The 249,833-nt window shown below is 44.1% G+C and overlaps 3 protein-coding genes and 2 long non-coding RNA genes across 7 annotated transcripts; 3 read left to right on the top strand and 2 right to left on the bottom strand.

Moving 5' to 3' along the window:
• Window positions 1–43,676: 43,676 nt before the first annotated feature.
• LOC124037214 lies at window positions 43,677–46,330 on the bottom strand. 2 transcript variants are annotated; one of them, XR_006839148.1, is made up of 3 exons: window positions 46,112–46,330; window positions 45,433–45,719; window positions 43,677–43,966 (listed from the first exon to the last, which is right to left on the bottom strand). It is a non-coding gene; the product is annotated as an uncharacterized LOC124037214 (long non-coding RNA). The 2 variants fall into 2 exon arrangements; XR_006839147.1 differs by lacking the exon at window positions 46,112–46,330 and adding an exon at window positions 45,929–45,989.
• A 4,519-nt stretch (window positions 46,331–50,849) lies between these two features.
• LOC124037215 (protein YIPF4) lies at window positions 50,850–54,529 on the top strand. Its single transcript, XM_046351882.1, has 6 exons — window positions 50,850–51,394; window positions 51,997–52,150; window positions 52,297–52,468; window positions 52,603–52,680; window positions 52,852–52,965; window positions 53,174–54,529. The coding sequence occupies exons 1-6, from the start codon at window positions 51,310–51,312 to the stop codon at window positions 53,309–53,311; spliced, it is 741 nt and encodes a 246-aa protein (XP_046207838.1). The 5' UTR covers window positions 50,850–51,309; the 3' UTR covers window positions 53,312–54,529.
• Window positions 54,530–54,992: 463 nt separating this feature from the next.
• On the top strand, window positions 54,993–190,774 carry LOC124038225 (baculoviral IAP repeat-containing protein 6-like). The gene is given in 75 exon segments (XM_046353819.1): window positions 54,993–55,434; window positions 58,820–59,001; window positions 73,799–73,936; window positions 84,959–85,152; window positions 85,304–85,415; window positions 85,686–85,768; window positions 87,359–87,581; window positions 87,786–87,952; window positions 88,047–88,105; window positions 88,213–89,730; window positions 90,323–90,472; window positions 90,747–90,972; window positions 91,332–91,492; window positions 91,735–91,866; window positions 92,129–92,260; window positions 92,731–92,897; window positions 93,274–93,407; window positions 95,647–95,808; window positions 96,498–96,629; window positions 96,753–96,850; window positions 96,972–97,119; window positions 97,281–97,414; window positions 97,525–97,671; window positions 97,788–97,975; window positions 98,209–98,337; window positions 98,339–98,374; window positions 98,376–98,513; window positions 98,673–98,772; window positions 98,926–99,140; window positions 99,366–99,574; window positions 99,741–100,087; window positions 101,118–101,337; window positions 101,974–102,110; window positions 102,255–102,392; window positions 102,763–102,890; window positions 103,568–103,699; window positions 104,046–104,261; window positions 104,425–104,608; window positions 104,779–104,943; window positions 105,542–105,675; window positions 106,214–106,367; window positions 106,520–106,636; window positions 106,762–106,919; window positions 107,142–107,268; window positions 107,426–107,536; window positions 107,737–107,995; window positions 108,220–108,791; window positions 108,910–109,085; window positions 109,281–109,377; window positions 109,485–109,679; window positions 109,799–109,999; window positions 110,461–110,740; window positions 110,869–111,125; window positions 111,305–111,413; window positions 111,545–111,769; window positions 113,462–114,389; window positions 114,489–114,632; window positions 117,697–117,826; window positions 121,252–121,383; window positions 121,800–121,961; window positions 122,501–122,674; window positions 129,834–130,033; window positions 131,693–131,996; window positions 133,932–134,149; window positions 136,227–136,391; window positions 137,338–137,503; window positions 166,839–167,055; window positions 168,972–169,117; window positions 170,591–170,701; window positions 171,434–171,651; window positions 175,677–175,838; window positions 176,467–176,544; window positions 179,099–179,287; window positions 188,542–188,676; window positions 189,868–190,774. Coding segments are annotated over 75 exon segments (14,817 nt in total). The 5' UTR covers window positions 54,993–55,223; the 3' UTR covers window positions 190,042–190,774.
• LOC124038226 lies at window positions 148,075–150,682 on the bottom strand. The gene is made up of 2 exons (XR_006839328.1): window positions 150,310–150,682; window positions 148,075–149,497 (listed from the first exon to the last, which is right to left on the bottom strand). It is a non-coding gene; the product is annotated as an uncharacterized LOC124038226 (long non-coding RNA).
• Window positions 190,775–206,565: 15,791 nt separating the features above from the next.
• On the top strand, window positions 206,566–242,283 carry LOC124038229 (tetratricopeptide repeat protein 27-like). Of its 2 annotated transcripts, none has more exons than XR_006839331.1 (7): window positions 206,566–206,885; window positions 215,529–215,724; window positions 217,652–217,780; window positions 219,479–219,616; window positions 237,774–237,921; window positions 238,045–238,158; window positions 242,168–242,283. XR_006839331.1 is itself a non-coding variant. In XM_046353824.1 (7 exons), the coding sequence occupies exons 2-5, from the start codon at window positions 215,677–215,679 to the stop codon at window positions 237,774–237,776; spliced, it is 318 nt and encodes a 105-aa protein (XP_046209780.1). In that variant the 5' UTR covers window positions 206,566–206,885; window positions 215,529–215,676; the 3' UTR covers window positions 237,777–237,921; window positions 238,048–238,158; window positions 242,168–242,283. The 2 variants fall into 2 exon arrangements, 1 of the variants encoding a protein (XP_046209780.1); XM_046353824.1 differs by having other exon boundaries at window positions 238,048–238,158.
• Window positions 242,284–249,833: the final 7,550 nt, after the last annotated feature.

Here is a 249,833-nt window from a genome sequence, read left to right on the forward strand (position 1 = left end):
CGACAATCTACGGTCAAATCCTTTTTAATCCTTGTCACATGAAGATGAATAATGAATAGAAACTTAAACTACTCAGTCTGCTAATCAGGATTTGTAAGATACTGATTGAACAGACGGAGGCCCAGCTAAAATAGTAAATAAGGTTTATTCACAAGAGCGCTGGTTAGTTGTACAAAACCATTCGTTTTATACTTGCTCCTTACGCACATACTCTTGCACACAAACATAATTCATACTCACATACATTTGCACACAAACAGTAGGTATCCTACGCACATACTGTCCTGTTACCCAGCCGACAAAGATTAGGGACCGTGAGAATCACTCCCTGTCCTTTCCCAAATCTCTCAGTGGCCCCTAGCCAAGGTCGGCACCAAATCTTGCTCAGACAGTCTGTGTTTAAGACACTTTAGAGACATATTGTACAATAATTATGTTTTACCCTAATTCTGACTAAAACTACACACATCATTTATTATAATTTTACTGACTATAAATCAATTTCATACAATTGTATGGCTTCAGGGTGGAATATTATAGTCATTAATTTAAACCTATAAATTCCATCAACACTATTCCAAGCTTAAAATGATAAACATTCAACATTGGCCATGCTGTCAATCCAGCATGATTTCTTCCTGTGCTCAAAACAACTGTTAACTGGGAAATCTGACTTCAGTGAGTTCCCGACAACTGGGAACTTGGGAAAAAAAAACATTTTGCACGGTCATCCAACTCAGAATTGTAAGTCGGGAACTCGGGCCTCTCTAGAGCTACGACCTGAAGATCACTGACGTCATCATGATTCAACCCTTTTGTTTTGAGTTCCCAGTTGTCATGAAAGTACCACAAATCCAGAGAATGCCAGACTTTGATGACAAAGTTTGATGAACTTTTGAAATCCTGTTCAAGTGAGCACAGCACAAGTCCAAAAATGTCTTGTATGCTGCTGCATAAATGATGTAATATGTCAGGGAGTTTTGTATACTGTAGCTAAGAAAGTAATACTAAGTGTATGTTGTGTAGTAATCTGTTAGTAGCCCATGTGCCTCACCCTAATAATTTGGTATATTTTCCACTCTTAATTTCACATACTGTTCTGATTTGATGGTGCACATGTAGCATATAACCTGTTTAAGAGAAATGTAATCACAGAAGAGATTTCATTGTCTGCTTATATGCCCCCTTTATTTAACATATGGTTCTGACTTGGTGTACAGGGAAAACACTGTAAGAACGGCCCATGTTCTGAATTCTGTCACTGTACATTTCAAAAGTGCTGAACAAAAAGTCATATTGACTATGTTTGTCCTAGCTCGCTCATTAATGTCTTAATCGAAATTACGGATTGCCTCTTATCCTCTTGTCGTCCCCTTATGCCATAGTTTCTACATCTCAATTGTCAGTAGAAACCACCTTGCCTGCCCTGACCCTGACCCTGAGCCTGCCGTCCTGTACCTTGCCCCACCACACTGGACTATTGACCTCTGCCTGCCCTGACCCTCAGACTGCCTGCTGTTCTGTACCTTTTGGACTGATCTGGATTACTGACCTCTGCCTACCCTTGACCTGTCATTTTGTAGGCTACGTGTGCCTTTTTAAAAAATTATGTAGTTCTGTCCTTGAGCTGTCCTTGTCTATTGATGTTCTGTATTATGTCTTTCTGTATTATGTTTTGTATGAACCCCAGGAAGAGTATCTGCTGCTTTAAGCGACAGCTAATGGGGATCCTAATCAAATACCAAATACACCCAGAGCTGTCTATATTGTGGAGCTACGGGACATTTCGTAGCTACCTGCCCATTAAGAAACCAGGCTCATCAAGAATGGGTGAGTACTCTAGTACTGGTACTTTTCCTCTTTTCCTCTTACTCACACCCCTTTCCATGCCCTCCTGCTGTGGAGGAACCAGTCGAAATCAACTTTATGCAATAAAATGCAAATTAATTATTTAAAAATCATACAATGTGATTTTCTGGATTTTTGTTTTAGATTCCGTTTCTAGTTGAAGTGTACCTATGATAAAAATGACAGACCTCTACATGCTTTGTAAGTAGGAAAACCTGCAAAATCGGCAGTGTATCAAATACTTGTTCTCCCCACTGTATATTAAATGTCTAGTTTCTGTCCTCCCAGTCCAACAGACAGATATATCTCACTAGGTGTCTGGAATCCATCTCAGTACCACCACCATTGAGAATTTCTTTACTGATTTACTGTTGTTGTAATGAAGTTGCAAAGTATCATACTTATAATGCATGTCTTATCATGCACTGTCCTCAGAGCAGAGAGGTATCAGGCAATGATGGCATTTTATGTTGAATTTTAAGACGTTTAAGATACTGGAACACAATAATCACTTGTTCTCTTCAGAAAACATGCACAGTAAATGAGTTGTAAGGTATTTGGAGGGTGGCAGGTAGCCTAGCGGTTAGAGGCGGTTTGAATCCCAGGTCTGATAGGAAACATATGGTATCACATTTTTGATGACATTCCTGCCATTGTGCCTTTGAACAAGACATTTAACCCAACTGCTCCACGGGCGCCTAGTGTGGCAACCCCCGCCCCCCACCCCCACCCCTGTTCCAACATGTATGTGTGTCTTTCAGAGGGTTTGGCATAAAGCGGTTGGACCTTGTGTACAAAGGACTAATAAAGTGACTTAAACTCTGAAAACACAGTCAATATCTGTCTTTGGCCTTCCAAAGGAGGTGGTGGATGTGAAATGACCATGTAGGCAGGGGAATGAACAGTGAAAAAAGCAGGTTTTACACTTGTAGAATGGACAAAGACATGCACTGCAAGGAAAATACCAGATGTTCTCATTATAATGAATTTGTTGTGAATTTGTTCCTACATGTCTGCAACCAAGTCAAATGGTTTCGCCTGAAGGGAGGATTCTGGAATCAGAAGAGAAATAAGGATGGCTTCTTGATTCATGTTTCACTTACTGTCTCAGCTTCAGGTCTAAACACGCTGTACACTCTCATAGCTAGACTTCTCTTTAATGAAAGTCCCTAAAATGTCAGATGAGGAGCTCTGTGAAACAAAGAAAGTCTCCCCCTCTGTTTGCACAGGCCCAAACACCACACTGTGCACATCATTCAATCATACAGTATGTGCTTCAAATATAGTAAACTACGACACTAAATCAGAAAAATAAACCATGTTGAAAATGTCACAAGAAGGGTTTGTGTCATACCACTACCATTCTTCCACACAGCAACATTCCTCACACGCTTCAAAGCGAGATTCTTTATTTAACAATCCGTGTCATGCTGATCACACCACCTCTTGCATTTGTAAGTCCTCGTATGCAGCAGCTCGTCACTGTGGAATGTCAAGAGGAGGGGGGATTTTTATTCATTCAGATGTGAATGGCTCTGACGACAGGTGAATAGTAAGACGCTGTCAATCCGGTTATTGCGACTCGACATAATCTGGTAAGTGGTACCCATAGTAAAGGAAGGAATTCTGATTATTCGACAGTCAGCTTTTTCTAGCCTACTTACTCCATTTGTCTTGACACTGATGTCCAATCAACACAACATTGGATCAAAGGTTACACACCTTCAATTAAGAATCAAGGGCAATCATCTGTAATGAGTTCAGCACAATGAAAAGTCTGTGGTGTACTTGTTTCCCTGGCTATTTTGCATTGAAACTTTTGCAATGCTCAACTACAATACTCTACTTGACAGCTAGGCCAACGATCCTTTCAGTCACACCTGGATTCATCCCACTGGACACACCACATCATTTCAACATGGTTGAGAATAACGTCTCAACCAAATATTACCCTTATTCCCATGTTGAAATGATGTGGTGTGCCCAGTGGGATGAATCTAAGAGATTTCCACCTTTATTCACCCATTCAAAAATGTATCCAAAAGTCTGTAGAATTTCCAATGTGTTATCACTTTGATTTCAACCATCTAAAAGCACAACCAAATTCCAATGGGGAAAAAATGTCATATTTTTTTGTTTAGTTGTCATCTAAATGTGTCCTCACCTTGCTTTCAACCATTTAAAAGCACAATAATGTTGAAATGGGAATATGACATATTTTGTGTTTATACAAAAACTTAATGTGTTATCACTGAGCTTCATCTAATAGCACAACGAAACGGCCTGGATTGCAGTTGAGATTACATTAAAAGTACATTGTGCAAGTAATCAATGCTGTTTGAGATTCTGCACAGATTAATATAGCAATTTTGAAGATCTTCATAGACCTGCGACTTTGCTATCTTGAACATGCAAGTTTTTAAAGATTACATAAGAAGACATGTATAGTTACTGTAGGCTAACCTCAACATTTGGCCATGGATGTGTCACTGATTTTAAGGATGAATGAATACTGCTACATTAGTTCGTAAGATACATAAGATACATACAATCGTACAAAATATTGTTTGCCTTTACTTTAGGCTATGTGATGCATTACAAAAGTAATATTAAATTGTGTTTGGTTGACAATACAACCAAATATCAACATCTAAAGGATATCTAATGACTGGATCGTCTGCGCTACTGGCTTAATCCTATTCTTCAACTTGTATTTTTTGGTTTAGTTGGTGAATTCAACATATCATTTGTTAACTTGTCAACAATATGCTATTTACTGTATTGTAAAAGTGATACTGAATTGTGTTTGGTTGTCAACACAAATATCAACATTTGAAGCAGTGAAAGAATAGGACTAAGTCAAATCAAACTTTATGCAAAGTGCATTTAAAGTTTGATTTGATTTAGTCCTATTCTTTAACTTAGATTTTTGGTTGAGATGGAGATGTAAATCCAACATATCAATTATTCTTTTGTAGACCAACTGGAATTAAAGTCAGACTAAGTCAGTGACACAGATGGGACTATCCAAGTAGAAGATACATCTCCTTTAAATGTTGACATTTGGTTGTATTGAAAACCAAACACAATTCAATATCCAGTTTGTCTACAAATAGTTTATTTGTTGGATTCACGTCTCCATCTCAAACAGACATCTAAGTTAAAGAATAGGACTAATTATAATCTAACCAAACTTTGAATGCACTTCAAATAAAGTTGAATTTGATTTACTCCTATTCTTTAACTTAGATTTTTGGTTGAGATGGAGATGTGCATCCAACATATTAATTATTAACTTGAAGATTACATTTGAAATCAACCAAAGCTTAAAACCCTGTGCCTATATGCGTTGTCTATTTTTTGTTGAACCCTGGGTTGAATTGAAGCAAAAGCTGTTGATGACATTTAATTTGCTATATAGGCCTAAATAGTATCATTGATGATATGACTTTTAAAGTATACTTACATTTCATCTACTCTGTTTATGGCATGAAACAAAGCTTGGTGAGTTGTGAAAAAATTGTACCACACCATCCAAACAAATATCAAACCATTTTAAAAATGTATGTTGTGCGTATTGAATATTTCTTCTGTCTTATCCGGTGTCCTGTATGAATTTAAGTATGCTCCCTCTAATTCTCTCTTTCTCTCTCCCCTCCCGGAGGACCTGAGCCCTGAGACTACCTGGCCTGGTGACTCCTTGCTGTCCCCTTTCCACCTGGTCGTGTAGCTGCTCCAGTTGTAACTGTTCTGCCTGCGGCTATGGAACCCTGACCTATTCACCGGACGTGCTACCTTGTCCCGGACCTGCTGTTTTCGACTCTCCCTCTCGCTACAGCACCTGCTGTCTCTAACTCTGAATGCTTGGCTATGAAAAGCCAACTGACATTTACTCCCAAGGTGCTGACCTGTTGCAACCTCTATAATCACTGTGAATATTATTATTATTTGACCCTGTTGGTTATCAAGGAACGTTTGAACATCTTGGCCATGTACTGTTATAATCTCCACCCGGCACAGCCAGAAGAGGACTGGCCACCCCTCAGAGCATGGCTCTCTAGGTTTCTTCCTAGGTTCCTGCAGTTCTATGGAGTTTGCCCTAGCCACCATGCTTCTACATCTGCATTGCTTGCTGTTTGGGGTTTTAGGCTGTGTTTCATTATAGCACTTTGTGACATCAGCTTATGTAAAAAGGGCTTTATAAATACATTTGATTGAGTTGTTCAGGTATGCAACAATGTCATAACAAAACAGTGTGTCATTTATTCATGAATGGAAAACCTGCCATCTTGAAGTGCAAGAGTTTTGTTTTTGTCTTACCCTAGAAACCTGGTTATCGGTTTTCATTAAATAGGGCCCTTTGTTGGACTGTGAATATCTGTTGCTGAACAGGAAATAAATGTGTCACTTGTTTTACCCATCCTCAGTCTTCAGGAGGTCAGGTCACTAGCTGTACATTGTGCAATCCGTGGGGTAAACTGAGACTCAAGCACGCCAGGCATCTGGGAGAGCAAAGGTATTTTGCATTGTGCCCAAGTGAAGGAATGCTTGTGTTAAGATTCTTATGATAGTCATCAGTGTAACGGCGTTCGTTTGTTGAAGGAGAGTCGGACCAAAATGCAGCGTGGTGGTTACTCATGTTCTTTAATGAAGAATATAGCGATACATGAAATAACTAAATAAATACAAAACAACAAATGGAACGTGAAAACCTTAATAAAAAATAATTTATTATCTTCAATACCATTCATTCTTTACAACTCATAATTTACATACATACTCAAATAATGATATTTTAATTAAACTAATTAAACTAAACATAAACCCCAAACAAAACCTCAGGGGAGCATCTTCCCTCCCCGTCACCCTACAAAATACCTTTCCCTATCTCCCCGTCCCTAATCTATCCTCTTACAAATCTAAATGACACCCAGCCCTAAACCCCCCCTTCCACCTCTCCCGAGCAGCATGCTGCCCCCACTTCCTCTCCTCCCTCTTCATCCTCCCCCTCAAATCTCCTTCCACCCTCCTCACTATCCCTTCCACCCCCCAATCTCTCCCTGTCTTCACCATGTTCTGCCTTGCTTCCCACAGCCCCCGTTTAAAGAGACTCATGAGAAGCCAGAGCAGAAACCTGTCCCTATCCGTCCCTCTCGCTCTCCCTACACCCCTCTCTAACCTGGCCCACGTCAATACAAAATCCCCCTTTACCAAACCTAACAACACCCGTGCCCTAGCCCATACTACTCCGGCAAAGGCACAGTCCCAAAAGACATGGCGCACAGTCTCCTCCCTGCCAACCGGACGGGTGTATCACTGGCTGAGCAAGCTCCGTTAACAAGAAAGAAACAAAAATTGTGTCCAGCTTGAGGGGGAAATGTGGTACCCCCCCTACCTCCCTCCCCGATGGGACAGATCATGCGTGCCCTGGCGACCCACTCGCACCTGCCACTCCACATAAACTGAAACACAAGCCTCACTAGAGGCCTCCTCAGACAAGCCGGCAATGGGTAGATGTATGCCAAATACAAAAGAGACGGCAACACATCCACCTTTAGGACCAGGACTTTGCCCATAAAAGACAAATACCTAGCCTTCCACATTGCTAGCTTCCTCTGTACCACTGCGATACGCATGTTCCAGTTTAGCGTCGCTGAGCCGGAGGTCTCAAAATGGACCCCGAGAATCCTCAGGGCCCCCTCACAGAGAGATAACCCCCCAGGCACATCCGTTCTACCGCGCCATCTTCCGAAAAACTTGATGGAAGACTTTGCATGGTTCAGAACTGCTCCCGACGCTCGGGTGAAATCCCCAAAGATGGCAAGGGACCTTGTCAGGCACGAGTCCTTGCACAACAGCAAGGAAGTGTCGTCGGCGTACTGCGTCATCTTAACACGCAGCCCACCACTTCCAGGGATCAGCAAGCCTTCCACCCCTGTGTCTGCCCTAATGGCAGCCCCCAGAGGCTCCATGTACAGAATGAGGAGGAGAGCCGAGAGTGGGCACCCCTGCCTGACCCCAGACGAGAGGTCAAAAACACTAACTCGGCACCCCGCTCCGACATATAATGTACGAATCCATCCTATAAACTTCTCCCCAAATCCTAATCGACCTAACACTCTGAATAAAAAGGATCTATTCACGCGATCGAAGGCTTTCGCCTGATCTAGCGCTGCTACCATTAAAGGCAGTCCTCTATCTTCAACCCAAGCGATGGAGTCCCTGATTAACTGTAGGTTCCATCTAATAGAGCGGCCCTCTACCCTGCACGTCTGATCCTCATGAACGACGTAGGGAAGGGCTGTGCGCAACCGGTCTTCTAAAACCTTTGCAAGTAGCTTGTAATCTACACACAGCATGGTCAACGGCCACCAGTTGCCATGGTCTGTTACTTCCCCCTTCTTATATAAAAGTGACAGCACACCAACAGCCATTGATCCCCCCGGGACCCCCGTCTCAAGGATGGCCTTCAAGACTTCGAGGACCACTGGTCCAAGTATACCCCAAAACTTGAGATAAAACTCAGCCGGCAGCCCATCCATCCCAGGCACCTTCCCTTTTCCCATCCTCCTAAGAGCGCTCTCAACCTCTTCTAGTGAGATCTGGGCCTCCATCACTTCTCTAATGTCCTCCGGCAACTGCCTGGACAAGTGTTCTAAAAACACATTTCCCTGCTCTACATCTATTTCCCTTTCCTTAAATAAACCTTGGAAATGATCAGTTGTCACCCTGTCCATATCCTCTGGTTCTCTAACTATACTACAATTTTCTTCCCTCACACCATGCATTACCTTCCTACTCTGTCTGGCCCTAACCAACTTAAAGAACATAGCAGAACAAGTCTCATTATGTTCTAGAAAGCCACTATGCGCACGCTCCAGGAAAGCTTGAGCCTTCCTCTCCTGCAACTCCCTGAGCTGCACCTTTAGGGTTGCGGATCTCTCCCAGTCAAACGACCCGCCGAGGTTGCCTGCCTCGTATTCAAGTTCAATTAACCTTTGGATACGATCCACCTCCCTCCTCTCCTTCCTTTTTTTCCTCTTGCAATACCCTATTATAAAAGCCCTAATCCTCACCTTAACTAATTCCCACCACTCTAACACCCCCTCGCACATGGACCGGAGGCCTTCAAGCCTCCAAAAGAAACCATAAAACCCGTCAACAAAAGCCTGCTCCTCCTGCACATCCCGATCTAACTTCCAGTACCCCCTACCAAAGAGGCAGACTGGCGACCCCACCTGCAGGAGCACCCCATCATGATCCAAAAAGAAAACAGGCAACAGCCGCCCAGACAACTTACCCAAAGACCTGGGTACAAAAATACCTGGGTACAAAAATTAAGCGGAGTCGAGCCTCCGCTTAATCCCCCTGGAGCTGCGCCATGTAGGACCGTCCATTTTCGGAGTAGTGTGCAGACCACCATCTACCAGACCATGGCAAGCCATTAGCCCGGCAATGGAGCCTGCACTGCTACCCCCCCCTCTTCCTAAATCTGTATTAAAATCCCCCCTATCACTAATTTCCTATTTTGTGACACACAGGGGCGTCAGACAGTCCACCATCTCCCTCCTGTCTGCCACCACCTGTGGCCCATACACCACCACTAATCTAAATGTACAATCCCTTATCGTGACATCCACCCCTATAACCCTCCCCTGCATTACCACAAAAGAATCCTCCACTTTTACCTCCCTGAGCCCACACAAAATCCCTACCCCCGATGAGTGCACCCCTCCAACACCCCAAACCGACTCCCCCTTGTCCCACTCCCTCTTAAACCTACTAATATCCCCTCCATCCCTCAGGTGAACCTCCTGTAAAAAACAAAAATCAAACCCCACACCCTCCAAATAACTAAAAACCGCCTGTCACGCCTTGGTCATTGTATTTTGTGTTTTTATATGTTTGGGTAGGCCAGTGTGTGACATGGGGTTATATGTTGTGTTTCGTATTGGGGTTTGTATTATTTGGGATCGCAGCTGATTAGGGGTGTGGTATAGGCTTGGCTGCCTGAGGCGATTCTCAATTAGAGTCAGGTGCTTATCATTGTCTCTGATTGGGAACCATATTTAGGTAGCCTGAGTTCGCTTTGTATTTTGTGGGTGTTTTTTCCTGTCTCTGTGTTGTAGTCACCAGATAGGCTGTAATTAGTTTCACGTTCCGTTCTGTTGTTTTTGTATTTAGATTCAGTTATTTCATGTACCGCGATTCTTTCATTAAAGTCATGAATAACCTACACGCTGCGTTTCGGTCCGACTCTCTTTCTTCAACAGATGAACGCCGTTACAGAAACACCCACCTCTCACAGACCGAGCAGCGTGTAACTGGAAACGACGTTATGGACAACAGAAGCATGGAGTATACGACGTGGGAAGAAATCGACAGGTGGGCGGCCGACCCAGAGAGAGTGCAGGAGCCCGCTTGGGATTCGCTTCAGCAGTGCGAAGAGGGCTATAGACGAATGGAGTCTAAAAGGAAAACATGGCGACGCAGAGCGAAAAACGAAAGTAACCCCCAAATATTTATTGGGGGAAAGAGCAGAGAGAGAGTGGCTGAGTCAGGAGTCAGACCTGAGCCTACTCTCCCTGTTAATTATGAGGAGCAGCAATATAAGGACTTCTGGTCTTGGGAGATGATATTAGACGGAAAAGGACCCTGGGCGCAGCCGGGAGAATATCGCCGTCCCAAGGAAGAAATAGATGCGACTAAAGCGGAGAGGCACTGGTATGAGGAGGCAGCACGGCAACGCGGTTGGAAGCCGGAAAAGCAGCCCCAAAAAAATATTGGGGGGGGCTAGAGGGGAGAATAGTTATGCCAGGTAGGAGACCTGCGCAAACTCCCTGTGCTCACCGTTGGGCTAGAGAGACCGGGCAGGCACCGTGTTATGCTATGGAGCGCACGGTGTTTCCAGTGCGGATGCAGAGCCATGTGCGGCACATACCAGCCCTTCCTATTGGCCGGGCTAGAGTGGGCATCGAGCCAGGTAAGCTTGGGCAGGCTCGGTGCTCAAGAACTCCAGTGCGCCTGCACGGTCCGGTCTATCCAGAGCCACCTCCACACACCAGTCCTCCGGTAGCAGCTCCCCGCACCAGGCTTCCTGTGTGTGTCCTCGATCCAGTACCACCGGTTCCAGCACCACGCACCAGGCCTCCAGTGCGCCTCGCCTGTTCAGCGCAGCCAGCGCTTTTCTCCTCTCCTGCGCTGTCGGAGTCTCCCGCCTGTTTAGCGCAGCCAGAGCCTTTCTCCTCTCCTGCGCTGTCGGAGTCTCCCGCCTGTTCAGCGCAGGCAGCGCTTTTCTCCTCTCCTGCGCTGTCGGAGTCTCCCGCCTGTTTAGCGCAGCCAGAGCTTTTCTCCTCTCCTGCGCTGCCGGAGTCTCCCGTCTGCCCAGCGCCGCCAGTGCTCCCAGTCTGCCCAGTGCTGCCAGTGCTCCCAGTCTGCCCAGCGCCGCCAGTCTGCCCAGCGCCGCCAGTGCTCCCAGTCTGCCCAGCGCCGCCAGTGCTCCCAGTCTGTCCAGCGCCACCAGTGCTCCCAGTCTGCCCAGCGCCGCCAGTGCTCCCAGTCTGCCCAGCGCCGCCAGTGCTCCCAGTCTGCCCAGCGCCGCCAGTGCTCCCAGTCTGCCCAGCGTCGCCAGTGCTCCCAGTCTGCCCAGCTCCGCCAGTGCTCCCAGTCTGCCCAGCGCCGCCAGACAACCAGTCTCTTCCAGATCTGCCCGACAACCAGTCTTTTCCAGATCTGCCAGACAACCAGTCTCTTCCAGTTCCGCCAGCCAGCCAGGATTTACCGGAGCCTACTACCTGCCTGAGCTTCCGCTGTAATTAGTTTCACGTTACGTTCTGTTGTTTTTGTATTTAGATTCAGTTATTTCATGTACCGCGATTCTTTCATTAAAGTCATGAATAACCTACACGCTGCGTTTCGGTCCGTCTTTCTTCAACAGACGAACGCCGTTACACCGCCCTGCTCTTAACAAAATCCCTTAAACCCCTTACATTTAAACTAACAAAAGTCAAATTAGACCTCATGAAAAAATAAAACCGAGTAATACACTCAAATTCTAAACCCAGACAGAAAAAAAGAAAAAAACAGGAGGCTCACCCGATGCTCCCCTGCTCCATATCTACCGGTGAGAACACCATCCGTACGCCCGATATCCCCCCCTCTTCCTCCATCTCACCATCCCAGGATGCAGGAATAGTGTTTGGCTCCGGGGTGCCCTGCACCCTGGATCTACCCCCACAATCCTCCCCTCCCCAGCGTTGCAGCTGGTTTGGAAAAAAATCGGGGAGGCTGAGTCCCCAAACAAAAAACTCCCCACCTCCTCCTGTACCCAGTCCTGAGTCTTGTTAGGTGTATCCCCACCCAACAGAAGTTGAGGGCCTGGGGAAACCAGCAGCAACCCAGAGGTTTCTCCCACCCCATCACTCTCTTGGCCATCCCCTCCCTCTCACTGTCGGCCAATCGCACCCTCCTCTTCATTCTCTTCTTTGGTGATGACGGCATTGGAGAGATACCACCCCCCCCCCCACCAGCTCCTCCACCATACCCCTCATCTCTTCCACCAGGGCACTTTCCCCCCAGTCCACTTGCTCTTCCACCGTCTCCTTCTCCACCACTCCACCCTCGCTTTCTTCTCTCTCATGCTCCTCCACTCGGTTAGCTTCTTCCGCCGCTTTTCCTGGTTCTCCTACTCCTGTGCCTTCCGTTTCCTTCTCTCTTCCATCCGCCGCTTCTTGCTCCTCCTCCTTCCTTGTGGCCTTCCCCTCTGGACCTGTACTCTGGTCATGAGGCGTACTTCCTTCCCCTCCTCTTCTTCCCCCATCCCCCGACCCTGCTCCCCCCCCAGCCGCAGACGCATATGACCTCTGACGGGCCGGGCACCCCCGCCACAGGTGTGCTGACGAGCCACACCCATGGCACGTCTTAGGCTTGTCACAATCCCTCGCCTCGTGTTCCTCAGATCCACAAAATCTGCATTTTCTTGTACTGCACGAGGCAAATATGTGACCGTAGGCCATGCAGTGCCTGCAAAATGGGGGCTGACGTGCATAAAACAACATCCCCCTGTCAGCCCCTAGGGAGAACATAGCAGGAGGATGGAGGTAGCCACCATGTCCCTTTGGGTCCTCTCTGAGGAGGGCCTGGAAGCCTCTCCTCCCATTCCAAAACCCAAGGGAGTCTTTGAGGTGCCTTGCTGAGGAGACGTTATCCATGTATCTCCCCAGAAAAGCCCTCACCTCTTCGTCCTTAACGTAAGGGTTGTAAATGTTGACAGTTACAACCCTAAAGTTATTCTTCGCCAGGCTTGTTATTTCATAGTGGCACATCGGCCTCTCACCTCCCACTGCTCTTGCCCTTCTCAGGATATCATCGTGTTTTTCCTCTGTATATAGTGCCACGTCGTATGCTCCCTCCAACGAGTTGCCTTGGAAACAAAACACGTCCTTCACCGTCAGCTTTAGAATCCCCATCAATATTATCCTTCCAAAAGATTCCCGTCCTAAAGGCTCCAACTCCTTTTCCTTCCAAGCAAAACTAATCGTGTTGGCCAGCCCAATCCCAGGGACCGACCGTGTTGATGTATTTAGCACCATCTCCGCAAGGAGAATGGCGCTCGTTCTCTTCTCTTCCAAAACAAGGGAAAAAGAAAAACCAAAGTGACTGAGCCTATCTGGTGAAACTACACAGAGACAGGAACAATCACCCACAAAATACACAGTGAAACCCAAGCTACCTAAATATGATTCCCAATCAGAGACAACGAGAATCACCTGACTCTGATTGAGAACCGCCTCAGGCAGCCAAGCCTATGCTAGACACACCCCTAATCAGCCACAATCCCAATGCCTACAAAAACCCCAATACGACAACACAATAAACCCATGTCACACCCTGGCCTGAACAAATAATTAAAGAAAACACAAAATACTAAGACCAAGGCGTGACAATCAGTTAATACAGTAGACAACAATACTATAGTTTCACAATGAAAATGCCCAGTTGTACGTTCGACATGCTTCTTTTGATTTAAAAGACAAGTGGTCCTGTCTTCATGGAATTTGAATTCTTCAGTCAACTACTTCAACATAAAGCTACCAAGGCCCTACTCAATATAACACAGTAATCGAGTGAGAAAAGTAGAAAATCAATCATTCTTCTTTCCTAGCAAGAATTGTGAACTACATATTACTTCTATCACACTTTCTCACTATGTTTAAATAATGTTATCATGGAAATGCATATAGGCCAGGCAGTCTGCATGTTAAGGGTGTGTACTGGAGGCGAAGTCAGGTGCAGGAGAGCAGAGTGTAGTTAACAGGCACAATTTTTATTCTGGTCCAAACGAAAGCACATATGTACATATAACGTGCCCAATACACAGAATATAAACAAAGGTTTGGCGAGTAACAATACCCACATAACATCAAAACAATTTCACACAAAGACATGGAGGTGAACAGAGGACTAAATACATTCAGTGTTATGCAGGTGAATGAGGACCCAAAAGCGACTTGGCGAAAACAGAGTCTTTATTCCAGTAAAGGATATAGGCAATACTCCTGGACAGTCAGAGCAGAAAACAAAACATAAAAAACTTAATTCCACTCGTAGTGACGAGGACAGACTGGAGACTCGACCATTAACTGTAGGTTGCCTCGGGAAGGCACCAACCGTAGCAGACTCAGACACCTGCTTACACGCAGCATCTGAGGGAAACAAGACACGACAGGGCGAGACAAAGACACAGCACGGCGAACATAATACAAGGATCCGACAGGACAGAAACGGAAAACAAGGGGAGAAATAGGGACTCTAATCAGAGGGCAAGATAAGGAACAGGTGTGAAAAGACTAGATGATTGAGTAGGGGAATAGGAACAGCTGGGAGCAGGAACGGAACGATAGAGAGAAGAGAGAGAGGGAGGGAGAGAGAAAAAAGGGAACGAACCTAATAAGACCAGCAGGGGGAAAACGAACAGAAGGGAAAGCAAAATGACAAGACAATATAAGACAAAACATGACATTCAGTGCGATTAGGGAATGAAAACCAGGTGTGTATGGAACAAGACAAAACAAATGGGAATATGAAAAATGGAGAAGCAATGGCTAGAAAGCCGGTGTTATTGATCGCCGAACGCCGCCCTAACAAGGAGAGGAGCTGACTTCGGTAGAAGTCATGACACTGCAAAAAACTATACCTATACCTATGCCTGATACCAAGACCAATTTTTTTATTTGTTCTATTTTCTAATTGTATAATAACCTTTAGCATTTATAAATTATTTGTAATAAGACATTCATAAGTATTTCACTATTTCTAATAATTGATACGCATTATATACCGTACAAATCATATTTATAATAATAATAATATAATATATGCCATTTAGCAGACGCTTTTATCCAAAGCGACTTACAGTCATGTGTGCATACATTCTACGTATGGGTGGTCCCGGGGATCGAACCCACTACCCTGGCGTTACAAGCGCCATGCTCTACCAACTGAGCTACAGAAGGACCAATGTTATTGTAGGTCGTCATCAATAAAACGTCAAAATATGGTGCAAAGCGTTCGATTTGGCTGCTGGGGGGCAAGGAGACCCCCCAGGATCTTTATACGGTTCATTTAATCAATATCCAATTTAGTTTAATAATAATTTCAACTGCATTCATTTATTTTTCTTATGTCATCCACAAGATTGAATTCATGAACAGAGACGGTGTGGGCATAGAGGAAGGGCTGCAACAGGATACATGTGCAAGCTCTTTTCAAAGTAAAAGCTGTGTGACGATCTGACGTTACCTGATCATCGCTCCAGCTAGCTAGCTTTCGTTAGTTATACATAAGGGACACACACAGGTAACGTTAGTTACTTCAATGCTTGGTGGCTTTACTGACAGACAACTAAAGCTAGCTAGCTATCACACCACACAGGTGTGTGTGTGTGTGTGTCTGTTTGTCTGTACACTGTACAAGGATCGTTCAAGACTATCCAACCCCAGCTAACATGGCTTGACATACAGATTTTGGCCATCACCCTCTCTACCATCAGGTGGGTATGAATGATTTCTAAACAATTGTCTATATGGTGTAGGTAGTTTGTGTAGGTGGTTGTTCCCGCCACCTAATAATGGCAGAGATGAAAGGAATTAAGATAGATTGTTCAATCATTCAATTATTCTCAATGGTAATTAGTGAGTATAGGTGAGTATAGCTGTAGAGAAATGGGTGGGCATACCGTGTATTCCTGTGTATGGCCACCTCTACACCTGCATCTACAGTATGGGTGATAGTGAACCTGGTAGTGTTGACAGTGACACTACACATATAGACAGTCACAACATTTCTGCCATTCCCTGCCTTGCAAGCTATGGCTTTGTATATACTAGAACCCCCAAACTACACTCTGGACCTCAAAGCCAGTTCCACTACCTTTTTTTCAGTGTTCCCCTCTAATCAGGGACTGATTTAGACCTGGAACACCAGGTGGGTGCAATTCATTATCGGGTAGAACAGAAAACCAGCAGGCTCTGAACTTCGTAGGGTAAGAGTTGAATACCCCTGTACTAGAGTACAATGACACATTTCCCTCTGTTTTTCGAGAGAGGGTCAGGGACAGTGTGTAATATGTGATTAACTAAATATACTTTGTATTTGACTCTGTGTGTACAATCTTCAATCTCCATAGAGACGCTAGATGCATAAATACAGTTCCTTACAATCCCTCACATTCGGTAGAGAAGAACATCCATAGACATGGAGTTGCTGCAGCTGCTAGACCACGTCCTACAGGTAACACGCACACAAAGGAATGGATGAGCACACACAGACAGACACATGGTCATAATTTCCACATAGAAAGGCTTCAAGTTTGCACTGAGAATCTTATGACATTTATTTATGTTTATTTGTTTGTGTGTGTGTGTGTGTGTGTGTGTGTGTGTGTGTGTGTGTGTGTGTGTGTGTGTGTGTGTGTGTGTGTGTGTGTGTGTGTGTGTGTGTGTGTGTGTGTGTGTGTGTGTGTGTGTGTGTGTGTGTGTGTGTGTGTGTGTGTGTGTGTGTGTGTGTGTGTGTGTCAGTTTAGTCTGCCCTACTCATAATACTCATAAAAGTCTGTGTTTTTTGTGAGAGATGTGTGTTAATTGTTTTATGAAGTTGATGCGTGTTCTCAGTTGTGTTTGATTTAATCTAATTTCCACCCAAATGTGTGATGAGTCTGGTTGGCCAACGCATTAAACTGTGGTTAGAGGGAGCTGTGGTGCAGACAGCAGACGGTGGAAGTGGTGGAAGTGTTTCGGGTGAAGAGGATGGTGTACTCAGTGGAGGAAATCCCAGCCACTTTGCAGTGTTGGCACTGCTACTTCCTGCCTGACGGGTAAGTGGACATGACTTCTACTTATCCAATCAATTGTCATGACTGTCCACGAGAATCCAAATAGGTCAGATCGGGTTTGCAATGAATAACTTCAGTCAGACCACCTCTCACCCTAGAGAAGGGAGGGTGGAGAACTAGTGGGGGTTACCAACTCACGTCCTGTTGTAATTCAAGGGAGAAGATCCAGGCTTGTGCTCTCAACATTCACCAAAGAAAGGTTCTTTGTTTCAACAGATCTTTTCCCGCTGAAACTGTAACACGCTCAAAAGAGAATAGTGGTACAATATTTCTAACATAGAATGTGGCGAATGGTCAGAGGAGATCTACAGAATACTTAAGTCAATTTGGTTGTTATTTAGTGATGTAATTAGAAATGATATAAAGGAAATACTGTAACATGGAAAGTATACCCACTACACATACGAAGTTCCCATGCTCTGCGTTGTGCATGTAATATGAACAATGATAAAATTATTTTTGTTAAGATATGGATGTGATTTGAGAATCTATAAGAGATAATTGTTTTCCATCAATTATTATAAAGACACTGTCATGACGTTGGCCTGGGGGATAGGTTTATGACAGTCATACCTCTTCCCCCCTTTTTCCTCTCTCTAACCTACTGACAAACTTGGTTGACATAGAGATTCTGGGAGATTCTGGGAACATCAGAAGGTGGGGGGAAATGAACTATATTCTTGTAATCCGAACAATTGAACATATGCATGCGGTGGTACTTAATGAATATGATGTCAGTTCTGTTGTCATCTGAGACATTCTCATCAATGATAAGATGACATAAACTCTACAGTGGAAAGTCTACACATCAGAGTTATCAGATTCAAATGGAATTGTTGTTCAATTTAAATGTTTCAATATGAAATTATTTGTGATGGGATGAAATGTGATTTTAGCTTCTAAAATGTGAGATGTGGGTTTTCATAAGTTAGGGCTGCTCACTCAGTGGCCCGCCCACGTGAAGAGACAAAGGTTGTAAACTATGAAACACACCCCTTTTCTCCCTTCCTATATAAGCCCTTGACGACAATAGAACTTCCTGTTCCGAGGATATGAGGGTGACGGTCCTATGTCAGAATGGTTCAGATAACTACAGAACGAAGCCAACATCAGCATGAGCTTTGGTTGCGAATGGTATGAACTTCTGAACTCTTATTCACTTCAGAAGTGATACCTCCTAGCTGTTGAGTTAGCGACCGCAGCTGCAAACGCAGGTTAGGAAGGAACAGACAGAGTATCCCGTCTATCACACAACAACATTACTACAACGAATCCAATTGACAACCAGAGACATTCTTCAAAGGACAGAGGACTCGGTTTGGCAACAGGGCCTTCCATCTACCACCAACCTACTGAAACGCAGCTCGAAATAAATATTTATTGCATTTTCCTTTTCCAAATGGGCGGTAATTTAGAATGCATAAGATACTGTATTTACGATAGCACAGCTTTTTCCCATTGTTTCTCAGTCTCCCGCTCTTTCACTCAACCCAGCATCTTTCCTTTGTGTAACAAGCTGTCATATCTGTTCCGTCCGCTAGGGACGTTTTCCTTTATGACGTAATTTGTAATCAAGTTATGATTAATTGTGTGTATGTGAATTCTGTGTGATTAGTTAGGTATTTAGTAAATAAATAATTAAACCCAATTTTGTATTTCTGATTCAAATTGTTAGCCAGGGTTCTTGCAGATAAAATAATTGACAACTTTCAGATTATGAGACTGAATGTCAAGTTCTGACCATAGTTCTGTTATTTTATTCTTTGTTTTAGTATGGTAAGGGCGTGAGTTGGGGTGGGCAGTCTGTTTGTTTTTCTATGTTGGTTTTTGTGTTCGGCCTAGTATGGTTCTCAATCAGAGGCAGGTGTCGTTAGTTGTCTCTGATTGAGCGTCATACTTAGGTTGCCTGGGTTTCACATTTGGTTTGTGGGTGTTCGCTTCTGTGTGAGTGTTTGGGCCACACGGTACTGTTTTGGTTTTGTAAATTCACATCATCGTTTATTGTTTTGATTCAGTGTTCAGTGCTTTCTTTAATTAAAATCATCATGAACACTTACTACGCTGCGCTTTGGTCCTCCTCTCTTTCTCCCGAAGAATGCCGTTACACTGAAATAAAATTAAGATTAATGTTGACTGCTATTGATGTAAAATATTACTAGTTCTTTAAGAGTTTATTCGGAAGATATCAGCTCTATAAATATTATTTCGTGGTGCTCGACTCTCTAGTTAATTACATTTACATGATTAGCTCAATCAGGTGATATTAATAACGGAGAAATTATTTTATAGAGTAACATGTTTTATCAATTAATCCAGCATAGCCAAAGACACGACAACACTCTATATTGGTGTTTCATATATTTTGGTATTTACCTGTAGTTGTTCAGATATGCAGCAATGTCATCACATAAACAGTGTGTCATATATTCATGAATGGAAAACCTGCCATTGTAACGGCGTTCGTCTGTTGAAGGAAGAGAGTCGGTCCAAAATGCAGCGTGTTTGTTACTCATGATCTTTAATGAAGAAAACGAAACGATACATGAAATAACTAAATACAAAAACAACAAACAGAACGTGAAACCTATTACAGCCTATCTGGTGAAACTACACAAAGACAGGAACAATCACCCACGAAATACAAAGCGAAACTATGGCTCCCTAAATACGGTTCCCAATCAGAGACAACGAGGATCACCTGACTCTGATTGAGAATCGCCTCAGGCAGCCAAGCCTATACAACACTCCCAATTAGCCGCGATCCCAAATACTACAAACCCCAATACGAAAAACAACATATAAACCCATGTCACACCCTGGCCTACCCAAACATATAACAAAAACACAAAATACAATGACCAGGGCGTGACAGCCATCTTGCAATGCAAAAGTGATATTTTCATCTTAGTCTGTGAATATCTGTTGCTGAATAGGAAATAAATGTGTCACTTGTCTTACCCATCCTCAGTCTTCAGGAGGTCAGGTCACTCACTGTACATTGTGCAATCCTTGGGGTAAACTGAGACTCAAGCACGCCAGGCATCTGGGAGAGCAGAGGTATTTTGCATTGTGCCCAAGTGAAGGAATGCTTGTGTTAAGATTCTTATGATAGTCATCAGTTAATACAGTAGACAAGAATACTATAGTTTCACAATGAAAATGCCCAGTTGTACGTTCAACATTCTTCTTTTGATTGAAAAGACAAGTGGTCCTGTCTTCATGGAATTTGAATTCTTCAGTCAACTACTTCAACATAAAGCTACCAAGGCCCTACTCAATATAACACAGTAATCGAGTGAGAAAAGTAGAAAATCAATCATTCTTCTTTCCTAGCAAGAATTGTGAACTAAATATTACTTCTATCACACTTTCTCACTATGTTTAAATAATGTTATCATGGAAATGCATATAGGCCAGGCAGTATGCGAAAAACTATACCTATACCTATGCCTGATACCCAAGGCCAATTTTTTTATTTGTTGTATTTTATAATTGTATAATAACCTTTACGCATTTATAAATGATTTGTAATAATAAGTTTAAGTATTTCACTATTTCTAATAATTTATATGCATTATATACCATACAAGGTCGTCATCAATAAAATGTCAAAATATGGTGCAGAGTGTTCGATTTGGCTGCTGGGGGGCAAGGAGACCCCCCAGGATCTTTATACGGTTCATTTCATCAACATCCAATTTAGTTGAATAATAATTGAAACTGCATTAATTTATTTTTCTTATGTCATCCACAATATTGAATTAATGAACAGAGACGGTGTGGGCATAGAGGAAGGGCTGCAACAGGATACATGTGCAAGCTCTTTTCAAAGTAAAAGCTGTGTGACGATCTGACGTTACCTGATCATCGCTCCAGCTAGCTAGCTTTCGTTAGTTATACATAAGGGACACACACAGGTAACGTTAGTTACTTCAATGTTTGGTGGCTTTACTGACAGACAATACAGGGAGCTTATATTAAAAGCCACCAAGCATCGAGCTAAAGGCTAAAGCTAGCTAGCTATCACACCAAACAGTGTGTGTGTGTCTGTTTGTCTGTAAACTGTACAAGGATCGTTTAGGACGATCCAGCCCCAGCTAACAGGGCTTGACATACCAAGTTTTGACCATCACCCTCTCTACCATCAGGTGGGTATGAAGTCATTCTAAACAATTGTCTATATGGTGTAGGTAGCTAGCTACAGGTAGTCGTTCCCGCCACCTAATAATGGCAGAGATGAAAGGAATTAAATCAAATCCAATTTTATTTGTCACATACACATGGTTAGCAGATGTTAATGTGAGTGTAGCGAAATTCTTGTGCTTCTAGTTCCGACAATGCAGTAATAACCAATGAGTAATCTAACCGAACAATTCTACAACTACTACCTTATACACACAAGTGTAAAGGGATAAATAATATGTACATAAAGATATATGAATGAGTGATGGTACAGAACGGCATTGGCATGATGCAGTAGATGGTATAGAGTACAGTATATACATATGAGATGAGTAATGTAGGGTATATGAACAAAGTGGCATAGTTTAAAGTGGCTAGTGATACATGTATTACATAAAGATGGCAAGATACAGTAGATGATATAGTGTACAGTATATACATATACATATGAGATGAGTAATGTAGGGTATGTAAACATTATATTAAGTGGCATTGTTTAAAGTGGCTAGTCATAATTTTTTACATCAATTCCCATTATTAAAGTGGGTGGAGTTGAGTCAGTATGTTGGCAGCAGCCACTCAATGTTAGTGGTGGCTGTTTAACAGTCTGATGGCCTTGAGATAGAAGCTGTTTTTCAGTCTCTCGGTCCCAGCTTTGATGCACCTGTACTGACCTCGCCTTCTGGATGATAGCGGGGTGAACAGGCAGTGGCTCGGGTGGTTGTTGTCCTTGATGATCTTTATGGCCTTCCTGTGACATCGGGTGGTGTAGGTGTCCTGGAGGGCAGGTAGGTTGCCCCCGGTGATGCGTTGTGCGCATTAAGATAGATTGTTCAATCATTCAATTATTCTCAATGGTAATTAGTGAGTATAGGTGAGTATAGCTGTAGAGAAATGGGTGGGCATACTGCGTATTCCTGTGTATGGCCACCTCTACAAATCAAAATCAAAGTTTATTTGTCACGTGCGCCGAATACAAGAGTGTAGACCTTACAGTGAAATGCTTACTTACTGGCTCTAACCAATAGTGCAAAAAAGTTATTAGGTGAACAATAGTTAGGTAAAGAAATAAAACAGCAGTAAAAAGACAGGCTATAAAAGTAGCGAGGCTACATACAGACACTGGTTAGTCAGGCTGATTGAGGTAGTATGTACATGTAGATATGGTTAAAGTGACATTGCATATATGATGAACAGAGAGTAGCAGTAGCGTAAAAGAGGGGTTGGGGGGTTGGGGGTGGGACACAATGCAGATAGCCCGGTTAGCCAATGTTTGGGAGCACTGGTTGGTCGGCCCAATTGGGGTAGTATGTACATGAGTGTATAGTTAAAGTGACTATGCTATGATAAACAGAGAGTAGCAGCAGTGTAAAAAGAGGGGTTGGGGAGGGGGGATTGGGAGGGCATAGTTTGTTGTTGATGTGGAGGAACTTAAAGCTCTCACCCTGTTCCACTACAGCCCTGTCGAGGAGAATGGGTGAAAGGAATTGCTGCATCTACAGTATGGGTGATATTGAACCTGGTAGTGTTGACAGTGACACTACACATATAGACAGTCACAACACTTCTGCCATTGCAAGCTATGGCTTTGTATATACTAGAACCCCCAAACTACACTCTGGACCTCAAAGCCAGTTCCACTGCCTTTTTTCATTATTCCCCTCTAATCAGGGACTGATTTAGACCTGGGACACCAGGTGGGTGCAATTCATTATCAAGTAGAACAGAAAACCAGCAGGCTCTGAACTTCGTAGGGTAAGAGTTGAATACCCCTGTACTAGAGTACAATGACACATTTCCCTCTGTTTTTCTAGAGGGTCAGGCACAGTGTGTAATATGTGATTAACTAAATATACTTTGTATTTGACTCTGTGTGTACAATCTTCAATCTCCATAGAGACGCTAGATGCATAAATACAGTTCCTTACAATCCCTCCCATTCGGTAGAGAAGAACATCCATAGACATGAAGCTGATGCAGCTGCTAGACCACGTCCTACAGGTAACATGCACACAAAGGAATGGATGAGCACACACAGACAGACACATAGAAAGGCTTCAAGTCTGCACTGAGAATCTTATGAGTTGTATTTATGTTTATCTGTGTGTGTCAGGTGGTTTACCCTGCTCTCTCTAGTCATAATACTCATATGAGTAGAGCATGTGTGTTAATTATTTTATGAAGTTGATGTGTGTTCTCAGTTGTGTTTGATTTAACCTCATTTCCACCCAAATGTGTGATGAGTCTGGTTGGCCAACGCATTAAACTGTGGTCAGAGGGAGCTGTGGTGCAGACAGCAGACGGTGGGAGTGGTGGAAGTGTTTCGGGTGAAGAGGATGGTGTACTCAGTGGAGGAAATGCCAGCCACTTTTTCAAATGTATTTATTTATTACAAGAAACACAAGGAAGGGGTAACATTAAAGTATTAGAACATGAAGGACAAACAATACAGCATCAAGACACTATCAAACATGTATCAGTCTATCCAGAACAGAGCCATACTTATGTGTGAGGGAACGTGTGCATGATAGTGATATAAAATATATGTCGTAGTTTCCTTTTTCATGATCACAATCTTGTGAAACCCGAACCCTTCAAGATCCCCCCACAGTTCCCCAATAGCTCTCCCTCAACCATTCGAGACCCTTCCCACAGTTCCCCCCCCCAGATGATTTTTGTTTTTACAATTAATTCCAGTCCCCACCCCCAAGAACCCCCAATGCACCAACAACCAAGATAATGAACTAAAGAGAAAAAAGGAAAAGACAGAAGAAAACAGCAAACAACAATGCAAAGAATAAATACATTTATAACAAAGGACATCAAGGACAACTGAAATCATAACAGCAATGACTACTTTATATATTTGTGTGCATGTCTGGCACTACTACATGTATGTGTGTGTTCTTTTGTGTGTTTATTTGAATGAGAGTGTGTGTATATGCATGTGTACAAACACCTGCACGGCATCAGCCTCAGGCCAACCGGCATTAGTTGTAAAAACACTGCCACTTAGTGTCATTCAAATGTACTTTTATTATGTTTTATTTTGACTTTTTTCCCCCTTTATCTTTTGACCATCATTCTCTCTCTCACACAGCAAACTCCACTCCCACTTGTCTCCAATTCCACATACCAACCCTCAGTTTCCCTCAGCCCATCCCATTCATGTCTGCTGGCCACCCACTGCGTGTTTCTATGCAACACATATCTTTTAACTGTGCTATGATCTAATCGAATAGAATCTACAGGTTGCGTGTTGAAGATAAATACTTCTACTAAGTGTATTGGTATATTAGTAATTGACTGACCCGGTTTCTCCAGATCTCCTAACAGTACTATTTCTAGGGTCAATTTTAGATCAATGCTATGCATTTTCAGCCATTCCTGAACCTGAGATCAGAAACAGGCTACCTGAGGGCAATACCAAAATAAATGGTCTATTGATTCTGTATCCTCACAACAAAATCTGCAGAGCTTCGATGATTTTATGCCCCAAATACTCAACATTTTGTTGGTGGCAATAATTCTGTATAATAATTTTAGCTGAAAAGCACGAAGTCTCGAATCTTGCGTTGTTTTAGATATCAACTCATACACCCTGTACCATGGAATTGGTACATCAAAATCTCTTCCCAACTATTTTGCAATCTGAAACTGATATACTTTCCTATTTATGCTATTTTTTATTCCTCCGCCAGTTTTGATCCTTTATATTGGGCAGACCAGTTCCCTACCTCCTCCTGCTGCCACCCGCCTCCTCTATTTTTGGGGCAAGGCTGTAATCAATTGGTTGTACTCTTGGATTGAGCAGACCTTCCCGTACAATTCTGATAACTCCATGAAGGACATAACTCTACCATTACAATTTACAATATAATTTAAGAACAAAATACCCTTTTCAAACATCTTTCCCATAAATACAGGTATTTTATCAACCAGCACATTTGAGTTCAGCCATAATATTTGTTGTAATATTTGTTCTATCTTTTCAAGGGGATGAAATTGTAGCCAGTTCTGCAATGCTTGTTTGAAAAAGACAGATACTTTGAAAAAAGTATCATTTTCAATTAATCAAAAATGAGACATGGCAATCTGCACAAAGGCAAAAAGGCCATTTTTAAACAATGGATGAGCTTTTCTTATTAATCTACTTGAGGACCATTTAGGGTTCAAATAAAACTTTTGGATGAGTGAAGCTTTTAGAGAGAGGTTTCGTGCTTTTATATTTAATAATATCAACCCACCCAATTCATATTCATTATATAGATTTAGCGTCCCAGATACAGCAAAATATTTTTTGCTCATATGATTTGAAAAACAAATCATCAGGAGTAGGCAGCGCCATACGTTTGTGAGTAAACTGAGATAGGACTAAGGAGTTAATCAGGGCAATTTTTTCCATAAATAGACAGGTATTTACCTCTACATGGTTGCAGGATCTTGTCTATTTTTACAAATGTTCTATTGAAATTCATTGTGGAGAGTTGTTTATATCTTTTGTGATATGAATACCGAGTATGTCTACTTCACCATCAGCCCATTTTATAGGTAAGCTGCAAGGTAATGTAAAAGTTGTATTTTTAAGGATCCAATACATAATATTGCACACCTATCATAATTAGGTTTTAGTCCAGAGAGTACAGAAAAGTTATCTAGATCTTTAATGAGACATTGCAGTGATCTAGCTTGCAGACTTAACATAAAACTTGAGTCATTGGCATACATGGACACCTTTGTTTTTAAGCCTTGGATTTCTAATCCTCTAATGTTGTTATTGGATCTGATTTGAATAGCTAGCACTTCAATGGCCATAACGAATAGATATGGTGACAGCGGACACCCTTGTTTAACTCCTGTTGACAATTCAAAACTATCTGAGAAGGAGCCGTTATTTACTATTTTACACCTGGGGTTGCTATACGTTATTTTTACCCATTTTTATAAGAGAATTACTGAAATTGAAAAACATCCAGGCATTTATAAATAAAATCCAGTCTTACTTTATCAAAAGCCTTTTCAAAATGCGCTATAAATACCATTCCTGGCTTCTTATATGTTTCATGATGTTCTATTATTTCTAGTAGTTGTCGTATATTGTCTCCAATGTATCGTCCATGTAAAAACCCTGTCTGATCAGGATGAACAATACCTGGCAAAACCCTTTAAATTCTGAGTGCTATGCATTTTGCTAGTATTTTTGCAACACGACATTGAAGTGTAAGGGGCCTCCTGTTTTTTTAGATAGACCGGGTGTATATATATGCCATCTGGGTCTTGTTTGAATAATAGAGAAATCAGACCTTCCTGCTGAGTACCTGAGACTACCATTTCTATAGGAGTAGTTAAAACCATCTAACAATGGAGCTTTAAGTATATCAAAAAATGCTTTATATACCTCTACCGGTATGCCATCAAGCCTTGGGGTTTTTCAAGACTGAAAGGATTTAATAGCCTCAAAAAGTTATTCCTCTGTAATTTGGCCTTCGCACTGATCTTTCTGTACATTTGTTAATTTTCCATTTTTTATTTTATTTGGAAAGAATTCCTTACGATAATCTTCATTCATTGGGAGAGGATGAGACGGAAAAGAGAACATCTACCTAAAATAATTAGCTTCCTCTTTTAAAATATAATTCGGAGAATCATAAATGACTCAGTCTTCAGCAAAGAGTTTCTGCAAATTCTTTTTGTTAGCATTCCTGTATTGGATATTCAGGAAGAATTTAGTATATTCCATCCAGTTTGCTTTACTTTTGTAATAGATTACATTAGATTGTTCTTGAATAAGTTCAAGTCCTTTTTGTTTTTCCTCTAACTTATTTTGTATCTCTGTAGTGTCGATTTTATTGCTATCTACTTGTACTATTAGTTCATGGATTTCCCTTGTTAGTCTCGTTTCTTTAGCCAAAAACTGCTTTTTAATTATTGATGAATATTGAATTGAATGACCCCTGAAGGTACATTTAAAAGGTATCCCAAACAATAAGGGGATTTGCTAAACCTATAGTATACTGGAAAATTTAAGTTATAAATGATTTTGTCTTAGTTAAAAATGAGTTGTCCTCCAGTAAAATTTGATAAGATTTCCAATATCCCCGTCCACGTGGAAAATCTATAAGAGTTATGCGAATGCCAATTAGATGATCCGATCACATTCTGTCTCCTATTAAACATTTTTAACATTTGATGCAAGAGAGAAAGAGACAAGAAAGTAGTCAAGACAACTAGCTTGATTAAGTCTCCCCATGTATATCTCACCAGGTCGGGTTTTTTTAGTCTCCAAATATCCACTATTTCTAATGTGTCCATAATATTTGTGATTTCCTAAAGGGCATGGTGATGATAGTTTGTAGAGTGATTACCTTTACGGTCCATTGAGGTTCTTAACACTGTGTTATAGTCTCCTACCATAATGATTAGATCATTTGTTGCCTGTAAGTTCAATAAATTGGTATAAATGTTTTCGGACTATTTGCACACAATGCAAATAGTCCGGGTAGCCATTTGATTACCTGTTCAGGAGTCTTATGGCTTGGGGGTAAAAACTGTTGAGAAGCCTTTTTGTCCTAGACTTGGCACTCCGGTACCGCTTGCCATGCAGTAGTAGAGAGAACAGTCTGACTGGGGTGAATGGGGTCTGACAATTTTTAAGGCCTTCCTCTGACACCGCCTGGTGTTTAGGTCCTGGGATGGCAGGTAGCTTATGTATGGCCCAGTACAGTGATGTACTGGGCCGTACGCAATACCCTTTGTAGTGCCTTGCGGTCAGAGGCCAAGTAATTGCCTTACCAGGCAGTGATGCAACCAGTCAGGATGCTCTCGATGTCGCAGCTGTAGAACCTTTTCGAGGATCTCAGGACCCATGCCAAATCTTTTTAGTTTGCTGAGGGGGAATAGGCTTTGTCATGCCCTCTTCACAACTGTCTTGGTGTTTTTGGACCATTCTAGTTCATTGTTGATGTGGACACCAAGGAACTTGAAGCTCTCAACCTGCTCCACTACAGCCCAGTTGATGAGAATGGGGGCGTGCTCGGTCCTCCTTTTCCTGTAGTCCACAATAATCTCCTTAGTCTTGGTTATGTTGAGGGATAGGTTGTTATTCTGGCACCACCCGGCCATGTCTCTGACTTCCTCCCTATAGACTGTCTCGTTGTTGTCGGTGATCAGGCCTACCACTGCTGTGTCGTCTGCAAACTTAATGATGGTGTTGTATTCCCGGTGTATAGGGGTGATGTGGTAACAGGTGGGTGTGGATGAGAAACAGCTTTTTATACCTGTTGGAGTCAGTTGATGACGTGAGGGGAGACCACCGAGTAGGGCATTTTAGTAACCTAGGTGGGGGAACATGAATTTATGCATCTTTAGTTGCATCAAGTATTACTACCAATGAAACAGATGTAAATAGACATTTTCTAATAGGGCATAATGCTGATCAAAGTGATATACGTTTTCAACAATAATGCAGGAGCCCACACTCTCCACCTGCTGCCAGAGCCTCCTGGTGTATCAGGCCTCCTCATCACAGTTTCCAAAGTGCCAGGCAGAGGGTCCACCAGAAACCAGTCTGGGGGCAGCCCTGGCAGTGATGAAGGATCTCCAACCTTGACATTTTTCGGATCCATTTTTTCCAGTGTTAATGGATACTTCCGGCGCCGACAGAGATGGCCGCCTCGCTTCGCGTTCCTAGGAAACTATGCAGTTTTTTTTTTTACGTGTTATTTCTTACATTAGTACCCCAGGTCATCTTAGGTTTCATTACATACAGTCGAGAAGAACTACTGAATATAAGATCAGCGTCAACTCACCATCAGTACGACCAAGAATATGTTTTCCGCGACGCGGATCCTGTGTTCTGCCTTACAAACAGGACAACGGAATGGATCGCATGCAGCGACCCAAAAAAATGACTCCGAAAAAGAGGGAAACGTAGCGGTCTTCTGGTCAGACTCCGGACAAGGGCACATCGCGCACCACTCCCCAGCATTCTTCTTGCCAATGTCCAGTCTCTTGACAACAAGGTTGATGAAATCCGAGCAAGGGTAGCATTCCAGAGTGACAGAGACTGCAACGTTCTCTGCTTTACGGAAACATGGCTTACTGGGAAGACGCTATCCGATGCGGTGCAGCCAACGGGTTTCTCCACGCATCGCACCGACAGAAATAAACATCTTTCCGGTAAGAAGAGTGGCGGGGGCGTATGCCTCATGACTAACGAGACATGGTGTGATGAAAGAAACATACAGGAACTCAAATCCTTCTGTTCACCTGATTTAGAATTCCTCACAATCAAATGTAGACCGCATTATCTTCCAAGAGAATTCTCTTCGATTATAATCACAGCCGTATATATCCCCCCCCAAGCAGACACATCGATGACTCTGAACGAACTTTATTTAACTCTTTGCAAACTGGAAACCATTTATCCGGAGGCTGCATTCATTGTAGCTGGGGATTTTAACAAAGCTAATCTGAAAACAAGACTCCCTAAATTTTATCAGCATGTCGATTGCGCAACCAGGGGTGGTAAAACCTTGGATCATTGTTACTCTAACTTCCACGACGCATATAAGGCCCTGCCCCGCCCCCCTTTCGGAAAAGCTGACCACGACTCCATTTTGTTGATCCCTGCCTACAGGCAGAAACTTAAACAAGAGGCTCCCACGCTGAGGTCTGTCCAACGCTGGTCCGACCAAGCTGATTCTACACTCCAAGACTGCTTCCATCACGTGGACTGGGACATGTTTCGTATTGCGTCAGATAAAAATATTGACGAATACGCTGATTCGGTGTGCGAGTTCATTAAAATGTGCATTGAAGATGTCGTTCCCATAGCAACAATAAAAACATTCCCTAACCATAAACCGTGGATTGATGGCAGCATTCGCGTGAAACTGAAAGTGCGAACCACTGCTTTTAATCAGGGCAAGGTGTCTGGCAACATGACCGAATACAAACAGTGCAGCTATTCCCTCCGCAAGGCTATTAAACAAGCTAAGCGTCAGTACAGAGACAAAGTAGAATCTCAATTCAACGGCTCAGACACAAGAGGCATGTGGCAGGGTCTACAGTCAATCACGGACTACAAGAAGAAACCCAGCCCAGTCACGGACCAGGATGTCTTGCTCCCAGGCAGACTAAATAACTTTTTTGCCCGCTTTGAGGACAATACAGTGCCACTGACACGGCCTGCAATGAAAACATGCGGTCTCTCCTTCACTGCAGCCGAGGTGAGTAAGACATTTAAACGTGTCAACCCTCGCAAGGCTGCAGGCCCAGACGGCATCCCCAGCCGCGCCCTCAGAGCATGCGCAGACCAGCTGGCCGGTGTGTTTACGGACATATTCAATCAATCCCTATACCAGTCTGCTGTTCCCACATGCTTCAAGAGGGCCACCATTGTTCCTGTTCCCAAGAAAGCTAAGGTAACTGAGCTAAACGACTACCGCCCCGTAGCACTCACGTCCGTCATCATGAAGTGCTTTGAGAGACTAGTCAAGGACCATATCACCTCCACCCTACCTGACACCCTAGACCCACTCCAATTTGCTTACCGCCCAAATAGGTCCACAGACGATGCAATCTCAACCACACTGCACACTGCCCTAACCCACCTGGACAAGAGGAATACCTATGTGAGAATGCTGTTCATCGACTACAGCTCGGCATTCAACACCATAGTACCCTCCAAGCTCGTCATCAAGCTCGAGACCCTGGGTCTCGACCCCGCCCTGTGCAACTGGGTACTGGACTTCCTGACGGGCCGCCCCCAGGTGGTGAGGGTAGGCAACAACATCTCCTCCCCGCTGATCCTCAACACGGGGGCCCCACAAGGGTGCGTTCTGAGCCCTCTCCTGTACTCCCTGTTCACCCACGACTGCGTGGCCACGCACGCCTCCAACTCAATCATCAAGTTTGCGGACGACACAACAGTGGTAGGCTTCATTACCAACAACGACGAGACGGCCTACAGGGAGGTGGTGAGGGCCCTCGGAGTGTGGTGTCAGGAAAATAACCTCACACTCAACGTCAACAAAACTAAGGAGATGATTGTGGACTTCAGGAAACAGCAGAGGGAACACCCCCCTATCCACATCGATGGAACAGTAGTGGAGAGGGTAGCAAGTTTTAAGTTCCTCGGCATACACATCACAGACAAACTGAATTGGTCCACTCACACTGACAGCGTTGTGAAGAAGGCACAGCAGCGCCTCTTCAACCTCAGGAGGCTGAAGAAATTCGGCTTGTCACCAAAAGCTTGTCACACAAACTTCTACAGATGCACAATCGAGAGCATCCTGGCGGGCTGTATCACCGCCTGGTACGGCAACTGCTCCGCCCTCAACCGTAAGGCTCTCCAGAGGGTAGTGAGGTCTGCATAACGCATCACCGGGGGCAAACTACCTGCCCTCCAGGACACCTACACCACCCGATGTTACAGGAAGGCCATAAAGATCATCAAGGACATCAACCACCCGAGCCACTGCCTGTTCACCCCGCTATCATCCAGAAGGCGAGGTCAGTACAGGTGCATCAAAGCTGGGACCGAGAGACTAAAAAACAGCTTCTATCTCAAGGCCATCAGACTGTTAAACAGCCACCACTAACATTGAGTGGCTGCTGCCAACACACTGACCCAACTCCAGCCACTTTAATAATGGGAATTGATGGGAAATTATGTAAATATATCACTAGCCACTTTAAACAATGCTACCTTATATAATGTTACTTACCCTACATTATTCATCTCATATGCATACGTATATACTGTACTCTACATCATCGACTGCATCCTTATGTAATACATGTATCACTAGCCACTTTAACTATGCCACTTTGTTTACTTTGTCTACATACTCATCTCATATGTATATACTGTACTCGATACCATCTACTGTATGCTGCTCTGTACCATCACTCATTCATATATCCTTATGTACATATTCTTTATCCCCTTACACTGTGTATAAGACAGTAGTTTTGGAATTGTTAGTTAGATTACTTGTTGGTTATCACTGCATTGTCGGAACTAGAAGCACAAGCATTTCGCTACACTCGCATTAACATCTGCTAACCATGTGTATGTGACAAATAAAATTTGATTTGATTTGTTTCTGAAAGTTAAGCACACAATAGGCTACATTTATACAGTTTTACAGCTACAGTAGAGTTCAAAATGTGTTTGACAGAAGTCAATATGTTCCATTATTGGCCATATCAAGATGCATTGTCACAACTCAGTGATATCACTCGCAGATGTGTGGAGATCCACCAGTGCCCTGTATATTTTTTTTCCATTGAGTTTAGGAACAAAATGTCATTTGTTTGTGGCTTGTTAGCTCTGACAAAGACTTACTCATGTAGGTGTTCATATATGTGTCCAATAAACACTTACTCCATATCACTGTGGACTCAGTATACGATTGTACCACAGTTAAAAGTCAAATCACATTCAAAGAATGCATAAAAGCTTTAAAACAATGTCAGTAAAATGTTACTGAGACAAATTTACTGGCTAACTACAGTGAGTTGGCTGAAGCTACATCTCCAGTAGCTTCAGTCTTTCACTCTCTCTTTCTCAGCTTTGTTTGACAGTACAGTCTGTCACCACTATAGGCCATATCAAGATGCATTGTCGCAGTTTTGATAGCACTCATAAAATGTGTAGACTGGTGCATTTCCATGATCTGTTATGATTCATACATATGTCATAAGTGTTTCCAATGCAAGTTTAAAGATAGTCATCTCTCTCTCATATTTGTCAAACTTTCTATCCAGATCTAGTGTTTTTATTTATTTATTTATATCGAATGTAAGGCCATCCAATTCTGGTGTCATATTTTTACATATTTGTACAGTAGCTTGTAAACTGCTCTGTGTTCCTATTCAGGAGGATGTGTTGCACTTTCGGTTGATAGTAGTGAGCAGAGCACAGCAGGAAAAACATTTCAGAAATGTGGGTGTGGGTTTAATGACTTCACCACTGAGTAATGGCACTCAAGCTGCTCAATTTGGATTAAGGGCACATTTTGCATGAATTGGCCTTTGGATCTCAAGCCTAAACCCCCTGCCCTTACCCATTTGGGCTGCTCAGTTATTCAAGGTGAAATACTCCTGTCTGCTGGATCCTAAAAATACTGCTGCTGTAATTAAATGCATTACCACGCTTACATTCCTACTGTTGATCATAGCCATCAAAGCAACATTCACAACGCAAATTAAGGGCATTCCATTCATTTGGACATTTGCTCCGTACTTGAAGGGTGTCATTCCCAATACCACAGAGTTGCCAACACCAATTGGATGGTGAGTGTTGGATGGTGAGTGTTGAGCAAACAGCTTCTCTGTATCTATCTGCAGATCCAGAGGCATCAGGCAGCGTGTCCTCTGTTATCCTGGTCAAAAGAATTATGGTAGAAAATTCCCATGACATTCTGATTCATAATCCAGCTGTATTTTGGCCTTGGACCCTTTGACCAGCATAGTACCCACCAAAATTCTAATGAGAAACACCATATGAGAGCTTTTAAAACTAAGCCCAACTTTCAGTGTTGTACACTTTTGTAATTACTATATCCTATGGGAGCAGCCAGAACATTCTGGTACTGAAGTTGAACATAGATTTTAAAAAATATATATATTCATATGACTGAGTTTGAGACCAGGGGTACAAATTAGTGATATTTACTACAAACAAAACCAGACATGCCACATTGGTAAACATTGTTGAAATTAGAACAGGGATTGGTGTTTTACTTGGTTTTACTGAGCCAAAGCCAACTGGAAAATGTCCTTTATGCTTCAAGTTATCCTTTGAAACGTCAAACTCCATACAATCTGTCAACTTTCAGTAAAAAAGCAAATGAAAAAGTAAAAAAATGAAATGAAGCAAATGTAAACATATAATAAAACCGATTTAATCAAAAGAGCAGTTTAACAAGAGTTAGCAAAGTGTAGGATCAAGTTTATGATGAAAAATGGTGCCGACAAAGAGGGCTGCCGTACTTCTGGCGCTTAGGAAACTTTGCAGTATTTAGCTTTGTCACGCCCTGGTCAAAGTATTTTGTGTTTATCTTTATGTATTGGGTCAGGCCAGGGTGTGGCATGGGTTTTTGTATGTGGGTGTGTATATATTGGGATTGTAGCTAGTGGGGTGATCTAGCAAAGTCTATGGCTGTCTGGAGTGGTTCTCAATCAGAGGCAGGTGTTTATTGTTGTCTCTGATTGGGAACCATATTTAGGCAGCCATATTCTTTGAGTTTGTCGTGGGTGATTGTCCTTAGTGTCTTTGTTCCTGTCGCTGTGTTAGTTGACAAGTATAGGCTGTTTCGGTTTTTGTTACGTTTATTGTTTTGTAGTGTTTGTGTTATTTCGTGTTTACGTTTGTTTGATTAAACATGGATCGCAATCTACACGCTACGTTTTGGTCCGACTCTCCTTCACCACACCTAGAATACGTTACAGAATCACCCACCACAAACGGGCCAAGCAGTGTGTCAACAGGCAGGAGCCACAGGAGAGGCAACAGAGGCAGCAGCAGCAGGAGCAGCAGCAGCTGCAGTGGGAGAGGCTGCACCACCTGGAGAAATGGACATGGGAGGACGAACTGGACGGTAAAGGACCCTGGGCTCAGCCTGGAGAATATCGCGGTAAAAGCTGAGAGGCGCAGGTATGAGGAGGCAGCACGGCGTAGCGGATGGAAGCCCGAGAGTCAGCCCCAAAAATGTATTGGGGGGGGGGGGGCTCACAATGAGTAGGGCTACGCTAGGTAGGAGACCTACGCTAACTTCCTGTGGTTACCGGGGGGCTAGAGAGACCGGGCAGGCACAGTGTTATGCAATGGTGCGCACGGTGTCCCGAGTGCGGGTGCATAGCCCGGTGCGGTATATTCCAGCTCCACGTATCGACCGGGCGAGATTGAGCGTCGAGCCAAATGCCATGAAGCCGGCTCTACGTATCTGGTCTCCAGTGAGTCTCATTGGGCCCGCTTACATGGCACCAGCCTTGCGCTCGGTGTCTCCGGTTCGCCGAGCGCAAGGCTGAGCTATTCCACCTCGCTGCACTGGCAGGGCGACCGAGAGTATTCAACCAGGTAAGGTTGGGCAGGCTCGGTGCTCAAGAGCTCCAGTGCGCCTGCACGGTCCGGTCTATCCAGTACCACCTCTACACCCCAGCCCTCCGGTAGCAGCTCCCCGCACCAGGCTTCCTGTGCGTGTCCTCGGTTCAGTACCACCAGTGCCAGCACCACGCATCAGGCCTATAGTGCGCCTCACCTCTCCAGCGCTGTCGGAGTCTCCCGCCTGTTCAGCGCAGCCAGAGCTGTCGGTCTGCATGGAGCAGCCAGAGCTGCCAGTCTACATGGAACAGCCAGAGCTGTCAGTCTGCATGGAGCAGCCAGAGCTGTCAGTCTGCAAGGTGCTGCCAGCCTGCATGGAGCAGCCAGAGCTGCCAGCCTGCATGGAGCAGCCAGAGCTGCCAGCCTGCATGGAGCAGCCAGAGCTTCCAGCCTGCATGGAGCAGCCAGAGCTGCCAGCCTGCATGGAGCAGCCAGAGCTGCCAGCCTGCATGGAGCAGCCAGAGCTGCCAGCCTGCATGGAGCAGCCAGAGCTGCCAGCCTGCATGGAGCAGCCAGAGCTGTCAGTCTGCATGAAGCAGTCAGAGTTGTCAGTCTGCATGAAGCAGCCAGAGCTGTCAGTCTGCAAGGAGCTGCCAGTCTGCAAGGAGCTGCCAGTCTGGAGCTGTCAGTCTGGAGCTGCCAGTCTGCACGGAGCTGCCAGTCTGGAGCTGCCAGTCTGCACGGAGCCGCCAGAGCTGCTAGTCTGTAAGAAGCCGCCAGAGCTGTCAGCCTACATGGAGCAGCCAGAGCCGCCCGTCAGCGTGGAGCAGCCAGATCTTTCAGTCTGCCAGGATCCGCCAGTCAACCAGACTCTTCCAGATCTGCCAGTCAGCCAGGATCTGCCAGTCGGCCAGGATCCACCAATCGGCCAGAATCCGCCAGATCCGCCAGTCAGCCAGGATCTGCTGAGACCACCAGCCAGCCAGGATCTGGTAGATCTATCTACCTGCCCGAGCTTCCTCTCACTCCCGAGCTTCCTCTCACTCCCGAGCTTCCTCTCACTCCCGAGCTTCCTCTCACTCCCGAGCTTCCTCTCACTCCCGAGCTTCCCCTCACTCCCGAGCTTCCCCTCACTCCCGAGCTTCCCCTCACTCCCGAGCTTCCCCTCACTCCCGAGCTTCCCCTCACTCCCGAGCTTCCCCTCAGTCCCGAGCTGTCCTTCAGTCCCGATCTGCTCATCAGTCCAGTGGGGTTCTGGGTGAGAACTACTAGGCCATGGTCGGCGGCGAGGGTGGACTATCCAGGGACGTGAGGAGAGGGGACTAAGACATTGACTGAGTGGTGTCCACGTCCCGTGCCGGGGCCGCCACCATGGACAGACGCCCACCCGGACCCTCCCTATTGATTTGAGGTGCGTTCGGGAGTCCGCACCTTAGGGGGGGGTTCTGTCACGCCCTGGTTTAAGTATTTTGTGTTTATCTTTATGTATTGGGTCAGGCCAGGGTGTGGCATGGGTTTTTGTATGTGGGTGTGTATATATTGGGATTGTAGCTAGTGGGGTGATCTAGCAAAGTCTATGGCTGTCTGGAGTGGTTCTCAGAGGCAGGTGTTTATCGTTGTCTCTGATTGGGAACCATATTTAGGCAGCCATATTCTTTGAGTTTGTCGTGGGTGATTGTCCTTAGTGTCTTTGTTCCTGTCGCTGTGTTAGTTGACAAGTATGGGCTGTTTCGGTTTTCGTTACGTTTATTGTTTTGTAGTGTTTGTGTTATTTCGTGTTTACGTTTGTTTGATTAAACATGGATCGCAATCTACACGCTGCGCTTTGGTCCGACTCTCCTTCACCACACCTAGAAAACCATTACAAGCTTTTTATGTGTTATTTCTTACATTATTAACCCAGAATAGTTTTTGTGTTTTACATACAGCCGGGGAGGACTATTGGATATCAGAGCAGCGGGAACACACCAGCACTACCAGCATTACGATCAGGAATACAACTTTCCCGAATCCTTTGTTCGAACCCCTCAGGGCAATTGAACTGATTCCAGAGGCTGATCCAAAACACTGCTGGCGGAGGAGAGGTACTCGGAGTAGTCTTCTAGTCCGACTTAGGAGGTGCACAAACCACCCACCGCTTCAAAGTATAATACTCACTAATCTTGAGGCGGTAAGTAGCCTAGTGGCTAGAGCGTTGGACTAGTAACCGAAAGGTTGCAAAATCGAATCCCTGAGCTGACAAGGTAAAAAAAAATCTGTCATTCTGCCCCTGATCCAGGCAGTTAACCAGTTCATCCTAGGGGGGCGCTGTGTCATTATTGGATAAAAAGACGTGCCCGTTTTAAGCGCAATATTTTGTCTCAAAAAGATGCTCGACTATGCATATAATTGATAGCTTTGGAAAGAAAACAATCTGACGTTTCCAGAACTGCAAAGATATTATCTGTGAGTGCCCTAGAACAGAAGCTTCAGGCAAAACCAAGATGAAACTGCAACCAGGAAATGAGCAGGATTTCTGAGGCTCTGTTTTTCATTATCTCCTTATATGGCTGTGAATGCGACAGGAATGAGCCTGCCCTATCTATCGTTTCCCCAAGGTGTCTGCAGCATTGTGACGTATTTGTAGGCATGTCATTGGAAGATTGACCATAAGAGTCTACATTTGCCAAGTGTCCGCACGGTGTCCTGCGTGGAAATTGGTGCGCAAAACTCAGCTGCTGGTATTTTTCCATGGGATTCTGAGACGAAAGCAGGCTTCCACGAACGGCATATCAATGAAGAGATATGTGGAAAAAAACCTTGATTGATTCAAACAACGTTTGCCATGTTTCGGTCGATATTATGGAATTAATTTGGAAAAATGTTCGACGTTTTGGTGACTGAATTTTCGGTTTGTTTCGGTAGCCAAATGTGATGTACAAAACGGAGCGATTTGTCCTACACAAAGAATCTTTCAGGAAAAACTGGACATCTGCTATGTAACTGAGAGTCTCCTCATTGAAAACATTCGAAGTTCTTCAAAGGTAAATTCTTTTATTTGATTGCTTTTCTGGTTTTTGTGAAAATGTTGCATGCTAAATGCTATGCTAGCTATCAATACTCTTACACAAATGCTTGATTTTCTATGATTCAAAAGCATATTTTGAAAATCTGAGATGACAGTGTTGTTAAGAAAAGGCTAAGCTTGAGAGCAGGCATACTTATTTCATTTCATTTGCGATTTTTAGAAATCGTTAACGTTGCGTTATGGTAATGAGCCTGAGGGTGTATTCACGATCCCGGATCCAGGATGGGTAGGATCAAGAAGTTAACCTATTGTAAATAAGAATTTGTTCTTAACTGACTTGCCTAATAGAAAAATAAAAAAATTCTGTCTCTGGATAATAGAGTCGATGAGCTCAGGGTGAGGATTTCTTCCCAGAGAGACATCAGGGATTGTAACATACCTTGTTTTACATGGACACATTGCTCTCTCGGGATATACAGCCGTGGCCAAAAGTTTTGAAAATGACACAAATATTAATTTTCACCAAGTCTGCTACCTCAGTTTGTATGACGGCATTTGCCATGCAAATGAACGGAATCCCCCAAAAAACATTTCCACTGCATTTCAGCCCTTTCACACAAGGACCAGTTGACATCATGTCAGTGATTCTCTCGTTACCACAGGTGTGAGTGTTGACGAGGACAAGGCTGGAGATCACTCTGTCGTGCTAATTGAGTTCGAATAACAGACTGGAAGCTTCAAAAGGAGGGTGGTGCTTGGAATCGTTATTCTTCCTCTGTCAATCATGGTTACCTGATAGGAAACTTGTGCCGTCATCATTGCTTTGCACAAAAAGGGCTTCACAGGCAAGGCTATTGCTGCCAGTAAGATTGCACCTAAATCAACCATTTATCGGATCATCAAGAACTTCAAGGAGAGCGGTTCAATTGTTGTGAAGAAGGCTTCAGGGCACCCAAGAAAGTCCAGCAAGCGCCAGGACCGTCTCCTAAAGTTGATTCAGCTGTGGGATCGGGGCACCACCAGTACAGAGCTTGCTCAGGAATGGCAGCAGGCAGGTGTGAGTGCATCTGCACGCACAGTGAGGCCAAAACTTTTGGAGGAGAAGAAGGGCAGCAAAGAAGCCATTTCTCTCAGGGGAAAACATCAGGGACAGACTGATATTCTGCAAAAAGATACAGGGATTGGACTGCTGAGGACTGGGGTAAAGTCATTCTCTCTGATGAAACCCCTTTCCAATTGTTTGGGGAATCTGGAAAAAAGCTTGTCCGGAGAAGACAAGGTGAGCTCTACCATCAGTCCTGTGTCATGCCAACAGTAAAGCATCCCGAGACCGTTCATGTATGGGGTTGCTTCTCAGTTATTTGAGTGGACTCACTCACAATTTTGCCTAAGAACACAGCCATGAATAAAGAATGGTACCAACACATCCTGAGAGCAACTTCTCCCAACCATCCAGGAACAGTTTGGTGACGAACAATGCCTTTTCCAACATGATGGAGCACCTTGCCATAAGGCAAAAGTGATAACCAAGTGTCTCGGGGAACAAAACATTGATGTTTTTCGTCCATGGCCAGGAAACTCTCCAGACCTTAATCTCATTGAGAACTTGTGGTCAATCTTCAAGAAGTGGGTGGACAAACAAAACCCCACAGATTATGACAGACTCCAAGCATTGATTATGCAAGAATGGGCTGCCATCAGTCAGGATGTGGCCCAGAAGTTAATTGACAGCATGCCAGGGTGGATTGCTGAGGTCTTGAAAAAGAAGGGTCAACACTGCAAATATTGACTCTTTTGCATCAACTTCATGTAATTGTCAATAAAAGCATTTGACACTTATGAAATGCTTGTAATTATACTTCAGTATTCCATAGTAACATCTGACAAAATATCTAAAGATGCTGAAGCAGCAAACTTTGTGAAAATAATTTTTTTATGTTGTTCTCAAAATTTTGGCCACAACTGTACTGTCTGAGTCCATCCAGCCAGTTGGGTTCTCTGTTCATCGCGCAGACAGGGAAAAATACCTCTCCGGGAAGAAGAAGGGCATGGGTGTATGTTTCATGATTAACGACTCATGGTGTGATTGTGATAACATACAGGAACTCAAGTCCTTTTGTTCACCCGACCTAGAATACCTCACAATCAAATGCCGACTGTATTATCTTTGGTTATAGTCACAGCCGTGTTTATCCTCCCTCAAGCTGATACCACGACAGCCCTCAAAGAACTTCACTGGACTTTATTCAAACTGGAAACCACATATCCTGAGGCCGCATTTATTGTAGGTTTGGATTTTAACAATGCAAATTTGAGAAAAAGGCTGCCGAAGTTCAATCAACACATTGATTGTAGTACTTGCGCTGCTAAAACACTCGACCACTGCTACTCCAACTTCCGGGATGCCTACAAGGCCCTCACCCGCCCTCCTTTCAGCAAATCTGATCACAACTCCATTTGGCTCCTTCCTTCCTATAGGCAGAAACTCAAGCAGGAAGTATCCATGCTAAGGACAATTCAACGCTGGTCTGACCAATCGGAATCCACGCTTCAAGATGGTTTTGATCAGACTGGGATATGTTCCGGGTAGTCTCCAATAATAATATTGACGAATACACTGATATGGTGACTTGAGTTTATCAGCAAGTGGATAGGAGATGTTGTACCAACTGTGACTATTAAAACCTACCCTAACCTTAAACCGTGGATAGATGGCAGCATTCGCGCAAAACTGAAAGCAAGAACCATCACATTTAATCATGGCAAGGTGACTGGGAATATGGCCGAATGCAAAGCGTGTAGTTATTCCCTCTGCAAGGCAATCAAAAAGGCAAAACGTCAGCATAGCGAGAAAATGGAGTGGCATTTCAATGGCTCAGACAAGACGTATGTGGCAGGGTCTACAGACAATCACCGACTATAAAGGGAAAACCAGCCACGTCACGGACATCGACGTCTTGCTTCCAGACAAGCTAAACACCTTCTTCGCCCGCTTTGAAAATAATACAGTGCCACCGAAGCGGCCCACTACCAAGGACTGTGGGCTCTCCTTCTCTGTGGCCGATGTAAGATATTTAAGTGTATTAACCCTTGCAAGGCTGCTGGCCCAGACGGCATCCCTAGCCGGGTCCTCAAAGCATGTGCTGACCAGCTGGCTGGAGTGTTTACGGACATATTCAATCTCTCCCTATCCCAGTCTACTGTCCCCACATGTTTCAAGATGTCCACCATTGTTCCTGTACCCAAGAAAGCTAAGGTAACTGAACAAAACGACAATTGCCATGTAGCACTCACTTCGGACATCATGAAGTGCTTTGAGAGACTAGTCAAAGATCACATCACCTCTACCTTACCTGACACCCTAGACCCACTTCAATTTGCTTAGGTTGGTAAAAACACCTTCACTTCGCTGATACTCAACACTGGGACCTCACAAGCATGCGTGCTCAGCCCCTCCTGTACTCCCTGTTCACCCATGACTGTGTGGCCACGCACGCCTCCAACTCAATCATCAAGTTTACAGACGACACAACAGTAGTAGGCTTGATGTGGATATGGGGGTGCTATTTGCTTACCAACAATGACGAGACAGCTTACAGGGTGGAGGTGAGGGCCCTGGGAGTGTGGTGCCAGGAAAATAACCTCCCACCTAACGTCAGCAAAACAAAGGAGGTGATTGTGGACTTCAGGAAACAGCAGAGGAAGCACCCCCCTATCCACATCGACGGGACCGCAGTGGAGAAGGTGGAAAGCTTCAAGTTCCTCGACGTACACACAAGCATTTCGCTACACTTGCAATAACATCTGCTAAAGACATGTATGTGACAAGTAAAATTAGATTTGATTAAATACATTTTATCTGTCACATGCGCCGAATACACATGTAGACCTTACGGTAAAATGGTTACTTACAAGCCCATAACCAACAATGCAGTTCAATAAATATAGTAAAGAAAATATTTGCCAAATAAACTAAAGTAAACACTAAAATAAAAAGTAAACCAATAAGATTACATAACAATAATGAGGCTATATACAGGGGGTCCCGAGTTAATGTGCGGGGGTATAGGTCGAGGTCATTTGTACATGTAGGTAGTGGTAAAGTGACTATGCATAGATAATAAATAGCGAGTAGCAGCAGTGTAAAAACAAGGGGGAAGAAGCTGTTAAGGAGGCTTTTGGACCTAGACTTTTTTGGGCCTTCCTCTGACACCGCCTTGTATATAAACTCAGCAAAAAAAGGAACGTCCTCTCACTGTAAACTGCATTTATTTTCAGCAAACTTAACATGTGTAAATATTTGTATGAACATGACAAGATTCAGTAACTGAGACATAAACTGAAAAAGTTCCACAGACATGTGACTAACAGAAATTGAATAATGTGTCCCTGAACAAAGGGGGGGTCAAAATCAAAAGTAACAATCAGTATCTGGTGTGGCCACCAGTGGCATTAGGTACTGCAGTGCATCTCCTCCTCGTGGACTGCACCAGATTTGCCAGTTATTGCTGTGAGATGTTACCCCACTCTTCCACCAAGGCACCTGCAAGTTCCCAGACATTTCTGAAAGGAATGGCCCTAGCCCTCCGATCCAACAGGTCCCAGACGTGCTCAATGGGATTGAGATCCAGGCTCTTCTCTTGCCATGGCAGAACACTGACATTCCTGTCTTGCAGGAATCACGCACAGAACGAGCAGTATGGCTGGTGGCATTGTCCTGCTGGAGGGTCATGTCAGGATGAGCCTGCAGGAAGGGTACCACACGAGGGAGGAGGATGTCTTCCCTGTAATACACAGCGTTGAGATTGCCTGCAATGACAACAAGCTCAGTCCGATGATGCTGTGACACACCGCCCCAGACCATGATGGACCCTCCACCTCCAAATCAATCCCGCGCCAGAGTACAGGCCTCGGTGTAACGCTCATTCCTTATCTTGGAACTGAGATGCAAAAAGTCCCAAATGCAATGTCCCAAGAAGGAAGTGACCCTACCTGACTAATGCAAAAGTTACATTTGAACTTCATGCAGAGAGAATATGCCGTTTTTTTTAGCTGTTTCCACAGCGCAATCAATGGGAGGTGAACAGCACCTGGTGCTGAAAAAATGGCTAACTTGTAACGCAAGTGGCACCAAGCAACATACAGAGAAAACGACACCAGTCGAGTAATTCATTTCAACAATAATCCTTATTTTAATTTTACTTTACAAACAACAAGAGGGCTTAATTGTAGTCTTATTTATTCAGAGCCAAGGCCCATATTAAATAACTTAACTAGCTGAGGTAGGCTATGAGGCTTAACAGCATCTTCCAAAAGAAGAAAAATGGCCTAATAGAAATGGGATTTTAAAAAATGCATTTGGCCTACTTACAATTGCAACTGGCCAACAAAGGTAACATCCTACATAAAACAATAATTTAAAGAAAAGAAGTCAATGTCTGTGTCTGAATGTCTGTATCGGGAGTCTTGGGATAACCTGCTCCTGTAAACGACAAAACAGACAGAAAATACTGTCAGCATGAGACCTAAAATAGCCATGGATAAGCACTGACAATAATAATAATCACAATAATGTTAGTAGCCTATATGATTAATTATTAAATACTAAGTTACTTATGTAATGGGAAAAGTTGCATTTCCCCTCGGACACAATCTTGTGGATGTCGAGTGAGAGGGTTGTGATTTTGATGCGCAGGCAGTCCTCGATTGACTTATGTGAAAGCCGGTTCCTGTCGTGAGTCTTTACTGCGTTCATAGAGGAAAATTAGGAATCGCAGGTGTAAGTTGATCCAAACATTGTTAGCACATAATGCAAGTGTATTTATTGTGCTGTATTCATCTGAGCATGCCACCCAAAATGCACACAACGACTCAGTACTCCTGAATGCATCCCCGTTTTGGCTCGTTGTTTGGAAGTTTTCACCATGTCCACAACTGTTTTCCCACTTCCTTGTAAATACAGATTTAACCCATTTAAGTGACAGAATATGTCAGCCAAAACAGCTACATTAGAGAGGAATCCCTCAATTTCCAGAATACTAATGTGGTCAGTTGCTGCCCTCGTTTAGCTTTTTCTGACAAAATCCACAACCTGGTCATGCAGCTTACAGAATCGCTTAGAGCTTTTACTTTACTCAGCTAGCGCACATTGTTGTAAAGCAGGAGATCATAGTGGGTGGCCTCCTCTGATTCTGTCACAAGCTTGCGGAAAAGATGGTGTTGTGTACTTGATGTCCCCCTGACAAAGTTGATTATCCGCATTACTTTATCCATCACATCTTTTAGCTCACCGTTTAGTCTGACACACAACACAGTCTGATGGATGAGACAATGCAAGCCATTCATTTGTGGGGTGATTTCCTTCAACCTACAGACCAGGCCCCTGTGTCTGCCCACCATAGCAGAAGCCCCGTCGAAGACCACAAAGTAGACTTTTTCAAATGACAGGCCATGCTGCGTAAACAATTCTTCCAGCTTTGTGAATAGGATGTCCCCGGTGGTGTGTCCTTCGAGGGGGATCAGTGCCAGTAGCTCTTCTTTAAAGTAATTTCCATGAAAATAACAGACATATACACACAACTGTGCTACATCGGTGGTCAGTACTCTCATCAATAACCATCATTGTGGTAATGACAGATTGGTATCTCAGCACACTCTTAGTCTAAATTACTTTACATTTTTGCAGTGTGCAGACCTCCACAATCAACCTGGGACCCCAAATAAACATTTTTGGACAAAGCCTAAATCAATTACAGTCACGGTTGACCACCCCCCTCCTTCATGGCACTCATCCTTGTGACGTTTCTTCAGTTTCTTCTTCAGATAGCTTTACAGTTCGCCCTCCAATGGCACATGTTCAAAGTGGATGGCCCTTAATAATGTCCCAATTTTTCTCCCCTGAGCCACCTCTGTCCTTTATGGACCATTTTGTATTGTTCATTTTCCTACCTGTACACCAGCAGCATGAGAGAAGTTTGGACAGGATCTCTCTCCATGCTCACTCCACGTGGACTCATGTCACAGCCTGAGAGAAAATGCAGTTGATAGCTTCGACTGGATGCTGTGTACAAGTTGCTGGCTCGGACTCAGGTCTCACGTGAAATGGTGAAGGACCATAGTGAATGCCATTGTCGCCATTACTTCAGCCATTTAGAGGGGGTGAGGTTTCCACTGTTCTCGGTCAAATGATCCTTTCCATGTATCTAGATACCATCTGTAGTCACCTTCGCCAGAACCTGGAAAGAGGACAGACCAGAACAACCGTTTAGTTTAGGGCATTTCTGATCCAGGAAATCCAAACAAATGATTCACTGTATGACAAATGATTACTACTACCAATATTCTTAATAGAGAATTCTAAAACAAATGTCAAAAAGGATAACACACAGTTGAAACCATTATTTTCTCCAAATTGGTTTATACTCTATCATCTTGGGGATCTCACCTCAGAGTTACAGGGTTAGGGAGTTAGTGGGCTAATCCTTAGGGAGAAATCCCGACCAAACAGCAGACCCAATCTGGTGAGATTTGTTATTGAAGCACAACAAAAGCAAAGAAAACAAAACAACAACAGCAATACACATGTTTTTATAGGCAGGCATGTGAACAAAACAATATGCATATTTACCAAAGGGTCCCAAGGGATTGGTAATTCCCCCTTTGGACACATGAAAACAACACTGCCTGTTAAGTAAAAAAAAAAGAATTAGAATAACAAATCAAATTAGAATTACAACTATTGATAACTCCATAATGAAATAATTGTATCCCATAAGATTAATGGTAAAATATACTAGAAACAGATGTCCCTCATTTAGGGGCAGCGCTCGCTCTCTGTCTTTCTCGTGGTCCGAATCACACATAAGACAAATGCTAAATTATAAACTAATTATTAGTGTTTCCATATTACATTTAAATGTCACCCAATATTCTTAGCCTTTCTAGTAAGGGTGATCAGGCCTCACCAGAGAGTCAGAACAGAGGTCAGTCAACCCTGTTAAGTGAGTGTTTCTTTCCTTTTACCTCAGACATTATTTAAAGATATTTCAAACATTACAAACATGTTGAGTATCAAGTTTACATGGGATCTTTCAGTAAAATTCTTATCAATAGAATCTTTATACTGGATCTCAATGACTGCTCTCCTAAGGCACCTGCCTCAGGAAGCCTTTCAATGGGAGAGATACAGAATCATTGATAAACATGTAAAATAAAGTTGGTAGCGGACATAACATCAGTCCTGGAGAAAAGAAAATAATATGTACTTAGTTTGCACATCTTAATCAGTCCTAAAAATACTTCAGCTTAATTGAGTTTGCTAAATATTGGTCAGGAAGAGTTTATAAAACCACGTGTATACAGAATTATACTTCAGACACATAATGGAAACAGATTATTGTCTTAGGTGACATTACCTCCTTACTTAAATCATTGGTGTACCCCAAACTATAGAATTGAGTAATAATAGGAAATAGTCAAAAAATGTCTCTTATTCATACCTCTGTCCCAAATTTCCCCACTATGTCACTTTCAGCCTGTTTGAATTCAGTGAGTACTAGCGGCTATCTATTGTTCCACAGGGAACGTATCTCTAACCCAAACACCAGATTGCAGCCTCTAATTTAATATCAGTCCCAATGCTTAATCCCTCTGTTCATCATGTGACCTTGTATTGAACCATTTACTCATCAAATTACTAAGATATCGCATTATTAGAGTTCTATCTGAAAGCCACTAGGACCCTTCTCCCCAATAGGAAGACCTATCAGATCTAGTCTCTCAGTGTCTATAGTCTCAGCAGTTTATGTAGTCATAAACTACTGATTGTACAGTCTTGCCACATACATATTGAATAACACGCACATTTTCACACATTCACTCAGTCCCAAATAGTAATTATATCTCTTATCTAAATTTCAAGCCTCTTATTATCAAAATTTAAATCAGCTTATTATCCAAATTTCAATCACTTAATATTTCTTAATTTACAAATTTCATTATCTTATTATCCGAATTTCAATCAGTTTAATAGCCAACCTTCAATCTGTTATTATCCCAATGTCAATCAGTTTAATACTTTCCACACTCACACAACTCTCACATCCACATTCACTACACTCACACAACTCCCATCCAAATTCACTTCATGCTATTATTTGACTCAAGACTGGTGGTACCCTCCATTTTTTATGTTTAGTTTTATTGGTTGTTATTAATTTTTGTTCTATTTTTATTCAAATGAATTTACATTTTCTTACTGAAATTCAATCGTGGTGTCCTTCAATTGTTTACAGATGACGTGTCTCCTCTGCAGCTTACAGTAAGGGTCTAGGCGGGTCCTTGTCCTCTTTTGGTCAGACACTTCTTAAAATGCGCCACAGGTTTTCCTCGCAGACCCCCACTGGAAAGCTCCGCAGGCAGAATCCATCATCCTGTTCGTTGATGCCAAATTGTCGTGGAAATTCTACCCACTGGGACGCTCATGAATGAATCATCGTTTATTAACAACTTGCTGGAGAGGTCACAGTCAAAATTAGATGAATAAAGTACCGGTCTGAAGTGAGCTCTCCCGGGGCAGTCCCGTGAGTTCTCTTATATACTGCAGACAAGTTACATTTGCATGATTTAGCTTATTCATCTTTCATAATGAATTATCATTAACGTTTGCTTCATTCATCTGACCAACCAATAATGGTTCATGTATGTGACAGGCCAATCCATCATGAGGCTTCTTCTCCCTAAGCTGAGACCATGAAACTGAGATATTTTGTTCTCAAAACAAGGGTCTGTGCGTACTGCCAAATTGCAGATACTGATAGTGAGGATTCATTCAGTCACTTAAATGAACACAGAAATTGGTTATTAGAAAAGCACAAACATAAAACGTTCCATCACACTACTTTGAAGCAAGGTAAGTTATGCCTCATAATAGAAAATAAAACATACATGTTTCAAACAATTAAGTATATTTTCAAAATGCATACTGCCTTCAGCTCACATTGTAAAGTGGTGGGTGATACTCTAATAGCCTTGTTTTGGTTTATTTCATAACCGTCTGTCACACCTGCTCCTGCAACGCCCTCTACTGGTCATCCTGTATCTCTTTGACCTGCCTCCTCCCCCAGTGCTCTTTCCCTCTGTGTGTGTGTAGACAGGTGTGCTGAAGTCTGAGCAGATCCCCATCAGCTGCAACTCATTCCATAATCAAGACCTCAACAAATACTCAGTCCTAACACTTCCACAAAGCCAGATCGTAATCTCGGCTCAGTCAGTTACGCTTCTACTCCCTTGGATTCCTTCCTGGACCTGCTTACCCTATCAACCCCCCTTTCTCCAGCCTCAGCCTCCGCACCTGGTCTGCAGCAACCAACCCGAGCGTTCCCTGACCTGCACTCCATCTTCCCAGTGACCCATAAATACCTTGGTTACTTCATCCCCGTCTCCTTGCCTGAGTCTGCTCTTGGGTTCAACCCTTCAGCTTCACCTAACACCATAATTTACGAGATTTGTCAATGTTTTCATTGTCTTTTGTTTGGAGTGCTCCCTTGTGTCTGGTTCTCTGTCCTGATAATGTTGAGGCTCTGTATGCTGTGTGTGTGTGATAGTTGTGTTGTATAAATAAGATATGACTAATGAATACACACACAGGTCAATTTAATTCCACAAAATTATGCAAAGTCACCTATAGACCGATAAGCATGACAGTCAACGTATTTACGTCGACCGGTATTTCCATCAATGAATAAAAAGTATTGTATTGCCGGCTAATGTAAACCCTGCCACTGGCATTAGTTAGCTAGCTACCTAAAAATATATATATATTACCGGACAGAAGTTTGGACACACCTACTCATTCCAGGGTTTTTCTTTATTTCTACTATTCTCTACAAGACAAACGACAGTCCATCATTACCTTAAGACATGGTCAGTCAATCCAGAAAATTTCAAGAACTTGGAACGTTTCTTCAAGTGCAGTCTCAAATCTATCAAGCGCTATGACGAAACTGGCTCTCATGAGGACTGCCACAGGAAAGGAAAACCCAGAGTTACCTCTGCTGCAGAGAATAAGTTAATTAGTTACCTCAGAAATGGGCAATTAACTGCATCTCAGATTGCAGCCAAAAAAAAAAAAAGCTTCACGGAGTTCAAGTAACAGACAACTCAACATCACCTGTTCAGAGGAGACTAAGTGAATCAGGCCTTCATGGTCAAATTGCTGCAAAGAAACCAGTACTAAAGGACACCAAAAATAAGAGATTTGCTTGGGCCAAGAAACACAAGCAATGGACATTAGACTAATGAGTCCAAATTTGAGATTTTTGGTTGCAACCGCCATGGCTTTTTGAGACAGAGTAGGATGATCTCTGCATGTGTGGTTCCCACCGTGAATCATGGAGGTGTGATGGTGTGGGGGTGCTTTGCTGGTGACAGTCAGTGATTTATTTAGAATTCAAGGCACAATAAACCAGCATGGCTACCACAGCATTCTGCAGCGATACGCCATCCCTTCTGGTTGTTTCTTGGTGGGACTATCCTTTGTTTTTCAACAAGACAATGACCCAAAACACACCTCCAGGCTGTGTAAGGGCTATTTGACCATGAAGGAGAGTGCTGAGTTCCAATCACCCGACCTCAACCCAAATGAGATGGTTTGGGATGAGTTGGACCACAGAGTGAAGGAAAAGTAGCCAACATGTGCTCAGCATGTGGGAACTCCTTCAAAACGGTTGGAAAAGCATTCCAGGTTGGTTGAGAGAGTGACCTTTTACTAATATATATATATATATATATATTAGTTTTATCCAGCTGGATAAACACTCCAAACAGCCTACCCGACCACTCAGAGGCGTCCTCATGGTCCTGAAGCACACCGTTGCCTGGCTTTGTATCACATTCCAATGATACAACTGGGGAATGCGATTTTAGAATGTGAGAGGGACATGTAACCCCAGTGAAAGTTGCGCTCCTGCATGCAAGTATTTTTACCCCCACCCTGTCGGCAAAACAAATCGCAGCTATGGCATAGCTAAGTTACTTATAAACGCATTTTAAATGTGATTTTGAAATAAGAACATGCTTCCATCAATATAAAATACCATTAGCCATTTCCCGAGATACTTACCCACGAATTGAATGGGCTAACAACGATAATAATTACTCAGCACTGAGCAGTAACAGAGCTAACAGGTGTTCGTTTTTAATGGCAAATGAGTTCACAACGAGCTGATACTATTGGTCTTTCTATTCTGATCAGCCAACCATATGGGGGGAGTGTTTTGGACGACAAAGGAAGGAGTCGCTATCTTTTTTTTAAGTGTCATGTTGTATATTGCTGGCGGGAGTCAAACTATCACTAGATGGCGAGCTTTTCTGCTGCCTTGTTGGGATTTGATGTGTCCGTCTTTACCAGCCTCACACTTCCTTCTTTCTGTAATATCGCTGGTCGTCACTAGTTACCACAGCCAAAAAGTAATAAATCCCGACTATTTCTACGATTTATTTTCTGAAAATCTGACTCTAACTAACTCTAACTAAACGGATAATATTGTGCCTAACCATGACGTTAAATGAAAACCAAAAAACACATTTTTTGTTTTTATCAGTTATTACGATATTTCCAAATCTACTTAGTGGCTGTGGTAACCAGTGGAAACCAATATCTCTGGCTGTGTGTGTTGTCGGACCTCAGTGGGTGGGACCAAATGATACCTCAACAACAAGATGGAATAATCGTGACAAATGAAGGGAAACCCGTCATTGACAACGTTATATTTACTTGTGGCAGGTTATTCATTGAAACGCTTTTTAAATGTCAGTTCTTAGGACATGAAGGTTGTTGGCACAACATCAACAATGCAGCTGTCTCCCACCAACGGAGATTTTACCTTCGTCTCGTCAACTGAAGCTGAGGGTAATGTTAACAGGCCGTGAATACTGTCATATGTGTTTTATATTCATTTTAGTTAGCTTGCTAGCTAGCTACCGTATTTGTCAACACGCCATTCTGATAGCTTGACATTTAATTCAAGTATTTAACTAACCTTGAGTCGTAGTGTTGTCAATTTTGTCAAGTTACGTAGTGGTTCAGAGAGATTTGACAGCTTCTGCAGCTTTTACGGCTAGCTAGCGTTAGCAATCCAACTAGCTAACGTTAGCTATATCACTGAAGTAAATCAATCTGTCTAACTATATTCTTCTAAAGATAATGTAATACATAACTCAAAAGTATATTTTCACTAGTTGCATGTATTGCTGATTTGAGTAAATAAAGTTGAACGTCATTTAGACAGTAGGACAAACAAGGGGACAATTATTTTCGTCATTCTACGTCCGTTTTTTTGCTTAACTGAGGTGATTTGGTTTAGTGTAAAACGATCTATCGAGGGAAAAAAGGTATCCTTAATTGTGATACGGTTTTGGAAACCTTGAACATATACTGTACAGTTCAACAATACAGAAATTCAACGCATGTTATATGTGAACCAATAATCGTTTAAATTAAATTCCCTTCAGATCTAAGTGGTACTATCGATGCCCCAGATGTTAAATTGAACATGGGCAGCGACAATGCAAAAGACCCATATGCAACCACGTTCCTGAGGAAGCGAGGCTATGGCTGGCTACTGGAAGTAGACGAGGATGACCCAGAAGACAACAAACCTCTTCTGTAAGTACCTTCTTCAAGAAACCCATTCTTTGTCCATGCACATTGATATTAAAATGACACTGACATCCAATTTGGCCATCACTGCTAACTAAATGTGCTGATATCTCATGATGCTCCTGTTCTCTCTCATATGCTTGTATGATTAGGGAGGAGCTGGACATCGACCTGAAAGACATCTACTACAAGATCCGCTGTGTGCTGATGCCAATGCCCTCCTTGGGCTTCAACCGGCAGGTTGTGAGGGACAACCCTGACTTCTGGGGTCCTCTGGCTGTAGTGCTCCTGTTTTCCATGATCTCCATCTATGGACAGTTCAGGGTGAGGCGGCAGGACAACCTGTGATTTCTTTTTCTTCTCAGATCACACCAAAACAATGTGTCCTTTGGTACCATGTCACAATTTTCAGCTTGAAAGTTGTTTTAATTATTTGTTGCATTACTTTATTTCCTAAGGTTGTGTCTTGGATAATTACCATTTGGATATTCGGATCTTTAACAATCTTTCTGCTGGCTCGTGTTCTCGGTGGTGAGGTAAGCGCCACCTTTTTAAGCTAAAATAATTAATATCCCTAGTCTTGATGAGTAGTACATTTCTCTTACTTGATACTGTACATGCCTCTGGATGTGAATTTGCTTCCTATTACAACATGAATGATGTGGCATGCTGTGAAACACTGACTTGCATTGTTTTATATCGGATAGGTGTCTTATGGACAAGTCCTTGGCGTGATTGGATACTCTCTACTCCCGCTCATCGTTATAGCGCCCTTGCTTTTGGTCATTGGGGGTTTTGATGTTGTTTCTACACTAATAAAGGTGAGCACATCAGCAAAGACAATCAACATTTATTCTCTCACATTTTCCACAAAAATGAATCTCTAATTCAGCACTGCAAATTTGATTTAACATACGCGAACATATTTAAAGCTTTTGAACATCTTTATATTTTTTTGTTGATAATAGAAATGTACTCTTAAATCAGATATGAGTGTTTATTAGTTGTCAACTGTCTTTCATTTTCCAGCTTTTTGGGGTATTCTGGGCTGCTTACAGTTCTGCTTCTCTACTTGTTGGGAATGAATTCAAAACCAAGAAGCCTCTTCTCATATACCCTATTTTCCTTTTGTACATCTACTTCCTGTCACTATATACTGGGGTCTGATTGGACAAATGGCGACTGTGGGCACTTTGGTTGGAGACTAACACAAAGCACTGTGAAAAGACACCCAAGGATTCATTCCACAATGAAAATAAGGAACATGGCTTTTTTAAAAGGTTATTTTCTCCCTCTTCTTTTATCTCTGTTTACAATCCTAGACTGTGGGGATAAGGGTATATGTTACGTCAGTGTATTTAAATGTGCCCCTTACCTCTTTGCTCATTAAAAAGCAGCGTATAGTGTAAGGCTGCATTCAGATTTTATTGTAATTAGAACCCTGGTTTGCATTCGCATCATATAATTATTTAATTAAGTTGTGAAATCTGGTTTTGGTAATCATGTTGGGGACACAGATTTTTGTTAATGCTTTTATTCCATATAGGAAGGTAGTGCCAAATACAGTGCACAAATGCTCAATTGGAACCAAGGGGTTAAGAAAGACAACAACCCCTAACTGAGGTTCCACCATTATTTTGTAAGGTAGTGGGTTTAACATACTGTTATGCGTTATTTAGTTGTCATTTTATGCACCTTTAACAAACCTTTATTTCTTAACTTATGAATTTCAGCCTGGGTAGGCCAGTAGATGGGCAGTTTGAGTGAAATAAAACAGTCTACTAAAGTGTGGTGCCTTTCATTAGTTGTTTTATACAGTTGTTTAATATTTTATTGAACTGATGTATATTTTCAGACAACTTCCTTGTATCGATTGTACAGCTACTTAATGTGTTGGAGACGTGATAGTATCAGAACATGTTATACAATTGTGGAACATTTTTAGACCTGGAACAATAGTGATATTTATAATGAATTCACAGTGGGAGTTAAACTTATCAACATAATTATCCATATAACTGTTGTACTGTACTAGATATTTTAAAATACATTCCCTCTCATATGTCAAATGTTATCATTAATCTGCATGCCTGTTAAAAAAGCCTCACACCCAAGCTTTTATGTAGGATTTATTGGCGGGGTTCAAGTTGTGGTATTTATAGTAATTTGAATATGAATTATTAGCTGTAAACAGTACATTTTTTAAATATTGTTAGTGTTCTGTGCTGACACATTGTTGTATATAAGCATTTAGAACAAATACTGTTAATTTGTTCTTTAAATGTGTCATTTAGGTCTTAATCGTTATTACAGAGTACATCTGAAATAGGATATCAGATAAACGCAAATAAAGTAAGCTTATGGTTTCTAATGGTAAAGGAGGAACGGAAATGTGCATTGGTTTTACAGTAATGCGGTTCAAGCCTATTTCTGTGTTATTTGGTGTCCGTCTTCAAGGGCTTTACAAGTGATAAAAGATCTTGGTGGACTGCTAAAACTCAACAGACCGATTGTTTAACTGTACGGGGCGTGCTTTCGTTCGCTTGCTTGCTGTTGCGCGGTATGTTATAGGGACCACTGGGCGATGGGTTTTACGGTTTATTATTCTGGGTTCTTGGGTGGGGATCTGCTGTATATCCCAACATCAGGCAAGGGCTGAATCAAAAACAAAATAGTCATAGTTACATAACTCACATAGCTAGTAATGTATATGGGAGTCACAACAAACACCATTTACAGTGGGGAAATAATAACATTCACAAAACAGTAATCCAAAGAGGTTCTCTGTCTGTACTCCGGAGTCAACATCGCAGTGCCCTCTCTGGTGTCGCGTGATAGCCAAGCACTACGCTAGTTCCGTTTACCTGACGTTCATCTGAGTGCAACGCTCGTAGCTTTCTCAGTACTGATGGTGAATAGCTACTGCTGCGGTAACCGGTGGAGGAACAGAAGCCGCAGAAGGAGAGTCAGCAGTAGTAGAGGACCGGTAGTTTGGGATTAAGCGTTTACAATTATTAATCTTACTCGTATAAACGGGAGCTTCCTAAAAAACAGAAGGGAACGTGGAAAATAAATAAAGATGGCGGCCGCGGCCTCGCCGGGCTCCTGCTCGTCCACCTCCTCAGACTGGATTGTACTGAGAGACGGTTGCCTTCGTTGCGACGAGGAGGGCCTGCGGAGCCTTTCCTACCACCCGGCCCTTAACGCTATCCTGGCTGTTACTAGCCGGGGCAGTATAAAAGTAATCGACGGCACTTCAGGGGCCATTCTCCAGGCCTCGGCCTTGCATGGTAAGTCAGGGCCAAGGAACTAGCTAACTGGTTCAGTTAGTTAATTAGCTAGGTTGCTAGCAATCAGGTGATTGTCATAACTATCAGATGAAACGACACTGGTCAACAATGTAACGTTACATTGGGCCTGCTGTGGTGGTTGACTTGGGCTAAGTTAGCTAGCAAATAAATAGATATTTTAGAATTTGTCGTGAATTCTGACATTTAGCTACTGATTCACTTGCTAAACAAATATATTTTGTTATCCGATTCCTATAAAAATCACTTGAATACATAAGTAGCTAAATATCTTAAGAATCGTCTTGTTGTCAAGACGTTTTGCTAACTAGCTAGCTAACGTCAACGTTAGCTAACTAGCGATTTGTTATGAAAACAGCTCTCTGATCATGAACTGGCCGCAAAGCTAGCGAACCCGCTAACGGTGTATAACGTTTTGTCAACATTCAATCAATCGTTAAGTGTCATAATAGCTAACTAGTTAGGCACATTATCTTGCTTAAATATGTAGCCTCTATGAATAGGGTAAGTAACATGTAGATATCTAGCGTTAATGTTAGTTACCTAGTTAGATTGTATTCGGTGGTAGTTACCTAGTTAATTGTGATGACCCTAACATTACTAGTGAGCTAACTCGTTTCGTTGGCTGTGTTGGGCCAAGGAAGCAAAAGGTGCATTGTGAGATTGCTGGCTAATTATGTTAGATAGCTATCTACAAAGAAAGTGTTTGAAGGCTAGTTTACATTACTGACAATGTGAAGTCACATTCGCTAGTTGGCTACATAGCTAATACCGTTAGCTAGCTAAGATGTAAATTAATCGATTATCACCAGCACCGTCCTTACGTGTGTCGCAGTAAATGTTAGCAAGCTTGCTAGGTAACGTTAGTTTGTTGTAGAATATTGATCTAGTTAGGTAACGTTAGTTGGCTAGAAAGGTTATGACGTGTAGCTATTCCTACTCCGCAGAACAGTAAAGTATGCAATGCCTGTTGGCAATCTAACGTTAGCTAATAACGATATGTTAGTATTGTAGCTGTAACATTTTGTGTGGGAAATGGTTGACGAAAGTGAATAGGCTTGGTTTTAGTTTTTGTGACAATTTATATTTGACGATGCCAAACAATAGAAAACATTAGTGTTTGTTCCTCAACGTGACCCCCCCATCTGTAGCTACATTGAATGCAGACTTGGCCGGTGGGAGGAACTGTGGGATGACGGTTTTTGCACTAGCACTACACATCTGATCCAAATAATGAAAGCTTGATTATTTGAATCAGCTGTTTAGTGTTAGGGGAAAAACCAAAACGTGCATGCATCCCTTGGGGTCCCGAGGTCTGAGTTTGGTTAACACTGCGTTGTGTGCACACAATAATGCAATTATTAGAGAGTAAGGTTACATGCACACAACAATGCGATGGTGTATTGTCAGATAAATGTAATCGTTAAATTAAAATGTTGACATGCTTTGCAAGAATAATGATTTCCGTAATAAGCCTGTTTGCATGGACACTGAAATCGGCCACTCTGATAAATGCAGAAAATAACATGTTATTTTTGGGAAGCATATTTGATTCTGAGTTTGGACTTATAAAGTTTGTACAGTGCATTCGGAAAGTATTCTGACCCCTTGGCTTTCTTCACATTTTGATACAGCGTTATTCTAAGATGTATTAAATAAAAACAAATCCTCAAATCTACAAACAATACCCCATAATGACAAAGTGAAAATAGGTATTACATTTTTTGTGTAAATGAATAAAAACAGATCTATTCAGACCCTTTGCTATGAGAGCAAAAACCAAGCTATGAGGTAGAACCAAGCCGTTGCCTATAGAGCTTTGAGACAGGATTGTGTTGAGGCACAGATCTGAGGAAGGGTACCAAAACATTTCTGCAGCATTTAAGGTCCTCAACGAACACAGTGGCCTACATAATTCTTAAATGGAAGAAGTCTGGAACCACCAAGACTCTTCCTAGAGCTGGCCGCCCGGCTAACAGGAATTGGGGGAGAAGGTCCTAAATCAGAGAGTTGACAATGAACCTGGTGGTTACTCTGACAGAGCTCCAGAGTTCTCTGTGGAGATGGGAGAACCTTCCAGAAGGACAAACATCTCTGCAGCACTCCACAATTCAGGCCTTTATGGTAGAGTGGCCAGATGGAAGCCACACCTCAGTAAATGGCACATGACAGCCTGCCTGAATGCCAAGCGTCACTTCTGGAGGAAACCTGGCACCATCCCTACAGGGAAGCATGGTGGTGGCAGCGTCATGCTGTGGGTATGTTTTTCAGCAGCAAGGACTGGGAGACTAGTCAGGATCGAGGGAAAGATGAAGAGAGAAAAGTACAGAGATCCTTGATGAAAACCTGCTCCAGAGCGATCAGGACCTCAGACTGGGGAGAAGGTTCACCTTCCAACAGGACAGCGACCCTAAGCACACAGCCAAGACTACGCAGAAGTGGCTTCGGGACAAGTCTCAATGTCCTTGAGCGGCCCAACCAGAGGCCAGACTTGAACCTGATCGAACATCTCTTGAGATAAGTGAAAATAGCTGTGTGGTGATGCTCCCCATCCATCCTGACAGAAGTTGAGGCTCTGCAGAGAAGAATGGGAGAATCTCCCCAAATACAGGTGTGCCAAGCTTGCCACGTCATAACCTAGGAGACTCGAGGCTGTAATCGCTGCCAAAGGTGCTTCAACAAAGTACTGAGTAAAGGGTCTGAATCCTTTTTTAAATGTGCTATTTCTGTTTTTATATACATTTGTAAAACAAAATTCTGACCCTGTATTTTCTTTGTCATTATACGTTGTTTAAATTGAGAAATGTTTTAAAAATCAATTTTAGAATAAGGCTGTAAAGTAACAAAATGTGGAGAAAGTCAAGGGATCTGAATACTTTCCCGAATGCACTGTATGTAGCCAATTGTTCATCCTTGTTTCTCAGAATAATAGGAATGGTGATTAGCTTGAACCAGGTTGAATTAGCATTACCATAGCATTTTACATTACAGCACATAATGAAGTGATGGTAACATAGTAGATGCTACAAAAGTCTTAAGGGTTGTTTGGGAAATTGTTTTCAATGTGAGTAAGTATCTATACAGTAACAATGATAAGGCTACCCGATAGGGCAATAAAAAATATTTTTTGAGATGGTATAATTGAAACAAATCAAGTTTTGTGAGATATTAATAGGGTTTCCATATTTCTGTGCAAATATTGTTAACGTAACAAGCAACTTGCAGTTCATCAATATTTCAATTTTTCAAAGACTAACTTAAAAGTCTATTTTATTATCTGGTAAACATGGAGTTATAATCTGACACAAGTCTAGCTAATGCTAGGTCTTAGTAGCTACACTAATACCCTGATGTTTGTGTTTCCTAGCTAAACCTGGAGGCCGTGTTAGGTGTCAGTACTTCCCTGCGGTAGACAAGGTCCTCTTCGTGGACGACTACGCAGTGGGCTGCAGAAAGGACTTGAACGGTATCCTGCTGCTGGACACAGCCCTGCAGGCCCCCGTGGCCAAACCAGAGGACATGGTCCAGCTAGAGCTGCCTGTTACAGAGGTAAGAGAGCCAGCCACTGACGCATGACACACAACGCACTCGTACATAGCACTTGGAAAAGTTGCCAAACTCACATTTGAGTTTTTAAAAACCTATTGATAGGGTTTTAAAACCCATTGATAGAATCACTAACCATCATATTGTATCTTTAACAATTGTCTTCTACTACCACACACAACGAACAACAATGCTCAAAAACAGCTAACTTGTTAGATGACAATCAGCCAAAGTAGCAACAAAAAATGTATTTCTTAATACATTCTAAATAGGGCCGTGACGATGTTAGCATGATAATACTCAGTTTCGTGGCAGGAAAAATCTGCTTTGTGTGTTAATTTCTTAAGGAAAACAGCTCTACTGCCTTATGTTAAGATTAAGATCACTTTATTGTTATCCGGAGTCAAATGTATTTATCTTCCAAGCTATAGCACACTATTATACATACAGCAGGTTAAGAGTTAGGTCTGCTTTGTGTTTTCATTTTACCACGGAAAAAATATTGCGATACTAGTTTTGTTAACAGCCCAAATTCTTACTGTTGTGAATGCAAATTAGGATACAGATATTGATAATTGAATTATGTCACACTACTGCAAGCATTGTCTACCTAGCTTCAAGATTACACAATCCCTTCGACAGGTCTGCTGAGAAATATAGAAAGACTGGTCCACCGTGAGCGAACACACATGCTAACTGTGGAGAATCCACCACTCCCATGTATTTATGTCTGAATGACAATGCTTGGCCTGTGCAAGTGCCACAGATTTGTGTAAAAAAGTGCTACGTGTGCAACTGTCAAGATAGGAATCAATCCATTACGCCGCTGAAATAGTTAATAATGGCACTCATCCTTGTTTCATGTTCTTTATATTTGTAGCACCTGGTTACACTAACTTTCTAAATTGAACTATTTGAACACAGTATTTCCCCCTGTAATTAGTCAATATAGCTTACAGAAAATTGCGCTTGACCCCATTGTGGTATTCCAACCTTTTCCTGAAAGGGATGCACAGACAGAAATGATAATTTCAGAGTACGGTTCGGCAATATTACGATAGCATCGTTTATCCATGATGATTGACCACCATCCTTGATGGTGACAACATTTGATGTGACAGACAATGGTTTAGCTTATTTGAACTTAACTGGCGCCACACAGTAAAAAGCTGCCATCTGAGCGCACAGCAGGCCAGCACACAAGTGACATTCTGGATAATTTGCCTATTCCTATTTTATAATCTATTTCAATAAATGTTATAAAACCCACAGAACGCTGGAGAGGAATGTAGGCCAGACGCAGCAGAAAATTAAACAAAAGTTGTGGCTTTAAAAAATAAGCAGAACGAAAGTCTATAGCATAGGCTACTCTCAATCACACCTTTTTATTATTTTAGAATTCAAATAAAGGAATTATCCAGTTCTGAAGACAGTAGACTTATGTCCAGCCCTTGATGTAGGCCTATAACCTAGCTCACTACGGTAGAACACTGTGTTCCTCATCAGTTATTGCTCCATCATGTGCATGCCACAGACACCTGTTCTGCTCCACCAGAAAGGAACTTTAGAAAATATTTGCCATTGCCTGCAATTGGCCTTTGGCCAGGTTTTCAACAACATTACCTTTTGTAATGATTCGTCCAGCATCATCGGCTTTCCCTCAATAGCCAACTGTTTCTGCAGCGATTTTTGTTTTGTTTTTTTGTTTGTATTTTTAATAAAAATGAAAAGTCTAAGATTGAGCAATAGCACCGTATATCACAATGTTTTATGGGTACATAATCACGATAGGACAAAGGTTGACATCACCCAACCCTATTTCCCCAACTGGCGGCTAGCGTGTAGCTTTTTTATTTTCCCCCCAAGTTTTCTGAGCAAAACATTCGTTTTTTCTTTGTTGGACAGAATACTGTAAAAACACAAGGAAATCAGTTCCAAGCGATAGTGTCTAGGGTTTACCGAGCATGAATGTACCACCATCCAATCTGCAGCAACTGCGTGATGCCATCGCGTCAGAATGGACCAACATTCCTGTGGAACACACCCCAAATAATTCAGGCTGTTCTGGAGGCAAAGGGGGGACCGACCCCGGTACTAGATGGATTGTTGTAACCCTTGACTGTTGCAATCTCGTTGGTTTCAAAGCAAGGCTTACTTTGCTTTATGACCTTTGGCTGTTTATGTGCTGCATGTCTCACATTTTTGCTTTAAATTGTTACGGGCTATCTAGTGCGGTTTGCTCACAGATCGTAGGCAGTCCTATGTATTCAGAGACATTTCTCCCTCATTCCTCAAAGAGACTGATGTTGTTTTTAATCATCACCAAAGGCGGTTAATAGATCTGAGCACAAACAGCCTATATTCCAGGATTAGTTGTACCTCAGTCAAGACTTTTTTGTAGCTCAGTTTGTAGGTGGTTTTTTGTAGCTCAATTGATAGAGCATTATGCTTGTCTGTTTTTTTTAACATCTTTATTTAATTTTTATTTAACTGGGCAAGTCAGTTAAGAACATATTCTTATTTTCAATGACAGCATAGGAACGGTGGGTTAACTGCCTTGTTCAGGGGCAGAACGACATATTTTTATCTTGTCAACTCGGGGATTTTAACTTGCAACCTTACAGTTAACTAGTCCAACGCTCTAACCACCTGATTACATTGCATTCCACGAGGAGACTGCCTGTTACGCGAATGCAGTAAGCCAAGGTAAGTTGCTAGCTAGCATTAAACTTATCTTATAAAAAAAAGCAATCATAATCACTAGTTAACTACACACGGTTGATGATATTACTAGTGTATCTAGCGTGTGCTGGCGGCAGGGTAGCCTAGTGGTTAGAGCGTTGGACTAGTAACCGCAAGGTTGCAAGTTCGAATCCCCGAGCTGACAAGGTACAAATCTGTCGTTCTGCCCCTGAACAGGCAGTTAACCCACTGTTTCTAGGCCGTCATTGAAAATAAGAATTTGTTCTTAACTGACTCACCTAGTTAAATAAAGGTAAAAACAAAAATATATATATATTTTTGCATATAATCGATGCGGTGCGTATTCGTGAAAAAGGACTGTCGTTGCTCCAATGTGTACCTAACCATAAACATCAATGCCTTTCTTAAACTCAATACACAGAAGTATATATTTTTAAACCTGCATATTTAGCTAAAAGAAATCCAGGTTAGCAGGCAATATTAACCAGGTGAAATTGTGTCACTTTTCTTGCGTTCATTGCACGCAGAGTCAGTGTATATGCAACAATTTGGGCCAATTAAGTTGCCAGAACTTTATGTAATTATGACAACATTGAAGGTTGTGCAATGTAACAGGAATATTTAGACTTATGGATGCCACCCATCAGATGAAATACTGAACGGTTCTGTATTTCACTGAAAGAATAAACGTCTTGTTTTCGAGATGATAGTTTCCGGATTTGACCATATTAGTGACCAAAGGCTCGTTTTTCTGTGTGTTATTATGTTATAATTAAGTCTATGATTTGATAGAGGCAGTCTGACTGAGCGGTGGTAGGCACCAGCAGGCTCGTAAGCATTCATTCAAACAGCACTTTCGTGTGTTTTGCCAGCAGCTCGTCTCTGCTTCAAGCATTGCGTTGTTTATGACTTCAAGCCTATCAACTCCCGAGATTAGGCTGGTGTAACCGATGTGACGCTAATAGCGTTTCAAACGTCACTCGCTCTGAGACTTGGAGTGGTCGTTCCCTTTGCTCTGCATAGGTAACGCTGCTTCGAGGGTGGCTGTTGTCGATGTGTTCCTGGTTCGAGCCCAGGTAGGAGCGAGGAGAGGGACGGAAGCTATACTGTTACACTGGCAATACTAAACTGCCTATAATAACATCCAATAGTCAACAGTTCATTAAATACAAATGGTATACAGAGAAATAGTCCTATTATTCCCATAATAACTACAACTTAAACTTCTTACCTGGGAATATTGAAGACTCGTGTTACAAGGAACCACCAGCTTTCATATGCTCTCATGTTCTGAGCAAGGAACTTAAACGTTAGCTTTCTTACATAACACATCGCACTTTTACTTTCTTCTCCAACACTTTGTTTTTGTGTTATTTAAACCAAATTGAACATGTTTCATTTTTTTTAGGCTAAATTGATTTTATTGATGTATTATATTAAGTGTTCTTTCAGTATTGTTTTAATTGTCATTATTACAAATACATTTAAGAAAATTGCCGATTAATCGGCAGCAGATTTTTTTTGGTCCTCCAATAATCGGTACCGGCATTGAAAAATCATAATCGGTCAACCTCTAGCTTGTAACACCAGGGTAGTGACTAGGGCTGTAATGGTACACGTATTCATACCAAACTGTAAAGTATGAGGACCTTGGTATGGTCCGCACTGTGAACCTGGAATGAGTACATAAATAAAACACAAGGCCTTTACGCTATGCCAACACTGCGATGTATGCCATTGCCTTGTCAGTAAATCTGAGTTTTTATTATTTGGGGGCTATTCCTTTAAATCAACTGCAGCCTATGCACGCACACGTAATCAAAATGTATAATCTTAACTGGCAGATTTCAAACTATCTGTTTGTGATGTGCAGCCGAGGAACTCTGTCGTGGCGAGTGTTGGGATCGATAAGCCAGAATTGGAGGATCCTCTGTCATTTAAATCTCCCGTTTGGGAACATTTTGACTTCACAGTCGCTTACAATGGCGATGGACAGAGCTGTGGATAAAAAGTTAATAGTATGTTCTCCACTGCTCAATGTGTAGAGTGGTGTGTGTGTGTAGCTTGTTGTCTGCTACAAAGCGCCATTACAGTCATAGAGCCAAGTTAGGAGATTATCTAATCAATGGAAGATGGAGTTAAATGAGAAGTATATGCTACAACGAAAAAGAGCCAGGTAGATGCTATTTAATAATCTGAATGGGGGATGGTGTTTGTAACTAGGACAGTAAGAAAGCGTATGCAGACTCGGATTAGCCTAGATAGCTGGCTAATTTAGCTAGCTATTTTAGCCATCTAGCTTCTCTCGGTTTGATGCAGTTAAGACAAGTACAACGTGATCATATTGGATGATATATAACCTAGCTATGACAAGCTAGAAGTTAGTCGACTAGCGCAAGTTGGTTTGGTTGGTTGCTGCCCCTCCCTTGCTCCTGTTTCACTCCTCACAGTACACACACTGCAAGGCCCCTTCTCCGCCTGATCTCGCTCGTGCAGCACTGATTTTAATAAAATTGCGTAAATTGAATTTTCTGCTGCTTCCCTCACTTGGATCCGATCACGTCTATATGGAACAGGTCGTCTGTTCGGAGAGGGTCTCGATATCGAACAATTTATTTATACATATTTGTCCGGGTGGGAAAGCCCCAGGTCCATTTCGGAACGAGTACAACTTCCAACAATTCGTTTTTGTTTATTTCAACAAAAAAAGCTAAATTTAAAAGCACCCTACTTGAGGCCCAACATAACAATCCCCGTCTAAACAAACAATGCCAGGAACACCGAATGACTTTACAGGAACTGGACCACAAATATTAACTACATAACTGTTGGAATTTCGTTTTCTGCTGAACCGTGAACCCAAAACCGCAGTACATACTGTTCCTCTCCTCTTCTGCAGCAGTCTATTACTGCCTGCCTGCTTTGTCTCGTCTGATCTGCCCCATCACTCCAAGGCGGCTCTCCCTAATGAGTAGTGACTGCCTCTCCATGCCAGCTATCAGTGGATAATTCTGTTACTAGATGATACTCTGTAAAGTCACTCATATTTCTAGTTTTACATTTTCCAGGACACATTTTTAAGAATGTTTTTAATGTAACACATTTGTGAATGATTTATGCGATTTGCGGGAAGAAGCCATTTTAGATCTGCATTTACAAAACACAGTGAGAGTCTTTCCCTTTCTGCTTGAAAAATGCAGAAACTCTTGCTGCATGTTGTAAACACAGATCTAAATAGCTTCTTACTGTAAATTCTGCTCTGCTTCTGTCAGGTTGCGCTCCAAATCATGAATGTAAAAGGAGTCATTTTGTGCTTCAGTGGCACTTCTCTACTCGGATGAAATATACAGTTGAAGTCGGAAGTTTACATACACCTTAGCCAAATACATTTATTAAACTCAGTTTTTCACAATTCCTAACATTTAATCCTAGTATATATTTCATGTTTTTAGGTCAACTAGGATCATCACTTTATTTTAAGAATGTGAAATGTCAGAATAATAGTAGAGATTGATTTATTTCAGCTTCCCAGTGGGTCAGAAGTTTACATACACTCAATTATTATTTGCCTTTAAATTGTATAACTTGGGTCAAACCTTTCGGTTAGCCTTCCAAAAGCTTCCCACAATAAGTTGGGTCAATTTTGGCCCATTCCTCCTGACAGAGCTGGTGTAACTGAGTCAGGTTTGTAGGCCTCCTTGCTCGCACACCCTTTTTCAGTTCTGCCTCGGTCAGGGCTTTGTGATGGCCACTCCAATACCTTGACTTTGCCACAACTTTGGAAGTATGCTTGGGGTCGTTGTCCATTTGGAAGTCCCCGAGATCTCTTGAGATGTTGCTTCAATATATCCACATAAGTTTCCTGCCTCATGATGCCATCTATTTTGTGAAGTGCACCAGTCCCTCCTGCAGCAAAGCACCCCCCACAACATGATGCTGCCACCCCGGTGCTTCGCGGTTGGGATGGTGTTCTACAGCTTGCAAGCCTCCCCCTTTTCCCTCCAAACATAACAATGGTCATTATGGATAAACAGTTCTATTTTTGTTTCATCAGACCAGAGGACATTTCTCCAAAAAGTATGATCTTTGTCTCCATGTGCAGTTGCAAATCGTAGTCTGGCTTTTTTATGGCAGTTTTGGAGGAGTGGCTATTTCCTTGCTGAGCGCCCTTTCAGGTTATGTCGATATAGGACTCGTTTGACTGTGGATATAGATACTTTTATACCTGTTTCCTCCAGCATCTTCACAAGGTCCTTTGCTGTTGTTCTGGGGTTGATTTGCACTTTTTGCACCAATATTACGTTCATCTCTAGGAGACAGAACGCTTCTCCTTCCTAAGCAGTATGATAGCTGCGTGGTCCCATGGTGTTTATACTTGTGTACTATTGTTTGTACATTTGGAAATTGCTCCCAAGGATGAACCAGAGGTCTACATTTGCTGATGTCTTTTGATTTTCCCATGATGTCAAGCAAAGAGGCACTGAGTTTGAGGGTAGGGCTTGAAATACATCCACAGGTACACCTCCAATTGACTCAAATGATGTCAATTAGACTATCAGAAGCTTCTAAAGCCATGACATCATTTTCTGGAATTTTCCCAGCTGTTTAATGGCATTGTCAACTTAGTGTATGTGATCTTCTGACCCACTGGAATTGTGATACAGTGAATTATAAGTGAAATAATCCGTCTGTAAAATATTGTTGGGAAAATGACTTGTGTCATGCACAAAGTAGATGTCCTAACCGTCTTGCAAAAACTATAGATTGTTATTTAGAACCACCCATCCCGGATCCGGTATATTTGTCATCAAAAAATCTGAATAGCGTAGCGCAACAGTCAAATAATATTACTAGAAAATATTCATATTCATGAAATCACAAGTGAAATATATTTGAAACACAGCTTAGCCTTTTGTTAATCACCCTGTCATCTTAGACTTTGAAATTATGCTTTACAGCGAAAGCAATGCATGTGTTTAAGTTTATCGATAGCATAACAAAACAATAAGTACACCTAGCATCAGGTAACTTGGTCACGAAAATCAGAAAAGCAATCAAATTAATCGTTTACCTTTGATCTATCGGATGTTTTTACTCACGAGACTCCCAGTTAGACAACAAACGTTCCTTTTGTTCCATAAAGATATTTCTTATATCCAAATACCTCTGTTAGTTTGTTGCGCTATGCCCAGGAATCCACCGGAAAGAGCGGTCACGACAACGCAGACAAAAATTCCAAATTATATCCATAATGTACACAGAAACATGTCAGATGTTTTTTATAATCCATCCTCAAAGTGTTTTTCAAATATCTATTCGATAATATATCAACCGGGACAGTTGGCTTTTCACTAGGACCGGGAGTAACAATGGCCATCTTTCTCTTTTGCGCACAACTCACTCTGAGAGCCCCCACCTGTGGTCGTTCACGCTCATTCTTCAAAATAAAAGCCTGAAACTATGTATGAAGGCTGTTGACACCTTAGAGAAGCCATAGAAAAATAATCTGGTTGACATCCCTTTCAATGGGCAATAGGGATGCAGCGGTTTCAAAATAAGAGTCACTTCCTGAATTTGATTTTTCTCAGGCTTTCGCCTGCAATATCAGTTCTGTTATACTCCCAGACAATATTTTTACAGTTTTGGAAACTATAGTGTTTTCTATCCTAAGCAGTCAATTATATGCATATTCTAGCATCTGGTCCTGAGAAATAGGCCGTTTACTTTGAACGTTATTTTTCCAAACATAAAAATATTGCCCCCTAGCTTCAAGAGGTTAACAAGAAATTTGTGGAGTGGTTGAAAAATGAGTTTTAATGACTCCAACCTAAGTGTATGTAAATTTCAGACTTCAACTCTATTTGTTCTCATCATTGTGACACTGTAAAGTCCATGGAGAGTAAGAGCACCTCCTCCCAGCTGCCCACTTCACTGAGGCTAGGAAACACTGTCACCACCGATAAATCTATGACAATCGAATTTCAATAAGCATTTTTCTACGGTTGGCCATGCTTTCCACCTGTCTCCCCCTACCCGGGTCACCAGCTCTGCACCCCCCACAGTAACAGCCTCCCCTATTTCTCCTTCACCCAATTCCAGATAGCTGATGTTCTGAAAGAGCTGTATAATCTGGACCCCTCTCCTACAAATCAGCTGGGCTAGACAATCTGGACCCTCTCTTTCTAAAATTATCTGCCATAATTGTTGCCACCCCTGTTACTGGTCTGTATAACCTCTTTTGTATAGATTTGAAAGCTGCCACGGTCATCCCCCTCTTAAAAGGGGGAGACACCCTGGACTCAAACTGTTAGACATATCTATCCTACCCTGCCTTTCTAAAGTCTTCAAAAGCCAAGTTAACAAACAGAGCACTGACCATTTCGAATCCCACCGTACCTTCTCCGCTATGCAGTCTGGTTTCCGAGCTGGTCATGGGTGTGCCTCAGCCACGCTCAAGGTCCTAAACGATATCATAACCTCCATCGATAAGAGACAATACTGTGCAGCTGTATTAATCAACCTGGCCAAGGCTTTCGACTCTGTCAATCACCACATTCTTATCGGCAGACTCGACAGCCTTGGTTTCTCAAATGACTGCCTCGCCTGGTTCACCAACTACTTCTCTGATGGAGTTCAGTGTGTCAAATCGGAGTTCTGTTGTCCGTATCTCTGGCAGTCGATATGGGAGTGCCACAGGGTTCAATTCTCAGGCAGACTCTTTTCTCTGTATATATCAGTGATGTCGCTCTTGCTGCTGGTGAATCTCTCATCCACCTCTACGCAGACGACACTTCTGTATACTTCTGGCCCTTCTTTGGACACTGTTAACACATCTCCAAATGAGCTTCAATGCCAGACAACGCTCCTCCCGTGGCCTCCAACTAAATGCATGCTCTTCAACCGATCGGTGCCCGCACACGCCAGCCCGCCTTGCATCACTACTCTGGACTGTTCTGACTTAGAATATGTGGACAACTGCAAATACCTAGGTGTCTGGCTAGACTGTAAACTCTCCTTCCAGGCTCACATTAAGCATTTGCAATCTAAAATTAAATCTAGAATCTGCTTCCTATTTCGCAACAAAGCATCCTTCACTCATTCTGCCAAACATACCATCGTAAAACTGACTTTTCTACCGATCCTTGACTCCGGCGGTGTCATTTACAAAATAGCCTCCACTTTCTCAGCAAACTGGATGTAGTCCATCACAGTGCTGTCTGTTTTTGTCACCAAAGCCCCATATACTACCCACCACTGCGACCTGTATGCTCTCGTTGGCTGGCCCTCGCTTCATACTCGTTGCCAAACCTACTGGCTCCAGGCCATTTATAAGTATTTGTTAGGTAAAGCACTGCTCACAGATAACTGCACCTGTACATAGCCCATCTGTAAATAGCCCATCCAACCTCTCATCCCCATACTGTTATTTATTTTATTATTATTTTTTGCTCCTTTGCACCCCAGTATCGCTACTTGCACATCATCATCTGCACATATATCACTCCAGTGTTTAATTGCTAAATTGTAATTATTTTGACACTATGGCCTATTTTATTGCCTTACCTCCCTATTACTTAATTTGCAAACACTGTATATAGACTTTTCTATTGTGTTATTGACTGTACGTTTGTTTATCCCATGTGTAACTGTTTGTCGCACTGCTTTGCTTTGCTTTATCTTTGCCAGGTCAGTTTTAAATGAGAACTTGTTCTCAACTGGCATACCTGGTTAAATATATGTAAAAATTATAAATGGAGCACAAGTCGGCGCTCTGACCGATGTGTAAGATTCTTCTCTCCTGTAACTTCTTCTGTTGTAGTTTTTCTCTAATAGAAAATTAAAAATGCAAGGTTAACTTTAAGCAAAACATTAGGAAATGTAGCTGGCTACATTATTTATATGATAAACATTAGAAATATGAAGGCCATGCATCGTTTTTGCAAAAGATACCTTGCTTTTTCATTGTAAGCAACACTGAACAAAAATATGAGCGTTACATGTAAAGTGTTGGTCCCATGTTTCATGAGCAGAAATAAGACATCCCAGACATTTTCCATATGCACAAGGCTTTTCTCTTAAATTTAGTGCACAAAAGTTGAGGGATCCCTGTTAGTGAGCATTTGTCCTTTGCCAAGATAATACATCCACTTGACAGGTGTAGCATATCAAGAACCTGATTAAACAGCATGATCATTAGAGGTGCACTTTGTGTTGGGGACAATTAAAGGATACTCTAAAATGTGCAGTTTTGTCACCCAACACAATGCCACAGATGCCTGAAGTTTTGAGGGAGTGTGCAATTGACATGCAGGAATGTCCACCAGAGCGGTTGCCAGAGAATTTAATGTTTATTTCTCTACCATAAGCTGCCTCCAATGTCGTTTTAGAGAGTTTGGCAGTACGTCCAACCGGCCTCTCAACCGCAGACCCACGTGTATGGCGTTGTGTGGGCGAGTGGTTTGCTGATAAAACAACATAGAGTTACACATGGAATAAACAAAAGATGGTCAATAATACAGTAAAACAAAAGAAAACAACAAAGTCTATATACAGTGAGTGCAAATGAGGTAAGATAAGGAAATAAATAGGCCATGGTGGCGAGGTAATTACAATATCGCAATTAAACACTGGAATGGTAGATGTGCAGAAGATGAATGGGCAAGTAAAGATACTGGGGTGCAAAGGAGAAAGATAAATAAATACTGTATGGGGGTGAGGTAGGTAGATAGATGGGCTGTTTACAGATGGGCTATGTACAGGTGCTGTGATCTGTGAGCTGCTCTGACAGCTGATGCTTAAAGCTAGTGAGGGAGATGTGAGTCTCCAGCTTCAGAGATTTTTGCAGTTCCTTCAAGTCATTGGCAGCAGAGAACTGGAAGGAAAGAGAACCAAAGATGAAGATAATGCAACATATTATTATTGTCATGTACACTGAGCAAAAATATAAATGCAACATGCAAGAATTTCAAAGATTTTACTGAGTAACAGTTCATATACAGTGATGTAAAAAAGTATTTTGTCAGCCACCAATTGTGCAAGTTCTCCCACTTAAAAAGACGAGATGCCTGTCATTTTCATCATAGGTACACTTCAACTATGACAGACAAAATGAGAAAAATAAATCCAGAAAATCACATTGTAGGATTTTTAAAATGAATTTATTTGCAATTTATGGTGGAAAATAGGAATTTGGTCACCTACAAATAAGCACGATTTCTGGCTCTCACAGACCTGTAACTTATTCTTTAAGAGGCTCCTCTGTCCTCCACTCGTTAGCTGTATTAATGGCACCTGTTTGAACTTGTTATCAGTATAAAAGACACCTGTCCACAACCTCAAACAGTCACTCCAAACTCCACTATGGCCACGACCAAAGAGCTGTCAAAGGACACTAGAAACAAAAGATCTGTAGATCTGCACCAGGCTGGGAAGACTGAATCTGAAACAGGTAAGCAGCTTGGTTTGAAGAAAATAACTGGGAGCATTTATTAGGAAATGGAAGACATACAAGACCACTGATAATCTCCCTCGATCTGGGGCTCCACGCAAGATCTCCCCCGTGGGGTCAAAATGATCACAATAACGGTGAGCAAAAATCCCAGAACCACACGGGGGGGACCTAGTGAATGACCTGCAGAGAGCTGGGACCAAAGTAACAAAGCCTACCATCAGTAACACACTACGCCGCCAGGGACTCAAATCCTGCAGTGCCAGACGTGTCCACCTGCTTAAGCCAGTACATGTCCAGGCCCGTCTGAAGTTTGCTAGAGAGCATTTGGATCATCCAGAAGAAGATTGGAGAATGTCGTATGGTCAGATGAAACCAAAATATAACTTTTTTTGTAAAAACTCAACTTGTCGTGTTTGGAGGACAAAGAATGCTGAGTTGCATCCAAAGAACACCATACCTACTGTGAAGCATGGGGGTGGAAAGATCATGCTTTGGGGCTGTTTTTCTGCAAATAGACCAGGACGACTGATCCGTGTAAAGGAAAGAATGAATGGGGCCATGTATTGTGAGATTTTGAGTGAAAACCTCCTTCCATCAGCAAGGGCATTGAAGATGAAACGTGGCTGGGTCTTTCAGCATGACAATGATCCCAAACACACCGCCCGGGCAACGAAGGAGTGGCTTCATAAGAAGCATTTCAAGGTCCTGGAGTGGCCTAGCCAGATTTCAACCCCATAGAAAATCTTTGGAGGGAGTTGAAAGTCCATGTTGCCCAGCAACAGCCCCAAAACATCACTGCTCTAGAGGAGATCTGCATGGAGGAATGGGCCAAAATACCAGCAACAGTGTGTGAAAACCTTGTGAAGACTTACAGAAAACGTTTGACTTCTGTTATTGCCAACAAAAGGTATATAACAAAAACTTTTTTTGACCAAATACTTATTTTCCACCATAATTTGCAAATAAATAAATAAAAAATCCTACAATGTGATTTTCTGGATTATTTTTTTCTCATTTTGTCTGTCATAGTTGAAGTGTGTCTATGATGAACATTACAGGCCTCATCTTTTTAAGTGGGAGAACTTGCACAATTGGTGGCTGACTAAATACTTTTTTGCCCCACTGTAAGGAAATCGGTCATCATCAGCACTGACTTTACCACTCATGTATGTAGTCAAATGCGTATTATTGAGTAGAACTTTGGTAGTGATGAATAGTACGTTTTTTTTTTTGCGGCAATATTCTGTCTTATGCTTGCAACTAGAAACAATTGCATAATACTAACTATTACAAATTGATGGTCCTTGAAAATAAATATTATTGCTTGAAGAAGTACTCAAATCCTTGAATTTGACTTGCCACGTGTTCCAGTTCCCACCAATATCCAGCAACTTCATATAGACATTGAAGAGGAGTGGGACAACATTCCACAGGCCACAATCAACAGCCTGATCAACTCTATGCGAGGAGCTGTTGCGCTACATGCGTCAAATGGTGGTCACACCAGATACTGACTGGTTTTCTGATCCACGCCCCTAACTTTTTAAAGGTATCTGTGACCAACGGATGCATATATCTATTCTCGGTCATGTGAAATCCATAGATTAGGGAGGGCCTAATGAATTTATCTAAATTTATTGATTTCCTTATGTATGGTAACTCAGTTAAGTCTTTGAAATTGTTGCGTTTTATTTTAGTTCAGTATAATTTACTTGTGTGGCTGATAGCCAAATAGCGTTGCACTTCTCTGTCCCTTGATGAAAATTACACCTGCTCTTTCCATGAGACTGACCAGGTGAATCCAAGTGAAAGCTTTGATCCTACATTGATGTCACTTGTTAAATCCAGTTGAGGAATAGCTTGTGAATCTTTGCCATTCAGAGGGTGAATGGGTAAAGCAATATGTCAGTGCCTTTGAATGGGGTATGGTAGTAGGAGTACCGGTTTGTGTATCAAGAACTGCAACGCGGCCTCCCGGGTGGCGCAGTGGTTAAGGGCGCTGTACTGCAGCGCCATCAGAGTCCCTGGGTTCGCGCCCAGGCTCTGTCGTAACCGGTCGCGACCGGGAGGTCCGTGGGGCGACGCACAATTGGCCTAGCGTCACCCGGGTTAGGGAGGGCTTGGTCGGTAAGCATGACTTTCAACCTTCGTCTCTCCTGAGCCCGTACGGGAGTTGTAGCGATGAGACAAGCTAGTAGCTACTACAACAATTGGATACCACGAAATTGGGGAGAAAAAGGGGTAAAAAATTACAAAAGAAAAACACAAAAAAAGAACTGCAACGCTGCTGGTTTTTTCACACTCAACAGTTTCCTCTGTGTATCAGGAACGGTCCACCACCCAAAGGACATCCAGCCAACTTGACACAACTTTGGGAAGCATGGGCCAGCGTCCCTGTGGAATGCTTTCGACACCTTGTTGACTCTCAATATAAAATGCAGGTGAAATGGTTTGAGAAACAGATTTTTTTGATTGTCTGCGTTTTGAAAATGCTTATTTCTGAAAGCAAATGCGTCCCCCTGCATTTTTGTCAGTGTTAACAATTGGCATACGATCTTGTGTAAAAAGGTTTCGGTTCCATCAGTAAACCAATTATTGTATCTCTGTCCTATGGTGAGTGTGGATCTGTGTGTGTGTTCCCTGCAGGCTCAGCAGATGCTCTCGGCCTGCCTGGAGAAGGTAGATGTATCCAACACAGAAGGCTATGACATCTTCATCACTCAACTGAAAGAAGGACTGAAAAATACCTCACATGAGACTGCAGCCAATCACAAAGTGGCCAAGGTGAGTCACACTCAGCGCTCTGGGAGGAGGCTTTCCTACTAACAAAGGATGCACATTTCGATAAATGTTGCTGCCAATTTAACCAACCCCCATTAACCAATTAACAAATGGTTAAATTAGTTCCAAACAGTAAAATGACGTGACCAACATAAAATACTGTGCATGGGTACATTATATTTTAAGAGCTTTAAAGAAGGGACAATAGCAAGCCTATCCTCTCATATTATTGAACATGTGACTACTGTAATGAAGCAGACAATGTAATATATAATTTCCAAAATTCATTTTTTTGGGATAACACTGTTCTGAAAGGCACACTTGATGTGAGCCATTTTCATGTGACCGAGAGTAAAATCTTCGTTAGCAATAGGGGTGTGTTGAGTTGTTGGACAAAACGGTTGTCATAACGAATATGGGCAATCTTTTAAATGATCCGTGACTGGGAAAATCGCCATTTTTGGGTACCGACACATCTTTCTCATGTCAGTCATTTGGTTCTACATGGTCTAAATAACTCAACTGCCTGTAAAGAGAATGGCAGGTTGTAGGCCTACGTTGATTCTGCTGCTCTGAATGGATAGTGAAGCTGTATCTCTCCGTCGCTCTGGATAAGAGCGTCTGCTAAATGACTTAAATGTAATGTAATGTCCACTCGCTACATGTTGTCACCCGATCAGCTTTCATCTTAATTTGGTGACAGATTCTCGTGAATAAAAAAAATAAAAAATCTGCATAAAAGCAATATAAGCATTTTCCCATGAGACGTTTCCATCAAATTGACTTGTTGTGGAGAAAATGGTGTGAGTGACGACGTAGTGCACGTAAAAATAACTTTTGCTGTTAAATTCCCATGTACCGAATAAAAGATACATGTTCAACGGGTTTTGTGACAAATGTTGCATTATATAGCAAATGTACCCTCTCTGGGGTTGGCCAGTGCACTCTAGCCAACAGGTCAAACAGTGTGAGTGTAGCTTTCAAATTCTCTGTCCATATTCTCATTATGTGTTTGTCAAACAGCAGCCAAGTATCTAGCATCATTTCGCCAGAATAACCCCCTCTCTATTTATTGGAAAGCAGCATCAAGTTCACCACCGTGCACTTTCAACACCCTGTGAAGTTCGTCATAACTTATTTAATCTGTAACCTTATAAACTGCATGCTTTCCCGAGTTGTAGTTGGAGGACCACACAACGAGTCATTGAGTGAGTCAAGTTTATATCAATATGTGTGCATACTGTGGTTCCTCCTTTAAAAGGAGCCTAGAGGTACCCAGCGTCATGGCTTCATTGCTCCAGACCACCACAAGCGGGAGTTGGAGAACTCATTATGCATTTGGGTCCCAAAGTTTTTATATGACCAATCATATTGGGTAGTTTCAATGACGAATTTGACGCGAGCCACCCGACCCTGGTGACTTCAGCAAAGATGGCTGACAAAATATAAATGTAAGTAGTTATAACGTCGTAATGATTCAAGCAAAAAACATGTATAATTGAGAGGAAAATGTTAGTTAATGTAGAGACAAACGATTGTGCATATTTTTTTGTCATAAAGGTAATTTACGAAAATTATTATTTAGCAAGCTTTTTTTTTCACTCTGATACACCTGGTATTGGATATGACAAACTCCATTCTGTGAATAATGCTGTGTCTGCATGTATGTATTACAATTATACACTTCAACAGTGTTTACCACTCCTGCTCCTGGGACATCAATGATTCCACATTGTAACTATGCAATAGACTAGAAACATGATTTAAGTAAAGGCTGATTTTGTTTTTCATATATACAGAATAAAAAACATTACATCCTGCCAGCATGCCCACGAGTACTGAGCGACACTATTTACTCTGAGACCGGCATAATAATGTAATGAAACGAGCAGGTTTTGAGCTCCCAACATTCTAGCCCGAAGTCCAGCATGCTATCGACTGCCCAAATTTATTGATTTGGGGCCGACTGTGGCTAAAACACTTTACCAATTGGAATCATTATGTGGAAAGGGGGAAAAGTATTATTATTAGTTTTTCACAAGAGTAGGAGGATGGGCTATTAGCTGAACAATAGACTATTCAACCTTTACTAAAGAATTGTCTAATAGCTGAGCTAGGTGTGAACCCCCCCCTCCCCAACTTGAGCTAGGTGTTTGTCGGCCTCCTTGCTCGCACACGCTTTTTCAGTTCTACCCACAAATGTTCAATGGAATTGAGAACAGGGCTTTGTGATGGCCACTCCAATACCTAGTCTAATTGACATCATCTCAGAAGCTTCTTAAAGCCAGGACATAATTTTCTGGAATTTTCCAAGATGTCAAGCAAAGAGGCACGGAGTTTGAAGGTAGGCCTTGAAATACATCCACAGGTACACCTCCAATTAACTCAAATGATGTCTAATTGATATCATCTCAGAAGCTTCTTAAAGCCAGGACATCATTTTTGGGAATTTTCCAAGCTATTTAACGGCACAGTCAACTTAGTGTATGTGACCTTCTGACCCACTGGCGTTGTTATACAGTGAAATAATCTGTCTGTAAACAATTGTTGGCAAAATTATTTGTCATGCACAAAGCAGATGTCCTAACCGACTTGCCAAAACTATAGTTTGTTAACCTCTTGCTCCTACCTGGCACGCAGGCGTCCCATCTGGACATCTGGAAATGCAAATGCGCTACGCTAAATGCTAATAGTACTAGTTAAAACTCAAATGTTCATTAAAATACACATGCAGGGTATTGAATTAAAGCTACACTCGTTGTGAATCCAGGCAACAAGTCAGATTTTTAAAATGCTTTTCGGCGAAAGCATGAGAAGCTATTATCTGATAGCATGTAACACACCAAAAGACCCGCAGGGGACGTAAACAAAATAATTAGCATAGTCGTCGCTACACAAACCGCACAAATAAAATATAAAACATTCATTACCTTTGACCATCTTCTTTGTTGGCACTCCTAGATGTCCCATAATCACTATTGGGTCTTTTTTTCGATTAAATTGGTCCATATATAGCCTAGATATCGATCTATGAAGACTGTGATAAACGGAAAAAAATAGCGTCTTATAACGTAACGTCATTTTTTAAAATTAAAAAAGTTGACGATAAACTTAGACAAAACACTTCGAAATACTTTTGTAATGCAACTTTAGGTATTATTAAACGTTAATAAGCGATCAAATTGATCACGAGGCGAAGTATATTCTTTAGCTGTCTGTCTGGAAATAATGTCCGGGTAATTCTCAACCAAAATATCCGGTCAGAGACCTGAAGAAATGGGCTGTCTCTCTTCTTCGTTTGACCAAGAAACAAAGCCTAGGCAAATGACAAGACTGTTGACATCGTGTGGAAGCTGTAGGTATTGCAACCTCGGCCCCATTTAATGTGGATCACCTTTATCAATCGGTTGAAGTGGCGCATGGATATATTTTTCCATTTTCAGTGATCAGATTTTCCTGCACTTTTCGATGAAACGCACGTTCTGTTATATTCACAGCCGTGATTTAACCAGTTTTATAAACATCTGAGTTTTCTATCCACACATACTAATCATATGCATATACTATATTCCTGGCATGAGCAGCAGGGAGCAGAAATGTTGCGCGATTTTTAACAGAATGTTCGAAAAAGTAGGGGGTACTAGTAACAGGTTAAACCTGTTGCGACTCTAGGGGCAGTATTTTCATTTTTGGATAAAAAACGTTCCCGTTTTAAACAAGACATTTTGTCACGAAAAGATGCTCGACTATGCATATCATTGACAGCTTTGGATAGAAAACACTCTGACGTTTCCAAAACTGCAAATATATTGTCTGTGAGTGCAACAGAACTGATGTTACAGGCGAAACCCAGATGAAAATCCAATCAGGAAGTGCCGCCTTTTTTGAAACCGCTTCATGCCAATGACTCCTTATATGGCTGTGGATGGGCTACGAATGAGCTTACGTTTTCTACGTATTCCCCAAGGAGTCTCCAGCATTGTGACGTCTTTTTATGCATTTATGTTGAAGAATAGCTGTAAGGGACCACATTGAGCAAGTGGTCACATGATGGCTCCTGCAGAAAATATTGCGTAAAGTACACAAGTCGATTCTTATGAGAAACCAATTGTCCCGACGGAGATATTGTCGAATAGATATATGAAAAACACCTTGAGGATTGATTCTAAACAACGTTTGCCATGTTTCTGTTGATATTATGGAGCTAATTTGGAAAAAAGTTTGCCGTTGTAGTGAGTGCATTTTCCGGTCAATTTCTCAGCCAAACGTGAAGAACAAACGGAGCTATTTCGCCTACAAAAAATAATATTTTTGGAAAAAAGGAACATTTGCTATCAAACTGGGAGTCTCCTGAGTGAAAACATCTGAAGTTCATCAAAGGTAAATTATTTAATTTGATTGCTTTTCTTATATTCGTGAAAATCTTGCCTGCTGGTAGCAGAGCCTAGCATAACATTATTCCATGATAAACTTGACAAATGCTTGTCTAGCGTTGGCTGTAACGCATATTTTGAAAATCTGAGATGACAGTGTGATTAACAAAAGGCTAGGCTGTTTCTCAATATATTTAATTTGTGATTTTCATGAATAGGAAAATCTTCCTAGAAAATCTATGTCCGCTGCGTTATGCTAATTAGTTTGAGGCTATGGTTACGCTCCCGGATACGGGTTTGATAGTCATGAGAAGTTAAGAGGCTCCTCTGTCCTCCACTCATTACCTGTATTAATGGAACCTGTTTGAACTTGTCATTACTATAAAAGACACCTGTCCACAACCTCAAACAGTCACACTCCAAACTCCACTATGGCCAAGACCAAAGAGCTGTCAAAGGACACCAGGAACAAAATTGTAGACCTGCACCAGGCTGGGAAGACTGAATCTGAAATAGGTAAGCAGCTTGGTTTGAAGAAATCAACTGTGGGTGCAATTATTTGGAAATGGAAGACATACAAGACCACTGATAATCTCCCTCGATCTGGGGCTCCACGCAAGATCTCACCCCGTGGGGCCAAAATTATCACAAGAACGGTGAGCAAAAATCCCAGAACCACACAAGGGGACCTAGTGAATGACCTGCAGAGAGCTGGGACCAAAGTAACAAAGCCTACCATCAGTAACACACTACGCCGCCAGGGACTCGAATCCTGAAGTGCCAGACGTGTCCCCTGCTTAAGCCAGTACATGTCCAGGCCCGTCTGAAGTTTGCTAGAGAGCATTTGGTGATCCAGAAGAAGATTGGGAGAATGTCAAATGGTCAGATGAAACCAAAATATAACTTTTTGGTAAAAACTCCAAAAACTGTTTAGAGGACAAAGCATGCTGAGTTGCATCCAAAGAACACCATACCTACTGTGAAGCATGGGGGTGGAAATGTATGGGTACAAACTTGAAACAGCTGATCATGACAATTTAGCTCATGAAACTTGTGGACCGCTGATGTGAGAAGCCTGATTGTCCATTTCACTTTGACTTGTCCTGTTTTTAGAATATGGTGTTAACATGTCAGCGCATTTCTTTATTTTATTTGTCGCCATTTAGGTTAGGCTATTTGATCAGGAAAAACCTGCATGATGTAACAAGTTTCTATCTCATTACATTGTCATACATTTTATCTCCAGCCTGTAGGCTGCAGAGAAAGCCTCATGCTCTTCCTACCATTTTCTACTGAGACTGAGCCATTAGTTGTAAAGCAAGCTACTTTCTAACGATATTACACTGCTCAAAGAAATAAAGGGAACACTAAAATAACACATCCGAGATCTGAATGAATGAAATATTCTTATTAAATACTTTTTTTCGTTACATAGTTGAATGTGCTGACAACAAAATCACACATTATCAATGGAAATCAAATTTATCAACCCATGGAGGTCTGGATTTGGAGTCACACTCAAAATTAAAGTGGAAAACCACACTACAGGCTGACCCAACTTTGTAATGTCCTTAAAACAAGTCAAAATGAGGCTCAGTAGTGTGTGTGGCCTGCACGTGCCTGTATGACCTCTCTACAAAGCCTGGGCATGGTCCTGATGAGGTGGCTAATGGTCTCCTGAGGGATATCCTCCCAGACCTGGACTAAAGCATCTGCCAACTCCTGGACAGTCTGTGGTGCAACGTGGTGTTGGTGGAAGGAGTGAGACATGATGTGCTTAATTGGATTCAGGTCTGGGGAACGGGTGGGCCAGTCCATAGCATCAATGCCTTCCTCTTGCAGGAACTGCTGACACACTCCAGCCACATGAGGTCTAGCATTGTCTTGCATTAGGAGGAACCCAGGGCCAACCACACCAGCATATGGTCTCACAAGGGGTCTGAGGATCTCATCTCTGTACCTAATGGCAGTCAGGCTACCTCTGGTGAGCACATGGAGGGCTGTGCGGCCCCCCCAAAGAAATGCCACCCCACACAATGACTGACCCACCGCCAAACCGGTCATGCTGGATGATGTTGCATGCAGCAGAACGTTCTCCACGGCGTCTCCAGACTCTGTCACGTGCTCAGTGTGAACCTGCTTTCATCTGTGAAGAGCACAGGGCACCAGTGGCGAATTTGCCAACCTTGGTGTTCTTTGGCAAATGCCAAACGTCCTGCACGGTGTTGGGCTGTAAGCACAACCCCCATCTGTGGACATCGGGCCCTCATACCACCCTCATGGAGTCTGTTTCTGACCGTTTGAGCAGACACATGCACATTTGTGGCCTGCTGGAGGTAATTTTGCAGGGCTCTGGCAGTGCTCCTCCTGCTCCTCCTTGCACAAAGGCGGAGGTAGCGGTCCTGCTGCTAGGTTGTGGCCCTCCTCCACGTCTCCTGATATACTGGCCTGTCTCCTGGTAGCGCCTCCATGCTCTGGACAATACGCTGACAGACACAGCAAACCTTCTTGCCACAGCTCGCATTGATGTGCCATTCTGGATGAGCTGCACTACCTGAGCCACTTGTGTGGGTTGTAGACTCCGTCTCATGCTACCACTAGAGTGAAAGCACCGCCAGCATTCAAAAGTGAACAAAACATCAGCCAGGAAGCATAGGAACTGAGAAGTGGTCTGTGGTCCCCACCTGCAGAACCACTCCTTTATTGGGGGTGTCTTGCTAATTGCCTATAATTTCCACCTGTTGTCAATTCCATTTGCACAACAGCATGTGAAATTTGTCAATCATTGTTGCTTCCTAGTGGACAGTTTGATTTCACAGAACTGTGATTGACTTGGAGTTACATTGTGTTGTTTAAGTGTTCCCTTTATTTTTTTGAGCAGTGTAGTTCATTTTATGTCACAATGCGTTTGATTTGGCCACTGGGGGACAAGGAGAACCCCAGCTCCACTAAAACCATTGATGGCTATGTGCTTATTTCAAGGGATTGTTAAATAAATGTTAACTATTTGGTTTAAATGTCATATATTGAGTGTAGTCAGAACTATACATTTCTGGTTTATTCCATGCAAAACATTTGCACACAACTAGCTCATAGTTATACAGGCAGTAACTGCATGATTTTCATGATCAGTAAACATCAATGATTATGCAATTTCAGATGCCAAATGGACAGGTACCTTCAGGTATGTAGCTAGCTTTGCAAACAACATCATTTTGGAAAGAGCTCGACATTGACAAGTCCTCGTTCTGGTAAAGTTTTCAGTCATACTACCTTCACCACCACTATAAATGGCTACCAAATCAAAGTATTTGTATATAGTCATCTAGTTTATCCCCTGAAAGTTTGCTTGTTAACTAGCAATGGAAGGCCAGAACTTCGTCCCGCCAAAACAGGCTGAGATTTCAGGCGGTATTTTCAAACAGCTCTTATACTAAAAGGGCATTATCGTCATTTTCAAAATTTGACCATATTATTCCAACCTCCGTGTGGAATGTTTTTGACTGCACTGTGCTTTTTAAGACTGGCGGCTAAGAGCATTGGGCCAGTCATCGAAAGGTAGATCGCGATTTCGTTAGTTGAGCAGTAGCAAACCAACAAAAAAATATATGGTTCTGAAACACCCGTGAGTTGTTTGGCCAAACACCCGTGAGTTGTTTGGCCAAACACCCGTGAGTTGTTTGGCCAAACACCCGTGAGTTGTGTTTGGTGCCTTGTCCTACACCTTGTTGCTATGTGCATTATAGCAAAGTTAACCAGCATGTTGGTGTTGAGAACGATGTGGCGGAGGCAACAGCAGATTGAAGAGATGAGAAAACAGCCCTTGTCTTATTGTCTAAGAAAAGTGAGGAGAGAGGAAACCCCAACTTAATTAGATCTATAATCAAAAGCCTAACTGTTAAATGTGCCTGGCTTTATAAATCATCCACATGTACTGTATCAAGAGAAACAAGACACATCCTGCTTGTGTTGCGTGTTTCAGTATTTGTTTGGCTGCTGTTTTTATATTTGCTATGCTCTAATACATTTTTTCATTAGAACTGTGCCTCTGGTATTACAAAGAGAGAAAAAAAGGATTATTATTTATTTAGTGTTTACACTGTTCCAAATGGTCAAATTTACAGTTCAATAGTTAACACACATGGACGCAGCGGTCTAAGACACTGCGTCTGTGTAAGAGGCGTTACTACAGTTTCTGGTTCCAATCCAGGCACGTTGTCACATTCGGCTGTGATTGGGAGTCCCACAGGGCAACGCACAATTGGTCCAGTGTTTTTGGCATTTACATATGTCCCCATTAAAAAAAAAAAAAAGTTTTTTTTTTTTTTTAACCTTTATTTAACCAGGCAAGTCGGTTAAGAACAAATTCTTATTTTCAATGACTGCCTGGGAACAGTGGGTTAACTGCCTGTTCAGGGGCAGAACGACAGATTTGTACCTTGTCAGCTTGGGGGTTTGAACTTGCAACCTTCCGGTTACTAGTCCAACGCTGTAACCCATTACCAGTAAAACATAATCAAAACCCATTTCTTTCACTTACTTGCTATGCTGTTACGTTAATTTGTTCAGTTGTTTCATATTTCAACCAGGATTTCACCATGCATGTCAAGCAGTGAAGTTTCAGTGCTGTCTGTCCGTGGCCTCTCTTCCTTGGTGCGCACGGTCACTATGTCCATTTCCATCTTGTCCAGCTGTGTATGTAACATTTCACGTAAACCCTGTTTTTCTTGTCTGCATTGAAATAGCGGTTCTTGTACTTAGCATCGAGCATGGTTGCGACACAGTAAAGCGAGAATGCCACCCAATTGCTTGTTCACAGCCTGTCGGCAGTTTTGTTCAGCAGGCGTTTCAATACCATGACAGAGGGTATCAAGTCTGCTGCAGGCACAGTTGATGAGCTTATTTATCGAGTAAGTTTGAATGGAGCTAGCAAGTGTGTTCATGTTTCAGACATGTTCTCAAATGCCGTTGAAATGGCAGCAGCAGTATGACAACCAGCACATTCATGAGCATGCAATACTACTTTCCTCAGTACAAAATCCTCGACGACCCACTGCTGTCAGACTCTGCATGCTCATGGGGCTGATATCGCTGGTCCAAATGTCAGTCGTGAAGCTAATCGCAGTGACTATGTGTAACTCCGGTAGGGCAACATCTGAAAAATAGCGCACTTGGTAGTGTGTACAGGTGCTCGACCAGTTGCGAAAGTCCGCGTCACCTACGACAGAGAACGGTTGATTGTCAAGGGCAATGAATTCCATTATCTTGGTGTTAATGATGGGCCGATGCTGGTCTTTTTTAGCTAATATCTTCCGATATATCATGCATCCATAATAATATTAATCACCCTCTTTCTTGATCTCCTTTTTGTTATTATCATTATAATAAGTAATTTAGTTAGCATTAGTAGACTTAGTATAGCAGCCTTGTATAACTACCATTGAACTGTAGGCCTAAGAGCACATCCTCTTTTAGTCTTAATACCTTAACTTACTTAGGCATATATGCCAATACTTATATAGGCCACTTTGTCAGTCATTAATTCGTTCATGTCATCACACGTTCATGCCTTCACAGCGCAGCAAGTTCGAGCCAGGCAAATCAAATCAATTGCGGTCGGACTCCTTCTAGTCACTTGTCTTAATTATTTCATCTAACAGAGCTCTTAAAGCATTAGACAAGCTCAGTGCATATATTGGGCAGCAGGTGACCTAGTGGTTAGAGCGTTGGGCCAGTAACCGAAAGGTTGCTAGAATCCCCAAGCTGCGAATATAAAAATCTGTTGTTCTTCCCCTGAACAAGGCAGTTTACCCACGATTCCCCGGTAGGCCGTCATTGTAAATAAGAATTTGTTCTTAACTGACTTGCTAGTTAAATAAAGCTTAAGAAAAAAAAATATATAGTTGATTTTGATTTTAAGCACAAGTGTCTATATATGAAAAAAATACATTTAAAAATGTAGTCCAATCGATTGGACAAAAGAACAGGTCGAGCAAGATCTTTTGTGTTGTTGTCTGGAACAGCCCTGCCTCCCTCACGCAGGACTGGGTGACCTACTTGTTCAGTTTAATTTAAAAGTGATGTCTGTAACATTATATGTTGTTCTATAACCAGTGAGTGACCCAACACATGACTCTCACAGGTTTCTACTCATGCACATGTTTTAGCCCTGGTTCCATTGCTGAGAACCAGGGCAGAAGAATCCACTCTACAGGCCGTCAGAGTGCCAACCTGCACTCTGTTACATCAAGATAATTTTATTGCCCCATTTCATTTAGCACCCATTGCTTTAGCTTGCTATGTGGTGAATGTTTTCTGTATCAAAAGAAATACACTCTCCTTGCAAATCCAATGCAGGAACAGGGCCTGGTATTTTCAGTTTACCTAACATCGGGCATCTCTTCCTTGGCCGGATCCCAAGTCACACTGCTGGATTTGCCTTTTCACTTTGGATTTTCCTTTTCACTTTCCCAGTGACTTGTCACAGAATGGCGTACATTGTATAATAAATGTGAATTTGGGCGAACCCTGATTGTATACTTTTATCTGCTGTACCAACAGGGAAGGGATGCAGTATTACTAAAATGACACACGGAAGGGACACCCTTCTCTCTCCTTCCCTAACGCTGTCTGTCGCTCTCTCTCTCTCCAGTGGGCAACCGTGACGTTCCATCTTCCACACCATGTGCTAAAGTTGGTCGCCAGTGCCATCGTGAATGAGCTGAAGAAGATAAACCAGAATGTCGCTGCCTTGTCTGTGGCCTCGTTCATAATGGACAGACTCTCCTACCTCTTACCAAGCGCACGGCCTGAGCTGGGGGTGGGCCCAGGGCGCTCTGTAGATAGGTGAGCAGGACCTTAAACCATGACAAACCTCACCGTGCACCACAGAGGCGTGAAAATCACTGAATTAACCTTTGTCTCTCCATTACCAATTTTATGTTTTGCCGTCATTTCTGAATTAATAAGGTATTTACTCTTGCTGTCTGTCTTTAAGATCATTAATGTACAGTGAAGCCAATAGGAGAGAAACGTTCATGTCATGGCCCCACGCCGGGTACAGGTGGGCACAGCCTGACCCTATGGCCCAAGCAGGATTTTACCACCAGGTAGGCAGTGTAAGGACACCGTCTCCCATCAGCTCTCTGTCTCTAATGCTTACATATGAATTGATTTACTATTTCATCCTCCAATTACATGTTTATCATGCATGCACACAAGTTTGCATGCTGTCTGACAGACACGTTGCTGTATGGCACACTATTGCTGACGCAGTATAAAATATATTTATTGCTGTTCATAAAGTGTAATAGATTAGTACTTGACTTGGAGTTTCTCACTGTTAGGAAATGCCTTCTCTCTCTTCGTTCCCTCTGCAGCCTGCCTCCACCGGTGATGACAGGGCCATGTGTTTCACATGCAGTGTCTGCCTAGTGTGTTGGGAGCCCACAGATGAACCATGGTGAGTGACACATACTGTGCATTTGGAAAGTATTCAGACCCCTTGACTTATTCCACATTTTGTTACATTACAGCCTTATTCTAAAATGGATTTTAAAAATCAACCTCATCAAATACCCTATAATGACAAAGCTAAAGCATTTTTTGTTGTTGCAAATGTATATATATATTTTTTTTAAACTATCACATTTTTAAGTATTCAGACCCTTTACGCAGTACTTTGTTGAAGCACCTTTGTCAGCGATTACAGCCTTGTCTTCTTGGGTATGACTATACAAGGCACACTTGTATTTGGAGTTTCTCCCATTCCTCTCAAGCTCTGTCAGGTTGGATGGGGAGCATCACTGGGCAACTATTTTCAGGTCTCTCCAGAGATGTTCGATCAGATTCAAGTCCGGCCTCTGGCTGGGCCACTCAAGGGCATTCAGAGACTTGTCCTGAAGCCACTCCTGCATTGTCTCGGCTGTGTGCTTAGGGTAATTGTCCTGTTGGAAGGTGAACCTTCGCCCAGCGCTCTGGAGCAGGTTTCCATCAATGATCCCTCTGTATTTTGCTACGTTCATCTTTCCCTCAATCCTCCTAGTCCCTGCCGCTGAATAACATCCCTACAGCTGGATGCTGCCACCACTAAGTTTAACCGTAGGGATGATGCCAGGTTTCCTCCAGACGTGACACTTTGCATTTAGGCCAAAGAGTTCAATCTTGGTTTCACCAGACCAGAGAATCTCGTTTCTCATGGTCAGAGAGGCTTTAGGTGTTTTTTGGCAAACTCCAAGCGGGCTGTCATGTGCCTTTTACTGAAGTGGGGCTTCTGTCTGGCCACTCTACATTATAGGCCTGATTGGACTGCTGCAGAGATGGTTAACCTTCCAGAAGGACATCTCCACAGAGGAACTCTGGAGCTCTGTCAGAGTGACCGTCAGGTTCTTGGTCACCTCCCTGACCAAGGCCCTTCTCCCCTGACTGCTCAGTTTGGCCGGGTGGCCAGATCTAGCAAGACTCTTGGTGGTTCCAAACTTCTTCCATTTAAGATTGATGGAAGCCACTGTTCTTGGACCTTCAATGCCGTATAAATGTTTTGGTACCCTTCCCTAGATCTGTGCCTTGACACAATCCTGTCTCAGAGCTCTACGGACAATTCCTTTGACCTCATGAATTTTGTTTTTGCTCTGACATGCACTGTCAACTGTGGGACTTTTATATAGGCAGGTGTGTGCCTTTCCAAATCATGTCCAAATTAATTGAATTTACCACAAGTGGACTCCAATCAAGTTGTAGAAACATCTCAAGAATGATCAATGGAAACAGGATGCACCCGAGTTCAATTTCGAGTCTCGTAGCAAAGGGTGTGAATACTTAAGTAAATATGGTATTTCTGTTTTTAATTTTTTTAAATACATTTGCGAACATTTCTAAACCTGTTTTCGCTTTGTCATTATTTTAATACATTTTAGAATTAGGCTGTGACATAACAAAATGAGGAAAAAGTGAAGGAGTCAGAATGCACTGTACACATACACACACCACAACCTTCAGATCGCACATTTATTCACCTCTCAACATAATGATCACGCCCCGGCCTTCCCGTCAGGTCTGAGCACGAGCGACATTCCCCCAACTGTCCATTTGTGAAGGGTGAGCACACCCAGAACGTGCCCCTGTCCGTCACGCTGGCCACCAGCCCCGCACAGTTCCCCACCCCTGATGGCTCAGATAAGATCGCCTGCTACGGCTTCGGCAGCTGCCCACACTTCCTGGCAGCCGCCACCAAGCGTGGCAAGATCTGCATCTGGGACTTGTCCAAGCTCATGAAGGTAAGGCTGTGCAGCGCGGCGACGCTGGAAACATGAGGTACAGTTTTGTTGATGTCTGCCTCCATGTTTTGTCCTGGATGTCTGGGCCCATTCATCAGACTTAATACAACTTATTGAATGAATGCATTCATCTATGTGCGTAAGGATATTACTAATGTTTGTAAATGTGATTTGTTGATTCATGATGTTTTGTGTTCCTCTTAGGTGCACTTGAAATTTGAAATCAACCCCTATGACCCGGCCATCCTGAGGCAGCTGATTCTGTCTGGGAGCGAGCTGGCCCTGGGGACCCAGGAGTCCAGGAGGCCCACCTTAGCCTGGCTAGAGGACTCCTCCAGCTGCTCGGACATACCAAAACTAGAGGGGGACAGGTACTACTGGACACACCCATTCTATGTACCGAGTCAATGAAAGTTTCAATGGCGTGTAAAAGAGGACATGTGTTTTTGTTTCTGTCTTTGCCAGTGACGATCAGTTGGAGGACTCCGACAGTGAAGAGCATTCCAGATCAGAGTCGGTGACCGGTATGAAGCCGCTCTTCAAATCTGGTTACTCTTTTGCTCCGTAGACTTTCTAGGTATCCATAAGTTGAGCTATAGCATTTTATTTTTGTCCCCTCTCCTGTTCCCAGGCCACCCGTCCCAAAGGGAGAGCATGGAGGTGAGCTTGGGCGTGACAGCACTCAGCCTCCTTCAGCAGCCAGAGAAGCTCCAGTGGGAGGTGGTGGCCAGCGTGCTAGAGGACACCGTCAAGGACCTGGAGGAGCTGGGGGCCAACCCTTCCCTGGCCCAGGTCAAGGCCGACAAGGCCAAGGAGAAGCCCGCGGAGCACCACAACATTCCCTTCCCCTGCCTTCTGGCTGGAGGCCTGCTCAGCTACCGCTCTGCCGCCGGCTCCCCGCTTGCCGCCCCACCCCCCTCCGCCCGCCGCACCATGGACGGCCCTCTCAGGACTCAGGGCCCTGAGCTCCCCCATGCCGTACCTGACCAGGGGCCTGTAGAGATGGAGACCTGCATTCCACCTCCCATGGAGCTTGGCTCGCCAAACCCAGCCGCTCCTGCCGTGCGCAGGACTATGCCTGTGCTCTTGCTCTACAGCATCAAGGAGTCGGACGAGAAGTCGTCGGGCAAGGTGTTTGCCCAGATGAACAATCTGATGAGCAAGGGGCTGCACGAGGAGGGCTTCTCCGTGCCGCAGATCATCGAGATGGAGTTCGACACTCATGAGCAGCTGCTGCTCCAGGACCCGCCCATCACCTACATCCAGCAGTTTGCAGACGCTGCCGCAAACCTAGCCGCCCTGGACGGGGACAAGTGGAGCTCGCTGGCGCCGCGGCCTGGAGCCCTGGTGCAGTGTCTGCGACTGCCCAAGCAGCTGGAGGAGGAGAACCTCTACGTGGACTCCGTCACACCCTGTTCAGACGGCGTGCACTTGCTGGTGGGGCTACAGCCCTGCTCCGTGGAGTCTCTCAGCGCCATCAACCAGGTGGAGGCCCTCAACAACCTTAACCGCCTCCACTCAGCCCTCTGCAGCCGCCGTAAGGGAGAGCTCCAGCCCCTGCCCACACTGGCCAACGGACACGAGGCCCTTCCCTCCGCCTCTCCCCCTCAGACCCCACTCATCCTGCCCCCCCCTGACCAGCGACAACAGCCGTCCAGGCCCCTGGGAGGCTGTGGCGGTGGTGGCTATCTGGCCCTCTACAAGCTCAACTACTCCACCCGCATTGTCACTCTGGAGGAGGAGCCTGTCAAGGTGCAGCACATCAGAGACCCCCGGGACGCCGTCACCTCCCTCATCCTGCTCCCGCCAGACGTGCTGGACGGGAGGGAGGACGACAGCGAGGAGGCCCCGGAGGAGACACATCGGCGTGGGCTTAAAAACGGCTGCGGCCACGGGTGTGGGCCAGGGACTGGTACTAGCAGCACAGCTGCTCCCAGCAGCACCAAGGTGAAGCAGGCGGACGTGGTCGGACTGGGCCACCTGGTGGTCACCACTCAGGCAGGGTACATCATGATCCTGGACCTGTCCACTTTGGAGGTCCTGGCCAAAGTGGAGCCACCCAAGAAGGACGGGATAGTGGATGAGATTGACCCTTTTGTCGCAGTCACCTACTGCTCCGGGACTGACCGCCTTTGCGCTTGCACTAAAGGTGAGGACGGCTCCACAATCTAGGCTAGAAATATCTCTTCCCCAGGTTTTAATGGTGCAGATCATGTTTTACAGTTTTTAATAGTTGTAATGTATCTCACAACATCTGGATATGCTTTTAGTATGTATGATACAACAATGAAAACGACTGCAGAAAAGTAACCTGCGACGCCGTCTGTGTGTGGCTGACATTGAGCGAGTCCTGGAGGCTGGTATTTTGGTCAAGGGATGGGGGATGGGCTGCTTCTGAAGTTTATATTCAATTTTTCCCCTTGAGTCAGACTTGTCTATGAACATTTGTATCGCGGTCTGGTCCACCAAGCTGTTCTTCAGTCTGTGCTGCAGGCTGGCTTTCAACGAAAGTGGAAAAGAAACCAGTTGTAATATGATTTGAAAATATATAGAGATATTTATTTTGTACCAGGCATGAGTGATTTTCAAGGGGAATTTCTTTTCCTCTTTGGTAGAACAAAGAGACAGTTGTCGGTGGCCACTTTCTCAGCCTACTTCTTGGACCTGTAACTTTTGGATCTCTTTCATATTTAGAATGTTTTCAGTCTTACCACTGTCATCTAACCCCCCCCCCCCCCCAGGTGGAGAACTTCACTTCCTTCAAATTGGAGGTGTGTGTGACGATATAGATGACGCCGACATTTTTGTCGATGGCCCCCTTTCTAAAGGGTCTGAACAGCTGTTGGAGGGAACCAAGCCCTCGTCCAACCCCTCGAGCCCAGGGATCACAGGTAGGAGATGCAGAGCCCGTTACGCTTCACGTCTCTGCTCATTCAATAACTGTCTGCATCCCTGTTTTTGCCTCATTTTCACCTTTGTTGGTTATTTAATAGGTGGTGAGAGAACTGAGTCGCTTATTGGAACCTTCTGTCCATTGAAAGCACATGTTGATAGACAACATGATACTGTCCAGACAGTGAAAACGCCTCAATCACAATCAAGTTCTTTACATCCTGTGATTTCTATTTTATATTTTTTACTCTGCCAACCTCCTCTCCCTGTAAGGAGTTGACCTCCTGGTGGACCAAGCGTTGGCCGTGGAGAGCCTGACGTCGCTGGTGGAGCTGACACGCTTCGAGACGCTGACGCCGCGCTTCTCAGCCACGGTGCCGCCCTGCTGGGTGGAGGTGCAGCAGGAGCAGCAGCAGCGCCGCCACCCCCAGCATCTGCACCAGCAGCACCATGGAGACGCCGCCCAGCACACACGCACCTGGAAGCTGCAGAGCGACAGGTACGGACGTGTGGGCGTGACAGGGTGGGTATGGGTGTGGGTAGAATACTTATGGGGTGTGTGCACTTAGTCACTGAGGCATTTCTCGTAAGTCTTGTCCGCAAATAGCACACACATTAATACATAAACGCTATTTGATAATGGCTGCACATTTTGTATGTTCTCACACACTAGGAATTCCTCATTGAGGACGACATCCACATGTTCCTTTTTAACGTTGAACTTCTATGTTGACATAACCTCTCAAGCTCCTATAGAAAACAAAAGTAGCCTAGGATATGTTGACTTTTAAAGACTAGAAAGTAGACTCTTATTTGTGTAGGTGAATAATGCGGCCGTGTTTTCCTTGTGGGTTGTAGCTCCAGCTGGGACGAGCATGTGTTTGAACTGGTCCTTCCCAAGGCCTGCATGGTGGGCCACGTGGACTTCAAGTTCGTCATGAATGCCAACATCACTAACATTCCTCAGATCCAGATCACCCTGCTGAAGAACAAGGCCCCAGGTCTGGGCAAAGTCAATGGTGAGGACACTCACCACGATCTCTGTTGCCTAATTTTGACAAGACAGTATCTGGAACATATACTATGAACAGGAGGACTGGTTACCGTAGAGAAACTAGCCTTTTGCAGGGAAATATTGCCCATATCATTTATGATCATGCGTGACATCACATTTTAGTCTTATTCGTAGACGTCCGTGTCTGCCTCTGCTGCCCACCGTCTCTCAATTCGTCAAAAGAAATGTATAACATTTTCTCTCCAGAGACGGCAGTTGACAGACAGATCTCCTTCCCCCTGTCCCATGTTCTCCATGCCAACGGGGAGAGGAACGGACAGCCGCTTATGCACGACTTCACAGACGACATCCAGTTCATGGACATCGAAGAGACACCAGGTAGGGAGCTGCAGGGGCAGCCAGCGTTGATACATTTACATTACATTTAAGTCATTTAGCAGACGCTCTTATCCAGAGCGACTTACAAATTGATAGACACCCGATGTATTTTCCTCCGCCGGTGTTCGACACTTGATTATTGTGGGTTGCGTCGCCAGATTGTAGATGATTAGCGTTACTGGTGATTCTGAGGGTAACGCAGCTATCCGAGGGGTTCCTCTGCCAAGCGGAGGTTTCATCACATTGCTCTTCCCCCGTCCAGGCTCCAGGCTGTGCACCTTCCTAGAGGACCATAAGGAGGATATCTTGTGTGGTCCTGTGTGGTTGGCCAGTGGTCTGGACCTCTCAGGCCACGCTGGGATGCTTAGCCTCACCAGCCCCAAGCTGGTCAAAGGTAACAGTATCTGCAACATCGAGTCACATTGAAGAAATCATACAGACTTGAAATCATTGGCCACTTTAATAAATGGATGAGTAGTCACTTTAATAATGCCACTTTTAATAATAACGCCACTCATCTCATATGTATATACTGGATTTTATCTATTGCATCTTGCCTATGCAGCTGTCATTGCTCATCCGTATATTTAAATGTATATTCTTATTCCATTCCTTTAGTTAGATTTGTGTGTATTAGGTAGTTGTGGAATTGTTAGATATTGCTGCACTGTGAGAACTAGAAGCTACACTCGCAATAACATCTTCTAACCATGTGTATGTGACCAATAAGATTTGATTTGATGGCCATTTGTTTCCTCAGAACTGTTTGCTGTGAATCCTCTCCCCCCTGTCTATGTACGTATTGTATTGTATGTTAGATTTTTTTTCAGTGGTGTTTCTGCTGGTTTGTCCCCCTCCCTGCAGGCATGGCTGGGGGCAAGTACCGCTCGTTCCTGGTGCACATCAAGGCGGTGAGCGACAAGGGCATGGAGGAGAGTCCCAGGCCGGTGATGAGGATGCCCGTTGCCAAGCCCCAGAGCAGCAAGGGCCATTCCCTCTCCACCCTGCTGCAGAGGGCACAGGCCACCAAGGTACAGAGGGCAAACCATTGGGAAAACAAATGCAATTTTACATCAAAGCTGTTTATTTCGGGAGTCTTTCTCTGCACACCTGAGGCATTTCTGACTGACGGTGCAGTTGTGTAATGGAGTTGTGTAAGTTGATTGCAGGAATAGCCTTGACTGTAGCCTTCTCCTTTGTCTCCATCTGGTGGGTGAATAGTGCCATTGCCAGGTTCTCAGTGAAAAGTTGGTGTCAAATTGCTCTGATGTGGCTTCCTCATACCAGCAACATCCCATTCTTGAAGGAGGACATTTTCTCTCCATTAGTTTATAGCTCTAGAATTTGGTCCCCTCTGGTGTCGTACTGTTATCTGTTTCTTTTAAATAGGTTGTCTCTCCCATTTAGGAAAAGGCCTCCACTTCCAAAGCAGATTCTCCAGCTCAGTCGAAGAAACCTGACAACCTCCGAGGGTGCGACCTTCTCCAGGAGGTGTCCGTCACAATCAGAAGGTTTAAGAAGACGTCCATACCAAAAGAAAGGTTTGGGTGTTTCCTTAGTGCCTTTGTGTCACCAAAACGCGTAACTATTGTAGAATCCCAACACTTCAATCAAATGCTTTATTTTGGCATCATGCACTGACCAACTAGCAAGTGTCTTCACTGACATTTTCAACCTCTCCCCGTCTGTAATATCTACATACATTTCAAGCAGACCACCATAGTCCCTGTGCCCAAGCATGCCAAGGTAACTTGTCTAAATGACTATCGCCCCATAGCATTCACATCTCTACTCATGAATTGCGTTGAAAGGCTGGTTATGGCTCACATCAACCCCATCACCCAGACACTCTGGACACCACTCCAATTCGCTTACCGCCCCAACAGATCCACAGATGATGCATTCTCAATTGCACTCCACGCTGCCCTTTCCCGCTTCGACAAAAGGAACACCTACGTGACAATGCTTTTCATTGACTACAGCTCAGCGTTCAATGCCATAGTGCCCTCCAAGTTCATCACTAAGCTAAGGACCCTGGGACTGACACCTGGCTCAACTGGATCCTAGGTGGTGAGGGTAGGCAACGACACATCCGCCACGCTGACCCTCAACACTAGGTGTGTGCTTAGTCCTCTCCTGTACTCCCTGTTCACCCACGATTAAGTTTGCCGACGACACGACAGTGGTAGGCCAGATTACTGCCGACGATGAGACTGCAATATGGTGCCATGACAAAGTCGGCAAGACAAAGGAGCTGATCGTGGACTACAGGAAACGGAGGGCCGAGCGCGCCCCCATTCACACGGACGGGGCTGCAGTGGAGCGGGTCGAAGAGCTTCAAGTTCCCCGGTGTAAACATCACAGAGGATCTATCATGATCCAAACACCGCAACACAGTCGCGGTGAGGGAACAACAATGCTTCTTTGAATATATTTTGCATGGGCCCTCAGATCCACAAAGTTCTACCGCTGCACCATTGAGAGCATCCTGACTGGCTCCATCAACGCTTGTTATGGCAACTGCTTGGCATCCGACCGCAAGGCGCTACAGAGGGTAGTGCGTTCGACCAAGTACATCACTGGGGCCGAGCTCCCTACCATCCAGGACCTCTATACCTGGCGGTGTCAGAGGAAGGCCCAAAAAATGTCAGACTCCAGCCACCCAAGTCATAGACTATTCTCTCTGCTACTGCACGGCAAGGGGTACCGGTGTACCAAGGATTGGAACCAACAGGACCCTGAACAGCTTCTTCTCCCAAGCCATAAGACTGTTAAATAGTTATCTAACTAGTTAAACAAATAGCGACCCGGACTATCTGCTTTGACCTTTTTTGCACTCACATTTTTGACTCGTCACATATGCAGCTGCTACTTTTTATGATCTGTCACTTTATTCCTAGTTATACATTGAGAGTATAAAACATTAAGGACACCTTCCTAATATTGAGTTGCACCTTCCCTTTTGCCCTCAGAACATTCTCAATCCGTTGGGGCATGGACTCAAGGTGTCAAGCGTTCCACAGGGACGCTGGCCCATGTTGACTCCAGTGTTTACCACAGTTGTGTCAAGTTGGCTGGATGGCCTTTTTGAGTGGTGGACCGTTTTTGACGCACACGGGAATCTGTTGAGTGTGAAAAACCCAGCGGCGTTACAGTTCTTGACACAAACCGGTGTGCCTGGCACCTGCAACCTTATCCCGTCCAAAGGCACTTACAAATGTTGTCTTAACCGTTCAACGTCTGAATGGCACACATACACAATCCACGTCTCAAGGCTTGCAAATCATTATTTAACCCATCCTCACCCCTTCATCTACACTGATTTGAAGTGGTTTTAACAATTGAAATCAGTAAGGGTTCATAGCTTACGTCTGGATTTACCTGGTCAGTCTGTCATGGAAAGAGCAGGTGTCCTTAATGTTTTGTACACTCAGTGTATGTACATATCTACCTCGTAACGCTACACACAGACTTGGTACTGGTACCCCTAATCTATTTATATAGCAAAGTTATCGTTACTTATTGTGTATCTATTACTTTTATTACCTGTTTTACTTTTCTATTATTTCTCTATTTTCTTTCTCTCTGCATTGTTGGGAAGGGCCCGTAAGTAAGCATTTCACTGTTAGTCCACACCTGTTGTTTATAAAGCATGTGACGGATAGCGTTTGTTTTATATTACGGGAACCGAAATGTTTTGATACTCGTTACACTATTGTAGTAAAAAAAATGTTATGTCATGAGAACTAACTGATCCTTCTGTTTGTCTGTCTACTCCAGAGTCCAGCGCTGTGCCATGCTGCAGTTCCCAGATTTCCATGAGAAGCTGTTGAACGGGCTGTGCAAGCGGGAAGACGAGGGCCCTGGCACAGAGCACTCCCAGAGCCTTATCCTGGACTGCCTCTGCTGGCTGGCTGGAGTCTATTCCAACGGACCCTGCAGGTCGGGCTAAGAGGATGAAAGTGGGCTGTGATATTCATAGGGATTCTGAGGTCTATCTACTCTTTACATGCAGTAAAGAAACCATTGGAATTTGACCAAAATAATGGACATGCCACGCACGTGTGTCCCCCCCCCCCACCATGGGAGATGGATCCAGAATCCCCTCATTGACACCCCTCAAAATTAGCATACTTTTAGGCTATTGTTTGTGTATTTAACGCTACGTTAGGTAAAAATCAGAGTATAATGCTTGTATGGTTGTCAACCCCAATACAGTTCGTCATCGTCACCAATCAACTGCGTTACACATAAAAACTGCATCAACTTCCATCACAGATTTATATTTATGGCTAGCTATGCTACCAGCTTATACAAACAGGAGTTAGCATTTAGCAGAATCTTTTTTTTCGAATCCCGAAAAGTACAAATTCTAAATATTATGCAGCTAAATATATCAATCTGTTTGTTACCACATTGCTTGTGAGAACACTTAAACGGTAACCGATTTTTGACGAATAAGCCCCGTTGTTAGATCAGATATTTAGAAGGGCCTCCAACAACGCGTCCTTCCGTTGTCCCTTTAGCGCATGTATATGGCTCTGAGATGAGAGATTATCATCATTCTGATGCAGGGAGCACTGTGCTGTGTTTGGTCACAAATCGACATTTTCTGTTTGTTTTCCTTCCAGCCTGAGAGAAGGAAAGGAGGCTATGCTGACGAAAACAAGGAAACGGCTGACCGACATTGTGCGGGTGTGTTTTTTTGAGGCTGGACGGAGTATAGCCCACAAATGTGCCCGCTTTCTTGCACTTTGTATTAGGTGAGTTAGGCTTTTCATGAATGTTGCGACTTCGTTTCGTGACCCGTACTCTTTCATACTCTTGTCGATGTTTGTGCGATGCGGTAGGTGTGCACTTTTTGTAACTTGTTTTTGCGTCGTCAGTAATGGAAAAGGGGAACCCAGTCAGCAGGGCTTTGGCATGGGTCTACTGAAGGCTCTGCTGGACAATATGCCTTACTTGCCCGCAGCAGCAACAGGTGGTAAGTATAACTGATGTTTTTCCACAATTTTATCTCTGAGCGTGGATAGAGGGCTTCTGCATTGTTTTGGAAGTGTGTGGTTTTGTAAGGCATGTGTCATAGGTCTCTCTCTCACTCTCAGGGTCGGTGTTCTGGTACTTTGTGCTGCTGAACTATGTGAAGGATGAGGACCTGGCAGGCTGCAGCACGGCCTGTGCTTCTCTGCTCACAGCAGTGTCCCGGCAACTGCAGGACCGCCTCACTCCCCTGGAGGCTTTGCTACAGACCAGGTAGGCCTTTTCACCCTGTAGTGTCCATATGCCCCAATCAGGACCTAAAGAAACCAAAAAGAACTAGGGGTCATGATTAGACTACCATAAAAGCTACTTTGTGTTGAACCCAGCTTGCCTCTTTATATTGTAATGCTCTGTACCGTGTCTCTCCTCCCCAGATACGGCCTGTACAGTTCCCCCTTTGACCCAGTGCTGTTTGACCTGGAAGTCAGCGGCTCCTCCTGTAAGAATGCCTTCAACAGCAGCATCGGCGTCCAGTCTGACGAGATTGACCTTTCTGAAATTCTCTCAGGTCTGCACCACGTTCTACCTTATTGCTTACACCTATCCCATCCCTTCAAGAACTATCAGGGAAATAAACCTTGGTCTGGGCTGTACTTTGTGTGTCTGTCTCTCTTGCAGGCAACGGTAAGGTAAGCAGCTGTGCGGCGGCCGAGGGCAGCTTCACGGCCCTCACCGGGCTCCTGGAGGTGGAGCCACTGCACTTTACCTGTATCTCCACCAGCGACGGAACCAGGGTGGAGAGGGACGACGCAAGCATGTTCACAGGTACCTAACTCGCCTTTTTAACATCCAGAAACCAAAACATTAAACACGGGCATCGTTACGTTTCTTCCTCAGGGATTTTTTGAGTGATATTCCTGACCTTTGCCCTCTCCTCCCAGTGAGCACGTTTGGGGTGACCCCGGCAGTGGGTGGCCTGTCGGCGGGCACGGTGGGCGAGGCGTCCACGGCACTGAGCTCTGCCGCCCAGGTGGCTCTGCAGTCGCTGTCCCACGCCATGGTGTCTGCAGAGCAGCAGCTGCAGGTGCTCCAGGAGAAACAGCAGCAGCTGCTCAAACTGCAGCAACAGGTCAGGGACTCCAGCACCCGTAGTGACACCGACATGTCCCGACACCTGTATGCACGCCCATATGCTTGCACAAAGGCACAGACATACAATCATGTACTCACACATGCGCAGGCATACAGTCTTATCTAAGCCCTTATTTACCAATACGCACGTATACGAAGATCCTATGTCAGACCTCATGTGTGTTGACTATTTCCTGTTAGCCGAGTAGTAATCCTGTGTGTTCGGAACAGAAGGCCAAGCTGGAGGCAAAGTTGCACCAGACCACGTCAGCAGCAGCTGCGGCCTCCGGCGTAGGGCCCATCCACAACTCTGTGCCTTCCAGCACCCCCGGCTTCTTCATCCACCCCTCTGACGTCATCCCCCCCGACGCCCAAGACCACCCCGCTGTTCATGACGCCCCCCGCTCACCCCGCCCAACGAGGCGGTGTCGGCAGCCATCAGTGTGGAGTTGGCCCAGCTCTTCCCCGGCTCCATGATGGATCCACCGCCCGTAAACCTGGCCGCACACAACAAGAACAGCCAGAAATCCAAGCCGGTCAGTAACATGGACAACTCTCAATAGCTCATAACACAGCAGTTATGTTTTACATGAACGCCAAGGGATTTTTGTTACTTTGTGTCAAATGATGCAAAAATAGTTCAAATAGTTTTTTTTTACTACCTGTTTTGACTGAAAAGCGTCTGTTTGTTCCAGAATCCGATGGGCAGCGGTCTGGCTTTGGTCATCTCTCAAGCCTCTCACTTCCTCCAGCCTCCTCCGCAACAGTCCATCATTATCGAGCGCATGCACTCTGGTAAGTGCACTTACCTTTTTTGTGTGTCTCTTTGACTTGGTCAACCGTTTTAAACTCAAAAGGATATATCACAAACGGGGATTCATTTGGGATGTAACCAAGTTGTTTAGGTGAGCTCGTGTGTGTGTGTGTAAATATCTCCTCTTGTCCCAGGAGCGCGGAGGTTTGTGACGCTCGACTTCGGTCGCCCCGTTCTGCTGACCGACGCTCTGATCCCCACCTGTGGGGACCTGGCTTCTCTGTCCATTGACATCTGGACGCTGGGGGAGGAGGTGGATGGACGCAGGCTGGTAGTGGCCACGGATATCAGCACCCACTCCCTCATCCTACACGACCTGTTGCCACCCCCTGTCTGCCGCTTCATGAAGGTCTGTGGCATTTGGTGCATTATCTCTGAAGATTTCTTTTGTCCCCCCCCATTTCACAGGTTAGAGTAAATATCTGAACTCTAAGGTCGCCGAAGAGAAATACCTTTTTATTTTGTTTGTTTGTTTTGGTGAGGTTTCTGTGAGAAAATCACTGTGCTTAACAGCAACCATTTCTCCACACCTTAACCTGTCCTCCTGTCAATCCCACCCACCTACGCCCAACAGATCACGGTGATTGGGCGTTATGGCAGCACCAACGCCCGGGCCAAGATCCCATTGGGCTTCTACTATGGCCACACCTACATCCTGCCATGGGAGAGCGAGCTGAAGCTGATGCACGACCCCCTGAGGGGGGAGTGTGAGGCGGCCAGCCAGCCTGACGTGCACCAGCACCTGGCCATGATGGTGGCCCTGCAGGAGGACATCCAGTGCAGGTCAGAGGTCGTACTATCCCACTAGTTCGCTCACTGATTGTCTGAGTCAAGGAGTAGGAAAGGTTTTATGTGACATACTTGACATAGCCACGGTAGTCCAGATTCAATATATAGTAAAACTGTATATATAAGCTGCATGCCCAGTTGACTCTCCATCTTTCTCTAGGTACAACCTGGCGTGCCACCGGCTAGAGACGTTACTCCAGAACATCGACCTGCCTCCTCTCAACAGTGCCAACAATGCCCAGTACTTCCTGCGCAAGCCCGACAAGGCGGTGGAGGAGGACTCTCGGGTCTTTTCGGCCTACCAGGACTGTATTCAGCTGCAGCTACAGCTCAACCTGGCCCACCACGCCGTTCAGAGACTCCGCGTGTCCCTAGGGGCCGGGCGCAAGGTCCTGCCGGAACCTTACGACCCCCGGGAGCTCATCCAGAACTCGTCAACCGAGCAGCTGAGAACCATCATCCGCTACCTGCTGGACACACTCCTCAGCCTGCTGCACTCCAACAACGGTGAGATGTCTGGGAGGGCCACAGGGTCTGTATCAGGGATGGGAGTCTACTTTTCTGACTATCCCATATTCATGCATCTCTGTTGGCCTAGCTTCAAACCAATATCATCCCGATTGTCCATTGTCCTCACAACATCCCCAGAGGACATCGGGTATTGTCTTTCTGTGTCTGATCTGCTTGGTGAGTCTCACCTCAATACGTGCGTTTTCCCCTTGCAAAAGCCTAAATCGTTTTTTGGACGTTATAGCCATGGTTTTGAGCATGAATTATTTCGACGTAAGAATGAATAAACAAAAAAAAACTTTCCCATCTTTTTAGGAATCATTTTCTCTGCCCTCACTTGCCTTTTGAATTGAAAAAGCATACATATTTAATGTTTGCTATCCATATTCTCACAAGCCATTCTGTATGGTCTCCTTGGAAAAAGTTGCACTTTGATAACTCTTTTTAAAGTTGTTCAAAGTTAACCCGAAAGCCCACGGAGCTGTTAAGTGTGCTTAACAATCTCCTTCTCTCACCTATCAAATCCCCACTGATGCTCCCTAGCAGCTCGTCGTACAGTTTCATGAGTCTCCTCTCGTGAAAGAGAATAATGGATTACCCCCCTTGCTGCTGGTGCTGCCTGGCTTTATACCTGCACTTTCTCTGTACCCTCAGTGAATTCCAATGGGCCCTGTTTACAGCAGTGGAAAGGAGCCTTTAAATGTCTATTTTCTCTCTGAAGTGAAGAGTTGCTATTTAAAAGACTGGGGTTTTCTTGTCATATGAAACCTCTTTTCTAGGATAGTAACTGAACGATTTAGTTTTTTACTGTTTGAAGGCTATTTGATTTAGTCAAGTGCATTTAGCTATTAAATGTTTTGTGCCGTCACTTGTTTTTACCGCTCTGTTGCGATTTCCCCTCCATTATTTACCTTCTCAGTGGGTCTGTTTTTCTCCCCCTCCTGCTTTCCCTGTCTCTCATTTGACCTCCACCTCTCACTTGCTCCTTTGGTTCTATTATGCTCACTCTCCTTGTTCTTCCCTCTAGGGCACGCAGTCCCGTCCGTTCTGCAGAGCACGTTCCACGCGCATGCCTGCGAGGAGCTCTTCAAGCACCTGTGCATTAGTGGCACGCCCAAGATCCGTCTGCACGCTGGTCTGCTGTTGGTGCAGCTGTGTGGAGGGGAGCGCTGGTGGGGCCAGTTCCTCTCCAACGTCCTGCAGGAATTGTACAACTCCGAGCAGCTGCTCATCTTCCCCCAGGACAGGTGGGCTTTTACGAAAAATCCATTAGTTACATATCGGGATATTATTTTTGACGATGTGTCATTTTGACAATATCGCAATATTATTTTTGAGCTGGTTTGCTCTACCTGCATCAAATCTCCAGGAATTTTCCTTCATAGCTTCTTCTCTGTCTTTTTAAATAGGGAGCGAATTTGTTTTCTCAGCACTTTGACTGATCAAAACTCATTTTCTCATGGTGCTCTCTTGTCCCTCTGCAGCAGACATATGGTGAGCAATATGTTTGGAACACCGAATCGCAGTAAAATCACAATATCGAATCGCAATGCATAAAGAATCGTGTAAATCGCAATGCGTGTTGTATCGGCACCTAAGTATCACCATAATATCGTATTGTGAGGTCCCTGGCAATTCCCAGCCCTACGATCCACTTCAGTCCTTTATTTAGATTGATTACACCACACTGACAAACTGTAGCTCCTTGGACACAACATAAACCGACTACTGCCCGTTTGAAATTGGATTCCATAAAGATAAGTGTGTGTCACGTGATGATACTAATGGGTTTGAATGTATCAGGTGCACCCATCCAGACCCATCGATTTTTGTGTTTTACCATGTTTCCTGAGATTGACCGTGTTCTCTGTGTCCTCCCTCAGAGTCTTCATGCTCCTGTCCTGCATCGGTCAAAGATCCCTTAGCAACAGTGGTGTGCTGGAGGGGCTGCTCAACCTGCTGGACAGCTTGCTGTCCCCACTACAGCAGCCCCGGTCGGCTACCCAGCGCAGGACTGAAGGTGGGCTAGCCGGAGGGTCCCTGGGCTGGGGCTGGCAGCAGGGATGGGGGGCTGGGGGGCTCCCTGGCCCCAGCACCAACACCGGCCTCCCTGGACCATGGACTCAACCAGCAGCCTATGAGTGTGTGTCTGTGTGTGCGGCAGGTGTGTTGGACGTCCCCATGATCAGCTGGGTGGTGATGCTTGTGTCACGACTGCTGGACTACGTGGCCAGCGTGGAGGATGAGGCGTCTGCAGGCAAGAAGCACCAGGGAGGGAAGGAGAGGGAGCGCACCTTCACAGGTAGTGTAGTGTAGGCTAGTGCGGTGTAGCTCTCCGATGAGATCTGATGGTTTATGAGGTCAAGAAATCCCAAAAGTGACCATGTTTCTTGTTTTGTCTCCCCAATTTCCTCTGTTTTGACTTATGCATGTGGCTTTTCTCATTTTCTTTAAGAAACAGCCTTGCATGATTGACGTTATAGGCTTAGGAGAAACCTTATTCTATTACCCTTGGTTTTGAGTGGCTATAAAGTGAATTTATTCCAATACTTCTTCAGTTTTGAGCACCGTGATTCCTTTTAACAGGGTAATGCATATTGATTTGGAACCCAAAGCACAAGTCTAACATGCCTTTTTTCCCCCGTCTCTCTCTCTCTCCCCAATGAATCAAGGTAATCAGTGGAGCTTTATAAATAACAGCCTCCAGTCCTCCAGCTCCAACAGATCAACCAAAGGCAACAGCAGCCTGGACCGTCTGTACTCCCGCAAGATCCGCAAACAGCTGGTGCACCACAAACAGGTAAATGTGTCCAAATCCAACATTCGTTCCATCTCAAAAGCGTTGCGGAGTTGTTTATCTGCCATGTTTTTTTCACACCTCATAACTCTGTATTCGTCACAATTATGGGATTCTCCAGTGGTGGGTGAAGTACCCAATTGTCATACTTGAGTAAAAAATAAAGATGCCTTAATAGAAAATGAAAGTTAGCCAGTAAAATACCTACTTGATTAAAAGTCTAAAAGTTATTTGGTTTTAAATATACTTAAGTATCAAATGTATATATTATGCAATCCAGACCAGCAACAATTGTTTTAAAAATAATTTACAGATAGCTTATTGGAATTTACAGAAGCATTTGTGTTTAGTGAGTCCTTGATAAGTGTGTGAATTGGACCATTTTCCAGTCCTGCTAAACATTCAAAATGTTTCAAGTACATTTGTGTGCCAGGAAAAATGTAGGGAGTAAAAAGTACATTTGTTTTCTTTAGGAATGTAGTGAAGTTAAAGTTGTCAAAATATGTAAATAAAGTACAGATACCCCCCAAAAATGATTTAAGTAGTACTTGAAAGTATTTTTACTTGAGTACTTTACACCACTGGGATTCTCCCTCTTATTAATGGCTTTGCATGACGTCTCTGCATGTAGTAGATGGTCTGTGCAGTGTTTTATATTTATCATGCCCTTTTCATTGTAGCAGTTAAATCTATTGAAGGCAAAACAGAAAGCTTTGGTGGAGCAAATTGAGAAGGAGAAGATCCAGAGCAACAAAAGCTCCTCGTACAAACTGCTGGTGGAGCAGGCCAAGCTGAAGCAGGCCACATCCAAGGTGAGGATTTCAGAAGCTCTGAAAAGGAAAGCTTTCTGTTTTGACTGATCAATCTGGAAATGGAATGACTAAGAATTAAGTAATTCTATTTCTAGGCTTTTTCTCATCTTGAGAACACAAGAATATAATGTCAAATATCCTCAGCGCTGCATGTTTTGGGGCCAACTTTCATAAGTTACGACAAATCTGCATACACTTAAGCATAACTTTTCTACCTAACACACTTACGCAGGTTACAAGTATGCTAGTTTCAATAGTGATCCGTGAAACCATGTGTCTTCATCGAATTCCCCTGCCTGACATTTGCCTTTCCATCTCTCTCCCCTTCCATCTCTCGCTCTGGCAGCACTTTAAGGACCTGATCCGTCTGAGGCGTACAGCTGAGTGGCCTCGCTCCACTCTGGACACAGAGGCCACCGCCGCCAAGGAGCCCCCTGAGGTGGAGCCTCTGCCCTTCACCCTGGCCCATGAGCGCTGCATCTCCGTGGTACAGAAACTGGCCCTCTTCCTCCTCTCCATGGACTTCACCTGCCACGCAGACCTTCTGCTGTTCGTCTGCAAGGTATGCACAGCCACAATGTCGAGTTCAGTTGAATAGAGGGCACACTTGATGTTACCACCACCACCACCACTACTGGCAAAGATGGATTTGGTTGGCTCTAAATGGCTACTTAACTTTGTGACAAAGTATCCATTTGTCACTTGTCTCTGATTTGACTTTACAGGTCTTGGCCAGGATAGCCAACGCCACCAGGCCCACCATCCACCTGTGTGAGGTGGTGTCGGAGCACCAGCTGGAGCGTCTGCTGCTGCTGCTGGTGGGGACAGACTTCAACAGGGGGGACATCTCCTGGGGAGGGGCCTGGGCCCAGTACTCCCTCACCTGCATGCTGCAGGACATCCTGGCAGGTAGGGGGTGCTGCTACAATTCAATTCACACTTCATTGTGAACTCTGTTTTCCAGCAAGAGCTGGTGTTTAAGAGAACAATAGATTTGGGGAGTCCTTGCATTGCTGGGAGTCTGGTAGTTTTGATTTCTTCCAGCACTGATCTTGTCCTGTCCTGTCCCCTCTCCTCAGGGGAGTTGCTGTCCCCAGGGTCCCTGGATGGTATGGACGAGGGGGCGGTGGGTGAGGAGGCAGGGGCATCGTCGTCCTCAGCAGGGATCGACTCTGACTCCCTGTCCACCCCCATCCCCCAGGTGGAGACCATCGACGAGGCCCTGGTTCCGGATATCATCGCAGGTACTCCTGGGACCTCCTCTGTTTTCCAAAGTGCGTTGGTAGGCCCGTCCTTGACAACATTTTACACATGGACCCCACCCCGCCCCAAATGGATGCATTTGTGTTCAATTGTTTGTCTTTTTCCCCCTTTTAGCTAGCTGCATGTTTATTTTAGTGTTTTATTTTAAAGGAGACTATTGAGAGCTTCTCTAACCAGTTTAATTCTGAGTGGACTGTTTGCCTTTTGAAGAGGGAGTTCAAACAGTGTATCTTCATTGCCTATTAGATATCCAGATGTTTCAAGGGGTGGTGGTTATTTTCTTAAGACTAAGGGGATTTAATCTGTGCAAATGATGCACTACTTCCTAGTACTATCACAAATCTTCATTCCCTAAACAACATCAATGACATCACTTATATCACGTCTGGATTTTGGCTGAAGTTGTCAGATTGCTGATTTAATGGGCAACCTTCCATTGTTTGGACTCTCTCTCAACTGCAGAAATAAATGTTTGTAGGCCTTAAAATTGCCTAGTGACTTCCTAAAAAGAAGGCCTCTGAGTTTTCTGGTTTTAGTGTGCTTGCTCGGCAATATTAAAGCTCTTTTCGTTATCCAAAGGTGCTCCATCTCTTTCATCTTTGGAAAAAGATAAAGACATTGACTTTGACTTGCTACAAGACCTCATGGATGTTGATATTGATCCTTTAGATATTGATTTGGAAAAAGATCCCCTCGCCGCCAAAGTCTTTAAGGTATGTAATTTGCTTGACTCACCTTTGTCCTGTTCCACTCCTCTCTCCATGCTCTCTTGCGTTTCTGTTGAGTTCAGTATTGACACAATCACCTCCGGTTAGTACACAAACTTAAGTTAACCCCACTGATCAATGATGTAGCTATACGAACTTCAAACCATAGTGTTCAACCTCTTCTCATAATGATTTTTTTTTCAAATAGATAATGCGTAATACAAAGTTCTGCAGTCGTATTGAATCCCTCCCCAACACCACCTCCGTTTTAGCCTTGCCCTCTAATTTCTCAGAAACTTTCCAATTTAACTCCGCTCAGGCATTTGGAGTCTCAAAGCAATGTTGTGTATGTAGACCCAATTAATCAAACTAGCATACTTGGGGAAGTATTTCTCCTCTTCACTCTTTCTTTTCTTTCTGAAGACACCACCATTGCATGCAAAAGAATGTAGCGTTAATGTGCATGTAATGTTATACCGGTAGCTAGCATCTGACAAGAATGACTGCATTTGCGTTTCCCTTTTCTCTCTCTCTCTTCCTACAGCCTATTAGCAGCACCTGGTATGACTACTGGGGTGCTGACTATGGCACTTACGGTTACAACCCCTACATAGGGGGAGTAGGGATTGCCGTGTCCAAGCCCCCGGTTGCTGCCGAAAAGCCTGGGTCTCAGAGTCTCTCTGTCTCTGTGTCGCAAGGTAAGGGCTCATTTATTAATATTCTTTTGTGTCCGGGTATCAGCTCCCAAACTGGATTCCACACTTCTGCTTCTTTGTACTCTAGTGTGTTCCGTGCATGTAAAGGAATACCTTCCACCTTTTAACCCGGACCCTTTTGTCCTCTCCCTCAGCTCTGGACGCCCGCCTGGAGGTGGGGCTGGAGCAGCAGGCTGAGCTTATGCTCAAGATGATGGCCACTCTGGAGGCCGACTCCATCTTACAGGCGCTCACCTCAACGTCCCCCACAGGTATAAACCTACCGGGAAAGTATTTATCGATGTTTAGTCATGTACACTTGAGTCTTGGGGGAAAAAATGTAAAGACTTTGCTAAGCATCAAAGATGGCTGACCCTGGTCCCTTCTCTCCCTCCAGTGTCCCAGGCATCCAATGGGACGGATGATTCTCTGCTGAGGGGGCTCCGTGGGGGCTCCCCACCAGGAAGCAGCCTAATGGTACAGGCCTCCTCCATCCCCATGCTGAGTGCCTGCTTCAACAAGCTCTTCTCCATGCTCCAGGTGCACCACGTACAGGTCAGTCACCGACAGACGGTATAGTCCAGGGTCTCTGCTACTCCAGAAGACTTGAATGACTTGTTGCACTTCACTCAGTTTATTTTTATTTTTACATCCCTCTACACAGTTTTGTAATGATGTGGCAGTAGGGGTAACTTACTGTACCATTCTCAAGAATACGTTGGTTACCCTGGATAAGTGGATTTGTCGATGAAGTGTTCACGTGTGTTTCTGCCTTAGATGGAGTCTCTGCTGCAACTGTGGCTGACCCTGAGTCTCAACTCCTGCTCTGGGGGCACTGAGGAGAGTGGATCGGATATTTTCCTGTTCAACGCCAGCAGAGTGCCCACCATCCCACTCAACCAAGGTCAGAGGTCACCCTGCGTGTGTCCCCATTCACTCTCTTTCGCCGCTTAACTTTCAAACCGCTGGATTTCTCTTGTGTGACTCATTCACTGGTTTCCCTTTTCACATGGGGAAGAGTACGTGTTAGTTAAACTGCCGTCTCCTGTGTTTCCCTGCAGCCTCTATCAACAGTTTCCTGTCGGTGCTAGCCTGGTACCCCAACACCTCCCTGAGGACCTGGTGCCTGGTGCTGCACTCCCTTACCCTCATGACCAACATGCCCTCCAGTGGTAAGTCCACCGTTCCTAGGGTTTCATTCTCAAGACAGTGTCTGGCAACTCTGAGTGACGTTTCCCATTTGAGGGTTGAGAAATAGTAAATCCATATTTGACGATGCAGTGTAACCGAAGAAATAAATGAGGCCAAAGGACTTTCAATAGTACTCCTTTTAAATCAAGTGTGTTTTGGTCCTGTGCGTCTCTGTCCGCAGCCTCCAGCAGTGGGATGGGAGCTCATGAGAGCACGGCCCAGCAGATGGTGTCGGACCCTACGCTGGTGCACGTGCTCGTGCGTTTCCTGTCTGGGAGCAACCCCCACGGCACCAGCCAGCACAGCTCCCAGGTCGGCCCAACCGCCACCCAAGCTATGCAAGAGTTCCTCACCAGACTCCAGGTGCACCTCTCTTCCACCTGCCCACAGATGTTCAGTGAGTTCCTGCTCAAACTAATGCACATCCTGTCCACTGAGAGGTAGGTTGTTTACTCTAGACACATCAAAAGCAGCTTTTGTTTCATCCCAGCACTTAAGACACGTAATTCAAATGATAACTAATCATCTTCTTCAATTTAATCTGTGTTCGTGCTGGGCTTGGAACAAAAGCCATCCTTTTGATTCCATCACAAAACAGTACAATGATTTGTTAGGAAGCACCTTCGTCAATGATCCCGTCTTTTCTCCTCCGCCCGTCCTTCAGGGGTCCGTTCCAGTCAGGCCAGGGTCCTCTGGACGCCCAGGTCAAGCTGTTAGAGTTCACCCTGGAGCAGAACTTTGAGGTGGTGTCGGTGAGCACCATCTCCTCTGTCATAGAGTCCATCACCTTCCTGGTGCACCACTACATCACCTGCTCTGACAAGGTGGTGTCCCGCAGCGGCTCCGACAGCGCTGTGGGCGCCCGCGCCTGCTTCGGAGGCCTGTTCGCCAACATCATCCGGCCCGGCGACGCCAAGGCGGTGTGCGGCGAGACCACACGCGACCAACTCATGTTCGACCTGCTCAAGCTGGTCAACGCCCTGGTCCAGCTGCCCCTGTCGGGTGACCGCGAGTTCAGCGGGCGTCTGCCGCCGGCGGGCAGCGGGGCGTCGGACAGCAGCGTGTCGGACGAGGAGAAGGTGTGTGGCAGCAAGGAGGGGGCAGCAGGGGGGTCCACCCCTAACCAGGGCCCTGCGGCCGGAGTGGCTGACCTGGTGCTGGCCAACCAGCAGATCATGAGCCAGATCCTCTCGGCTCTGGGCCAGTGCAACAGCAGCGCCATGGCTATGATCATAGGTAGGCCTTATACTCACACTTCCCTTTTTTAGAAAATGTTTATTTAGAGGGATCCCGGATTAGCGGCTAAGATATTAAAGTGCTTCTTATTGATAACGCTTTACCTACCTGTCTTTAGGTGCTAGTGGTCTCCACCTGACCAAGCATGAGAATTTCCATGGAGGACTAGATGCCATCTCTGTAGGAGACGGCCTTTTCACCATCCTCACTACCCTGAGCAAGAGGGCCACCTCGGTGCAGGTTATGCTGCAGCCCATCCTCACCTACATGGCCTGTGGGTACATGGGCAGACAGGTAAGACTGAGCTCAGCCATGACTGAACAGACATCATTGATTTTGTCTGTTTTTAGAGATTTACTTGTCAAGATTAAAAGGATTGAGGAAAAATATATTTTCTTTAATATTACTTCAGTTTATTAGATTTATAATTGTTTGACCTGTGGATTCTGAAAGTTTTTAAATCACAAGCAGTCTTTGTATTTCTCCCAGGGTTCCCTGTCGACATGCCAGCTGTCTGAGCCTCTGCTCTGGTTCATCCTCCGAGTGTTGGACACCAGCGAGGCACTTAAGGCATTCCACGACATGGGTACACACACACACACACATCTACACAATAAGGAAATATCCTTGTTCCGGTATACTGTACTGTCAATTAGACTTAACAGCTTGTGTTTGTATTTGACCTGTGTGCAGGTGGGGTCCAGTTGATCTGTAACAACATGGTGACCAGCACACGGGCCATAGTGAACACAGCACGCAGCATGGTGTCCACCATCATGAAGTTTCTGGACACTGGTCCAGGGAAGGCTGCAGATGGCAGCCTCAAAGCCCGGGTCCTAGCCGCCGAGCCCGACAACGCAGAGGGACTCCACAACTTTGCTCCGCTTGGTAAGTGAAGCGTCTCCTCTCATGTTGAATAGGTTCTCTTGTGTTTTTTTCCCTTTAACCTCTGTGTTGTAAAATGGGAATTGTGTCTGTCCTATTGAGTGCTGTTTGTCCGTCTGCAGGCACCATCACTTCCAGCAGCCCCACGGCCCAGCCGGCTGAGGTCCTCCTTCAGGCCACGCCCCCTCACAGACGGGCACGCTCGGCTGCCTGGTCTTACATCTTCCTGCCGGAGGAGGCGTGGTGTGACCTCACCATCCACCTTCCTGCTGCCGTTCTGCTCAAAGAGCTGCACATCCAGCCACACCTGGCCTCTCTCGCCAGTGAGTACTGCACCACGGCCCCGCTGGGGGACACTAGTGCAGACGAGTTGTCTAAATAGGAGACTGAATTAAATATAAACAGTTCAGTGAAATCTCTTGCAAAGAAATTACCTTAGTTGTCTAATTGATCATTTAAGTGAAAACCAGCAGGACTGCAGCTCAGGTATCAGCAAGAGAGCAGTGCCACTCTGCTTTAGAGTCTAAAGGCCACATTGTCTACTTACCTCTTAAGCATAGTTTTCCTCATGACTAACTTATTTCACCCACTCAAATATTAACCTACCGCTGTCGACTATAGTGCCATTTTTAAATATGCAAAACCTTTTCCATGCTTCTATCCAACACAATACACCATTGTGCCAGGCAGTACTAGTTGGAGAAAATAAACTAGGAACATATTCCACCATCTATTATTGCTAAACCCTGACGATGTCCCCTTTGTCCCTTTGTCCTATCGCCAGCTTGCCCTTCCTCTGTCTCGGTTGAGATCAGCGCGGACGGGGTCAACATGTTGCCTCTGTCCACACCCATCATCACCAGCGGCCTCACCTACATCAAGATCCAGCTGGTGAAGGCTGAGGTGGCGTCCGCCGTGTGTCTGAGGCTCCACCGGCCCCGCGACGCCAGCACCCTGGGCCTGTCCCAGATCAAACTGCTTGGCCTCACCGCCTTCGGCAACACCTCCTCAGCCACCGTCAACAACCCCTTCCTGCCCTCCGAGGACCAGGTCTCTAAAACCAGGTGCAGACATTCTTGCCCTTACAGGAACTTCTGTTAAATGTTACTTGAGAGTTTAAAAAATCTAATAATAAATGAAACCAGCAGTGTCACAGCAACTCTCTCTTCCTTGCCCTCCCTTTCTCTCCTAGTATTGGCTGGCTACGTCTGCTCCACCACTGTCTTACCCACGTCAGTGACCTGGAGGCCACGATGGCCAGCGCCGCTGCCCCCACCGCCAACCTGCTTCAGACCTGTGCCGCCCTGCTCATGTCCCCCTACTGCGGCATGCACTCGCCGAACATCGAAGCCGTGCTGGTCAAGATCGGCTTGCAGTCCACCCGCATCGGCCTCAAACTCATCGACATCCTGCTGAGGAACTGTGCAGCCTCCGGCACCGACCCTACCAGTAATTTGCCGCCGCATGAATAAAACGCGCATTGAGCACATTTGATCATTTGTGTAATTATACTTCAATCAAAAGATCTTGTCCTTCAGCTCTGTGTGTCATGGCGCTATCGTTTGAGTATCGTTTATATATGGACATCAATGGCTATTTTGTGATTTCTGTCGTTTTCTTTTTTTTAGACCTGAATAGTCCCCTGCTCTTTGGAAGGCTCAACGGTCTCTCTTCAGACTCCACCATTGACATCCTCTACCAGCTGGGAACCATACAAGATCCTGGGACTAAGGACAGGTAAAGACCCCCTTAACATCTACTGATCTAGGTGTTGAGCCTAGTACTGCTGGATCCATGTAATCTGGGTCTGTGAAGGCGGCTCTCGATATGTTAATTTTGACCTCTTAATCCCCGTCTCCCCCCCACAGGATCCAGGCCCTTCTCCAGTGGGTCCATGACTCATCGCTGGTGGCGGCCCACAAGAGGAGCGGCCCCTTGGGCTACATGCGCCAGAGCAGCTCCTCGTCACGGGAGTATGGCCTCGTCATGCCCTCGCCCTCCCACCTCCACTGTGTGGCGGCCATCTTGTGGCACAGCTACGAGCTCCCCGTGGACTATGACCTCCCAGTGCTGCTCAACGGAGAGCTGTTTGAGTAAGTGTTAAGGGCCGTTCACACCAAGGACTGTAACGATGACTTTAACTGATTTTTTAATATTTTTTAATCACTTTAAGAGCGATTACTTTTTTTTTTGTCCCTCCGACGATAAAACATTGACAACCAATCAAAAACGCATTCTGTTGAAGCGTTGTTGATTCTAGGTGCTCGGGGCTGCTCGGAGAGAAGGCAGAGCTCACAGTAAGCATGCCTGAATTTTACTGGGCATATGCGAGCGTATTGGTTGCAACATTAATTATAGGACGACTTGGGAGGATGGTCCACGAAAAATTACGCATTGATTAGGCCATATTTTCCAGTGGTAGGCCTTCTCTTTCTGGACCTAGTAATCGGAATAGACCCATAACTGATCCGAATGGTTACATAGTAAGTTATTTCAGCATGAAGCATTCAGAACAGGACTTTTGAGCAGTTTTTCAAATGCGTCTACGTCACTGCAGCTTAACAGCCCTATAGACAGTAGTTGTGTACACACTTGACAACAAAAATACATTCCTCATTGCACTGTGTTGTGGCTTAGGTGTAATAATTTCCTTGTCTAAAATCAATGGCCTGGTCAGTGTCGGGGAGCGCATCAGCCTTCCCGACAGGTAAATATGTATAGCCCTACTATTTAGCTGAAGGCCTAATATCAAGCTAATATTTAGTTTCTTACTTCAGCTACACCTCTGTAGCCTCTCTGTTCCAGCTGTCGGTGCTCAATATGCTGTAGGCCACACAAGCTTCTCCGCAATTCCTCTATGTGAAATCTCAGGAAAAGCTATAGACTACTAAAGCTATAGGACATTTATTTTAGCATCTTTTATACTTGGCCTAAATAGCCTTTTTTTCGTGGAGGGATGCAGGCGTGCTCTTGCTAATTACTAAATGTAAAATGGGCCAAGTGAACTGTTGCACAGGACAAACAGATGAGCACGCCGAAAAAGAGCCAAACTAAACATAAGTTTCTATATTTTTCATTACATGTTCATTGACGTGTTATTTGCAGTTTGTCACTATGACAATTGAAACACCCGGAAGTACAGACTGGTCTTGTTACCACCTTAATAGGCAGCGCGCAGTAGGACGCGTTGATCCGTTGACTGATGGGTGTACTGCAGAACGATCAACAGTCAGCTGGTGTGGATGCTCGCCAACGTTTTGTGGTTGTGTATAATATATATCATTCTAGCTATCATCCTTGGTGTGAATGACCCTTTATCCTGTCAGGGAAAAACCCACCGGTTCATCCTTGGTGTGTGCTCTTTTTGTTACGTCGTCATAGGCTAAGCTGAGCTTTCTCATGCTTTGAGCCATAAATGTTTGTAGAACATCTCGTTCTTTGTCGCCTGGGGAGAAAACAGCTCCCTGATTTTCAAAAGAAGTTTCTCCCATCCCCCCCTCTTGATACTGTGTGTCTTATACATATCCTCTGCAGACATGAATACTGCATGTCTACTCTGTACACATGAATACTTTACATCGAACAGGGAATGCAAAGTAAAAAAAAAATACCCACGTCTAACCTTTGGCTCCGTTGATCTCCAACCGACATATACAGACACAATTGAAAAGTCTCGGAAGGATTCATATGAAGGTTTCTTATCTTGTTATTTTAGGGGGAAAGATGTCTGTCCAGCGAGTGGCGCTTGCTTTGTTTATACCATTTTGTCTCCTTCTCTCCTGTAGACTTCTGTACAACTGGTCCATGTCCCTGCCGAGTAACATGGTGCTGAAGAAGGCAGTAGACAGCCTGCTCTGCTCCATGTGCCACATCCATCCCAGTTACTTCTCTCTGCTCATGTCCTGGATGGGCATCGTGGCCCCGCCCACCGCCGCCCAATCGCAGGCCCAGCACCGCCTCTCCATGACGGACGACGGAAAGAAGCAGCACGACCTCAGCAGCGCCAATGCTAACGCCACCACCAGTGCCGCTGCCACCGGCCTCACCGACGACTCCAAGCACGCACGGCCGCCCATCGCCCTGTCCGAGTCGGAACTGGCCACTCTGGCTTCAGCCTCCCAGTCACCCGGGGCAATAGAGCAGCTGCTGGACTCGGGCCTGCCCTCTCTGCTAGTCCGCAGCCTGGCCGGACTCTGCTGTGGCCTCCTGGCTGCCGCTGACCTGCCCCTGCCCGCCACCGCCCAGGCTGAACGACGGCAACACCATCACAACCACCACCCCCACTGCTCCTCCTCTTCTTCATCCTCTTCCTCTCAGAGCAGGGTGCCCCTGTCTGCAGAGCTGGCAGCCCCAGTGCTGCGTTTCCTCACAGAGGTGGGGAACAGTCATGCCATGAAGGACTGGCTTGGTGGGCCTGAGGTGAACACTCTGTGGACCGCTCTGCTGTTCCTGCTGTGCCACTCCAGTGCTAGCGCAGGGGGAGCCAGTGGTGGCCAGGGGCACACGGGAGCCCACTCTGCTGCCTCCGGTGGTGCGTGCTGCCCCCCTCCTCCGCCTCCACCCCTGCCCTCTGGGTCGCGCTACTCTCTCGCCTCCTCGTCCCGGGGCAGCGGGCTCACCACCCAGCAGAGGACAGCCATCGAGAACGCCACAGTGGCCTTCTTCCTGCAGTGCATCTCCTGCCACCCCAACAACCAGCGGCTCATGGCACAGGTCTGGTGGAATGCCTTGACGACACATATTTCCACCTGACCTACAGTGACTGTGATGTTTTACTAACGTGTGTTTATGGTGGTTTCTCCCTCCCCGTAGGTGCTGTGTGAGCTCTTCCAGTCAGCCCCCCAGCGTGGAAACGTGCCCGTCTCTGGCAACATCTCCGGCTTCATCCGCAGGCTCTTCCTACAACTCATGCTGGAGGACGAGAAGGTCACAGTCTTCCTGCAGTCGCCCTGTCCGGTGGGTACCAAGTTTGTGTAGCCTCTGATCTCGGATCAGCTCTCCATACCCTCAGTCCTAAACTTCACCATAACGTGGGAAAATGTTAAACTGACCTTAAATCATAATCCTGGAGCAATTTAAATATCCTACCTATGGACTTGCATTGGAAATAAATAATGCTGTGATATGATATCCCCAGGTGGCCACAAGGGGCCAGCCCAGCAGTACAGACAATCCCTCTTCACTCGAGGCTTTCCCCAGACTGATGCTTGTTGGAGAAATGGCACTGCACTTCAGTCACATTAATGCTCCATCTTTCACCCTCCTCACTGATTAGTTGTCATGAGTGGAGTTTAGAGAGCAGTCACGGTGGTGGTGAGGGGGGGGGTTAAATTGTCTAAAGATAATTTAATTTGAACCTCCTACCTCTCACTGTCCTCATTATTATGCCCCATCCCGTTTTTGATGATATACATGGTGTCAGGGAAGGGTGAGGGTCATTCCATGGACAAGGTGAAGGATGACTGTTGTGCATGGCATGCCGAGAGGTTTCTGATTATGCACAGCGAGACAAGCCTACATGTACTCTAACTTAGGAGGTCATTTGTGTGCTGAATTACACAAGGAGTCCTGGGAATCACAGCTGTGAAGGTTAATCATGTATGATCAGTCTGTGATTAATAGTAGGGTGGGTCTACATGCTAATGTGTTTACGCCTTAGGTAATGTCATAGTCCACCTTCTTGTGCCTTACCCCCCCCCCCCAAAAAGGTTTTACTTACAGTACCAGTCAAAAGTTTGAACACACCTACTCATTCAAAGGTTTTTCTTTATTTTAAAAATGTTCTACATTGGATGTCTTCACTATTATTCTACAAACTATGAAATGACACATATGGAATCATGTAGTAACCAACAAAGTGTGAAACAAATCTAAATATATTTGAGATTGTTCAAAGTAGCCACCCTTTGCCTTGATGACAGCTTTGTACACTCTTGGCTTCACCTGGAATTATTTTCCAACAGTTTTGAATGAGTCTTGAATGAGTCTTGAATGAGTTGCGGTCCAACTCATACCAAACCATCTCAATTGGGTTGAGGTCAGGTGATTCTGGAGTCCAGGTCATATGATGCAACATTCATCACTCTTACATTTACATTTAAGTCATTTAGCAGACGCTCTTATCCAGAGCGACTTATTTGTCTTGGTCAAATAGCCCTTACACAGCCTGGAGGTGTGTTGGATCATTTTCCTCTTGAAAAACAAATGATAGTCCCACTAAGTGCAAACCAGATGGGATGGCGTATCGCTGCAGAATGCTGTGGTAGCTATGCTGGTTAAGCGTGCCTTGAATTCTAAATAAATCACAGTATCACCAGCAAAGCACCATCACACCTCCGCCATGCTTCACGGTGGGAACCACACATGCTGAGATAATCCGTTCGCCTACTCTGGGTCTCACAAAGACACAATGTTTGCAACCAAAAATCTCAAATTTGAACTCATCAGACCGAAAGACAGATTTCCACTGGTCTAATGTCCATTGCTCGTGTTTCTTGGCCCGAACTGGTCTCTTCTTATTAGTGTCTTTTTAGTAGTGGTTTCTTTGCAGCAATTTGACCATGAAGTCCTGATTCACAGTCTCCTCTGTACAGTTGATGTTGAGATGTTACTTGAACTCTGTAAAGCATTTATTTGGGCTGCAGTTTCTGAGGCTGGTAACTCTAATGATCTTATCCTCTGCAGCAGAGGTAACTGTCTTCCTTTCCTGTGGCGGTCCTCATGAGAGACAGTTTCATCATAGCTCTTGATGGTTTTTGCGACTGCATTTGGAGAAACTTTCAAAGTTCTGGACTGACCTTCATGTCTTAAAGTTATGATGGACTGTCGTTTGTCTTTGCTTATTTGAGCTGTTCTTGCCATAATATGTACTTAGCCGTATTTGGTAAAATTATATCTTCTGTATACCACCCCTACCATGTCACAACACAACTGATTGGCTCAAACGCATAAAGAAGTAAAGAAATTCCACAAATGAACTTTTAACAAGGCACACCTGTTAATTGAAATGCATTCCAGGTGACTACCTCAAGAATGTGGTTGAGAGAATACCAGGAGTGTGCAAAGCTGTCAAGGCGGCTACAAATAAATATAAAATATATTTTGATTTAACACTTTTGGTTAATACACGATTTCTTATGTGTTATTTCATGGTTTTTATGTCTCCACTATTATTCTACAATGTAGAAAATAGCACAAATAAAGAATCCCTGGAATGAGTAGTGGTCAACTTTTGACTGATACTGTACATCAGGATTTTTCAGATCTGCAAAAAGTGAATGATGTATTCTGTAGACTTGCCCAGCATTTTCATTTCATCAGCGTTGTAATTGTCAGTTGATCTGTGATATTTAAGTAAGGATCACTACATTTCTCCCTAATCTGAATCTCACTGGAGGGAACATTGACATTTTGATTTGCTGTCAATCAAAAAAAAAAACGGTTGACTTTTTATGATGCTCGCGACCATACCAAGATATGGGTGCTTGAACATTATTGTTCCTATGAGACGTTTATTAGACTTGCCTAAAAGCCAAGGTGCATGTTTCAAACAGCATTTTATATTACATCATCTTGATGGCTTCTGCTGCCAGGCTAGTCACTGCAGTGTAGAGTTGTCAGGAAAGTGTACTGTGGGGCCTGAGTGACAGTTGTGAAGTTGTGTTTGGAACTGCAGTGACTTGTCCAAGGACCCTCCGTAGCCGAGCCGTGCTCTGGCGACACCATGCCTGTCGCCTGCAGGTCGCAGAAGGCGATGGATGTCGCCTGGGATGTCGTGAACATGTAACATTCATGCTGAATGAGAAGCCTTGTCAACTCCAATAAAGGTCGAGGCAGGAGTGATGGAGTGGGAGGTCTTTAGCCAAAGCCGGCCTCATTCAATCTCAATGTGGCCCTGCGTAGTGCTACTGAATCTTTCATAACTTTCACCTCTCTTTCACTCTCTCGTAGTCATGATCATTCATAACATCGGTGGTATTATGTACTTGGACTGTCCTAATACTTTCTCATCCGTCTTCAGCTGTACAAGGGCCGCATCAACGCTACCAGCCATGTGATCCAGCACCCCATGTACGGAGCAGGGCACAAGTACCGCAGTCTCCACCTCCCCATCTCCACCGCCCTGGCTGAAGTCCTGGACCGGGTGTCTGGTAAGTCTGCTACCCATCTGTCACAATTGATGGGAACTGAGTTATGTGAGACGCACTGCATCCAATTTTCTTTGTGCTGTTTTAAATAACTCCTGTCTATTTTCTAAAATAATCGTTGGGGCCCAATCTCTCTCTAAACTAACCCGGCCTGTTCCCTTCTCCTTAAGGGGACGATGTCCACACCTATAATCTCAGTGAGCATATAGGCGATGTCCATTAATTTGACAAGCATTTCACTGCACCTGTGAAAACACCTTGCAAGTCTGAGTACGTGACCGGTAAACTTTGATTAGTGATGAACAGCAGGTGAAGTGTGTTACGCAACATTGATGGGGAATTACTATAAATATTTTTCCTCGTAGCCTCATCAACCTCCTCAATATTATGTGGCCCACAGATAAAGTGGAGCAGAGTGTCCCTTGTCACTCAGACAACCCCTCCTCCGACAGCCACAGACACACGGGATTTGAATGGCGGGGGAAACCCGCTCTCCGTACGCCGCTCGTCATTCAAGCATTTTATCCCCTCTCACTGGGTCCTTAAATGATTTAAAAGGCAGCCATATTTGAAGTTAATGCACCATGTCAGCACCTCGCACATTGTCGGACACACACACACACACAATCTCCCTGGGCATAAACATTGACCTTTTCAGGCGACTGCTGGGTCCACTCACATCTCCTCATTAGCGTGAGTATGGAAGAGTGTCTCGCCATATTATTTTCCCAGCAGGTGGAGATGAGCGTTCTGATTAATGGCTACGGAGTTGATCAGCTGGTGGCAACTGTGTTTTAGAGAGAACATCAGTCGAAACATACGCTTAACCCCCATACACATGCCTAGCATAGTGGCACTTAAATCACACACCCTCATTCCGGTCTTTAACCCGGCTGGTCCACTCTGTGATTGAAATAGCCCTGCGTGAGCTCACGCACTGATTTATTTGTATTTATTTTGTTGGCCTTTTCCAGAAGTCCCAGAGTTATGTAAGAAGCACTGAATCCAATGTTTCCTTGTGCTCTATTAAATAACTCATACATTTCCTAAAATAGTCGTTGAGGCCCAGTCTCTCTCTCTAAACTAACCCGGCCTGTCCCCTTCTCCTCAGGGGGGACGATGTTCGCACCTATAATCTCAGGGAGCAAATAGCCTATGTCCATTCTAGATTAGAAATGCCCTCTTAAAAACACGCTACCCCCCCCTCAAAACATGATCAAACAGTAATATAAACCAAGACGGGAGAGGTGTTAAATTTAAGCCATTATCTGGTTGTCAATGTCAAGCGCGTGTGGTGGTGGGCTCCAGCTTTGTGACGGCATGGCACGGTTAGCTGTGTGGCTATGATAAGTGGTTCTCCTCCCGGGACCTTGAGAACACCAGATACACCTGATACAACAGGGCGTTATGAGGCTCTACCCAGTGAGGGAGGTGCAGGCTCAGTTAATAATACAGCCCAGACCGCTACATACAGCTAGCGCTAGCCAGGGGTCTTTTTAAAGGAGCCTGCGTTAGTGGCCCTTGGAATTGCTAATAGCAGATTATTTGCTATCTAGCCCATCTTATCTGAACTCCCAGGGAATGGAGGACTGAGATGGGCCAACGTCTCATTGATTGCGTAGCCTTGTTCGTGCATACATTAGGGTTGATGTCAATACTTGTGTGCACTGGACCAGTTGGCCACTGGCGACTGAGGCTGTACATACAATGCCTTGCGTAAGTATTCGGCCCCCTTGAACTTTGCGACCTTTTGCCACATTTCAGGCTTCAAACATAAAGATATAAAACTGTATTTTTTTTGTGAAGAATCAACAACAAGTGGGACACAATCATGAAGTGGAACGACATTTATTGGATATTTCAAACTTTTTTAACAAAAACTGAAAATTTGGGCGTGCAAAATTATTCAGCCCCTTTACTTTCAGTGCAGCAAACTCTCTCCAGAAGTTCAGTGAGGATCTCTGAATGATCCAATGTTGACCTAAATGACTAATGATGATAAGTACAATCCACCTGTGTGTAATCAAGTCTCCGTATAAATGCACCTGCACTGTGATAGTCTCAGAGGTCCGTTAAAAGCGCAGAGAGCATCATGAAGAACAAGGAACACACCAGGCAGGTCCGAGATACTGTTGTGAAGAAATTTAAAGCCGGATTTGGATACAAAAAGATTTCCCAAGCTTTAAACATCCCAAGGAGCACTGTGCAAGCGATAATATTGAAATGCAAGGAGTATCAGACCACTGCAAATCTACCAAGACCTGGCCATCCCTCTAAACTTTCAGCTCATACAAGGAGAAGACTGATCAGAGATGCAGCCAAGAGGCCCATGATCACCCTGGATGAACTGCAGAGATCTACAGCTGAGGTGGGAGACTCTGTCCATAGGACAACAATCAGTCGTATATTGCACAAATCTGGCCTTTATGGAAGAGTGGCAAGAAGAAAGCCATTTCTTAAAGATATCCATAAAAAGTGTTGTTTAAAGTTTGCCACAAGCCACCTGGGAGACACACCAAACATGTGGAAGAAGGTGCTCTGGTCAGATGAAACCAAAATGGAACTTTTTGGCAACAATGCAAAACGTTATGTTTGGCGTAAAAGCAACACAGCTCATCACCCTGAACACACCATCCCCACTGTCAAACATGGTGGTGGCAGCATCATGGTTTGGGCCTGCTTTTCTTCAGCAGGGACAGGGAAGATGGTTAAAATTGATGGGAAGATGGAGCCAAATACAGGACCATTCTGGAAGATAACCTGATGGAGTCTGCAAAAGACCTGAGACTGGGACGGAGATTTGTCTTCCAACAAGACAATGATCCAAAACATAAAGCAAAATCTACAATGGAATGGTTCAAAAATAAACATATCCAGGTGTTAGAATGGCCAAGTCAAAGTCCAGACCTGAATCCAATCGAGAATCTGTGGAAAGAACTGAAAACTGCTGTTCACAAATGCTCTCCATCCAACCTCACTGAGCTCGAGCTGTTTTGCAAGCAGGAATGGGGAAAAATTTCAGTCTCTCGTTGTGCAAAACTGATAGACATACCCCAAGAGACTTACAGCTGTAATCGCAACAAAAGCAAAAGGCGCTACAAATTATTAACTTAAGGGGGCTGAATAATTTTGCACGCCCAATTTTTCAGTTTTTGATTTGTTAAAAAAGTTTGAAATATCCAATAAATGTTGTTCCACTTCATGATTGTGTCCCATTTGTTGTTGATTCTTCACAAAAAAATATAAAACTGTATCTTTATGTTTGAAGCCTGAAGTGTGGCAAAAGGTCGCAAAGTTCAAGGGGGCCGAATACTTTCGCAAGGCACTGTATTATGACAATTAGCATTTACTCTTTCACATGTGACTTGTTACCGAAGGGTGGCTCTAATGTGCCCCGTCTCGTTCTCTCCCCTCCATCCCTTATTCAGACACCCCCAGCATCACAGCAAAGCTGATCAACGAACAGAAGGAGGACAAGGAGAAGAAGAATCAAGAGGAGAAGGAGAAGATGAAGACCGACAGTGGTTTCCAGGACAACTACAGCGTTGTCGTGGCCTCAGGTACACGTTTTGGCTCTCTCCGATCTGTCAGCTTATCGTGGTGGGGAACCTCATCCCTTCCCTCCCACGCCTGCCAATCATTATGGCTTAGCAGGAGTAGATTAATTCATTTATCCTGTTGCACCAATTAGAGGGCAAGAATTGTTTGGCTGGTAGCTGGGCTTCCAGCCATATGTTGAGCTCCTGCACCAAATGTAAAGGGAATGATTGGTCTCCTTGTATGTGGAAATAAGTCCTTGGGAAATATATATATTTGTAAATGGACAAATGGCTTAATATCCCATTTCTCTTGAAATATTGAAAGTGTTTGGTGGATGAGAAGCATTAGACAGAAGCACACCTCTAGAATCACATTCCCTAGGATGTAAAAGTGCAATTTTACGTGATAAAATTACCGGTGTGTGTTTCCCTGCCAGGCTTGAAGTCCCAGTCGAAGAGAGCTCTTTCCACCCCTCCTCGTCCCCCTTCGCGGAGGGGCCGGGTGATGAGCGACAAGCTGACATCCTCCTCAGGTGTGGACCCCTCCGCCAAAACGCTCAGCGTGCCTGTCTTCCACCTCTACCACAAGCTGCTCCCAGGTACTGTACACACACACACACACACACACACACACACACACACACACACACACACACACACAGTTGTCAGCTCCCCTCCTTCCAGAACCTCCCTCTGCCAAGGGAAGCCTATTGATCCGACCTGCTTAATGAAGCTGTGACCTCCGTCTCAGTCAATTCATTGAGCCAGTGTGTGTTGCTGGGACCCTGGGGTGTCCAGGTAAATGTTCATTTAACTTTTGATACTTTCGATGTTGTTACTTTTAGACATTGTGTCAATATTGAAAATCACAGCCAACATGATCCAAGTATTCCCAAACTCTGGGAAGATGAGCAGAAACATGATCAGACCTGGGTTTGCAAGGACACGGATGTACTATGAGCAAAAACAGCACTCCATCCATGATGTCTTGTCTTCACATGTTGTCATTGTTATCTAGGTCACTAGCCTTCATGATACATAGCTGTCATGTATTTCCTGTCCCTCTGGGCCTGGTAGTGTGACCACAAGGCTTTGGTTCCTCACTGTGAACACTCTCATCCCCTCCTCTACCCCTCAGGTCAACCCCTGCCGGCAGAGATGACACTGGCTCAGCTGTTGACCCTGCTTTATGACCGTAAGCTGCCCCAGGGCTACCGGTCCATCGATTTGACCGTCAAGCTGGGCTCCAAGGTCATCGCCGACCCGGGCCTCTCCAAGACGGACTCGTTCAAACGGCTCCGCACAGAGAAAGGTATTTTAGAGCATTCACGTACACACACGCACACGCTTGCGTTCAGACCTATAAACACACACACACACACACACAATCTCACACTCCTCCTACCTCCCTCTGCTTCTGTCATTTTTCTTCTTGCTCTGCAGTTAGTGTGTAAAGTGAGCCCGGAACGTCTCTCTCCACGCGTCCCCTGACAGCCCATTCCACAGCGCGATTAATGGCTCTTCCCTTTCACTGCCATCCATTTCTCTGTCTGAGCGCTGGGCCTCTGTCTCCTGAGATGTCGTATGGTGCCATTACCAGTCTCTGGAACGGGTGGGCCAGTGGGAGACTCATACTCACTCCGCTCTTCTTCACTGTGTTGCGTAATAGGGCTCAGGAAGCAAATGTATATCCAGTTCTACAATGACGCTGTACACTAGTGGTGTCCAACTCATTTTGCACCGGGGGCCGCATTCTTCGAGGTCTGGAGGGCCACGCTTCAAATTGTATATACACTGCTCAAAAAAATAAAGGGAACACTAAAATAACACATCCTAGATCTGAATGAATTAAATATTCTTATTAAATACTTTTTTCTTTACATAGTTGAATGTGCTGACAACAAAATCACACAAAAATTATCAATGGAAATCAAATTGATCAACCCATGGAGGTCTGGATTTGGAGTCACACTCAAAATTAAAGTGGAAAACCACACTACAGGCTGATTCAACTTTGATGTAATGTCCTTAAAACAAGTCAAAATGAGTCTCAGTTGTGTGTGTGGCCTCCACGTGCCTATATGACTTCCCTAGAACGCCTGGGCATGCTCCTGATGAGGTGGCGGATGGTCTCCTGAGGGATCTCCTCCCAGACCTGGACTAAAGCATCTGCCAACTCCTGGACAGTCTGTGGTGCAACGTGGTGTTGGTGAATGGAGCGAGACATGATGTCCCAGATGTGCTCTATTGGATTCAGGTCTGGGGAACGGGTGGGCCAGTCCATAGCATCAATGCCTTCCTCTTGCAGGAACTGCTGACACACTCCAGCCACATGAGGTCTAGCATTGTCTTGCATTAGGAGGAACCCAGGGCCACCCGCACCAGCATATGGTCTCACAAGGAGTCTGAGGATCTCATCTCGGTACCTAATGGCAGTCAGGCTACCTCTGGCGAGCACATGGAGGGCTGTGCGGCCCCCCCAAAGAAATGCCACCCCACACCATGACTGACCCACCGCCAAACCGGTCATGCTGGAGGATGTTGCAGGCAGCAGAACGTTCTCCACAGCTTCTCCAGACTCTGTCACGTCTGTCACATGTGCTCAGTGTGAACCTGCTTTCATCTGTGAAGAGCACAGAGCGCCAGTGGCGAATTTGCCAATCTTGGTGTTCTCCCCACCTGTGGACGTCGGGCCCTCATACCACCCTCATGGAGTCTTTTTCTGACCGTTTGAGCAGACGCATGCATATTTGTGGCCTGCTGGAGGTCATTTTGCAGGGCTCTGGCAGGGCTCCTCCTGCTCCTCCTTGCACAAAGGCGGAGGTAGCGGTCCTGCTACTGGGTTGTTGCCCTCCTACGGCCTCCTCCACGTCTCCTGATTTACTGGCCTGTCTCCTGGTAGCGCCTCCATGCTCTGGACACTACGCTGACAGACACAGCAAACCTTCTTGCCACAGCTCGCATTGATGTGCCATCCTGGATGAGCTTCACTACCTGAGCCACTTGTGTGGGTTGTAGACTCCGTCTCATGCTACCACTAGAGTGAAAGGACAGCCAGCATTCAAAAGTGACCAAAACATCAGCCATGAAGCATAGGAACTGAGAAGTGGTCTGTGATCACCACCTGACTTGGAGTTACATTGTGTTGTTTAAGTGTTCCCTTTATTTTTTGGAGCAGTGTATTTTCTTGCGGTCAAGATTTGCAGTCAAAAAAATCTATCATTTTTTATGCTGCCTGGCTTTTTTAGCGTTCATTGTGGTGATTATTAGGGAGCTGGACAGTCAAACTATGAATGTAGGTCCATTTATTTCTACACAATTTTGATTTGGAATCATTTGCATTTGAACATATATTGCGTTTGTTTGGCACGCCTGCTTGTACGCCTTCTCTGCCTCTTGGGCCAGGGTTTACTTAAGATGGAAAGCTATTATTTTACGATCATCAATTGGCCTCAATGACTTCACTGTAAGAGAAAGATGGAAATGTTTGCTGTATGACAAAAATGAGTTTGGACGAGGGAGTGGAGGCTTGAAAATGGCATGGGTGCATCAACTTCAGTAAATACAGGCCAGTCTTTTTCCATCAAATCCCATTTGAATGTAACTTTGTTTTTTTAGTCCCCCTTGTATCCCCTGTTACCTGGTATTCCTGCTTCAAAAGAAAAGCTCTGATGCTTGAAAGCTCCCAATGCAACCTTACCACCCAATCAGATTCCACCCTCTACTTTTCAAGCCCTGCTTGTTCCCAAAGCTGTTTTAGCCATTAACATTGAGGGAAACCTTTTTATACAAGATTCATGTCCTCTGTAAATGTCACTATAACATCTATATAAGATTCATGTCCTCTGTAAATGTCACTATAACATCTATATAAGATTCATGTTCTCTGTAAATGTCACTATAACATCTATATAAGATTCATGTCCTCTGTAAATGTCACTATAACATCTATATAAGATTCATGTCCTCTGTAAATGTCACTATAACATCTAAATGAGATTCATGTCTGATATAGATTTTATACTAACACTACGCTCCATGTAATGGTTTCACCTGGTAAATGTTATTAGTCACCCTTTTTAAAGATTGCGTTAGAGCAGGATTTTAGGGGTGATGCTACTAGATTTAGCCTCCCCTCCTAGCTTTGATGGTCAGTACTAGGTCACACATGATTAGCATAGGGAGGATACATTTTGGGCATTACGATATGACAGCCAGCCAGAGCAGTTGATGTTTTAGTTTGATGTCAGCGCTAGTAATGTGCAAACGTAGTCAAAATGTTTGGTTGCCTGGTTCAATAATCCAGTGATTTCTTTTACTGGTAGCCTACGGCTGTGCGAACACCGTCTTTAGGGGCAGTCTCAACCATATGTTGTACTAAATGCATTAAAACGGAACTAATGGCTGACAAAATAATCCAAATCTAGGTGTTTGCTCTTACAAATGTGTGTGTGTGTGTGTGTGTGTGTGTGTGTGTGTGTGTGTGTGTGTGTGTGTGTGTGTGTGTGTGTGTGTGTGTGTGTGTGTGTGTGTGTGTGTGTGTGTGTGTGTGTGTGTGTGTGTGTGTGTGTGTGTGTGTGTGTGTGTGTGTGTGTGGTCAAAACACATCAGATTTTCTTTTGTGTAAAATTCATTTGTCCCTGTGATTCCATACCAGTCACTCAATTCAGGACTAAATTCAATGTAGTTTCCACTAACTCTGTGGCAAGGTATTGTTTGCTTTACACCGAAACCTACCGTAGTGCCTTTCTCTCTCTCGCTGCAGGCTGGTTGTTCTGTTGTGAAGAGAGCCCATGCTTGGTAGTGCTGCTACAAAGCCCAGAGCCTGTCTCTCTTTCCGTCAGTGTGGATATTAGATTTTTTTTGGGCAGTTCACAGCCTATATGCCGCCTCTGGTGCCCTGGGGCTAATTGCTAACGCTAGCCGCCACCACCTACTCTGCATGCAGTGGAGAGTGTCAACTTCTTCCTCACCTCAGTCCCACTGGATGACTTGTCCGTCCTCCTGTTGGGTGAGATATTTTAAAAGGCAACTGTCAATCAGTTCAGCCAACCCACTACTAGAACAGTGGTCTGTTAGTGGTTACCCAAGATGGGAGGCCGGTGACCTGCGTGTTATCTGCTAATGAGTCTGCCCAGCTCCAAACCCATTTCATCAAGACTGTCTTCAGCCAGACACTAACCCACCTTATTAGGTCTATCATTGTCTTCATTGAACCGCTTTCGTTTAACCTCTGTGCACTCTGGAGTTCAGATAATTAGTTGAGGCGTATAGATTAGAAACGATCTGAAGCCTGCCGAAGGGTGTATATTCAGCATATTCTCTGGTCTAGGGTAAAGGAACACTTTATGTAAAAGGAATGCAGTGCATACACATTTTTAATCTGTATATTGGTGCACATTTGTGGCGTCTGTTGTGTTTGAAAGCCCTCAGCCCATTTCTCTGTGCGTTGTAGCATAGTATATGGTTCAAATGCCTTCTGAAAGTATTCAGACCCCTTGACTTTTGTTTTGTTACAGCCTTTTTGAAAATATTTGCCAAAATCCTCAGCAATCTACACACAATACCCCATAATGACAAAGCAAAACGTTTTTAGAAATGTTTGCAAATGTATTAAAGATAAACATACCTTATTTACGTAAGCATTCAGATCCTTTGACTCGAAATTGAGTTCAGATTCATCCTGTTTCCATTGATCACCCTTGAGATGTTTCTAGAGCTTGATTGGAGTCCACCTGTGGTAAATTCAATTGATTGGACATGATTTGGAAAGGCACACACCTGTCTATATAAGGTTCCACAGTTGACAATGCATGTCAGAGCAAAAACCAAGTCATGAGGTCAAAGGAATTGTCCGTAGAGCTCCGAGACAGGATTGCGTCAAGGCACAGATCTGGGCAAGGGTACCAAAACATTTCAGCAGCATTGAAGGTCCCCAAGAACACAGTGGCCTCCATTTTTAAATGGAAGAAGTTTGGAATCACCAAGAAGCTTCCTAGAGCTGGCCGCCCGGCCCAACTGAGCAGTCGGGGGAGGAGGGTCAGGGAGGTGATTAAGAGACCCGATGGTCATTCTGACAGGGCTCTAGAGTTTCTCTGTGGCGATGGGAAAACCTTCCGGAAGGGCAACCATCTCTGCAGCACTCTACCAATCAGGCCTTTATGGTAGAGTGGCCAGACGGAAGCCAGTAAAAGGCACATGAGAGCCCGCTTGGAGTTTGCCAAAAAGCACCTAAAGACTCTTTGACCATGAGAAACAAGATTCTCTGGTCTGAAACCAAGATTGAACTCTTTGGCCTAAATGCAAAGCATCACGTCTGGAGGAAACCTGGCATCATCCCTACGGTTAAACTTAGTGGTGGCAGCATCCGGCTGTGGGGATGTTTTTCAGGGACTGTGAGACTAGTCAGGATCGAGGCAAAGATGAACGGAGGACAGTACAGAGCGATGCTTGACGACAAACCTGCCCCAGAGCGCTCAGGGCCTCAGACTGGGATGAAGGTTCACCTTCCAACAGGACAACGACCCTAAGCACACAGCCAGGACAACACAGGAATGACTTTGGAACAAGTCTCTGAATGTCCTTGAGTGGCCCAGACTTGAACCCTATCGATATCTCTAGGGAGACCTGAAAGTAGCTGTGCACGGACGCTCCCCATCCCACCTGACAGAGCTTGAGTGGATCTGCAGAAAAGAATGGGAGAAACTCCCCAAATACAGGTGTGCCAAGTTTGTAGCGTCATATCCAAGAAGACAAAGCTGTAATTGCTGCCAATGGTGGTTCAACAAAGTACTGAGTAAAGGGTCTGAATACTTAATGTAAATATGATATTTTAAAAATAAATTACCAAACATTTTTAAACGTTTTTGCTTTTTCATTATGGGGTATTTTGTGTAGATTGTCCCCCCCCCAATCCATTTTATAATAAGACTGTAACCTAACAAAATGTGGAAGAAGTCAAGGGATCTGAATGCACTGTAAGGTACTGTATGTACAGTAAAATGCCTGCCTGCCGACACTTACTGCGTACCTCACCTTAAATTTCCTCAGATAGCTTCCAATACCATCACTTCCCAAAACAAATCTTTCCGGAATCTTCTGTCTTGAGATCCATTGAAACTAATAAGTGGAGGGAAGAGGTGACCCCCACTAACAGTCCTGTGAGAGGGAGGGGGAGACATAGAGAAATCTTGTAAACCCAGCACGGAGGCTTCCAGCCCCACTAACGGCCATCCACTAAACTGAAGATGGGTACATGGTGAGATCTAGCCCCAGTCCCCTTAATAGCCTTCAACTTCCCCAAATAGGCCAGACCTTAAATGGGGTTTGTCCCTCCAACCATTTTTAGGTCTCTAGACCTCCTGATTTATCATGTAGAAATCTCAGCCTAATAGAATGTGCCTTGCATAGTAAAGGTACTGGAACATTCTGTGAAATATGTTTGTTGTTGAGCAGAATTGTGAAAATCCTTGTCGTTCACAATTTGTCCTCTTTCTCGCTGATCTTATCTCATATGCTCCTCTGAAGTCTAAAGATCACCTTTTTTCCCCGTGCCTTCACAGTTGAATTTGAAATGTAACAGCTCACTGGGTTGATGCTGTTTAGATATTCTCTGGGTAGCCCGGTCTCTCCTTGCGGCCCGCTGAAAGACGAGCGGTTCCTTCCCTCTCCATCATTTCTAATCCTGTTTTGGAAGTCTAGATAGCACGGTCCCTGTTACAAATCGTATCAGTCACAACCTTGGTGACTTTATAATTCACCATGAGGGGGACGAGGAAAAATCCTTTTAGAGACTGGAGCAATTCATCATTTATTTTATTTTCTTCTCCAAGAGAGATGATGCGCAGCTTTTCTTTTTTTTTTTTTTTTTGGTAGATGACCTATCAATCGACTGGGGCTTTTATATCATCATAAAACAGGCCAGCCGCACCGCGGAATGAAAACCATAATGGGGGGCTATTTTTACCCTTCACCCGCCGTTCCAGTTTCTTTTTTTTTTAACCGTCTACAGAGCCACCTTCTGACGCGCAAACAGCGACAAGTAGCCTGTGTCCTTGATTCTGTTTAAATCCGTGTGCACTTCATCAGGAGAGCACGTCCGTTTCCCAACTACAACCATTCGCGGGTTTATGCATTCACATATATAAAAATTGAAATGGCACTCTGCCCCCTTATGTCTGAGAAACTGCTGTATGTTTCTTCCCCCCTCTTCTCCCCCTCTCTCCTTGGTTGCTTGAACTTGACTAATAAATAGTGTGATGGCTCTGTTGGTTTCTCCCACTCTCTCTTGATCCTCGAATGAGGGATGAGTTCTCATTAAGTGCCTGCGACGTGAACAATTTCCCGTTCTTTACTTGTCATGATTGGTTGAGGGCAGCACACAGAAGAACGTACGTCACAGAACATAGCTAGTGTCCCAGTGGAAACCCTTCGAGAGTAATAATTGATCTATTCTCTTAACCCTCCTCCAGTGGAACACTGTGACATGCTGAGTAGCTGTCCGGAGGACGAACCCATGACCCCTGGGGACGACTGTCTTGATGCAGCCATCGATGAGTCCCTGCTGGAGACCAACCCCATCCAGTCTCCCCTGCAGGTGTTTGCAGGCATGGGTGGTCTGGCCCTGATTGCAGAGAGGCTACCCATGCTCTACCCAGACGTCATCCAACAGGTTAGACTGCCACAGATACCCTTCTAATACGTATATCACAAACACCACCAGTCAAATAACCCTTTCACCGCCTGCTTCATTGGATTTATTTCATTGTTGTCCTACAATGTTTAGCTCATGTTTCTAGATAGTGTGTTTTATATATATATATATATATAGCCCATAATCTAGAGCCTTAAATTTAAAGGGACATTTCAAAATTGTTCAATTTCATATTCATAATTTCCAGCACCACCCCAACATCAACAGATGTGAAAATTGTGCATTTCTATGTTTTGTAGTAACAAAGATGGAATAAGATTAGTGTTTCCAATGATGACATTGGTGTGCATCGTGATTTTTTTGTTGCTCATTTTACAAAAAAAAACATTGGATCATTGGAAACACTTATCTTCCTCTATCTTTTTTCCACACAACATGGAAACGCAACATTTTCACATATGTTGGGGTGGTACTGGAGATGATGAAAAATTATGGAATTTCCCTTTCAGAAATTAAAGTTGCCTTTCATATATAGAGCATTCCAATGCTGATCTGCGGTTGCCAAAGTAATGACGTGTCTTTACTGTTGGCCCAGCTTATTGAGAGGCATGGCAAGTCACTGGGTTTGCCATTCAGTCTAAATTCGTTTTTGTCTCCTCTGCGCTCCCCCGGGTGCTACATCATGCCTCCTAAATGAAAGTAAATGGATACTTAAACAGTAATTGAGAGAGCACAGTGACAAGGTGAGTAGCTGGAATGCATTCTGAGAGCTGCCAGGTACTAAATCTGTTTTCTTTTTGTTATTTTCTCCCCCCTTCCAAATTGTTGCAGCAAATTGAATTATTCAGGCAGTCTCCCAGAGCTACTGGTGGTTTGAAGCAGACGCCCCACGAGGGCTACCAAGTGAGATTATTTGTTTTGTACTTAGCATTGTGATCGATATGAATCATATACATGACTGGTCGTTGGTTGGTTTACCATAACCCTTTCTCAACAGGATATTGCATCCATTCTTAGTTTAACCCTTTTCTCTCACTGGATAGTGTTTGCTGGGCACACTCTTAATGCTGTGAATAATTGAAGAGTTCTGCTCTCACCCTGAGCAAGACTATTAGCAAAGTCAACTTAAGGCATCGATATTGATGCAGGGGGGATGCTTTTCTGTTTACCCAGGACTGACTGTGTAGTGTTTTCTAATGGGTTAGCCAAGCAGCTCAGGTCGATGCCCTTTGACCCACTGGTGTTTTAGCTGTTTAATCACAGCACAGCCTGTTCCTGGACATCCACTCTAACTCTTAGTGCAACTGAGCTTGAATTGATTATATTGATCACAACTATGCATAAAATAACTGTATTTCTCTGCAGTGCTGCAGCTCCGATACTCGCCTTCATCTTAAAGGGATATGTCCGGTGTTTGCCTATGAAACCCTTGATCTACTTCCCCAGATTCAGTTGAACTCGTGGATACCATTTACAAAAAAATGTCTTATTCGCAGGGCTCTATGCCAAGTCCCCCACAGCAGCTCTATGGATCTGAATATCAGCTCTCTAGTTCCATATTCCGCCTACTACCCTCAGTGCCCAAACACAGCACATGACCTTCAGATCCCATCCGAGTCAGCACATCTGTCAGCTTTGTCCTCTAACCGCATTCTAACCCTGGCTCGTCCTGTGCAGGTGAGTCCACCGGTGGTGCCTTCCACCACGCAGGAGAAGCCCAAGGACAGCGACCAGTTTGAGTGGGTCACCATCGAGCAGTCCGGCGAGCTCGTGTACGAGGCGCCAGAGACCATGGCCGCCGAGCCGCCGCCCATCAACAAGTCGTCAGTGCAGACCATGTCGCCCATCCCCGCCCACTCGCTGGCGGCCTTCGGTTTGTTCCTGCGCCTGCCGGGCTACGCTGAGGAGCTGCTGAAGGAGAGGAAGCACGCCCAGTGTCTGCTCCGCCTGGTGCTGGGGGTCACCGATGACGGCGAGGGCAGTAAGTGACACGACGCCTCACACAGTTTTAGACGTGGACAGGAAAACTCCTGGCCCTTTCGATGGATGATTTTAGTGTGTTTGTATTTGGGGACACCATTGAGGATGACCAGGTCCCTATGCTTCTAATAAAGGAGACTGCTGCAGGTTTCCTAGTGACAAATCTTGTCAGCCCTACTTATAGCAGGTAACCCCCCCCCCCCCCCAATGCTCAGACTGACTATGTCAGGCAGTTGATCTTGCCAAGCTGTGGACCCAGCCGATCGATAATTCCCTGAATACATAGCGATCAGTGTCATAAAGTGGCCAACGCATGTAAATCGGCTCCTTTAAAAGCAGCCGGCCCCAAGAGCGGGGAGAAAGAGATGGAAAGAGATTTTAATCCCTCCATTTACAATTGAGGCACGTTTGTTCCCCCTGATGCGGCTCTTCCCCTGCAGTCCTTGAGACTACCAGTCTGCGGACCCTGTGGGTAATTTAGCCGAAGGACTCACTGGCTTGTTTAATATTGACAAGTCCTACCCTCTCATACATTACAACTCCTCCCCAGCCAACCTCTGCCTTCATTATTGATGCCTATTTAGTTCATCTCTCTCCGTCAGGGCCTGAAATCAACTATGTTGTCCTGCCAATGCTTTTTTTCTTCTTTAGTCCTTGAAATAACAGCCCTTTAATGATTGATGGACAGCAGGCTGCCAGCTTGTTTAGTGACACTGGTCACATAGCACACCGTCAGCCTGCCATTTAGTCTGCTGTTATCTTCTCTGGCCTCATTCTCATAAGTGCTAAATCGATGTATCCATCCTTTCTGGCCATTATTCCTCCACCTCTCTGGTGGTAATCCCTCTCACCATCTCTCACACATTTATCCAGTGATATTATCAATTCTCTTCTCTGACTGACTGGGTGTTTCTCAAAGTGCGTACTACTCTGCTGTGAGCACGGGAGGGTCGGAGTGTGAGTCCAAATCAGAGTATGTGAACGACGGAGGTTTCTTCTCGAATGCGTACTCCCTTTATACATATTGTGAAACACGCATCGATACAACCCACGTAAAAAAAGTTTTTTTGTATTTAGCCCATAATCTAAAGCCTTATATCTCCAGCACTACCCCAACATCAACAGATGTGAGAATGTTGCGTTTCTGTGTTTTGAAGTTAAAAAGATGGAGTAAGATTAGTGTTTCCAATGACATTGGTGTGCATTGTGTGATTTTTAACTAATTATGAGTATGCATTGCGTAATTGCCTATAACATGTCTACTAAATGGTTTCTTTGAAATCAATGGCACCCATTATTTGAGCTCTCCGACTAAGGTATGAGATGTTGCCTATTGACATCTCATATGTTGCCTAACTACAATATTTTTTCTTGAAATGTTAATAAATACATGCTGTGTTAATTTTGGCATGTTTACCTGCCTACGTTACCGTAGAGCACAAACCCATAATTAGTAAATAAGGCTAACTGGCAAGCTATTACTGTTAGCTAGCCAGATAGCCACAAATAATTGTTAGCTAGCTACCAATGAAGAGTTCACATCTATCTTGCATGATATTCTTTTTGTAATTTTTACCTGTTGAACTATCTGGTTAGCTACATTATTACGATTTGCATATCTAGCTGGTAGTTGTGAAACGTTTGCTTTGTGTATATCTTGTTTTGTTTATTGTTGCCGTTGTCCTGGCTGGAAGAAGGTTCAGTGAATGGGGAGGTGCAGCGTGAGGTAATACAGTAGGGGGAGTGCGAGTGCTTCTCAAATGTAATGTTTTATGCGTTCTCCACGCTCTAGTTCTCACAAGAACGTACCCAAGAGAACGTCATTGGAGAATGCACTCAGAGCATGTGTGTGGAACACGATAGTATGCATATTGAGAAACGCCCTGTCTCTCTCCCCTTCCTTGATTGGCTGTATCTCTCCCTACCTTCCCCTTAGGTCACATCCTGCAGTCTCCGTCGGCCAATGTGCTGCCCACACTGCCCTTTCATGTGCTGCGGGCCCTGTTCAGCACGACACTTCTTACCACAGACGACGGCGTGCTGCTGCGTCGCATGGCCCTGGAGATAGGAGCCATCCACCTCATCCTGGCCTGCTTGTCAGCCCTTAGCCACCATGCGCCCCGTGTCCCCAATGCCAGTGGCAACTCCTCAGAGGTGAGGCCCAGACACTGGACTTGTCCGGAACACACACCCTCTCTGTCGCTCTCCTGTGTGTGTGTGTGTGTGTGTGTGTGTGTGTGTGTGTGTGTGCGCGCGTGCTCAACAGAGCATGAATGAAAACACAGCTCACACACACTCATACTCGTATGTCACCGGATGTGGACAGATCTCAGCGGAAATGTGTTCTGTCCATTTGCGTTCTCTTGTGTGTTCATGATGGATTGAGGCCAGCGTCAACCTATTTTGGGTTGTGTTGACGTGGTGCGTCAGTCTAGTGTTCAGACGCTGCCTCCGGTGCGTTTGGCTTGACACAATAAAGAGGTACTCACTCTCCAGGGAGAAATGCGTCGTTTTGTCTTTCCCTCAGTGCGAGACTGGCGGTGAGGATCAGTCATGTTATGTATTACTCTATCTGGCAGGGCTTTACTCGGCGCTCTTATGCATATCGCCACTGAGCATTTGATAAATTGGGTAGTTGTTTAGTGGGAATGTTAAGAGGCAGGTCTGGCTTTGAACAGACGTGTCCTTTTGTATTATTGCCAACTCCAGGCAGAAGGGAACATCATGAATAGGAATTGAATCATGGACTCTGACTGCCATGCCCATTAAATGGAGTGATTCGTCTTCTATTGAGGTTTCTGCTGGGCGTCAAGACTTACCTCCTGCTCAAAGCCTTTCAAAGGACTCTGGACTCTACTAGGACCTCTGAGTCTCAAAGATGACTAACGACAAAGACCAGATTTCACCCACCAAATTGTATTAATCACCGTATTGATTTTGGTCACTAGAAGCTTAAAAGAAACGCCTGAACTTAGGACCCCCCCCTCCTCCTTCATACTGGTCTTGATTAGAAGAAAAATAACTGTCGGGAGGGTCTCTTCTGCAGTGTTCAACCAATCTAGCTGGGGGTGGGAGTTGAGATGGAGTGTCACCTTGTTTAATTTCAAATAGCGGAAGCTTGCATCACAGGCTCTTTCCATTTAGCCTGAAAACCAGAACATCCGGTTGTTGGGGACTCGGCAGAGGCTAGGAGAAACTCAACACACCCAGCAATGCCCACTAACAAGGGCTCCAAGCGCCATAGATCACAGGCCTAAACTCAGCTAAACCGCCGTAGATGACATGTTCTATAGCAGGATAGGCTATTACAGCACTACAACCCACTGTGGATTGTCTCAGCAGGCGCTCCAGTCCACACACCAGTGTGGATTTATGGAGTTGTCAGAGTTGAGGACAGATCTCCGGGCTTAAAGATTGAGCGCGGGGCCAAAGTCCTGTCACAGTGGTAATGACTGTCCTTGAGGCGGCGGGCAGTTATTTGGCCGGAGATGAGACCGTGGTCAGAGCCCGGTGGACGGTCAGTCCACACACACACACATCCCTCTTTATCTGGGAAAGTGAGCCTCTTCCCTGATTTGATGTTCTAGGGCTCAGTGATTAATCTCCAACCTCTTATGACGTGAGCATACCTCAGCCCCCCCTGTACTGCTGGGTCAGGACTGGGCCCTTTTTCAGCCATATACAAAATACACACAATGGCTGTCTTTGAAAATACAGTGAACTGTTCAAAAATCCCAGCGGCCTCATCCCACCTACTGTTAAAAAAAAAATCTTGAAAATACTGTATGGTCTCCGCTGCGCCCCAGTTGACTGATAGACTTGACAGTGATCTCTATTGGCAGAGGTGCATGTACAGCTCCATTTAGCCGGTAACATTCCCGTAACGCTTGTGTGCACGTTGGGAGCGTTCCTGCGACGTTAAAGATGTGCTGGGAGAGAGCTTCATTAGCTGCTTGTCAGACAGCCCCTGCCATAGACCTTTATAGCACGCCGCGTCATGCCTGATGATCGCCAAAGCCGCTCTGTCAGAAAGTGTGCAGTCTCGAGATGGCTAAACGTTCTTAGCTCTCGCTATGCTAACATTTTTTGCTGGTTTCATGAGCTTATGGAATGCTATTATCTGTAGTCCAGGCCTATGTTGTCATCACAGTGGACCAGTAGGCTCAACTTTCCCTCTGCTGATTTCCTGTGTTGTGCTGATGACTTTTTCTCTGGTTCTGTCTGTCCCCAGCCAACGGTGTCCAGTGGTCATGGAGGGGGCACCAGTGAGGAGCAGCAGCTGTACTGGGCCAAGGGCACTGGGTTCGGTACAGGCTCCACTGCCTCAGGCTGGGACGTGGAGCAGGCCCTCACCAAGCAGAGGCTGGAAGAGGAGCACGTCACATGTCTTCTGCAGGTAAGAATCCCCTACGCCCGGCTTTCCCAAACTCTGCCCGTCCCCCACCCCCTGCTTGCACTACACAGCTGATTCAAATAATCAAAGCTTGATGAGTTGGTTATTTGAATCTGCTGTGAAGTGCTAGGGCATGGACCGAAATGTGCACCTGGGGGTTTTCCCCAATAGTATAAAAGTGTTAACTGGCTAACAAGTCAGTTAAGAACAATTTCTTATATACAATGACTGCCTACACCCGCCAATCCCGGCCGACGCTGGGCCAAAAGTGCGCCGCCCTATGTTACTCCCAATCACGGCCGGTTGTGATACAGCCTGGAATCGAACCAGGATGTCTGTGATGACGTCTCAAGCACTGAGATGCAGTTCCTAAGACCGCTGCACCACTCGGGAGCCCTAGGCTCTTACGTACTTTATGCCTCTGGGAATGTTGCATCGTCCATTGTCGTGGTTACTGGGCTGCTGCAGCAACAAAAGCAAATCTATTTTGGACAAATTATACAATTCTCTGATGATGATAAAATTACCTACTTTTATTTCTAAACACTCACAACCTTAAGCTATTTTCTGTAAGCTCGCCATCATTACCTTGTAAATAATGTTGTGGGATTATTTTCCTATAGCTACTTTTTTATTCATTGTTAAAGTTAAGACGTGGTCAGCTATACTCTGGTCATTATTTGTACCTTTCTTGCTCGGCTGACATTTACTAAATACATTTTTAAAAGGATGGGTTTATTGGTGTTAAAATAGCGCAAGTATGCTATTTGGAGCACCGGGCTGCTGATATCATGCAGAGGCTTATTGTTTATATTTCCATAACCACAAGTTTGATGTTGGCCGACCAATAGAATGTTCATGACATATCGTTAGACCAACTGTAAAACAGCCTAAAGGACTACACGTGTTGCTAAAAGTATATGTGTGTGCCACTTGTTCTGTCTGTCAGGTGCTGGCCAGCTACATCAACCCAGCAGGCTGTGTGAGCCACGGAGAGTCCCCTACGGGGGAGAGCAGGGGCCACAACAGCAACGCCCTGCCCACAGTACTGCAGGAGCTGCTCAGCCAGTCCTGCCTCATTCCCGCCATGTCCTCCTACCTACGCAACGATTCTGGTGAATGAACACTCTTCTTAAGACTTTGTGTTGAAAGTTTCCATGTAGGTTATGATAACTCCCGTTTAGGATGGCTTTGCCTTTAATGAAACGGGAAAGTCGATGGCTAATCTCACAACAATTAATTTGATAGGTTGAACGTACACTACATGGCAACAAGTATGTGGACACCCCTTCAAATAAGTGCGTTAGGCTATTCAAGCCACACATGTTGCTGACAGGTATAGAAAAATGAGCAAACTGCCCATGCAATCTCCATCGACAAACATTGGCAGTAGAATGGCCTGTACAGAAGAGCTCAGTGACTCTCAATGTGGCACAGTCATAAGATGCAAACTTCCAACAAGTCAGTTTATTTCTGCCTTGCTAGAGCTGCCCAGCCAACTAAGTGCTGTTAACGTGAAGTGGAAACGGCTCAGCCGCTAAATGTTAGGCCACACAAGCTCACAGAGTGGGACCGCAGAGTGCTGAAGCGTGTAAGAATCGTCTGTCCATTGTTGCAACACTCACTACTGAGTTCCAATACTGCCTCTGGAAGCAACACAATAACTGTTCACCATGCGCAATGTCATGCTTCGGCTGCAGTGGTGTAAAGCTCGCCACCGTTGGGCTCTGTAGCAGTGGAAACGCGTTCTCTGGAGGGATGAATCACGCTTCACCATCTGGCAGTACAACGGACAAATCTGGGTTAAGCGGATGCCAGGAGAACACCTAATGTTTGGTGGAGTAGGAATAATGGTCTGGGGCTGTTTTTCATGGTTCGGTCTAGGCCCCTTAGTTCCAGTGAAGGGAAATCTTAACGATACAGCATACAATGGCATTCGATTCTGTGCTTTCAACTTTGTGGCAACAGTTCCTTTTACAAACTGTTGCCACAAAATTGGAAGCACAGAATCGAATGCCATTGTATGCTGTATCGTTAAGATTTCCCTTGTGGCAACAGTTTGTAAAAGGCCCTTTCCTGTTTCAGCATGACAATGCCCCTGTGCATAGTGGGGTCCATACAGAAATGGTTTGATGAGATCGATGTGGAAGAACTTGACTGGCCTGTGCAGAGCCCTGACCTCAACCCCATCGGACACCTTTGGGATGAATTGGAACGCTGACTGCGAGCCAGGCCTAATAGCCCAACATCAGTGGCCGACCTCACTAATGCTCTTGTGGCTGAATGGAATCAAGTCCCCGCAGCAATGTTCCAACATGTAGTGGAACCCCTTGCCAGAGGAGTGGAGGCTGTTATATCAGCAAAGGGGGACCAACTCCATATTAATGCCCATTATTTTGGAATGAGATGTTCGACGAGCAGGTGTCCACATACTTTTGGCGATTTAGTGTATCAGCACTGGTGATGATGAAAGATGATACCCTTTTTACATTGTGTGTTTCTCATGATCTACGGCTTCTCCTGGTCTCCAACAACATGTGATTGTAGTTATGTCCTCCTCGGGTGAGGTGGGTTAGGTTTGTGTGCCAGTGCAATGTCATTTATCTTCTTACCTTTGGGGTTGCTCCACAGTTTGGGAACCACTGGAATATAAGACCGCATAGTTGTATATGTTTTCAAATGTTACGCTAAGAGTAGTAGGCTATTTATGTGTTGCACGTTTCCTCACAATTGTTTTCAATGTTCTGACTCCTATTCTACTCAATGCATTGAAGAATTAGTCAAGTGCATTATATTGTGTTGGAAATAGAATGACGTTTCTAAAGGAGGCAAATTATTAGTAGGAGAAGCTTTTTTTCTTCATCATTGTGATGTCCTTAGATGAGGTCTTTCATCTGGAAGACTGTCTTTTCTGCAGCTAGGCAACCTGGTGGTGTGTGGGGATCATTTGCTTGATGAGACCACACACAGATGTAGCTGCAGGATCTTCCTCTAACATGGCTATTGCTTCTGTGGGGGTCGACGCTCTCCAATAAAGTTCCATAAACAATTTAAATGATATTAATCCAAGCTTTCAAGATACCCATCCACTTATGATTAAGTTTTTTTCATGCGCGAGAACTAATAGATTTAGTCTAATTTGTTACTTGTGACTTCGTCTGGTAGTAATTATTATGAGGAAAATTGGATGACATTTTATCTTCTGACGATAGATAGGAAGTGTCCGCCGCTCTACACGATCTCATTCTCTATGCTGTGTTATATATTATTTTAATATGCAACAGACGTTTTTGTTAGAAATAATTAGTTCCCCGGACCGAGCAACTCTTAGAACCTTTTGTCCCTCGAGTATTGTGGTAGAAAAGTTTAGTGAAGGTAATTCTTATTCTGAGCATGTACCATCGTCATTCTACAGTGCTTTATGTGCGGAGTTTGTACTCTGATGTGATCGGGGTCTGAAAAGGTTTTTCTGTGAAAGCAGGATATGATGGTAATCCTCAAAGGTAATCCCTCGTCCCTGGTGGTGAGGGCTGACCCAGAGCTAACTGAACACACAGTTAAATGATGGGTCAGTCCATTGCTCTGACTCGGTTTGCTGTCTGTTCAGCTGTGACTCTGGATTGTTTTCATATGAGCCTTGCATAAACCAAAGTTACAGAATGATCCAGACAAACTTGGCTACTGCTCTGTTCAATCGTTGGGAAACCTTGGACGTTTTTTTACGTCAACATTTTTCAGAGACAGCCATGTATGCACTAATGAATGAATCATACAATCAATTTGACTTTGTTTTTTTAACAATAACATAATGGCAATCATTTATTTAAATGGTTCTCTATTTATAAATGAAGATGTCGCCTAGGCCTGTTCACATGAATGCATATTCAGTAAGTGTGTGCATAGATTGCGTTATTGAGCTTGTTTTGGCGGATGTCATCTGTATCCACATGAAGATTTGTTTCCCTTCCATTTGGGACTTATTTTCTCATACTGGTCAACAACCTTTGCATAGAAGTAGCTTATTTTAGAAGTGTGTGCTCGGTCTCTTTAACCGGTAATGACGTCGTTCACGAGGCGAGAATAATATGTATCAATATTTAATTCTTATGTGGTTTCTTGCAATAACCCTCTGACTTTAGAGAACTGTGATTCCTAAAAGATGTGTCTGGAGATTTGGTGAACTCCGTCAGATTTGTCTAAAATCCTACATTAATCAGGAATGAGCAGGGTCCGCAATACCGTTAGGACCCCTTATTCATGTCCTTATTACAATGTAGTTTAATAAGACCACTCATGGTCTCTAAAGTTCTACTTTTGATAGATTCAAACGACAATATTGGCATCGTGGTCACATCCCTAAAGTGTCAACTCCCTCTGCCTGATAGAAAATGTTGGTTCAAGTGTGTTACATTTATTTAGATTTGAGTCATAAAGCATCTGAGGAAAAGCAGAATTGCTACTGTCTATACTACTTTAATGAAGAAAAATTCCATTTTTGTCAACTCTGTAAAATATCAACTCAGATTTTGTTTGTCATCTGATAGAATAGTGTTTATTAGGGATTTTCAAATGAATCATTTTACTGATGTTTGCATTTAACTTTTTATTTTTAGAGGCAGAAATGTCAATTTTGAGGATTTATCAACTCCGTCACTGGAGTACTTTGTCAATATTCTGAAAACATTTGAATCACTGTTCTGCCATCTATACTTAAAGTATTTGTGTGCTAGATGGAAGTGAGGATGTTTGCTCTATAAATGTTTTATGTTCTAAATCTAGAAAAACATGCCAAAAATACTAACAAAATTAGCCCTGGAACATGTAATAGTGCTATAAAGCAAAATCTGATGTTTGGAAGCGAAATTTTAAAAAGGCTACTTCATATTCATTTCCAGCACCACCCCAATTTTAACATCCGTGTTTGTTTTGTAGTGAAAAAGAGAGGAATATTAGTATTTACAATGGCATCAATCAATTAGCAGGGAATACCTCATCAAAATTGGTTATAATCACACGATGCACACTGATGATGTCATTGAAAACACAAATATATATTTATTTTACTACAAAACATAGAAACACGCAATTTTTGCATGTTGATGTTGGGATGGTGCTAGAGATGATGAATATAAAGTTGGATGTTTTAGAAATGTCCCTTTAAACAATCATGGCCTTTAAACACTTGTTGGACAATAATTGTAAAGATGAAATTCCTTTTATGTTATTGAAATAAATCCAGTTGCATTTTTTTATTTATTAGGTTACTTCACATGGTCTGAATGCTGATACTTTGCTCTTAAACAGCAAAATATTACCCCAGCCCCATGAGGGAACAAAATGTCTACCACGTTGCGGGGTTGCGCTGCGAAACTGCGCTACGTCACTGAAGCTACCGGTATCTTCTTGCATTGTAAAGTTTTCTTGCCTGTATGGGCGTTGTTTTGCGTACAGTTACTTTTCTTCGTGCCGTGTCACATTATTCAAGTGTGCTAACTTCTGTGCAGCATGAGTGGGGAGCTAACATGATGCAGCCCAGTCTCCCAGTGCAGGTAAAGTGGAGCAGGCACAGTGCTTTCGCACTCTGAGGACATTGGCTGACAGTTGATCCATGAGACACATTTGACAGAATTACCGAAAGTAATAACTTCTAGTACCGCACTGTTTTTCATGTTCAAGTACAGAAGTTTGCGTATACTGTGAAGCACTAGTGGGTATAGTAGAATCCATTCACAATCTGTGGGGATAGGAGAATCTGTGGTGATCTATCCACATTTTGTGGCGATTTTATGGTTCGCTTATGTTTTTGTCCAGTTATTTATGAATATTAACAGAATAGTTGCTCACAGACCTTTAGCCATTCCCAGGAATAAAATGGCAAGTTGGCACACTACCAAGGAAATAAAATCACCTTGAAAAACCCTTTTCATTGCGTTCTCTCTACAAATACTTTGCTTATAATGAACCCTTAGCAGGAGACATCACTTCCCTGACTATGGACAGATTATTGGCATGTGTGATTTCGACAAGGTTCATAGACTCGCCCGAAAATGATTTTATGCTTCACATTCCGTTTGTTCTGAGCTGAAATGGGCAGGTAGGCCTGTATCAACGTAGCCTCCATTCAGAAGGATTTGCTTTCTAACGTAATTCAATAATAGTTGCATATCAGGTGGAGGTAGCTCATAGCTTTGTGTATGTAACCGCAACTGCCTCTTTGTCCGATGTTGTCAGTGTGTGTGTCTGTTCCTGTATGTGTGTTGTGGTGTGCATTTAATGCGCCCCTGGTCTCATAATTAAATAACAGGAGATAAAGAGATGAGTATTGTAATTGGTCCTCATTATCTTTTAAATGCCTCAGACACGCTCAAGCGTGGTGTGTGCAAACATGCAGCCGGGGCCGTCTGCTATTAAATCACAATGTTTACTGCTGCTTCATTGTCGCTGGCCTTTCTCCTATGTCATTGTTGTGATTAAACATTTGCCTTTTAAAATGGACTAATATTTCAATTGACATGTTTTATCACCCAATTTAATAACAAATGGTGTTTTTGGTGATGAATCTACTGTGCAGTATGGTCAGTGTAAGTCGGTTCAGTGTGTGCGCTGATGGAAGCCAAGGGCTCCTCTCACTCTGTTGTATCGGCGCCAGCCCTCGGAGCCATGAGCTGTCAATCAATGTCAAGAGGTTGCTGGTAATATAAAAATGAGAAGACACCTAAGCACTCCTGACGTCTTTAAAAAAATAATATATATAATTTTTTATATAACGTGCTGCGCTGAGGAGTGGAGGGAGGGGGTGTTCCTTCCAAAAAGCATTAAGTGCAAGGCAGGGGGCAGGCAGCCCTGGGAGGCTGATAACTGTGGGTGTGGTGACAGAGGCAGACTTGATATTCAGTAGGAGTGTGCCACTAATGATCAACTGTCATATGCTGCTAGAAGGAGGGATTGAAACCTCCATCTCATTTCTACTTAATGTACTGCTTTCACTTTCCATTTTGTCTACCATTTACCTTCACTAGCGTTACATTTTTTTCTTACATGATGCTTGTAGAAAGAGCTAGCACAATTTCCGTATAACGGTGTAGCAGATGGTTATGGATGAAGACGGTCATGAAAATGAAAACTTCATAACCGTTTAAACCTTTTGGTGTGGAACAAATCGCTGGCTGAAGATGGGATGGTCGGGCATCCGTGCGTTTGAGTCCGTAACTTGCTGAAACAAGCAAAATAGTCTGGTTGCCAAGGCAAAGCCCCCGCAATGCAGCAGCACATATAGAAATAGAATGAATAGAATGGGCTTGGAACCTGGCGATTTGACGGGTACACTTGCAACACTCAGTCGTGAGACGGAATTCCCCTAGACCAGAAAACATTATTTTCCGTTGGCCCCCATTGTAAAAGCGCCAACTGCTGTGTTTAATGTACGTGTAACCAGATGAAAAATCCTGATTTATAGTTCACAGTTCTCCCATGTAGAGAATTAGAGCCCTGTGGCTTCAGGTTGTTCGGCGTGGGAAATTGTGGGGACCAGGTGTCCAAGTAGGCTACACGTAGCCATGTGTGTGGAAAACATTTCCTCACAGGTAAGATATTGAACTTGTTTAGTATAGTCTGTTTGTAACTCCACTCACTACTTGTAGCTGTATAGTCAGTTTTGTTTGTTGGTCTTTGCTAGCTTAATATTCCAGTCATTAGCTGCTAGCTCCGTCATGACAAGGGTCATGTGGGAAGCCCTACGTTAGATTTTTTTACAAGTAGTGAGAATGCTCAGGAGCAGCCGATGTTGAAAAGTAATCTTTAGATATGTTGTACCTTTGACTAAAACAAGCTTTCAACAAGAAAATGTGTTTGAAAAGGGTTGTTTTTGCAGTGAGCCAATGGGGTAACCATGGGTGGTTTTCCCCCAAGGCGGGCGGTCTGCGACATTCTATCTAATACCGACTTGGAGTATGGCTGCCTAGTATTCTGACGCAATAATTCCATGGTTATGTTGAATGTTAATTCAAAAGATGCTAATGTATGTGGCTCATGCAATCTATTGAGTTGAATCAACAAATCACAGCACATACACTACATGGCCAAAATTATGTGGACTCTTGCTCAAACATCCCATTCCAAAATAATGGGCATTAATATGGAGTTGGTCCCCCTTTGCTGCTATAACTGCCTCCACTCTTCTGGGAAGTCTTTCCACTAGATGTTGGAACATTGCTGCGGGAACTTGGTTCCATTCCGCCACGAGCATTAGTAAGGTCGGGCACTGATGTTGGGCGATTAGGCCTGACTCGGTCAGCATTCCAATTCATACCGAAGGTGCCCAATGGGGTTGAGGTCAGGGCTCTGTGCAGGTCAGTCAAGTTCTTACACACCGATCTCGACAAACCATTTCTGTATGGACCTCGCTTTGTGCACAGGGGAATTGTCATGCTGAAACAGGAAAGGGCCTTTTACAAACTGTTGGAGCACAGAATTGTCTAGAATGTCATTGTATGCTGTAGCGTTAATTTCCCTTCACTGGAACTAAGGGGCCTAGACCAAACCATGAAAAACAGCCCCAGACCATTATTCCTCCTCCACCAAACTTTACAGTTGGGCAGGTAGCTTTCTCTTGGAATCTGGAAAACACAGATTAGTTCGCCGGACTGCCAGATGGTGAAGCGTGATTCACTCCAGCCGATGCTTGGCATTGCGCATGGTGAGCTTAGACTTGTGTGTGGCTGCTCAGCCATGGAAACCCATTTCATAAAGCTCCCAAAGAACAGCTATTGTGCTGATGTTGCTTTGTGAAAGTTTTGAACTTGGAAGTGATTTTAACGAGTTTCAGCACTTGGCGATCCCATTCTGTGAGCTTGTGTGGCCTACCACTTCGCGGCTGTTGCTCCTCAATGTTTCCACTTCACAATAACAGCACTTACAGTCGACCGTGGCAGCTCTTGCAGGGCAGAAACTTGACAGACCGACTTGTTGGAAAGGTGGAATCCTATGACGGTGCCACGTTGAAAGTCATTGAGCTCTTCAGTAAGGCCAGTCTACTGCCAATGTTTCCGAATGGAAATTGCATGAGTTGTGTGCTTGATTTTATACACCTGTCAGCAATGGCTGTGGTTGATACAGCCCGAATCGACAAATTTGAAGGGGTGTCCACATACTTATAGTGTATTTTAACATTGTACTTACTGCTTTGCTCCTATGGGTACAATAGCAATGGCCGCCAGTCCACCCATTATGCCATCATTGACTTGAATGGGGATGCCCATTCTATTCATTATATTTCTATGGCAGCACCTGCGGTCAGGAGGAGAAAGTGTCAAAATAAATACAATTCAATAAATAATTGAGTTTATTTTTGCTATTTTTAACGGTTATTATGGTGGCCACGGTCATTTGGCTGGCTAATTACAGTCTTCCAAAATTCCAGCCCTACTTGTATAAACAGTTACATATTCTTTTAATGATTTGGTGACATTTTTTTCTGGAGGCCTAGGTCCTTGCAGCTTGGATTGTGTGGTGTTTCGGAAAAGTGGCGGTACCTTTGCTTCAGGAATGACACCAAACACATCAATCTGTCTTTTGAAATCTATTAAGATGGGCTACTCCAGTCCAAACCCATTCTCATACCATGCACCATTCATCCAGTGTCGATACATTTAAAAACCTGGCTACTAGCTTTATTAAGGGATAACACACTAGATGACATTAAAAGCATCATTAAGGCTACAGCACCACACTCCTCTGTCTCCATTCATGCTCTTCATCCTCAGTGTGCTGCCTAATAGCTGCCTTGCTGTGATGAATTTCTTAGCCCAGCCTTCCCATGCTCTCCTAAGAGACACGGAGGGGGGGGGGGGGGGGGGGGGGTGTTGTGTCCCATTGCTTGGTGTGGCCCCTGCCTACCCCTCTCCCCATCCTCCCTCTCCCCTTAGTCTATCTGCCTCAGGCCATACTCATTCCTCCTGCTAATCTTCCAACTTGGCTGCGCCGCTTGCGTATTATTCCACATTAGTCATCGGTGTCTTGGCAATCCTTTTGGGACGCATTACACCACCGCGCACTCCATCACAGGAAGTTAGACCATTAGTGAGAGGTAATGCCTTTTAATGTCACTGCGAAACTAATCTATTTTAATTGAAAATGACATTTATTTCTCCCCTCACTCACTCCCCTTTTACCAAACCGTCCTCACACGTGAGCATGTTAGGAACAGCTTGTTAGACAGGACAAGCATCTCGTCCACAGTTTTGTGAATCGTTCTCTGTGTTGTGCATTGGTGAGGAATACTGCATTTGGGCCAAGTGCTTCTATCTACGCGCAGAAACCATGGGCGGAGATGGCTTAGCTCCACAGCATTAGCATCTCCTCCACTCTTCCCTCTTGTCTTCGTTCCGATTCCACCCTTTTCAAAAGCAGATGTGATTTATAAGCCATCCATGTTTAATGGGCCTGTACATTGATGTAGTGGGTCATCTGAACAAGGGAGGCTTCCAGAGAGGGGGCTGGACAGGTTATTCATGGCCCAGACCCCATAATCTCATGGAGAGGCCCTTGTGGGGATCGTGACTGCCCTATACTGCTCCAGTTCTCAGCACCTCGACTACATTTCTACAGTGCTCGTCCCTACTGCTGGACATGTTCCTAGTGGACCTGGATCCACAAGGCGAATGCTAAACGACTCACCACCCCAGATTCATTAACGCTTCCCCTCCCCCTATTTGCATATGACAATCTACCCCCGGCTGGCCGCCTATTCTACTATGGAATTTTCTCTGTATTGCCGTTTTGAAGTAGATATGGGTGTCTATGCCGATTGGGTTAGCAGTAAGGCGGTAAAGGCAGCGGTAAGTATGGATCGCAGGCAGGCCTCCCCGTGGTAAGAGTACTCATCATGGTAAGGGCATTGCCTTCGTAAGAGCCTTTCCTTGAAAGCATGTTGTCCTTTCTGACATTACTGGAGCACTGTGGAACAAATGCTGTGCACATGAGGATTAACCCAAACTCGTTTCCTAGGCAGTCCCATCCTTACTCTAGCTTCAGGAACAGGCAGATGGAATTAGGGCTGGGAGCGGATGGAGTCAATAGTGGTGCTTTGCTGTGTTTCTTGTCGTTATCCTCCGCGAGCACATGATGTCATTTAATAGCACCTGGTCTGATTATAACGACCCTTTTTGGTTTTGTAGCACGTGGTGTGTCCTAACAGTGTGTGTTGTTCACTTGTGTAGTTACCCAGGTTGTACTTGCTAGCTACTTCATCTTGCGTGTCCTTGACCCCATTGATTCACACACAATGTGCACATACACACGCTCACACACACAGCACATTGAGGTAGGTGCAACTGACACGATTTCAAGTTCCTGATGTGCGTTTCCGATTGCAGTAGCAGTCGACACATCTGAAACCGAGCTGTGAAAGCTGAAGACTCTCTCTGAATCCTAATATTAATCTGAGTAGGAGGGAATCTAACTAGTGGAACATGTTGTAGGCATGCTATAAGCATGTGAATAGAGGTGAAAATACAGACCCCATCCAGCCCCTTTGAATATGTGACAAACTTCCTGTTACGCACCCATCTTCACCGTATGTCTCGTATCCTTACTGGTATCTATGCGTTCGGTCTCACATACTCAGACAGGCATTTACTCATGCATACATTCTCACACAGAACCCATCATAGATTAGGCTTGAGGCTAATCCAATTCCTACATTCTAACTTTATTGTTTACAATTTCCCTATAGCACAGTACATCTAGAGTTTATCCATATATTTATAAAAGCTTTACATTTTTTATACAGAAACAGGATTACTGACACTACCCTGAAATCAACATGAACAAATACGTCAGTCCCCCCCCCCCCCCCCCTCCAATAACCGAACAGAGCGTGGAAAAATATGCAGAAAGAGACGGTGTAAGTCAGGCCTTATGTTTTAGTAAATGCAGAATAGAGCTTTTCTTTCTGGCGCCCACAAGGTCCTTTCCACTCCTGTGGATGATTTCATCGCCACCGCAGGCTCTCCTGTCGTCTTTCTCTCCACTTCCCTTTTTATTGCAGATCTCCAGTTTGGTTTTGAAGTCCCAGGTGGTCAATTGGAATAGAAATGTTTCCTAGTCATTGCCACTCCTGCCCTCCTCGCAGATCAGTTCTTGCCGGGAGCGAGATAAAGACAATAGAGATCGCTCTGTTGTGATCTGTCAAATCATGAGAAGCAGTGACTAACCCTTTGGTTTTGGGGGGGTGTGTGTGTGTGTGCGGGCGCGTGTGTGGCCTATCTGACGGCAAGCAGCACATTACATTAAAGCTCCTCCAGAGCCACATTGCCGGGGTAACGTGCGCTGTGACATCCCACCAAGCAGTTTAAAATGCTGTACCCGGAAGATTACCAATGTGATATGGTGAGGTACAGTTCATCTGTAATGGCTTCCCAGTGTTCTTTGCATACACTGCCTCCTCCACGCCATGCTCCTTGAACCATCCAGGCCAGTGACATCAGTGTCCCTTATTCCGTTTTTATAATCCATTTGACAAAGGAGATTTGTCAGTAACACTGTTTCCCTCATCACGCCAATGAGTCCAAGGTGATGTTCCACTGCAGGCTGTGCTGGCCTGTAGCCTGAGAAAGTGAACCCTGGCTGGGGCTGGGCCAGTGTCTGTCTGCCCATCCTGGATGCAGATCCAGCACAGCTATGGTCCTGATGTAGCCACCAGCTCACTGTTATCTCCCTGGTTTGTGGCTGTGAGACGTCTCCTCCACGTAACTGTCCACCCTCACTCTCTGTGTTGGGAAACTGCTCATGTCGTTTTTAACTAGTATAAAGTTAATGGGAGGAGGAGCTCTGGATTTCAAGTCCAGTATATGTTGATTTAGAAAACTTGGTTTGTGCCTTGTCGTTTGAAGGATCACTCCAACTCTGGCTTAAGTCACACGACAGTGTATATGTAAACAAAGACGATGACAAAGAGGTTGAGGAAGGTGCCAACGATGCCCAGCAAGGCCAAAATGGACTCCTCCTGCTCTTCCTTGCTCTCCAGCGCCCGCACCTCCTCAATAGTTATGACCGTGGGACCCATGGCCATAATGCTCGCTCAACCTGGCAGGGGTGCTGCTGGCACTTATCTGCAGAGGGAGAGAGGGGGATGGAGGCAGCCCCCGTGACATAGGCACATACAGAGATACAAACATTAGAGAAAAGAAACAACGCAAGCCCACAATCAAGAGAACACAGACAATGGGAATTAATGTAGAGGTTTGTTTTAAGGTTGCACTGCTACGATGCATCCAACTCTCCTCCCCACTCGTCCTCTTCTACATGTGCTTTATACGGCGCCCTGGGGAAAACTGAACCAAACAGCCCTCGACTAGCATAGCCAACAGAATCCTCAAGAATAAATCAATGGTGATCGAACAAAACCATTCCTATGCTCTGTTTATTCATTGCCATAGCTGTTGTGCCCACCACAATAGAATCCTAGTATTCAACATCCCTTAATGTCTAGCCGCAACACAAAAGTTAAACGCCCCGCAAATGTTCAATGACATTGGACGTGTCAAAACTAGCATAATTTAATGCTCCCATTTAGAGCCCCTTACACCCACCCTCCCTCCCTCCCTTTTTTCGCCAAAGGTAGTTAAGGATTTTCTGCCCACCACTCCGTGTAAGTGTCCCTATGGCGCCGGTGGTCTAGCTGGTGTCAGACCTCCCAGGGAAATCTACAGGGAGGTAAACAGTCAGTGACACTGCCACATCCAGCCAGGGCTGAGAGGCAAAGCTACAGCCACAACACCGTCAACAATAAGCAGCCCGCGGAAACAGCTGCCCCCCTCGCTCCCTGAATCTCAAACAGGCAGTTCCTACCATCCATCCGAAGAGAGACAGAATAGAAAGGCGGAGGTGAGCTGAAGAAAGAGGGGTGAAAAAGGTTTCTTACCCTACGGCGTGAAGAGTGGGGTGACATCCAGCATGCTTTTGGGTCCTGAGCGGGGAAGCATGGCCACACACGGGAGCCTGCATTACTGGGAAGCGGGGGAGGCTGGCTGCGTAGGCTCGCTCCCAGCGTCGGAGAGAATGAATGAAAAGGAAAAGGAGATCCTGGCTCCCAACTGCGCCTTGGTGCGTGGCTCTGCGCAGACACAGCTCTCTGTGAAAAATCACCCCCTTCTTGCCGTATGAATTCTCCAGTCCTCTGTGCCACCCCCTGGGTTAAATGCTGCCTTGGTGTTGGTTGCGCTATAGTCTCCGTTTTTTTGCTTTTGTTGTTTTATTCCTCAGTTCTCCTCCACCACAGCTGAAGCACTAGGGGGCTTGGAGAAACCCTCTCCCCATACGCTCCCCCTCCCTCCCCACTATGATTCCCATCCTCCCGCCCCTCTCTTTCCAATTCCAAATTCCACCACAGCCCCCCTCTTCCTCCTCCTCAGCTCTTGTCTTTTTTGACCCTCTTAGCAGCTCAAAGAGTGAGCGCCACAGTCTCTGTGACAAATGTACACGCCCCCTCTTCTCTCCTCCTTTCTTGCTTCCCACCTTCGGGAGCAGAGCAATTAGTGCCTTTCAGAGGCGCCTCTCTATCTCCTGCCGCTGAAACCCGGAGGCCCAGTCGCGTATGGTTACTCTGGAGACGCTAGTGCTTGCGGCGGCTACTACAGACAGCCCACCGCTCAGCAAGTGGTATTCCAAAGAGCCAAGTGCAACAGTAAAATCCCAGAGAGCTGGAAAGCCTGAGTGCTGCTGCGTAGCTGTTGCTATGTTGGTCTGCACCTGCAGCTGGTGGCGGCTGTGTTGTGGCGGGTCCCCTGTGCAAGCCGTGGGAGAGACGTGCATTGCATAACCAAGCGGAAAGAGAGAGAGAGGCCGGGTCCTTGTGGCAGGAGGGAGGGGAGAACGCTCAAGCGTCCCACAGTCTCTTCCTCGGCGGCTGGTTGAGCACACACAACCGGGGCTATTACTGCCAACGAAATTGTGTTTCTTTTTTTTTAGTAGAGAAGAGATGAAGCGACCTCTTCCTCAACGCAGCAGGGCGGCAGAATGCACGTAGCACACAGTCTATCCTTTTGTCAGGCTCGGCTAGACTGGAGAAGAGGGTGGGGACAGGAATAGGACGTGGCTAAGAGATGAGGCGTAGTGGGGGTTGTAGAAATATATGTTCAGGGGTCTCTACTCTGAGAAGCAGTAGCAGCAAAATGGTAACTCTTTACCTTTTTTTTTTTTTTTTTGTCATTTCGCAGACGTTCTTATCCGGAGCGCGTACATGTTCATACTTTATTCATACTGGTCCCCATGGGAATCGAACCCTGGCATTGCAGGTGCCATGCTCTACGAACTGAGCCACATAGGAACCTTTTGTTCCACCCCCCGATTTTCTCTCATCCTCACTAGAGGGACTGTTCCCCCTGAACCACCAAATTGCACTGTCATGTTGTGTGCAAAAATCTTACCCCAACCAGCATGCAGTATGTCCGCCATCGCCCCCTTACATACATTAGACTCCCCAATCAACATGTAGAGGTGCTGTGGTGACGTTGACAAACACGAGAGCGTGCACTCTCCATTTCCCCAGAAGGATTGGATCATATACGTTGACGTACATTTAGAAAACACAATCAAAGTTTCCTCAGCAGTGATTCACTCTAGCCCTTCAGCGCTCCTCCTCCTTCATTTGAGTTGCCCTCCTGATATTTAACTTTCTCTCATCTTATTCTTACGTTTCAATGAAGTACAATATATGGTTATCAGTCACTCTATGATTTTTAACCCGTTTATGCGATTAAGACTGTTTATTTTGGGTTTCTGTCGTGCGAACGATCTTACTTGTGAATGTGTTGGCTCAATTTTTATTAACGTCCCCATCCAGTCTCTTTCCAGCCCGGTCAATTATACAAGGTCCTCAGGCCGGCTCCGCGGTTGCAAGCCTGTTTGGAGTCTTAGCAAGCCATGACCATAAAGGTCCACTACTTAACTATAGGAATTGGCTCTGCTTTGAAAACAGATCATACTGCAAGTGTAATGTGTATTTGTATTTATTATGGATCCCGCAGCAGCTACTCTTCATGGGGTCCAGTTAAATGAAGGCCGCTATACATTACTATTTTTTAAACATTACAATATAGTGCGTATGTAATCGTGTGTGTATGCATGTGTTTGTTGCTTCACAGTCCCTTCTGTTCCATAAAACAGTTACTTGATGTGGAATAGAGTTCCATGTATTCATGGATCTATGTAGTACTGTGCCCCTCCCATAGTCTGTTCTGGACTTGGGGACTGTGAAGAGACCTCTGATGGCATGTATTTTTAGGGTGTCCAAGTTGTGCTCCAGCAGTTCAAAAAGACAGCTCGGCGCATTCAACATGTCAATACCTGTCACAAATACAAGTAGTTATGAAGTCAATCTCCTCCATTTTGAGCCAGGAGAGATTGACCACACGACTGAACAGTAGTACAGGTGTAACAAAACTAGGGCCTGTAGGACCTGCCTTGATGATTGTGCTGTTAAGGTAGAGCAGCGCTTTATTATGGACAGACTTCTCCGCATCTTGGCTACTGTTGTATCGATGTCTTTTGACCATGACAGTTTACAATCCAGGGTTACTCCAAGAAGTGTAGTCACCTCAACTTTCTCTATTGCCACTTTATTTATTACAAGATTTAGTTGAGGTTTAGTGAATTATTTGTCCCAAGTACAATGCTTTTAGATTAAGAAATATTTAGGACTAATTTATTGCTTGCCACCCACTCTGAAACGAACTGCAGCTCTTTGTTACGTGTTGCTGTCATTTCAGTCCCTGAAGTAGCTGATGTATAGTGTTGAGTCATCTGCATATGTAGACACTGGCTTTACTCAAACCCAGTGGCATGTCGTTAGTTAATATTGAAAAAAGTCAGGGGCCTTGACAGCTGCCTGGGGAATTCCTTATTCTACCTGGATTATTTTGGAGAAGCTTCCATTAAAGAACACCCTCTGTTCTGTTAGACAAGTAACTCTTTATCCACAATATAGCAGGGGGTGTAAAGCCATAACACAAGTGTTTCCAGCAGCCGACTATGATTGATAATGTCAAAAGCTGCACTGAAGTCTTAACAAGACAGCCCCCACAATCATTTTTATCAATTTCTCTCAGCCAATCAGTCATTTTTGCAAGTGCTGTGCTTGTTGAATGTCCTTCCCTATAATCTTGCTGAAAGTCTGTCAATTTGTTCACTGTAAAAAAAAGCATTTTATCTGGTCAAACAATTTTTCCCCCCGAAGTTTACTAAGGGTTGGTAACGGGCTGATTGGTCGGCTATTTGAGCCAGTAAGGGGGGCTTTACTATTCTTAGGTAGCGGGAATTACTTTTGCTTCCCTCCAAGCCTGGGAGCACACACTGCTATTATCCTCAGTCATTTTCCATCCAAGTTGTCAGACCCTGGTGGCTTGTCCATTGTTGATAGACAAAGGGATTTTTTTCACCTCTGCCACACTCAATTTACGGAATTCGAAATGATGTTGCTTGTCTTTCATAATTTGGTCAGATATACTTGGATGTATCAGCGTTTGTTGCTGGCATGTCATGCCTAAGTTAGCTAATCTTACCAATTAGAAACATCATTAAAGTAGTTAAAGTAATAAGTTGGTTTTGTGATGAATGAGCCATCTGATTCAATGTATGATGGAGCCGAGTTTGCCTTTTCTCACAATATTTAATATAAGGTAAGGTGCTCCAAAGCTTTTTACTGTCATTCTTTGTTTCATTGTGTAGTTTAAAAACATGTATTCAGTTTAGCTACATGATTTCTCAATTTGCAATACGTTTGCCAATCGGTTGTGCAGCCAGACTCATTTGCCATTCCTTTTGCCTCATCCCTCTCAACCATACAATTGTTTAAATTCCTCATCAATCCACAGGGATTTAATTTTTTTCAGTAATTTTCTTAATGGGTGCATGCTTATTAGTAACTGGAATAAGCTATTTCATAAATGTGTCAAGTGCAGTGTCTGTTTGCTCCTCATTACACACCATGGATCAAAAAATATTCTTTACATCAACAACATAGGAATCACAAAAATCTTATTGTATGACCTCTTATACAATATATTAGGCCCAGCATTTGGAACTTTTGGTTTTCCTAGATATGGCTACTATATTGTGATCGCTACATTCGATGGATCTGGATACAGCTTTCAAGCTAATTTCTGCAGCATTAAAGATTTGATCAATACACGTTGATTTAATTCATGTGCTGTTTGTAACTACCCTGGTAGATTGACTGAGAACCTGAACCAGGCACTGGTTACAGTTTGAAGCTTTTTCTTGAGTGGTCAGCTTGATGAAAGCCAGCCGATATTTAAGTCACCCAGAAAATATACATCTGTTGATATCATGCACATTATCAAGCATTTCACACGTTATCTAGATACTGACTTAGCACTTTAGTCTATAGCATGGACTTAACGTGAGCCAGATGAACTTGTAGCCATATTACTTATTTAACATGAGATCCTCTCTAAACTTTCCAGGAGTGTGGTTCGGTATATAAACACCTCCACCATTGGCATTTGTCTTTCCTGTAAATGTTATAACCTTGTATTGCAAAAACTGTATCAAATGTATTATCTAAGTGAGTTTCAGAGATGGTCAGAATATGAATGTCGTCTGATACTAGCAAATTATTGATTTCATGGAAGTGGTTTCTTATGCTACATATGTTAACATGGGCTATTTTGAGCACCTTCTGGGATGCTTGTTTTGATTGATTGCTTTATTGGGAAGGTTAGCAGAAGTAGGTATGCTCATGTTATTTATGTTAGTGCAGGGTGATCTGCACACAGTGGACTTCCTACTAGGGCACACCGCCTCAGTGCTAACAGTATAAAACTAGTTCATAGGCACATGACTGCATACAATAGCTGTAGGATCAGCAGAGGCATTCAGGGAAGTTAGAGGAACTTAAATGAGGTTACTTGCATTGTCTACCAAAACCCCTGGTATAATGTACATTTGCTTAAGCATTATGACAACTCAGCGTCACAATGGTAGTAGGGATTAACTGAGCTGGGCTTGGGTCATTAAGTCATTGTCTCAACGCAGCCTTGTGAAAGGATCTAGGAACCCAAGTGATTTGGGTGGATCCCATCCTCCTTATAAAGCATGTTTTAGTTTCCAAAAGGTATCGAAATTGTCCACCAAAGCTACACCCTTTGAGCTTCAATAATCGTTGACAGTACATATCATGTATACAGATACTGCTGTTGTATTGTGTAATCTTTGGTCGATACATTTAATTAAATGGAACGATCATAAAAGAATGGCTAATAAATCAACAACAATATACATGGTTACACTATTACTTGTAAGTTATATACAATGTAAATACTTAAGGGGATTAATGGTCATAGGATGTCTCTCAGCCTATGGCAATCATACAGCCAAGTTTAGTTGTTTACTTGAAGAGATCTACCTAGAGATCAGCCCCCCTCTTCCAATTTGTTGTGGCTATAAAATTCAAGAAAATTGTGCAGTGAATTCTGCTAGATGAAAAGACTAAATTAGTATGACATCTGGGCATTTACAGCATAGACTTTTGAGAATGTGCATACTTTAAAACTATTTTTTGTGTGTGTACTCAAACGGTCTACAGCCAGTATGGGTATTTGGACACGGCCCCTGAGTTGACCGTTCATGTGAACACTTATCGACCAGTATCCACTTTCAAGCCAATTGTAGAAAGCTCTTCAGCCCTGGCTTTCTGGCTTTGCAAGGAAGCGTTCAGACATTCCATGAGAGAATTACCTCCAACTGGGCTGAGTGGATGAACTCCTCTCTGATCATTAGGATCCACACATACCAATCACTCTAATGCTGGGAAATTACAGACCAGGGCAATTATCAGCAGGGCGAGTTCTACAGAGGCAGCCTCCAGGCAGCCCATCTTTTTTTAAATGACTCCAATCAGAGTCATATTACAACTTTGGCAAAATGATTAAGATCCCTAGTGTTTTGTAGCATTCAGATAAACTATGTCTTCTCAGGAGGACTGGAGAGGCATTTTACGGTTCAGAATTTGTGCTTGATAAGGAACAAACAAAAGCTAACACAATTTAACTTGATTATGGCTAGATCTCCATAGAATTTGTCCCTTAAATTGATCCACCAACCCAAATGTTGATTATGTCCCTGGTATAATGTACTGTATAATGCTAATTAAGTGGGTGCTTAAATTTGTCCTATTTCAGACATGTACAAGTGTTTTTTGTTTTATTTTTTGCATACAAACTATCGGTCAAAAGTTGAGACCTACTCTTTCCAGGGTTTCTATTCATTTGTACTATTGTCTACATTGTAGAATAATAGTGAAGACAAAAACTATAACATAACACATGGAATCATGAATCATATTTGATTACTTTATTTCATTCCAAGTCATCTCATTTCTATAAAGCTGCTTTCTGACAAATCACTATTTTAGTAGTTCGTCAAAGTAAATAAGGCATACTTTTATGACTGCTGAATACCAATCACTTAGATCATGTGTTTTACCTCACGATGCAGCCTGCGCTCTATCCTGTGTAGGCGAGCAATGGATTATGGTCATTGTAGTTAATTACCGCTTTTTCTGCACTATGTTGGATATTGTTATTTTGGTAACTCCTTACTACACTGAACAAAGTATAAATGAAACATGTAAAGTGTTGGTCGCATGTTTCATGAGCTGAAATAATAGATCCCAGAAAGGTTTTATATGTGCAAAGATTTAAATTTCTCTCAAATTTTGTGCACACATTTGTTTATATCCCTGTTAGTGATAATTTCTCCTTTTGTCAATATAATCCATCGACCTGACAGGTGTGGCACATCAAGAAGCTGATTTAAACAGCATGCTCATTACACAGGTGCACCTTGTGCTAGGGAACAATAAAAGGCCACTCTAAAATTGGCCATTATCTCAATGTCACAGATGTCCCAAGTTTTGAGGGAGTGTGCAATTGGCATGCTGACTGCAGGAATGTCCACCAGAGCTGTTCCCAGAGAATTCAATATTAATTTCTCAACCTTAAACCACCTCCAATGTTGTTTTAGAGAATTTGGCAGTACGTCCATCTGGCCTCACAACTGCAAGCCACGTGTAACCACACCAGCCCAGGACCTCCACATCAGGCTTCTTCGCCTGCGGGATCGTCACGGAGGAGTAGTTCTGTCTGTAATAAAGCCCTTTTGTGGGAAAAACTCTTTCTGATTGGCTGGACCTAGTTTTGGCTCCCAAGTGGGTAGACCTATGCCCACCCATGGCGGAGCCCCCGCCCAGTCATGTGAAATCCATAGATTAGGGCTAATCTATTCATTTCAGTTGACTGATTTCCTTGTGTCAACTGTAACTCAGCAAAATCTTTGAAATTGTTGCTTTTATTTTTGTTCAGTATACATCCCACAGTTTGGGCTTGATCTGATTTATCTCTAGAGAAACTCCATTGTGCTCTCAGAAAAAAACAAAGAAATGGAATTCAAATAATTGAACATGTGAAGTCAATTTTCTTTTTTTTAAACCAAAAAAAGAACCAAAATGTTGGGTAATTCCCCAGAACTATCTACCATGCTGCTCTGTGTTAGTGGTGGGACCTTATCTGTTATTGCTTTATTGACCTCTGTCGCTGTTTACTCCCATGATGAACTGGGAATGGAAACGTGCAGGGAGCCCACTGGCTTAGTAACATAATGACAGGGCCAGCCTTTTTACTTCTATTCACATGACTCCATTTAATTGCAGAGACCGACCAGGTATTCCCTGCAAAGGAGTGTGTAGCATAAACCTTGCCGATTCCATTTTTTTAATCCTCTGCAACATATTTCGAATAAGCAATTTCCGCAATAGGCATTGACCTCCTTCCCATTCCCCCTTTGCCACGTTCTTATTTGTTTACTACAGTTTTCCTACCGCTACCTGAGCCTAACCCCCAATTGTGGATTAACAAGGCTGGCTGGACATTGTGCCCTGTGCCAGGCTGTCACTCACTGCCACCTCTAGGGACCCGCAGAAGGAGCAACCAGGCTACGGTGGCACCTCTCCCACACTCGCTGCTCTTATTCCCACTTACCTCCTTGTGCGTAGTACTGCTTGGCTAGCCTTGATCTAGGGCCCTGTGTTGCACAGTCATGTGACATACCTGGATTTGAACCCTTTTCATCAAACTGTCACCTTTTGTTGTCAGATGGTTCAGGAGTATCATTTTTATTTTAGTCATTTAGCAGACACTCTTATCCAGAGCGACTTAAAATTGGCACAGTTATCTTAAGATGGCTAGGTGAGACCACGTATCACAGTTGTAACAAGTACATTTTCCCTAAATAGTTATCAACAAAGTCTGTGCTAGTAGGAATTGACCAAAGTAAACAATAACAAGTTGAAACAGAAATCATACTCCGCTGGTCTTGTAGAAACAGTAGAGGTCCCTTCCCAGCTATAAATGGAGACCATAGCTTGAATTTTCTTTGGTGCAATTCTCATTTCTGAATATGGTTTAAAATACAGAATAAAATATTTCTGTCACATGATTGCGCAAAACACAGGATCCTGTCTATTACACATTTTACTGTGCTGCTATTGGAGGAGCAGGAGACTGGGAACAGGAGAAAAGGGGCAAGGTAGAGTCTTGTTCTTGTATTGAAGCTGCCAACAGTGTCGGTGGTAGGAGAGGAGTCGCCGCCGATGGCACTCTTATCTGGTAATTCTACGAACACTAATTTGTCAAGTACACACGGCAGCGTCGCTCTCTCTCATCTCTTCCCTTCCTCCCTCCTTCCCAGAAGCACAGGCCTCTTGTTTGAGCTCTCTCTCATTTCCTTTTGGTTTCTCATCTCATTTCAAACCTGACGCCACAGGGGCACCGCTTTAGCCGAAGGTGGGCCTGAAAACATGTCGCTGCGCTGTGATTGGATATACAAACAGATTATGCAGCCCGCTGCTGAATCCTTAGCCGTTTTCTTTCCCCTTCCACTAGATGGAGTGACACTACTTGTGACGTGTTCAATTATGCTAAATCAATGGCCACTTGGAGATTAATCATTACCATTTTATTTCTTATTGTATAACTCATGCAAAAAACATAACGAGCACAGTATTCATATTGCTATATTCGCTATGCAATTTTATAAATGTCAAACAATCAATTTGATAATTTCATTTGTTTTTTATGTTGAGATTGACATCTGGACGGTATAGTGTACAATCCCAACCATGAACTTCATCCAGAGCAGTGTCATCACACGCCGATTACAGCAATCTTTCTGGGAAGCCTCCAAGAGCTTTCCACAACTGGATTGTGCAGCATTTACCTTTAAATATATATATATATTATTATTATTATTATTTTCAAAATTATTCAAGCTCTGTTTGGTTGTTGATCATTGCTAGACAACCATTTTTCTGGTCTTGTCATAGATTCTAATGCAGATTTAAGTCAAAACTGTAACATTCTACTGTCCTCTTGGTAAGCAACTCAAGTCCTTCTTTAGCTCAGTTGGTAGAGCATGGCGCTTGTAACGCCAGGGTAGTGGGTTCGATCCCCGGGACCATCCATACGTAGAATGTATGCACACATGACTGTAAGTCGCTTTGGATAAAAGCGTCTGCTAAATGGCATATATATATATATATATAAGTGTCGATTGTCCTGCTGAAAGATGAATTCATCTCCCAGTGTCTGGTAGAAAGCAGACTGAACCAGGTTTTCCTCTAGGATTTTGCCTGTGCTCCATTACTTTTTTTTATCCTGGAAAAACACCCCAGTTAATGATTACAAGCAGATCCATAACATGATCCAGCCACCACTATGCTTGAAAATATGAAGAGTGGTACTCATTAATGTGTTGTATTGTATTTGCCCAAAACGTAACACTTTGTATTCAGGACAAACATTTAATTGCTTTGCCACATTTGTTTTTGCAGTATTACTTGAGTGCCTTGTTGTGAACAGACTGTATATTTTGGACAATTTGTATTCCGTCAGGCTTCTATTTCACTCTGTCAATCTAGTATTGTGGCGTAACTACAATGTTGTTCCATCCTCGATTTTCTCCTATCACAGCCATTAAACTAGGACTGTTTTAAAGTCACCTTTGGCCTTGTGGTGAAAACCCTGAATGGTTTCCCTCCTTTAGATGAGGTGGTCATTAAAAAAATCACTATTGCGCACACTAACTTTTTAAGCAAAAGTGAACTGTTAACTTATTTAGACTTGCCATAACAAAGCGGTTGAATACTTATAGACTCAAGACATTTCAGCTTTTCATTTGTAAAAACAAAAATACAATAAAAACATAATTCCACTTTGACATTATGGGGTATTGTGTGTAGTAGACCAGTGACAATCTCAATTTAATCCATTTTAAATTCAGACTGTTACACAACTAAATGTGGATAAAGTCGAGGGGTGTGAATACTTTCTGACGGCACTGCACATATAACTAGGAATAAAGTCTCATAATAAACAGTACCAGCAGCATATGTGATGAGTCAAAGTTAGTGCAAAAAAGGTCAATGCAGGTAGTCCGGGTATCTATTTGGTTAACTATTCAACTAACTCTGTCTTATGGCCTGGGTGGAGAAGCTGTTTAGGGACCTGTTGGTTCCAGACTTGGTGCATCGGTACCCCTAGTCTATGACTTGGGTGGCTGGAGTCTTAGACAATTTTTAGGGCCTTCTTCTGACACCGCCTGGTATAGAGCTCCTGGATGGCAACCAGTCAAGGTGCTCTCCATGGTGCAGCTGTATAACTTTTTGAGGATCTGAGGGCCCATGCCAAATCTTTTCAGCCTCCCGAGGGGTAAGAGGTGTTGTGGTGCCCTCTTCATGACTGTGTTGGTGTGTTTTGGACCATGATAGATGTTGAATTATGACTTTAATCACAACAAGGTAGACATGTACGCTCTGGGGTCTCATTTTCTGTGCTTCTTGTTAGCGGAGTGATGCGAATTGCTCGCAACATCTCCCTATCAAAATTAGTCCCCCCCCAAAAAATGGCTGGTGTGTTGTTACATTGACAATAATAACAGTTTAGGCTTAGATAACATGGCTCGGGTGCTCAGGGGGCGCTCTGTGTTCTTAATGCTTGGACTTCTGATTTGAGGACTAGCAAAGGCTTTATACTTTCAATGCTTGTTGCACATGCATTATGTATGCAGCTAACCCTCGACTGGTTCTCAACTCTGGAGTGTCGTATTTCAGCATCACACTTAGCTTGATGTAATATTTCAACCTGCTCCACTTTATGTGATTTCTAAGTAAAGTTGCGAATAGAGTACATGAGATGCCTTCCCCTTGCCTTGTGGCTTTTTGGATGTCGTCTCTGAATTGTTTATGCGTTGTTGCAGCCAAGAGACATTTCAGGCCATCATGTCTTGGCACTTATTAGGACGGCTCCACTGCCACATTTTAATGTTTTGATCCCATTCTCTTTAATGAATTGGGTTGTTCCCTAAAATGAGCCCCTTTAAGTGGAAATTGTGTACAAATAAAGAATTTTAAAAGCCTGTTTGTATTAAATGAAGTACCCTTTTTAATATAGACGACATGGAAGAATTCAATAAATCTGACATGTCCCTCTGTGCATCCTCTGACTTCTAGGAAGTGTTTTAACCCACTTCAATCCAACTTTTCTCCAAGTTTCGCTGTCATTATCAAACCTTAGTTATTTTGTTGCTTTGACAGTTATTTATGAAGATCATTTATTGCATGTTATTAGTGATTCATTTTAAGGAAGAAAAAAAAACCTGTTCCACATTTTCAAGTCAACCTTTTTACGTGAGCTGAACTCTTGTTTCAATATGGTGAAACTATTCCTTTTTACGTTTTTTAATATATTTTTTAAAACGCATTGAACATATAATACTCAAATCCTAGTGTAAAAGCAGGTGAGCTCAGCTGGTTCTACTCTTTCAACATTTTCTGGTGTTTTATGATAAAGTAAGCGGTGTTGAATATTACACGTCAGACAGGCTAGACATTTTTTTAACAATTTAAATTTTTTGTGAAGCTTGCATTCAATTGCCCCGCCCTGTTGCACACCTCAAGCTTCCATTCCCCCTGTCACAAAAGGATTTATGGCTGATATAAGATGACGTCGTCAACCCTGTTACTTTATTTGGTCCTTAATAGGCACTTTATTTAACTTATTTAACATCTTGAGATGGGGAAGAGTGCATTTTATTAAGTTGAACGTGCTCTTTATGACAATGTTAACATTTGTTAAAATAAAACTTTTTTTGTTTTTTCCCCCCCACCAAGTTACACTTCTCAAAAGGCACCCAATTGGTGGAACAAACCCAATTTGCTTTTCACACTTTCCTCTCACTTGTCACTTTTTTTAGTCATATTCCTATCAGGTTAGTTAGCCCTATTTCCTGCAAGGGCTCTATATTGGGTGAGAGGCTATTGATGTTCTGGGGATAATTTTTCTCACAGATGCCCGCCCAACTAGACTGAGGAATGTTGTGATGAATATCAACATGTGGTGGTTACCGCTGCGAGCCAGTGCCATGCTCTTCCAGCTTCGATGAGAAGTGCCGTGGATAAATCCAAGGCGATTCCCCAACTTCTCTCGTGTGTCAGAAGCAGTTGTGCGCCCTGTCGAGAAGCCAATTAAACTTGAACCAAGCCACAGTGCGATGATAAATGTGTTTAGTATTTTGACTGTTTTGTGTCACTGACCTTCCTAGCCTTTTGTTAAACTGTAGCTTAGCCACGGTCTCAAGTTTCCCCTAAACCACAAAAATCCATTGTAAGACTATTTAAGATGTTAGCTATATGCAAAGAGCGTCTCTGTTTTGTCTCTGGTTGGTTGAGATTCTAGGTTTTTGGAGAATGCATCAGTGCTCCATCTCCTCTCTCTCGTGCTTTTTTTTTTTTTTTTTTTTTTCAACATGAGGTTGAAGGAATTGTCCATAGACCTCCAAGACAGGATTGTGTCAAGGCACAGATCTGGGGAAAGGTACCAAATAATTTCTGCAGCATTGATGGTCCCAAGAACGCAGTGGCCTCCATTATTCTTAAATGTATGAAGATTGGAACCACCAAGACTCTTCCAAGAGCTGGCCGCCCAGCCAAACTGAGCAATCGAGGGAGAAGGTCCTTGGTCAGGGAGGTAACCAAGAACCCGATGGTCACTCTGACAGCGCTCCGGAGTTCCTCTGTGGAAAAGACAACCAATTCTGCAACACTCCACCAGGCTTTTATGGTGGAGTGGCCAGACAGAAGACACTCCTCAGTAATAGGCACATGACAGCCCGCTTAGAGTTTGCCAAAAGGTGCACAAAGTACTACAATACTATTAGAAACAAGATTTCCATCACATCTGGTGGAAACCTGGCACATCCCTACGATGAAGCATGGTAGTGGTAGTATGCTTTGGGGATGTTTTTCAGGGACTGGGAGACTAGTCAGGATCAAGGGAAAGATGAACAAAGCGAAGTACAGAGCTCCTTGATGAAAACCTGCTCCAAAGTGCTCAGGAGCTCAGACTGGGGTCAAGGTTCACCTTCCAACAGGACAACGACCATAAGCACACAGCCAAGACAACGCAGGAGTGGCTTCGGGAGTCTGAGTCTCCTTGAGTGGCCCAACCAGAGCGCAGACTTGAACCCGATCAAACATCTCTTGATAGACCCGAAAGTAGCTGTGCAGCGACACTCCCCATCCAACTTGATAAAGCTTGAGAGGATCTGCAGAGAAGAAAAAGAGAAACTCCCCAAATACACGTGACAAGCTTGTAGCGTCGTACCCAAGAAGACTTGAGGCTGTAATTGCTGCCGATGGTGCTTCAACAAAGTACTGAGTAAAGGGTCTGAATACCTATCACATTTGACATATTCCAGTATTTTTATTTTTAATACATTTGCAAAAATGTCTAAGCCTGTTTTCGGTTGTTATTATGGGGTATTGTGTGTAGATTTAGGGAATAATTATTATTTGTCATTTTGTTTTAGAATGAGGCTGTAACGTAATAAAATGTGGACAAGGGGTCCCCCCTGTCAGTTTTCGCAAGCCAGCTGTGGTCAAGATGGATGTCCCGTACATTGTAGCTCCTTTTCTGTTCGTCTGTCGGAGTATCACAGATAACCTTTTTTTATTGCCAATTTAAAGTCTGGGGAGGTGCCCCTCCTATTGTGACTTTTTGTGTCCTTTATTTTAATCTGATGGACAGAATTATGGTTTTGCCTTAAAGGAACGAAGGTCATATCAGACCCATGTTTGTCTCTGCAGCATTACTGCTGCTGTTAGATTTCCTAACCTTGTTTTATCACCCATTGGGGGAAAAAGAGTCTTAATGTATTATTAGATTCTCAGTCCATCTTCTTTCCTTGCGCAGAGAAGGCTATTTTGTTGGTTCTAGTCCAAGTTAAATGATGACGAACAAGGGATGTACTTGACCGTGAGAGTACGAGGAGAATGGGGGGAGGGAGAGACACAGAGGAGGAGTTTAAAGCAACACACACACTCACTCAACACTGGGGACATTAGACATAAGGATAATAGTGACATCTCCCACATCAATCATACCAGTTGACCGGAGCCTAGCGGTAATTGGAATCAGTAGCGTGGGGATTTGGTCTCTGCTCTGGGTGCAGCCCACACACTAGAGAGGATTGAGGAGCAGATTAAAGTGACGAGAGGTCAATGTTAAAAATCTGGGAAAGGGACGTTGGGGCCGGGAATTCCAATATAAATGTAAAGCAGACTGGGTGCAAAAGTGTAGGGCCGTCCTGCTCCATTTGAGCACACCGTTGCTCTCAGGTGGACAGTGACACACGCGAATGGAAATGTCTGTGCCGTCACCGCAAATCTCTTTCCACTCACAGACCGGATATGCCTCTGACAATGATGGACACGGTCTTGGTTCAGCAGGAGTATGACTGTCCACGGACTGCTTAAAGCACATTTTAAGGGATGTAGGCCACAAGAAGTGACTTTTATGCTTTTCAGACAGCTTGGTAAACAATGTGGTTAAATACACGGGAGTACATCATCAGACAAAGGAGTGAGGACAAGGTTGCTTCCTCGGTGCTCTCTGCTAGATTTGTTCTAATCCATCAAATTGCCTTTGTGCTTCTCCAAGTCAGACCCGTTTTGAATACATCCTAAAAATCCTCTCTTTTCACCAAGGGATTATGTCTGGGTGTTCTTTTTATTTCCCCCACCAACTAGGAACACAACCAACCAACCAACCACACACAAAGAAATCTAGCACATCCTTTTAACCCGGTTTCACGCTGTCCCAGGCCAGGGCCTTTCTCACAGCACAACCACGTGGAACCAGGTTAGTTTTTTAATGGGGTTTTTGGGTCGCCGAGTGCACCTGCCCTCTGTCTCGCGCAAGCCGCTCACAAGGGAATGCAGGGGCCTAGCTCAGCAGGCTCGCCACCACAACTCAATGTTATTTAAACTTCCATTATGGGTATGAAGTGGGAACTGTCAGTCCTCGTCATGCGGATGAGGGGGACCTATACTGTATGGAATCCCATCACAATGAAGAAGCTGCAGGACAAACAGCTGGGCCTGCTCCTGTCACAGCCACGTCAGGATTATTCCCTCCCCGCAAATCTAATATGTCTCCACCTCTTTCTCTCTCCTGCACTCCCCCTTTTCCTTGGACCACAGCATTCGTAGTGGATTTTCCAATCTATCACACTCCCTGACTCGTCCTACATTCTCGAAAATGACACCCTGAGATTCATTATTTGATTCAATCATGTATCTGGGAACGTAAGTGAGGGGGTTGCTCGGCCCCAGTTTTCCTTTTAGATTAGCTTCCATTGGTGACTGCCCTCCTGACTAGCTGGCTCTGCTTCATTTCAGGGCCTGGAACACAGGGCTGTTTTTGAGATGCGTTCAGGGACGTGAGTTGGTATTGGACAGAAGTCGGGCTCACGTTTTTGTTTGTGAGCAGTTTAAATTGAGTTCTGGACATTGGTTTTGGCCGCCTGAGGGCTGTTCCTAGTGCGTGCATGTCATTTGTCCATTCCTGGAACTCTAATCATATTTAATATCCCTTTTCACTAGCTTTCTGCTCACTACAATCCATCTCTAGTCATGCTGCTCCTCTCCTTTCTCCAAGTGCAATCTGGAGTTCTCCGACCTGCCCCCATCTATCCCGTCACACACACACACAGGTTGACTCAAGACCATGTGACGGATACTCTTGTTATGTTCTCTCATGTACTCCTATATTGAATTCTAAACTGGTGTCTTGGAAGCCAATTTCGATTTGTGTGTGTTTCTTCAGATGTGCCAGCCCAATTTGGATTTACAGCGATGCGTAGTTTGATCGCAGGAGAGGTCGGAATTATGGGTGTCTTGTCTTTGTCTATGTTTTTATTGGGATTGATTCCAAAACAACCCTATTACCATGTTTCTCTTGGCTCTCACTTATGCACTCTCCAGTCTGAGTTGACCTTCCTCCTTAACGCCCTGGTTCCTGTGTTCTCTTCTCCCCTCAGTACTTGACATGGCTCGCCACGTGCCCCTGTACCGGGCGCTGCTGGAGCTGCTGAGGGCCATCTCCACCTCCACGGCCCTGGTGCCCCTGCTGCTGCCTCTGTCAGGAGACCCCAGCCAGGAGGAAGAGGAGGAGGGAAGCTCCGAGGGACAGACGTCTGTGGGCATGCTGCTGGCCAAGATGAAGACCTGCGTGGACACCTACACTAACCGCCTCAGGTGGGGACTTAAACGGACAGAGTAAGAACATACAACACAAGCAAAGAATAAAGTCTTACTGCTGTAATCAATGTAGATTGATGGTTTCCGCCTCTCCCTGGTCTCTAGACCGTGAGTCATCAGCAGTAGTGAGCCTGTAGACCTGACCTGTGGGCCTGTGACCATCCATTATTAATCACAGCCCCAAAGTCTGCAGGAAGTCCATGTTATTCTGCTTCAGCGGCACAATTAACAGTTTGTGTAAATGATCCTTAACCCCCTCCCATATATCTCCCCCCACCATCCAGCCCAGTGCTGAGCTTTACGCAAAGACCGTAGCAGGACACTTCAGAGGAGCCGAGGCACTGTTAACCTCTTCCTAGCCTCTACGCTAGCTACACACATCCGCCCAGTGCGCGGAATCCTCAGTATTCCGTGGGATCCCATCCGAGGAGTCAATATTTAAAGGATGTGAGCCATGTGTGGTTAGCCGTGGAGACATATCAAAACGTTCCAGCGCATGTACGATTCCCACAGACATGCATGTCTCCTCGCTGGTGGCATGTTATGAATTTAATGCTCCAGCGGGGTATTAATTTCAGAAGGCACAGCCCCTCCCTCTTGAATGTCCCACCAACAAACATGCCAGGACCCATGACAGTTGTTTTCAAATGTACAGCAGAATAGCCACCCTGGGAGACTTGACTTGACCTACCTGGTGGTCTGTACCCCTGCTGCTTATCAGCAACACAATTAGGATTACTGTCTGAGGGTGGTCCAGCATGAAGCTGTGGTTTCTTCAACAGTGATGGGGGGGGGGGGGGGGTAGCCGATACGGAGCCGATAGCCCTGCTATCGGCTCTGTCAGGCCCCAGCGATAATGCATTCATAAGCATCATATCCACAGGCATTACATCAGGCTGGACTCTGAGGGCTGAGGTCCGGACACACCGAGAGAGTTCTAATGAAAGCAGGGCCTTGGGGCGGTTGGGACAGCTGGGCATCCACAGCAGAGCGTTAGGCATTCTCTTCAACTGTCTCTCCCCATCTGTGTCCAGCCTGCCAAGGCATGTGTTGGCCGCCTGGCCTGCAATGGAATGAAATGGCCGATGAGGACGGGGAGGGGGGGGGGGGGGGGAGTTGGTGACAGAAGACCTTCGCTGACTGTCCTTGGTGGAGCAGAGGGGCGAGAAAGGGGAGGGAACTTGGCGGCTGTTCAACTTCACAAAAGGTCATGTGGAAAGTGTCTTTTTCAGCCACCAATCAGCAAGGCCGCGGAATCCATTCTCCTCTCAGCTCCCACTGCGTTTTTATGCACAAGGTTAAAGGACTGTTTTAACGTCCCTCGTGTATTTCAGCCACCTCTGGGGTTTTCCACTTAACCCAGGAGTTTTGATGCAGGGACTTATTTTAATTTTAACTGGGATGAAAGTAGGGAGGTTTTTTCAATGTCTCTGCTTACCTAGTTGTGAGCGCCAAATTATTTATGCTGCAAGTCTTCACAAAACTGGTTAAAGTATTCATGGCACCTGGACAAGAGGAATGGTGTCCTTGCCACTTCGTTACATTTGTCTGAACATTGGGTCAGATGGTCTTTGCTTCTTGGTTTTGAGGCTTCACCGTTGGATGCACACCCCTTTAACAGAGCATGACAAATACTGGGAATGGGTATATCAATTTTGCTCCAGGATTGTGGCTCACTGGGCAATATGCTCCTTTTCAGATGGACATGGGTATCATCTACAGAACCGCCCGAAATGTTTAATTGTTGCACTGTAGAGCACTCCTTAGGACCAGTGAACATTTCTATTCCCATCAGTAATCTTGTCGCCTCAGATTTCCTTCCGTGATTGACTGCAATGCAAGTAAATTAGCGATATATGTCACTGCAGGCAGGGATTATGTTGATTTACTGAACTCCTCTTTTTGTTATTCAGGTCAAAGAAAGACAAGGCAAAAGGCGTGGTGAAGCCTGATAGCTCAGACCCAGAGCCTGAGGGCCTGACCCTGCTGGTGCCTGACATCCAGAGGACGGCTGAGATTGTCTACGCTGCCACCACCAGCCTACGGCAGGCAAACCAGGGTAAGGCTGGCCGCACACACGTCGCTCTCTGGCCTAGGGCCAAACCATGCCGAGCAAGGGGACTATTAGTCTGGACCCTCCTTGGCTTTTTTTTACGGACATTTATTGTAATACGAAGTGACACAGTAAAATGTTAGCCCGTGCCTTTTTTAAAGGTTGTCTGGTTTTGGCTCTTTCAAAAGATGTTCTCCCCCTTCCCCCTTGAAATTCGACTGAATTATTTCAGCAGGTCCCAAATGTCTTCCCAGTCTACATTTTTCTCGCTACCTCTCCCTTTTGTCCTGTGTGTTCTTGGGACAAGGACAAGAAAATGGGTCTCTTAAGTTTAGTCTCCACAAGTACAAATTCCCTGGGCTGTCATTGACTTGGAGCCTTTTAAGTCTCAATTTTATCTTAATCATGGAAACGCGTCCTGTTTTAGGCCTGAACATCCCTTACCCAACTCCAACCCCAACCCCACTCTGTCAGTGACAGGTTAAAAGTTAACCCGTTCCTTTACATCACTTTGATACTAAATAGAGACTTTTTTGTCCTATTGTGGCCACCTGTTGTCCCACAGGCCCCATGCAGCCCTTCTGTCCGTGTCCCAATGGTGCAGGGAGACCCATATAGTGCAGACAGTCACGAGAAGGACAGGAGGGTTCGGTAGTGAGAGGGCATCGGGTCATAATGCCCGCTGTCAGGGAGCTCCTGCCAACCGATGCATCTGACCTATGATTGACTGTAACACCCCCCAACCCCCCGGTGGCTCTCTCTATTTGGGGATGGGGGCGGGAATGTTCAGATCAATGCAGCCGTCACTTTACACAAGGAAATTCACATGATAATGGCCACTGGATTCATGTTCCAAAAGGAAATGGGCAGCATAGAGGGCTGGACCGATATGCATTTTGTTTTAATTCGTCTTTTAAAATGGCCCAGCGACAGGCTTACGAGGAGGCGGGCGTTTTAAAAGCTCTGTTCCTACAGCCTAGTATTAGACTGGTTAAACTGGGAAACTGTTCCAAGAAATATTGATATCCAATGCTAACGTGCCAACAGAACTGAGAGTAAATAAAGTATCGACGGTCCCCCCCTTGCATCCTAAGTCTGGTCGTAATAGGCCAGTAAAATGCACCAGTAATTTAATGGGAGGTACATCTGTCCAGGTAGCAGTAACTAAAGCAGAGGATGAGAGTGGGGCTGGGGTGCTATAAATAGACCGTTAATTATGTGAATGCATTAACTGCTTTCTATCCCGTCTCTCGACTGTCGGTGCGAAAATTGGTGGCCGTTTCCATTGTCATTTGTCTTGGACATGGTTTAGCTGTCGACAAGACCCAGAAGAAATTGGAGGGTAAGGGGGTGGGAGAATCTCCCAACGGATTGCAGATTAATTCATCAATATGAAGGTGAAAACGTAAGCCGGGGATGACAGGGATGACTTTGAACCTGCCATGGTACCAAGGTTGTCTTTTTCTTTCCCTCCATCAGAGAGGAAGTTGGCCGAGTCCTCGAAGAAGGCAACAACCAGACCCAAACCCATGTCCATCCTACGCTCACTAGAGGAGAAGTACGTGGCCATCATGAAGAAGCTTCAGTTTGGTGAGTGCTTTTAAGTTTCTGTGTGTTTGTGTTCAATGTGTGGTGTACAGTTGGGCCAGTTGTGGTTTGGTGGGTACCGTATGTTGGAAATGTGGAAATGTTTATTTTCAAGGCAGAGGAGGAATGCTTAGGCATACTAGAGGCAGGGCTCTTCACTCTGTCGGTTGGTCCCTCCCTCAGTGCACGTAATGCCCAGAACGCAGCAGCAGCAGCAGCACAGCCCCAAACCCCCTCCTACCCCTTTCTGAAATGATAGATAAATCAGTCCTGCTGCTTGTCTGCAGGGAGGAAGGTATTTTCTGTCTGTCACTTCTCATCCTGCCACGCCGTGGTTGATTACGGGACTTTTGTTGTGCCGCAATAGATTTTTTTTGCGCACGGCACACGTCTAAAGTAACCGCAAGTGACATGAATGTAAACGGACTTGCTCTGGCCCAAGTACAAGAGGGAGACGGTTGACGAGCCACGGTATCAAGGCAGGAACCCCGGTGTGGAATATGATTAAAGGACATAGGGGTCATGTCATTACTGAATAGAGGTTTTACTGCCAGATACATGTATACTCGTTCATCCAAGTGGGAGGATATTTGCATGATATGCCAACAGGATGTTTGTTTCATGCCTTTTATTCTTTTGATGTGTAGTGAACCATTTTGAAAGTGTTTAAACCTTCTCTCCAGCAGTCCCAGTAGGTATTGACATTAATACCTGTGTTGGGTCTCTCCCTGACAGACACCTTTGAGATGGTCTCTGAGGACGATGACGGGAAGCTGGTGTTCAAGGTGAACTACCACTACATGTCTCAGGTGAAGAACGCCAGCGACGCCAACAGCGCTGCCCGCGCCCGCCGCCTGGCACAGGAGGCCGTCACACTCTCCACCTCGCTGCCCCTCTCCTCCTCCTCCAGCGTCTTTGTCCGCTGCGACGAAGAGCGACTGGACATCATGAAGGTACAGATGTATACGGCCCTGTCCTCTACGGTCCTCTGTGCTGTACCATTTACACTCAGTCACACGTCCCGTTCTCTTAGGACTATCTTGCACCTTCAGTAATCAATCCACTTGATTTGATACTGTACATACCTTTCAGCATGTCTTTTACAAGCCCAAACCACCTAGCCTATCATTTCCCCTCTCCGTTGTATACATGCAGTACTAGCCACTCACATTTTACGTAATCATCTGTAGAAGTGATATCTATTCAAGGTGTTTATGAAATGCCTTTACCGGAGACCCCATCTGTCTGATTCAGAGATGATGGCCAGCTGATGATGATGATGATGATGCTTGTAAAAGTGAGCAGGGTGTTTCCGGGACTGTTCCAGTCAAATGGATGCCGTTTGGGACACGAAAACCGCAGGACTTGCGCCACTTGCGGTTGTTGCAGCAGGGGGGGGTTGGGTTTGTTCTGTTGGGGACTCTGCTTCTCGTCTTGATAGCCTATGGCTTCGCATTCCAATGCCGTCATTGAAAGTCTTACTCCTTTTCCAATCACGTTTAATACATGGCCCTGGCCCCTTTTCTAATTACTGGCAAAGTCTCATTTGGTAAATGTCAAAACCCTCGTCTGCTAGGGTTCTATTTCTGCCGAGAACACAACTTTTTCCTTAGCAGCACAAGAACGGGCCACAAGTTGATAGAGGCTGGAGGACGTGGTGGGACATTGTGGATGTCTAGTGACCCATCTGGGGTTGTTGCCCCACTCATTTCAAGTGTCCCCAGAGAGCTCCTGTCCGACTGGCATAGTTTTAAAACTAAATAAGTTAAATAAATAAATAAATAAAATACTGCCATAAACAGTGTATGATTCTTTCACCGGGAGCGGTAGCATCAAGCCATCTTCGTAGACATTATTAGCAAAACCACTTTCTCCAGTTTCCCCACCTACTTCTCTGGGAAGCGCACTAAAAGTGTCTGAATGTTAATGTCGAAATATACTTACCGCCCGAGTGACACTTGGTGCCCTCAAGCTATCTTGCGAGCGCTCTGCTGGTTTGGATAGGCATGCTACTCCTCACACCTGACGCTGCTGAGACAGGGGTCAGTCAGTCGGTGTTTGACTCTCATCCTCCCCACACATTCTCTCCCTCTCTCACACACACCAACTACCTACCTACAGTGTGTCCACGTCCTCTTTACCGTCACACGTCTTCCCGTATCTTCCTACCTCTCTCCCCCGGATCAGTGATTCTTTGATTTTTTAAAATTTATTACTAACTATTGTGTCTTGTTCCTGTTCCACGCTGCCTGCTTCACTCTGCCTCTACTCCTCCTCCCCCATCAGCAAGCTGCTCTCTTCAGCTGGCAGTGTGGCCAGCTTTCCCCCCTCCTCCCCTCCTCATTCTCTCCTCTTCAGCCGGCAGCGTGGCCTGCCCCCTCCCCATTCCCTCCTCCTCTACAGCTGGGAAAGCCTACCTCCCTGAAACTTCACTCAGACACCTTGTTTGTTGATGCAAGAACACAGGACACTCCCAGGATCTCCCCCTCTCCCCCTTCAGGGATGAAAGGGGATATTCACCGTTTTGATCTCACAATGTGACAGCTGTGTAGAGCCAGCCGCACCCCCTAACCAGCCATAAGCCTACTCTGCTGCTTCTCTCTGTCCTTTCCCTCTGCCCATCTCCCATCGGTTTTTAAATGTTATTTAGCCGTGATGGTGATCTTGGGGTGTGCAAACAGTGATGAGGTTTTGTTATGGATATGTAGATATATTTTAATTTGGCCTGTAAGGACTAGCAGGCCAGCCTGACTGGGCTTCACTGTGGCACAGCCTCGGAGTGCCACTGCCAGAGACAAAACGGAGCACAGGGACGGTCATCTTGCACCTTAACGTCACTGAAAGCCGTGCGTTTCTAGCCAAACCCCATTCTATCGCAAATTGCTGCATAATTTGCGTATTTTTATAAACCATGTTGCGGGCCTTTTTAAACTACTCGTTTTTGGTTTGGTAACAAACGACCTTGTTTAGTCATGTTACCTGGCTAGCTAGCTAACATGGTACCATTTTGGCTATGCACACATTTGGATTGCACAGGAAAAACAGAAAAGGGATACAGAGCCTACTCTAAGAGATGCTTATGCCTACTCAATGTAATTCAGTCTAAGGTAAATCTGAAGGGGGGAAAAATCCATCTGATGTTCCTTAAATTCTGTTTGGTGTCTAACATTTGGGAGCAGTGTGTGGGAGAGGGATTAAGTGTGTGTGTGTGTGTGTGTGTCTGTGTGTGTGTGTGTGTGTGTGTGTGTGTGTGTGTGTGTGTGTGCGTGTGCGTGTGCGTGTGCGTGTGCGTGTGCGTGTGCGTGTGCGTGTGCGTGTGCGTGTGCGTGTGTGTGTGTGTGTGTGTGTGGAGAGAGAGTAACACTTTGAACACACCGACAGCATCCTTGCGCAAAATAGTACGCAGCATCATCTGGATATGTGTGCAACAAAAGTTCAACGTTCGATAAATCCAACGTATGCACCACACCGAATGCACTGCAACTGCCTCTGCAAGGTGAACGCAGCGTTTACATTGGAAGGCTGTGTGTAAAGTTGTCTGAAGAGTCTGATAAAGATGGTTTCATATAAACCTGGTGTGTTTCCCCTTTCCTTACACAATGAAAATTCAGATCATTATGCATTTATGTTCCTTACTACGTTCCTCATGCCCAATCACAGGTAGGCATTTGGATATGAGTAAATCAGTTATTTTCTGCAGTAGCCCTTTGTTATACAGTAAAAAGTGCAGTGTTTCCCCTATTCTAAATTTTAGCAACGCCGGGCCGTCACTGCTATATAGTTGCCACCATTCGATTACGGGATCATCTAGAATTCCAAAAATGGCATGGGGCCCTCATTTCATTTTACGAGTCACTCAGATGGCATAAGAACATTACATAATCCATGGCAAAATGTGTATTGCTGGAAGTTAGCTTTAAAACAGCTAAATTGTCTCTGCGGCCTCTACAGTTTGCGGTCGGAGGCCACCCCCACACCCTGCCACCCCAAACACCCTGCCACCCCCACACCCTGCCACCGCTGCTCTAAAAAAAATCCTTCGGGAAACGCTGAAGCGTGACGTTAAATTCAACGTGTTTTATTGAGTAGAGGTGTGAATATCAGGGTCAAGGGTATTGTGCAGAAAGTATACAAAATGGGAACAGGCGTCCTGGGGGACGGAGCAAACCCCAATGTATCGCAATACTACTCAGTATTGTGAGACTTGGCCTGGTATCACGTCATTAGCTCAATCTTGGTGTCGTGACAACCTCATTACAGTTTTCTAGCAGTTTACACAGATTTTCTGCGTGTTTCTGTGCATATAATTTTTTGGGGGCCCTCACCAGTTTGCATCCCTGGCCCTTCCTCCTTGGTCTAGATAGTGTCTCTCTGAGCTTGGCCCCCCACAGAAACTCTGAAAGGATTTTTTGTTTTAAAAAGCCCGAACCAAATGCTCTTGAAACGAGGTCTCGGTGCAGTGGGTTTCAGATCAGATTAGCCCTCCGCTGTCAGGGCCTTCTGCGAGCGGCTAATGCAGTAAATCACAGCCCCCCCATTCGGGCATGCCATCCTTGAGGCTGAATACCTGTGACTAGCTAATAACCCGCTACTCAGCGCGTGTGAGCAAAGAACAGAGCAGAGCGGGGAGTGCGGTCTACCTCCCCACGAGGTTTTCCCCTGTATCGATCAGACCGAGCCACTTATACAGACAAAAGGTCTTTAGTTCCTGGTCACTGAAAGCACAACCCTTTTTTGATCCTTTTTGGGACCTTCCCAAGCCTGTTTGTCTGTCTGCCGTTTCTTTTATTTCACTTCCTGTGGTCTCCTTGATTGATTAGCTAGTGTGGAAATGAATTGGATTTCTATAATAGCCACGAGATATTCAGGCAAAAAATGCTGTCCTTTTGTGTCAGCCACCTCCAGTGGTAATGGGTTTGTTGAAGAAAAAGGGGGGGTAGTGAACTGTCATTAACCCCTTGTGGTCTGTGTGTTGCAGGTTCTCATCACTGGCCCGGCAGACACGCCGTATGCCAACGGCTGCTTTGAGTTTGACGTGTACTTCCCCCAGGACTACCCCAACTCCCCGCCCCTGGTCAACCTGGAGACCACCGGGGGACACAGCGTGCGCTTTAACCCAAACCTCTACAACGACGGGAAAGTGAGTCCCATACAGTTACTCAGGGTTAGGGGGTTGGTGAGGAGTTGGGTCAACAGCCTAGCTTTTAATCAACAGTTTAAATGTTGGGGGTTTGGTTCATTTATTGAAAAATGTTTACCGTCCCTTCAACTTTTGGCTTTCCACGAAAAGATGTCAAATTTGAGTGTATATTCAGCACCAGTCTGTCCAGAGTGATCCCTCTGTGGCACCATCAACCTGTTAACCTCACAGCTTGGAGTGGACAGAGCGAGAGCTTGATTTGAGTAGCCTTCCCTTCACACTAGTTTATTTTTGGTGTGTTGCCAAAATGAAAAAGAAGCACACTATTTCCCCCCCTCTCCCCTGGTGAAAAGCTGTGAAGGTGCTGGAGCCTGCCTCATCTGTTCTTCCTCATTAGGAAGACTCTGACAAGGAACATCTATTTTCATAATGGAAGGAGACAGCTGCTCTAAGAATTACTGTGGGCTTTCTACAGCAGAGGTAGCACTCTGGTGAGGGGGCCAGGGCAAACTGCTTCTCAGCTTTCCCTCTGATTGAGGGGTGGATGGGTAGGAGGCAGGGCCTGTGGATGTTTACCTGACAGTCATTCTCTCGTCTTCAACCCTTGATCTGTTTCTGTCTTCTCCAGGTGTGTTTAAGTATCCTCAACACCTGGCACGGGAGACCAGAGGAGAAGTGGAACCCTCAGACCTCTAGCTTTTTACAGGTGAGACAGAAATCCACTGCACTATACCTCCACCACCCTTTCTTGGGTCTGTGTTTGGTTGTTTCTGCTCCATCAGTCGTTGGTGATGTTTGATCACCGGCCTGTGTCTGTGACCACAGGGTGTGTATTAAAAGGTGGCTGTTTTGACAGATGCCATGAAAGATCCTCCATATTGTAAAGCCATTCATAGAGTTTATGTTGGCGTGTGTGTTGTTTTTAATTTATTTAACCATTATTTAACTAGGCAAGTAAAATTCTTATTTACAATGATGGCCTACCTCGGACGACGCTGGGCCAATTGTGCGCCGCCTTATGGGACTACAAATCACGGTCGTTACATCCTGGAATTGAACCAGGGTCTGTAGTGACGCCTCTAGCACTGAAATGCAGTGCCTTAGACCGCTGTGCCACTTGGGAGCGCAAGGCAATTCCATCTCGACACCTATCACTCTGAGCTGGGCTGCTAAGGTTGGGCTGCTAAGGGGTTTTATCACCAGCTTTATCGTTGACTGTCAGTCTGTAGTCTGTGTCACACTGGTAGAGACCTCGGGGCAAATCTCAAATAACACCCTATTCCCTATATAGTTCACTACTTTTGAGTAGTGCACTTGCACTATATGCGAAATGGGGTGACATGATTGTCTGAAGTAGTACACTGTATATGGTATATGGTGTCATTAGAGCAACAGCCCTTGGGTCGGAATAGACGAAAGTACCCACAAAACACCAGTCTCAATGTCAACAGTGAAGAGGTGACTCCGGGATGCTGGCCTTCTAGGTAGAATTGCCCACGAAAAAGCCATTTCTCAGACTGGCCAATAAAAAGAAAAGATTAAAGATAAGCAAAAGAACACAGACACTGGACAGAGGAACCCTGCCTAGAAGGCCAGCATCCCGGAGTAGCTTCGTCACTGTTGACGTTGAGACTGGTGTTTTGCGGGTACTATTTAATGAAGCTGCCAGTGGAGGACTTGTGAGGTGTCTGTTTCTCAAACTAGACACTAATGTACTTGTCCTCTTGCTCAGTTGTGCACAGGGGTCTCCCACTTATTCTATTCTATTTGAACTATTCTGGTTAAGGCCGGTTTGCACTGTTCTGTGAAGGGAGAAATACGCAGCGTTGTGCGAGATATTCAGTTTCTTGGCAATTTCTCGCATGGAACAACCATAATTTCTCAGAACTAGAATAGACTGAGTTTCAGAAGAAAGTTATTTGTTTCTGTCCATTTTGAGCCTGTAATCAAACCCACAAATGCTGATCCTCCAGATACACAACTAGTCTAAAGAAGGCCAGTTTTATTGCTTCTTTAATCAGAATAACAGTTTTCATCTGTGCTAATATAATTACAAAAGGGTTTTCTAATGATCAATTAGCCTTTTAAAATTATAAACTTGGATTAGCTAACACAACGTGCCATTGGAACACAGGTGTGATGGTTGCTGATAATGAGCCTCTGTATGCCTATGTAGATATTCCATTTAAAAAATCAGCCGTTTCCAGCTACAATAGTCATTTGCAACATAAACAATGTCTACACTGTATTTCTGATCCAATTTGATGTTAATTTAATGGACAAAAAATGTGCTTTTCTCTCAAAAACAAGGACATTTTTAAGTGACCCCAAACTTTTGAACGATAGTGTATATGGAGCAGAAAAGCTGTAAAAAATAAATAAAAAATAAAGATATTTGTCTTCTGAATGTGGGAGGGAAAGAGTCTGTTTCTGTGGATATTGATCTGGCAACAAGCCTAGCTAGAGTCCTTTAGAAATGGTTCCCTTTTCTAATTCCCTCATTTTCAGGGTTGGAGAGTTCATAGAGATGTCTCCATTGATTATCATTCTAGTTGGTGTCTGCCAGATCAATAATGGAAATAGCAGGCTGAATGGCGACATGGTGGAATGAAGTCAAAATCAGCCGGCCCTGATATTGGTCCTGATATCTAGTTGCGGTGAGCAGGTTGGGGAAGGGTGGGGGCTAGGAGAGGGTAGAAAGGTCACCAGGGTCTGAGTTAGTAGACAGGGTCCCTTGGCAGTCACACAGTATCAATTTCTTCATCTCCACTGATGGTTGAGGAAAGGATTGGGGTAATCTAGATCTATTGTTAGGCGGACAGCTACTTGACCGTCGGGATACATGCTGAGTGTTGTCCAGCTTGGCCTGGCAGACGGGCAGGCAGCCGTCCAGCTAGTGTCTGGCTCTGTGGATAATATATGCTGGGCGGTGTGATGGAGCGAGCCGTGTACCCAGTCTCCTTGAGACAGCCCGGGGTATTAATTGAATTGTTAATAAAGATATATTGAAGGAGGGTGAAAAATCATGCTTTTGTCTGACGCTCCCTTAGTGTCCCTCTGCTGCGTTGCTCATTGTGGTCTCTGCAATGTTCTCACCTATCCTCCTGCTTTTGTCTCCAACTTTTCTTGCTCTCTTACCGCACTTGCTCCGCCTCCTCTCTCTTTCCCCACACACCCCCTTCGGTAACATTCCTACAAGTGGCTGTATGTGTATTTTGCAATGATCAAAAATATTCCATTAACCCCCCCTCTCTCTTCAGGTGCTGGTATCGGTGCAGTCTCTGATCCTGGTGTCGGAGCCCTACTTCAACGAGCCGGGCTATGAGCGCTCACGTGGAACCCCCAGCGGCACGCAGAGCTCCCGCGAGTACGACGGGAACATCCGTCAGGCCTCCGTCAAGTGGGCCATGCTGGAACAGTTACGCAATCCCTCGCCTTGCTTCAAAGAGGTGAGCTGTTAAATCTCTTTTGTCCCTAACCCCCCCCCCCCCCCACTGGCCCACGCCAGTGTTTAATGGCCCTCAATTCTACTGTAGTATCGTTCTTTGTAATGACAAAGCATTACGCTCACCATGCTCCCATGTTACAGTAGCAACCAGCCTCTGCACACACAAAAAAACGGCAGATAAAGCACAATAAATTGTCTCCTTTGGGACGATATTAGGACCGTGGCAGATAATAAATTCACTGTTTACTATTTCCCAGGTAGATCATATCGCTCGTTTTTTACTTTCCTCCTGTCCTTGACACGGGCCGTGCAGGCTGATAGCGTGGCAGATAGCGATCAGTCACCAACTCTGCCTAGAGGGAAGGGGGAGGGAGGGGAAGATGGTGCGTAGAAAGAGGGCGGGGGGGGTAGTGAGAAGCGTTGGGAGGGGAAGAGGGCGGGGGTCTAGGGAAAGAGTGAAGCAGAGGGAGTTTGGGAGGGAGAAAGTAGAAAGAGGAATGGGAAGATGGAGGGACAGAGTGAAGCAGAGGGACGTAGAGAGGAATGGGAAGATGGAGGGACAGAGTGAAGCAGAGGGAGGTAGAGAGGAATGGGAAGATGGTGCGGGGGGCGGCAGGAAAGAGTGAAACAGAGGGAGGTAGAGAGGAATGGGAAGATGGAGGGACAGAGTGAAGCAGAGGGAGGTAGAGAGGAATGCGGGGGGCGGGGGGGGGGGCGGCAGGAAAGAGTGAAACAGAGGGAGGTTTGGAGGTAGAGAGCAGTAGTAAAAGAGAGGAAAGAGGTGTTTCTAATGAATTCCTCCTTGCTGGGGAGGCAGGTGTCAGCATCTCATACGCCCCTGTGTGGGTGCTGCTGTCTGATGGCGGGAACCAAGGGACCACAGACAGATCGACACCGCTCCAGTTTGGCTCCTAACGTGCTATATCTACTATATCACTGCGAACAGATAGAAGTCAGCCTCCGATATTCCACACACTCTGTTGCTTCTATCTCCTCTGTCACAGTTCATGGGAGCTTCATGACACGGCAACTAATAACTTATTCATAATGCCATTGGCATTGGCTTCGTTGTTCACCTGTGTGTGTGTGTGTATGCACGCGCGCACACAGCCAACATCGATTAAAATATTGGATTCTGGTAATGTAGTCCTGGATGAAAACACGGAATTAAATTAAGATCCTAGATGCTTGCTGCTCTGCCAAGCAACCTCCGCTTTGCCAAACAGTAATGTATTTTCCGGTCTCTCTCTACCTGCAATCAGAAAAGAGAGGACGTCTGTCTGTGGGTCTCAACCTGAGCCTCCGGACCAATGTTTTCCTTCAACTAGACATTATTTAGCAGGCCGTCAGACGCTGGTGATTAGCCCTGTTAGCTGGCTAGGCTGGGGAGACAAGAGTGGGGATGTGGAATTTTGGAAAGCACTGCCATGTCCTTTCTGTCATTTGTATAGAGAGACCGGGAGGGAAGCCAGACTGAAATATTATGGAGGCTAGTGCAGAATCTATTGGCTCCGTGTTACTCCATTTTATAGATCTAGAACCATACCCGTCTCCCCCGAAAAAAAGATTTACGGAATTACCTAGAGAAATGCATCAAACCAGGAGAACACATTGACAGAGAAGAATCAGATGTATAGTTTGGGGAATAGTTCAAGACAATTGGTCTCCATGTTTAAGTTGATCTATTGAGGTAGAGGTACCGTTGAAGTACAGTGTGTGTGTGTGTGTGTGTGTGTGTGTGTGTGTGTGTGTGTGTGTGTGTGTGTGTGTGTGTGTGTGTGTGTGTGTGTGTGTGTGTGTGTGTGTGTGTGTGTGTGTGTGTGTGTGTGTGTGTTCCAGACACACAGCCAAAACCGTGTCACCAGCTCCCAGTATTATCCCATGCTCTGTGTAGAAGAGTGGCGGTTTCTTTTTCGGGTCCCAGGGACAAAATGGTCAGCTGTAGCATGGTATAGCAGCTGTTGTAATAAAACAGGGTTCTGACATCAGTGGCTCAATATGAAATGGACCATGGGAGCTGGGAAAACCAGCATGCCTCTACAATACTGCCCGAGTGCCCTCCTGAAATTCAATTAGGCTCATGTGGCACTCCTGAGTTGCCCTTTTCTCATCTAAGCCCATGGCGGAGACAGACGGAAATACTGTCCGCAAACATTGGCGAGCTCTACTGCCCTACAAAGGCGAAATGTGGAAACGACGAATTTGGTCACAAATCTTTTGATCTGTTGTGATGGCCAGGTATATTGTCTGATTTTAATGTTTCTTGACACAAAAAGAAGCCAGTCGATCAGAAAACATCATGAAGTACCAGAAATAGCTTTCTGTCAGATTCTGCAGTTACATTTTTGACTTACTTTGCCTTTGTAGGAAGTATAGCCGTGGCACACGCATACAGTACTATCGTCTCTGTTTTGATGGTGCCCCGAGCTCAGCCTGGTCTCTTTCCGATCTCAGGTGAACCGTGAAAGCGGTGACTCCATAGACCTTTATTTTTGTGGCCGGGGGATTATGTGTGAGATTTCCAAAGTTTTTTATGCCCTATTTATAGTCTGAGATGGAGAATAAAAAGCAAACTTGAATAATGCAGCAGGAGATTGTCAGGTGGTATTAGGAACAACAGGTCGGCCGCTGAAATATAGTTCCCAGTGTGTGTGAGAGCCGAGGGGTGAGTAGGTTATTAGGGGAGGCGGTGCTGCGGGTGACATCCAAAACCCACCCCTCCAAATCTCAGGAAACGAGTGTTTTCTCTCCTCAGGAGCTTAGCGAGACCGACACCCCTGTCAGGCCACACAGGGATGGAGCTCATTACCACAGGGCTATCCACTGTTGTGTGGCAAGAGTACCACAGTATGAGTCATAATACCCATGAAACCTAGTGGTCAAACAAAGGTTTCCAATCATTTCCACCATTCTTTTTTTCCCCATAGGTGATTTTAGAAACACTTAAAATAAGGGCTGTGTTTCGGCTTACCCTGGCATGACGTTTTCATAACCCTGTAAATCTCTCTTGGACAAGGTGACTTACCAATATATTCGGCTGGATTTAAATAAAATGCTAATGTGGCTATCATGAAGAACTACAAATGCCATGATCTGGACGAGACTGCTGAATAGAGGCAATGGTAAGAACCTCTGGATTAACTATATAATGTTAGCTACATTTAGTAATTTATTCATTACATTTAGTAATTAATAAATTGGCCAAATTTCATTAAATTGACAATTCTGTGAACTGTCTCCTGAAAGTTTGTTTGAATTGACACACTACCTGGGGCGGCAGGGTAGCCTAATGGTTAGAGTGTTGGACTAGTAACCGGAAGGTTGTTCAAGTTCAAAGGAAGTTCAAATCCCCGAGCTGACAAAGTACAAATCTGTCGTTCTGCCCCTGAACAGGCAGTTAACCCACTAGGCCGTCATTGAAAATAAGAATTTGTTCTTAACTGACTTGCCTAGTAAAATTAAAATAACAAAGGTGTCAGCTAGAGATGTGCAGGAGCTTGCAGGGATTTGTAGTCTTGCATGATGTCTACTTTGAATGATGCTAATTATCATTTTCGAAACTGAATATATATTGATTAAATTAATCTTGTCCGAGAGAGATTTACATGGTTATCAAAACACCATGAAAAACCGCCAGGGTAAGCACACATAAAACACAGCCCATATTTTACGTTTTTCTAAAATCCCCTATGGGAAAGATGAAAAACGATTGGAACCATTTCCCTGTTTGACCGCCTGATTTCATGGCTATTACGACACTTCCACTGTGGGGCTGTATGGTCATGAAAAGGGGTAAGTTATGGAAACCATTAAGAGAGGAGCGTGTTCTTGTCCTGACCTCTACCAGCCCTGACCAGGTGTATTATACAGTGTGATTGATTCACGGTTCATGGACCTTCCAGAGCAGATGGAGCTAGCTTCCTTGCGTGTTCATTTTTCATGTAAACAAGAGGAGGATGCATCAGTGGCGGGACCGCGCACACGCACACTGAGAGAGAGCAGCTCGCACACCCTGTCAAGGAAATTAGTCATTGTGTTGAGCACACTCCATTACGGTGCATTATTGATGGGTTTTAACAAGACACCTCTGCCCAGTGGGACCTATCGAGGCTGGGGGCCTTGACTCCTCTCCTCTCTCTGTGTAACTTGCTAACCCAGCACAGCCTGGTTGAGAATACTGCTTTGTAGTCTAGCTGGAGGAGAGATAAGGCTCCTGTGTTGGGTTTCGTGACTGAGAGATGGGGAGAGGAAGCTTGCCCGGTTTTGGACACACACGGAGCAGGGAATGCCAAGAGTGGAGGAGCGATGTGCCACAGCCACCGGGGTTTCCATGGCTACGCTGGGAAGGAAATTGATCATTGCCCTAATCTCCCTCCCATGGCCCAATTCTGTGGCAGCGACTGCTTGCCTCTGCAGATGGGAAGCGTGTCAGTCAAAAGTGACGAATGGGGGCTTTTAAAATGTCACTGTTTAGTCACCAGGATCTGTGTGACTGAGTAGGACCATGTCTTTGGCAACAGGGAGAGATTCCACAAGCGTGCCACTGAGCGTCTCCTCGTCTCTGTCAGGATGAGGGGGTGTCCGGGGCGATGATTGACAATGCTGACATGAACACAAACACATCGCTGGACTCGTTGTGTCTATGTCAGCGTAAATAAACCTGAGCTGTCTTTCCATCCAGAGGCCAAGCCATGCCATCTGCCGTGCCGCCTTTGCCCATTTGGAAAGGAGGCCATTGTTCCCCTCTGCTGTGCCCTCCCCCGCCCCCTTACCGGTGCATGAATTACTGCTGGTATATGCTCACCTAGAAAGAATGGGGAGGGGGGTTCGAGACTAGGCTTGAGACCACCTCCCTAGCAGTTGACTATGGAGCAGATTTGAGTTCTTCTAATGCTTATATACTGAACAAAAATATATACGTTGTCTGCAGTTGAGGCCAGCTGGACGTACTGCCAAATTCTCTAAAATGACGTTGGAGGAGGCTTGTGGTAGAGAAATGAACATTCAATTATCTGGCAACCGCTCTGGTGGACATTGTTGTGGTCAGCATGCCAATTGCACGCTCCCACAAAACTTCTGACATCTGTGGCATTGTGTTGTATTACAAAACTTTATATTTTAAAGTGGCCTTTTATTGTCCACAGCACAAGGTGCATCTGTGTAAATCATCCTGTTTAATCAGCGTCTTGATATACCGCACCTGACAGGTAGATGGGTTATCTTGGCAAAGGTGAAATGCTCACTAACCGGGATGTAAACAAATTTGTGCTCGACATTTTAGCGAAATAAGCTTTTTGTGCGTATGGAATGTTTCTGGGATTGTTTTTTCAGCTCATGAAATATGGTGCCTACATGTTGCGTTTTATTTTTGTTCAGTATAGATTTTCTTACCCATACCTTCTTTGGTACTTTAAATGACATTGCATATAATATAGCTAATTAGCCAGGAAGTCATTGTGGATAGGTGCGTATTAGCAGCAAATGAGCAATTACCTTATCATATATGCACTCCTAATTTGGTAAGATTTCATTGATTGGAAAGGTGAAAGCAATACAATACATGCATAGTGTTCACCAATCCAGCCACATAAGATCAGTGATCAATGGCAAGTAAGAAATGAAGTGAGGATGCATTTTTAAGGTAACGTTACTTGAATGAAGCCCAACTAATGACTTACCCCATAATCTTCTGCTTGAAGTAGTGATTTTCACCCCTCCAGAGGTTCCTGTTCTCTACTCGGTATGAACACTGAGAGGGGAGGCTAAAGTTGAGGCTAGACGTGAGTGGAGTGGGAGTATTTACGATGCTGTAGTCAGTGTAGCAGACCTGAGCTCGCAGGGGAGCAGACCTGGGGCTGAGTGAGCATACAGCAGACGGGATGAAAAAATCCATTTGAATGGCCACAGCATGATTCATACTCACCCTTGACCGCTGTGTGTGTGTGGAGCACATGGAAACATGCACACGTCTGCCCTCTGGAATAATGAGTGGACAGCAGCTCACCTAAAAGGTCACTTAATTTATCGGGAAATGGAGCACACAATCTCAACAGACCGTGCCAGTGTGTACGTATGGGCATTTGTCTGGTTGTATTTGAGTGTCTCTCACATGGATTGGTCATTTGTCAAGACGCCCTATTCTGATGGGTCCACGTGATCCATGTTCAGTGACTCTTGGATATGTACACAAGGCTTTTCGTCCACACCGTGATCGACGCGTGTACCGAAGTCACGTGTGCACTGCCCTTCCAACACGAAACGCCCCTGGGTACTTAGGCTTTTAGAAAAACGCTCACCAATTCAAAACGACTATGTTAAATGGAGGTCTCCCACATAACGTCAGGCCTCGATCTGCCTTTCAATATAATATATTAGATTATATTGGATTTTAATCCTCAGTGTTCTACTTTGTCCACTGGTGACACCAGAACATGATTTGGTTGCACCGATTGTCTTATTATAAAAATAAATAAATGTATAATGACCTGGCCTGTGTCCCATACAGAGCCGGCCTCATAATCTGAGATGTAATATTTCTTTTCTGCAGTTACCGTTTAATTCAGGTGTTCACCAGCCAGACTGTTTGGCTGTGTTTCTTTAGCCGTAAGCGGCATGTGAGTTTCAAGTTTGGCGGAGCTAATTTTCACAATTTTTTTAAAAAAGCACCTTTTATAATAAAGCGTTCCATGCATCATCGCATTTGCCGACTTGTGTGTAGATTGGATGGTCATAATTTAGGCTAATAATATAACTCAATCACTGTTTGTAAAAAATAAAAAAGACCGTTCAATGCATGGCTGAGCGGGTAGTGGAGGAGAGTAGACCAGGGCTATAGGCAACAGTATATCACATGCTCTTCTTGGCCTTGTTATGGACACATTTCATGCAATTCTGTTACACTTTATATGACTGGAGACATCAGACTAATCTTTTTAATACAACACAAATGACAGGGTAGCCTCCTCTGCTGACACTGACAGAGCAATAAACATGACGTCTGATCCATGTACATTAATAGGCCTACGAGAAGGGAAGCCTACAATATGACATGAATCTAACCTGCGGGAGGACAGGGAGTGGCACAATTAATAAAGTTCCCTTGATGGTAGTGACTGGTCCTTTACTGCTCATCACTTATTTACCATTTATTCACACAACTTTATTTCAGTTGTGTACATTAGATTAGAACAAGTTTATTATTTCACTCCAAGTCATCTCTAGAGATCTGCTGCTTATGCTGTCTGACAAAATCACCATTTTAGTCATTCTTCAAAGTAAATAAGGCATATGTTTGACTGCTAAATACCAACTATCAATCACTAAGATCATGTACTTTCAGGTAGACCAGTTGCAAAGCAACTGCTCTTATCCCTCTTGATGCCATTCTTCTCTCACACTGCACAAATAACCTGACATATTATGCGTAAAAGAACCACAGACCAGACTAGTAGGCACCCAATGTATTATGGTCATTGTAGTTTAGGGCAGAAAACTTGGTAATTAACTATGTAGAATATTGACCTGTTGGAAACTACAACTCCCTACTACATCGCATAGTTGGGGCTTGATTGGATTTGTCTATAGAGAAGGAAAAAAATCATGGAATTAAAATAATTGAACCAATGTCAATTAGTTGTTTTAAAAACTGAAAAATAACCGACATTGCGGTTAATCGCTCAGCACTATTAGATTGTAGACTTACATGGTCAAAGAATATTGATTCCATTGTAAAGATGGGGAGAGGTCTGTCTGTAATAGAGATAATCTGCTTTTTTAACATCACATGCAACCAAACAAGTTCTGCAAGCTCTGGTTTTGTCGCATCTTGGCTATTGCCCAGTTGTATGATCAGGTGTGGAAAAAAGAACCTAGAAATGCTGCAGCTGGCCCAGAACAGAGCAGCACGTCTGGCCCTCAAATGTACACAGAGGGCCGTATGTCAATAACATGCATGTCAGTCTCCTGGTTCAGAGTAGAGGAGACAATTACTGCATCACTGCTGGTTTTTCTAAGAAGTATTGACATGCTGAAAGTAGCCAATTGTCTGGGCAAAACATATCTCAAACATGTATGCGTACCCTACAATACACGCAATCAGGGGTCTCTTCACAGTCCCCAATTCCAGAACAGTGGCTGGGAGAAGCTTTCTTTTTTTCATTTTTATTATGTAAAATAAAATGTCTTATGTAGTGTTCTTCGTTCAAATCTGTGTTGCTGTTGTTGTCCATTAGAACATGACAAAATACAGAACACTAAGTTTTGTGTAGATCCCAGGAAGAATAGCTGCTGGTTCTTCAACAGCTATTGGTGAGCCGAATTTTAAAAAAATAAAAAAAAATGGCAGAAATCACTCTGCTTATCAGTTCATTTGGCGTAAAATTTGTATACATACGCAGCATCTCAGGATCTGTGCAGACCTAGAGAACTCAGTCAAGGGAGACATCATAGCACTTCTCCTCTAAAACATTTTCAGTGGAGAGATGGTGCTTCTGTTTAACGCTCCACTTCAAAGCAGCCTGACTGCAGATATCCAACTCCCTTCCCAGTCAGTGAAACAAGCAGTCCTCTTGCTGCTTCCTGCTGCAGAGGAGAACTTTCAGAGGTTATGCTTTTCTTCACAACGTCCTGCTTTTTCAGCTTCATAAACTTACCAATTGGGTAGGGAGAAGTTGGGGCAAGGTCCGTACTATCCGGGATCCTTGGGACATAACTACCCCATTGAAATGGTCATTTTAAAATGGTAAGGGTTAAGGTAGGGGTTAGTGTTGTAGTGTAGGGATCCCGGATAGCACTGACCGTTACGGCACCTGGAGGGGCCTGATCAGAATTTTGCGCAAAAAAATAAATATTTTCACTGCACTCACCATTTGTCCTTTACAGTATGAACCATGGCAAATTTTTATCCAAAACTTGCTGGCTGTCATTTCACTATTCCATCATCTGGGCCATAGGACAGCAGTTCAGTAATATTATATTAGGATCAATTGAAGGAAGAACAAATGGAAAATTTGAATTATATTCTCATGATGGTCATTTTCATTATCCAGTGTGTCATGGATGCAACATTGACATTTCTCAGCATATTTCAAGCATTCTAACTAGGGCCCAGAGATTTTCCTGGTCAGGTCAAACAGACAGGAAAAACTCAGAAAAACTAAATGGCTATAAACTGGAGATGCGTTTCAATAATGAGGACCTGCGGGTGTATGTGTTGCATGTTGTTTCTGAGTCTCATGGCTGTGTTGTAATCCCCAGGTGATCCACAAGCACTTCTACCTGAAGCGGGTGGAAGTCATGGCGCAGTGTGAGGAGTGGATCGCAGACATCCAGCAGTACAGCAGTGACAAGAGAGTGGGCCGCACCATGTCCCATCACGCTGCTGCGTTGAAGGTAAACAAACACTATTCATCTACAGGAGACCTCTCATTGTATCAGAATTTTGTCCTTCTCCACAGAAGTGAATACCCCATCCCCCTTTCACTTATATGTATACACGCAGTCCTGGTTAAGGAAGTCTGAATTGGTTGCTCAGGAGGAGAGTGACATCCCTGGTGTTTTATGCATGGTGGACAGGCTTGATTCATGCATTAGCCGGATTCCCCCTCTTGACAGTTTCGAGGCAGCCATGGAGGAACAGATCAGGGACCTGCATCCTACTTCCCTAAGCTCACTGGCAGCCAGACTCTATTCCTCTGGCTTTTAATAGCCACAATTAATACCCAGTGTAAATAATCTCGCCGACACACTGATAAAAGACAGAGGGGCCGCAGCACAGTGCTGTGGAAGCACTCGGTGCTGTTTTTAAAGCAGGGCTACAGAGGTCTGTAGTCCCATTACCTTCATGGTTTTTCCTCTTGCTCCAGAAAACAGGTTCAGGTTCTGAAACGATGGGTTTGTTTTGGTGCACATTTTTTTTTTTTTTTTGTAAAACATTTAAGGTAAGTGGTCATGCTGGATGTGGTAATTTTTCATTGGTTTACTGTATGCTCTCATCACAGAGATACTCTGATTTGGCGCTGAGAAGGCAACTGGAATGGATTCATGTGAGCTCAAGAGTATTTTGGACAAACTTCAAGCTACAATATGTAACTTTTTGGGCGACCTGACAAAATTCACACAGAAATGTGAGTTCTTGATCTGTCATTCTCATTGAAAGAAAGTGTAAGAAGCGGTAGATCTGTTCTAAGGGCACTACTTCTACGCTTCCTTTTTAATGTTTTGTTTTTGTGTCTTTTACTTTAGGCTTTGTACAACAGCTGAAAAAACTATATTTTGTTTATAGAAAATATATTTTTCTATGATTTAGATTATACAATGACTCTCTATACTACACTTGCTTGTTTTGTCACAAACTGAAATTAGGCGAACATTTTAGCAACCAGGAAATGGCGAAGTGATTTCTGCATTGTGCATCTTTTGGTTTGGAAGAGTATTTAGAGTTCACAGGCCTTGTCATAACTGTGGGGTAGAGTATAAATCAGTTTCCTTGTAAGAGCCCTGTTTGTACTTGCCCCCAATAGTAGCTCTGAACTGAGCCCTGTGGTGGTAACCCTGTGTCCTCTGTCCCTCTCCCCCATTCAGAGGCACACAGCCCAGCTACGAGAGGAACTGCTGAAGCTGCCCTGCCCCGAGGGCCTGGAGCCTGACGGGGAGGAGTTCTCAGAGAAGAGTGCCGCCCTCATGGTCAAAGAGCTGCCCAATCAGGATGTGGAGAAGCCAAGCGGCAGCCAAGACTGCAGTGAGGGCCTGCTATGAGTCCTGCCCTTCCCTGCACCCCTCCACCCTTAGCCGCGGCTACTCCTCCTCACGACTATTACTATTGTTATTAAATAGACTTTGAAGGCTTCGAAGCACAAGCCACCATTTTGTCAATATTTGTATGTAAGAATCTAATTATGTAATAGCTGAAAAAATAGGACAAAAAACAAGATGAGAATGAAACTGCATACAAACCAACAAAAATAAGACAAAACGCCGAACTATGCTATGCCCTTAAGGAAACAGTTGACAAACAAATTCTTTTATTTACCTGTAAAAGTGTAAACTTTTTGTGCTTTTTTTTTCAATTGTGAATTAACCACTGATTGGTATGTTATTAAACTTGTTTATGTATACATAATGACAGAGGGAATCACAGAATATATAAGGGAACTAGCATACCTTTAGAGAATGTTTAATGAATGTTAATTTCAACAACAAAAAATGGACTGTTAGTGCAAGAACAGTTGTAACCAAGAATGTATTGGTCATTCTTTAAGGATACTATTTAAAAGAAAAGAACACATACACTTTCCTGAATTTGAGAAATCTTCTGGTTGCCCATTGATTTCTACAGGATCCTGTAAACTTCAATAAAGGCTGAAATGGACGTTCTTAATTGCTATGATTACTTACCTTTTTTTTACAGGCTGTTGAAAAAAATGCACACTTTTTTTTTTGCCCCTCACTAATTCAATGCAAGTTTAATAAATGCAACCTGTTTTACTTTGCCCGTATATATACACTGATCTGATTGTGTAGATGAGTGTATGTAAGATGTGCTTGGGATATGTATGCGAATGCTTCTGCATGTGTATGCGATTGTGTGTGTTCAACAATCCTCATAAGATACCAAGCTGTCATGTGCCTTTTTATCTACATTGACATCAATTCCACCAGATACTTTGAAAGAGTTTATTCACTGATTATTTGACATTTCTACACGCATCATTCCACTGTTTGGCTAAAATCCCTTCATCTATTTTATGTTGATTCCAGTAAAAGAAGAAGCACTTTCTACTTTACTCAATCCTGGTTCAGTCACATACTCCTTTTGGTAGGACATTAAATGGAGCTTGAAAATGTTTATTGATTGTGCGAATAGTTCTTTCTGCATTTTTGAACAACACTTTGAATCTCTGATCTAAAACTATATATAAAGGAAAACATGGTGCCAGTCCACATAGGCGCATGAGCTGCTACTGTACAGTCAGGTGAGGCCCAGTGTAGGGAAACAGGCCATCTACTGTATACGAGTAACATGTTTAGATATGCTTTTGTCTTTGCTGGTACAGTTTTTGGGTTGCCGATTGTTTCCATTGCTAGTTTGGCCTTCCACAACTGTCCGTCCTCTGAGGGTAGAGCCTTCCTAACCTCTTTACCATAAGATAGATGAGCTCATATTCAGTGGTGGAGAAAGTACCCAGTTGTCATACTTGAGTAAAAGTAAAGCTTCATATAAAAAATGACTCAAGTAAGTGAAAATCAAGTAAAATACTACTTGCGTAAAAGTCTAAAAGTATTTGGTTTTAAATTTGCTACAGTACCAAAATTAAAAGTATAAATCATTTCAAATTCCTTAACCAGATGGCATGATTTTTTTTTTTTTTTTTTATTTACGGATAGGCAGCGGCACACTCCAACACATAATTTACAAAAGAAGCATTTGTGTTTAGTGGTCCGCCAGATCGGAGGCAGTAGGGATGACCAGGCATGTTCTCTTGATAAGTGTGGGAATTGGACAATTTTTCTGTCCCGCTAAGCATTTAAAATGTAACAAATACTTTTGGGTGTCAGGGATAATGTATGGAGTAAAAAGTACATTATTTTCTTTAGGAATTTAGTGGAGTTAAAGTTGTCAAAAATACAAATCGTAATGTACCGATACCCCAAAATACCTACCTAATTAGTACTTTAAAGTATTTTTACTTAAGTACTTTATACCACTGCTTATATTGGCTTTTGCATTTTACTATCAGAACAATGTAATTACCAAAGTCAACATCCAGCTTGATGTAGTGTGAATCATGACTGTCTGTATGTTGTGCTAGGTGTCCCCTAATCAAATATAATTAATACTTCTCAACAGTTCTATATGAAGACTGTGCAACACTGAGACTCACTGAGAAGACTCTCCTTTTCCTTTCTTGCTATCCCTTTCCCACAATTAACTCTGCCTTTGGGAATGACTGACAAAACAGCTGTACAGCAAGCTTGGATACACGGATTATGGTGTAGAATGAAGGAGAATAGCACGGTGGATGTGCGTCTGTGATTTAGCCCCCCACTATGCAATTTTCATCCTATGCTTTAAACCTCACAGTGAAGTAGAGGGAGAAATGCCTTCTGGAAAATGCATTGAGTGTAAAGCGCCGTATGGAGACTCTTTCACAACATGGTATGTGACAATCCTATGGGCTACAGAGTACATACAGCAGGGTTTGAATGAATTGTCGGAATCAATCCTAATGAAACACCTGAAATGTTGAACGGTGAGTTTGATGCAGTTTGTTTTTGTCTAATGTCTTATTGCAATATATTAACTTTTCCAAAATGTTTTGATAATTTAATTAATTGTTTCTAGGGCACTGGTTTTCATTGTACATTTTTCCTTCTAACTTAAACCATCTTTTGTATTTTACCAGTAGATTGTGTTGTTCACACAGCCCCTGGTTTGTTATAGGAGATGGTAGCCTCACTCAGCTTTTGGCGGTGTGGTTTGGTATCATTTAACCTTGGCAATGAAACCTTGCTAGCTGTCTGCCAGTGTGCACAGACTTGCTTTCAAAGAAAGGTACTCTGTTTTGAAAGAGCCAAGCTCAGCCCTTTCCTGCAGGACTGATGAGGTAATGTTTCATGGCCTCTCCAAAAGTAGAAGAACAAGCTACAATAGGCTTCCAAACAGACATAATTCAGACTGCAACAATGAAAGTCAACATCTCCCTTATCTCCCCAAGCACGAACACACCTTCCTTTGTATACATTTATAGAGCAGTAAAAAACACGGGTGTCTGGGGATTTTTTTAATACAATTTCTCTTCACACTGCTCTGGCAATCAATGTGAGAATAGTATGTGTGTTGGAGCTTTGGATGTATGGTTTGGTAGCCTGAGCTTCAAACAGCATCTGCGCACTGCAGGTGTCAGCTGTTGTCTTTAACAGCAAATCTTTTGTTTGTTTCCCCTGAAAGAAAGTCTTGAAAATGACCTCATCAGTTGAACAGTGGTGTGTCCTTGACAGCTCTTTAAATTGGAAGCATGCCTCTGGAAAGGGAAATCACAGCCCTATTCACCATGGTCTTTCTTCCGTTCCTCAAAGCCACTCCAAAGAGCCTGTGAAGAATTCCATGACACGCTCAAGCACACTTCTCTTAAATGCAATGCACAAATAGGAGGAAAGGGGAGATGGGGAGGGGAAAGGAGAACGAGTGGTGGAGAAAACAAACCTCAGACTAGAGCCTCCCGTGCTTTGAGAAAAACAGCCGAGAGCTCTATCAATGCGCCATGCTGGCGCTCTGAATCATTTTGATGTTGTTTTTGTCTCATGTCAAGCAGTAGGCTTACTCACTGGCTTTATCTCCAGGAGCAGCATACGGTACTAGAGTCTCACTGGAGTAAACCACTGACAGTGGAGAAGAAAAGGTCAGCCAGCCATGGGATCATTTTCATTAAGAGTCCATGTGACTTAATGCCCTGCTCAAGGAAATATTTTGTGAGAAGCTCTGCACAAGTAAAGGCTATGACTGTAGTAGTCCTCTCATGATAATTGTTCATTAGTGGTGATGTTGTGGGGTCATGTTCATCACGACTGTTCTCATCCCATGAAATAGCAAACAATAAATGTAGGGTCATCAACCTATTTCAAGTACAATCCCTCCTCTTGCTCTCATTTGTGGCACAGTACTACAGGTTTTGGTGGGGATAGACAGTGCCTCACCTGCATGCTTCTAGTGAATTCCTGTAACTCATATGCCTCTTACCTGAAACGTTCCTTCTGCGCACACACACACAAACACTAACTCCCTCTGGGAGCCACTTAGCATGATCAAGATAAATCACCCATCTGATTTTTATAAAGAGGAGAACCTTCTAATTACCCCTAGGATCCTACAGAAAGATGACAGATTGCCTGAAAGGTATTAAGTCAAATGCTCAAAGCGTTATGACACGACACAACCCATGTAGTCACCTGAGTCATTATGCTGTAAAACAATAAATAATAATGAATTCAAAAAAATATATATATTTATTACTATTGGTCTTCCAACCACTCAACCTTGAAACAAAACAGATAGAGATGCCAGTTTCAGCTAGGGACAGTTCCTTCCATATACATTATATAATTTTTGTTTTGACCAGTGATTATCTGGCATCTGTGCTCTACTCAATAGAAAATAAGATTACATTTCACTAACACATTTACACTAGCCAGATCGCAGACAAAAAAGGGAAAATAACCATGGCCCATGTGCAAAGTGCACAAGTGATTGCTATGCCAGTTAATTTAGCTAGTATTGATGGTTTAACGAGAGACCAGCTGGCGATAATCTGGTGGCTATCGATGGTTGCAATAGGCGCCAAAGTTTTAGATTGAGTTTTTTAGGGTACTCTTAGGGCTGGTTTCCCAGACATTGATTTAGCCTAGTCAAATCAAATCGTATTGGTCACATACACATGGTTAGCAGATGTTATTGCGAGTGTAGCGAAATGCTTGTCCTTCTAGTTCCGACAGTGCAGTAATATCTAACAAGTAATTTAACAATTCCACAATAACTACCTAATACATACATCTAAGTAAAGGGATGGAATAAGAATATATAAATATATGGATGGGCCATGACCAACCGACATAGACGAGATGCAATAGATGGTATAAAATAAAGTATATACATCTGGGATGAATAGTGCAAGATATGTAAACATCATTATTAAAGTGGCATTAATAAAGTGACTAGTGATCCATTTATTAGAGTGGCCATTGATTTCAAGTCTGTATGTAGGAAGCAGCCTCTCTGCGTTAGTGATGGCTGTTTAACAGTCTGATGGCCTTGAGATAGAAGCTATTTTTCAGTCTCTCGGTCCCAGAGAGACTGACCTCACCTTCTGGATGATAGAGGGGCGACCAGGCAGTGGCTCAGGTGGTTGTTGTCCTTGATGATCTTTTTGGCTTTCTTGTGACATCGGATTCTGTAGGAGTCCTGGAGGGCAGGTAGTTTGCCCCTAGTGATGTGTTGTGAAGACCGCACAACCCTCTGGAGAGCCCTGCGATTGTCCGTGTTGTGTATGCCGAGGAACTTGAAACTTTCCACCTTTTCCACTGCTGTCCCGTCGCTGTGGATAGGGGGGAGATCCCTCTGCTGTTTCCTGAAGTACATTATTATCTCCTTTGTTTTGTTGACGTTGAGTGAGAAGTTGTTTTCCTGACAAAAGGGAGTACAGGAGGGGGCTGAGCACGCACCCTTGTGGGGACCCAGTGTTCAGGATCAGCAAAGTGGAGATGTTGTATCCTACCTTCACCATCTGGGGGGCGGCCCGTCAGGAAGTCCAGGACCCAATCGCACAGGGTGAGGTTGAGACCTGCACCAGCAAGCTTAATAATGAGCTTGGAGGGTACCATAGTGTGAATGCTGAGCTGTAGTCATATTAGTCCTGGAAAAAAAGCAAGGTCAATGAAAATTCTCAGTTGAACATGCTTTTTAGTCAAGGACCAGGCTTAATCTTTGTCTGGGAAATGGCCCCTTGTCTAATGGATCGTGTACAATATCACAGGACTCCTGATGTACTGTTTAACCACTTGTAAAACTGGTAGGGCTAATAAAGCCATTATGATACTACTTGCACTACCAGTCAAAGGTTTAGACACACCTACTCATTCAAGGGTTTTTCTTTATTTTTACAATTTTCTATATTGTGGAATAATAGTGAAGACATCAAAACTATTAAATAACACATGGAATCATGTAGTAACCAAAAACGTGTGGATGATCTCTACATGTGTATTTCACACTGTAAAGCTTGGAGAAGGAGGTGTGAGGGTGCTTTGCCGTTGACGCAGTCTGTGATTTATTTAGAATTAAATTTACACTTATCCAGCATGGCTACCACAGAATACTGCAGCAATACGCCATCCCAACTGGTTTGGGCTTAGTCGGACTATCATTTGTTTTTCAACAGGACAATGACCCAACACACCTCCAGGCTGTGTAAGGAATATTTTACCAAGAAGGAGAGTGATGGAGTGCTGCATCAGATGACCTGACCTCAACCAAATTGAGATGGTTTGGGATGAATCAGACTGCAGAGTGAAGAAAAAGCAGCCACAAATGCTCAGCATATGTGGGAACAACTTCAGGACTGTTGGAAAAGCATTCCAGGTGAAGCTGGTTGAGAGAATGCAAAGAGTGTGCAAAGCTGTCATCAAGGCAAAGGGTGGCTATTTGAAGAATCTCATATATAAAATATATTTAGATTTGTTTAACACTTTTTTGGTTACTACATGATTTCAAAGAAATTCCACAAATTAAGTTATAAGGCACACCTGTTAATTGCATTCCAGGTGACTACCTCGCTACCTTTGTTTAACACTTTTTTGGTTACTACATGATTCCATATGTGTTATTTAATAGTTTTGATGTCTATATATAATTCTACAATGTAGAAAAGAGTAAAAATAAAGAAAAACCCTTGAATGAGTAGGGGTTCTAAAACTTTTGACCGGTAGTGTACATGTCAAGTCCTCCAATATCGCCAAAGGGATGTAGGGTACAGCTTAGGGTTCAATTAGGGATAAAGAATAACATTTTCAAAATAACTGTATTACGTCACTAACTGTCCATTTTAGTTTTCCACACAATCACCACTGAATATTTGACAATCTAAAGTTTCATAGATTTTTCCTTCATCTATTTACGAAAACAATGATCTGAGAGTACTATGAGGACACAAAATATAGGACAGATCAACATGTGAATGTCATCTCTATTGTAAAAGGTCATGACCCCTGCCGCATTAGACGGTCTGGGACCAATCCCAGGGGCAGCAGCTCTGATCTGGAGATGCCTACGCAGCACCACACCCTGCAGCCTTATGTCAGTATTCCTGATGGGACAGAAGGAGAGCGCACGTGGATGGGGACTGGGGTTATCTTTGTATGCATTTATTTGATTGTTTATGCACCTGTAACCCCCCTCTGAAAAAGACAAATGACAAAACTAAATCAAATGTAGGAGTATATTTGTTATTAATCCATGGAGAGTACCTTAATTCTGCTAGGGTAGAGGAGGGCCATGTTGTCCCACAGTAGAGTGGTGACGTCCCTCTCCCTCTACTCCTCCAGGGGAGGATGACAGGAGTGACATCTCTGTAGGGTCCCAGTGACTCCCAGTCTTACTGCTGCTCAGGACCCCCAGCATACAACAGAAGCAGGGTCTGTAGTGACACCTCTAGCACTGAGATGTGTGCCTTAGAACGCTGCGCCACTCGGGAGCCCTTATAGACCAGACTGCGAGGCCCCTATTTATACTGACCAGCCTGCAAGGAACATTTATTATAGACCACCCTGTAAGGTCCCTATAATTCTGATCAGCCTCCGAGGAGCCTTGCACATAGACTAGCCTCGGAGGCTGTGGGTGAAACTGCTAGCTTTGAGACCCACTAACCTTTAAAGTAACTGTCCAGTATTTCCATATTTATATGAAATATGACATTTAATTAATTACAATATAAGGGAAATAGTTTTTCTTCCATTTTTTTTATTAAGTATGTTAAAAATCATCTTTTCTGTGTTGGAATGGGGTAAGTGTATACCAACAACAAAATAGTGTGGGTGTTGAAAGATTAGTGAAATCTGTGTGGGTAGCTGGACAGGTAGGATGACTGACAGTGAAGGTGAACAGGTGGTCACGTGTCAGGTGACAGAGGAATGTATGAGACTGAGGCAGGAATTCCTTTAACCATAAATTGGTATATTTACTGGGTAGTCTGTGGTGGACGCACAGAACTTCTGGATCAGATGGATTTAGGGAAGAGAAAGCAGCGAGATCAGGCGATGGCAATTTCCTCCTTTTATAGAGTTGAGATCTGTAGGACATTTCCACCTGACCTAATTAAAGCGCCCCTGGCCCAGCTGAGTAAATGGCAATTAATTAAAGGAGTATTCCACCAACTCCATGGGCCTTTTCTACAGCCACCCCGGAAATTTGTTAATTTCCACATTCCTCAAAAAGGCTCATTGCTCCCCATCCTCTGTCATCTCAGGGAGAGGAATCAGTCGGGCAACTGGCCGGATATATGTCCGGTTCTTCACCTGGATTTCCACTGATCTAACACGACCATCGGTCCCAGGCATGGTCTTAGTTATACGGCCTACCGGCCAGGAGGCTCGAGGCAGCTGAGGGTCCACCATCATTACTACTTGGCCAGTTTCCAGGCTGGCCATTTCTTTCCGCCATTTCCCTCTGTGCTGTAGACTTGGTAGGTAATCCCGAATGAATCGGGCCCAAAAATGGTCAGCTAAGATTTGGCTGTGTCGCCACCGGCGTCTGCCTACGAGGTTGGTATCAGCATACATGGCTTGAGGAAGTGACGCATCTCGGCGTCCCATCAAGAGCATATTCGGTGTAACCGGATCGGGGTCAGCGATGTCTGCAGAGAGATATCCCAAGGGTTTGGAGTTCAGAATCCCTTCCACCTCTATCAGGACAGTCCTCAAGACCGTTTCAGTGACAGTTTGGTCCCCTAGTACGACTCGTAAGGCCGTCTTTACAGATTTGATCTCTCGCTCCCATGTTCCTCCAAAATGAGGAGCGCCTGGAGGGTTAAATTTGAATGAGATTTGTTGGTCCATCAGCTGATCCTGGAGGCTGGGTTCCATGGCTTGGAAGGCTTCCTCCAACCTGGCTTCTCCTGCCTTGAAGTTCGTACCTCTGTCAGCCAGGATCTCGTAGGGTTTCCCCCGTCGGGAGATAAACCGCCGTAGGGCCATGAGGAAGGCTTCCGTATCCAAACTCTCCAGTAGGTCCAGGTGGACACATCTGGTTGTCATACACTTGAATAGAATGCCCCAGCGCTTTTCCACACGACGACCTAACTTGATCATCAAGGGGCCGAAGCAATCTACTCCTGTTGACCAGAAGGGTGGTTTAAGCAGGCGCAAGCGAGCAGGGGGTAAATCTGCCATTTTGGGCACCGTAGCTCCGGCCCGCCATCTCTGACATTCTACGCAGGCGTATTGGTGCTTACGAATGGCTCCTCGTCCTCCAATTATCCAGTACTTCCGCCTCATCTCCCCATAGACCCTCTCTGGCCCTGGGTGGAGAAGCCGCTCATCATAACTCTTGATGAGGAGCCTGGTAAGAGGGTGTCTGGAGTCGAGGATAATTGGGTGAATAGCATCTGGGTCCAAAACCTCTGCTTGGCGCAGCCTCCCTCCGACTCTGATCACTCCAAGGATTGGATCATATTCTGGGGCAAGAGAGAGAAGACGGCTGTCCTTAGCCACTTCCCTACCGGCTTTCAGAGCTTTTAACTCCTCAGGGAAGCTAACTGCTTGTGCTTGCTTGAGGAGTAGTGTCTCTGCCGCGAGGGAGGTAGGTATAGAAGCCACCCCATCTGAGGTCTGGTTTGTGGCGGTGATCAGATCCGGCAGTGTTTGGGATTGTGTTAGGTCAGGGAGATCCGTTGTTGGTTCCGTAGAAATGCTGTAGCATTGGGCGGACTTCCTTAACTCATGAGCTTCAGTTGGTTGCGGAGGGGCCGCACGCCTGGGGGCTGTCGGCCACTCGTTCTCTGGTTGGGACAAGAATGGTGGTCCCAAGCTCCAGCGATGGGGTTTAGCCAATTCCTTAAGGGTTTTACCTCTAGTAATGTCATCAGCAGGATTGTTCATGCTATCAACATACCTCCAGTCCTGGACTTCTGTTAGGTCTTGGATTTCAGCGATGTGAGTTCCGACGAACACCTTATGCCTGCAGGACTCCGACTTGAGCCAGGTCAATACAGTGGTCGAATCACTCCAGTAGATGGTCCTTTGGATTGGCAAGGTGAGCTCGGCTCGCAAGGTAGAGGCCAACTGGGCTCCGGAAAGGGCAGCACTGAGTTCCAGCCTAGGCATTGACAACTGCTTCTTGGGTGCGACCCTGGACCTGGCCATGACAAAGGAGACATGGGTGTGGCCTGCCTTATCCTCCACTCTAAGATAGGAAACCGCCCCATAAGCTCGCTCCGAAGCGTCACAGAACACATGCAGTTCCAGGCATGATCCCAGTTGGTCAACACAGGATGGTACATAACATCTTGGCATTTGGACATCAGAGATGGATGAGAAGGATGAGACCATCCGTGCCTCCTCTAATTCCCTTCTGGCTTGACGGTGCCGTCGCTGCTGTGCCAGGTCCTTGGCAATGAATTCCCTTTCCTGTAGAGCTCTACGGGCCTGCACATCCAATTGGAGACATCGTTCGTCAGCCTGTCGTTCCTCCTCAATCTGACGCTCAATTTCCTCCAAAGCTAATAGTTTCATCCTCTCTTGTAGGACAGCGTTCTGTGAATTGCTGAGGGCTAGTGAATGGCGGCTGCCATGGCCACTTCCAAAGGGGTATCCACTGGTCGAACTCCCACTCCGTCTAGAGTGCTTCGATGATTTCCCATTAGTTAAGGGGTGAGCGGAGCCCGCCTCTGGAAGCTGGTCGACCTGTGCAGTGGGAGTTACCTCATCCATAGGTTCCTCACGTAGACCACTTTCCTGCTCCAAAGCAGTTTCCGGTCCTTGGCTCAGAGGGGATGGTTGATGGCTGAAACATATAGTTGATCCATCAACTCTTTGAGCTCTGGTGGGCTTGCCCTTTGATGTCGGAACCTCGACCACATAGTCCTTAAGATAACCAGGTGCTTGCCTCGTTCTTCTGGTGCTGCTGGTGGTTGAGGATGAAGCCTTTGTTGCTTTAGGCTTAGCTCCTGGATATTTCCTTTGTTCCAAGACCTTTCCCTCAGCTGCTCTCTCCTCCTCTCTTCTTCCTTCCAGTGGAGACAATTCTCCCCTCTCCGCCTCCATTTCCTTTTCACCTGTCTTTGGTTCAGTCATCATCCGGCTCAAAGGACCATTGAAAGATTAGTGAAATCTGTGTGGGTAGCTGGACAGGTAGGATGACTGACAGTGAAGGTGAACAGGTGGTCACGTGTCAGGTGACAGAGGAATGTATGAGACTGAGGCAGGAATTCCTTTAACCATAAATTGGTATATTTACTGGGTAGTCTGTGGTGGACGCACAGAACTTCTGGATCAGATGGATTTAGGGAAGAGAAAGCAGCGAGATCAGGCGATGGCAATTTCCTCCTTTTATAGAGTTGAGATCTGTAGGACATTTCCACCTGACCTAATTAAAGCGCCCCTGGCCCAGCTGAGTAAATGGCAATTAATTAAAGGAGTATTCCACCAACTCCATGGGCCTTTTCTACAGCCACCCCGGAAATTTGTTAATTTCCACATTCCTCAAAAAGGCTCATTGCTCCCCATCCTCTGTCATCTCAGGGAGAGGAATCAGTCGGGCAACTGGCCGGATATATGTCCGGTTCTTCACCTGGATTTCCACTGATCTAACACGACCATCGGTCCCAGGCATGGTCTTAGTTATACGGCCTACCGGCCAGGAGGCTCGAGGCAGCTGAGGGTCCACCATCATTACTACTTGGCCAGTTTCCAGGCTGGCCATTTCTTTCCGCCATTTCCTCTGTGCTGTAGACTTGGTAGGTAATCCCGAATGAATCGGGCCCAAAAATGGTCAGCTAAGATTTGGCTGTGTCGCCACCGGCGTCTGCCTACGAGGTTGGTATCAGCATACATGGCTTGAGGAAGTGACGCATCTCGGCGTCCCATCAAGAGCATATTCGGTGTAACCGGATCGGGTCAGCGATGTCTGCAGAGAGATATCCCAAGGGTTTGGAGTTCAGAATCCCTTCCACCTCTATCAGGACAGTCCTCAAGACCGTTTCAGTGACAGTTTGGTCCCCTAGTACGACTCGTAAGGCCGTCTTTACAGATTTGATCTCTCGCTCCCATGTTCCTCCAAAATGAGGAGCGCCTGGAGGGTTAAATTTGAATGAGATTTGTTGGTCCATCAGCTGATCCTGGAGGCTGGGTTCCATGGCTTGGAAGGCTTCCTCCAACCTGGCTTCTCCTGCCTTGAAGTTCGTACCTCTGTCAGCCAGGATCTCGTAGGGTTTCCCCGTCGGGAGATAAACCGCCGTAGGGCCATGAGGAAGGCTTCCGTATCCAAACTCTCCAGTAGGTCCAGGTGGACACATCTGGTTGTCATACACTTGAATAGAATGCCCCAGCGCTTTTCCACACGACGACCTAACTTGATCATCAAGGGGCCGAAGCAATCTACTCCTGTTGACCAGAAGGGTGGTTTAAGCAGGCGCAAGCGAGCAGGGGGTAAATCTGCCATTTTGGGCACCGTAGCTCCGGCCCGCCATCTCTGACATTCTACGCAGGCGTATTGGTGCTTACGAATGGCTCCTCGTCCTCCAATTATCCAGTACTTCCGCCTCATCTCCCCATAGACCCTCTCTGGCCCTGGGTGGAGAAGCCGCTCATCATAACTCTTGATGAGGAGCCTGGTAAGAGGGTGTCTGGAGTCGAGGATAATTGGGTGAATAGCATCTGGGTCCAAAACCTCTGCTTGGCGCAGCCTCCCTCCGACTCTGATCACTCCAAGGATTGGATCATATTCTGGGGCAAGAGAGAGAAGACGGCTGTCCTTAGCCACTTCCCTACCGGCTTTCAGAGCTTTTAACTCCTCAGGGAAGCTAACTGCTTGTGCTTGCTTGAGGAGTAGTGTCTCTGCCGCGAGGGAGGTAGGTATAGAAGCCACCCCATCTGAGGTCTGGTTTGTGGCGGTGATCAGATCCGGCAGTGTTTGGGATTGTGTTAGGTCAGGGAGATCCGTTGTTGGTTCCGTAGAAATGCTGTAGCATTGGGCGGACTTCCTTAACTCATGAGCTTCAGTTGGTTGCGGAGGGGCCGCACGCCTGGGGGCTGTCGGCCACTCGTTCTCTGGTTGGGACAAGAATGGTGGTCCCAAGCTCCAGCGATGGGGTTTAGCCAATTCCTTAAGGGTTTTACCTCTAGTAATGTCATCAGCAGGATTGTTCATGCTATCAACATACCTCCAGTCCTGGACTTCTGTTAGGTCTTGGATTTCAGCGATGTGAGTTCCGACGAACACCTTATGCCTGCAGGACTCCGACTTGAGCCAGGTCAATACAGTGGTCGAATCACTCCAGTAGATGGTCCTTTGGATTGGCAAGGTGAGCTCGGCTCGCAAGGTAGAGGCCAACTGGGCTCCGGAAAGGGCAGCACTGAGTTCCAGCCTAGGCATTGACAACTGCTTCTTGGGTGCGACCCTGGACCTGGCCATGACAAAGGAGACATGGGTGTGGCCTGCCTTATCCTCCACTCTAAGATAGGAAACCGCCCCATAAGCTCGCTCCGAAGCGTCACAGAACACATGCAGTTCCAGGCATGATCCCAGTTGGTCAACACAGGATGGTACATAACATCTTGGCATTTGGACATCAGAGATGGATGAGAAGGATGAGACCATCCGTGCCTCCTCTAATTCCCTTCTGGCTTGACGGTGCCGTCGCTGCTGTGCCAGGTCCTTGGCAATGAATTCCCTTTCCTGTAGAGCTCTACGGGCCTGCACATCCAATTGGAGACATCGTTCGTCAGCCTGTCGTTCCTCCTCAATCTGACGCTCAATTTCCTCCAAAGCTAATAGTTTCATCCTCTCTTGTAGGACAGCGTTCTGTGAATTGCTGAGGGCTAGTGAATGGCGGCTGCCATGGCCACTTCCAAAGGGGTATCCACTGGTCGAACTCCCACTCCGTCTAGAGTGCTTCGATGATTTCCCATTAGTTAAGGGGTGAGCGGAGCCCGCCTCTGGAAGCTGGTCGACCTGTGCAGTGGGAGTTACCTCATCCATAGGTTCCTCACGTAGACCACTTTCCTGCTCCAAAGCAGTTTCCGGTCCTTGGCTCAGAGGGGATGGTTGATGGCTGAAACATATAGTTGATCCATCAACTCTTTGAGCTCTGGTGGGCTTGCCCTTTGATGTCGGAACCTCGACCACATAGTCCTTAAGATAACCAGGTGCTTGCCTCGTTCTTCTGGTGCTGCTGGTGGTTGAGGATGAAGCCTTTGTTGCTTTAGGCTTAGCTCCTGGATATTTCCTTTGTTCCAAGACCTTTCCCTCAGCTGCTCTCTCCTCCTCTCTTCTTCCTTCCAGTGGAGACAATTCTCCCCTCTCCGCCTCCATTTCCTTTTCACCTGTCTTTGGTTCAGTCATCATCCGGCTCAAAGGACCATTGAAAGATTAGTGAAATCTGTGTGGGTAGCTGGACAGGTAGGATGACTGACAGTGAAGGTGAACAGGTGGTCACGTGTCAGGTGACAGAGGAATGTATGAGACTGAGGCAGGAATTCCTTTAACCATAAATTGGTATATTTACTGGGTAGTCTGTGGTGGACGCACAGAACTTCTGGATCAGATGGATTTAGGGAAGAGAAAGCAGCGAGATCAGGCGATGGCAATTTCCTCCTTTTATAGAGTTGAGATCTGTAGGACATTTCCACCTGACCTAATTAAAGCGTCCCTGGCCCAGCTGAGTAAATGGCAATTAATTAAAGGAGTATTCCACCAACTCCATGGGCCTTTTCTACAGGTGTATACCGGCCAGCTCATCCCACTCAGAATGACATCAGCTTCTATGAGGAAATAGCAAGCATTTATATTTACTGTTTATTTGTACTGTTTTCTCAAATGTATGCTTTGGCCACAAATACGAGTATAGGACGAGTCAACAACATTATTTGGGTATAGAGTGGTAAGGAGGAGGATCTCTGCTGACCCTTTGTGTCGGTTTAGCCATTCATTGTAGTCATTGCGCTCTGTAGTTGCAATTTTCTCAAGTATTCTCCTGTCAGTTAACTTGTGACATTCCTGGATTACTCATTATATTAATAAAGTCGGATTTAATCAACAAAAACAATAGTCTGTTTAAAAAAGGTTAAGTGTACAAGACTGTGTACATACACAACATGACCAAAAGTATGTTGACACCTGCTCACCAAACAACTCATTCCAAAATCATGGGCATTAATATGGAGTTGGTCCCCCCTTTGCTGCTATAACAGTTGCGGGATCTTGGTTCCATTCAGCCACAAGAGCATTAGTGAGGTTAGGCACTGATGTTGGGTGATTAGGCCTGGCTTGCAGTCGTCGTTCCAATTCATACCAAAGGTGTATGATGGGGTTGAAGTCAGGTCTGTGCAGGCTAGTCAAGTTATTCCACGCCGATCTCATCATACCATTTGTATGGACCTCGTTTTGTGCACGGGGGGAGATTGTAGTGCTGAAACAGGAAAGGGCCTTCCCCTAAATGTTGCCACAAAGTTGGAAGCACAGAATTGTCTAGAATGTCATTGTATGCTGTAGCGTTAAGATTTCCCTTCACTGGATCTAAGGGGCCTAGCCCGAACCATGAGAAACAGCCCCAGACCATGGCCTTACAGAGCTCTTCAGTAAGGCCATTCTACTACCAATGTTGCATATGGAGATTGCATGGCGGTGCGCTCGATTTTATAAACCTGTCAGCAATGGGTGTGGCTGAAATAGCCAAAACCACTAATTTGAAGAGGTGTCCACATACTTTTGTATATATAGTGTATCTACATATCCCAAAGAGCCAAGTGGGGACAGGCTGCCCACAGTTCAAAGAACAGCCAGAAACGTCCTGCTAACCCTACGCCATTGACGCCGGTGGATCTCAAAAGCGTTAAGTAGCAACGATATCCTCCGCATACATATCCTCCGTTCAACAAAACAATAAATAATGTTACATTTGTATTTCCAGCGAATTTCTTAGTTAAATGGTTGTATGACTACCATATGGAGTTTTGAAGTTGAGGGTGCAGTATTTATGAAGTTTGGCAATGAGGAAACTATAGTTAACCTAGCCGGCTAGTTTAGCCAGAGAAAACCATGGAAACGAGTTTGAGCCTTAGTGCGCATGTGCGCCCAGATAATTCTTACAGATTTGTAGTTTTTATGCCCTGATATCAGGAGCTGGTGACGAAAAGTTTGAGCAAACAATTCAGAGATGAAAGGCATAAATCAGAAAACTTCAATGTAAGGAGAGCAAATCGATATACAATCCTGAAATCAGCAGAGATTGTAAATATTAAAACAAAGCTTAAAACGCTGTTTGAGTGAACCCTGAATACAGACACTGAATGGCGAAGCCATTCTGGACATTGTAGACTCCTCCTCCTCACCACTCTCTCATCAGCTTGTGAGGCAGCATTCATTTGATTGGCTGGGAAAGAATGGGCGGAGTTGGTTAAACATCAGCCTGTGCGGCAGCAGTGGCGCAAAGCATCAACCTGTGAGGCAGCTGTTCTTCACAGGCACCAAAGTCACTTGCACGACCAGCACCAGAGATATTAGAAAAGTATCAATGCCAGCACCCTCCTTATTAGGTTTCCCATGATGCAATGACTATCTGTCATGGCAGCACACTGATGTCACTCACAGTACATGGGTTGAAATACACAAATGTATACCATTGACTTGAAATAACCTACATTACAGCAGTAAGGGTATATATTGTCAATTTACAATTATGCCGATCCCGGTTGGAAACAGTATTGACTTCATTGTCAGACTGCTTGCAAATCACATTTGGGGATGTTGCGGGACGCTGAGATTCCCGTGCTCCGGGGTTTTCTGCAACCAAGCGGCGAGGCAACTGAATGGAAGCAGAATGTTTTCAGCGCTGCAGGTGAGATTATTAATAATTTATTCGACAAGCAGTATAAATCAAATTGTACATTTATGTAGTTTACCTAGTTTTGTGAGTATTGTAGCTACCGTCACAAATAACGCTGGTGGCTAATACGTTCAGCTAATGAGTAGCTAGCTAACTAAAATAATGTGGAGACGAAGAAATGCATGGCTCGCAGTTAGCCACTGTCAATCGGGTTGTCAATGGTGTGATAGCGTAATTTGAATGTGGAATGTTTAAATGTTAAATATTTGGGCAACGTGTTCTGATTCCTTGAAACTTAATAGTTAGTTTATGACAACACAGGTTGGAAACAACTAGCTGTCAATTTGTGGGAGACACCTTAGAATCTAACTTTAACGGTTAACACGAGCCGAGAATGGAGTAGTAGCTCACTACACCGCAGAGTAGTCCAATTTTGGCACGTGCAATTGACTGAATATTAATATCATAGACTCATACTGTTACTTTTAAACCCAACTATAGCTAGTTACGTTAGTCACAATGTTGTTATATCGGTAACTAGTTCGCCCGAGGCTTGTGCCACATCTCACCCTCCTACTGCCTTCGTGTGAGCCACCAGTGTGCCGTGAACAACATAAGCAGCAACAATAGTGTAATCGGCGGTTATCCTGCAAAATAAAAGTCCCCCATTGACACTTGCAAAGGTTAAACATTGTGATATCATGCCACAATTAGACTAGATAATGCTAAACAAGGTAGGAATTTTATATAAATTCCACAAGACAATTAGTTAAATTGGACAAAAAACGAACAAAAAACCTGTTGAAATTGCACTGCATGTATTAGATTTCAGAATTACAATATATTGCAATGTACGTACAGCTTTACCAGCCTACTCAGTTACAATTCTAAGGAGTTTACACAAACATTAGCTTTGCAGCTTTTAGTGAGGGACTTTACCTGTGAGAAATAACCACACTATTCGGCCTATTATGTGCATTGGACAATTTTATTTGTATTTATTTATTTAACCTTTATTTAACTTGGAAAGTGTTCCCAACAAATTCTTATTTACAATGACTGCCTACCCAGGCTCACAATCACAGCCAGATGTGATGCAGCCTGGATTCAAACCAGGGGCTGTAGTGACGCCTCTTCTTGCACTGAGATGCAGTGTCTTAGACCACTGTCCACTCGGGAGCCCTTACTGTACATATTGCAATGTACATCTTACCTATGGATCAGCCTACTCAGTGGCACTCACATAACACAACTGAGGAGTTTTCACAAATATTAGCGTTGTAGGTATTATATGTATATGTGAAGTCTTAATACATCCACAGTTCAATTTCCAACATATTTTAAACTTTTTTTGTGTACAATTAAATAATTGTAATTTTGTTTAATTTACTTAATGTTCCAACCTTGTTTAGGATTAACTAATCCAATCGTGGCATGATTCCACTATTTTTACCGTTTGCAATGGGGGGGGACATTTACTTTTATTTTGAAGGCCAACTGGAGATCCCACTACTTTTGCTCATGCTAATGTTGTTCACAACACAAGTGTGCGAGCAGCCTGTGATAACTTGCACATTTCCACCGGAATTTACCCGGAGCTAGATGTCTAGCAAAACTAACGAGTAGCTTTGGTCTCTGTAATGTTTTCTTGCTACATTATATAATAATATGAGAGGCAGCAATAGTGAGTTAATTGCTGTCAGGCTCTTTCGCTGAACACTCTTTTGTCAATTTACTGCATTGAGGCTGCGGCCACGCACGTGGGGCAAGCACCCAGCCCCGGTGACGGGAAAACGTTAAGTCTCTCTGGACAATCACCATGCACTGCGGCTATATGCTCGGGTATTTTCTTGACATGTATGTATGCTCGGCTATTTTATTTATGTATGTATATATGCTCATTTGTGCTAAATCCGAGGTCACTGGCTTTGCACAATAATCAGTCCTGTCATATAATTCTCGCCCATCATCCAGTCACTGATGTCACAGTAGCTGTGTTAAGTGATGTAGCACTAACTAAGTAATGGTTGTCTGGGCTGTTGTCGGAATAGACGTGACATATTTTGGTCATATTTGGATAAAGCAAACTAGGCTGTGATTTTAAGACTTAACTTCTCTGCTATTTTTGACATCAGACTGGATTGAAATGATATATTGTGAATTAAGCGTTAGCCCTGTTTCATTACACTGCAAGTATTTTGTTGTTTAAATCCAACAAGTTCACACCGATGACACAATGTAGCTAGTTACCTTCCTGTTCCCGTGTGTGTGCTTGTAGGAGAGAGATGAGGCTGTTGCACTGACTAGTTACGAAATCTACGCTAATGTAATAGATTAAATGTTACTTGAATATTGAGGCCTTGGGGAATTCATATTGATGTGCCTTACATTAAGGACTGCTTAATGTGAGAACCATTTTATGAATTGTCTAATTTTGAGGTCGAATTGTTTTCCATAATTGCTGTTCTGTTGTTCCCTGACAAATCTGAAATAGAATAGCATTTGGTGCATGTCAGGTTGTCATTGAGTATCAGTCTCAAAACACATGGCTTTATATTGAAATGACAAGACAGTTAGGAATGTATGATTGGTTTTCTTGATTTCTACTATGACATTGTGTATTGAAAACATTTGTCCCAATAATCTCTCCTTTCTCCCAAAATCCTGGTGCACTTGTTCACTACCCATCATGGATTATATTTTTGTTGGCAGTTGTGAAGAAGTGCACACTTCAGGAGCAAGGAGAGATTTTTGGGATGCATACTGCACTGCGTGTTTGATTAATTTATTTTTTATTTCATTTGTATAATTATTTAGCTCGGGATTCGAACTAGCAACTGTTCGGTTACTGGCCCAATGCCCTTAACCACTAGGCTACCTGCCGCACATGTCTGTCAGCTTGCAGGGATGTTTTAGTTTGCTCAGGTTTACCAGTTCTTTTACTGCACACCCAGCCTCTCCTCCTTCCCATTACTCTCTCTCTCTCTGTCTCTCAGGCCTTTCCTCACTCCCATCAGGTGAGCACAATGCAATCAATGCTAATGAGCACCACAGGCATCCCTGTTCAAATAAAGAACTAATGAAAGCTGGAGAGAAGCTGAAGCGTAGCACACCAATTGCATTAAATGCAATTATACCAGGCCGAGACTAGCTACACTTATCTTTATCAATCAAAATTCCTCCCCCCTTCAGCAACGCCCTTCCAACACCCAAAAGCTTGCTCACAGTAAAGAGTCTGAATACTTATGTGAATGTGGTATTATTTTTTATAAATTAGCAAGAATGTCTAAACCTGTTATAGCTTTTATCATTATGGGGTATTGTGTGTAGATTGATGAGGGGGGGAAAACGATTTAATCCATTTTAGAATAAGGCTGTAACGTAACAAAATGTGGAAAAAGTCTTGGAGTCTGAAAACTTTCCAAATGGACTGTAAGTATTGAAATATAGGCCTAAGTAAGTGAGGGTATTAAGACTCAACAGGATTCCGCTCTTAGACCTACAGCTTGATGCTGGTTATGCAAGGCTGCTATACTAAACCTACTAATGAGAATTACATGACTTATTATTGTAATGATAATCATAATAATAACAATAACAATAAGGAGTTCAAGGAAAAAGGAGGGTTATTATAAATATACTTTTTCAGACAAATTGGAACAATGTAAACAACACTAAATCAATTATAAATAATACCAATATATGGTATATATGTATATTATATACTTATACAGTACCAGTCAAAAGTTTTGACCCATCTTCTCATTCCAGGATTTCTCTTTTTATTTAGACTTTTATTCTACATTGTGGAAAAATGGGGAAGACATCAAAACCATGAAATAACATGTATGGAATCATGTAATAACCAAAAAAGTGTTAAATCAAAATATATTTTGATCCAGTCCATCATTACTTTAAGACATGAAGTTCAGTCAATCTGGAAAATTTCAAGAACTTTGTATGTTTCTTCAAGTGCAGTTACAAAAACCATCAAGCGCTATGATGAAACTGGCTCTCATGAGGACCGGAAAGGAAGACCCAGAGTTACCTCTGCTGCAGAGGATAAGTTCATTAGAGTTACCAGCCTCAGAAATTGCAGCCCAAATAAATGCTTCGGAGTTCAAGTAACAGGCACATCTCAACAACTGTTCAGAGGAGACTGTGTGAATCAGGTCTTCATGGTCGAATTGCTTCAAAGAAACAACTATTAAAGGACACCAATAAGAAGAAGATATTTGCTTGGGCCAAGAAACACGAGCAATGGACTTTAGACCGGTGTAAATCTGTCCTTTGGTCTAATGAGTCCAAATTTGAGATTTTTGGTTCCAACTCCTGTGTCTTTTGTGAGACGCGGAGTTGATTAACGGATGATATCCGCATGTGTGGTTCCCACCATAAAGCATGGAGGAGGTGGTGTGGTGGTGCTTTGCTGGTGACACAGTCTGTGATTTATTTAGAATTGAAGGCACACTTAACCAGCATGGCTACCACAGCATTCTGCAGCGTTACACCATCCATCTGGTTTGCGCTTAGTGGGACATTTGTTTTTCAACAGGACAATGACCCAACACATCTCCAGGCTGTGTAAGGGCTATCAAGAAGGAAAGTGATGGCGTGCTGCATCAGATGACCTGGCCTCCAGATTTTGGTGGTCCTTCTGTAGCTCAGTTGGTAGAGCATGGCGCTTGTAACGCCAGGGTAGTGGGTTCGATCCCCGGGACCACCCATACGTAGAATGTATGCACACATGACTGTAAGTCTCTTTGGATAAAAGCGTCTGCTAAATGGCATTTATTATTATTATTATTATTTACCCGACCTCAACCCAATTGAGATGGTTTGGGTTGAGTTGGACCGCAGAGTGAAGGAACAGCAGCCAGCATATGTGGGAACTCCTTCAAGACTTTTGAAAAAGCATTCCAGGGAAGCTGGTTGAGAGAATGAAAAGTGTGCAAAGCTGTCATCTAGGCAAAGGGTGGTTACTTTGAAGAATCTCATATAAAATATATTTTGGTTTAACACTTTTTTTGGATACATGATTCCATATGTATTATTTCATAGTTTTGATGTCTTCACTATTATTCTACAATGTAGAAAAACCCTTGAATGAGTAGGTGTGTCCTAACTTTTGACTGGTAGTGTGTTTTTGAATTATTATTATTTCTTACTGCTCCTGGGATATAGATATTGTGTGGATAACCTTATTTACTGTGATATATTGATTTTTATCTTCTTTTTTTCACTCTTTGTGACGTGCTCTGCCCTGGAGAACACCGGAAGAATTATCACTTAATTATCACAGTGAATTATTGTAACGTTTGTTTATGTATCAATTAATCCCATTAAGGAATGGGTTGCCAACTGGCAACTTGACACAACAATACAATTTTTCATTCATACCAGAGGCTGGTCTAACGCACCAAAGTATAAAGCTTTTAGTACAGATGAAAAACACTGAATTTGTTACATTGTTTATCTTACATGTGGTTGCGTGAGGCTTAGAGCTCACAGAATCAGTAGGATATTAAACAAACACTCAAACAGGCAACGGAATTCGGCTGTCTTATTTCTGTGTGTGTATATATATGATTTTATAAAGCCAGTCACATTTAACAGTTAGTGTATTGATTTATAGACTTAATTAAGTTGTGGTTTCCTCTCAATTTTCTTAGACATTTAAGACAAGGGTTGTTTTTAAATATAGAGTCATAATGAGACAAACGTGACATTGTGTAAATAACACATTATTGCAGGAAATGAAGAAATGTATAAACATTTTGGAGGTGAACGCTGTAATTAAACAATGAACTTTGTAAATGAAGAAAAGATGTGCGCTTTAAGGAAATAGACACCAGGCTTGACTAGAAGCCTGTCTAATAAGAACCTGTTGTGTTGAGTGATTTAAGCCAATAAACGCCCGGGATATTAACTGAAGTTTTGCACTAATGATCTGTGAGAAACAGAATGAGAGTGGGTATGTTGTGGAGCAAAGCAGAGTGTATGGTGCAGCGTAGCCAGCAGATTCCTATTTGTCCTCATGCTAGCCAGCTAGCAGTAGCCACATCAGCCATTTTGGAATGGCCGTGCCAGCCAATCAGCTCCTTTGTTGTTCAAAACAATGTGCAGTTCTGTAATGGCTACTGCACTGCTAACTAGCAGGGCTGGGAATTGTCAGGGACCTTACGATACTTAGGTGCCGATACTATATGTATTGCGATTTTCATGGTTCTATATGTGTGCTGTTATTTTTGTGATTCAATGTTCTAATCATTACTCACCATATGTCTGCTGCAGACAGACAAGAGGGAGCCATTAGAAATCAAGTTTTGATCAGTCATGGAACTAAAAGTTCTGAAAACATTGGGTACAAATCCATTTTTGTAATTCTATATATTTTGCCATGCCTGTGTATTCATGTGATATTTTAATAAAAAAATAATTACAACCGTATGTCTGCTAGCTAAATTTGCCCATACATGTCAGAAATTTCTAGATCAATTATCCCAAGTTATAATAGCACTCTAAGGTATGCAATGACTAACATGACAAGAGGAACTGATGATGCACTACTTAATTTCAATATTGCCGTTTGTGCATTCTACTATTACAACTTTCAAGAGTAAGTTCAAAGCCGGACCTACGCGCTCCCCATGCCGACCCCTCGTGCCCCCCCCACAGTTCTTGCCCCACAGTTTGGGAACCACTGTCTTAAAGTACACACGATTGCATCTGCTGGCTCGTAATCTGCTGGCTAGTTCCAGCGGGATGCTTCATTTTCTCCACCCCGGTGTCGTAATGGTTCTGGGACCACCAGGGTTCTCACCAGATAATGTAAGAAAGGTGCTGCGCCACCTTGTGGACTGGCTGGGCCACTGTAATTTTTATATATATATATTACTGCTCAAAAAAATGAAGGGAACACTAAAATAACACATCCTAGATCTGAATGAATGAAATATTCTTATTAAATACTTTTTTCTTTACATAGTTGAATGTGCTGACAACAAAATCACACAAACATGATCAATGGAAATCAAATTTATCAACCCATGGAGGTCTGGATTTGGAGTCGCACTCAAAATTAAAGTGGAAAACCACACTACAGGCTGATCCAACTTTGATGTAATGTCCTTAAAACAAGTCAAAATGAGGCTCAGTAGTGTGTGTGGCCTCCATGTGCCTGTATGACCTCCCTACAACGCCTGGGCATGCTCCTGATGAGGTGGCGGATGGTCTCCTGAGGGATCTCCTCCCATACCTGGACTAAAGCATCCGCCAACTCCTGGACAGTCTGTGGTGCAACGTGGTGGATGGAGCGAGACATGATGTCCCAGATGTGCTCAATTGGATTCAGGTCTGGGGAACGGGTGGGCCAGTCCGTAGAATCAATGCCTTCCTCTTGCAGGAACTGCTGACACTCCAGCCACATGAGGTCTAGCATTGTCTTGCATTAGGAGGAACCCAGGTCCAACCGCACCAGCATATGGTCTCACAAGGGGTCTGAGGATTTCATCTCTGTACCTAATGGCAGTCAGGCTACCTCTGGCGAGCACATGGAGGGATGTGCGGCCCCCCAAAGAAATGCCACCCCACACCATGACTGACCCACTGCCAAACCGGTCATGCTGGAGGATGTTGCAGGCAGAAGAACGTTCTCCACGGCGTCTCCAGACTGTCACGTCTGTCACGTGCTCAGTGTGAACCTGCTTTCATCTGTGAAGAGCACAGGGCACCAGTGGCGAATTTGCCAATCTTTGTGTTCTCTGGCAAATGAAAAACGTCCTGCACGGTGTTGGTCTGTAAGCACAACCCCCACCTGTGGACGTCGGGCCCTCATACCACCCTCATGGAGTCTTTTTCTGACCGTTAGAGCAGACGCATGCATATTTGGGGCCTGCTGGAGGTCATTTTGCAGGGCTCCTCCTGCTCCTCCTTGCACAAAGGCGGAGGTAGCAGTCCTGCTACTGGGTTGTTGCCCTCCTACAGGCCTCCTCCACGTCTCCTGATTTACTGGCCTGTCTCCTGGTAGCGCCTCCATGCTCTGGACACTACGCTGACAGACACAGCAAACTTTCTTGCCACAGCTCGCATTGATGTGTCATCCTGGATGAGCTGCACTACCTGAGCCACTTGTGTGGGTTGTAGACTCCGTCTCATGCTACCACTAGAGTGAAAGGACAGCCAGCATTCAAAAGTGACCAAAACATCAGCCAGGAAGCATAGGAACTGAGAAGTGGTCCCCACCTGCAGAACCACTCCTTTATTGGGGGTGTCTTGCTAATTGCCTATACTTTCCACCTGTTGTCTATTCCATTTGCAAAACAGCATGTGAAATTTATTGTCAATCAGTGTTGCTCCCTAAGTGGACAGTTTGATTTCACAGAAGTGTGATTGACTTGGAGTTACATTGTGTTCTTTAAATGTTCCCTTTATTTTTTTGAGCAGTGTATATATGTGTGTGTGTCATTAAAATAAGTAAAATCAATGGACACACAATAGCAAAATTGTGATGGTGTCAGAAGAACTAACGACTTTTTACATGGTCGATCATATTTGATCCACCCATTATCACAGATGCGCACACACAGAAAACACATCTCTGAAGATGTTACTTTGTCAGCTTCTTGTGTGTCTCACTGCTTATTCCTTTTCCAGAGGTGGGTCCCGTGCTGCAGTCCGTTTGAACAGGACTTTGAGGCGGTGCTGCTGAGCCCTCAGGTCCTGGACCTGCTGGGTGGAGGAGACTGCAACAATGGAGATGCCATTGATGCCTACCTGAAGAGACGGGTCCTGGCCTACCTCGATGACAGCACAGAGGAGGACAAGGCTGACTGGTAGAAACAATATCTGGGTAGGGATTTCATGCTGATGCCTTATTCAATGTTACTGTTACTTAATTCATTGAATCAAGTGTTTTAGTGTTGGGGTAAAAACCTGCACACCCTGTAGCTCCCCAGGACCAGAGTTGGTGACTACTGCATTTAGTGTTTATTTTAAACCAGATTTACTATGCTTTCAACGCAAGCCCACATATTTTATTTTTTAAGTGTACATCACTATGAATGAATAAATCTATCCGTGACTTCATCTTGAAAACAATACCTCATCCCATGATTTAGACCTGAGTTTAGGCCAAGCTGTGCTGCCAGATGACGCCTAAAAATGGATGCCCGCCACAGTTAAGTTCTTGACGGCAGGAACGTTGTGCCAGTACAGTGACTTAAAAAATATATATATATTGAGTGAAGGGGTATGGGAATTACCAGGCATGGGCTGATGCTTCTCGCTGAATGGTGCCGAGTGGAGCTTCCTGCTGCCATGAATTATACATTTTTAATAAGGACAGCTTCACATCTCCTTCTCTCCCATGGGGATGCCTGTGGAAGAAGGGGTATTACAGCAAGCGTCGCTACACTCCGTATCATAAGCTTTCAATCCTCTATCGCTCTCCCATTTGTCTTACAACGATTGTAGTCAACTACATGTGTCAGAGGAGCCTGTGTGTACAGTATGTATGCATGGCTTTAATTGCCCTGAGGTAGATGGGAAGCAGCGTTGTTCTTGTTCCTCTTTGCCTCCAACCTGTGCCTCGTTACACCAGACATCTTATTGAATGAGTCCTGCTGTGAGGATTGGAGTAGCTGGCCATATCCACTTTGGAAGGCTGGCGGCCTGACTCGCGGTGTGGAAATCAAATGGGCGTATCTTTACTCGTTTCGTTAAGCGGCAGGTAGCCTAGTGGTTAAGAGCGTTGGGCCAGTAACCGAAAGGTCGCTGGTTTGAATCTCCGAGCCGACTAGGTAAAATTATCTGCCGATGTGCCCTTGAGCAAGACAACCTAATTGCTCCTGTAAGTCACTCTGTATTAGAGCGCCTGCTAAAATAATGAATAAATATAGAAACGCAACATGCAACAATTTAAAAAGTTTTGACTGGGTTGCAGTTCATATAAGGAAATCAGTCAATTTAAATAAGCTAATTAGGCCCCTGGCAGGGCATAGACCCACCCACTGGAGGGCCAGGCCCAGCAAATCAGAATTGACTTATTTTTTTCCCCACAAAAGGGATTTATTACAGACAGAAATACTCCTCAGCATCCCACTCAGACGATCCCACCGTTGAAGATGCCGGATGTGGAGGTCCTGGGCCGGCGTGGTTACACGTGGTCTGCGGTTGTGAGGCCGGTTGGACATACTGCTAAATTCTCTAAAATGATGTTGGAGGTTTATGGTAGAGAAAATAACATTACATGTACTAGCAACAGCTCTTTGGCCATTCCTGCAGTCCGCATGACAATTGCACGCTCCCTCAACTTGAAAATATCTGTGGCAGCTCCTCAATATGCCACACCTGCCAGGTGGATGGATTAACTTGGCTAAAGGTAAATGCTCACTAACAGTGATGTAAACAAACAAATGATTTTTTAGAGAAATACATTTTTTGTGCATATGGAACATGGGACCAACACTTTACATGTTGCGCTTTTATATTTTTGTTCAGTATGAATTATCTCTATCATCTCTGTACTGAGCTTGTGCTCTCTCTTTTGGGAAGCCTCATTTGACAATTCTCTGAGCTCTCCATTTATTTTGTCCCCCTCGCTTTTCTATTGCTCCTTCTCTTCTGTTTTGTTTCTGTGTTTTTCTATTGTCTAGTAGTTCTGTGTCCTGTACTTTTCCCTCCATTGTTTTTCTTCTGTTTTCTCTGTTCTTTTTCTTTGAGCTCCTATCTTTTCCTATTCCTACTCATTGTGACTTTCTTTTTCTTCTCTCTCTCAGGGAGATTGCCCAGTTGGCCCAGGCGGTCGCCAGCCTTTACCTCTTGGTCAGAGTAACTGGACGGGTCCCCCTGTCACCATCCATGTCCCTTACCTGCTGGCCCAGGCCCTGCTATCCTCAATCACTGAGGTACAGTTACAGCCCTATGTTCACCCAAGTGTTTTGATCTAAATTGCAACTTTTGGTTAAAAAATAAGGCCTAGTATTTTTTGCCTTATCGTGGCAGTGTGGAAATGATCTCAAATGAGTGCAGAAAATGCAGAAATTGATGGAAATGATTTTAGGTTGAACTTGAATTGAACAGTATAAAACTATCACATTTAACAAACCAAACATTAAAATACATCTATAGAGGGTAAAGTAAAAACCCAAACCGACTGTGCAAAAATACCGGTGTATATAGTCAAATACGATATACCGCCCAGCCCCACCCCTGCATTATTGGGACACAAGACAAGGTTAATTACTAGGGCCTGTCCCCCTCGGTCCTCACCATTCATCATACTGTCAGAATCACATTCCAGTGGAGAAGAACCCATTGAAATAATTTGGAATATACAGTGGGGCAAAAAAGTATTTAGTCAGCCACCAATTGTGCAAGTTCTCCCACTTAAAAATATGAGAGGCCTGTAATTTTCAACATAGGTACACTTCAACTATTACAGACAAAATGAGAGAAAAAAATCCAGAAAATCACATTGTAGCATTTTCATTTAATGCATGCAAATGCATCATTTAATGCATGCAAATTATGGTGGAAAATAAGTATTTGGTCACCTACAAACAAGCAAGATTTTTGGCTCTCACAGACCTGTAACTTCTGCATTAAGAGGCTCCTCTGTCCTCCACTCGTTACCTGTATTAATGGCACCTGTTTGAACTTGTTATCAGTATAAAATACACCTGTCCACAACCTCAAACAGTCACTCCAAACTCCACTATGGCCAAAACCAAAGAACTGTCAAAGGACACCAGAAACAAAATTGTAGACCTGCACCAGGCTGGAAAGACTGAATCTGCAATAGGTAAGCAGCTTGGTTTGAAGAAATCAACTGTGGGAGCAATTATTAGGAAATGGAAGACATACAAGACCACTGATAATCTCCCTCGATCTGGGGCTCCACGCAAGATCTCCCACGTGGGGTCCCAAATGATCACAAGAACGGTGAGCAAAAATCCCAGAACCACACGGGGGGATCTAGTGAATGACCTGCAGAGAGCTGGGACCAAAGTAACAAAGCCTACCATTCTCACCAAATGTTCAGTAGTTAAAATGAATTTCTGAGATCTCTATACAAAAATACTGTCCAACAGCTAGATCCATGTCTAGCTGTAGATCCAACATCCATGTCCATGTAGATCCAACAGCTAGATCCATGGTTCAATGTCTAATTTAACTGATTAATGTATGATAATGTATAACAACAACTTGCACTGCCATAAATGCAAGGACAGTAAAATGTTTTGTCGCACAATTTTGGACAAATACTTTAAGACAACCATTAAAAAGGGTTAAACAGGTTTTAAATCAACTTGTGCATTTTATTGAATATAACCATGTTCTCTCCTTAATGTAATTACTTTTGAGTGTGGGGGCAGATTATTAATGATTTATCAAACAAAAAAAAGTTATTCAGTGTAGGAAATCTTCACTTGTAGCCTAGTTTATTAAAATATTCATATCTCCTTTCCCTTCATACCTACATAGAGCTGCCATTTCAGGCATCACTTCAGGGGACAGGGCAGCAGAGCCACAACATATCCTTGATCTTTTCCTCAACCTTATGCCAGTCTCGGTCCCCTCTGTCATATCGCTCTACTTCCCAGCCTGGGGCCCTGACCTCAGCCCTGCTCGGCAGTCTTCTACTGGATGGAGAGTCTGTGTACAGACTGGTGTGGAACCCCTTCCTGCTGCTAGCCAGCATCAAACTGGTCAACTGTGCTATCAAGCTGGACAGCCTTCAGGTAAGACATAATCATCCTCCCTCCCCCAAAAAATATATACAATACCAGTCGAAAGTTTGGAAACACTTAATCATTCAAAGTTTATTTTATTTTAAATTTATACTATTTTCTACATTGTAGAATTTAGTGATAAGGTAGGGGTGGTATACAGAAGATGGCCCTATTGGTAAAAGACCAAGTCCATATTATGGCAAGAAGCGCTGAAATAAGCAAAGAGAAACAACTGTCCATTACTTTAAGACATGAAGGTCTGTCAATTGGGGAAATTTCAAGAACTTTGAACGTGCAGTCACAAAAACCATCAAGCGCTATGATGAAACTGGCTATCATAAGGACCACCACAGGACCCAGAGTCACCTCTGCTGCAGAGGATAAGTTCATTAGCCTCAGAAATTGCAGCCCAAATAAATGCTTCACAGAGTTCAAGTAACAGACGCATCTCAGCATCAACTGTTCAGAGGAGACTGTGAAACAGGCCTTCCTGGTTGAATTGCTGCAAAGAAACCACTACTAAAGGACGCCAGTAAGTAGAGGCCTGCTTTGGCTAAGAAACACGAGCAATGGACATTGTGGAAATCTGTCCTTTGGTCTGGAGTCCAAATTGTAGATTTTTGGTTCCAACCGCTGTGTCTTTGTGAAATGCAGAGTAGGTGAACGAATCTCTGCATGTGTATTTCACACCGTGAAGCATTAGAGGATGTGGTGTGGGGGTGCTTTGCTGGTGACATTGTTTGCTACATGATTCCATATGTGTTATTTCATAGTTTTGATGTTTTCACTATTACTGTACAAAATAAAGTAAAACCCTTGAATAAGTACGTGTGTACTAACTTTTGACTGGTACTGTGTGTATATGTATATATGTATATATGTATATATGTATGTACATTTTAGAGCCGTAATGGCTAAATATTATTTATGTAACTGCGTATTGGCTGCCTTTGAGTTTCAGAAGTTCACCACAACATCCTAAGATCATGCTATAACAGAGGCTATTTTAGTATTACTGATACCTACAAATTACTACATGCTGCAATGTGTAGTTTGCTGATAAGCTCCATTCTAGTGATCCTACTATTACAGTTGAGACACGCGCGCGTACCACCATACTCTGCTTGGGACCTCATCCCCCTACCATTCAGCCTTTAAAATGCTAATGAGAGGAATGAATGAATGAATTACAACCACCTTCTGCGAACATCTGGGAGTTCAACAGCTAACTGTTTTTAACTCAAGGGCACACTGTCCGCTGCCACCTCCATCTCTCTGTAAAGTCTTATTGTCACCCAGCTTCTCTACCTCTCCCATCCCAGTCATAAAGAGAGGATGAGAGATTGGGCTGCACTGCTCATCTGCATGTCATCAAATCCAAATGTTATTTGTCACATGTGCCGAATACCACAGATGTAGACCTTAACGTGAAATGCATACTAGACCTTAACCAAAAATGCAGTTTAAAAATAAAAATGGAGTTAAGAAAGTATTTACTTTTTTTGCTTTAGTTTATTTAGTAACACAATAAAATGGCAAAAACTAGACTATATATAGGGGGGAGGGTCAATGCAAATAGTTAGGTTGGCCATTTGACTAATTATTCAGCAGTCTTATGGATTGGGGGTAGAAGCTGTTAAGGAGACTTGGTGCACCGGTACTGCTTGCTGTGTGATAGCAGAGAGAACAATATGACTTGGGTGGCTGGAGTCTTTGACAATTTTTTGGGCCTTCCTCTGACACCGTGTAGTACGTAGGTCCTAGATAGCAGGAAGCGTGCCCCCATTGATGTACTGGGCCGTACGCACTACCCTCTGTAACGCCTTACGGTCAGATGCAGCGCAGTTGCCATCCCAGTGTGCTGATGCAACCGGTCACGATGCTCTCAATGTTGCAGCTGTATTACTTTTTGAGGATCTGGGGACCCATGCCAAATCTTTTCAGTTTCCTGAGGGGGAAAGCCATTGTCGTGCCCTCTTTACGACTGTTCTGGTGTATTTGGACCATAGTCGTTTGTTGGCGATGTGGTCACCAAGGAACTTGAAGATCTCAACCTGCTCCACTACAGCACCGTCGATGAGAATGGGGGCGTGCTTGGCCCTCCTTTTTCTGTAGTCCACAATCAGCTCCTTTTGTCTTGCTCACATTGAGGGAGAGGTTGTTGTCCTGGTACACTGCCAGGTCTCTGACCACCTCCCTATAGGTTGTCTTATCGTTGTCGGTGATCAGGCCTACCATTGTTGTCGTCAGCAAACTTAATGATGGTGTTGGAGTCGTGTTTCGTCACGCAGTCATGGATGAACAGTGAGCACAGGAGGGGACTAAGCACACACTCCTGAGGTGCCCCCGTGTTGAGGATCAGCGTAGCTGATGTGTTGTCTACCGTTACCACCTGGGGGCGGCCCGTCAGGAAGTCCAGGATCCGGTTGCAGAGGTAGGTGTTTAGTCCCAGGGTCCTTAGCTTAGTGATGCGCTATGTACTATGGTGTTGAACGCTGAGCTGTAGTCAATGAACAACATTCTCAGAAAGGTGTTCCTTTTGTCCAGATGGGAAAGGGCTGTGTGATTGCGGTTGCGTGATCTGTTGGGGTGGTATGAAAATTGGAGGATGATGCTGTTTATATGAGCCACGACCATCCTTTCAAAGCACTTCTTTGCTACCGATGTGAGCGCTACAGGGCGGTAGTCATTTAGGCAGGCTACCTTTGCTTTCCTCGGCACAGCGACTATGGTGCTCCACTTGAAATATGTATCTATTACAGACTCGGTCAGGGAGAGATTGAAAATGTCAGTTGGTCCACACATGCTCGGAGTGCACGTCCTGGTAATCCGTCTGGCCCTGCGGCTTTGTGAATGTTGACCTGTTTAAAGGTCTTGCTCACATCAGCTACAGAGAGCGTGATCACACAGTCGCCTGGAACAGCTGGTGCTGTCATGCAGGCTGAAGTGTTGCTTGCCTCGAAGTGAGCATAAAATGCATTTCGCCCGTCTGGTAGGCTCGTGTCACTGGGCAGCTCGCGGCTGCATTTCTCTGTGTAGTCTGTTTATAGTTTGCAAGCCCTGCCACATCCGACGAGCGTCAGAGCCAGTGTAGAAGGGTTCAATCTTAGTCCTGTATTGACGCTTTGCAAGTTTGATGGTTAGTCGGAGGGCATAGTGCGATTTCTTATAAGCGTCCGCATTAGTGTCCTGCTCCTTGAAAGTGGCAGCTCTCTGAAATCCATGGCTTCTGTTTGGGATATGCATGTACGGTCACTGTGGGGGCGATGTCGTCGATGCGCTTATTGATGAAGCCGGTGTCTGATGTGGTATTCTCCTTAATATCATTGGATGAGGGTGAGAGGGAGAGGGAGCTTTGTACGCTTTTCTGTGTGTGGAGTGAAGGTGGTCTAGAGTTGTTTTATTTCCCCCTCCCTGTGGTTGCACATGTGACATGCTGGTAGAAATGAGGTAAAATGGATTTAAGTTTGCCTGCATTAAAGTTTCCGGCCACTAGGAGCACCGCTTCTGGATGAGCATTTTCTTGTTTGCTTATGGCCTTAAACAGCTTGTTGAGTGCGGTCTTAGTGCCAGCATCGGTTTGTGGTGTGGGTAAATAGACTGCTACGAAAAATATAGGCAGTGTGGTCTACAGCTTATTGAGGTACTCTAACTCAGTCGAGCAATACCTCGAATCTTCCTTAATATATAAAGCTGTTGACAAATACTAGGAATATATATATATATATATATATATATATATATATATATTTTTTTACCCCTTTTTTTCAAAACACAACCCAACCAAGCCGCACTGCTTCTTGACACAATGCCCATCCAACCCGGAAGCCAGCCGCACCAATTCGTCAGAGGAAACACAGTGCACCTGGTAACCTGGTCAGTGTGCGCTGCGCCCGGCCCGCCACAGGAGTTGCTAGTGTGCGATGAGACAAGGAAAGCCCTGCCGGCCAAACCCTCCCTAACCCGGACGATGCTGGGCAATTGTGCGCTGACCCATGGGCCTCCCAGCTGCGACAGAGCCTAGACTCGAACCCAGAATCTCTGGTGGCACAGCTAGCACTGCGATGCAGTGCCTTAGACTCCTGCGCCACCCAGGGATTCAGGGAAGCAGACAGAGCACCATATGGCGACAGAGGCGGTTAGCTGGCTTCGTGCATAGCAAATGAGAATGCAGATATCCTCCCTGACATGCAAATGGGATTTTTTTATTTTTGTTTTTTGTTTTTTTACATGGTTCACTACCTTTGGCCATGCAAGAGAGGGGGGGGGGTAAGAGAGAGGAGAGAAACCCTTACCAAGCTTTGAGCTGTTATTTTCCCCGCCACTTTATGTTTTGGTCAGAGAGCTGAAAAAGAGAGAGTTGGACATTTGTATCGCTGGATCAGCAGTTAACTCTACCATTGTATGTTGGTTCTTACTGGGTTGTCATGTGTGTGTGCAGGTGGTTCAGGCACTAGTACGGTAGATTTATTTATTTAGTTGCACTTTGAGTGACCCCATCTATGTATTGTGCTGTTTGTACAAAAGCGCACTCATATTCACTTGCCTGTTTGTTGTTCCACTTAAATACTCCCCCACACACTCACTAACTCCTATATGGTGGTCCTCTGTAGCCCAGTGTGGTCCTCTGTAGCCCAGTGTGGTCCACTGTTGCCCAGTGTGATAGAGCATGGCACTTTCAACGCCATACAAAAAAACGCCATACAAAAAAAGGTATGCGTGTATGACTAAGTTGCTTCTACTCAGGCATGTTTGCAATCCGGTGTCATATGGCATTAACCTCTTCTAACGAGGCTTTAAACTGCTAGGGGAAAATATAATTTCTCACTTTGGCCATCTACGTCATGGTGGCCTTGAGTGGGACGTCCGTGAGATACTTGAGCGTCAGTATAAACACGCTGAAGAGTTGAGAAGAAATAATGCAGCTGCCGTTTCCAATTAAGTCCTTATCTTTGAAGAGGGCTGATGTCAGCGGTGGTTTTGAGACGGAGGAGCCCCAGTGTTCTTCTCAGGTTGATGTGGAGCTTTGATGTCAGCACATAATCTACAAAATGTTTGTCTCTGCCTCACTGTTTGTGTGAGCACTTGTCTTTTTGTGTGTGTGTGTAGGCAAATCGTGTCAGGGGATGGATGGGATCATAACGTCTGTGTTGCTGTGTAGGCAGGCTCAGGCTAAAGTGGAGATTGCTCCTCTAAATGAGACTATTTCATTTGCAGCGGTCTAGTAGTGCTGGGTGGGTGAGGACAGACGGGTACATTTTCCTGATGGTCTTAAAACTAAAAGGAGTCCACTTAAGGAAAACTCGGCAGTAAGCACATTCTATTCTATCTCTGGACCACCACTACACAGGACTCCCAATGAAGACTTACTAGAAAAGATAACCAACAGGTTGTGCAGGACAGCAGAAAAGTACGTAAAGAACTTGATAATGTGTGATGGTTAAAAATATCCCCATCAGATAAAACCCAAATGATGTATAACAAGCTGTTTGTTACCTTTACCAGGCTGTAAGCCTTTTGTCCATTGACACAGTGCTGTAATGCATCAAACTCTTTACTTGAGTAGCAATTTTAATCCCGTTTTATCTAGATGATTAATGTAGTTCTGATATGACTGATTACCTGCATTATCATGATATTGATGACTGACACAAACTTGAGACATTCTAGAGAATGTTAACATTTTACAGTCACGGTAGTGAGATCGGTCAGTTCGAGCCATAATGTTGACATTTCTCATTGGTTGAGACAAAGCACCCGCTGAGATCTAAAACTTTTATACTGAGTCTGCCATTCTGTTATTTCCCCATCAGCATGTATGCTCCATCAGATTCAGGCCCCAATATATGAGCAATGTATTATTTCTCTCGCTGCTCTTAATGAGTTTAAGGAGATTTGGAGTATGACTTGCTGGGCCACAGAAATAGAAAAGCATTTCACAGCAACTGGGCTCATGTCAGCATTGACACATCCTCTGCTCTAAATGTATTTAATTTTATTTAACTAGGCAACACAACTTCAAGATGACATCCCTTCCTCAAACTGCTAACGTTTTTGTTCTCCCCACTGAAACCCAGCCCAGTTAGGAATCCGAAGGAAACGGTTTGACTGGGAGAATTTGCCAGCCAAGGCCCTTACAACAGGAAGGCTGCTGGTGTTTTTCCTTTCTACTCGGTTCTGATTTGCTCAAGTCAATTTGCATTGCGTGATTTTACAAGTAGAAACGGCAGGTTCGTCGGTATCATTCGTCTGTACTGTTGCTACACTATATATACAAAGTATGTGGACACCCCTTCAAATTAGTGGATTTGGCTATTTCCGCCACACCTGTTGCTGACAGGTGTATAAAATCGAGCACACAGCCATGAATTCTCCATAGACAAACATTGGCAATATAATGTCCTTACTGAAGAGCTCAGTGACTTTCAACATGGCACTATCATAGGATGCCACCCTTCCAACAAGTTGGTTCCTGAAGTTTCTGCACTGTTACATGGAGCCCAAACCGGCCATCGTGCAGAAATGTATTTTGTCATCCGACACCAAACGCGATCACAACACGCAGGTTAAAATATCAAAACAAGGGCCTCCCGGGTGGCGCAGTGGTCTAAGGCATGCTATGCCACCAGAGACTCTGGGTTCGAGCCCAGGCTCTGTCAACAGCCGGCAGCGACCGGGAGGCCCATGCACGCGGACCAGATTGCGAGGTGTATGGCGTTTCCTCTGACACATTGGTGCGGCTGGCTTCCGGGTTGGATGCACACTGTGTTCAGAAGCAGTGCGGCTTGGTTGGGTTGTGTTTCAGAGGAAGCATAGCTCTCGACCTTCGCCTCTCCCGAGTCCGTACGGGAGTTGCAGCGATGAAACAAGACCGTAACTACTAACAATTGGATACCACGATATTGGGGAGAAAAAGGGGGTGAAAATAAATGAATAATAAAATATCAAAACAAACTCTGTACCAATTACATTAATTTGGGGACTCTTTGCATCAACTTAATGTAATTGTCAATAAAAGCCTTTGACACTTATGAAATGCTTGTATTTATACTTCAGTATTCCATACATTTACATTTTACATTTAAGTCATTTAGCAGACGCTCTTATCCAGAGCGACTTACAAATTGGTGCATTCACCTTATGACATCCAGTGGAACAACCACTGGCAACAACACAGTACTGACAAAAATATCTAAAGACACTGAAGCAGCAAACTTTGTGTAAATTAATATTTGTGTTATAGGTCAACCGATTAATCGGAATGGCCGATTTAATTAGGGCCGATTTTAGGTTTTCATAACAATCGGCAATTATTATTTTTGGACACCGATTTGGCTGATTTTAAAAATGAATACATACATTTTTTATATATATTTATTTTTTACACCTTTAATCATTTAACAAGACATTTATGGAGTGGCTAAAAAACAAGTTTTTTTATTTCACCTTTATTTAATCAGGTAGGCTCGTTGAGAACAAGTTTTCATTTGCAACTGCGACCTGGCCAAGATAAAGCAAAGCAGTTCAACACATACAACAACAGAGTTACACATGGAATAAACAAACATACAGAAGAAGGGAAAAAAACAAGTGTGTATATACAGTGTGTGCAAATGAGGCAAAATAAGGGAGGTAAGGCAATAAAATAGGCCATACTAGTGAGGTAATTACGATATAGCAATTAAACACTGGAGTGATGGATGTGCAAGTAGAGATACTGGTGATATACTTAGGTTGGAGTCATTAGTATGTAAACTTCTGACTTCAACTGTGTGTGTGTGCATAATTTTAATTAATTAGCTGGTTACTCACTAGCACGTGGGCTTGAGATTGTTTGAGACCAATGTTCATTTTCTATAATGCCTGCTGCAGTATTAGTGAATGTGCATTATGCATGGTTCTGGTTAAATTTGTAACAAAAAGGACATTTGTATTGAAAGACCTGACAATCAGATTTTTTTTTTTTTTAAGTAAGAATGCACAACTATTTTGATAAATTATTAGTGGCTCTTATGGTTGTGAGAGGAATATGTGTAATTTCATACGCTCTGACTTAATTTTGATTATTGTTGACTGCTTTAAATGCAGTGTATTTGGCCGTTAATTGTACAACAAAGAATATTTAGAGAACGTTTAAAAAGATAAAGATTGTTTTGAAAGGAAAAGGATGCAGCCTAGAAGGCCAGCATCCCGGAGTAGCCTCTTCACTGTTGATGTTGAGACTGGTGTTTTGCGGGTACTATTTCATGAAGCTGCCAGTTGAGTACTTGTGAGGCATCTGTTTCTCAAACTAGACACTAATGTAGCTGTCCTCTTGCTCAGTTGTGCACTGGGGCCTCCCACTCCTTCTATTTTGATTAGAGCCAGTTTGCTCTGTTCTGGGTAGGGAGTAGTATGCAGCATTGTACGAGATCTTCAGTTTCTTGGCAATTTCTCGCATGGAATAGCCTTCATTTCTAAGAACAAGAATAGACTGAAGAGTTTCAGAAGAAAGTTCTTTGTTTCTGGCCATTTTGAGCCTGTAATGAAACTCACAAATGCTGATGCTCCAGATACTCAACTAGTCTTAAAACCTCTTGGAACTACCTATCCCGGATCTGGGAGAATTGTCAACTGACACTAATTAGCATAACGTAACGGACAACAAAATATTACTAGAAAATATTCATATTCATGAAATCACAAGTGAAATATATTGAAACACAGCTTAGCCTTTTGTTAATCACCCTGTCATCTCAGATTTTGAAATTATGCTTTACAGCCAAAGCAAGACAAGCATTGTGTAAGTTTATTGATAGCCTAGCGTAGCATTATGCCTAGCTAGCTGCAGGCAGCTTGGTCACAAAAATCAGAAAAGCAATCAAATTAAATCGTTTACCTTTTGATGAGTTTCGGATGTTTTCACTCACGAGACTCCCAGTTAGATAGCAAATGTTCCTTTTTTCCATAAAGATTATTTTTGTAGCCGAAATAGTTCTGTTTGTTCTTCACGTTTGCCTGAGAAATCGACCGGAAATTGCGGTCACGACAATGCCGAAAAAGATTCCAAATTAGATCCATAATATCGACAGAAACATGGAAAACGTTTTTTTATAATCAATCCTCAAGGTGTCTTTCAAATATCTATTTGATAATATATCAACCGGGTCAGTTGGCTTCTTAGTAGGAGCGAGAGAAACAATGGCCGCATTTGTCTATTACGCACAAATCACTCAGAGCCACCAGCTGACCACTTATGCAATGTTGTTGCTCACGCTCATTTTTCAAAATAAAAGCCTGTGTCACTAGACACATTAGGGAAGCCATAGAAAAAGAAATCTGTTTGAAATCCCTTTCACTGCTCAATAGGGATGCACGCATAGGAACGCAGAGGTTTCTAAATAAGAGTCACTTCCTGATTGGATTTTCCTCAGGCTTTCGCCTGCAATATCAGTTCTGTTATACTCACAGACAATATTTTTACAGTTTTGGAAACTTTAGTGTTTTCTATCGTAAGATGTCAATTATATGCATATTATATTATCTGGTCCTGAAAAATAGCCCATGGGAACGTTATTTTTCCAAAAATGAAAATAGTGACCCCTAGTTTCAAGACGCCAGTTTTATTGCTTCTTTAATGAGAACAGTTTAAGGCTTTGCTAACATAATTGCACAAGTGTTTTCTAATGATCAATTAGCTTTTTAAAATTATGAACTTGAATAAGCTAACACAACGTGCCGTTGGAAGACAGGAGTGATGGTTGCTGATTATGGGCCACTGTACGCCTACGTAGATATTCCATAAAAAATCTGCCGTTTTCAGCTACAATAGTCATTTACAACATTAACCATGTCTACACTGTATTTCTGATTAATTTTATGTTATTTGAATGGATGAAAAATGTGGTTTTCTTCCAAAAACAAGGACATTTCTAAGTGACCCCAAACTCTAACGGTAGTGTTTCTTTATATGTAAATAGGTATAGATAGTGAATCGCTCATCAGTTCGAAAACATCTGAGTTTTAGGCCATATCGCCCAGCCCTTGCTGTTATATCAGCAAAGGGGGAACCAACACCGTCCTCTTTGTTATCTATTGAAATATAAATGTAATATTCTTGTGTAGAAATGTTGCCCGGGGATAATGTTTTTAGTTGAATTTCCCATCGGCTAATTAATTAGGGAACAATTAATCTAAAGATGTGGACTCAATGCATTGGTTATTTGGCTAAAATATCTTCCTGAGATATTTTAGCGGACATCATATTTCTAGTGGACATCAGTTTTTGTTCCGCATCTGAGGTCGTACAAGGCACGCAGTGCTGTTGTCCAGGTGAGAGATCCATTTCAATGATATCACATGTCATCAAAATTAGCCGATTTTACGGATATTTTAAAATAAGTGTGTAATTATACTTTTTGGAGGTTTGATATTCAAATGTTCTTGTATGTGAATATCTCAGGAATAGTTAAGGACTGTGTAATTTATTAATAATCACTACAGAGGACAATTTTGTACTTATATTAAAATATGTATTTCTTTAAAAATAAAGTTTAGCAAACACAAATACCCACAATTTTGGGGGGGGGTCTCAGGAGGATAAAATACACTGCTAGTTAGCTGTGTAATTGATTAACCTAACAGTACATGTAATCACCTCATGGCAGATGCACGAGCTTCCCACGCTCCATACATCTCAATGCCATACCAGATACTTAAAACGGTGCTAAAACTGTCAATATTGAGAGAAAATAATTGTAATACCTACATAAAACTGAGACCCTCAACAGTCACAACAGTAGTAGTTTTCAAAACAATGCTATTGCATTTAGAAAAGTTGTACAATCAGAAAGCATTTTTCTGGGCATAGGGGCAGGGCAGACACTTCAGGGTATTAATGCACTTTGGGCTATTGTTTGACTGAATCAAAATATAACTTTTTGAGTGAAGTGACAAGCTAGAATTTGCAACAGTGCGACCAATTAAAAAGTAAACTTGCACAACCAACTCAAATTGTCATACTCTGGAGCCCTGTCTGTGTATTTCTTTGCATAACAACCTGTACTAGCATGACAACATGTATCTGACGCTGGCACCTTGGCATTTCTCACCGCTCGTGTCTGACTACTGAGGAGCCTGACCCCCGCACTGTATGACTAATACCGAGGGGGTATGGGAGGGAGGGACTGAGTGAGGTAATTGGGAAAGTGGAGGAGGGAAACGTTAGCAGCGTTGGAGTCTCTCTTCCCCCACCTGGAGGATGAAGTCAGTCAGCCTGCCAGTAGAGCTCCAGTCTGCCTCAGACCCTAGGAGGGATGTAAGCAGGATGGATCAGCCCTGCCCTACCTTGGCCTGCTACAGGGGCTCTGTGTGGGCTGAGGCACCTGGGCATATGCTGGTGGGAGTGGGGGATCTAAATATTGGTACTGGTGCCAGGCAGCCTGTCATCTCAATGGCTATAGTGAGCACTACAGTGAAATACCTAATTTCCTCAACAATGGGAGACATCTCTTGAGAGCCCATGGTAGGGGGATGAATGAGAGATTTAATAGAGGTAGAATGGTACCACAGTGTTAGTTGGCATACTGCAGCAACGCCCCACCTCTCCCGCATGGAGCTAATACCCTGATTCACACTGAAGAAGATGGCTGACATTTGATATGTTCCTAACAATTCTGTTTTTTGTTTGTATTTTTTTGGTGGTTTAGCTTATTTTTGTAACTTATTTTGTACATAATGTTGCTGCTTCCGTCTCTTGTGACCGAAAATAACATCTGGACATCCGAACAGCGATTTACTCACCACGAACTGGCAGACGTTTTTTATTTTTATGAGTTCCTATGAGCCAGACGTGAAGGACATACTGCTTTCCCGGGAACAGGCCCACATTTGCGTGTAGAGACAAAGGAGAAAAAGAGGACGGAGGTCTGGCTGCCCTCTCAATTCGTAGGCGACCGAATAAATCTCCTCTGCCTTCCATTCTACTAGCTAATGTGCAAATAAAATTGACGACCTACGAGGAAGATTAATCTACCAACGGGACATTTAAAAACCGTCATCTTATGCTTCACGGAGTCGTGGCTGAACAGCAACATTATCAACATACAGCGTATAACCAGCCAGCTGGATCGGCAGGATAGAACAGCGGTGTCTGGTAAGACAAGGGGGGGGGGGGGAGGTGAACTATACATATTTGTAAATCACAACTGGTGCACGATATCTAAGGAAGTCTCGATTTTACGCGCCTGAGATAGAGTATTTCATGATAAGCTGTAGACCACACGATCTACCTAGAGTTTTCCATCTGTATTTTACATAGCTGTCTTCATGCCACCACAGACCGATGCTGGCATTAAGACCACACTCAATGAGCTGTATTCCACAATAAGCAAACAGGAAAACGCTCATCCCGAGGCGGGGCATTAATGCAGGGAAACTTAAATCGGTTTTTACCAAATTTATATCAGCATGTTAAATGTGCAACCTGCAACCAGAGTGAAATGAAACTCTAGTCCACGTTTACTCCACACACAGAGATGCGTACTATGCTCTCCCATTTGGCAAATCTGAACGTAATTCTATCCTCCTAACACTGAAACATGCATGAGAGCACCATCTGTTCTGGATGACTGTGATTACACTCCACAGCCGATGTGAGTAAGACCTTTTAAACAGGTCAGCATTCACAAGGCCGTAGGGCCAGATGGATTACCAGGACGTGTACTGCGAGCATGTGCTGACCAACTGGCAAGTGTCTTCACTGACATTTTCAACCTCTCCCTGTCCGAGTTTGTAATAAAATGATCCGATTAATAATTGCCATTGAGAAAATTCAACACAAAATGAGACTTGTCTGTTTTGAAGGTCAGTCTCGCAAAAAGATACATTCTTGTTTTCTAACTACCCGCTATTCAAAGCGTTCTGAACAAATTAAGGGAATTGTTCACAAACATTGGCACATTCTAAAATCCAATGATTGTCTTGGTAATGTGTTTTCGGACCTTCCCTTGGTCGTATTCCCGCGGGGCAGAAATCTGAGACCAATTGGTACACTGTGATTTACCACCCCAAGATATTCCTGAACGTCTATTTGCGCCCCCTACTGGAAGGAAAATACAGACACCTGTGTCTTTTGACACTATATAAATGAGTCATCCCGCAGTGTTTGTGATTATACCCTGATGAAGACAGCTTGGCTGTCGAAAACGTTGGTAATACATTTTTTGCATCTGAGCTAGAGTATGTAGAGTATGCGGTTCTTTTTATTTTCGAGTTTGTAATACCACCATGTTTTCAGCAGACACCATAGTCCCTGTGCCCTCAACGTGATCAAGAGATATGAGATGATTATGGACTACAGGAAAAGGAGGACTGAGCACGTCCCCGTTCTCATCGACGGAGCTGTAGTGTAGCAGGTTGAGAGCTTGTCTACATCACCAACAAACTAACATGGTCCAAACGCATCAAGACAGTCGTGAAGAGGGCACGACAAAACCTATTCCCTTTCAGGAGACTGAAAAGATTTGGCATAGGTCCCCAGATCCTCAAATGTATACAGCTGCACAATCGACAGCATCCTGACTGGTTGCATCACTGCCTGGTATGGCAACTGCTCGGCCTCCGACCGCAAGGCACTATAGAGGGTAGTGCGTATGGCCTAGTACATCACTGGGGCCAGGCTTCCTGCCATCCAGGACTTCTATACCAGGCGGTGTCAGAGGAAGGCCCTAGAAATTGTCGAACTCCAGCTACCCTAGTCATAAACTGTTTTCTCTGCTACCGCATGGCAAGCAGTACCAGAGCGCAAAGTCTAGGTCCAAGAGACTTCTAAACATCTTCTACCCCCCCAATCCATAAGACTCCTGAACATCTAATCAAATAGCTACACAGACTATTTGCATTGCCCCCCTCTTTTACACAGCTGCTACTCTGTTAACATCTTTGCATAGTCACTTTAATAACTCTAGCTACATGTACATATTGCCTCAGCCTACTGGTTCTATTTCTTATTCGTAACTGCATTGTGGGTTTGGGGCTTGTAAGTAAACATTTCACTGTAAGGTCTACACCTGTTCGGAGCATGTGACTAATAACATGTGATTTGATGATCATTAATGGGCTGGCTAGAGTTGCTGTTAGTGTAGGTTGATGAGTAGATGTACTGGTACTGAATACAGCATTGGTTCCTCCTGTAATGAATAGCAGGGCAATGGACTACTCGGACAGTGTTTAATCCTGTCGGTTTGGCTGTCAATAAAGTCTGTTTTCCATGTCAGACACCCACACCGTCCTAGCGTTTTGTCTATATATGCTCAATGGTCCGGCAGAAACAATGAGGGAAAACAGCAGAACGTTGGGGTTGTTTGAAAAACCCAAGCAGCCGTGCTGACACCTCCAGTGCCCAGCCAGATCTATGCACCATACAGATAGGGTAGAAACCTGCTCCAGTTTGAGAGGTCGCCAGGCGTCATGGCCAACCTGTCACTGCTGCTTGGCCACTGCACCCAGGAGAGAGCTGCTGATTCCAGCCCTGCTGCCAAACACATTGCTTTAATGTTGGGGAATCTATCCCGGGAGCAGCTCTGCTGTGGTTCACACATAGAAGGGGATGTTAGGTGCTGAACGCAATCTCTCTCAATGTTTGCTCGCTTCTCTCTAAAGGGTTATTTATTTTTGTAATTAATTGAATTATGTACTGCCATATTGTGTATTGAAATAAATGATTGTTTGCTGAGACATTCTCTAATATTCATACCGCATCTTTGAAAAATCCATGCCCTCTGCGTTCTCCAAAGTGATGGTTGATTGAGCATGACTAAAAAACCTGACACCTAATACAGGTGACACAAACACAGGTATGTGCAGTTGTTCTCCTGTGGTTTGCACCTCTCACTGTTGACAGATTGTTGGCCAATAGCCCCCAGTGTGGTGGTGCTGTGAAGAAATGACATGGCTTGGTTGTTGTGCAGTTCTCTGTTGGCCTCTGTGGTGGTTCTATTGGCTGCGCTGTACTTTGCTTTCATTCCCACTGCAGTGGTGGGCAACAAATCACTGAAGACATGACATAGTACCTATTGTTTATGTTTATACCACAGAATTGTTGAATACTTGTTTCTGATTGGCTAGAAGCGCATTCTAGAATGGGCATTAAATTCAGATTACAGGGCAGTTGGAAAGAGATTGTGACACCTTGCGATATGCGCCTACACCATCGGATCATACTACTGGCTACAAAGTTACAGAAAGCTAAAATGACAATCACACAAACCAAAATGTTATACATTGTTACCGCAGGTCCAATGAAGAAAAACTAGCTTGCAATTATTTGTTTTTGCTGACAAATTTTTGGGGGGAGCATTTGATGACCTGACATGGTGAGTGATGAACAAGCATTTCTCCTGTCCCTACTGTTGCAGTCATTACACAAGTGGCGGTATGCTGTCAAATCTTCCCACATGTTTTCTAGTTTGACCAGTTGTTTTTAGCAACAGATATTTTTTAATTCGGTTGTCATTTTTGCAGGCTCGCTAGCAATAAATGATTTAGCTGGCTTCTAGCCTGGCGTTTGATATACAATGCGATCTCCTTGTAATGAGCACTGTCACGTGTCCTGATGAAGGTAACCTTTTCTAGCTATGCCAGGCAGAATCAGGTATCCGCTCATTTTGGATTTATCCAAATGATTCTCAGTAGAAAACTGCAGTGCCTTTGCTGTTATTCTGGCTGCAGAGGTTGTGACTGTTAGCTGTAGCTATTTGGCTAACGAGCAAGGGAACATATAGAACAAACAACTGGATTGTTTTATCTTGTTGCAAAAAATCAAATCTGTATACATATTCACTCACTACCGGTCAAAAGTTTTTCCTCACTACCGGTCAAATGATGTCAATTAGTCTATCAGAACTTACAAAGCCATGACATCAATTTCTGGAATTCTCCAAGCTGTTTAAAGGCACAGTAAACTTAGTGAATGTTAACTAATGACCCACTGGAATTGTGATACAGTGAGTTATAAGTGAAATAATCTGTCTTTGAACAATTGTTGGGAAAATTGTTTGTGTCATGCACGAAGTAGATATCCCAACAGACTTGCCAAAACTATAGTTTGTTAACAAGACATTTGTGGAGTGGTTAAAAAACTAGTTTTAATCACTCCAACCTAAGTGTATGTAAACTTCTGGCTTCAACTGTATACCTTAGCCCCCTGACACAAACTATTGCAGTATAAAAACTGGAGGCTCAGACAGGATGGGTCTCATCCTCCAGTTTCATTGCAACGGGTCCAAAATCTTATGGGTAAGGTATTTCAGTTTATTCGCTTTGTCATTTTGGGATCTTGTGTGTAGATTGATTAGGAAACAATTGTATTCATTTTAGAATAAGGGCGTAACGTAACAATGTGGAAAAAGTCGAAGGGGTCTTAATACTTTCCGAATGCTCTGTATATGAACAAAATTGTATTTCTACCGGTAAGTGTTATTTTAGGATGATTTTCTTTGGCAACTGTGGTATGAGCTGAATGAACGCCTCCGTTCTGTACCTTGGAAAAATGAACTCCGCAAAGGGACTCTGCTCCGCCTTGTTTCTGAGAACGTCTACGTTTATCCCTTCCGTAATGGAGTTTTAGTCTTTGATTTTGGTTTAGCTATTGTGCACAATTGAGTTTTCCCCTTTTCCTCCAAGTTTAAGAAATTGTGAAAATGATACTAAAGGGCACTTTCTTAACTCTGATCCCTCTTGAACCCCCCCCCCCTTCCTTTCAGGGTGGTTTGAGAGCTCATTATAGACCATTTATTTTCCCAGCGTTGGTTTGTCCTACCGTCCTGCCACCAGGTCATTAGTAGCAGATCACAGTTTAAGATTGTTCTGCTTAATTATAGTTGACTTCTGCTAGGCTTGAGATGTTGGTTTGCTGATTTTTGTTGTGGGGGTGTGTGTGAAGGGTGCTTAACAGTGTGTGAAGGGTGACCAGATTCTGCAGGCTATGAAACAGCCAATCCGTATTCCAGAGGAGCAGCCAGCGAAAGACCACACAATCCCTTTTACTACTCTGAGCTCCGGGTTGTGAAAGGCATGCAGATGGAAAAGGGGATTTTTACGATCCAATTTCACCCTCTCCCTTTCTCTTTCCCTAGCATTGCTGTTGGGTTTTGAGTTGACACCGAGAAAATGGGATAAAAGTATTTCAAGCATCGACTGTTATTTTGTGACCTGTTTTCATTTTCTCCTCTTCACTCTACCACAATATTTCCTGAGAATTCATTAATCAGTCAGTGTTCATTGTAACAATGCCCAGATAAGACTTAATAAAAAGGATTAGCTGGAAACCCGTCAAGATAAATGCTCATTTGTTCTGTGTGGGCCCATGCTAATGTAATATGGTTGCTTGCACGTCACGCTGTACTCATTTGCTGCCAGGGTTGTGATCAGTAGGCATGAAATAGGATAACTTTTTGAAGCTAAGTGAAATGGTGAGCTATTAGTAATGGGGTGGACAATATAGTTAGGTATCGCAAAATATTGTTTTTGGACATTATTATATCAATATTTGACTCCAAGTCATTTGTGTAAAAGAAACAAGTAAATTGTCCCCTCCCCTTGCACATTTTACAACAGCCCAAGAAGCCAATTTCCTTGTATGAAGGTGACAAGGCGCAAAGTAAATCTCCTTGGCGCTGGCCTGGGCTGCCTCTATAAATTTTGAATGGGGGAACGCGAGAGTACACTGCACCATGAATTATACACATTAGAAGCAAGGAATAATCTCCACACCACGCACAGCCTTCAACGACACCAAACTGGTAATCATGTCAGACGGGGAGAGGTGGAACCAAGGACAAAGCCAAAACACCTCTCTCTTTAATGTGTCGCCTCAATGTATCTCTCGCTCACGATGTTGCTGACCAACGGCCTCATGGGATTGGTCTGCAGGTGCACTGAGCTTTAATTGACCGTTGGATGGTGATCAAAGTAATGCTGAATACTTTTGTTTTAGTAGTAGATGTGCTAAATGGGATGTGGGATGGTATGTTTTGAGAACTTGGAAGAAGTGAAAAATAATATCTAATCTATTTTCATTTTTTTTCACCGCTGAGCTGATTTATGATATCAATGCAAATAGTAATATATTTAACTGAAATAGAAAAAGGACATCTTCTAATTTTAACACCCCTCATCTTCTCTGCAGTAATGACGTGTGAGCCTCTGTTCTCTGATGGAACCCTCCAGAACTGTCCATCCAGTTCCACCATGAATGTGGCTTCGCCTCTCTGACCTACTATGAGAACAACCCAGCCAAGGAGCACTTCTAATTGGCCTAGAGATGAACATGATGGGTAAATAATAGTCTCAACATACAGTAACAGCCTGGGCTTTAGAAGGCCTAAGCTTTTGGTCATGGAAGTGTAACGTGGTCTTTTCTCCATGCGGGTGCCCTATGCAAACGGACTCGCTTCCAGCAGAACTTCCTTGCCCAGCTGATCCTGGATGTCAAGAGTATGGAGGGGACTCCAGCTCCCGAGCTAGACGTTGAGCTGACCCTCTCCCCCACCCCACTGGCCTGCCTGCCCAAGGTAAGCATTCTCTACCCCTTTCACCTTCACCCTTACTCACATGGGGGGGCAAATCCAGTGTGATACTAAGTGTCTCCAGCAGAGGGGGATCTCTACCCCTCGACCATAACTGATATCATGTTGTGGCGCTGAAATAGCCTTGGAAGATCAGGATGAAAATGGACTCCAGGGAGATGTTTCACTCGCTCGCTGCTTCATTACAGGACTTGTATGTTCTGTTAAGATTAATTACCATCATCTAAATGTGATTTTTGTCATTCTGAGCCCCGTCGGTGGACACCCTAATGGGTTTACGGACCGAATGCATATGGGTCCGGTAAATTTCTCAAATGGCCGGTAAATTAAAAATCTTCCCGTTCAGTGTCTGGCGCCACATTTTCCTAACGGAAACCCTGACACTACACAAACACACACATGCACCCCCTACGTGCTCCTCCATATCCACTCCGCTTGCCACTGCAAGGCACCTCATCCCTGGCCTGCATGATCTGCAGAGACTCCTCTCACCACAGATTTCCTCGCAAGTTCTCGGTTCTAAATTAGATGAAATGTGTAGCTTCATCGTCTAGTTTCACATATGTGATCCAAGTAGGCATTTCTATTGCTATACAGCCTAGGCGTCATCTTTGGATCCACCCTTATTTTGAGTGTGTCAACCTGTTTTTGCTTGGTTGTTATGGGGTATATTGTGTAGATTTGGGGGGTGATAATTTAATCCATTTTTTGAATAAGGCTGTGATGTAACAATGTGGAAAAAGTGAAGGGGTCATTTCTGAATGCATTGTACTTTAAAATGACAAAGAAAACAAATGGAAGCGGTAGAAATGATAATGGACCTTCATTCATGCAGTTTCTTGACTGGGTCCAGCTCTAATGAACACCAAAATGAAAGCTAGACAGTCGGAGGATAGAACATTCAAAAAATGATGGATGGAGGACTTTTTATTTTATTTTGACGGTGAGGAAATATAACACATTTTTAGTGTGGCTCTACAGACCTTGTTGAAGACACCTCTGTGTGGTCCTTCTGTAGCTCAGTTGGTAGAGCATGGCGCTTGTAACGCCAGGGTAGTGGGTTCGATCCCCGGGACCACCCATACGTAGAATGTATGCACACATGACTGTAAGTCGCTTTGGATAAAAGCGTCTGCTAAATGGCATTTATTATTATTATATTATTTGAGGATGGAAACTCATTCTGACAGTCGTGCCAGTTTCTCCCCACTCTTATCTTCAAATTCTCGACATTTAAGAAATCAGTCAACTTCAATTTGTCATTTTGTATTCCAATTCAAAATGAACATTCTCCCTGTTTCTTTTCAATTTCAATACTCAAGTTATTTTGGGTAACATCTCCCGGAACACCTCAAGAACTGCCCTCCTTCAAATAAATCAGTGTTTTTTTTTGCAATTTCAGCTTATTTTAGAAGAGATCGTATCGTGCATGGGGGGCCAATATACTTGACCACATCTGTACCAGTAATTGACTTCTCGCTGATGGTTGGTATGTAGACTTCCCAGTGTTAGCCCCATGGTATGTCCATGCATTCAATTATCTAAGATCTAACAGATGTGATAAAATGCTTCATATGCTCTATAGCAGTGTCGTGGCTAGTGTAGTGACCAATGCCATTGTGTGCTGAAAATTGAGGGGAATAGGCGTTGTCGTACCTTCTTTACGACTGTCTTGGTGTGTTTGGAATATGATAGTTTGTTGATGTGGACACTAAGGAACGTGATGCTCTTAACCTGCTCCACTACAGCCCAGTTGATGAGAATGGGGGCCTGCTCGGTCCTCCTTTTCCTGTAGTCCACAATCATCTCATTTGTCTTGATCAAGTTGAGGGAGAGGTTGTTGTCCTGGCACCACACGTCCAGGTTTCTGACCTCCCTATAGGCTGTCTCATCGTTGTCGGTGATCAGGCCTACCACTGTTGTCATCGGCAAACTTAATGATGGTGTTGGAGTTGTGCAGTCATGATTGAACGGGGGGGGGGGGTACATGAGGGGACTGAGCACGCACCCCTGTGTTGAGGATCAGCATGGCGGATGTGTTGATACCTACCTTTACCACCTGGGGGGGCGGCCCTTCAGGAAGTCCAGGATCCAGTTGCAGTTGGAGGTTTTTAGTCCCATGGTCCTTAGCTTATTGGTGAGCTTTGAGGACAGTATGGTGTTGAACGCTGAGCTGAAGTCAATAGCATTCTCACACAGGTGTTCCATTTGTCCAGGTGGGAAAGGGCAGTGTGGAGTGCAATAGAGATTGGATCTGTTTGGACGGTATGCAAATTAGCGTGGGTCTAGGGTTTCTGGGATAATGGCGTTGATGTGAGCCATTACCTGCCTTTCAAAACACTTCATGGCTACAGACGTGAGTGCTACGGGTTGGTAGTCATTTAGGCAGGTTACCTTAGTGTTCTTGGGCACAGGGACTATGGTGGTCTGCTTGAAAAATGTTGGTATTACAGACTCTGTCAGGGACAAGTTTAAAATGTCAGCGAAGACACTTGCCAGTTGGTCAGCGCATACTCAGAGCGCACATCCTGGTAATCCGTCTGGCCGTGTGGCCAAGTGAATGTTGACCTGTTTAAAGATCTTACATCGGCTGTGGAGAGCATGATCAGTCTTATGGAACAGCTGATGCTCTCATGCATGTTTCAGTGTTACTTGCATAGAAGTATTTTAGCTCGTTTGGTACGCTTGTGTCACTGGGCACCTCTCGGCTGTGCTACCCTTTGTAGTCTGTAATAGTTTACAAGCCCTGCCACATCCGACGAGCGTCGGAGCCGGTGTGGTACGATTCAATCTTAGTCCTGTAATGACACTTTGCCTGTTTGCTGGTTCGTCGGAGGGCATAGCGGGATTTCTTATAAGCGTCCCAATTAGAGTCCTGCTCCTTGAAAGCGGCAGCTTTAGCTCAGTGCGGATGTTTCCTGTAATCCATGGCTTCTGGTTGGGGTATGTACATAGTCACTGGTGGGGGGTGTCAGCGACGCACTTATTGATGAAGTCAGTGACTGATGTGGTGTACTCCTCAATGCCATCGGAATAATCCCGGCCTGTGCTAGCAAAACAGTCTATTTTAGCATCTGATTTATCTGACCACTTTTTTTTGACTGAGTCACTGGTGCTTCCTGCTTTAGTTTTTGATTGTAAGCAGGCATCAGGAGGATAGAATTATGGTCGGATTTGCCAAATGAAGGGCGAGGGAGAGCTCTGTACTCATCTTTGTGTGTGGATTAAAGGTGGTCTGGAGTTTTTTCCCCCTCTGGTTACACATGTAACATGCTGGTAGAAATAATGTTAAAGGGTATTAAGTATCCCTGCATTAAAGTCCCCGGCCACTAGGAGCGCTGCATCTGGATGAGCAATTTTGTGTTTGCTAATGACCGTGTAAAGCTCATTGGGTGCGGTTCTAATGCCAGCATCGGTTTGTGGTGATAAATAGACAGCTACAAATAATATTGAAAACTCTCTTGGTAAATAGTATGGTTTACAGCTTCTCATGAGATGCTCTATCTCAGGCGAGCAAAACCTCGAGACTTCCTTAGATTTGGGGCTCCAGCTGTTGTTTACAAATATACACAGACCTCCACCCCTTGTCTTACCGGAGGCAGCTGTTCTATCCTGCCAAAAAAGCATAAAACCCTCCAGGTGTATGTTATTCATGTCATCGTTCAGCCACGACTCGGTGAAACTTAAGATATTTCTGTTTTTAATGGCCTGTTGTTCGGATATACGTTCTCGTAGTTCGTCTATTTTATTATCCAATCATTGTACGTTGGCTAATAGCACCGTTGGTTAAGGCAGATTATGCACTCGCCGTCAGATCCTTACAAGGCACCCAGGCCTACGTCCCCAATATCTCTGTCTTTCTCCTACGAATGGTGAGGATGAGAGGGCCTTGTCGGGCGTCTGAAGTAAATCCTTCACGTCTGACTCGTTAATGAAACAATCTTCTTTCAGTACAAGGTAAGTAATCACCGAAAACACTCTCAAACTTTTACAGATGCACAGTCGAGCGCATCCTGTCGTGCTTTATCACCGCCTGGTACGGCAACTGCTCCGCCCACAACCGTAAGGCTCGCCAGAGGGTGGTGAGGTCTGCACAACACATCACCGGGAGCAAACTACCTGCCCTCCAGGACTCCTACACCATCCGATGTCACAGGAAGGCCAAAAAAATCAAGGTCAACAACCACCTGAGTCACTGCCTGTTCACACCGCTACTATCCAGAAGGTGAGGTCAGTACAGGTACATCAAAGCAGGGACCAAGAGGCTGAAAAACAGCTTCTATCTCAAGGCCATCAGACTGTTAAACAGCCATCACTAACATTGAGTGGCTGCTGCCAACATACTGTCTCAAATCTCTAGCCACTTTAGTAATTAAAAATGGGATGTAATAAATGTATCACAAGTCACTTTAAACAATGTCACTTTATATAATGTTTACATACCCTACATTACTAATCTCATACGTATATACTGTACTCTACCATCAACTACATCTTGCCAATGCCGCACGGCCATCGCTCATCCATATATTTATATATACATATTCTTTCCTTTACACTTGTGTATAAGGTAGATGTTGTGAAATTGTTAATTACTTGTTAGATATTACTGCACGGTCAGAACTAGAAGCACAAGCATTTCGCTACACTCAGATTAACATCTGCTAACCATGTGTATGTGACCAATACAATTTGATTTGATTTGAATGGCTGTCCTGATATCTAGAAGCTCTTTTCAGTCGTAAGAGACGTTGGCAGAAACATTATGTACAAAATAACATGAAAAAACACACAGTCGATTAGGGGACCGTAAAACGGTAGCCATCTCCTGCGGAACCATAATAATATAAATAAATTGACACATTCTTTGATTAAAACAATTTCCCAAATGGGGATTAATAAAGTAATACTCTACTGTCTACTCTATTAACCTGCACTCTGGAAATATGTAAGCTGTTGATTTAAGAATTACAGGGAGTGATGCTGTAACCGCTCTGTTTGGTTATTACCCAATTTGTAGCGTTTGACATAGTTATGAATCAGCTGTGAAAGCAAAAAACTTTTGTATGGCCTATGATTTCTGATCTGGTCATATGTTGTTTTTTTTACTCCTTGAAAAACTACTGGCCCTAGGGAGGATGAAAACAAATAATTTACACAGACAGAGACAACTGCGATTGGACATAAACTAACAGAAAGAGTAACAGGGTAGGCCTTTGCATCTGTAATTAAAAAGATACTTGTACAGTTTGGGCTCCTGAGAGCCACAGAGGTCTAAGGCACCGCATCTCAGTGCAAGAGGCGTCACTAATGTCCCTTGCTTGCATCCAGGCTGTATCACATCCGGCCGTGATTGGGAGTCCCGTAGGGCGGCACACAATTGGCCCAGCATCATCCGGGTTTGGCCGGGGTAGGCCGTCATTGTAAATAAGAATTTGTTCTTTACTGACTTGCCTAGTTAAAGGTAAAATAAATAAAAATACAATTACTTTTTTTTTCTTCAAATCAAGCATTTATTTCTACAGCATATTTCAGACATGTATTGAAACACAATATGCTTCACAGGAAAAAAATACAAATAATAAATAACTTTAATATTTACTACACAACAAACATAAGAGGATAAACAAAAGGATAACAAAAATGGAATGACTAAAAAGCTCCCAAAGGAAAAGCAAAGCTAAAAAGATGTTTTAAGATCTCTTTTAAGTATGCCCACATTTCCGGCCCTTCTCAGGTTCTCTGGCAGGCTATTGCAGAGTCTGGGTGCGTAGTAACTAAATGCTGCCTTTCCATGCCTCTTGGTCCTAGGCTTTGGGATAGTTAAAAGGCCAGAGGACCTGAGGGACCTACTGGGCACATAACTTAACTTTAAAAGCATATCTGACATGTATTGGGTGGATAACCGTGGATTGATTTAAAAACCAGCAGAATAATCTTAAAAGTAATTCTAAAACTCACAGGCAGCCAGTGCAGAGACCTTTAAAACTAGTAGTGCACGACTCAATGATTTTTGGAGCTGTCACTGACTCCTGTGAACATGCTGGAACGAATGCGCACACACACATACCACCTCATTATTGCAACTAGGAAGACTACATTTGCGTTCTAGAGGACTCGCATGAGCATCCTTGACGGATGACGCGGCTCACTTGACACCGATAAGCCTAATCTTTGCTATGTTATAGCCGTATTTGGACAGTATTAGTAGAGCCGTTGGTTTTGTAATTATTGTCCAAGCATGTGCGTTATTCCAGAAGACGATTCACACAGGGTTAGTTTTTCCCAAACATCCCACTAATTCTTAATTTTTTAAGAATTGAATTGACTCTTACGACAGAAGCTTGGAGGCTTTTATTGTAGGTGTGAAGATATTTCAATGTCATGTCTGGACGACAATAGGCTACACACTGATAACTCGTGCTTGGCTGGCAAATGTATAGCTCTCCCCATAATATTTACATTTATGAAAGTGTGATCATAATCATTGTTTTAGCGATCCATCCATGTTAGACGTCCTTCCTGATAACAATGCCCCACATCCTGCTGATTTGAGCTGCTGAACCGTATTTGCACTTGACTATTTATGGATGAGTAAGTGAATTTGCCATTAACAAAAGGTTTTGCGGGGACGCTGCTTTGCGATCGATTCCCTTGGACAGGGCTCTCCAACCCTGTTTGTGGAGAGCTGCCATTCTGTACGTTTTCACTCCAAACCTAATCTAGAACATCTGAATCAATAATTAGTTGGTTGATAAGCGGAGTCAGGTTAGCTACAAATGCGGTTGGAGTGAAAATTTACAGGGAGGTAAGCTCTCCAGGAACAGGGTTGGAGAGCCCTGACCTTGGACATCAACAGCCAGCCATGGTTTCGTTATATAAGCTATTGGCAATACTTTTGATATGACATTTTAGGCCAAAGTAAACTGATGCTTGGCCGCTGTTCAACTTCAATTCACTGGCAGTATGAAGAATAGCTTAGCCATACTCTGTGATATACAGTGATTCGGAAAATATTCAGACCCCTTGACTTTCCACACTTTACTTTACAGCCTTATTCTAAAATGTATTAAATAATGTGTTTTCCTCTTCAATCTACACACAATACCCCATAATGACAAAGCAAAAACTTTTTTTTTTTTTTGTATTCAGACCCTTTGCTATGTTTCTACAACTTCATTGGAATCCACCTGTGGTAAATTAATATGATAGGACATGATTTGGAAAAGTGCACACCTGTTTATACAAGATCCCACGGTTGACAGTGCATGTCAGAGCAAAAAAACCAAGCCATGAGGTCAAAGGAATTGTCCGTAGAGCTCCAAGACACAGGATTGTGTCGGAATGGATCTGGGGAAGGGTACCAAAATAATTCTGCAGCATTGAAGATCCCAAAGAACACAGTGGCCTCCATCATTCTTAAATGAGAGGTTTTGACCTATCAAGACTTTTCCTCGAACTGGCCGCCCGGCTAAACTGCGCAATCAGGGGAGAAGGGCCTTTGTCAGGGAGGTGACCAGGAACCCGATGGTCAATCTGATAGAGCTCCAGAGTTCCTCTGTGTAGATGGGAGAACCTTCCAAAAGGACAACCATCTTTGCAGCACTTTTTACTGAGAAGTGGCCACACCTCAGTAAAAAGCCCCGCAGCCCGCTTTGTAGTTTGCCGAAAGGCACCTAAGGGACTCTCAGACCGTGATAAACAAGATTCTCTGCTCTGATGTAACCAAGATTTGAACTCTTTGGCCGAAAACCAATTGCCACGTCTGGAGGAAACTTTTCACCATCCCTACGGTGAAGCATGGTGGTGGCAGCATCATGCTGTGGGTATGTTTTTCAGCGGCAGGGATGGAGACTAGTCAGGAGCGAGGGAAAGATGAACGGAGCAAAGTACAGAGAGATCCTTGATGAAAACATGCTCCAGAGCGCTCAAGACATCAGACTCGGGCGAAGGTTCACCTTACAACGGGACAACAACCCTAAGCAAACAGCCAAGATAACACAGGAGTGGTTTCGGGAAAAGTCTTTGAATGTCCTTGAGTGGCCCAACCAGAGCTTGGACTTGAACCCGATCTAACATCTCTTGAGAGACCTGAAAATAGCTGTGCAGCGACGCTCCCCATCCAACCTGACAGAGCTTGAGAGGATCTGTAAAGAAGAATGGGGGGGAAATCCTCAAATACAGGTGTGCCAAGCTTGTAACAACATACCCAAATAAGATTTGAGGCTGTTATCGCTGCCAGAGGTGCTTCAACAAAGTACTGAGTAAAGGGTCTGAATACTCAAGTAAATGTGATATTTCATTATTTCACTAAAATATATTTGTAATAAATGTCTAGAATGTTATGTCTTTGCTTTGTCATTATGTGGTATTGTGTGTAGATTGAAGGGGGGGACAATTTTAGAATAAGGCTGTAACATAACAAAATGTGGACAAAGTCAAGTGATCTGAATACTCTGTGTGTGTGTGTGTGTGTGTGTGTGTGTGTGTGTGTGTGTGTGTGTGTGTGTGTGTGTGTGTGTGTGTGTGTGTGTGTGTGTGTGTGTGTGTGTGTGTGTGTGTGTGTGTGTGTGTGTGTGTGTGTGTGTGTGTGTGTGTGTGTGTGTGTGTGTGTGTGTGTGTGTGTGTGTGTGTGTGCGTGTGTACATACTGCTCTAAAATATAAAATATAAAGGGAACACTAAAATAACCTAGATCTGAATGAAATATTCTTATTAAATACTTGTTGATTGTGCTGACAACAGAATCACACACAAATTATCAACGGAAAACAAATGTATCAACCCATGGAGGTCTGGATTTGTCAGCACATACAACTATGTAAAGAAAAAAGTATTGAATAAGAATATTTCATTCATTCAAATCTAGGATGTGTTATTTTTTTTTGAGCAGTGTATATCTATCTATCTATCTATCTATCTATCTATCTATCTATCTATCTATCTATCTATCTATCTATCTATCTCTATCTGAACAGTACCGGACCCAAAATCAAACATGTTATGTATTTATCCTGAGTTATGGTCACCAAGGGCGACACATTCTCGACCGGTTAAATAGGTCCTAAACCAATTTAGAAATTGATCAGAGAGGCCAACCCACCTCTCTAGTCTGTCCAGAAAGACATCATGGTAGCATCATGTTGTGGGGGTCCTTTGCTGCAGTGTCGAATGCAGCACTTACAGTTGAAGTCGGAAGTTTACATACAACTTAGCCAAATGCATTTAAACTGTTTTTCACAATTCCTGACATTTAATCCTAGTACAAATTCCCTGTCTTAAGTCAGTTAGGATCACTACTTTATTTTAAGAATGTGAAATGTCAGAATAATAGTGGAGAGAATTATGTATAATTTTTTTTCATCACATTCCCAGTGGGTCAGAAGTTTACATACACCCAATTCATATATGGTAGCATTGCCTTTAAATTGTTTAACTTGGGTCAAACATTTTGGGTAGCCTTCCACAAGCTTCCCACAATAAGTTGGGTGAATTTTGGCCCATTCCTCCTGACAGAGCTGGTGTAACTCAATCAGGTGTGTAGGCCTCCTTGCTCGCACACGCTTTTTCAGTTCTTCCCACAAGTTCTCTATAGGATTGAGGTCAGGGCTTTGTGATGGCCACTCCAATACCTTGACTTTGTTGTCCTTAAGCCATTTTACCACAACTTTGGAAGTATGCTTGGGGTCATTGTCCATTGACCCATTTGCGACCAAGCTTTAACTTCCTGACTGATGTCTTGAGATGTTGCTTCAATATATCCACATAATTTTCTTATCTCATGATTCCATCTATTTTGTGGAGTGCACCAGTCCCTCCTGCAGCAAAGCACCCCCACAACATGATGCTGCCACCACCGTGCTTCACGGTTGGGATGGTGTTCTTCGGCTTGCAAGCCTCCCCCTTTTTCCTCCAAACATAACAATGGTGATTATGGCCAAACAGTTCTATTTGTGTTTCATCAGACCAGAGGACATTTCTCTAAAAAGTACTATTTTTGTCCTCATGTGCAGTTGCGAATCGAAGTCTGGCTTTTTGTGGAGGTTTTGGAGCAGTGGCTTCTTCCTTGATGAGCGGCCATTCAGGTTATGTCGATATAGGACTTGTTTAACTGTGAAAATAGATACTTTTGTACCTGTTTTCTCCAGCATCTTCATAAGGTCCTTGTTCTGGGATTGATTTGCACTTTTCGCACCAAATTATGTTAATCTCTAGGAGACAGAACGCATCTTCTTCCTGAGCTGTATGATGCCTTTGTGGTCCCATGGTGTTTATACTTGCATACTATTGATTGTATAGATGAACGTGGTACCTTCAGGCATTTGGAAACTGCTCCCAAGGATGAACCAGACTTGTGGAGGTCTTTTTTTTTTTTTTAGGTATTGGCTGATTTTCTTTTGATTTTCCCAAGATGTCAAGCAAAGAGGCACTGATTCTGAAGGTAGGCCTTGAAATACATCCACAGGTACACCTCCAATTGACTCAAATTACTTCAATTAGCCTATCAGAAGCTTCTAAAGCCATGACATAATTTTCTGGAACTTTCCAGGTTGTTTAAACAGTGAACTTAGTGTATGTAAACTTCTGACCCACTGGAATTGTGATACAGTGAATTATAAGTGAAATAATCTGTCTGTAAACATGCACAAAGTAGATGTCCTAACCTACTTGCCAAAACAATAGTTTATTAAGTTGAAATTTGTGATGTGGTTGAAAAACTAGTTTTAATGACTCCAACCTAAGTGTATGTAATCTTCAGACTTCAACTTTAGGTTAGAGAGCTGTTTGGCGCCTGTGTTGGCTCTAAAATAATTTACCATTTTGACAAAGGCTGTCTCTGTGCTGTGGTGGGCCAGATTGTAATTTTTCGAAAATAAAAAATAGGAGTTTGGAGTGATTTAACAATGGTTTGCACTTCTTCAGATATGCAAATACAAACTGTTTTGAAGAAAGTGGAGGGGATAGGATCGAAGGCCACTTGAAGGCTTAAGTTGTGATATCACTTTCCTGAGCATGTCTGTATCAACCAGAGAGAATAAATCCATAGTGTTTTTGCGTGATGGACTAGAGCACATATCATCAAACTTCTCATCAGGTCTTGCTTGACTAATACCCAGCAAAAATGGTTTTATCTCATCTCTGAAATATACCGCAACTCTCATCATATTTAGATGTGGAGGAAAGTTCACATAGGTTTGCGGGGGTAGGCTTTATCAGGCCATCCATCAATGGTCAGGAAGAGCACTCTCAAATTATTCCGATTATTAGTGATCAAGTTAGAAAAATGAACCTGTCTGGCATTTCTAATTGCCTTGTTATATATGCCAAGTTGCTCTCAGAAAATCATAATGGATCTGCAACTTTGACTCTCTCCACTTCCGCTTGCCATTCTGAAATTTGTCTTTAATTTATTTGTTTTCTCACCTAGCCAAGGGGCTTTCTGCTTGGATGTGGCCTTTCTCAACTTTACTGGAGCTATGGCATCAATGGTTGCCTTTTAATTTGATATTAAAGTGATCAATTAAATCATCACAAGAGGAAGACAGAATGGATGATGGGGTATTGTTCATACACTCAATAATATCTGTATCAACTTCAGAGGTAAGATGGCATTTCTTAATAATGCATTCAGTTTTAACCTGTGCTAAGCGCATCAAGGTA

Source organism: Oncorhynchus gorbuscha, linkage group LG06, assembly GCF_021184085.1.
Source record: "Oncorhynchus gorbuscha isolate QuinsamMale2020 ecotype Even-year linkage group LG06, OgorEven_v1.0, whole genome shotgun sequence".
Taxonomy (NCBI): domain Eukaryota; kingdom Metazoa; phylum Chordata; class Actinopteri; order Salmoniformes; family Salmonidae; genus Oncorhynchus; species Oncorhynchus gorbuscha.

Bases quoted from the DNA above. Each gene is read 5' to 3' on its own strand.
- LOC124037215 (XM_046351882.1), top strand. From the start codon at position 51,310: ATGAAGGTTGTTGGCACAACATCAACAATGCAGCTGTCTCCCACCAAC. The intron at 52,469-52,602 runs GTGAGGCGGCAG...TTATTTCCTAAG, and splicing joins CCATCTATGGACAGTTCAGG to GTTGTGTCTTGGATAATTAC. The intron at 52,966-53,173 runs GTGAGCACATCA...TTCATTTTCCAG, and splicing joins TTGTTTCTACACTAATAAAG to CTTTTTGGGGTATTCTGGGC.
- LOC124038229 (XM_046353824.1), top strand. From the start codon at position 215,677: ATGACAGCACAGAGGAGGACAAGGCTGACTGGTAGAAACAATATCTGG. The intron at 215,725-217,651 runs GTAGGGATTTCA...TCTCTCTCTCAG, and splicing joins CTGGTAGAAACAATATCTGG to GGAGATTGCCCAGTTGGCCC. The intron at 217,781-219,478 runs GTACAGTTACAG...TCTACTTCCCAG, and splicing joins TGCTATCCTCAATCACTGAG to CCTGGGGCCCTGACCTCAGC.